We start from the raw sequence: 231,483 nt of genomic DNA on the forward strand, positions 1-231,483 counted from the left end.
TGTAGGGATTTCTCTACCGTCGAGATTACTTCATGGAGTGCCGTTTCCGTGGATTTTCCTTTTCGGTAGGCATGTTGTGCGCCTGACAGCCACTGAGGATTTATGGTTGTTCTCAGCTGCAGCCCGACTAGTCTCTCAAAGGTTTTGAGAAGAAAGGACGATAGACTTATTGGTCTGAAGTCTTTTGGGGTTGTGTGTGAGGGTTTCCCTGCTTTGGGGATAAAGACAATTTTAGCCTTTAGCCAAGCGCGGGGGATTTTTCCCACTGTCAGTATCTTCCTAAAGATACTTTGCAGCCAGTTGATGGCCATGTCCCCGGCTTTTTGTAACTGAGCCGGAATGACTTGGTCCGGACCAGGCGATTTGAAGGATTTAAAGCTGTTTACTGCCCAGCTAATATTCCGTTTTGTGAGGATGTGCACCATCGAGGTTTCCGGGCCTTCACTTGGGGTGTCTGCCGGCTCGATGGTCGTGCACCCAGGAAAATGAGTATCGAGTAGAATATGTAGGGAGTCCTCACTAGAGTTTGTCCACGTACCATCCATTCTCTTGAGATATCCCACCGAGGGGATGTTTTTGACAGGATCTTGCGTAGCCTTGCGGCTTCTGACGTGTCTTCAATTTCGGAGCAAAATTTTTGCCTTTTGGCTCTCCTAGTTTCTTTTTTGTATAGGGTTAATTTACTTTTGTAATTTTCCCAGTGCGCTTCCTCGCTGCTGCTTTTGGCTCTGTTAAAGAGAGTCCCGCAGACTTTCCGGAGGGTATCTATTTGTTTACACCACCAGGGGGTTTCTTTTTCCCTCTTGGTTTGGTTGAGGGGCAAGCTGCCACGAAGGCCTTATTGCAAGCTTCCGTGAACTGTCCACAAGACGATTAAGATCGTCTTGTATGTCCGGGCATTTTGGTGCTAGGGGGGGAGTAATCCCTCCATTTTTGGTCTATATATATCCCAGTTGGCTTTCCTGGGGTTAATATAGTTAGTAGGTTTGGTGCTTTCGAGCGATAGAACTGTCTCGATGTACCTGTGGTCGGCGAAGGAGTGATCCTCTAGGACTCTCCAACTCTTCATTATGTCTGACAGTTTGTGAGACAATAGAGTGAGGTCAATAACCTCTTGACGGTTTTTTATTATGAATGTGGGGTCGTTACCCCGATTACCAATAACTAGGTTGGAGTTTAAGATGAAGCTGAAAAGTGACTCACCCCTTACATTTGTATCCGAGCTCCCCCATTGGGTGTGGTGAGCGTTGGCATTGCAGCCTATTATTAGGCTTGTATCCGACCTTTCGCTGTCGCTGGCTATCTTGCGAACGAGGTCACTGGAAGGATCGCTTTCCTCGTGAGCCATGTAGGACGACACCAGGTTCAGGCGTGTCCCCTGTAGCTCTAGGCTAGCCGCCGTGTTGTCGCCATTGCTAAAATTGTGGAGCAGAAAGATATTTAGGTGCTTTCTTGCTAGTATGCTAGGTTCTAATTTTACCTTCAGTTTGGGCTACAATCAGCTTGTAGTCCTTCGTCGCCAATCCACAGACCTTGCCTCCTACTACCCAAGGCTCTTGGATTAGGACTATGTCCCCTCCGCTCGCGACTAAGCGGAGTATTAGGGCAGCGGATGCTGCTTTACAGTGGTGGAGATTTATCTGCAGAAGCCTCAGAGACTATATTATAGTTGTTCTCCACCACTGTTATGTCGAGAATCTCGTCACGACACAACACCTCAAAATCGAGCATCAGCTCCGTCTCCGAGGAGTAGCTCTCTAGGGCCGGCTCCGGGTCTACGTCGGGTGCCTCGATCTCCGAGTCAACGTCCTGCTCAACTGGGTTGTTGACAGGACGCGCCTCGGCCGCTGCATCCGACTTGTAGACCTTCATGGTCACCGAGCTGAACCCGAAGTTGAGCTCTCCCTTGGCTGCCTCGATCGGGGCTAGTGACTCCTTATATAGGATTATCACTGCCTGGTTTGTGGGGCCTTTTGATGCCTCAACTTTGACCACCTTCCAGTCTGAGGTTGGCAGTGCTGGGTTGCATCTCTGCAACATCCTGAGGATTCGCTCGGGCTCCTTAAAAGTGGCCGGCACCCATATACGAGCCCTTGGTCTGCTGGGCACCTCGCTCCAGTCAACAGCGACGAGCTTCTCCCCAGCGTAGACTTCTCCGATTTGCGCCACCGCAGCTTTATATAGCTTCACGGACCGCTCATCTTCGCAGGCTACCACTTTGATGCTTCCCTGGAACCATCCCATGTCTTTACAGACTGGAGGTGGCCCGGGATCCTTATCGAGAAGCTCGAAGCAGCGGTCGGCCAGTGCCGCTTTCACCCACTTCCATTGGCTTCTAGGTATTTTCCCCTCCGCGCTGCCGTTGTCGAGAACGCCTATCAGCGTCCTCTCCTTGGCAATCTGCGCGAAGGATACGTTTGGTATCACCCTGGAGCGCTTCGCGGCAGGTCCGGGCGTCTCTTGAGAGCGCTGCCTCTTCGGTTGTGCTGCCACCTTCTGTGGCTCCACACTGAAGTTGGGCAACACCGCCGAGGCCCATTCCGGCGTTCTGCCGATGGAGTATGTGGCCAGCACTCCTCTTTTCGGCATAGCTATATATCCTGGTTTGGACACTGGTTGATGGTAAGCCATCACCCGCCGCTTCACCGGAAGGTTGGGCAGCCGCAATATTGCTTAGCTGCCCTACCATGGTATCAGTTTTGGGTGTTGGCTTTCCACCCATCCCAGATTTGGGATGGGACCCACCCGGGTTCATACCTGCATATTGGGGCTGGGATGTGGGTAGGTAATGTGTAGGGATGGGAGTGTGTGAGCTACTTAATGAAAACCCGCTGGCTGTCCGGGACTGCTTATTTCCGGTACTCTCCCTCAGAGCCAACTTAGTTGATTCTCTTTGGGATGCCCGCTTATTCGCAGCTGACCTCCCCACTAGGGTAGGCCGTTCGCTATCCGCAACCTGCGACCCGTCCGGTGGTCTCAGCTAGGCCCCCTCTGAGCCACCACAAAGCCCAATAGGATCATCGGATATATGCATGTAACAGTCATACGATTTTCCCACACTGTTCAGAACCTTTAATCAGCATCATTATTTTCTTGAGCTGATTGTCCACCTCCTGGTTCTGTCACCTTAATTTCAGAAAAATTCGTATTATCCACATTGCGGCAATCGCAGAATCATAAGGAATTATCTAATATTTCATAATATGAGGAAAACTTAACAACCATTGCTTGCGTGATTCGGCGTTGGAGACAATTCGATCGTTAGAACTCTCGGATGGAAACTATAACATGGCATTAGAGTTATTGGAAAAGACATTGGAAACCGTAGATTTCGCTATGGCAACTTATGCGCCGAGCAGTCAGGTTGGCAGAAGTACAAAAACTAACCATTCTATGGTTAGTGTTAAATCCCACACAATTTAAAAATCGGCTATAAAAAGGCACGTGTCGATTGATGTAAGAAAAGTATACAAAAATACAATCGTGGTGGTTCAAAAGCTGTGTATAATATGTACACGATGGATTTTTTTTAAGCGAGTCAAATACCATAACAACTTTCAAAACGAACCATTTTAAGTCAAGTCCCTGTTTAGTCGGAAACTGGTCAAAAACAACTGGTCATATCGCAATTTTTTCGATAGAGAAAAGGAAGGAAGATCATCATCAAGATAATCATATTTTGGCCATACCACAATATGAGCTCTTCTTGAGCACCCAAAACATTGAATCAGGGCTATCTTACCTTGAGATATGTCCTCACATCAAATAGGCCCTTTTTGTTCCCAGCTTTACATATAATTGAGTGTTCAACGTTTTTTGACGACGAGAGAAGTTGATTAAGCCTTGTTTTGGAGATACTTTCTTCTGAGTGCCAAAACTGCGAAACTTTTAAAATGTTACAAAATAGGGTTTTAGACGCCTAAGATGTGTTTTTCATAATTTTTCAGAAACTTAAAAATAGTATGTAGATGACTTATTTCATGCTTTTCCCCATATATTGTTGGTCTCAGACTCTTCAATTTAAGTGTACTGGAATAGGATAATACGGCAACACTTGCCAATGATGCGCCGCATGATTAAAAATGCGGTCGTATCACTGTCTTCTTCTATCCATAGGGCCCTTATGGGCATCATTGTCGCATGTTCCATTTAACGGAAAAATCCAATGATGCGGCCCGGTGTAAAAAGGCTAGTAGATAATATACTAAATCATTAGATCTGGGGTGTTCATTTAACAGATGTATATATGTACATATATTAGGTTCAGCTAAGAAAATGTTTTTTTGAAATTTAAACGGGACACCCCTTTATTTTGTTATCTTTAGTTTGATAGTAATATTAAAGTTTTTATTTTTATTTAAAAAAACTTTTTAGAGGTTTCTACCGAATTTTACAAAATTTTTTAAACAAAAAAGTTCAAACATTTTTTTTTTCATGTGGTGAAATCTGTTTCATATATATTGTGATACCATTAATATCGGCATTAATTAGTTATTGGCAGTAAAAAAACCTGCACAAGTTTTTGCGAACTAGTTAACTAAATATATCAACCAAAGCTGAACTTCTTGATATTCACCAACCGTTAATTTTTTAACAGTGACTAAAAAAAAAATAATTATTATCAATATGAACTAGTTTCTAAGTTTCATATTATTTGAAAAGACCGACGAAAAACATTTTTAAAATTTTATTTAATAACGAACAGAAAGTCCGCTTGAAAAAACAAAACAATAAAATTGTTTATCAAATTTTGGCCCAGCATTATGTATATGCATGTAACAGTCATACGATTTACCCACACTGTTCACAACTTATATTTTTAATCAGCATCAGTATTTTCTTGAGCTGATTGTCCACATCCTGGTCCTGTCACCTTAATTTCAGAAAAATTCGTATTATCCACATTGCGGCAATCGCAGAATCATAAGGAATTATCTAATATTTCATAATATGAGGAAAACTTAACAAACATATATTTTAAGTGATTCTAATATATTTTCTTTATATATATTTAAGATTGGAACTTCACTCGGAGAGCGGAAATAACAAGCCAGAACTAATATTCATGGACCAAGTAGAGGACATTTCATCTGAGTTTATTTTACACAAAAACGAAAATTGCATTCAAATTCGCATTAATGATGGTAGTCGAGATGGTAGGATTGTTTTAACGAACTCTGTAAGAAATTCAAAACTATTATATTTTAAACTGTTATAAAAATACCAATAATGTTTTTTCAGGATGAAATCGGATTAAAGGAATGGGCGTCATCTTTGAGATCCGCGCACAAAATGTCGCAAGATCTCTTAGGATCAATGGCTAAAAAAGCTGGAAAAATTTATGGTAGTGAACGAGATGCCAACAAATCTATATATATTTTAGGGGGTAATTGTTCAACGAAATCGTCTAATGGGTCTAATTAATTATTTAACAATTTATGTACAACAATTACTGCTATGTAAAACGATGTAGAGGTATACACAATGGAAATAAATTTGGAGAGATTCCTAAAAACCCACCTCATCTTTAAATTTTTAATTTAAAAATATATTATATTATTATTATATTGTTAATAGAAATGGGTTTGCCTTAAAGCTCATAGTAAACTAGATAGTGAAATTGAGGTAAAGTTCTGTTCTGTTACTGTTCAAGAGCCCTACATAAGGGCTTGTTACTCTCGTAATTGCTGTGTTTTTGCGTGTTAAATCCCACATAATTTAAAAATCGGCTATAAAAAGGCACGTGTCGATTGATGTAAGAAATGTATACAAAAATACAATCGTGGTGGTTCAAAAGCTGTGTATAATATGTACACGATGACGAATCGTGGATATATAAATCGTAATGTGTATAATGTATATCGTATATGTATATCGTATATAAATGACGAATCGTGGATATATAAATATGATCCCGAAAAATAAACAGTAATCGACGGTATGGATTTTGTAAAAGCGAGTCAAATACCATAACAACTTTCAAAACGAACCATTTTAAGTCAAGTCCCTGTTTAGTCGGAAACTGGTCAAAAACAACTGGTCATATCGCAATTTTTTCGATAGAGAAAAGGAAGGAAGATCATCATCAAGATAATCATATTTTGGCCATACCACAATATGAGCTCTTCTTGAGCACCCAAAACATTGAATCAGGGCTATCTTACCTTGAGATATGTCCTCACATCAAATAGGCCCTTTTTGTTCCCAGCTTTACATATAATTGAGTGTTCAACGTTTTTTGACGACGAGAGAAGTTGATTAAGCCTTGTTTTGGAGATACTTTCTTCTGAGTGCCAAAACTGCGAAACTTTTAAAATGTTACAAAATAGGGTTTTAGACGCCTAAGATGTGTTTTTCATAATTTTTCAGAAACTTAAAAATAGTATGTAGATGACTTATTTCATGCTTTTCCCCATATATTGTTGGTCTCAGACTCTTCAATTTAAGTGTACTGGAATAGGATAATACGGCAACACTTGCCAATGATGCGCCGCATGATTAAAAATGCGGTCGTATCACTGTCTTCTTCTATCCATAGGGCCCTTATGGGCATCATTGTCGCATGTTCCATTTAACGGAAAAATCCAATGATGCGGCCCGGTGTAAAAAGGCTAGTAGATAATATACTAAATCATTAGATCTGGGGTGTTCATTTAACAGATGTATAGATGTACCTATATTAGGTTCAGCTAAAAAAATGTTTTTTTGAAATTTAAACGGGACACCCCTTTCTTTTGTTATCTTTAGTTTGATAGTAATATTAAAGTTTTTATTTTTATTTAAAAAAACTTTTTAGAGGTTGCTACCGAATTTTACAAAATTTTTGAAACAAAAAAGTTCAAACATTTTTTCTTTCATGTGGTGAAATCTGTTTCATATATATTGTGATACCATTAATATCGGCATTAATTAGTTATTGGCAGTAAAAAAACCTGCACAAGTTTTTGCGAACTAGTTAACTAAATATATCAACCAAAGCTGAACTTCTTGATATTCACCAACCGTTAATTTTTTAACAGTGACTAAAAAAAAAATAATTATTATCAATATGAACTAGTTTCTAAGTTTCATATTATTTGAAAAGACCGACGAAAAACATTTTTAAAATTTTATTTAATAACGAACAGAAAGTCCGCTTGAAAAAACAAAACAATAAAATTGTTCATCAAATTTTGGCCCAGCATTATGTAATGCATGTAACAGTCATACGATTTACCCACACTGTTCACAACTTATATTTTTAATCAGCATCAGTATTTTCTTGAGCTGATTGTCCACATCCTGGTCCTGTCACCTTAATTTCAGAAAAATTCGTATTATCCACATTGCGGCAATCGCAGAATCATAAGGAATTATCTAATATTTCATAATATGAGGAAAACTTAACAAACATATATTTTAAGTGATTCTAATATATTTTCTTTATATATATTTAAGATTGGAACTTCACTCGGAGAGCGGAAATAACAAGCCAGAACTAATATTCATGGACCAAGTAGAGGACATTTCATCTGAGTTTATTTTACACAAAAACGAAAATTGCATTCAAATTCGCATTAATGATGGTAGTCGAGATGGTAGGATTGTTTTAACGAACTCTGTAAGAAATTCAAAACTATTATATTTTAAACTGTTATAAAAATACCAATAATGTTTTTTCAGGATGAAATCGGATTAAAGGAATGGGCGTCATCTTTGAGATCCGCGCACAAAATGTCGCAAGATCTCTTAGGATCAATGGCTAAAAAAGCTGGAAAAATTTATGGTAGTGAACGAGATGCCAACAAATCTATATATATTTTAGGGGGTAATTGTTCAACGAAATCGTCTAATGGGTCTAATTAATTATTTAACAATTTATGTACAACAATTACTGCTATGTAAAACGATGTAGAGGTATACACAATGGAAATAAATTTGGAGAGATTCCTAAAAACCCACCTCATCTTTAAATTTTTAATTTAAAAATATATTATATTATTATTATATTGTTAATAGAAATGGGTTTGCCTTAAAGCTCATAGTAAACTAGATAGTGAAATTGAGGTAAAGTTCTGTTCTGTTACTGTTCAAGAGCCCTACATAAGGGCTTGTTACTCTCGTAATTGCTGTGTTTTTGCGTGTTAAATCCCACATAATTTAAAAATCGGCTATAAAAAGGCACGTGTCGATTGATGTAAGAAATGTATACAAAAATACAATCGTGGTGGTTCAAAAGCTGTGTATAATATGTACACGATGGATTTTTTTTAAGCGAGTCAAATACCATAACAACTTTCAAAACGAACCATTTTAAGTCAAGTCCCTGTTTAGTCGGAAACTGGTCAAAAACAACTGGTCATATCGCAATTTTTTCGATAGAGAAAAGGAAGGAAGATCATCATCAAGATAATCATATTTTGGCCATACCACAATATGAGCTCTTCTTGAGCACCCAAAACATTGAATCAGGGCTATCTTACCTTGAGATATGTCCTCACATCAAATAGGCCCTTTTTGTTCCCTTTACATATAATTGAGTGTTCAACGTTTTTTGACGACGAGAGAAGTTGATTAAGCCTTGTTTTGGAGATACTTTCTTCTGAGTGCCAAAACTGCGAAACTTTTAAAATGTTACAAAATAGGGTTTTAGACGCCTAAGATGTGTTTTTCATAATTTTTCAGAAACTTAAAAATAGTATGTAGATGACTTATTTCATGCTTTTCCCCATATATTGTTGGTCTCAGACTCTTCAATTTAAGTGTACTGGAATAGGATAATACGGCAACACTTGCCAATGATGCGCCGCATGATTAAAAATGCGGTCGTATCACTGTCTTCTTCTATCCATAGGGCCCTTATGGGCATCATTGTCGCATGTTCCATTTAACGGAAAAATCCAATGATGCGGCCCGGTGTAAAAAGGCTAGTAGATAATATACTAAATCATTAGATCTGGGGTGTTCATTTAACAGATGTATAGATGTACATATATTAGGTTCAGCTAAAAAAATGTTTTTTTGAAATTTAAACGGGACACCCCTTTATTTTGTTATCTTTAGTTTGATAGTAATATTAAAGTTTTTATTTTTATTTAAAAAAAACTTTTTAGAGGTTGCTACCGAATTTTACAAAATTTTTGAAACAAAAAAGTTCAAACATTTTTTTCTTTCATGTGGTGAAATCTGTTTCATATATATTGTGATACCATTAATATCGGCATTAATTAGTTATTGGCAGTAAAAAAACCTGCACAAGTTTTTGCGAACTAGTTAACTAAATATATCAACCAAAGCTGAACTTCTTGATATTCACCAACCGTTAATTTTTTAACAGTGACTAAAAAAAAAAAATAAAAATACCTTATTATCAATATGAACTAGTTTCTAAGTTTCATATTATTTGAAAAGACCGACGAACATTTTTTAAATTTTATTAACTAACGAACAGAAAGTCCGCTTGAAAAAACAAAACAATAAAATGGTTCATCAAATTTTGGCCCAGCATTATGTATATGCATGTAACAGTCATACGATTTACCCACACTGTTCACAACTTATATTTTTAATCAGCATCAGTATTTTCTTGAGCTGATTGTCCACATCCTGGTCCTGTCACCTTAATTTCAGAAAAATTCGTATTATCCACATTGCGGCAATCGCAGAATCATAAGGAATTATCTAATATTTCATAATATGAGGAAAACTTAACAACCATTGCTTGCGTGATTCGGCGTTGGAGACAATTCGATCGTTAGAACTCTCGGATGGAAACTATAACATGGCATTAGAGTTATTGGAAAAGACATTGGAAACCGTAGATTTCGCTATGGCAACTTATGCGCCGAGCAGTCAGGTTGGCAGAAGTACAAAAACTAACCATTCTATGGTTAGTGTTAAATCCCACACAATTTAAAAATCGGCTATAAAAAGGCACGTGTCGATTGATGTAAGAAAAGTATACAAAAATACAATCGTGGTGGTTCAAAAGCTGTGTATAATATGTACACGATGGATTTTTTTTAAGCGAGTCAAATACCATAACAACTTTCAAAACGAACCATTTTAAGTCAAGTCCCTGTTTAGTCGGAAACTGGTCAAAAACAACTGGTCATATCGCAATTTTTTCGATAGAGAAAAGGAAGGAAGATCATCATCAAGATAATCATATTTTGGCCATACCACAATATGAGCTCTTCTTGAGCACCCAAAACATTTAATCAGGGCTATCTTACCTTGAGATATGTCCTCACATCAAATAGGCCCTTTTTGTTCCCAGCTTTACATATAATTGAGTGTTCAACGTTTTTTGACGACGAGAGAAGTTGATTAAGCCTTGTTTTGGAGATACTTTCTTCTGAGTTCCAAAACTGCGAAACTTTTAAAATGTTACAAAATAGGGTTTTAGACGCCTAAGATGTGTTTTTCATAATTTTTCAGAAACTTAAAAATAGTATGTAGATGACTTATTTCATGCTTTTCCCCATATATTGTTGGTCTCAGACTCTTCAATTTAAGTGTACTGGAATAGGATAATACGGCAACACTTGCCAATGATGCGCCGCATGATTAAAAATGCGGTCGTATCACTGTCTTCTTCTATCCATAGGGCCCTTATGGGCATCATTGTCGCATGTTCCATTTAACGGAAAAATCCAATGATGCGGCCCGGTGTAAAAAGGCTAGTAGATAATATACTAAATCATTAGATCTGGGGTGTTCATTTAACAGATGTATAGATGTACATATATTAGGTTCAGCTAAAAAAATGTTTTTTTGAAATTTAAACGGGACACCCCTTTATTTTGTTATCTTTAGTTTGATAGTAATATTAAAGTTTTTATTTTTATTTAAAAAAACTTTTTAGAGGTTGCTACCGAATTTTACAAAATTTTTGAAACAAAAAAGTTCAAACATTTTTTTCTTTCATGTGGTGAAATCTGTTTCATATATATTGTGATACCATTAATATCGGCATTAATTAGTTATTGGCAGTAAAAAAACCTGCACAAGTTTTTGCGAACTAGTTAACTAAATATATCAACCAAAGCTGAACTTCTTGATATTCACCAACCGTTAATTTTTTAACAGTGACTAAAAAAAAAATAATTATTATCAATATGAACTAGTTTCTAAGTTTCATATTATTTGAAAAGACCGACGAAAAACATTTTAAAAATTTTATTTAATAACGAACAGAAAGTCCGCTTAAAAAAACAAAACAATAAAATTGTTCATCAAATTTTGGCCCAGCATTATGTATATGCATGTAACAGTCATACGATTTACCCACACTGTTCACAACTTATATTTTTAATCAGCATCAGTATTTTCTTGAGCTGATTGTCCACATCCTGGTCCTGTCACCTTAATTTCAGAAAAATTCGTATTATCCACATTGCGGCAATCGCAGAATCATAAGGAATTATCTAATATTTCATAATATGAGGAAAACTTAACAACCATTGCTTGCGTGATTCGGCGTTGGAGACAATTCGATCGTTAGAACTCTCGGATGGAAACTATAACATGGCATTAGAGTTATTGGAAAAGACATTGGAAACCGTAGATTTCGCTATGGCAACTTATGCGCCGAGCAGTCAGGTTGGCAGAAGTACAAAAACTAACCATTCTATGGTTAGTGTTAAATCCCACACAATTTAAAAATCGGCTATAAAAAGGCACGTGTCGATTGATGTAAGAAAAGTATACAAAAATACAATCGTGGTGGTTCAAAAGCTGTGTATAATATGTACACGATGGATTTTTTTTAAGCGAGTCAAATACCATAACAACTTTCAAAACGAACCATTTTAAGTCAAGTCCCTGTTTAGTCGGAAACTGGTCAAAAACAACTGGTCATATCGCAATTTTTTCGATAGAGAAAAGGAAGGAAGATCATCATCAAGATAATCATATTTTGGCCATACCACAATATGAGCTCTTCTTGAGCACCCAAAACATTTAATCAGGGCTATCTTACCTTGAGATATGTCCTCACATCAAATAGGCCCTTTTTGTTCCCAGCTTTACATATAATTGAGTGTTCAACGTTTTTTGACGACGAGAGAAGTTGATTAAGCCTTGTTTTGGAGATACTTTCTTCTGAGTGCCAAAACTGCGAAACTTTTAAAATGTTACAAAATAGGGTTTTAGACGCCTAAGATGTGTTTTTCATAATTTTTCAGAAACTTAAAAATAGTATGTAGATGACTTATTTCATGCTTTTCCCCATATATTGTTGGTCTCAGACTCTTCAATTTAAGTGTACTGGAATAGGATAATACGGCAACACTTGCCAATGATGCGCCGCATGATTAAAAATGCGGTCGTATCACTGTCTTCTTCTATCCATAGGGCCCTTATGGGCATCATTGTCGCATGTTCCATTTAACGGAAAAATCCAATGATGCGGCCCGGTGTAAAAAGGCTAGTAGATAATATACTAAATCATTAGATCTGGGGTGTTCATTTAACAGATGTATAGATGTACATATATTAGGTTCAGCTAAAAAAATGTTTTTTTGAAATTTAAACGGGACACCCCTTTATTTTGTTATCTTTAGTTTGATAGTAATATTAAAGTTTTTATTTTTATTTAAAAAAACTTTTTAGAGGTTGCTACCGAATTTTACAAAATTTTTGAAACAAAAAAGTTCAAACATTTTTTTCTTTCATGTGGTGAAATCTGTTTCATATATATTGTGATACCATTAATATCGGCATTAATTAGTTATTGGCAGTAAAAAAACCTGCACAAGTTTTTGCGAACTAGTTAACTAAATATATCAACCAAAGCTGAACTTCTTGATATTCACCAACCGTTAATTTTTTAACAGTGACTAAAAAAAAAATAATTATTATCAATATGAACTAGTTTCTAAGTTTCATATTATTTGAAAAGACCGACGAAAAACATTTTTAAAATTTTATTTAATAACGAACAGAAAGTCCGCTTGAAAAAACAAAACGATAAAATTGTTCATCAAATTTTGGCCCAGCATTATGTATATGCATGTAATAGGCCGTTTACACTGGGGCTGCGTCATGCTTCTTTGCGTCTTGGCGAAGACGCAGTTTTTTTTACATAGGTTAAGCATAGGGCCCTAGTGGTGGCAAAAAGTTGCGTCAGTGTCTGATTCATGTGCGTCTATTCGGTATATTCGATTGATTTTGCTCATTTTTGGTATTTTCTGCCTATCAGCGCAACTATCACCACTAATAACAACAACAAATTGTAGATCAAAAATCAAATTTTGGCGCTAAAACTGTATGATTGTGCAAAAAGGTGAAAATATACATAAAGTCATTAAATAAAATACTTGAAACTGATTGTATTATTATCATATGAAATTTTTCTGACCCCCTGATGCCATTAAGACACTGCTGGAGACGAACTTCGGTGGTTTTCATAATTTGAAGAAGAACTCCCACAAACTCTACAATGAAATGTCTGAAAATAATATTTAAATATGAGAATCAATTCTTTTTCGTCCATTTTCCTGACGTCTTGCTTAATTCTGTTGATTTTCAAAAATTTGTGTATCTTTCCTTGTCATCAAACACCCAAATCCAAATTCAAGACGCACGTCTTCCAATGTAAACGCCTTTTCTGCTTCATTGCGTCTATGCCGATATCGATAGCAGACGCGCCCAGTGTAAAAAGGCTATAACAGTCATACGATTTACCCACACTGTTCACAACTTATATTTTTAATCAGCATCAGTATTTTCTTGAGCTGATTGTCCACATCCTGGTCCTGTCACCTTAATTTCAGAAAAATTCATATTATCCACATTGCGGAAATCGCAGAATCATAAGGAATTATCTAATATTTCATAATATGAGGAAAACTTAACAAACATATATTTTAAGTGATTCTAATATATTTTCTTTATATATATTTAAGATTGGAACTTCACTCGGAGAGCGGAAATAACAAGCCAGAACTAATATTCATGGACCAAGTAGAGGACATTTCATCTGAGTTTATTTTACACAAAAACGAAAATTGCATTCAAATTCGCATTAATGATGGTAGTCGAGATGGTAGGATTGTTTTAACGAACTCTGTAAGAAATTCAAAACTATTATATTTTAAACTGTTATAAAAATACCAATAATGTTTTTTCAGGATGAAATCGGATTAAAGGAATGGGCGTCATCTTTGAGATCCGCGCACAAAATGTCGCAAGATCTCTTAGGATCAATGGCTAAAAAAGCTGGAAAAATTTATGGTAGTGAACGAGATGCCAACAAATCTATATATATTTTAGGGGGTAATTGTTCAACGAAATCGTCTAATGGGTCTAATTAATTATTTAACAATTTATGTACAACAATTACTGCTATGTAAAACGATGTAGAGGTATACACAATGGAAATAAATTTGGAGAGATTCCTAAAAACCCACCTCATCTTTAAATTTTTAATTTAAAAATATATTATATTATTATTATATTGTTAATAGAAATGGGTTTGCCTTAAAGCTCATAGTAAACTAGATAGTGAAATTGAGGTAAAGTTCTGTTCTGTTACTGTTCAAGAGCCCTACATAAGGGCTTGTTACTCTCGTAATTGCTGTGTTTTTGCGTGTTAAATCCCACATAATTTAAAAATCGGCTATAAAAAGGCACGTGTCGATTGATGTAAGAAATGTATACAAAAATACAATCGTGGTGGTTCAAAAGCTGTGTATAATATGTACACGATGACGAATCGTGGATATATAAATCGTAATGTGTATAATGTATATCGTATATGTATATCGTATATAAATGACGAATCGTGGATATATAAATATGATCCCGAAAAATAAACAGTAATCGACGGTATGGATTTTGTAAAAGCGAGTCAAATACCATAACAACTTTCAAAACGAACCATTTTAAGTCAAGTCCCTGTTTAGTCGGAAACTGGTCAAAAACAACTGGTCATATCGCAATTTTTTCGATAGAGAAAAGGAAGGAAGATTATCATCAAGATAATCATATTTTGGCCATACCACAATCTGAGCTCTTTTTGAGCACCCAAAACATTGAATCAGGGCTATCTTACCTTGAGATATGTCCTCACATCAAATAGGCCCTTTTTGTTCCCAGCTTTACATATAATTGAGTGTTCAACGTTTTTTGACGACGAGAGAAGTTGATTAAGCCTTGTTTTGGAGATACTTTCTTCTGAGTGCCAAAACTGCGAAACTTTTAAAATGTTACAAAATAGGGTTTCAGACGCCTAAGATGTGTTTTTCATAATTTTTCAGAAACTTAAAAATAGTATGTAGATGACTTATTTCATGCTTTTCCCCATATATTGTTGGTCTCAGACTCTTCAATTTAAGTGTACTGGAATAGGATAATACGGCAACACTTGCCAATGATGCGCCGCATGATTAAAAATGCGGTCGTATCACTGTCTTCTTCTATCCATAGGGCCCTTATGGGCATCATTGTCGCATGTTCCATTTAACGGAAAAATCCAATGATGCGGCCCGGTGTAAAAAGGCTAGTAGATAAACGGGACACCCATTTATTTTGGGTGTTCAGTTTAATAGATGTATAAAGATTTATTTTTATCCAAAGGGCCTTTTTAGGGGTTCATTACCGAATTTTCAATTTAAACGGAAAAGTCCAAACGTTTTTTTTTTTATGTGGTGTTTCGTAGATATGTGATACCATAATATGGCATTAGATCTGGGGTGTTCATTTAACAGATGTATAGATGTACATATATTAGGTTCAGCTAAAAAAATGTTTTTTTGAAATTTAAACGGGACACCCCTTTATTTTGTTATCTTTAGTTTGATAGTAATATTAAAGTTTTTATTTTTATTTAAAAAAACTTTTTAGAGGTTGCTACCGAATTTTACAAAATTTTTGAAACAAAAAAGTTCAAACATTTTTTTCTTTCATGTGGTGAAATCTGTTTCATATATATTGTGATACCATTAATATCGGCATTAATTAGTTATTGGCAGTAAAAAAACCTGCACAAGTTTTTGCGAACTAGTTAACTAAATATATCAACCAAAGCTGAACTTCTTGATATTCACCAACCGTTAATTTTTTAACAGTGACTAAAAAAAAAATAATTATTATCAATATGAACTAGTTTCTAAGTTTCATATTATTTGAAAAGACCGACGAAAAACATTTTTAAAATTTTATTTAATAACGAACAGAAAGTCCGCTTGAAAAAACAAAACAATAAAATTGTTCATCAAATTTTGGCCCAGCATTATGTATATGCATGTAATAGGCCGTTTACACTGGGGCTGCGTCATGCTTCTTTGCGTCTTGGCGAAGACGCAGTTTTTTTTACATAGGTTAAGCATAGGGCCCTAGTGGTGGCAAAAAGTTGCGTCAGTGTCTGATTCATGTGCGTCTATTCGGTATATTCGATTGATTTTGCTCATTTTTGGTATTTTCTGCCTATCAGCGCAACTATCACCACTAATAACAACAACAAATTGTAGATCAAAAATCAAATTTTGGCGCTAAAACTGTATGATTGTGCAAAAAGGTGAAAATATACATAAAGTCATTAAATAAAATACTTGAAACTGATTGTATTATTATCATATGAAATTTTTCTGACCCCCTGATGCCATTAAGACACTGCTGGAGACGAACTTCGGTGGTTTTCATAATTTGAAGAAGAACTCCCACAAACTCTACAATGAAATGTCTGAAAATAATATTTAAATATGAGAATCAATTCTTTTTCGTCCATTTTCCTGACGTCTTGCTTAATTCTGTTGATTTTCAAAAATTTGTGTATCTTTCCTTGTCATCAAACACCCAAATCCAAATTCAAGACGCACGTCTTCCAATGTAAACGCCTTTTCTGCTTCATTGCGTCTATGCCGATATCGATAGCAGACGCGCCCAGTGTAAAAAGGCTATAACAGTCATACGATTTACCCACACTGTTCACAACTTATATTTTTAATCAGCATCAGTATTTTCTTGAGCTGATTGTCCACATCCTGGTCCTGTCACCTTAATTTCAGAAAAATTCGTATTATCCACATTGCGGAAATCGCAGAATCATAAGGAATTATCTAATATTTCATAATATGAGGAAAACTTAACAAACATATATTTTAAGTGATTCTAATATATTTTCTTTATATATATTTAAGATTGGAACTTCACTCGGAGAGCGGAAATAACAAGCCAGAACTAATATTCATGGACCAAGTAGAGGACATTTCATCTGAGTTTATTTTACACAAAAACGAAAATTGCATTCAAATTCGCATTAATGATGGTAGTCGAGATGGTAGGATTGTTTTAACGAACTCTGTAAGAAATTCAAAACTATTATATTTTAAACTGTTATAAAAATACCAATAATGTTTTTTCAGGATGAAATCGGATTAAAGGAATGGGCGTCATCTTTGAGATCCGCGCACAAAATGTCGCAAGATCTCTTAGGATCAATGGCTAAAAAAGCTGGAAAAATTTATGGTAGTGAACGAGATGCCAACAAATCTATATATATTTTAGGGGGTAATTGTTCAACGAAATCGTCTAATGGGTCTAATTAATTATTTAACAATTTATGTACAACAATTACTGCTATGTAAAACGATGTAGAGGTATACACAATGGAAATAAATTTGGAGAGATTCCTAAAAACCCACCTCATCTTTAAATTTTTAATTTAAAAATATATTATATTATTATTATATTGTTAATAGAAATGGGTTTGCCTTAAAGCTCATAGTAAACTAGATAGTGAAATTGAGGTAAAGTTCTGTTCTGTTACTGTTCAAGAGCCCTACATAAGGGCTTGTTACTCTCGTAATTGCTGTGTTTTTGCGTGTTAAATCCCACATAATTTAAAAATCGGCTATAAAAAGGCACGTGTCGATTGATGTAAGAAATGTATACAAAAATACAATCGTGGTGGTTCAAAAGCTGTGTATAATATGTACACGATGACGAATCGTGGATATATAAATCGTAATGTGTATAATGTATATCGTATATGTATATCGTATATAAATGACGAATCGTGGATATATAAATATGATCCCGAAAAATAAACAGTAATCGACGGTATGGATTTTGTAAAAGCGAGTCAAATACCATAACAACTTTCAAAACGAACCATTTTAAGTCAAGTCCCTGTTTAGTCGGAAACTGGTCAAAAACAACTGGTCATATCGCAATTTTTTCGATAGAGAAAAGGAAGGAAGATCATCATCAAGATAATCATATTTTGGCCATACCACAATATGAGCTCTTCTTGAGCACCCAAAACATTGAATCAGGGCTATCTTACCTTGAGATATGTCCTCACATCAAATAGGCCCTTTTTGTTCCCAGCTTTACATATAATTGAGTGTTCAACGTTTTTTGACGACGAGAGAAGTTGATTAAGCCTTGTTTTGGAGATACTTTCTTCTGAGTGCCAAAACTGCGAAACTTTTAAAATGTTACAAAATAGGGTTTTAGACGCCTAAGATGTGTTTTTCATAATTTTTCAGAAACTTAAAAATAGTATGTAGATGACTTATTTCATGCTTTTCCCCATATATTTTTGGTCTCAGACTCTTCAATTTAAGTGTACTGGAATAGGATAATACGGCAACACTTGCCAATGATGCGCCGCATGATTAAAAATGCGGTCGTATCACTGTCTTCTTCTATCCATAGGGCCCTTATGGGCATCATTGTCGCATGTTCCATTTAACGGAAAAATCCAATGATGCGGCCCGGTGTAAAAAGGCTAGTAGATAATATACTAAATCATTAGATCTGGGGTGTTCATTTAACAGATGTATAGATGTACATATATTAGGTTCAGCTAAAAAAATGTTTTTTTGAAATTTAAACGGGACACCCCTTTATTTTGTTATCTTGAGTTTGATAGTAATATTAAAGTTTTTATTTTTATTTAAAAAAACTTTTTAGAGGTTGCTACCGAATTTTACAAAATTTTTGAAACAAAAAAGTTCAAACATTTTTTTCTTTCATGTGGTGAAATCTGTTTCATATATATTGTGATACCATTAATATCGGCATTAATTAGTTATTGGCAGTAAAAAAACCTGCACAAGTTTTTGCGAACTAGTTAACTAAATATATCAACCAAAGCTGAACTTCTTGATATTCACCAACCGTTAATTTTTTAACAGTGACTAAAAAAAAATAATTATTATCAATATGAACTAGTTTCTAAGTTTCATATTATTTGAAAAGACCGACGAAAAACATTTTTAAAATTTTATTTAATAACGAACAGAAAGTCCGCTTGAAAAAACAAAACAATAAAATTGTTCATCAAATTTTGGCCCAGCATTATGTATATGCATGTAATAGGCCGTTTACACTGGGGCTGCGTCATGCTTCTTTGCGTCTTGGCGAAGACGCAGTTTTTTTTACATAGGTTAAGCATAGGGCCCTAGTGGTGGCAAAAAGTTGCGTCAGTGTCTGATTCATGTGCGTCTATTCGGTATATTCGATTGATTTTGCTCATTTTTGGTATTTTCTGCCTATCAGCGCAACTATCACCACTAATAACAACAACAAATTGTAGATCAAAAATCAAATTTTGGCGCTAAAACTGTATGATTGTGCAAAAAGGTGAAAATATACATAAAGTCATTAAATAAAATACTTGAAACTGATTGTATTATTATCATATGAAATTTTTCTGACCCCCTGATGCCATTAAGACACTGCTGGAGACGAACTTCGGTGGTTTTCATAATTTGAAGAAGAACTCCCACAAACTCTACAATGAAATGTCTGAAAATAATATTTAAATATGAGAATCAATTCTTTTTCGTCCATTTTCCTGACGTCTTGCTTAATTCTGTTGATTTTCAAAAATTTGTGTATCTTTCCTTGTCATCAAACACCCAAATCCAAATTCAAGACGCACGTCTTCCAATGTAAACGCCTTTTCTGCTTCATTGCGTCTATGCCGATATCGATAGCAGACGCGCCCAGTGTAAAAAGGCTATAACAGTCATACGATTTACCCACACTCTTCACAACTTATATTTTTAATCAGCATCAGTATTTTCTTGAGCTGATTGTCCACATCCTGGTCCTGTCACCTTAATTTCAGAAAAATTCATATTATCCACATTGCGGAAATCGCAGAATCATAAGGAATTATCTAATATTTCATAATATGAGGAAAACTTAACAAACATATATTTTAAGTGATTCTAATATATTTTCTTTATATATATTTAAGATTGGAACTTCACTCGGAGAGCGGAAATAACAAGCCAGAACTAATATTCATGGACCAAGTAGAGGACATTTCATCTGAGTTTATTTTACACAAAAACGAAAATTGCATTCAAATTCGCATTAATGATGGTAGTCGAGATGGTAGGATTGTTTTAACGAACTCTGTAAGAAATTCAAAACTATTATATTTTAAACTGTTATAAAAATACCAATAATGTTTTTTCAGGATGAAATCGGATTAAAGGAATGGGCGTCATCTTTGAGATCCGCGCACAAAATGTCGCAAGATCTCTTAGGATCAATGGCTAAAAAAGCTGGAAAAATTTATGGTAGTGAACGAGATGCCAACAAATCTATATATATTTTAGGGGGTAATTGTTCAACGAAATCGTCTAATGGGTCTAATTAATTATTTAACAATTTATGTACAACAATTTACAACAATTACTGCTATGTAAAACGATGTAGAGGTATACACAATGGAAATAAATTTGGAGAGATTCCTAAAAACCCACCTCATCTTTAAATTTTTAATTTAAAAATATATTATATTATTATTATATTGTTAATAGAAATGGGTTTGCCTTAAAGCTCATAGTAAACTAGATAGTGAAATTGAGGTAAAGTTCTGTTCTGTTACTGTTCAAGAGCCCTACATAAGGGCTTGTTACTCTCGTAATTGCTGTGTTTTTGCGTGTTAAGTCCCACATAATTTAAAAATCGGCTATAAAAAGGCACGTGTCGATTGATGTAAGAAATGTATACAAAAATACAATCGTGGTGGTTCAAAAGCTGTGTATAATATGTACACGATGACGAATCGTGGATATATAAATCGTAATGTGAATAATGTATATCGTATATGTATATCGTATATAAATGACGAATCGTGGATATATAAATATGATCCCGAAAAATAAACAGTAATCGACGGTATGGATTTTGTAAAAGCGAGTCAAATACCATAACAACTTTCAAAACGAACCATTTTAAGTCAAGTCCCTGTTTAGTCGGAAACTGGTCAAAAACAACTGGTCATATCGCAATTTTTTCGATAGAGAAAAGGAAGGAAGATTATCATCAAGATAATCATATTTTGGCCATACCACAATCTGAGCTCTTTTTGAGCACCCAAAACATTGAATCGGGGCTATCTTACCTTGAGATATGTCCTCACATCAAATAGTCCTTTTTTGTTCCCAGCTGTACATATAATTGAGTGTTCAACGTTTTTTGACGACGAGAGAAGCTGATTAAGCCTTGTTTTGGAGATACTTTCTTCTGAGTGCAAAACTGCGAAACTTTTAAAATGTTACAAAATAGGGTTTCAGACGCCTAAGATGTGTTTTTCATAATTTTTCAGAAACTTAAAAATAGTATGTAGATGACTTATTTCATGCTTTTCCCCATATATTGTTGGTCTCAGACTCTTCAATTTAAGTGTACTGGAATAGGATAATACGGCAACACTTGCCAATGATGCGCCGCATGATTAAAAATGCGGTCGTATCACTGTCTTCTTCTATCCATAGGGCCCTTATGGGCATCATTGTCGCATGTTCCATTTAACGGAAAAATCCAATGATGCGGCCCGGTGTAAAAAGGCTAGTAGATAATATACTAAATCATTAGATCTGGGGTGTTCATTTAACAGATGTATAGATGTACATCTATCCATAGGGCCCTTATGGGCATCATTGTCGCATGTTCCATTTAACGGAAAAATCCAATGATGCGGCCCGGTGTAAAAAGGCTAGTAGATAATATACTAAATTATTAGATGTACATCTATACATCTGTTAAATGAACACCCCAGATCTAATGATTTAGTATATTATCTACTAGCCTTTTTACACGGGCCGCATCATTGTTTTTCCGTTAAATGGAACATGCGACAATGATGCCCATAAGGGCCCTATGGATAGAAGAAGACAGTGATACGACCGCATTTTTAATCATGGGGCGCATCATTGGCAAGTGTTGCCGTATTATCCTATTCCAGTACACTTAAATTGAAGAGTCTGAGACCAACAATATATGGGGAAAAGCATGAAATAAGTCATCTACATACTATTTTTAAGTTTCTGAAAAATTATGAAAAACACATCTTAGGCGTCTGAAACCCTATTTTGTAACATTTTAAAAGTTTCGCAGTTTTGCCACTCAGAAGAAAGTATCTCCAAAACAAGGCTTAATCAGCTTCTCTCGTCGTCAAAAAACGTTGAACACTCAATTATATGTACAGCTGGGAACAAAAAAGGACTATTTGATGTGAGGACATATCTCAAGGTAAGATAGCCCCGATTCAATGTTTTGGGTGCTCAAAAAGAGCTCAGATTGTGGTATGGCCAAAATATGATTATCTTGATGATAATCTTCCTTCCTTTTCTCTATCGAAAAAATTGCGATATGACCAGTTGTTTTTGACCAGTTTTCGATTACTGTTTATTTTTCGGGATCATATTTATATATCCACGATTCGTCATTTATATACGATATACATATACGATATACATTATACACATTACGATTTATATATCCACGATTCGTCATCGTGTACATATTATACACAGCTTTTGAACCACCACGATTGTATTTTTGTATACATTTCTTACATCAATCGACACGTGCCTTTTTATAGCCGATTTTTAAATTATGTGGGACTTAACACGCAAAAACACAGCAATTACGAGAGAAACAAGCCCTTATGTAGGGCTCTTGAACAGTAACAGAACAGAACTTTACCTCAATTTCACTATCTAGTTTACTATGAGCTTTAAGGCAAACCCATTTCTATTAACAATATAATAATAATATAATATATTTTTAAATTAAAAATTTAAAGATGAGGTGGGTTTTTAGGAATCTCTCCAAATTTATTTCCATTGTGTATACCTCTACATCGTTTTACATAGCAGTAATTGTTGTACATAAATTGTTAAATAATTAATTAGACCCATTAGACGATTTCGTTGAACAATTACCCCTAAAATATATATAGATTTGTTGGCATCTCGTTCACTACCATAAATTTTTCCAGCTTTTTTAGCCATTGATCCTAAGAGATCTTGCGACATTTTGTGCGCGGATCTCAAAGATGACGCCCATTCCTTTAATCCGATTTCATCCTGAAAAAACATTATTGGTATTTTTATAACAGTTTAAAATATAATAGTTTTGAATTTCTTACAGAGTTCGTTAAAACAATCCTACCATCTCGACTACCATCATTAATGCGAATTTGAATGCAATTTTCGTTTTTGTGTAAAATAAACTCAGATGAAATGTCCTCTACTTGGTCCATGAATATTAGTTCTGGCTTGTTATTTCCGCTCTCCGAGTGAAGTTCCAATCTTAAATATATATAAAGAAAATATATTAGAATCACTTAAAATATATGTTTGTTAAGTTTTCCTCATATTATGAAATATTAGATAATTCCTTATGATTCTGCGATTGCCGCAATGTGGATAATACGAATTTTTCTGAAATTAAGGTGACAGGACCAGGATGTGGACAATCAGCTCAAGAAAATACTGATGCTGATTAAAAATATAAGTTGTGAACAGTGTGGGTAAATCGTATGACTGTTACATGCATATACATAATGCTGGGCCAAAATTTGATGAACAATTTTATTGTTTTGTTTTTTCAAGCGGACTTTCTGTTCGTTATTAAATAAAATTTTAAAAATGTTTTTCGTCGGTCTTTTCAAATAATATGAAACTTAGAAACTAGTTCATATTGATAATAATTATTTTTTTTTAGTCACTGTTAAAAAATTAACGGTTGGTGAATATCAAGAAGTTCAGCTTTGGTTGATATATTTAGTTAACTAGTTCGCAAAAACTTGTGCAGGTTTTTTTACTGCCAATAACTAATTAATGCCGATATTAATGGTATCACAATATATATGAAACAGATTTCACCACATGAAAGAAAAAAATGTTTGAACTTTTTTGTTTCAAAAATTTTGTAAAATTCGGTAGCAACCTCTAAAAAGTTTTTTTTAAATAAAAATAAAAACTTTAATATTACTATCAAACTAAAGATAACAAAATAAAGGGGTGTCCCGTTTAAATTTCAAAAAAACATTTTTTTAGCTGAACCTAATATATGTACATCTATACATCTGTTAAATGAACACCCCAGATCTAATGATTTAGTATATTATCTACTAGCCTTTTTACACCGGGCCGCATCATTGGATTTTTCCGTTAAATGGAACATGCGACAATGATGCCCATAAGGGCCCTATGGATAGAAGAAGACAGTGATACGACCGCATTTTTAATCATGCGGCGCATCATTGGCAAGTGTTGCCGTATTATCCTATTCCAGTACACTTAAATTGAAGAGTCTGAGACCAACAATATATGGGGAAAAGCATGAAATAAGTCATCTACATACTATTTTTAAGTTTCTGAAAAATTATGAAAAACACATCTTAGGCGTCTAAAACCCTATTTTGTAACATTTTAAAAGTTTCGCAGTTTTGGCACTCAGAAGAAAGTATCTCCAAAACAAGGCTTAATCAACTTCTCTCGTCGTCAAAAAACGTTGAACACTCAATTATATGTAAAGCTGGGAACAAAAAGGGCCTATTTGATGTGAGGACATATCTCAAGGTAAGATAGCCCTGATTCAATGTTTTGGGTGCTCAAGAAGAGCTCATATTGTGGTATGGCCAAAATATGATTATCTTGATGATGATCTTCCTTCCTTTTCTCTATCGAAAAAATTGCGATATGACCAGTTGTTTTTGACCAGTTTCCGACTAAACAGGGACTTGACTTAAAATGGTTCGTTTTGAAAGTTGTTATGGTATTTGACTCGCTTTTACAAAATCCATACCGTCGATTACTGTTTATTTTTCGGGATCATATTTATATATCCACGATTCGTCATTTATATACGATATACATATACGATATACATTATACACATTACGATTTATATATCCACGATTCGTCATCGTGTACATATTATACACAGCTTTTGAACCACCACGATTGTATTTTTGTATACATTTCTTACATCAATCGACACGTGCCTTTTTATAGCCGATTTTTAAATTATGTGGGATTTAACACGCAAAAACACAGCAATTACGAGAGTAACAAGCCCTTATGTAGGGCTCTTGAACAGTAACAGAACAGAACTTTACCTCAATTTCACTATCTAGTTTACTATGAGCTTTAAGGCAAACCCATTTCTATTAACAATATAATAATAATATAATATATTTTTAAATTAAAAATTTAAAGATGAGGTGGGTTTTTAGGAATCTCTCCAAATTTATTTCCATTGTGTATACCTCTACATCGTTTTACATAGCAGTAATTGTTGTACATAAATTGTTAAATAATTAATTAGACCCATTAGACGATTTCGTTGAACAATTACCCCTAAAATATATATAGATTTGTTGGCATCTCGTTCACTACCATAAATTTTTCCAGCTTTTTTAGCCATTGATCCTAAGAGATCTTGCGACATTTTGTGCGCGGATCTCAAAGATGACGCCCATTCCTTTAATCCGATTTCATCCTGAAAAAACATTATTGGTATTTTTATAACAGTTTAAAATATAATAGTTTTGAATTTCTTACAGAGTTCGTTAAAACAATCCTACCATCTCGACTACCATCATTAATGCGAATTTGAATGCAATTTTCGTTTTTGTGTAAAATAAACTCAGATGAAATGTCCTCTACTTGGTCCATGAATATTAGTTCTGGCTTGTTATTTCCGCTCTCCGAGTGAAGTTCCAATCTTAAATATATATAAAGAAAATATATTAGAATCACTTAAAATATATGTTTGTTAAGTTTTCCTCATATTATGAAATATTAGATAATTCCTTATGATTCTGCGATTTCCGCAATGTGGATAATACGAATTTTTCTGAAATTAAGGTGACAGGACCAGGATGTGGACAATCAGCTCAAGAAAATACTGATGCTGATTAAAAATATAAGTTGTGAACAGTGTGGGTAAATCGTATGACTGTTACATGCATATACATAATGCTGGGCCAAAATTTGATGAACAATTTTATTGTTTTGTTTTTTCAAGCGGACTTTCTGTTCGTTATTAAATAAAATTTTAAAAATGTTTTTCGTCGGTCTTTTCAAATAATATGAAACTTAGAAACTAGTTCATATTGATAATAATTATTTTTTTTTTAGTCACTGTTAAAAAATAAACGGTTGGTGAATATCAAGAAGTTCAGCTTTGGTTGATATATTTAGTTAACTAGTTCGCAAAAACTTGTGCAGGTTTTTTTACTGCCAATAACTAATTAATGCCGATATTAATGGTATCACAATATATATGAAACAGATTTCACCACATGAAAGAAAAAAATGTTTGAACTTTTTTGTTTCAAAAATTTTGTAAAATTCGGTAGCAACCTCTAAAAAGTTTTTTTAAATAAAAATAAAAACTTTAATATTACTATCAAACTAAAGATAACAAAATAAAGGGGTGTCCCGTTTAAATTTCAAAAAAACATTTTTTTAGCTGAACCTAATATATGTACATCTATACATCTGTTAAATGAACACCCCAGATCTAATGATTTAGTATATTATCTACTAGCCTTTTTACACCGGGCCGCATCATTGGATTTTTCCGTTAAATGGAACATGCGACAATGATGCCCATAAGGGCCCTATGGATAGAAGAAGACAGTGATACGACCGCATTTTTAATCATGCGGCGCATCATTGGCAAGTGTTGCCGTATTATCCTATTCCAGTACACTTAAATTGAAGAGTCTGAGACCAACAATATATGGGGAAAAGCATGAAATAAGTCATCTACATACTATTTTTAAGTTTCTGAAAAATTATGAAAAACACATCTTAGGCGTCTAAAACCCTATTTTGTAACATTTTAAAAGTTTCGCAGTTTTGGCACTCAGAAGAAAGTATCTCCAAAACAAGGCTTAATCAACTTCTCTCGTCGTCAAAAAACGTTGAACACTCAATTATATGTAAAGCTGGGAACAAAAAGGGCCTATTTGATGTGAGGACATATCTCAAGGTAAGATAGCCCTGATTCAATGTTTTGGGTGCTCAAGAAGAGCTCATATTGTGGTATGGCCAAAATATGATTATCTTGATGATGATCTTCCTTCCTTTTCTCTATCGAAAAAATTGCGATATGACCAGTTGTTTTTGACCAGTTTCCGACTAAACAGGGACTTGACTTAAAATGGTTCGTTTTGAAAGTTGTTATGGTATTTGACTCGCTTTTACAAAATCCATACCGTCGATTACTGTTTATTTTTCGGGATCATATTTATATATCCACGATTCGTCATTTATATACGATATACATATACGATATACATTATACACATTACGATTTATATATCCACGATTCGTCATCGTGTACATATTATACACAGCTTTTGAACCACCACGATTGTATTTTTGTATACATTTCTTACATCAATCGACACGTGCCTTTTTATAGCCGATTTTTAAATTATGTGGGATTTAACACGCAAAAACACAGCAATTACGAGAGTAACAAGCCCTTATGTAGGGCTTTTGAACAGTAACAGAACAGAACTTTACCTCAATTTCACTATCTAGTTTACTATGAGCTTTAAGGCAAACCCATTTCTATTAACAATATAATAATAATATAATATATTTTTAAATTAAAAATTTAAAGATGAGGTGGGTTTTTAGGAATCTCTCCAAATTTATTTCCATTGTGTATACCTCTACATCGTTTTACATAGCAGTAATTGTTGTACATAAATTGTTAAATAATTAATTAGACCCATTAGACGATTTCGTTGAACAATTACCCCTAAAATATATATAGATTTGTTGGCATCTCGTTCACTACCATAAATTTTTCCAGCTTTTTTAGCCATTGATCCTAAGAGATCTTGCGACATTTTGTGCGCGGATCTCAAAGATGACGCCCATTCCTTTAATCCGATTTCATCCTGAAAAAACATTATTGGTATTTTTATAACAGTTTAAAATATAATAGTTTTGAATTTCTTACAGAGTTCGTTAAAACAATCCTACCATCTCGACTACCATCATTAATGCGAATTTGAATGCAATTTTCGTTTTTGTGTAAAATAAACTCAGATGAAATGTCCTCTACTTGGTCCATGAATATTAGTTCTGGCTTGTTATTTCCGCTCTCCGAGTGAAGTTCCAATCTTAAATATATATAAAGAAAATATATTAGAATCACTTAAAATATATGTTTGTTAAGTTTTCCTCATATTATGAAATATTAGATAATTCCTTATGATTCTGCGATTGCCGCAATGTGGATAATACGAATTTTTCTGAAATTAAGGTGACAGGACCAGGATGTGGACAATTAGCTCAAGAAAATACTGATGCTGATTAAAAATATAAGTTGTGAACAGTGTGGGTAAATCGTATGACTGTTACATGCATATACATAATGCTGGGCCAAAATTTGATGAACAATTTTATTGTTTTGTTTTTTCAAGCGGACTTTCTGTTCGTTATTAAATAAAATTTTAAAAATGTTTTTCGTCGGTCTTTTCAAATAATATGAAACTTAGAAACTAGTTCATATTGATAATAATTATTTTTTTTTTAGTCACTGTTAAAAAATAAACGGTTGGTGAATATCAAGAAGTTCAGCTTTGGTTGATATATTTAGTTAACTAGTTCGCAAAAACTTGTGCAGGTTTTTTTACTGCCAATAACTAATTAATGCCGATATTAATGGTATCACAATATATATGAAACAGATTTCACCACATGAAAGAAAAAAATGTTTGAACTTTTTTGTTTCAAAAATTTTGTAAAATTCGGTAGCAACCTCTAAAAAGTTTTTTTTAAATAAAAATAAAAACTTTAATATTACTATCAAACTAAAGATAACAAAATAAAGGGGTGTCCCGTTTAAATTTCAAAAAAACATTTTTTTAGCTGAACCTAATATATGTACATCTATACATCTGTTAAATGAACACCCCAGATCTAATCTAGCCTTTTTACACCGGGCCGCATCATTGGATTTTTCCGTTAAATGGAACATGCGACAATGATGCCCATAAGGGCCCTATGGATAGAAGAAGACAGTGATACGACCGCATTTTTAATCATGCGGCGCATCATTGGCAAGTGTTGCCGTATTATCCTATTCCAGTACACTTAAATTGAAGAGTCTGAGACCAACAATATATGGGGAAAAGCATGAAATAAGTCATCTACATACTATTTTTAAGTTTCTGAAAAATTATGAAAAACACATCTTAGGCGTCTAAAACCCTATTTTGTAACATTTTAAAAGTTTCGCAGTTTTGGCACTCAGAAGAAAGTATCTCCAAAACAAGGCTTAATCAACTTCTCTCGTCGTCAAAAAACGTTGAACACTCAATTATATGTAAAGCTGGGAACAAAAAGGGCCTATTTGATGTGAGGACATATCTCAAGGTAAGATAGCCCTGATTCAATGTTTTGGGTGCTCAAGAAGAGCTCATATTGTGGTATGGCCAAAATATGATTATCTTGATGATGATCTTCCTTCCTTTTCTCTATCGAAAAAATTGCGATATGACCAGTTGTTTTTGACCAGTTTCCGACTAAACAGGGACTTGACTTAAAATGGTTCGTTTTGAAAGTTGTTATGGTATTTGACTCGCTTTTACAAAATCCATACCGTCGATTACTGTTTATTTTTCGGGATCATATTTATATATCCACGATTCGTCATTTATATACGATATACATATACGATATACATTATACACATTACGATTTATATATCCACGATTCGTCATCGTGTACATATTATACACAGCTTTTGAACCACCACGATTGTATTTTTGTATACATTTCTTACATCAATCGACACGTGCCTTTTTATAGCCGATTTTTAAATTATGTGGGATTTAACACGCAAAAACACAGCAATTACGAGAGTAACAAGCCCTTATGTAGGGCTCTTGAACAGTAACAGAACAGAACTTTACCTCAATTTCACTATCTAGTTTACTATGAGCTTTAAGGCAAACCCATTTCTATTAACAATATAATAATAATATAATATATTTTTAAATTAAAAATTTAAAGATGAGGTGGGTTTTTAGGAATCTCTCCAAATTTATTTCCATTGTGTATACCTCTACATCGTTTTACATAGCAGTAATTGTTGTACATAAATTGTTAAATAATTAATTAGACCCATTAGACGATTTCGTTGAACAATTACCCCCTAAAATATATATAGATTTGTTGGCATCTCGTTCACTACCATAAATTTTTCCAGCTTTTTTAGCCATTGATCCTAAGAGATCTTGCGACATTTTGTGCGCGGATCTCAAAGATGACGCCCATTCCTTTAATCCGATTTCATCCTGAAAAAACATTATTGGTATTTTTATAACAGTTTAAAATATAATAGTTTTGAATTTCTTACAGAGTTCGTTAAAACAATCCTACCATCTCGACTACCATCATTAATGCGAATTTGAATGCAATTTTCGTTTTTGTGTAAAATAAACTCAGATGAAATGTCCTCTACTTGGTCCATGAATATTAGTTCTGGCTTGTTATTTCCGCTCTCCGAGTGAAGTTCCAATCTTAAATATATATAAAGAAAATATATTAGAATCACTTAAAATATATGTTTGTTAAGTTTTCCTCATATTATGAAATATTAGATAATTCCTTATGATTCTGCGATTGCCGCAATGTGGATAATACGAATTTTTCTGAAATTAAGGTGACAGGACCAGGATGTGGACAATCAGCTCAAGAAAATACTGATGCTGATTAAAAATATAAGTTGTGAACAGTGTGGGTAAATCGTATGACTGTTACATGCATATACATAATGCTGGGCCAAAATTTGATGAACAATTTTATTGTTTTGTTTTTTCAAGCGGACTTTCTGTTCGTTATTAAATAAAATTTTAAAAATGTTTTTCGTCGGTCTTTTCAAATAATATGAAACTTAGAAACTAGTTCATATTGATAATAATTATTTTTTTTTTAGTCACTGTTAAAAAATTAACGGTTGGTGAATATCAAGAAGTTCAGCTTTGGTTGATATATTTAGTTAACTAGTTCGCAAAAACTTGTGCAGGTTTTTTTACTGCCAATAACTAATTAATGCCGATATTAATGGTATCACAATATATATGAAACAGATTTCACCACATGAAAGAAAAAAATGTTTGAACTTTTTTGTTTCAAAAATTTTGTAAAATTCGGTAGCAACCTCTAAAAAGTTTTTTTAAATAAAAATAAAAACTTTAATATTACTATCAAACTAAAGATAACAAAATAAAGGGGTGTCCCGTTTAAATTTCAAAAAAACATTTTTTTAGCTGAACCTAATATATGTACATCTATACATCTGTTAAATGAACACCCCAGATCTAATGATTTAGTATATTATCTACTAGCCTTTTTACACCGGGCCGCATCATTGGATTTTTCCGTTAAATGGAACATGCGACAATGATGCCCATAAGGGCCCTATGGATAGAAGAAGACAGTGATACGACCGCATTTTTAATCATGCGGCGCATCATTGGCAAGTGTTGCCGTATTATCCTATTCCAGTACACTTAAATTGAAGAGTCTGAGACCAACAATATATGGGGAAAAGCATGAAATAAGTCATCTACATACTATTTTTAAGTTTCTGAAAAATTATGAAAAACACATCTTAGGCGTCTAAAACCCTATTTTGTAACATTTTAAAAGTTTCGCAGTTTTGGCACTCAGAAGAAAGTATCTCCAAAACAAGGCTTAATCAACTTCTCTCGTCGTCAAAAAACGTTGAACACTCAATTATATGTAAAGCTGGGAACAAAAAGGGCCTATTTGATGTGAGGACATATCTCAAGGTAAGATAGCCCTGATTCAATGTTTTGGGTGCTCAAGAAGAGCTCATATTGTGGTATGGCCAAAATATGATTATCTTGATGATGATCTTCCTTCCTTTTCTCTATCGAAAAAATTGCGATATGACCAGTTGTTTTTGACCAGTTTCCGACTAAACAGGGACTTGACTTAAAATGGTTCGTTTTGAAAGTTGTTATGGTATTTGACTCGCTTAAAAAAAATCCATCGTGTACATATTATACACAGCTTTTGAACCACCACGATTGTATTTTTGTATACTTTTCTTACATCAATCGACACGTGCCTTTTTATAGCCGATTTTTAAATTGTGTGGGATTTAACACTAACCATAGAATGGTTAGTTTTTGTACTTCTGCCAACCTGACTGCTCGGCGCATAAGTTGCCATAGCGAAATCTACGGTTTCCAATGTCTTTTCCAATAACTCTAATGCCATGTTATAGTTTCCATCCGAGAGTTCTAACGATCGAATTGTCTCCAACGCCGAATCACGCAAGCAATGGTTGTTAAGTTTTCCTCATATTATGAAATATTAGATAATTCCTTATGATTCTGCGATTGCCGCAATGTGGATAATACGAATTTTTCTGAAATTAAGGTGACAGAACCAGGAGGTGGACAATCAGCTCAAGAAAATAATGATGCTGATTAAAGGTTCTGAACAGTGTGGGAAAATCGTATGACTGTTACATGCATATATCCGATGATCCTATTGGGCTTTGTGGTGGCTCAGAGGGGGCCTAGCTGAGACCACCGGACGGGTCGCAGGTTGCGGATAGCGAACGGCCTACCCTAGTGGGGAGGTCAGCTGCGAATAAGCGGGCATCCCAAAGAGAATCAACTAAGTTGGCTCTGAGGGAGAGTACCGGAAATAAGCAGTCCCGGACAGCCAGCGGGTTTTCATTAAGTAGCTCACACACTCCCATCCCTACACATTACCTACCCACATCCCAGCCCCAATATGCAGGTATGAACCCGGGTGGGTCCCATCCCAAATCTGGGATGGGTGGAAAGCCAACACCCAAAACTGATACCATGGTAGGGCAGCTAAGCAATATTGCGGCTGCCCAACCTTCCGGTGAAGCGGCGGGTGATGGCTTACCATCAACCAGTGTCCAAACCAGGAAATATAGCTATGCCGAAAAGAGGAGTGCTGGCCACATACTCCATCGGCAGAACGCCGGAATGGGCCTCGGCGGTGTTGCCCAACTTCAGTGTGGAGCCACAGAAGGTGGCAGCACAACCGAAGAGGCAGCGCTCTCAAGAGACGCCCGGACCTGCCGCGAAGCGCTCCAGGGTGATACCAAACGTATCCTTCGCGCAGATTGCCAAGGAGAGGACGCTGATAGGCGTTCTCGACAACGGCAGCGCGGAGGGGAAAATACCTAGAAGCCAATGGAAGTGGGTGAAAGCGGCACTGGCCGACCGCTGCTTCGAGCTTCTCGATAAGGATCCCGGGCCACCTCCAGTCTGTAAAGACATGGGATGGTTCCAGGGAAGCATCAAAGTGGTAGCCTGCGAAGATGAGCGGTCCGTGAAGCTATATAAAGCTGCGGTGGCGCAAATCGGAGAAGTCTACGCTGGGGAGAAGCTCGTCGCTGTTGACTGGAGCGAGGTGCCCAGCAGACCAAGGGCTCGTATATGGGTGCCGGCCACTTTTAAGGAGCCCGAGCGAATCCTCAGGATGTTGCAGAGATGCAACCCAGCACTGCCAACCTCAGACTGGAAGGTGGTCAAAGTTGAGGCATCAAAAGGCCCCACAAACCAGGCAGTGATAATCCTATATAAGGAGTCACTAGCCCCGATCGAGGCAGCCAAGGGAGAGCTCAACTTCGGGTTCAGCTCGGTGACCATGAAGGTCTACAAGTCGGATGCAGCGGCCGAGGCGCGTCCTGTCAACAACCCAGTTGAGCAGGACGTTGACTCGGAGATCGAGGCACCCGACGTAGACCCGGAGCCGGCCCTAGAGAGCTACTCCTCGGAGACGGAGCTGATGCTCGATTTTGAGGCGTTGTGTCGTGACGAGATTCTCGACATAACAGTGGTGGAGAACAACTATAATATAGTCTCTGAGGCTTCTGCAGATAAATCTCCACCACTGTAAAGCAGCATCCGCTGCCCTAATACTCCGCTTAGTCGCGAGCGGAGGGGACATAGTCCTAATCCAAGAGCCTTGGGTAGTAGGAGGCAAGGTCTGTGGATTAGCGACGAAGGACTACAAGCTGATTGTAGCCCAAACTGAAGGTAAAATTAGAACCTAGCATACTAGCAAGAAAGCACCTAAATATCTTTCTGCTCCACAATTTTAGCAATGGCGACAACACGGCGGCTAGCCTAGAGCTACAGGGGACACGCCTGAACCTGGTGTCGTCCTACATGGCTCACGAGGAAAGCGATCCTTCCAGTGACCTCGTTCGCAAGATAGCCAGCGACAGCGAAAGGTCGGATACAAGCCTAATAATAGGCTGCAATGCCAACGCTCACCACACCCAATGGGGGAGCTCGGATACAAATGTAAGGGGTGAGTCACTTTTCAGCTTCATCTTAAACTCCAACCTAGTTATTGGTAATCGGGGTAACGACCCCACATTCATAATAAAAAACCGTCAAGAGGTTATTGACCTCACTCTATTGTCTCACAAACTGTCAGACATAATGAAGAGTTGGAGAGTCCTAGAGGATCACTCCTTCGCCGACCACAGGTACATCGAGACAGTTCTATCGCTCGAAAGCACCAAACCTACTAACTATATTAACCCCAGGAAAGCCAACTGGGATATATATAGACCAAAAATGGAGGGATTACTCCCCCCCTAGCACCAAAATGCCCGGACATACAAGACGATCTTAATCGTCTTGTGGACAGTTCACGGAAGCTTGCAATAAGGCCTTCGTGGCAGCTTGCCCCTCAACCAAACCAAGAGGGAAAAAGAAACCCCCTGGTGGTGTGAACAAATAGATACCCTCCGGAAAGTCTGCGGGACTCTCTTTAACAGAGCCAAAAGCAGCAGCGAGGAAGCGCACTGGGAAAATTACAAAAGTAAATTAACCCTATACAAAAAAGAAACTAGGAGAGCCAAAAGGCAAAAATTTTGCTCCGAAATTGAAGACACGTCAGAAGCCGCAAGGCTACGCAAGATCCTGTCAAAAACATCCCCCTCGGTGGGATATCTCAAGAGAATGGATGGTACGTGGACAAACTCTAGTGAGGACTCCCTACATATTCTACTCGATACTCATTTTCCTGGGTGCACGACCATCGAGCCGGCAGACACCCCAAGTGAAGGCCCGGAAACCTCGATGGTGCACATCCTCACAAAACGGAATATTAGCTGGGCAGTAAACAGCTTTAAATCCTTCAAATCGCCTGGTCCGGACCAAGTCATTCCGGCTCAGTTACAAAAAGCCGGGGACATGGCCATCAACTGGCTGCAAAGTATCTTTAGGAAGATACTGACAGTGGGAAAAATCCCCCGCGCTTGGCTAAAGGCTAAAATTGTCTTTATCCCCAAAGCAGGGAAACCCTCACACACAACCCCAAAAGACTTCAGACCAATAAGTCTATCGTCCTTTCTTCTCAAAACCTTTGAGAGACTAGTCGGGCTGCAGCTGAGAACAACCATAAATCCTCAGTGGCTGTCAGGCGCACAACATGCCTACCGAAAAGGAAAATCCACGGAAACGGCACTCCATGAAGTAATCTCGACGGTAGAGAAATCCCTACACGTCAAAGAATACTCCTTAATAGCTTTCCTAGACATCGAGGGAGCTTTTAACAACGTCATACCGGAAGCCATCACGGAGGCCCTGACTGCCCTGGGAGTGGATCGTCACTTGGTGATGCTCATAGATCAATTGCTCACATGCAGGACGGTGACATCATTAATGGGATCGTCCACTCAGTCAAGGTATGTCAACAGAGACACCCCGCAAGGTGGTGTCCTGTCTCCCCTTCTATGGAACATAGCAGTCAACAAGATTCTGTGTGACCTGGAAGGGAAGGGCTGCAAGGTGGTAGCATACGCGGACGACGTTGCCATTATCTTCTCGGAAAAATTCCCTCAAACACTCTGCGATCTAATGACCGCAAAGCTCGCGCGACTGTCAGAATGGACAAAGTCGCGTGGACTGGGAGTTAATCCCTCTAAAACGGAACTTGTGTTGTTTACAACCAAATACAAAATCCCGTCTCTCAACCCCCCAATACTAAACGGATGCAGGCTCTCCTTCAGCGACAGTGCCAGTTACTTAGGGTTGGTAATTGACAAAAATTAGCTGGAACCTGAGCATCAAAGACAGAGTGAAGAAGGCTACGATAGCCCTCTACACTTGCAAGAAGGCCATTGGGCTAAAATGGGGCATGAACCCAAGAATAGTCCAATGGATATACCTAGCAATAGTAAGACCAATACTACTCTAAGGAGTCGCAGTGTGGTGGCCTGCCCTATCAAAGGGGACCATCACTAAACAACTGGGCAAGGTGCAGCGCACTGCAGGCCTATGCATCAGTGGAGCTCTGAGCACAATACCAACGGATGCGCTAAATGCTATCCTATGCCTGCAGAGCCTTGACCTTGCAGGTAAGGAGCAGGCAGAAATGGCAGCAATCCGTCTTAGAGACTCTGACCAATGGGTGTCACATCACACCGGCCATGCGTCCATCCTAAATGGAAACAAAATCGTCCCCACAATAACGGACTACTGTGTTCCGAGGGAGTATACAGATACCCCTTTCGTAACAATCATCAACTGGCTCGAGGGACAACCTGGCCCAGATGTAGCCATTCAAATCTTTACTGATGGCTCAAAGATGGACAACAAAGTCGGAGGAGGAATCTACTCCGAACAGCTGAATATAAGACACTCTTTCAGGCTCCCAGATCACTGCAGTGTCTTCCAAGCGGAAGTCATAGCGATCAGGGAAGCCTTGAGCTGCCTTCAGGAACGTGCCCCTACAAATCAAATCGCTGAATGCGATAACAACAAGCTCGGCTACCGTGGCAAACTGTCGCAAATCTCTCCATGAGATGGCTTATCAGTTTGTCATCAGCCTAATATGGGTCCCGGGCCACCAGGACATTGAAGGCAACTGTATAGCAGACGAGCTGGCCAGAGCTGGTACAACAATTCCCCTTCTCCATGATAAGGAGGATATTCGTATGCCAATGGCCACCTGCAAGCTCAAAATAAAAGAACATTTTAAGCGACTAATAAATGACAGATGGCAAACAGTGCCACTATGTCGCATAACTCGGCAAACATGGCCTAACATTACTAGGAAGCGCACCGATGAGCTTTGCAAACTCAGTAGGAGCAGGTGTAACTCATTCATACGCTCCCTTACCGGACATTGGCTAATAGGCACCCATGCAAACAGGCTGGGTGCCTCTATAACGACTTCTGTCGGAGCTGTAGAGATGAGGACGAGGAGGAGACTGTGGAACATCTGTTTCCTAATTGACATTTCGGACATGTCTACAATCAGTCCCAGACGGATCGCAAGCTTCATAAGGGCATCCGGATGGGACAATGGATAACATAGTGTTTCACGAAGGAAGAGGGAACGATCTATGCGGTATCACAACGGGCCGAAACCGGCCTAGGTGTGTCGGGTCTCTGACGAACCCGACAGCCGCCTCAACCTAACCTAACCTACATGCATATACATAAGGCTGGGCCAAAATTTGATGAACAATTTTTTTGTTAGGTTTTTTCAAGCGGACTTTCTGTTCGTTAGTAAATAAAATTAAAAAAATGTTGTTCGTCGGTCTTTTCAAATAATATGAAACTTAGAAACTAGTTCATATTTTTTTTTTTTGTCACTGTTAAAAAATTAACGGTTGGTGAATATCAAGAAGTTAAACTGTGGTTGATATATTTAGTTAAGTAGTTCGAAAAAACTTGTGCAGGTTTTTTTACTGCCAATAACTAATTAATGCCGATATTAATGGTATCAATATATATGAAACAGATTTCACCACATTAAAGAAAAAAATGTTTTTTGTTTCAAAAATTTTGTAAAATTAGGTAGCAACCTCTAAAACGTTTTTTTAAATAAAAATAAAAACTTTAATATTACTATCAAACTAAAGATAACAAAATAAAGGGGTGTCCCGTTTAAATTTCAAAAAAACATTTTTTTAGCTGAACCTAATATATGTACATCTATACATCTGTTAAATGAATACCCCAGATCTAATGATTTAGTATATTAAATGGAACATGCGACAATGATAAGGGCCCTGTGGATAGAAGAAGACGGCGGCGCATCATTGGCAAGTGTTGCCGTATTATCCTATTCCAGTACACTTAAATTGAAGAGTCTGAGACCAAAAATATATGGGGAAAAGCATGAAATAAGTCATCTACATAGGTTTCTACATACTATTTTTAAGTTTCTGAAAAATTATGAAAAACACATCTTAGGCGTCTAAAACCCTATTTTGTAACATTTTAAAAGTTTCGCAGTTTTGGAACTCAGAAGAAAGTATCTCCAAAACAAGGCTTAATCAACTTCTCTCGTCGTCAAAAAACGTTGAACACTCAATTATATGTAAAGCTGGGAACAAAAAGGGCCTATTTGATGTGAGGACATATCTCAAGGTAAGATAGCCCTGATTAAATGTTTTGGGTGCTCAAGAAGAGCTCATATTGTGGTATGGCCAAAATATGATTATCTTGATGATGATCTTCCTTCCTTTTCTCTATCGAAAAAATTGCGATATGACCAGTTGTTTTTGACCAGTTTCCGACTAAACAGGGACTTGACTTAAAATGGTTCGTTTTGAAAGTTGTTATGGTATTTGACTCGCTTAAAAAAAATCCATCGTGTACATATTATACACAGCTTTTGAACCACCACGATTGTATTTTTGTATACTTTTCTTACATCAATCGACACGTGCCTTTTTATAGCCGATTTTTAAATTGTGTGGGATTTAACACTAACCATAGAATGGTTAGTTTTTGTACTTCTGCCAACCTGACTGCTCGGCGCATAAGTTGCCATAGCGAAATCTACGGTTTCCAATGTCTTTTCCAATAACTCTAATGCCATGTTATAGTTTCCATCCGAGAGTTCTAACGATCGAATTGTCTCCAACGCCGAATCACGCAAGCAATGGTTGTTAAGTTTTCCTCATATTATGAAATATTAGATAATTCCTTATGATTCTGCGATTGCCGCAATGTGGATAATACGAATTTTTCTGAAATTAAGGTGACAGGACCAGGATGTGGACAATCAGCTCAAGAAAATACTGATGCTGATTAAAAATATAAGTTGTGAACAGTGTGGGTAAATCGTATGACTGTTACATGCATATACATAATGCTGGGCCAAAATTTGATGAACCATTTTATTGTTTTGTTTTTTCAAGCGGACTTTCTGTTCGTTAGTTAATAAAATTTAAAAAATGTTATCGCAAGCCAGGGCATCCGGTGGGACAATGGATAACAGTGTTCACGAAGGAGGGAACGTCAGCGGTATCACACGGGCCGAACCGGCCGGTGTGTGTCGCGCCCGACACCGCCTCAACCTAACCTAACCTACATGCATACATAGGCTGGCAATTTGTGAACAATTTTTTTGTTAGGTTTTTTCAAGCGGACCTGTTCGTTAGTAAATAAAATTAAAAAATGTTGTTCGTCGGTCTTTTCAAATAATATGAAACTTAGAAACTGCCTATTTTTTTTTTTTTGTCACTGTTAAAAAATTAACGGTTGGTGAATATCAAGAAGTTAAACTGTGGTTGATATATTTAGTTAAGTAGTTCGAAAAAACTTGTGCAGGTTTTTTTACTGCCAATAACTAATTAATGCCGATATTAATGGTATCAATATATATGAAACAGATTTCACCACATTAAAGAAAAAAGTAAAATGTTTTTTGTTTCAAAAATTTTGTAAAATTAGGTAGCAACCTCTAAAACGTTTTTTTAAATAAAAATAAAAACTTTAATATTACTATCAAACTAAAGATAACAAAATAAAGGGGTGTCCCGTTTAAATTTCAAAAAAACATTTTTTTAGCTGAACCTAATATATGTACATCTATACATCTGTTAAATGAATACCCCAGATCTAATGATTTAGTATATTAAATGGAACATGCGACAATGATAAGGGCCCTGTGGATAGAAGAAGACGGCGGCGCATCATTGGCAAGTGTTGCCGTATTATCCTATTCCAGTACACTTAAATTGAAGAGTCTGAGACCAAAAATATATGGGGAAAAGCATGAAATAAGTCATCTACATAGGTTTCTACATACTATTTTTAAGTTTCTGAAAAATTATGAAAAACACATCTTAGGCGTCTAAAACCCTATTTTGTAACATTTTAAAAGTTTCGCAGTTTTGGAACTCAGAAGAAAGTATCTCCAAAACAAGGCTTAATCAACTTCTCTCGTCGTCAAAAAACGTTGAACACTCAATTATATGTAAAGCTGGGAACAAAAAGGGCCTATTTGATGTGAGGACATATCTCAAGGTAAGATAGCCCTGATTAAATGTTTTGGGTGCTCAAGAAGAGCTCATATTGTGGTATGGCCAAAATATGATTATCTTGATGATGATCTTCCTTCCTTTTCTCTATCGAAAAAATTGCGATATGACCAGTTGTTTTTGACCAGTTTCCGACTAAACAGGGACTTGACTTAAAATGGTTCGTTTTGAAAGTTGTTATGGTATTTGACTCGCTTAAAAAAAATCCATCGTGTACATATTATACACAGCTTTTGAACCACCACGATTGTATTTTTGTATACTTTTCTTACATCAATCGACACGTGCCTTTTTATAGCCGATTTTTAAATTGTGTGGGATTTAACACTAACCATAGAATGGTTAGTTTTTGTACTTCTGCCAACCTGACTGCTCGGCGCATAAGTTGCCATAGCGAAATCTACGGTTTCCAATGTCTTTTCCAATAACTCTAATGCCATGTTATAGTTTCCATCCGAGAGTTCTAACGATCGAATTGTCTCCAACGCCGAATCACGCAAGCAATGGTTGTTAAGTTTTCCTCATATTATGAAATATTAGATAATTCCTTATGATTCTGCGATTGCCGCAATGTGGATAATACGAATTTTTCTGAAATTAAGGTGACAGGACCAGGATGTGGACAATCAGCTCAAGAAAATACTGATGCTGATTAAAAATATAAGTTGTGAACAGTGTGGGTAAATCGTATGACTGTTACATGCATATACATAATGCTGGGCCAAAATTTGATGAACCATTTTATTGTTTTGTTTTTTCAAGCGGACTTTCTGTTCGTTAGTTAATAAAATTTAAAAAATGTTCGTCGGTCTTTTCAAATAATATGAAACTTAGAAACTAGTTCATATTGATAATAAGGTATTTTTATTTTTTTTTTTAGTCACTGTTAAAAAATTAACGGTTGGTGAATATCAAGAAGTTCAGCTTTGGTTGATATATTTAGTTAACTAGTTCGCAAAAACTTGTGCAGGTTTTTTTACTGCCAATAACTAATTAATGCCGATATTAATGGTATCACAATATATATGAAACAGATTTCACCACATGAAAGAAAAAAATGTTTGAACTTTTTTGTTTCAAAAATTTTGTAAAATTCGGTAGCAACCTCTAAAAAGTTTTTTTAAATAAAAATAAAAACTTTAATATTACTATCAAACTAAAGATAACAAAATAAAGGGGTGTCCCGTTTAAATTTCAAAAAAACATTTTTTTAGCTGAACCTAATATATGTACATCTATACATCTGTTAAATGAAACACCCCAGATCTAATGATTTAGTATATTATCTACTAGCCTTTTTACACCGGGCCGCATCATTGGATTTTTCCGTTAAATGGAACATGCGACAATGATGCCCATAAGGGCCCTATGGATAGAAGAAGACAGTGATACGACCGCATTTTTAATCATGCGGCGCATCATTGGCAAGTGTTGCCGTATTATCCTATTCCAGTACACTTAAATTGAAGAGTCTGAGACCAACAATATATGGGGAAAAGCATGAAATAAGTCATCTACATACTATTTTTAAGTTTCTGAAAAATTATGAAAAACACATCTTAGGCGTCTGAAACCCTATTTTGTAACATTTTAAAAGTTTCGCAGTTTTGCCACTCAGAAGAAAGTATCTCCAAAACAAGGCTTAATCAGCTTCTCTCGTCGTCAAAAAACGTTGAACACTCAATTATATGTACAGCTGGGAACAAAAAAGGACTATTTGATGTGAGGACATATCTCAAGGTAAGATAGCCCCGATTCAATGTTTTGGGTGCTCAAAAAGAGCTCAGATTGTGGTATGGCCAAAATATGATTATCTTGATGATAATCTTCCTTCCTTTTCTCTATCGAAAAAATTGCGATATGACCAGTTGTTTTTGACCAGTTTCCGACTAAACAGGGACTTGACTTAAAATGGTTCGTTTTGAAAGTTGTTATGGTATTTGACTCGATTTTACAAAATCCATACCGTCGATTACTGTTTATTTTTCGGGATCATATTTATATATCCACGATTCGTCATTTATATACGATATACATATACGATATACATTATACACATTACGATTTATATATCCACGATTCGTCATCGTGTACATATTATACACAGCTTTTGAACCACCACGATTGTATTTTTGTATACATTTCTTACATCAATCGACACGTGCCTTTTTATAGCCGATTTTTAAATTATGTGGGATTTAACACGCAAAAACACAGCAATTACGAGAGTAACAAGCCCTTATGTAGGGCTCTTGAACAGTAACAGAACAGAACTTTACCTCAATTTCACTATCTAGTTTACTATGAGCTTTAAGGCAAACCCATTTCTATTAACAATATAATAATAATATAATATATTTTTAAATTAAAAATTTAAAGATGAGGTGGGTTTTTAGGAATCTCTCCAAATTTATTTCCATTGTGTATACCTCTACATCGTTTTACATAGCAGTAATTGTTGTACATAAATTGTTAAATAATTAATTAGACCCATTAGACGATTTCGTTGAACAATTACCCCCTAAAATATATATAGATTTGTTGGCATCTCGTTCACTACCATAAATTTTTCCAGCTTTTTTAGCCATTGATCCTAAGAGATCTTGCGACATTTTGTGCGCGGATCTCAAAGATGACGCCCATTCCTTTAATCCGATTTCATCCTGAAAAAACATTATTGGTATTTTTATAACAGTTTAAAATATAATAGTTTTGAATTTCTTACAGAGTTCGTTAAAACAATCCTACCATCTCGACTACCATCATTAATGCGAATTTGAATGCAATTTTCGTTTTTGTGTAAAATAAACTCAGATGAAATGTCCTCTACTTGGTCCATGAATATTAGTTCTGGCTTGTTATTTCCGCTCTCCGAGTGAAGTTCCAATCTTAAATATATATAAAGAAAATATATTAGAATCACTTAAAATATATCTTTGTTAAGTTTTCCTCATATTATGAAATATTAGATAATTCCTTATGATTCTGCGATTTCCGCAATGTGGATAATACGAATTTTTCTGAAATTAAGGTGACAGGACCAGGATGTGGACAATCAGCTCAAGAAAATACTGATGCTGATTAAAAATATAAGTTGTGAACAGTGTGGGTAAATCGTATGACTGTTACATGCATATACATAATGCTGGGCCAAAATTTGATGAACAATTTTATTGTTTTGTTTTTTCAAGCGGACTTTCTGTTCGTTATTAAATAAAATTTTAAAAATGTTTTTCGTCGGTCTTTTCAAATAATATGAAACTTAGAAACTAGTTCATATTGATAATAATTATTTTTTTTTAGTCACTGTTAAAAAATTAACGGTTGGTGAATATCAAGAAGTTCAGCTGTGGTTGATATATTTAGTTAACTAGTTCGCAAAAACTTGTGCATGTTTTTTTACTGCCAATAACTAATTAATGCCGATATTAATGGTATCACAATATATATGAAACAGATTTCACCACATGAAAGAAAAAAATGTTTGAACTTTTTTGTTTCAAAAATTTTGTAAAATTCGGTAGCAACCTCTAAAAAGTTTTTTTAAATAAAAATAAAAACTTTAATATTACTATCAAACTAAAGATAACAAAATAAAGGGGTGTCCCGTTTAAATTTCAAAAAAACATTTTCTTAGCTGAACCTAATATATGTACATATATACATCTGTTAAATGAACACCCCAGATCTAATGATTTAGTATATTATCTACTAGCCTTTTTACACCGGGCCGCATCATTGGATTTTTCCGTTAAATGGAACATGCGACAATGATGCCCATAAGGGCCCTATGGATAGAAGAAGACAGTGATACGACCGCATTTTTAATCATGCGGCGCATCATTGGCAAGTGTTGCCGTATTATCCTATTCCAGTACACTTAAATTGAAGAGTCTGAGACCAACAATATATGGGGAAAAGCATGAAATAAGTCATCTACATACTATTTTTAAGTTTCTGAAAAATTATGAAAAACACATCTTAGGCGTCTAAAACCCTATTTTGTAACATTTTAAAAGTTTCGCAGTTTTGGCACTCAGAAGAAAGTATCTCCAAAACAAGGCTTAATCAACTTCTCTCGTCGTCAAAAAACGTTGAACACTCAATTATATGTAAAGCTGGGAACAAAAAGGGCCTATTTGATGTGAGGACATATCTCAAGGTAAGATAGCCCTGATTCAATGTTTTGGGTGCTCAAGAAGAGCTCATATTGTGGTATGGCCAAAATATGATTATCTTGATGATGATCTTCCTTCCTTTTCTCTATCGAAAAAATTGCGATATGACCAGTTGTTTTTGACCAGTTTCCGACTAAACAGGGACTTGACTTAAAATGGTTCGTTTTGAAAGTTGTTATGGTATTTGACTCGCTTAAAAAAAATCCATCGTGTACATATTATACACAGCTTTTGAACCACCACGATTGTATTTTTGTATACTTTTCTTACATCAATCGACACGTGCCTTTTTATAGCCGATTTTTAAATTGTGTGGGATTTAACACTAACCATAGAATGGTTAGTTTTTGTACTTCTGCCAACCTGACTGCTCGGCGCATAAGTTGCCATAGCGAAATCTACGGTTTCCAATGTCTTTTCCAATAACTCTAATGCCATGTTATAGTTTCCATCCGAGAGTTCTAACGATCGAATTGTCTCCAACGCCGAATCACGCAAGCAATGGTTGTTAAGTTTTCCTCATATTATGAAATATTAGATAATTCCTTATGATTCTGCGATTGCCGCAATGTGGATAATACGAATTTTTCTGAAATTAAGGTGACAGAACCAGGAGGTGGACAATCAGCTCAAGAAAATAATGATGCTGATTAAAGGTTCTGAACAGTGTGGGAAAATCGTATGACTTTTACATGCATATATCCGATGATCCTATTGGGCTTTGTGGTGGCTCAGAGGGGGCCTAGCTGAGACCACCGGACGGGTCGCAGGTTGCGGATAGCGAACGGCCTACCCTAGTGGGGAGGTCAGCTGCGAATAAGCGGGCATCCCAAAGAGAATCAACTAAGTTGGCTCTGAGGGAGAGACCGGAAATAAGCAGTCCCGGACAGCCAGCGGGTTTTCATTAAGTAGCTCACACACTCCCATCCCTACACATTACCTACCCACATCCCAGCCCCAATATGCAGGTATGAACCCGGGTGGGTCCCATCCCAAATCTGGGATGGGTGGAAAGCCATCACCCAAAACTGATACCATGGTAGGGCAGCTAAGCAATATTGCGGCTGCCCAACCTTCCGGTGAAGCGGCGGGTGATGGCTTACCATCAACCAGTGTCCAAACCAGGATATATAGCTATGCCGAAAAGAGGAGTGCTGGCCACATACTCCATCGGCAGAACGCCGGAATGGGCCTCGGCGGTGTTGCCCAACTTCAGTGTGGAGCCACAGAAGGTGGCAGCACAACCGAAGAGGCAGCGCTCTCAAGAGACGCCCGGACTGCCGCGAAGCGCTCCAGGGTGATACCAAACGTATCCTTCGCGCAGATTGCCAAGGAGAGGACGCTGATAGGCGTTCTCGACAACGGCAGCGCGGAGGGGAAAATACCTAGAAGCCAATGGAAGTGGGTGAAAGCGGCACTGGCCGACCGCTGCTTCGAGCTTCTCGATAAGGATCCCGGGCCACCTCCAGTCTGTAAAGACATGGGATGGTTCCAGGGAAGCATCAAAGTGGTAGCCTGCGAAGATGAGCGGTCCGTGAAGCTATATAAAGCTGCGGTGGCGCAAATCGGAGAAGAGTACGCTGGGGAGAAGCTCGTCGCTGTTGACTGGAGCGAGGTGCCCAGCAGACCAAGGGCTCGTATATGGGTGCCGGCCACTTTTAAGGAGCCCGAGCGAATCCTCAGGATGTTGCAGAGATGCAACCCAGCACTGCCAACCTCAGACTGGAAGGTGGTCAAAGTTGAGGCATCAAAAGGCCCCACAAACCAGGCAGTGATAATCCTATATAAGGAGTCACTAGCCCCGATCGAGGCAGCCAAGGGAGAGCTCAACTTCGGGTTCAGCTCGGTGACCATGAAGGTCTACAAGTCGGATGCAGCGGCCGAGGCGCGTCCTGTCAACAACCCAGTTGAGCAGGACGTTGACTCGGAGATCGAGGCACCCGACGTAGACCCGGAGCCGGCCCTAGAGAGCTACTCCTCGGAGACGGAGCTGATGCTCGATTTTGAGGCGTTGTGTCGTGACGAGATTCTCGACATAACAGTGGTGGAGAACAACTATAATATAGTCTCTGAGGCTTCTGCAGATAAATCTCCACCACTGTAAAGCAGCATCCGCTGCCCTAATACTCCGCTTAGTCGCGAGCGGAGGGGGACATAGTCCTAATCCAAGAGCCTTGGGTAGTAGGAGGCAAGGTCTGTGGATTAGCGACGAAGGACTACAAGCTGATTGTAGCCCAAACTGAAGGTAAAATTAGAACCTAGCATACTAGCAAGAAAGCACCTAAATATCTTTCTGCTCCACAATTTTAGCAATGGCGACAACACGGCGGCTAGCCTAGAGCTACAGGGGACACGCCTGAACCTGGTGTCGTCCTACATGGCTCACGAGGAAAGCGATCCTTCCAGTGACCTCGTTCGCAAGATAGCCAGCGACAGCGAAAGGTCGGATACAAGCCTAATAATAGGCTGCAATGCCAACGCTCACCACACCCAATGGGGGAGCTCGGATACAAATGTAAGGGGTGAGTCACTTTTCAGCTTCATCTTAAACTCCAACCTAGTTATTGGTAATCGGGGTAACGACCCCACATTCATAATAAAAAACCGTCAAGAGGTTATTGACCTCACTCTATTGTCTCACAAACTGTCAGACATAATGAAGAGTTGGAGAGTCCTAGAGGATCACTCCTTCGCCGACCACAGGTACATCGAGACAGTTCTATCGCTCGAAAGCACCAAACCTACTAACTATATTAACCCCAGGAAAGCCAACTGGGATATATATAGACCAAAAATGGAGGGATTACTCCCCCCTAGCACCAAAATGCCCGGACATACAAGACGATCTTAATCGTCTTGTGGACAGTTCACGGAAGCTTGCAATAAGGCCTTCGTGGCAGCTTGCCCCTCAACCAAACCAAGAGGGAAAAAGAAACCCCCTGGTGGTGTGAACAAATAGATACCCTCCGGAAAGTCTGCGGGACTCTCTTTAACAGAGCCAAAAGCAGCAGCGAGGAAGCGCACTGGGAAAATTACAAAAGTAAATTAACCCTATACAAAAAAGAAACTAGGAGAGCCAAAAGGCAAAAATTTTGCTCCGAAATTGAAGACACGTCAGAAGCCGCAAGGCTACGCAAGATCCTGTCAAAAACATCCCCCTCGGTGGGATATCTCAAGAGAATGGATGGTACGTGGACAAACTCTAGTGAGGACTCCCTACATATTCTACTCGATACTCATTTTCCTGGGTGCACGACCATCGAGCCGGCAGACACCCCAAGTGAAGGCCCGGAAACCTCGATGGTGCACATCCTCACAAAACGGAATATTAGCTGGGCAGTAAACAGCTTTAAATCCTTCAAATCGCCTGGTCCGGACCAAGTCATTCCGGCTCAGTTACAAAAAGCCGGGGACATGGCCATCAACTGGCTGCAAAGTATCTTTAGGAAGATACTGACAGTGGGAAAAATCCCCCGCGCTTGGCTAAAGGCTAAAATTGTCTTTATCCCCAAAGCAGGGAAACCCTCACACACAACCCCAAAAGACTTCAGACCAATAAGTCTATCGTCCTTTCTTCTCAAAACCTTTGAGAGACTAGTCGGGCTGCAGCTGAGAACAACCATAAATCCTCAGTGGCTGTCAGGCGCACAACATGCCTACCGAAAAGGAAAATCCACGGAAACGGCACTCCATGAAGTAATCTCGACGGTAGAGAAATCCCTACACGTCAAAGAATACTCCTTAATAGCTTTCCTAGACATCGAGGGAGCTTTTAACAACGTCATACCGGAAGCCATCACGGAGGCCCTGACTGCCCTGGGAGTGGATCGTCACTTGGTGATGCTCATAGATCAATTGCTCACATGCAGGACGGTGACATCATTAATGGGATCGTCCACTCAGTCAAGGTATGTCAACAGAGACACCCCGCAAGGTGGTGTCCTGTCTCCCCTTCTATGGAACATAGCAGTCAACAAGATTCTGTGTGACCTGGAAGGGAAGGGCTGCAAGGTGGTAGCATACGCGGACGACGTTGCCATTATCTTCTCGGAAAAATTCCCTCAAACACTCTGCGATCTAATGACCGCAAAGCTCGCGCGACTGTCAGAATGGACAAAGTCGCGTGGACTGGGAGTTAATCCCTCTAAAACGGAACTTGTGTTGTTTACAACCAAATACAAAATCCCGTCTCTCAACCCCCAATACTAAACGGATGCAGGCTCTCCTTCAGCGACAGTGCCAGTTACTTAGGGTTGGTAATTGACAAAAATTAGCTGGAACCTGAGCATCAAAGACAGAGTGAAGAAGGCTACGATAGCCCTCTACACTTGCAAGAAGGCCATTGGGCTAAAATGGGGCATGAACCCAAGAATAGTCCAATGGATATACCTAGCAATAGTAAGACCAATACTACTCTAAGGAGTCGCAGTGTGGTGGCCTGCCCTATCAAAGGGGACCATCACTAAACAACTGGGCAAGGTGCAGCGCACTGCAGGCCTATGCATCAGTGGAGCTCTGAGCACAATACCAACGGATGCGCTAAATGCTATCCTATGCCTGCAGAGCCTTGACCTTGCAGGTAAGGAGCAGGCAGAAATGGCAGCAATCCGTCTTAGAGACTCTGACCAATGGGTGTCACATCACACCGGCCATGCGTCCATCCTAAATGGAAACAAAATCGTCCCCACAATAACGGACTACTGTGTTCCGAGGGAGTATACAGATACCCCTTTCGTAACAATCATCAACTGGCTCGAGGGACAACCTCGCCCAGATGTAGCCATTCAAATCTTTACTGATGGCTCAAAGATGGACAACAAAGTCGGAGGAGGAATCTACTCCGAACAGCTGAATATAAGACACTCTTTCAGGCTCCCAGATCACTGCAGTGTCTTTCCAAGCGGAAGTCATAGCGATCAGGGAAGCCTTGAGCTGCCTTCAGGAACGTGCCCCTACAAATCAAACCGCTGAATGCGATAACAACAAGCTCGGCTACCGTGGCAAACTGTCGCAAATCTCTCCATGAGATGGCTTATCAGTTTGTCATCAGCCTAATATGGGTCCCGGGCCACCAGGACATTGAAGGCAACTGTATAGCAGACGAGCTGGCCAGAGCTGGTACAACAATTCCCCTTCTCCATGATAAGGAGGATATTCGTATGCCAATGGCCACCTGCAAGCTCAAAATAAAAGAACATTTTAAGCGACTAATAAATGACAGATGGCAAACAGTGCCACTATGTCGCATAACTCGGCAAACATGGCCTAACATTACTAGGAAGCGCACCGATGAGCTTTGCAACTCAGTAGGAGCAGGTGTAACTCATTCATACGCTCCCTTACCGGACATTGGCTAATAGGCACCCATGCAAACAGGCTGGGTGCCTCTATAACGACTTCTGTCGGAGCTGTAGAGTGAGACGAGGAGGAACTGTGGAACATCTGTTTCCTAATTGACATTTCGGACATGTCTACAATCAGTCCCAGACGGATCGCAAGCTTCATAAGGGCATCCGGATGGGACAATGGATAACATAGTGTTTCACGAAGGAAGAGGGAACGATCTATGCGGTATCACAACGGGCCGAAACCGGCCTAGGTGTGTCGGGTCTCTGACGAACCCGACAGCCGCCTCAACCTAACCTAACCTACATGCATATACATAAGGCTGGGCCAAAATTTGATGAACAATTTTTTTGTTAGGTTTTTTCAAGCGGACTTTCTGTTCGTTAGTAAATAAAATTAAAAAAATGTTGTTCGTCGGTCTTTTCAAATAATATGAAACTTAGAAACTAGTTCATATTTTTTTTGTCACTGTTAAAAAATTAACGGTTGGTGAATATCAAGAAGTTAAACTGTGGTTGATATATTTAGTTAAGTAGTTCGAAAAAACTTGTGCAGGTTTTTTTACTGCCAATAACTAATTAATGCCGATATTAATGGTATCAATATATGTATATGAAACAGATTTCACCACATTAAAGAAAAAAAATGTTTTTTGTTTCAAAAATTTTGTAAAATTAGGTAGCAACCTCTAAAACGTTTTTTTAAATAAAAATAAAAACTTTAATATTACTATCAAACTAAAGATAACAAAATAAAGGGGTGTCCCGTTTAAATTTCAAAAAAACATTTTTTTAGCTGAACCTAATATATGTACATCTATACATCTGTTAAATGAATACCCCAGATCTAATGATTTAGTATATTAAATGGAACATGCGACAATGATAAGGGCCCTGTGGAAGAAGAAGACGGCGGCGCATCATTGGCAAGTGTTGCCGTATTATCCTATTCCAGTACACTTAAATTGAAGAGTCTGAGACCAAAAATATATGGGGAAAAGCATGAAATAAGTCATCTACATAGGTTTCTACATACTATTTTTAAGTTTCTGAAAAATTATGAAAAACACATCTTAGGCGTCTAAAACCCTATTTTGTAACATTTTAAAAGTTTTCGCAGTTTTGGAACTCAGAAGAAAGTATCTCCAAAACAAGGCTTAATCAACTTCTCTCGTCGTCAAAAAACGTTGAACACTCAATTATATGTAAAGCTGGGAACAAAAAGGGCCTATTTGATGTGAGGACATATCTCAAGGTAAGATAGCCCTGATTAAATGTTTTGGGTGCTCAAGAAGAGCTCATATTGTGGTATGGCCAAAATATGATTATCTTGATGATGATCTTCCTTCCTTTTCTCTATCGAAAAAATTGCGATATGACCAGTTGTTTTTGACCAGTTTCCGACTAAACAGGGACTTGACTTAAAATGGTTCGTTTTGAAAGTTGTTATGGTATTTGACTCGCTTAAAAAAAATCCATCGTGTACATATTATACACAGCTTTTGAACCACCACGATTGTATTTTTGTATACTTTTCTTACATCAATCGACACGTGCCTTTTTATAGCCGATTTTTAAATTGTGTGGGATTTAACACTAACCATAGAATGGTTAGTTTTTGTACTTCTGCCAACCTGACTGCTCGGCGCATAAGTTGCCATAGCGAAATCTACGGTTTCCAATGTCTTTTCCAATAACTCTAATGCCATGTTATAGTTTCCATCCGAGAGTTCTAACGATCGAATTGTCTCCAACGCCGAATCACGCAAGCAATGGTTGTTAAGTTTTCCTCATATTATGAAATATTAGATAATTCCTTATGATTCTGCGATTGCCGCAATGTGGATAATACGAATTTTTCTGAAATTAAGGTGACAGGACCAGGATGTGGACAATCAGCTCAAGAAAATACTGATGCTGATTAAAAATATAAGTTGTGAACAGTGTGGGTAAATCGTATGACTGTTACATGCATATACATAATGCTGGGCCAAAATTTGATGAACCATTTTATTGTTTTGTTTTTTCAAGCGGACTTTCTGTTCGTTAGTTAATAAAATTTAAAAAATGTTCGTCGGTCTTTTCAAATAATATGAAACTTAGAAACTAGTTCATATTGATAATAAGGTATTTTTATTTTTTTTTTTAGTCACTGTTAAAAAATTAACGGTTGGTGAATATCAAGAAGTTCAGCTTTGGTTGATATATTTAGTTAACTAGTTCGCAAAAACTTGTGCAGGTTTTTTTACTGCCAATAACTAATTAATGCCGATATTAATGGTATCACAATATATATGAAACAGATTTCACCACATGAAAGAAAAAAATGTTTGAACTTTTTTGTTTCAAAAATTTTGTAAAATTCGGTAGCAACCTCTAAAAAGTTTTTTTAAATAAAAATAAAAACTTTAATATTACTATCAAACTAAAGATAACAAAATAAAGGGGTGTCCCGTTTAAATTTCAAAAAAACATTTTTTTAGCTGAACCTAATATAGGTACATCTATACATCTGTTAAATGAACACCCCAGATCTAATGATTTAGTATATTATCTACTAGCCTTTTTACACCGGGCCGCATCATTGGATTTTTCCGTTAAATGGAACATGCGACAATGATGCCCATAAGGGCCCTATGGATAGAAGAAGACAGTGATACGACCGCATTTTTAATCATGCGGCGCATCATTGGCAAGTGTTGCCGTATTATCCTATTCCAGTACACTTAAATTGAAGAGTCTGAGACCAACAATATATGGGGAAAAGCATGAAATAAGTCATCTACATACTATTTTTAAGTTTCTGAAAAATTATGAAAAACACATCTTAGGCGTCTGAAACCCTATTTTGTAACATTTTAAAAGTTTCGCAGTTTTGCCACTCAGAAGAAAGTATCTCCAAAACAAGGCTTAATCAGCTTCTCTCGTCGTCAAAAAACGTTGAACACTCAATTATATGTACAGCTGGGAACAAAAAAGGACTATTTGATGTGAGGACATATCTCAAGGTAAGATAGCCCCGATTCAATGTTTTGGGTGCTCAAAAAGAGCTCAGATTGTGGTATGGCCAAAATATGATTATCTTGATGATAATCTTCCTTCCTTTTCTCTATCGAAAAAATTGCGATATGACCAGTTGTTTTTGACCAGTTTCCGACTAAACAGGGACTTGACTTAAAATGGTTCGTTTTGAAAGTTGTTATGGTATTTGACTCGCTTTTACAAAATCCATACCGTCGATTACTGTTTATTTTTCGGGATCATATTTATATATCCACGATTCGTCATTTATATACGATATACATATACGATATACATTATACACATTACGATTTATATATCCACGATTCGTCATCGTGTACATATTATACACAGCTTTTGAACCACCACGATTGTATTTTTGTATACATTTCTTACATCAATCGACACGTGCCTTTTTATAGCCGATTTTTAAATTATGTGGGATTTAACACGCAAAAACACAGCAATTACGAGAGTAACAAGCCCTTATGTAGGGCTCTTGAACAGTAACAGAACAGAACTTTACCTCAATTTCACTATCTAGTTTACTATGAGCTTTAAGGCAAACCCATTTCTATTAACAATATAATAATAATATAATATATTTTTAAATTAAAAATTTAAAGATGAGGTGGGTTTTTAGGAATCTCTCCAAATTTATTTCCATTGTGTATACCTCTACATCGTTTTACATAGCAGTAATTGGTAAATTGTTGTACATAAATTGTTAAATAATTAATTAGACCCATTAGACGATTTCGTTGAACAATTACCCCCTAAAATATATATAGATTTGTTGGCATCTCGTTCACTACCATAAATTTTTCCAGCTTTTTTAGCCATTGATCCTAAGAGATCTTGCGACATTTTGTGCGCGGATCTCAAAGATGACGCCCATTCCTTTAATCCGATTTCATCCTGAAAAAACATTATTGGTATTTTTATAACAGTTTAAAATATAATAGTTTTGAATTTCTTACAGAGTTCGTTAAAACAATCCTACCATCTCGACTACCATCATTAATGCGAATTTGAATGCAATTTTCGTTTTTGTGTAAAATAAACTCAGATGAAATGTCCTCTACTTGGTCCATGAATATTAGTTCTGGCTTGTTATTTCCGCTCTCCGAGTGAAGTTCCAATCTTAAATATATATAAAGAAAATATATTAGAATCACTTAAAATATATCTTTGTTAAGTTTTCCTCATATTATGAAATATTAGATAATTCCTTATGATTCTGCGATTTCCGCAATGTGGATAATACGAATTTTTCTGAAATTAAGGTGACAGGACCAGGATGTGGACAATCAGCTCAAGAAAATACTGATGCTGATTAAAAATATAAGTTGTGAACAGTGTGGGTAAATCGTATGACTGTTACATGCATATACATAATGCTGGGCCAAAATTTGATGAACAATTTTATTGTTTTGTTTTTTCAAGCGGACTTTCTGTTCGTTATTAAATAAAATTTTAAAAATGTTTTTCGTCGGTCTTTTCAAATAATATGAAACTTAGAAACTAGTTCATATTGATAATAATTATTTTTTTTTAGTCACTGTTAAAAAATAAACGGTTGGTGAATATCAAGAAGTTCAGCTTTGGTTGATATATTTAGTTAACTAGTTCGCAAAAACTTGTGCAGGTTTTCTTACTGCCAATAACTAATTAATGCCGATAGTAATGGTATCACAATATATATGAAACAGATTTCACCACATGAAAGAAAAAAATGTTTGAACTTTTTTGTTTCAAAAATTTTGTAAAATTCGGTAGCAACCTCTAAAAAGTTTTTTTAAATAAAAATAAAAACTTTAATATTACTATCAAACTAAAGATAACAAAATAAAGGGGTGTCCCGTTTAAATTTCAAAAAAACATTTTTTTAGCTGAACCTAATATATGTACATCTATACATCTGTTAAATGAACACCCCAGATCTAATGATTTAGTATATTATCTACTAGCCTTTTTACACCGGGCCGCATCATTGGATTTTTCCGTTAAATGGAACATGCGACAATGATGCCCATAAGGGCCCTATGGATAGAAGAAGACAGTGATACGACCGCATTTTTAATCATGCGGCGCATCATTGGCAAGTGTTGCCGTATTATCCTATTCCAGTACACTTAAATTGAAGAGTCTGAGACCAACAATATATGGGGAAAAGCATGAAATAAGTCATCTACATACTATTTTTAAGTTTCTGAAAAATTATGAAAAACACATCTTAGGCGTCTAAAACCCTATTTTGTAACATTTTAAAAGTTTCGCAGTTTTGGCACTCAGAAGAAAGTATCTCCAAAACAAGGCTTAATCAACTTCTCTCGTCGTCAAAAAACGTTGAACACTCAATTATATGTAAAGCTGGGAACAAAAAGGGCCTATTTGATGTGAGGACATATCTCAAGGTAAGATAGCCCTGATTCAATGTTTTGGGTGCTCAAGAAGAGCTCATATTGTGGTATGGCCAAAATATGATTATCTTGATGATGATCTTCCTTCCTTTTCTCTATCGAAAAAATTGCGATATGACCAGTTGTTTTTGACCAGTTTCCGACTAAACAGGGACTTGACTTAAAATGGTTCGTTTTGAAAGTTGTTATGGTATTTGACTCGCTTAAAAAAAATCCATCGTGTACATATTATACACAGCTTTTGAACCACCACGATTGTATTTTTGTATACTTTTCTTACATCAATCGACACGTGCCTTTTTATAGCCGATTTTTAAATTGTGTGGGATTTAACACTAACCATAGAATGGTTAGTTTTTGTACTTCTGCCAACCTGACTGCTCGGCGCATAAGTTGCCATAGCGAAATCTACGGTTTCCAATGTCTTTTCCAATAACTCTAATGCCATGTTAAAGTTTCCATCCGAGAGTTCTAACGATCGAATTGTCTCCAACGCCGAATCACGCAAGCAATGGTTTTTAAGTTTTCCTCATATTATGAAATATTAGATAATTCCTTATGATTCTGCGATTGCCGCAATGTGGATAATACGAATTTTTCTGAAATTAAGGTGACAGAACCAGGAGGTGGACAATCAGCTCAAGAAAATAATGATGCTGATTAAAGGTTCTGAACAGTGTGGGAAAATCGTATGACTTTTACATGCATATATCCGATGATCCTATTGGGCTTTGTGGTGGCTCAGAGGGGGCCTAGCTGAGACCACCGGACGGGTCGCAGGTTGCGGATAGCGAACGGCCTACCCTAGTGGGGAGGTCAGCTGCGAATAAGCGGGCATCCCAAAGAGAATCAACTAAGTTGGCTCTGAGGGAGAGACCGGAAATAAGCAGTCCCGGACAGCCAGCGGGTTTTCATTAAGTAGCTCACACACTCCCATCCCTACACATTACCTACCCACATCCCAGCCCCAATATGCAGGTATGAACCCGGGTGGGTCCCATCCCAAATCTGGGATGGGTGGAAAGCCATCACCCAAAACTGATACCATGGTAGGGCAGCTAAGCAATATTGCGGCTGCCCAACCTTCCGGTGAAGCGGCGGGTGATGGCTTACCATCAACCAGTGTCCAAACCAGGATATATAGCTATGCCGAAAAGAGGAGTGCTGGCCACATACTCCATCGGCAGAACGCCGGAATGGGCCTCGGCGGTGTTGCCCAACTTCAGTGTGGAGCCACAGAAGGTGGCAGCACAACCGAAGAGGCAGCGCTCTCAAGAGACGCCCGGACTGCCGCGAAGCGCTCCAGGGTGATACCAAACGTATCCTTCGCGCAGATTGCCAAGGAGAGGACGCTGATAGGCGTTCTCGACAACGGCAGCGCGGAGGGGAAAATACCTAGAAGCCAATGGAAGTGGGTGAAAGCGGCACTGGCCGACCGCTGCTTCGAGCTTCTCGATAAGGATCCCGGGCCACCTCCAGTCTGTAAAGACATGGGATGGTTCCAGGGAAGCATCAAAGTGGTAGCCTGCGAAGATGAGCGGTCCGTGAAGCTATATAAAGCTGCGGTGGCGCAAATCGGAGAAGAGTACGCTGGGGAGAAGCTCGTCGCTGTTGACTGGAGCGAGGTGCCCAGCAGACCAAGGGCTCGTATATGGGTGCCGGCCACTTTTAAGGAGCCCGAGCGAATCCTCAGGATGTTGCAGAGATGCAACCCAGCACTGCCAACCTCAGACTGGAAGGTGGTCAAAGTTGAGGCATCAAAAGGCCCCACAAACCAGGCAGTGATAATCCTATATAAGGAGTCACTAGCCCCGATCGAGGCAGCCAAGGGAGAGCTCAACTTCGGGTTCAGCTCGGTGACCATGAAGGTCTACAAGTCGGATGCAGCGGCGAGGCGCGTCCTGTCAACAACCCAGTTGAGCAGGACGTTGACTCGGAGATCGAGGCACCCGACGTAGACCCGGAGCCGGCCCTAGAGAGCTACTCCTCGGAGACGGAGCTGATGCTCGATTTTGAGGCGTTGTGTCGTGACGAGATTCTCGACATAACAGTGGTGGAGAACAACTATAATATAGTCTCTGAGGCTTCTGCAGATAAATCTCCACCACTGTAAAGCAGCATCCGCTGCCCTAATACTCCGCTTAGTCGCGAGCGGAGGGGACATAGTCCTAATCCAAGAGCCTTGGGTAGTAGGAGGCAAGGTCTGTGGATTAGCGACGAAGGACTACAAGCTGATTGTAGCCCAAACTGAAGGTAAAATTAGAACCTAGCATACTAGCAAGAAAGCACCTAAATATCTTTCTGCTCCACAATTTTAGCAATGGCGACAACACGGCGGCTAGCCTAGAGCTACAGGGGACACGCCTGAACCTGGTGTCGTCCTACATGGCTCACGAGGAAAGCGATCCTTCCAGTGACCTCGTTCGCAAGATAGCCAGCGACAGCGAAAGGTCGGATACAAGCCTAATAATAGGCTGCAATGCCAACGCTCACCACACCCCACACACCACACCCAAGGGGTGAGTCACTTTTCAGCTTCATCTTAAACTCCAACCTAGTTATTGGTAATCGGGGTAACGACCCCACATTCATAATAAAAAACCGTCAAGAGGTTATTGACCTCACTCTATTGTCTCACAAACTGTCAGACATAATGAAGAGTTGGAGAGTCCTAGAGGATCACTCCTTCGCCGACCACAGGTACATCGAGACAGTTCTATCGCTCGAAAGCACCAAACCTACTAACTATATTAACCCCAGGAAAGCCAACTGGGATATATATAGACCAAAAATGGAGGGATTACTCCCCCCTAGCACCAAAATGCCCGGACATACAAGACGATCTTAATCGTCTTGTGGACAGTTCACGGAAGCTTGCAATAAGGCCTTCGTGGCAGCTTGCCCCTCAACCAAACCAAGAGGGAAAAAGAAACCCCCTGGTGGTGTGAACAAATAGATACCCTCCCCGGAAAGTCTGCGGGACTCTCTTTAACAGAGCCAAAAGCAGCAGCGAGGAAGCGCACTGGGAAAATTACAAAAGTAAATTAACCCTATACAAAAAAGAAACTAGGAGAGCCAAAAGGCAAAAATTTTGCTCCGAAATTGAAGACACGTCAGAAGCCGCAAGGCTACGCAAGATCCTGTCAAAAACATCCCCTCGGTGGGATATCTCAAGAGAATGGATGGTACGTGGACAAACTCTAGTGAGGACTCCCTACATATTCTACTCGATACTCATTTTCCTGGGTGCACGACCATCGAGCCGGCAGACACCCCAAGTGAAGGCCCGGAAACCTCGATGGTGCACATCCTCACAAAACGGAATATTAGCTGGGCAGTAAACAGCTTTAAATCCTTCAAATCGCCTGGTCCGGACCAAGTCATTCCGGCTCAGTTACAAAAAGCCGGGGACATGGCCATCAACTGGCTGCAAAGTATCTTTAGGAAGATACTGACAGTGGGAAAAATCCCCCGCGCTTGGCTAAAGGCTAAAATTGTCTTTATCCCCAAAGCAGGGAAACCCTCACACACAACCCCAAAAGACTTCAGACCAATAAGTCTATCGTCCTTTCTTCTCAAAACCTTTGAGAGACTAGTCGGGCTGCAGCTGAGAACAACCATAAATCCGCAGTGGCTGTCAGGCGCACAAAATGCCTACCGAAAAGGAAAATCCACGGAAACGGCACTCCATGAAGTAATCTCGACGGTAGAGAAATCCCTACACGTCAAAGAATACTCCTTAATAGCTTTCCTAGACATCGAGGGAGCTTTTAACAACGTCATACCGGAAGCCATCACGGAGGCCCTGACTGCCCTGGGAGTGGATCGTCACTTGGTGATGCTCATAGATCAATTGCTCACATGCAGGACGGTGACATCATTAATGGGATCGTCCACTCAGTCAAGGTATGTCAACAGAGACACCCCGCAAGGTGGTGTCCTGTCTCCCCTTCTATGGAACATAGCAGTCAACAAGATTCTGTGTGACCTGGAAGGGAAGGGCTGCAAGGTGGTAGCATACGCGGACGACGTTGCCATTATCTTCTCGGAAAAATTCCCTCAAACACTCTGCGATCTAATGACCGCAAAGCTCGCGCGACTGTCAGAATTGACAAAGTCGCGTGGACTGGGAGTTAATCCCTCTAAAACGGAACTTGTGTTGTTTACAACCAAATACAAAATCCCGTCTCTCAACCCCCCAATACTAAACGGATGCAGGCTCTCCTTCAGCGACAGTGCCAGTTACTTAGGGTTGGTAATTGACAAAAATTAGCTGGAACCTGAGCATCAAAGACAGAGTGAAGAAGGCTACGATAGCCCTCTACACTTGCAAGAAGGCCATTGGGCTAAAATGGGGCATGAACCCAAGAATAGTCCAATGGATATACCTAGCAATAGTAAGACCAATACTACTCTAAGGAGTCGCAGTGTGGTGGCCTGCCCTATCAAAGGGGACCATCACTAAACAACTGGGCAAGGTGCAGCGCACTGCAGGCCTATGCATCAGTGGAGCTCTGAGCACAATACCAACGGATGCGCTAAATGCTATCCTATGCCTGCAGAGCCTTGACCTTGCAGGTAAGGAGCAGGCAGAAATGGCAGCAATCCGTCTTAGAGACTCTGACCAATGGGTGTCACATCACACCGGCCATGCGTCCATCCTAAATGGAAACAAAATCGTCCCCACAAAAACGGACTACTGTGTTCCGAGGGAGTATACAGATACCCCTTTCGTAACAATCATCAACTGGCTCGAGGGACAACCTGGCCCAGATGTAGCCATTCAAATCTTTACTGATGGCTCAAAGATGGACAACAAAGTCGGAGGAGGAATCTACTCCGAACAGCTGAATATAAGACACTCTTTCAGGCTCCCAGATCACTGCAGTGTCTTCCAAGCGGAAGTCATAGCGATCAGGGAAGCCTTGAGCTGCCTTCAGGAACGTGCCCCTACAAATCAAATCGCTGAATGCGATAACAACAAGCTCGGCTACATTGAAGGCAACTGTATAGCAGACGAGCTGGCCAGAGCTGGTACAACAATTCCCCTTCTCCATGATAAGGAGGATATTCGTATGCCAATGGCCACCTGCAAGCTCAAAATAAAAGAACATTTTAAGCGACTAATAAATGACAGATGGCAAACAGTGCCACTATGTCGCATAACTCGGCAAACATGGCCTAACATTACTAGGAAGCGCACCGATGAGCTTTGCAAACTCAGTAGGAGCAGGTGTAACTCATTCATACGCTCCCTTACCGGACATTGGCTAATAGGCACCCATGCAAACAGGCTGGGTGCCTCTATAACGACTTCTGTCGGAGCTGTAGAGATGAGGACGAGGAGGAGACTGTGGAACATCTGTTTCCTAATTGACATTTCGGACATGTCTACAATCAGTCCCAGACGGATCGCAAGCTTCATAAGGGCATCCGGATGGGACAATGGATAACATAGTGTTTCACGAAGGAAGAGGGAACGATCTATGCGGTATCACAACGGGCCGAAACCGGCCTAGGTGTGTCGGGTCTCTGACGAACCCGACAGCCGCCTCAACCTAACCTAACCTACATGCATATACATAAGGCTGGGCCAAAATTTGATGAACAATTTTTTTGTTAGGTTTTTTCAAGCGGACTTTCTGTTCGTTAGTAAATAAAATTAAAAAAATGTTGTTCGTCGGTCTTTTCAAATAATATGAAACTTAGAAACTAGTTCATATTTTTTTTTTTTTGTCACTGTTAAAAAATTAACGGTTGGTGAATATCAAGAAGTTAAACTGTGGTTGATATATTTAGTTAAGTAGTTCGAAAAAACTTGTGCAGGTTTTTTTACTGCCAATAACTAATTAATGCCGATATTAACTGAAAATTAATTTATTTATTCTGGCTACAATTATGATACGATCTGATTCAGATTTGGCAATCTGGTAGATATAGGCATTCTCTACGATACAGTTAAAGTTTTATCGTATCTTTAAAATTGTGGCTGCCACAGATTTTCGTCCTTTGCGGGGGCGGAAGGGGGCGTGGCGAAATTCTGAAATACACTTGTAGCAGTGTGATATCACATAAGTCTGGAAACCAAATTTGGTTTCTCTAGCTCTTATAGTCTCTGAGATCCAGGCGCTCATCGAGACGGACTGACGGACAGACAGACACGTCTATATCGACTCGGCTATTGATGCTGATCATGAATATATATACTTTATGGGGTCGGAAACGTTTCCTTCTCTGCGTTACACACATCCACTTTTACCACAAATCTAATGTACCCCTTAACTCTTTTTTGAGTACGGGTATAAAAATTTTGAACTTTTTTGTTTCAAAAATTTTGTAAAATTCGGTAGCAACCTATAAAAAGTCTTTTTAAATAAAAATAAAAACTTTAATGTTACTATAAAACTAAAGATAACAAATAAAGTTTAAATTTCAAAAAACATTTTTTTAGCTGAACCTAATATACATCTATACATATTGTTTACGCCAAATTAGCGCAAAAGGCTTATGGCCGGGAGCAAACTAGTAATTTGTATAAGTAAAATGAATTTGTAGCATTAAGATATTGAATTGTAGCATTAAGAAATGGAATTGTATAGAAAGTACGTACAGTGCATTCTCACAGAAGCTTATTGCTATAGAACATGTATGTAATATGTAAATATCGATATAGAAAGAGGAAGAGATTACCATACCTAATAGAACATTTCTTAAATGGATTGAATTCCGACACGGTCGAGCCAGCAGCACTTGGCTTTTTATTTCGAGATTTAGATTTCGAACTGGTTGCTAAGAGTTGCGGAAACACATGTGTTACATGAATACCCCAGATCTAATGATCTAGTATATTATCTACTAGCCTTTTTACACCGGGCCGCATCATTGGATTTTTCCGTTAAATGGAACATGCGACAATGATAAGGGCCCTGTGGATAGAAGAAGACGGCGGCGCATCATTGGCAAGTGTTGCCGTATTATCCTATTCCAGTACACTTAAATTGAAGAGTCTGAGACCAACAATATATGTGGAAAAGCATGAAATAAGTCATCTACATAGGTTTCTACATACTATTTTTAAGTTTCTGAAAAATTATGAAAAACACATCTTAGGCGTCTGAAACCCTATTTTGTAAGATTTTAAAAGTTTCGCAGTTTTGGCACTCAGAAGAAAGTATCTCCAAAACAAGGCTTAATCAGCTTCTCTCGTCGTCAAAAAACGTTGAACACTCAATTATATGTACAGCTGGGAACAAAAAAGGCCTATTTGATGTGAGGACATATCTCAAGGTAAGATAGCCCTGATTCAATGTTTTGGGTGCTCAAAAAGAGCTCAGATTGTGGTATTAAAGTTTTCCTCGATTCTTCCGGCCAAAATATGATTATCTTGATGATGATCTTCCTTCCTTTTCTCTATCGAAAAAATTGCGATATGACCAGTTGTTTTTGACCAGTTTCCGACTAAACAGGGACTTAACTTAAAATGGTTCGTTTTGAAAGTTGTTATGGTATTTGACTCGCTTTAAAAAAATCCATACCGTCGATTACTGTTTATTTTTCGGGATCATATTTATACATCCACGATTCGTCGTCTGTGTACATATTATAAACAGCTTTTGAACTACCACGATTGTATTTTTGTATACTTTTCTTACATCAATCGACACGTGCCTTTTTATAGCCGATTTTTAAATTGCGTGGGATTTAACACGCAAAAACTATTGTTACCACGATGTGATCATGGAAAATCTTATTAATGGTCGTCATACTAATGCCCAAGGATACCTCAACCTCACGGTTTGTGACATGCCGATCTTGCTCAATAATTTCGCGCACAGCATCAATATTTTGTGGCACAAAAATTAATTTTAAACGACCTTCACGAAATTCGTCCTGAAACAAAGGACGTAGACGATTGAATTCGTGATACCAGTTTTTTACATTAGCAATGTAGGGTGATTCATCAGTAAAAGGTAAACTAAGTTCATCTAAGCGTTCTTGGTTTAAAAATCCACCTGAAATATGGTAGAAAATCATGACAAAGACATTTTCGTTGTTGAGATGATTTTTGCCTGAGATGAATTTTTGATTTATCGTTAATCGATATTAAGTGTGGTCGTACATGAAAAAGTTGTATGTAGATTTAATGAACATTTGGTATTAATACGAGCGATGTTCAATAAGTCGAGACTTTTGAAATTTACCTTCTCTTATTTTTTGATATGGAATTACGTTTTATATCAGAAGGCATCTATTAGCTGATTCCTGTCAAAATATTTGCCTGTTTGCGGTGCATTGTGGGCTAAACTTTGTTTTTTTTACATCGATAAATAAATTTTAATGGTTATTAACCCTACAAATAATCACGGGTGCCACAGAAATCACTTCCTTCGGAAAATCACCTCAATTCCATTCCGCGGTGACACACACTGATTTTTCAGCGGAATCAAAATCACTCATAATTTAATTTAATTTAATTTCTACACATTATTGCCATTGCATTTATGTCAAAAACCCCTGTTCGGCTAAGTGCAGACCCATGGCAGCACAAATAGAAGCATAGCGATCATTATACCAAATACTGGTAATTGTAATGAACTAAATTAGCAGTAGTTTGAGAAGACAATCACAAAAACCACATACGTATCGTCTGAACGCGAAAACAAGTCCGATGCGCATCTGAGAAGCCAGAGCTGCAAGGTTTGTATTCTAATATGTTGCCTTCGTAGTTCTTCGATGGCCAAAATTTTCGGAAAAAGCATTTTAATTAAGTTTACCGTAAAATTCAGATGTCTCTTTTTTTGAACAGCTGATTGCTGCCATGCACGGAAAGTTGCCGAGTACATTGTTTTGTTTGACTAGCACGATATGGAATGTTTTTTTGCTTTGAAATTATAAAAGTACAGCTTTGAAAAATCAATTATTTTATATCATAAAAGAAAAAAGAAAAACCAATTGTTTTGATATGATAAAATCAATAAAACTGCAAAATGAACCCTATTCGAATTGAATCTTGAAAGGTGACAACCCTAGCCTTAGTTCGAATTTGGTTTGTGACAATGCTAAGAAAAACGAAATCGCTCGAAATTCTGTGGCACGACGGAAAATTTTAAGCGGAATTCCTCTGCGCGTTTCCTATTTCACTGTCACCCCCTGAATAATTTTTAACTTTATTTTTTATCAAATGTAATTTTAAAAATTGTTCGAAAACAAATACATTTCTTATAAAAAGTATCTCATAAACTTTAAATTTGTATAGAAGATCTATTTTCCGAATTCTTTTGAGATTTCACATGTCTAATGGATGAAATATATGAAATCATTAGAATATTGACCTCATTTTTGGCAGTTTTTCAACTTTGACTTGACTTTAAAAAAAAATTTATTTTGTATTCCCGAAATTTGCTCTTTGAATATTCCATAACCTTGTAACATCGCAGGCAACACCTGCTTTTAATTCTTTGATTACGTTGACAATATATCTATATATATAAATATATCTATATATATAAATATATCTGTAATAATAAATAAACCTTAAAATTCCCCAAATGACATTCCTTTCCCACTAGTATCCCGTTCAAGAAACGCTAAGTGCCAACGAAATTCCTTTCCCACGGTACCGGTGCACATCGATCACCTTACCTGGGACATTGGACACTTGTTGGGAGGCGATTGCTTAGGTAACCCTCGGTTACCGGGCAAACCACTCACATGCGCGAGCCCGTCAGCAATATTGGACACTGACTACAGGGCTAATGATTAGGTAACCTTCTGTTACCGATCAGCCCGTCTGCACGCGCAGACTATAATATATTTATGTAAGAACCCTTCCCACATTGTGAAGTAGAAATAAAATATCTGTAAGACATTCATGGGAAAATCGAAGGCCAGCCGATCTATAAAAGGCAGCCCACCAACCATCGTAGGCATGCAGTCAATCAGCCATCGCAGGCAAGCAGCAGCAGTTCCGATATAAGTGACGCTGAAGAACGCAAAAACTAGTTGGTTTGAAAAATACGTTTTTCTCTAGAACTGTCTATGCAACAGTTTTTCATTGAATATTGATAAAAATTAATACACCTAGTAAAAGATACCAAAAACAGAATGATATCTCACACATTTTACTTTTTATTCTACCTGAAAGAGGCAGTATGTAAATAAAAGTTGAATACATTTTTGCAAACGGAAATAATTTTCAACTTTGATAGCCCATACCTCCTAAGCTATTTTTTTTACTCATACGAACGCTTTGCTATCCACCCACCAGAAGCCTGTAAAACTTGCATTTTAATATTGACTAGCCAAACTCGTGTTTAGCAGGTTGACTACATTGCCGACGCACTGCTCGATACTATCAGCCATTATTCGGTTATCGCAAAACTCTGCGATTTGACTGTTGCTAATGAGCTCGAGAATTCAAAACGATTTGCACATAGCAACTGAAGACCTGTCTCCAGCACAGCGGAAAAATGCTGCCAGGAATTTGCTAGTTATTCCGGTTGTGGAACATAGCTAAAACAGGGTGAATAAATCAGCTGTGTTTTGTAAACAGTGCCAGTTGGGAATGTCTACTAAAATAAACGAGAAGGTACGTGTGAGTCGTTTCTGGGGACACGACTCTACTTATACCCGTACTCAGTCAGTATATACATTATTGAGCTTATGATTTTTTAGAATTTTAGAAAAAAAAAAAATTTACATTTTACATTTTTTTGCTACATCTGCTATCTACATCTACATATACAATGTCTATTCTACATCTAACATGTAGATTGTACATGTTCCATTCATATTCTACATCTCCTCCGCTAGGGGTTGCTCGCGCACTGAACGCGGCAGAGTGTGCGAGCGAGAAAGAGAATCAGTAGCGTCAGCAGCGCTGGAGAAGGAGAGGGAACCAACAGAAAATTAATTTCTTCATTCTGGCTATAATTATGATCCGATCTAGTTCAGACTCGGCAATCTGGTAGATATGGTCATTCTCTACGTTACTGCGTTTTTAGTTTTATCGTATCTTTAAAACTGTGCCTGCCACAGATTTTCGTCCTTTGTGTGGGCGGAAGGGGGCGGGGCGAAATTTTGAAATACACTTGTAGCAGTGTGATATCACATGAGTCTGGAAACCAAATTTGGTTTCTCTAGCTCTTATAGTCTCTGAGATCCAGGCGCTCATCAAGACGGACGGACGGACAGACGGACGGACATGGCTATATCGACTCGGCTATTGATGCTGATCAAGAATATATATACTTTATGGGGTCGGAAACGTTTCCTTCTCTGCGTTGCACACATCCACTTTTACCACAAATCTAATATACCCCTTAACTCTTTTTTGAGTACGAAATTTTGAAATACACTTGTAGCAGTGTGATATCACATGAGTCTGGGAACCAAATTTGGTTTCTCTAGCTCTTATAGTCTCTCAGATCTAGGCGCTCATCAAGACGGACAGACGGACAGACGGACGGACAGACGGACATGGCTATATCGACTCGTCTATTGATGCTGATCAAGAATATATATACTTTATGGGGTCGGAAACGTTTCCTTCTCTGCGTTGCACACATCCACTTTTACCACAAATCTAATATACCCCTTAACTCTTTTTTGAGTACGGGTATAATTAAGGGATTGTGTTGGTGCCGGCATATATTGTTGCAAAACAAACGAGAAGGAACGTGTGAGTCGCTTCATTCTCGCTCGCACACACTCTGCCGTATGCAGTGCGTGACCTTTCGCAGAGATGATTTAGAATCTACATTGTAGATGTATAATATACATTTCAGATGTAGAATAAGCATGTTAGATGTAGATGACATATGTAGCAAAAAAAATGTAAAATGTAATTTATTTGAAAATTCTACATAAATCATAAGCTCACAAATTTATATACTGACTGAGTACGGGTATAAAAGTAGAGTCGCGTCCACAGAAGCGACTCACACGTTTTTTCTCGTTTTATATAAAGTTTGATGGGAATTTTTCTTACTATGCTTTAAGAAAAAAAAAAGTATAAGCTGTTCAACCGTTTGACCCCAAAATTTAAGCACAGTTTTTAAGGTTTAAGCTCGTTTTGTATCAACTTTTTATGTCAATAGTAGGATATAAAGTAGGATATTCCAGGGCTGTCAAACGTTAGTATTGTTATCGATTCACTAAAAAACTTTCTTTTTGATCGAGAGTCCTTCTCTCCTGTTTCAGTCACAAACGAAATAATGCCCCAAACAAAAACGAATTTGAGTGGCTGTACTCGCAACGCAAAAATTACGAGAAGAAATGTTTCGAATGGGAATGAGGAAAAGCGGGAATCGCAGCTTGAGCCGAATCGGCTAAGACAAAAGAGGATTATTATGGAACCAGCAGAAAGCCGTGCAGTGATTCGGAGGAACGAGGACAATCACGAGGACAATTGAAATGTCAGTTCTTTCAGAAGTAAATGGTGGATATATATGGAAAATTGAAACAACGTTTGCGTTTCTCAGATTGAATCAGACGAAACTTCGCTCCGAGGAATATATTCATTTGCGAGATGCCGTTGTGAATGATGGTAATACAACCAACGTTGGAACACTTACGATTTTGCCATCACGTCACATGCTGCTGTTAATTCTTGGTGATTATAAAATCACTACAGACGAAATCGACGATGTGATATGCGCTGAGATTCTACGGCCTGATGTTGATAAAGATTTGCATGCAGTTGTAATCAAGAACATGATCCATTGACCATGCGGTACACTCAACCCGAGTTCACAATTCATGGTCGACGGGAAATGTTCCAAGTGACATCCTCGAGCATTTGCAGCCAACACGGTAACAGGAGACGATGGATATATTTTGTACTAGCAAGTCCGCAGGCTTCGCTGCTTACTAAATGAATTTAATGTTTATGAATTCATCAAAATTAAACAATGATAATACTACTCGACAAAATTGAACTTTTTATTTAGGCTGTCATTTTGGTTGACTTTTTCTGATAGATTTCCGGATTTAAAAATTGTTGTAGTACTTTATTATTTTTTGTATGGTGTCATTTTTTTTTAAAGAATTTTTAAAATCTGGTATTATTTTTCATGGTTTTTTTCAGAGGTTGTGCTTCTATTTTTCACATAACTTAAGTATCTTATATCTGGTTGCAAAGAACTTTACAGTTCTGAAAATGCAGCTGTAAATCCGACCCAGACCCTTTGTATCTACAGCTTAACGCCTGAAAGATATTAAGCTTTCAAATTCAAATTTCATCATTTTTTGCGGTATTTTTTTTTTTTCGAAATTTGGACTTTAAAAAAAATAATTCTTGGCCAACATTTTTGGTTTTAGATAGACGCATTGATTAGGCGTCGTCAAAGGTATTGCTCATCAAAATCTATGGATAAACGGTCAACTTGCAGGCGTTTGACCAAAACGACTCAAAAATAATTTTACCTGAAAGTAGTGCTTTTTTTCACATAACTTAAGTATCTTATATCTGGTTGCATAGAACTTTGCAGTTCTGAAAAGCTGCCAAATGCAACTATAAATCGTACAAAGACACTTTGTATCTGCAGCTTAACGCCTGGACGATATTAAGCTTTCAAATTCAAATTTCATCAGTTTTTGCGGTATTTTGTTTTCGAAATTTTGACTTTAAAAACTCGGGAAAAGTAGAAAGAAAAATAATTCTTGACCAACATTTTTATACCCGTGCTCAAAAAAGAGTTAAGGGGTATATTAGATTTGTGGTAAAAGTGGATGTGTATAACGCAGAGAAGGAAACTTTTCCGACCCCATAAAGTATAAATATTTTTGATCAGCATCAATAGCCGAGTCGATATAGACATGTCTGTCTGTCCGTCTGTCTGTCTCGATGAGCGCCTAGATCTCAGAGACTATAAGAGCTAGGGCAACCAAATTTGGTTTCCAGACTCATGTGATATCCCACTGCTACAATTGTATTTCAAATTTTCGCCACGCCCCCTTCCGCCCCCACAAAGGACGAAAATCTGTGGCAGCCACATTTTTAAAGATACGATAAAACTAAAAACGCAGTATCCTAGAGAATGCCCATATCTACCAGATTGCCGAATCTGAATTAGATCGGATCATAATTATAGCCAGAATGAAGAATGCTGTCCTTTGTGTCGTCGGAAGGGGGCGGGGCGAAATTTTGAAATACACTTGTAGCAGTGTGATATCACATGAGTGTGGAAACCAAATGTGGTTGCCCTAGCTCTTATAGTCTCTGAGATCTAGGCGCTCAACAAGACGGACGGACAGACAGACAGACAGACAGACAGACGGACAGACAGACAGACGGATAGGCAGACATGGCTATATCGACTCGGCTATTGATGCTGATCAAGAATATATATACTTTATGGGGTCGGAAACGTTTCCTTCTCTGCGTTACACACATCCACTTTTACCACAAATCTAATATACCCCTTAACTCTTTTTTGAGTACGGGTATAAAAACCGCATACAATTTGGTGCACTCGTTGAGGAGATAGCCCTTTACACACACATTTTTTCTACAAATTTATAGTATAGATAGGAGACGTTCAACCGAAGATGGCGGGACTTCGGCAATTTTACACAATTTTCGAATTGGTGATATTGAGGTAGACAATAGAGATCTGCGTAGCTCCATTAAAAAAAAAATTCCAATAGAATTCATTCGAATTGAATTGAGTTGGGTGAGTGACACACACACAATGAATTGAGTTTATACGAATGGGAGTGTGGTGTGTGCCTCACACTTTTCAATATTCGGTTGTATGAGTTAGAATGAAGTAGTGCACAAAACGAAATGACAGAAATGGCAGAGACAGAGAGATTCGAATAACTCGATTTATTGCCGTGCACTCTATGCATTCTTTCACTTTCCTTTGAGCTGACCGTGCCTTTTCGTTTCAATGTTGTGTGTATGAGTTTTACGTCAGCGCACTCACTCACTCAAACTCTGTTGACATAGCATTCGAATTCACTCAATTCATTTTGAGCATTGTTAATTCCAATGCCTGTTTTTTATTATTCATGCAGTACTCTACTATACAATCGTTGGGTGGTTCCTTATTCGACTGTGTAAAAATCATACAAAGAGCACATAAACGTTGAGTATTGCAATTTCATGAAATCAATCAATCGATATGGAAGTTTTTGGTGTTGAAGCCGAGAATGGAGACAGGAATGCAGTAAGAGTTGTCGATGAAATTGAAAACAGGTGTCAATTATTATGTTCCGGAATATTGATCAGCCATAACTCGACAAAGGTACGCGACTCGCGAACAAGAAATGGATGAACAACGTGGTCGAAGCAACGATCTTAACTGGACCTTTCAAAGGTAAAGATGTTTTTATTTCTAGGATTCCCATGATCCCGACTGATTCTCCATTTCAATAAAAAAATTTTCTGTTTCCCATTCGATTGGCTTTTGCAATCACAATAAACAAAGCTCAAGGCCAATCTCTGAAATTGTGGGGTTTAGATTTAGATGCGGATGGCTTTTCACACAGACAATTGTATGTTGCCTGTTGCCGTGTCGGTAAACCAGATAGGCTTCATATGTAAGCGCAGAGTGGAGAAACGAAAAATATTGTATACCCACAACTAGAGGTGGGCATGGACCGTGTTTTCTTCGTGTCACGTCGTGACACGATATGCGCCCGCGTGTGCGTGTTGAAAAATTAAATTTTGTCCATGGGCGTGCGTGTTCGTTCAGAGCAAAATCGGCACGAAAAAACAAGACGAACAAAAAAAATAAAGTTTTATTGCCGGATACAAATGTACTAAAATTTTGGAAGAATGCAAATAACATGAAAGCCAGCCAGCTCGGCTACAAGCGAGAGGGTGTTTTTTACCTCGGGACAAATAATAAATGAACTCCGTACACGCTTATTAAGCTCTAACCTTGATAAATTGTTAACCTTGATAAATTGTTAAACATATACAAGAATATGTTAATACAAACGTATATGTAATTAAAATCGATGTTAATAAAGGTATTAAAATAAGTATAATATTTCGTGTTGGACCGTGCTGGACCGTGTTCGGAAATTTTTTAGCCGTGCGTGATATTGCGTGTTGAAAATTTTCATTTTCGTGTCGTGTTAGGTCGTGTCGGAAAATTGCAGTCCATGCCCATCTCTACCCACAACTACGTATGTTGTTATTTAAGTTTCTGGCCTAACTATGAAAACCACAACTTAGGTGTCTGAAAATGGTTTTATTGTTTTGAACAAGATTCTCCAGGAATATGAAACAAAACAAAATTAAAAAATTAAAAGTATTTAAAACTTATGCTTTGTTGTTATGTGTGCAACCACAATATGCCACAGCGAAACGTGGCAGGGTACAGCTAGTATTTTATATTTTCCTTGTTTTTTTTCCATATCTGCCATCTACATCTAAAATGTATATTCTACATCTAAAATGTAGATTCAACATGTACCATGTATATTCTACATCTCCTCCACTCGAGGGCGCTCGCGCACTGAACAAGCCACAGTGTGCGAGCGAGAAAGCGAATGAGTAGCGTGGTCTCGTTCTATGGGGGAAGCAGCTGAAAATTATTCTTCATTCTAGCTATAATATTGATCCAATCTTAATCAGACTCGGCATTCTGATAGATATGGTCATTCTCTACGATAATGCGTTTTTAGTTTTCTCGTATATTCAAAATTGTGGCTGCCACAGATTTTCGTTATTGGTTGCGGCGGTCGAAAAAGCGCGAATTTTCCTTCTTTCTTGGTGGGATCGAAAACTTGATTAGCGGAAATCATTGGCCAAAAAGGATATATTTAAAGAATTAGGTCGTTGGAGCAACGGCATACGCTGTGGGTTGTTGATTACAAAAACAGGCCTTCACAAAAATGTATACAGGTATAGATTACTTTTGCAGCTATATGATAAAATAAAACATTTCGTTGAGCTAGTTTTAAACCCCAAAAAATGGTTTAAATCTTTAAACTCAGCCGAAAGCGTGCGAACCCAGCCAAAATAGAACTGGCTAAAAAAAAAAAGCTCAGATCCGTTCTGATCCGGTTTTGGATCCTCTTTCAGCTATAGTATGTGTGTGACCTAAAAGTTCCTTCTAATCTTAAATCAGGCAGGCTCTGGTTTTCACATTCGCAAAAAATTTCTCTTTACTTTTGAAAACGGAAAGCATTTTCGTATTCAATACGGCAACATATTCCTCGCCGAAATGAAATCTAAACGGCTTTTCATATAACAAAACAAATCTTAATTGAAAAAAAAATATCGCAGAAGTAAGTGAAAACTTGAGCCAGCCTGAATACATAATTTGCACGATCGATTGTATTAAAATATTAAAATCATATTACGTACCGGTTTGGATATAGTTTTGCATATTTTGTCTGCCATAATGACGCAAAAGATCCTCCTAGTTTTTTAATATACCCGTGTAGAATGCAATCAGATTCCTTTTCATCTGCATCAAAGTGCTGTTTTTGTTTAGCTTTCTTTTTTTGTTCAATCTTATCGGTCTCAATATTTACTGTTTCAAATACTGTTTCAGAGATTTCCTGTTGCCACCTGAAAATAAGACAAACGGAAATAAACAATTCAGAAAAATGTTATAAAAATGTAACTCATGTACTCAGTCCGACAAAATATATTGCGAGGGCAATGTATCCTGCTGTAACGAACCATGGTTCTAGCCATGGCTCGTCACAAACGACGGAGTATCAGCGCATCCACGCTGGTCGGCAACAATAATCAAACTGATATACGCAGAGCCAACGAACCACGGTTCGGGGTGTCAGCACATCCGGAAAATAAAATAATCTTAAGCAACGTACGTAATTAATAAAATTAAGAACTCTCGATCAACAACTCTACCCATTCTGCATTATTTCGCAATCAGCGAAAACAGCACGAAATTCTCGGTCACCCACTTCTTGGCGATCTTAGTTAGCAAAACCCCATTTCGAAACCCAATTCTCAATTGCAGCCCGCACCTACCTCGATGCAGTCTCATTAAAACCCACTGACCCACTAACAATTGTCAACGAAGCACCAAGCTTCGACCCACTTACCACGCCCCACTATTATGGCCACCCAATAATCATAAGTTAGCAATAAGCAATTATTTCCGGGCAATTATCTCAGGTGCGGTCGCCAGCTGCATAAAAGGGCCAAGATCGGCCGAAAAAGCAGGCAGTCCGTCAGCCCGAACACAAGACACTGCACTAGGCAGTCCATCAGTCCAAACTAGAGATGGGCATGGACTGCAATTTTCCGACACGACCCAACACGACACGAAAATGAAAATTTTCAACACGCACGGCTAAAAAATTTCCGAACACGGTCCAACACGAATACTTACTTACATACACGAATTATACTTTTTTTGTATCCCTTTATTAACATAGATTTTAATTACATATACGTTTTTACTTAGATATTTTTATATAAAAATAACAATTTATCAAGGTTAATATTTGTCCTGAGGTAGAAAACACCCTCTCGCTTGTAGCCGAGCTGGCTGGAATATTCAATATTTTTATACCCGTACTCAAAAAAGAGTTAAGGGGTATATTAGATTTGTGGTAAAAGTGGATGTGTGTAACGCAGAGAAGGAAAATTTTCCGACCCCATAAAGTATATATATTCTTGATCAGCATCAATAGCCGAGTCGTTATAGCCATGTCTGTCTGTCTGTCCGTCCGTCTGTCCGTCTCGATGAGCGCCTGGATCTCAGAGACTATAAGACCTAGCGAAACCAAATTTGGTTTCCAGACTTATGTGATATCACACTGCTACAAGTGTATTTCAGAATTTCGCCCCGCCCCCTTCCGCCCACACAAAGGACGAAAATCTGTGGCAGGCACAATTTTAAAGATACGATAAAACTAAAAACGCAGTATCGTAGAGAATGCCCATATCTACCAGATTGCCAAATATGAACTAGATCGGATCATAATTATAGCCAGAATGAAGAAATTTTCAGTTGCTTCCCCTCCCCCTTCCGCCCACGACAACGCATCTCATTTTCCTTCTCGCTCGCACATTCTGCCGCGTTCAGTGCGCGAGCAACCCCTAGCGGAGGAGATGTAGAATCTAATTGGAACATGTACAATCTACATGTTAGATGTAGAATATACATTGTATTTGTAGATGTAGATATCATATGTAGCAAAAAAATGTAAAATGTAAAATTTTTTTTTTCTAAAATTCTTAAAAATCATAAGCTCAAAAATGTATATACTGACTGAGTACGGGTATAAGTAGAGTCGCGTCCCCAGAAGCGACTCACACGTTCCTTCTCGTTCTAGCTAAAAGCTGTAACCCTTTCATGTTTATAGCATTCTTCCAAAATGTTAGTACGTTTGTATCCGGCAATGAAACTGCTCCATAGTAAAATTGTAACTCCTTGTGTACATCTGTTTTATCTAGTTTAGTTTTTTTGCTTTGATGGATATCAAGAAACTCAGCGAAAACATGGCAAGGAGGTTGATAGCTTTTATCAGGGGAGTCTTTATTGTCTGAAAATGACTGCGTACAGTCAATTAGCATCGCTTTGACAGTGGCCAACACTTGCTCCTTTTTTTCTGGGCTTAAAATACTGAGCTCCCTAAACGGAGGGTTAAGAAAAAGACCTGCATTATGCGCTGTTGACGGCTGAAAATGGGTTTCTAACGAGCTTAATGTATTACGTTTAAGCATATATCTGAATCGATAGCATCCAATTGGGAATGTTTTTTTAGTTTCTCATACCAGAGAACGTATATGTTAAAAGTTGTCTCTTTATCAGAACTTAGCTGCTCTGAGCATTCTTTAAATGGCTTCAAAAACACTAACAGTGAACTGATCAAATGAAAATCTATTTCAGACACTCTTTTCAGCTCATTCTTTCGAAGAAGTAAGCTCTGAATTTCATTTTGCATATCGTTTATGCTGTTAAGAATTATATATTTTGAGTTCCAACGAGTTCTGATGTCTTGTTTTAAAGTTTTTGACAATTTATTGTTTAACTCTGAGTGCTTAAAATATTTTACCAGCTTCTTACAATTTTCAATAAGATACTGTATGTGATAAATTGGATTTTTTTCTAAAACATCGTCCATAACTAAGTTAAGGTTGTGACAAGCACATGATAGACGTTTGTACCTCAGGGAAAGAAGTATATGTGCATTGATATTACTTACAAAAAAACTATTAAAAACAAAGAGAATGATTTAAACTTTTTTTTATATATATAGTAAAGGTACATATTAACAAAAAAATAACAATATTATTTTCATAAACTTTAAGAATAACTAAATATTAAATGAATAACTTTCCATTCATATGAAATAAGTATATGTGCATTCTAAATGAAAATTAAAAATACTAATGAAATTATTTTTTTTTAATTTTTATTTTTGCTTATTAATAGTTTATATGCTTTCCCTTTTTAGTGAAAATTTGATTTATCCGGGTGGGCATTGAGGTTGCCAAGTTTTTAGAATTGTAGGGTTAATTTGATCCCATTCCTGTAGCAATGCTTTTTTGAGGTCATTTACCGTATCAAACTGGCGTCCATTCTTATAAATTTTGTTGGATAATATTCTCCAAAGATCCTCTATTGGGTTAAGGTCCGGACTGATCGCTGGCCATTGCAATAAGGGAATCTTCCTAGCTTGCAAAAAGTTTTTTGTTTTCCGTGCCGAGTGGATGGGCGCGTTGTCCTGCTGGAAGATCCACTCATCCCCGTAAAGGTTTCCAGCAAATTCAATGAGTATTGTTTCCAAAAACTCTACATACATTTCTGCATTTGTTCTGGTGGGTATAAAACAAAGTGGGGACTTCCCAGCATACCCAAATCCACCCCAAACCATTAATGATCCTCCACCGTGGTTTCGTTTATGGCAGTGCTGCCGTGGTTGCCTTTTGTCGCGCCAATACTTTTGGCAGGAGTCAGGACCGTCCAAGTTAAATTTTTTTTCATCCGAAAATATAACTTTAGTGAACTCCTCTGACCAAAATTTGTACTTCTCAGCAAATTCTAGTCGAGCGGTTATGTGGCGCTTCAATAACCTCGGTACAGCGTCGCGGGAAGCATATGTAACCATTTCGGTTTCGTTTAAAATTTGATTTATACGTCTTTTGGATATGTCAAGCTTCAGTTGACCTTTGATCTCCATGCAAGACTTGTTGTTTTGAACGGCTAGACGACGAATTTGCCTCTTGCACCGCGTATCGATTTCAGTGGGTCTGCCGCTTCGCTTTATTTTTCCATACATTTCCGGATTTTTGAGAAAGTTTGCTATTGTGTTTCTATGCCGATTTAGTCTAGCGGCAATATAAGAAGTATTCTTGCCAGATTCGGCCAGCCCTTTGATCAGACCGCGATCTCCCTCCGACAAATGTGTTCCACGTGGCATTCTGCCGTAAAATCAAAATTATAACAAACATTTATGTCTCCAAACGTATAAAAACAAGTTTACTTACATTCTGCTGATTAAATAACTTTTTTGGATCACACTTCTTAGCTTACCCGCACGCGATAGCACAATAATCTAAGCTTGCACATATACTTATTGCCTTTGAAAACCACGAGTTGTTACACATATTATTTAAAACGGTACAAAGAATGAAGCGCAAAGAGGAACATTGGAGTGGGAGATCTTTATAATAGATAAGAGTACAAACTTGCATACCTACAAAAAATATACCGTTACGTTTATAGAAAATATAAGCAAATTAAAAAGTGCACATATACTTCTTTCCCTGAGGTATGAACTAAAAGCGGAAACAACATTGGCTCCATTACCTGTTACTACGATAGAACTCTTAAGTTTTAAGTTAAATTCATCAAGAATGCAATTAAATTGAGCTAGTATATTAGAAGCAGTTTTTTTATCGTACTCGAATTCTTTGATGCCAAGAATGGCTACCTTTAAATCAAAAAAATCATTAATGTAATGGGCGCTTACGGATATAAAGCTTTTTTGGGTATGCGAATCCGTCCACATATCAGTTGTATAAGCAATATCTTGATTTTCAAGAAACTTTAAAAGGTTCGATTTTGTTTTTGTGTACTCATCCTCCAAAATATCCCTTGTGAGAGTTCTCCTTGATACAATCAGGTCGTCAACGCATTGTCGGCCAAAATCTGCGCCGATGTTTATAAGCTCCTGGGCATATTCTCGAAAACCATTTCCTTTAAATGTACACAAATATCTTGAATGACGATTGTTTTGCATTAGTTTTGCCTAGGTCTGTGATTATGTGAGAAATATTTTACATACTATTTATTGCAGTGGTCGGCGTTTTTTTTCGTAATGCGTCTCTGTGCGTGTTGTGTGTGTTAAACGCAATAAAACATGACGGAAAAATTGTATTTTTTTGTGCAGTTCACTAATGTACACGTGTACGTCAGCAGCAGCACAAATGACCGTGCCGACCAATGTTCTACAAGATAATTTCGATTTTTCTCACATTATCATAGACCACAACACTGATTCGGTGGGTATTTCTTACCTTCGGTTACATTTAATGGCAGCAAATCTTTGGCCACAAATGCCAGTTGCTTTCTCGACAAATTGTCCAAAATTCGTTTTGGTAATTGTTTTTTTTTTGCATAGGTTTCCAAGGTTGTCTGATTTGCTGGTTCTCACCATTGAGCATTTATGTCGGATTAGAGGGCCAGTGCCGTTTTTTGACAAATAAGTAAAAACCATTTTGCATTTTAAGCAGCACACATAGTTGATAAGCTTTCCATCCTTTTCAATAAACGAAAATGTCTGCCATACACTGCTCTTGGTTTTTTCTGGTTTTATTTATTTATAACTCGGGTTGTTCTTGCGAATCGCTTCTTGAATTTGCAGTTTTTCCATTTTTACGAAAATGAAGCGACGCCGACTTATAAATGAATAGTGGTGGTAGAAAGAGCTATCGATACAAAATGATCGGTTATGCAGCTTTTGGGATTTTTTAGTTAATTTTCACACTAAACTAGTTCTAAGACACACTCAAAAATCATAAAAACCGACAACCGGTAACACTTTTTATTGTTCGTGGTGTTTTTTCGAGCCGATTTTGCTCTGAACGAACACGCACGCCCATGGACAAAATTTAGTTTTTCAACACGCACACGCGGGCTTCCATCGTGTCACGACGTGACACGAAGAAAACACGGTCCATGCCCACCTCTAGTCCAAACCACTAACCATACAGTATATAGATGTGCCAGTTCATACAACAAAAGGGACGCAAGCTGAGTGTTCTGTCCCGGCTCCCAGCGCTTCGGCTCTGTGAGGCTGAGACACTCGGGTCGGGAGCCAGGCCATTCGGGTCGGGAGCTGGGCCGTTCGGCATGTATGACTCATGTCGGGAAGCGAAAGCAAGCTATGAATTGCAAATGTATTTGTAAACAGACACGACAAAATGTTGTATCAATTTTTATTTTCCGAAACCGTTTTGAGTTTGTTTTGAGTTTCGTTTCCAGGTTACGTAAATGTGTGTGTGCCATGTATTCACACATACTGTGCTTGTGTGTGGGCTCTACAATTGTTGGCCGCTTGAATTGGTTTTTCGTTTTGTTTTGAGGGCTGATGTGATGTAGCGACGAAGCCGTTCATAAAATATTTTTTCGTTTTGTTTTGAAAAGCTAATGTTGTGACGGGCGCGCGGGGTATTTCTTCCATTCTCCTTTCGGCTTGCCTTTGCCTCTGCTTTCGGCTTCGTCAATGCCTCGACCCGACCCGCGTCGAGTCGAGCGACAGAACACACCAAGAAAATATGAAGTCTTACGACGGGAATAGGTCCAGGGCCGGATTAGCAGTTGGCTAGGGCCCTCCTAGAGATAACAGAAAAATTTTGTTGAAAAAACAGAACTCCAAATAATGAATACAAAATATAATAGCCACTGAGAAAAGTACAAAATAAAGGAGGGCCCCAGATTGATGGTTGCCCAGGGCCCGATTGAGGGTTAATCCGGCCCTGAATAGGTCGCTACATCACATCAGCCCTCAAAACAAAACGAAAAACCAATTCAAGCGGCCAACAATTGTAGAGCCCACACACAAGCACAGTATGTGTGAATACATGGCACACACACATTTACGTAACCTGGAAACGAAACTCAAAACAAACTCAAAACGGTTTCGGAAAATAAAAATTGATACAACATTTTGTCGTGTCTGTTTACAAATACATTTGCAATTCATAGCTTGCTTTCGCTTCCCGACATGAGTCATACATGCCGAACGGCCCAGCTCCCGACCCGAATGGCCTGGCTCCCGACCCGAGTGTCTCAGCCTCACAGAGCCGAAGCGCTGGGAGCCGGGACAGAACACTCAGCTTGCGCCCCTTTCGTTGTATGAACTGGCACATCTATATACTGTATGGTTAGTGTCCAAACACACAAGACACTGCACTAGGCAGTCACGAACACAAGACACTACACTAAAGCAGTCCACCAGCTCACAGCACTTCTAGAAAGACCAGCAGGTCTCGAATTATACACAAGAAAAACAAATAAAAGTATTTAATAATAACCAAAACCAACAGAAATTATCGCGTCATCAATTCTCCCACCTTGCCTACTGCTCTTTCGGACCTTTCAAGGCCAGCACCGAACCTGAAGTTCCCATACATCTACAAATTTCTTTAGGAGGACCCTGGACAGACTGATGCATGTCCCAGCCTGAAATAGGAACCTTACACCGCCAAAAAATGTTTTGTTGGGTCTTATCAAAAGATACGCTTGCTCTTGCTTAAGCCGGTCGTCTTTTCACCTCGCTCCTGCATTTTTTGCCTTTTTGCCAATTTAATTTCAATATTAATTACAACAAATCGTGTACATCTTAAACTCATCATAATTGGTCCTTTTTTGTGCCAATTATCTGTGTTTCGCTGTTTAACAATTGAGTTAATAATAACTTTATATTTCGAACGCGTATCAGACGTGCGCAAGCAATTTGTTAGTGCTTTTATCCATTCCGCTTTGGATCATTGCTCTCTGCGCTCACTGTACTCCATCCGTTCAATCGCCTATCAACACACGCTCTGGAGAGCATAAGTGCAAGCTCTCTTGCTCTCACTCTCACTGGACTTCGCCTGCATCTGCATCTTCTTGAATTGCTCTCTCGGTGTCTCTATTTCGTGAGCTTCACCGTTTGTTTTCGTCACTCCGCTGGATCGTCTGCCGCTGCTGCTGATCGTCGCTCGCTTCTGCTGCCTGCACTCTTATATCGCTTGCGCTCCCACTTTGAGTTTTTCTTCGAGCACAGTGATTCAACTACTGTCAAAAATGGTTCTTGTCTGCAGTGCAAAGAAATGCGAATTTGGAGGCAACATAGTCGGCGATTCATTCCTCTGCTGTTGGCTGTGCGACAATGTCGCCCATATAAAATGTGCTGGTGGGGGTAATTTTGGACGTCTACACGATCTCATCTCAAAACGCATGGGTCTGACTTGGTCATGTTTGGCCTGCCGTGAGATTGAGGCCGAAATGCGCACTTTAATGAGACAGACTCGTACTGGTTTTCAGGATGTCCGGAAGCAATTTATCGCTCTCAACGACAAGTTCCTGTCCCTGGAAACAAAATTTCTTGGCCTCAAACTCTTGAGTGAATCTCCTAGACGGAAAATCCCTCATACCGATAACAACAACCTCTTGCAACCTATTGGAGTTGGAACGCCTGCCTCTCATCTACATACATCGGAATTCTTTGCTACTCCGAGCGGTCATGCCTCGCCGTTAGTCAATCCGCCTTCAGTCGCTCCGGTGTTATTGTCATCAAATCTTTGTCGTCAAAACCTCCTTGGTTCTCCAAGAATTTGTCTTATTTAAAGAATAGAAAAACTTGGCTCTATAAAAAGTATCAAAATACTGGATCTATGATTGTCTTCGCCCAATATTCCTCCGCTCGTCCTCAATTCCTCACTGTTAATAGTCTTTGTTATAATCGATACCTTTCCCGATGTAGTAAACATTTTCGTAGTGAACCAAAAAAATTCTATTCGTTCGTTAATTCTAAACGTAAGTCCAATGCATTTGCTCCATCCCTTCATTATCAAAACAACTCAGAATCTGCTGCTGGTATTGCAAATTTATTTGCCACCTTCTTCCAATCAACGTACTCGTCACATATCTACCATGCATCCACTCCGTATCCCTACCATTTACCTCATGCCAACATCATTTATCTGCCTTTCTTTGAGGAAAGTGATGTTCTAGAAGGCTTGTCAATTATTGACATATCATTCTCGGCGGGTCCAGACAAGGTACCAAGTTGTATTTTAAAATACTGTGCCCAGTCCTTATGCAAACCGTTTACATATCTTTTCAACCGAACATTGGAACGGTCCTGTCTTCCAGTGATTTGGAACGAATCCTATATCAGAGTTTACCTCTTTTATCATTAAAGGCTTTCAAGGTAACTTGCAGACGGATGTCATTTACACTGATTTTAGTAAAGCATTTGATTCTGTAAACCATTCCCTTTTAGCACAAAAACTTGACCTTTTAGGGTTTCCGCCTAATCTCTTGAGATGGATTTCTAGCTACCTTTGTTCTAGGTCTCAAAGAGTCCTCTTCAAAAACTCCTTCTCTTCACCTGTTAAGGTTACTTCTGGAGTACCACAGGGCAGCCATCTAGGCCCCCTACTATTCACACTCTTTATTAATGATCTGCCTTCAGTATTAACAAACTCTCGAGTACTCATGTATGCGGATGATGTTAAACTTTGTGTCCAGTATAAGGACATTTCATTTCACTCTCGCTTGCAATCCGATCTCAATAACTTTCAATCATGGTGTTGTGCAAATATGTTACACCTAAATGCCTCGAAATGCAAAGTAATGACATTTCATCGCTCCAGCCCCCTATTGGCTCCTTATAGCCTCTGCGGTGGTTCTCTTGAGAGAATTACCTTGGTTGATGATCTTGGTGTTAAATTAGACCCAAAGTTGAAGTTTTCTGAACACATTTCTACCATGGTAAATAAGGCCATGGGTGTGCTTGGGTTTATAAAGAGGTGGTCAAAGGAATTTGACGACCCCTATATAACGAAGACTCTCTATATCTCGCTTGTTCGTCCGATTTTAGAATACGGCTCTTGTGTATGGTGCCCCCAGTACAAAGTACACCAGGACCGTATAGAATCAGTCCAGAAAAACTTTTTACTTTTTGCTCTGCGTGGCCTTAACTGGGATGCAGGTGTGAGACTGCCATCTTATCCTCGTAGATTGCTTTTAATAAACCTTCCAACCTTAGTTAGTCGTAGAAAAATGCTTGGTGTGATTTTTATGCACAACCTGATCAAGGGTGATGTAGATAGCCCTGACTTGTTGAGCCGCATAAACTTTACGATTCCTATTAGATCTACTAGAAACTTCATTCCTCTTTTCCTTCCGCTTTGTAGATCGAATTATTCCTTGCACGAACCATTTAGGGTACTTTGCTCGGACTTCAATTCCCTTTACCACATAATATCAACTACTAATTCCCTTCCTCTTCTTAAATCACTAATACTAACATACCTTTCCCGTAATTAGTTATATTTTTTAGCTATCTTTGCATGCTTAGCTCTTTGAGTTGTGTTTAGCTCTAATTTTCCTCGAATTTTAGTCTAACACCTATCTTTCCTGCATGCTCGCGATCGGTTCGGTAACACGCGTCGCGCGTCATGCGGCAGCGCCCCTCGGTCGGTTGGGCGGGAGGAGGGCTGCGTTTCTGCCTGGGTTCCGCGCGTAACAGGCTTCGGCTTGGTGTCGCATGGGCCACTTGATGGTGCAGTCATTGCATATCAACGTCCAGACATTCCGCTTCACAAAAAGGGTTCAAGATCTCACATTGAGAACTACCGAGGTATTGCTAAGCTTTCCGCCATTCCAAAGCTGCTTGAGTTCCTTATTACCAGGCAATTGCAACACCTATGCAGGAGTCTGATATCTCCATCGCAACACGGATTTTTTAAACATCGATCTACATTGACAAACCTTCTCGAGTTGTCTTCTGCAATTAACCGAGGATTTCAAAGCTCCCTGCAAACAGACGTAATTTTCACGGATTTTAGCAAGGCTTTCGACTCCGTGAACCATTCTCTTCTCATTCACAAGCTTTCTTCAACTGGTTTCCCCACTAATCTTCTAAACTGGATTTCGTCATATCTTTCTAACCGCACACAACGTGTTTTGTTTACTAATGTGTTGTCGAATGTCGTTAATGTTACATCAGGAGTGCCACAAGGTAGTCATTTAGGTCCACTACTGTTTATTTTATTTGTGAATGACCTTCCTCAAGTTATAACATACTCCTCTACACTAATGTACGCTGACGATGTTAAAATCTATCTCTCCTACTCTGATTGGTACCTGCACAAACGCCTTCAACTCGACCTAAACGAGTTGCAAATTTGGTGTTCAACAAATCTCCTCTTTCTTTCTCTTTCCACACTTTGTCTCGTACGCTTTAGGAATTCATGCCCTCGAACGAATTTCGAGTTCTAATGACCTTGGAGTTCTTTTCGATCATAGACTGTGTTTTAATAGCCATATAGCTGCAACTGTAAATAAAGCTAAGGGTGTTCTAGCGTTTATAAAGCGTTGGTCCAAGGAGTTTGATGACCCGTATGTCACCAAAACACTGTACGTCTCCTTGGTTCGTCCGATTCTGGAATATTGTTCTTGTGTGTGGAGTCCACAGTACAAGGAGCAACAGTCCATTTTCGAGTCGGTCCAAAAACAATTTTTAATTTTTGCTTACGTAATTATAACTGGGACTCGGATAGAATCTTGCCACCTTATCAATCGAGGCTACATCTTTTAGACCTCACTTCTTTGCGCCATCGCAGAATTTGTAACGGCGTTATATTTGTACACAAGCTCCTAGTTGGGCTTGTTGACTCAGAAGCACTTCTTGGCCTGCTTTCGTCCGTTTCGTTTACCCTTCTGTAGGTCTAATTACGCTTAACACGACCCTTTTCGAATCTTATGCTCTAATTATAATAATCTTTATCACACCCTATCCCCTGAATTATCCCTTAAAATTATAGCCAGTAAGATATACCTGTTCTTACAATCCACTAATTATACCCGTACTCAAAAAAGAGTTAAGGGGTATTGTTCGGCTAAGCGCCGGCCCATGGCAGCACAATGAGCAAAGAGACCATATGTAACATCTCTTAAAAGTAACGTCTCTCTTTATTACTGTTTTGTTTGCTTTGCTTATGCTCTGTCTGGTGCTTTGCTCTCTGTCGGCGTTCGACAGCCGCTGTGGTGGAGGCTCGTCAGAGAAAGCAGAAGACACTTCAGATTCGATCATCTCCGTAGTTAAACGTTTTGCTGTTTGGCACAGTGACCTGCCTGCCACATAGTTCTAAACTAAACCTTACATAAATCTAACAACTTCAACAGTCTTGAACCGGCCCCCGCGTCTTCAATCGACCCATCGTTAACTCTCGTTATCAAATCCGCACACCTTTCGCTAGTTTTGGATAAAACATATATATTAACTTAAGTACAATAAACTGTGAATACATTAACTGAACAATCATCGCCTTTTTAATAATATCGCAATACAACGCTACTGAAGAAGCTCAGTAGCTCAACATTTGGTGACCCCGACGTGATAGAAACATAAACTTGTTAAATTTTATCACAAAAAACATAACATTTTCGTTGGATAAATTGGCTTTGAACCACGGTTTTTTCGGTTTGTCGTATGTGCACAAGCAACAGAAACGGTTCTCGCGTCATCTGCTTTGCGGTCTGCTTGCTTGCTGCTGTTTCGTTTCGGTTTCGTGCTCTCAGTGTGCATGCCTTTGTTGTTGTCGGATGCACAAGTTTAGTGCGTTTCAAACTGTTAGCTCACGCTGCTGATCTGTAAAACTGCAAGACCGTGTGTTTTGAGCGCTGCGATCGATTGTACAGTTCATGTAAAACTGCTCGAGGTTATTCACCGGCTGTTAACCTCTACACTCGCTCAGTGACTCTAAACCCAGCTTTCTACTGAGCATACACGATGGCTTCTAATAGCACCCCTTCAATCTCTCCCCCTCACCTTTGTTCGTCGATTCGGAAGCTGCATTCAACAAGCGCAAGGTGCAATCCATGGTAGGAGCAGCACGGAGATGGAAACTGCCGTCGGCAAGGAGAGGATTGGGGAACTCAGTGAGGAGGAGTTAAATGTGCGACTAAAGTTGCTAGCGGATCTGGTCGCTTCGTTCAACGAGCACCATAATGCCCTGGAGAGGATTGATCTCGATGAGATTGGCAGTCCCTTGAGGGGAGGAGTTTGACGAATGCGTGGTCATGCTGGAAATTCGTATGAAGCGCGAGTTGAACAAGCGGCAGCCCACAATGCTCCCATGCTCAACAATGCGGACGGATCATGTTGGAGAGGCCCCAGCTACAGTCATAGTGCAGAGTCGGCCTCGCCTGCCGGAATTAAAGCTTCCCGAATCAGCGGGGGCTACGCGAAATATGCTGCGTTTTGGGGCATGTTTGCCTCCATAATTGACAAGGATTCTGACCTAACGAATGTGGAGAAGCTGCAGCACCTACGATCCTGCCTGAAAGGACCTGCTCTAGACACAATCTCTTCGCTAGAATTCAGCCACGCCAGCTATCCCATCGCCCTAGACCTTCTTAATAAACGATTCAATAACAAGCGTTTAATATTTCAGGCACATGTCACCGACATTTTGGGTGTGCAGCGTATTGAGACCTCGTCTGTGTCCCAGCTCCGGTCATTGTCAGATACTGTAAATGCCAATCTGCGGGCCTTGCAGAGTATGGGGACAAAGGACCAGATAGCTGACTGCATTCTGATACATATCCTGCTACAGAAAGTGGACAGCGCCACACAAGCCAAGTGGGAGGAATGCTCGTCAATGGATAGCATACCCACAAGCCAGCAATTTACCGCTTTTCTGGAGCAGAGATGCCAGAGGTTGGAGACTCAGGAGCACGCTAAGGAAATGTACACTAATAGCAATCGGAAACACTGCCTAGTTGCAACTACCTTCAAGCCGATTGCCTGCGCGCTCTGCGGCGACACCGGACATTCGATATATCGATGTTCTCAATTCAGCAACCTTTCTCCTCGACTTCGGCTCCAGGAAGCTAATAAGCTATCCCTATGCACCAACTGCCTCCGATCAGGCCATCAGCAAGGTGAATGTCGGTCACGATCCTGCCGAGTATGTGGTGCTAAGCATAACACACTACTTCATTCCGAGTCTTCGTCCTACACTTCTCAAGCCATTCTGCCTCAACTCGTCAAATCAACATCGACTCTACGAATTCCCGCGATACCCTCTGTCGCTGAACATGCCGTAACATCGTCAGCCACGTCGCTCTTGGCCCAGAGTCATCGACGGGACGCTGTGATTTTGCCCACTGCCATAATCAGCGTAAGGAGTCGCTCCGGGATGTTGATTCCTTGCCGTGCCCTGCTCGATTCTGGATCGCAGGTGCATTTTCGTCACTTCTCGTCTGGCTCAACAGTTGCAGCTACAGAAGAAAGAGTCGGAAGTTTCCGTTTCTGGTCTAGGCGATTCGTGTGCCATATCCGAAGGATGCTGCGTCGATATCCAACTGGAATCATACGCGTCCAACTATGCCGCGACCATTACGGCACTTATTGCTCCAACCATTACGGGTAACCAACCCAACGGTATCCACGACATTAATCGCTGGAACATGCCCTCCAACATACCTCTGGCGGATCAGAAGTTTCACCAGCCCCAGCCAGTTGATATTCTGATTGGAGCGGCTCTGTTCTCGAGCTTCTATGCCCTGGCAATATCAAGTTGGGAACTGGACTGCCACGTCTTCAGGAGACCAAACTGGGATGGATAGTTGCAGGAGAGGTTTCTCCGTCTCTCAAGGCAGCTCCACTTTTTGCTTCTCTATTTTCAGGTAGCTCATCTGAAGTGGCCCCTCGCTCGACCCAGCATAGGGTCAGAAATAAAGTCCGGAGTAGCGGTACTGAAGACGGTGCTGAAGACAACAACAGTGCTGCAAAATAAGGACGTTAAAGATCCGCGCTCTTCAACGGGGGGAGTATGTTCGGCTAAGCGCCGGCCCATGGCAGCACAATGAGCAAAGAGACCATATGTAACATCTCTTAAAAGTAACGTCTCTCTTTATTACTGTTTTGTTTGCTTTGCTTATGCTCTGTCTGGTGCTTTGCCTCTGTCGGCGTTCGACAGCCGCTGTGGTGGAGGCTCGTCAGAGAAAGCAGAAGACACTTAGATTCGATCATCTCCGTAGTTAAACGTTTTGCTGTTTGGCACAGTGACCTGCCTGCCACATAGTTCTAAACTAAACCTTACATAAATCTAACAACTTCAACAGTCTTGAACCGGCCCCGCGTCTTCAATCGACCCATCGTTAACTCTCGTTATCAAATCCGCACACCTTTCGCTAGTTTTGGATAAAACATATATATTAACTTAAGTACAATAAACTGTGAATACATTAACTGAACAATCATCGCCTTTTTAATAATATCGCAATACAACGCTACTGAAGAAGCTCAGTAGCTCAACAGGTATATTAGATTTGTGGTAAAAGTGGATGTGTGCAACGCAGAGAAGGAAACGTTTCGGACCCCATAAAGTATATATATTCTTGATCAGCATCAATAGCCGAGTCTATATAGCCATGTCCGTCTGTCCGTCTGTCCGACTGTCCGTCTGTCCGTCTGTCCGTCCGTCCGTCTTGATGAGCGCCTGGATCTCAGAGACTATAAGAGCTAGGGCTACCAAATTTGGTTTCCAGACTCATGTGATATCACACTGCTACAAGTGTATTTCAAAATTTCGCCACGCCCCCTTCCGCCCCCACAAAGAACGAAAATCTGTGGCAGGCACATTTTTAAAGATACGATAAAACTAAAAACGCAGTATCGTAGAGAATGCCCATATCTACCAGACTGCTGAATCTGAATCAGATCGGATCATAATTATAGCCAGAATGACGAAATTAATTTTCAGTTGCTTCCCCTCCCTCTCCCGCCTACGACAACGCAACTCATTTTCCTTCTCGCTCGCAAACTCTGCCGCGTTCAGTGCGCGAGCAACCCCTAGCGGAGGAGATGTAGAATCTAAATGGTACTTGTACAAACTACATGTTAGATGTAGAATAGACATTGTAGATGAGATGTAGATAACAAATGTAGCAAAAAAATGTAAAATGTAAAATTTTTTATTTAATTCTAAAATTCTAAAAAATCATGCTCAAAAATGTATATACTGACTGAGTACGGGTATAAGTAGAGTCGCGTCCCCAGAAGCGACTCACACGTTCCTTCTCGTTTTTAATTATTTCCTATATCCACTTTTTTTTTCCTTTAATTTTAATCATAATGTATGATAGCAGATAGTTGCTAGTCTTCAATAAATAAATATAAAAAAGGCGAGTCGTTATAGTCTGTTTCGCTCATCCGCTCAGTAATAAAGGTGACCTCAGATCCGGAGTCGATCAGGGCTCTAGCCTTGTGTCTTGTGCCGGCATAACAAATGTCCACTATTGCTGTGTCCAGTAGCACCTGGTGGACATTTGTCGAACAATAGCTCTGGACATGGGCCGAGTCGTTGGACGAAGGAAGAGAAGAGGAAGTGGACTGTATGGAGTTAGGGGCTTGCGTGGTGTGAGGACTGGGAGCACAGTTGGGCACACTCGGAGCCTGCTCGCCCCGATGAAGGAGGGTGTGGTGTCGTCCATTGCACGTACTGCAGTTGTACGCGCTGGTGCAGTCCCGGACTTGGTGTCCTCGCGCGAAGCAGTTCAAACAGTGTTGTTTCTGCTGGATGTATCTTGACCGTTCCTGTACGGTCAGGCGAAGAAATTCTGGGCATGATCGCACTGGATGATAACTCCTGGAACAGAGGTCGCAATTGCGCGCCTTGTTGGAGATTCTCCCTTCAAAGGAGTTGACTCGTCGAGGTGCAGGAGTGGGAAGGCTTGTACGGGAATTGTAATGCGTCTCGATGCCTGGATGACCGTCCTCGGTCGCCTTGAGAGAGAGGTATCTCTTGCCCATGGTGCGTCAAGTCGGAACCTCGAATTTGTTCGGAACCGATTGTTTCCAAAGCTCCACGGTCGCCTTATAAACTTATAAAGCCACGGCCTCACCTGGCTTTATCCACCTTGCGGCGGAGTTGTAGATTTACCGAAAAAAATTTGAAAAATTTGGCAAGTCTTTCTGAATATACTTTGAAACGAAAAACGGTCTTGGGATTTTTTTTTCTTCCGATTTCCCCCGAAATCGCCCACACAGCCCTCGTCACCCTATGGACTCCTCAGAAGCCTGCGTGCCCCTTCACTTACTTTTCTGTGGCTACAAAACCTGCGACACACCCAAATTTTTGTTTGTATACCCGTACTCAAAAAGAGTTAAGGGGTATATTAGATTTGTGGTTAAAGTGGATGTGTGTAACGCAGGGAAGGAAACGTTTCCGACTCCATTAAGTATATATACTCTTCCCCCTCGGAGAACTACCATCTTGCCGCGATGAGGGGGCTTAGTAAGCGTAAGGAACCCAAAAGCTTTACTGGCGGTAGCGTGATGCTGCCAGAAGGGCCACCCAAGCCAGGCAGGTCTTGGGGGAGCGCCGAAGCTAAAAGTAGTTCACCCTGGCGGTAGGGATAAAACGCATCCGTTATGGGGGAATGTCCAGTAACGAAGAACCAGTTAAGGTGCAGGGAGTCGGAGACCCAGTACCGGCGGTGATTGGGGGTGCGAGCGCAGGCCCCCCGGCGTCGATATCCTGTGACTGCAGGAAACCCGAGATGGCAGTGGAGTGCTTGGCTGCCAAATCGTGTAATGCCACAAGCAACAGAAGGATCCGCAGGCAGAAAGGGACGATAGAGGATCTGGAACCGGGAACCACAGACGGAAGCTTCGTCTTCACTGGTCCCTCAGTGTCAGAGGCAGAGTTGGCTACCGCCTTCTCTCGACTCGGATACAACGAGGAGCCGCAGAAGGCGGAGCCACAAGTCACGGCTCCCAATATCCAGGTCGACTCGGGTCCACTACCTGTGACGGATGAGAAGACGGAGGCTGAGACCCTACGCAAACGGCTGTCGGGATACAGGGCATCGGCAAAATACCTCCGTGGTATTAGCCAAAGACCCCACGATACGCTGACGGCGAGGGAAAGGAGCCTCAAGAAGAAGCACGAGCAAAACGTGCGGAGGTACGAGCGGCTTAACGGAGTCGCTCCTACCAACGGAGACAAAGCCCCCCCAAGCGCACACGCGGCGGTGACTGAGGACCCCAAACCGTCGACTTCAGCGTCAGCATCAGCTGGCACGAAGACGAAGGTGGACCAACCCTCAACGTCATCGTCCGCGAACGCGCGAGGGAGAAAGGGGAAAAAGTTGTCCGGGAAGCAGAGGGGGAAGACCACACCTCTGACGCAGAACACGGCGAGTGCCAAGGCACCACCAACGCCCTCTGTACAGAAGGCACCGGTGGAACCGACTGGTCGAGAGCCAAGGTTCAAGCGACAGAGAACGGACGACTCCACAAAAGCTTCCGAGTCGAAGAAGGCGAAACCAGAGGACATTCTGGCCAGCCTAGGATCGCCAGCCGAGCTGCAGGTAGCCATTATCGACCAAAGTCACCCAGAGGGGAAGATATCGGACGTAAATTGGCTGAAGGCAGAATCGGAGATCCTGACCGCCATGAAGGATGCCATTGTGCGCGCAGATAACCCGTTTGTCTGCGAGTTCAAGGGTATCAAGTGGTATAAGGGAGCCAAAGCAGTGGCCTGTGGCAATGCAGAAACTCTTGAGTTTCTCAAAACCACGGTCCAAGGTTTTGGTGAACTTTGGCCAGGAGCGGCACTCCGCGTGGTCCCGACGGATCAGATTCCCAGGAGAACGATCATGAAGGTGTGGATTCCTCCCCCGATTAAGGCGGATGAGGACACACTCGTTCTGATCAAGGCACAGAACCGGATCCTGGAGACATCGGACTGGACCATCACAAGAGCGATAGCGCGAGACAAGGGGAACGGCAAGGAACTCTGGATCAGCATTGGTCAAGAAAGCCTGGCCAAACTCCTTGCAACGGACTGCCGCATATCCTTTGGTATGGGCACCCTGGCGGTAGCAGTACCGCGACACCCCAGGTCCGCTGAACAGCATGAAGGTGGTGCAGATTAATCTGCATCACTCAAGTGTACCATCGGCGGACCTGCTGCGGTTTATGGAGGAGAAGGCGGTGGACGTGGCCCTCATCCAAGAGCCCTGGATCGTAAGTGAACGGGTTCGGGGACTGAACGGTCGCGGATACCGCCTTCTCACGCCACACCCCGCGGGTAAGCCAAGAACCTGTATCGTGGTAAGGAACGAGCTTAATGTTCTGTTTCTTCCAGGTACAGCACTCCGGACCTAACGGTGGCACTATGTGAGAGGGAGGACGGGAAAAACCTATACCTAGCCTCTGCATACCTGCCGTACGAAGAGGAAGACCCACCCTCGGAGGATGTCAGGGCCCTGATCCACCAAGCGCGGAGGGAGGGACTTGATATTGTCTTAGGCTGTGACGCGAATGCCCATCACTCCCTCTGGGGAAGTACGGGCACAAATTCTAGAGGAGAGTCGCTGTTCGAGTACATTCTGTCCACAAATCTTGTTGTGTGCAACCGGGGAGACCACCCCACCTTCCGCAACAGGAACCGTGCAGAGGTTATAGATATAACACTGGCCTCGAATAGCGACTCCCTTACCATCGATGACTGGCACGTGTCCAGTGAGTGTTCCTTTTCGGACCACTACAGGATAGTGTACAGCATCAAATGGAACAAGGAGAGGCCCAAGGCCTACCCGCAACCCCAAGCGGACAGACTGGAACCGCTTCTCCGCAACCGTACAGAAGGTGCTGCCTAACCCACCGGAAGGGGGCATAATTCAAACGGAAGCACTAGAGAAAGCTACGCAGACCGTCACTAATGCTCTACAGATGGCGTTTCTCAAATCCTGCCCGATCAGCCGACCCCCAAAGTCCAATCACAACCCGTGGTGGACACGGGAGTTGAGCGAAGTCAGAAAGGAATCGAGGAAACTCTTCAATAAAGCAAAAGTGACAAACACACAGGAAAGTTGGGACGAGTATCGCCGCAGCTTCAATACCTACAAAAACACCTGTAGGAGGGCGAAAAGGGAATCATGGGCAGCCTTCTGCGATGCCATAGATGGTACCACTGAGGCCTCAAGGCTTCGACGCGTACTGTCGAAGGCACCCACCACACCAGGCCTGCTCCGCAGCCAGGACGGTACCTTCGCAGAGAGCAGCCAAGAATCCCTGGAGCTCCTCATGAGTACTCACTTCCCGGGTTGCTCAGATGTCACCGGTGACGAATCCAACGCCACCAACGACACTGAGGATCATCCAGGAGAGGAAATCGAGGATCTCATACGAAATATAATGGCACCAGACAAGATTATCTGGGCCATTAAATCATTCAGTCCCTACAAGTCACCGGGACCGGATGATATCCGACCAGCCATGCTGCAAGCAACTTGCCTGCACCTACTACCATGGCTGAAGAAAATATTCGAAGGATGCCTCCTAACTGGGTACGTCCCCCATGGGTGGAGGGAGGTGAGAGTGGTCTTCATCCCCAAGGCCGGGAAGATAAACCACATCTCCCCAAAGGACTACAGACCCATCAGTCTGTCGTCATTTTTGCTTAAAACGATGGAGCGACTGATGGATCTATATATAAGAACCAAGCTAGACAAACAAGTGTTCAGTGGAGCTCAGCACGCCTACCTCAAAGGTAGATCAGTTGAGACCGCACTACACGAAGTTGTTGGGCATATCGAAAGGAGTCTAAGCTACAAGGAATATGCCTTGGCGGCCTTTCTAGATATAGAAGGGGCCTTCAACAACGTCAGGATCGAGTCAATAACGGCCGCACTGGCCAAGATTGGCACACACCCGACGGTAACCGGATGGCTAGACAGCGTTCTCAGAAGCAGAACGATAAGCGCCAATCTAGGCTCCTCCTCGTCAAGAAAGACGGTCACACGAGGTACTCCGCAAGGGGGAGTTATATCCCCTCTACTGTGGAACCTGGTCCTCAACGACCTCCTTCTTCAGCTGGGGAGGAGCGGATATAAGGTTACGGCCTATGCAGACGATTTAGTAATACTGGTAACGGGTAAATTTCTGCCCACAATCAGTGACCTTCTGGAATCTGCACTGGGCACTACCGCCAGCTGGGCACACCAGAACGGTTTGGGGGTCAATCCTCAAAAAACAGAACTGGTGCTGTTCTCACGAAGATATAAGATACCGAGTTTCAAACTACCAGCAATCGGTGGAACGACACTCGAGCTATCGAGCGAAGCCAAGTATCTTGGTGTCATCCTTGACTCCAAACTCTCCTGGAAGAGAAACACGGAGGAAAGGAAGAAAAAGGCAATGGCAGCTTTCTACACCTGTAGGAAGACTTTTGGACGAACATGGGGCTTACAGCCGCACATCATCCAATGGATGTATACAGCGGTAATAAGACCCATCCTGACATACGGAGGCATGGTATGGTGGGAAGCGGTTAACACCAAATCCCACCTGGAGAACCTCCGTAAAGTCCAACGGACAGCATGCCTTGGGGTCACCGGATCTCTCAAATCCACCCCACAGGCAGCTCTGGACACCATGTTAGGCCTGGAACCGATAGACCTTCATCTTAAGTGCAAGGCTGAGACAAGTGCCGCTAGGCTATTAGCCGCGCAGTTCTTCAAGCCATCGCCTTATGGCCACGCCACTATACTCCGTATGGAAGATAGTGGAACGGCCAGGTGGAGTGACTACTGTGTCTCAGAGTTCTCATGGAAAAGAAACTTTAAAGGACACATACCGGATAGGGAGGAATGGAAGAGTAACACTGTCCTGGGGCAGAAGGAGCTCTCCATTTTCACCGACGGGTCAAAGACGGCCGAAGGGACAGGAGCTGGAATCTTCTCCGAAGAACTAGCAACCAACATATCCCTAAGACTACCAGACTGGTGCAGTGTATTCCAGGCGGAGATATATGCAGTATGGCAAGCGGCAAAGTTGGTATACACCTTGGAGATACCTCCGAGGAACATAGCAATCTGCGTTGACAGTCAAGCTGCCATCAAAGCCCTGGTATCCTGCAAGACCACAAGCAGACTCGTACGTGATACGGTGGACGCACTAAACCAGATCAGCGCGCACTCAATCACACTCACGTGGGTTCCGGGTCACACCGACATAGCGGGCAACGAGAGTGCGGACGAGTGTGCCAGAAATGGATCGGCCAAGCCAATGGCGGACGCAGTCAGCGACATAAGGAGACCACTACGAGACATCATCTCGCAGATGATGGGCCGAGCCAGAACGAGATCGGACAGGAGGTGGAACACCACACCAAACTGTGAGATCTCTCGCTCGCTCTGGCCCCACTACGACCTTAAACGCACCAAGACTCTCCTAAGCTTCAGGAAGAGTCGGGTGCGAACACTGACGGGAGTTATAACGGGGCACTGTGTCATCGGCCGCATGGCCACAAGGTACAGACTGCCCCACCATGACTTCTGCCGCAGCTGCGGGGACGAGGAGGAAATAGAGAGCATCCAGCACCTTCTCTGCAACTGTCCTGCACTCATGGGGAGACGTCACCGAATACTCGGTGGCGCCTTCTACGAAGATCTGGACAGCCTGGCAAACATGCCTCTAGAGAAACTGGTGCTCTTTATAGAGGCCTCGGGATGGTTCGCGAAACCTCCCTAGGCACCGGACAATATCCCGTGACGAGTGTGGGCATCACAATGGGCAGACTTGCCTCCGAGTGACCTCGACTTCAGTCGAGCAGCCCTATAAACCTAACCTAACCTATATATACTCTTGATCAGCATCAATAGCCGAGTCGATATAGCCATGTCTGTCTGTCCGTCCGTCCGTCCGTCTTGTTGAGCGCCTGGATCTCAGAGACTATAAGAGCTGGGGCAACCAAATTTGATTTCCAGACTCATGATATCACACTGCTACAAGTGTATTTCAAAATTTCGCCCGCCCACTTCCGCCCCCACAAAGGACGAAAATCTGTGGCAGGCACAATTTTAAATATTCGAATCTGAATCAGATCGGATCATAATTATAGCCGGAATGCCGGAAAGCCGCCCCCTCCTGCAAGAGACCCGTTACTCATTCTCTTTCCCGCTCGCACACTCTGCATCGTTATGTACGCGAGCGCCCTCTAGCTGAGGAGATGTAGAATCTAAATGATACATTTAGAATCTTCATGCTAGATGTAGAATATACATTGTAGATGTAGATAACAGATGTAGCAAAATAATGTTAAATGTTTTTTTTAATTGTAAAATTCTAAAAATCATAAGCTCAAAAATGTATATACTGACTTTGTACGGGTATAAGTATAAGTATAAGTGGGGACGCGACTCTCCCAAAAGCGACCCACACTTTCCTTCTCGTTTTTTTGTATGTTCGTAATTTTTAATTTATTTGTAAATAATAATACCTTAATAATAATTATTATTATCAGAAACGCTCTTACACTAGGCAACACTAGAATTAGGCTGTGGCCCAAAATGACTTTTTCTGATAGATTTCGGGGTTTAAAATTTTTTAACGAATTATGGTTTTTTTTATGGTGTTTTTTTTTAAAGAATTTTTTAAAATCTGGTATTTATTAAATGTTTTTTTCGGAGGTAGTACTTCTATTTTTCACATAACTTAAGTATCTTATATCTGGCTACAAAGACCTTTGCAGTTCTGAAAAGCTAACAAATGCAGCTATAAATACGACCCAGACCTTTTGTATCTGCAGCTTAACGCCTGAAAGATATTAAGCTTTCAAACTCAAATTTTATTATTTTCTGCGGTAGTTTTCCAAAAATTTATACTTTAATAATAATAAAAACTCGGGAAAAGTCGAACTGCAAAGTTCTTTGCATCTGGTTGCTTAAGATACTTAAGTTATGTGAAAAATAGAAGCACGACCATGAAAATAATTCCAGATTTTAAAAATTCTTAAAAAAAAATGACACCATAAAAAAAACGAGAAGGAACGTGTGAGTCACTTCTGGGGACGCGACTCTACTTATACCCGTACTCAGTCAGCATATACATTTTTGATCATATAATTATTTAGAAATAAAAAAAAAAAAAATTTTACATTTTACATTTTTTTTGCTACATCTGTTACACTAGTCAACACGATTTTTCCTCAAGGAACAAAACGAACTTTTTCTTAAAGATTTGGGGCTTAGAAATGGTTTGATAATATATATTTTTTTTTTTTTATATGGCAGAACTTTTTTTTAAAGAATTTTTGAAAACTGGTATTTTTTTTTAAAGCTTTTTTCAAAGGTAGCTCTTGTTTTTTTCACAAACCTCTAGTATCTTACGTCTGGTTGTTAAGAACTTTGCTATTTTGAAAAGATAATTAAAACAGCTAGAAGTTAAGCCTAAACACTTTGTGATTACAGCTCACCGTCTGGGAAATATAAAGCATTGAAATGCAAAAATTATGATTTTTGTGCGGTATTTTTTACGAAATTTTGACTTTAAAAACTTAGGAAAAGTCGAAAAAAAATTATATCCTGTGTCCTCTATTTTTTTTGTGTATAGGTGCGTTAATTTGGCGTCGTTCAAGGTATCGCTCATTAAAATGTATGGAGAGACTTTGGAGCTAAAATTCGTTAACCAAACCTAAAATATGGAAAAAATGAACAAAAAATACTATTGAAGGTTGCGAGCCCAATTCCCATTGGGTGGGCGTCCAAAGACAACCCTTTTTGGCGCCCGGCGGCCCCCGCCCGGGCCCCCCATCAAGCGATACCGCGGCCAATAAACAAACACAAACAAAAAAGGTTTTAAGTCAAAATTTGTAAACACCCCCCCTACCGCTGCTCAAATAGCAAGTCACAACCAGATGGGAGCTATGTGAAAAAAACAAGCGCTACCTCTGAGAAAAGCTTAAAAAAAATATACCAGACTTCAAAAATTCTTCAAAAAAAAGTTCTGCCATAGAAAAAAAACCATAATTCTTTAAAAATTTTTAAATCCCCATATCTATCAGAAAAAGTCGGTTTGGATCCTTGAGGAAAAAAAAAGTTCGATTTTGTCGAGTAGTGTTATCTACATCTACATATACTATTTATATTATACATCTAACATGTATATTCTACATGTACCATTTAGATTCTACATCTCCTCCGCTAGGGGTTGCTCGTGCACTGAACGCGGCAGAGTGTGCGAGCGAGAAGGAAAATGAGTTGCGTTGTTGTTTGCCGGAGGGGGCAGGGGAAGCATCTGAAAATTAATTTCTTCATTCTGGCTATAATTATGATCCGATCTGATTCAGATTCGGCAGTCTGGTAGATATGGATATTCTCTACGATACTGCGTTTTTAGTTTTATCGTATCTTAAAAATTGTGCCTGCCACAGATTTTCGTCCTTTGTGGGGGCGGAAGGGGGCGGGGCGAAATTTTGAAATACACTTGTAGCAGTGTGATATCACATGAGTCTGGAAACCAAATTTGGTTACCCTAACTCTTATAGTTAGACAGACGGACGGACGGACGGACGGACGGACGGACAGACAGACATGGCTATATCGACTCGGCTATTGATGCTGATATATACTTTATGGGGTCGGAAACGTTTCCTTCTCTGCGTTACACACATCCACTTTTACCACAAATCTAATATACCCCTTAACTCTTTTTTGAGTACGGGTATAATAATAAAGTACTACAAAAATTTTTAAATCCGGAAATCTATCAGAAAAAGTCATTTTGGTTCACAGCCTAAATAAAAAGTTCAATTTTGTCGAGTAGTGTTATTAACAAAACCAAAAAATGTTGAAAAAAGTAGTGAAAATGTTTACAAATATTCAAGGCCGAATAAAATGCTGTGTACGACAGCATTCAAATACGTTCATTCAATTCCGTCAAAGTCATTCGTATCATGGAATGACTGTAATATGGTATAAGCCAATCAGCATACAAGATTCGATAGTGTACCGGTGTGTATTTTATAAACTACAGCTTACCTTTCAGATATGGTCAACGAGAAAAGCTTGTAAAGATCTTGGTCGGTGTCATTTAACTTAATGCCTTTTGTGTCTTCCTCATCAAAAGATCCAATATCAAAGGCATCAGCGGCATTTACTTCTCCTCGTGGAGGTACTAGTGGTGGAGTATATTTTTGAATATAAACTTGGTGCCAGTCGATTCCACAAAAAAAATTGTGCATTTTTACTTCATCGGCGCTTTTGAAATATACAATTCAATATATTTTATTTAATATAAAATGCCTAATTTTAATATCTCACCCATTTCCCATGCAACCGAGTCGCTTAGAAACCTCCCTTTGAAGTAACAATTCCAACAAATTCTTTAACTCGATAGAAAATGATTCAGGAAGTTCAACATTCTGCCAAAGAAAAAAATATATATATTATAATTTTACTTAAAACAATATTACATAAAAAAGTGCAATTTTTTGTCAAGCTACACTTGCTTCTACATTATGTACCCATGACTCAGGTCGGATACACTACTTGACAATTGGACTTGGACTTTACAATTTTTTAAAGAATTATTGTTTTTTTTTCTACGGCAGAACTTTTTTTTAAGAATTTTTGAAGTCTGGTATTTTTTTAAAGCTTTTTTTTAGAGGTAGCACTTCTTTTTCACATAACTCTAGTATCTTACGTCTGGTTGTAAAGAACTTTGATATTTCGAATAGATAATTAAAACAGCTAGAAGTTAAGCCCAAACACTTTGAGATTTTTTTGGGTACTACCATTTTCATTTTTTAGGTTTGGTTACCGAATTTTATCTCCAAAGTTTCTCCATAGATTTTAATGAGCAATACCTTAAACAACGCCTATACACAAAAAAATAGAGAACCAAATGCGGTTTTTATACCCGTACTCAAAAAAAAGTTAAGGAGTATATTGTATTTGAGGTAAAAGTGGATGTGTGCAACGCAGAGAAGCAAACGTTTCCGACCTCATAAAGTATATATATTCTTGATCAGCATCAATAGCCGTGTCGATATAGCCATGTCCGTCTGTCCGTCTTGATGAGCGCCTAGATCTCAGAGAGTATAAGAGCTAGAGAAACCAAATTTGGTTTCCAGACTTATGTAATATCACACTGCTACAAGTGTATTTAAAAATTTCGCCCCGCCCCCACAAAGGACGAAAATCTGTGGCAGGCACAATTTTAAAAATAAGGTAAAACTGAAAAAAGAGTATCGTAGAGAATGACCATATCTACCAGATTGCCGAATCTGAATTAGATCGGATCATAATTGTAGCCAGAATGAAGAAATTAATTTTCAGTTGCTTCCCCTGCCCCCTCCTGCCGTCAACCAAGCAACTCATTTTCCTTCTCGCTCGCACACTCTGCCGCGTTCAGTAAACATTTTTTTTAATTCTAAATTCTAAAACGTCATAAGCTCAAAAATTTATATACTGATTAAGTACGGGTGTAAGTATAGTCGCATCCCCAGAAGCGACTCACACGTTCCTTCTCGTTCTTTTTCGAATCCTCATTAAATCGATCCAATAAGTTGGAATAATATTCTCCATTGACGTTTTTATCCTTTCTTAAGGAAACAATGTGGTTAATACCGCAAGCATTCCAAAACTCCACTTTGGCCTTCTTTTTCCCAGAATCAACCTAAGGAACCTACTGTTTTGACTACTTTGGTCTCTGGTGTGTTGTGGTGGATCAACGCTTTATCCACATTTACGAAACGGCGAAAAAACGTGTTCTTATTATAGTCAAACAACGCCAAACACTCCTTCGAAGTTATCTTACGAGTGAGTTTTTTATCGATTGTGAGCAAACGCGGCAGCCATATCTTAGCGCATAGCTTTTTCCTATTCAAGCGATCATTTAAAATTTAGCCCATTTAGTCATGCAGTGCATATGGCATCCAAAATGTCTTGCGATATCAATCTCCGAACGGCAAACACCATATCGTAAATTTTTCTAATTATTCGGATAAGAAGATATCCCACAAGCTTTTCGTTGTTTTCAGTGGTGGTTTTTTTCCAAACACCAGGGGACCAAAACAGGCAAGGAGGAAACTAATCGCCAGCGTTGTTTCTTCTCAGATCTTGTATGCTGCCCCAGTGTGGTCCAAAGCGACGAAGGTGCCAAGCTACATGCGAGGAGTCGAGGCAACACACCGCCTATGCGCGATTAGGATCGCCTGCGCGTTCAGGACGATATCCGACGACGCCGCACTTGTCATCGCGGGACTCATCCCAATAGCGGAACAAGTAAGGGAAAAGGTGGAGCTGTACGAGCGGGCCCAAACGGGCACCCGCAATACTCCTACGAGAGCAGCGAAGGCATCGTCTAGGCTGGGGAGCATCGCGAGATGGCAGAGACAATGGGACTGCTCGACTAAAGGACGCTGGACGCATAGACTCATTCCGGATGTTAAGGTCTGGGTGGAGCGGAAGCAGGGCCAGGTGGACTGCTGAGCGGACACGGCTGCTTCAGGTCGTACCTAATGCGGTTTGGTCACGAATCTGAGGATTGGTGCCCGGCTTGTGGCCGTGGCATCGAGGAGGACGCCCACCACGTCTTCTTCGAGTGCCACCGCTTCGAGCCAGAGAGGCGCCTACTAGAGGAGGAGCTAGGTGCAAGCACAAGCGTCGAACACCTCGTGCAACACATGGTAGCGGATCCCAAGGCATGGGACGCAACGGCCAAGTTTGCCGCAACAATATTGCGGAAACTTCGGGCGGCGGAGAGGGTAAGGAGAGTGCGAGCGGAATGAGACGGAACGGGTGTGCGAAGCAATGCTTTGCGGCAGTACCGCGCAGCCTTGTCCTATCATTCCCCAAATACTGTATGAGACCCTAACATCAAGAATTTAAATTTAAATGTAGCATAAATAAAGGTTAGGGTATATATTTGAGATATATCCATACCTTGGACCAGAAACTTGGCCGTTTATCCATCGATTTTTACAAACGATACCTTAAACGACGCCTAATTAATGCGTCTATCTAACTCCAGAAATTAATGCGAAGAAATATTTTTATTTCGACTTTTCCTGAGTTTTTAAAGTGTAAATTATGGGAAAAAGTACAGCAAAAAAATGATAAAATTTGAATTTGAAAGCTTAATATCTTCCAGACGTTTGTCCATCATAAGATAACAATTACACTACCCGACAACATTTTTCCGCTTGAACCTCTGTCCTCTGTCCTCAACTTGGCCAGCTTTTTCCGCACCAGATTTGACACCCTTCTGTAGAGTCGATCAACCAGCGGGTCGTTGGTGCGGATGTACTCTCGGCGGAGTCTTCTTTTGAGGAGAAGCAGGCCTTTAATTTCAATTGAAGTGCCGCCTCTGTGACCTCTGGGTGCCTTGTGGGCCGCTGGTGGCAGCAGCTTTACGCACCTTGGGAGTCCTCAGCTTCAGGGTAAAGTCCAAGGATCCTCCCAGTACGTCCCGAAACAGAGGCAAGTCCTCAGCTGAAGGGTAGTCCAAGGATCCTCCCAGTACCTCCCTAAACACGGTAGGTGGCGCTTGTTTTGAGACATTCAATGTGACTTCAGGAGTATGCACACAAAATATAGTTTCTCTAGCTGTTACTCTCTGAGAACTACGCTGCAAACAAAACGGACGGACATGGCTGAATCGACTCGGCTATTGATGCTGATCAAGAATATATATACTTTATTGGGTAGGAAACGTTTCCTTCTCTGCGTTGCACACATCCATTTTTACCACAAATACAATATACCCCTTAAATCTTTTTGGAGTACGGGTATACAATAAATCATTTATTTTGCGCTTCTTGAGCTGATAGCACGAAAAGTTAACGTCCAAACAAAGTCAAGTAAAAACATTGAACAATTAAACGTAAAATAATGGAACTGTCCTGCTATCGATTTTTTTATGAAATAGAGATGCAATCGAAGCGTTTTTAAAAACTGTGCAAGAAAAGACTTCCCAGCAAATGGCTAGCAGCTACAGTTTATAAGAAAAGCTACGAAACGAAATTTTTTTTAACTTGCTGTTAGCTTCCCGGATGAGAGCCGTTCCGGACTTAAATTAGTATATTCCTCTGAAATGGTTGCCCCATTGGAAAATAGGGGAAATTGCTTCGTTAAATATGAAAACTATATTTGAAAACGCTTTGACTTTTATCGCAGTCTTTGCTACGCTAGGGCCTTATGCCTTATGAATTTGTTTGTTAATTTTTAGCTAGTTAGAATTTGAAACAAAGAATATATTAAGCAACATCTCTGCAGCGTTCTCTAGTGGCCGACTACGTAGGGCCGTTTAGTTAGCATGGGTTGGAATGGATAATAACTAATATCTCCTGAAAGGCTCAATTGTTGCAATGGTTTTTTCTTTTGTTTGTTTGCTGAATATCGCAACTATTTTTTCGTGCATTCCAATGCTTGGCCAAATATGGCCTTTTTTTATATCCCGCTTAAAATAAATAGTGAAAAAAATAATTGTTCTTAAAAAAATCGAATAAAATACAATCGCAACAGATATTTCCTTTTTTTTTTATTCTTTTTTTAGATTTGTTCATTAAATTATGGAAAACACAAATTTTCTCCCAGCTTGAGTACTTTTGGAGAAAAATGCAATAGCCTTTGCCTTTTAATCACGGTTTTCTTTATTTTTCAAAAACAGAAAAAGTTTCAAATTTTGAACAACGATTATAAATTGTAAAATTTAAAATTAAAATTTTTTTTAAGTTATAAAATTTTGGTTTTGTATATCATGATCAATTCCTAATTCAAGTGTAACAAAAGTTTTTCCATCCTTTTTGCAACAAGTTTTCAGAAAACGAGCCACTGTGCCTGACGCTTAATTAATGCAATATAACACAAAAAATATAACGACACAGGATTTAATTTGTTTACGACTTTTCCTAAGTTTTTAAAGAAAACATTTTGAACGAGAAGGAACGTGCGAGTCGCTTCTGGGGACGCGACTCTTCCTTATACCCGTACTCAGTCAGCATATACATTTTTGAGCATATGATTTTTTAGAATTTTATAATATAAAAAAAAAAAATTTTAATTTTTTTGCTACATCTGATATCTACATCTACATATATTACGTATATTCTACATCTAACATGTAGATTATACATGTACCATTTAGATTCTACATCTCCTCCGCTAGGGGTTGCTCGCGCACTGAACGCGGCAGAGTGTGCGAGCGAGAAGGAAAATGAGTTGCGTTGTCGTTTGTGGGAGGGGTGGCAGGGGAAGCGACTGAAAATTAATTTCTTCATTCTGGCTATAATTATGATCCGATCTGATTCAGATTCGGCAGTCTGGTAGATATGGATATTCTCTACGACACTGCGTTTTTAGTTTTATCGTATCTTAAAAATTGTGCCTGCCACAGATTTTCGTCCTTTGCGGTGGCGGAAGGGGGTGGGGCGAAATTTTGAAATACACTTGTAGCAGTGTGATATCACATGAGTCTGGAAACCAAATTTGGTTGCCCTAGCTCTTATAGTCTCTGAGATCCAGGCGCTCAACAAGACGGACAGACGGACGGACGGACGGACGGACAGACAGACATGGCTATATCGACTCGGCTATTGAAGCTGATCAAGAATATATATACCTTATGGGGTCGGAATGATCCGATGATCCTATTGGGCTTTGAGGTGGCTCAGAGGGGGCCTAGCTGAGGCCACCGGACGGGTCGCAGGTTGCGGATAGCGAACGGCCTACCCTAGTGGGTGGGTCAGCTGCGAATAAGCGGGCATCCTAAAGAGTATCAACTAAGTTGGCTCTGAGGGAGAGTACCGAAATAAGCAGTCCCGGACAGCCAGCGGGTGTTCGCGACGCAGCAACACTGACGATGCGCTTGTGGTGCCGCCTCTCATTAAGTAGCTCACACAATCCCATCCCTACACAACACCTACCCACATCCCAGCCCCAACACTCACCTCACACCGGGCCGGACTAAGGTGTCACTCGACCCGTGCCAAGAGTCAGCCTGGCTGGGGGCCCGGTATAAAAACTAGCCCAGTCGTGAACGGAGAGCTCAGGGACTTGGCAGCCCCCTGTTCTAATTATGCCTTACCCGGGTAACGCAGAGCTCTGCCGGGGTGGACCGTTCCCCTTCTCTGCAGCTCGTGGGAACTATATGGACAAAAACGAAAATATAAACAACAACAAAAACAAAAACGAGAGAGGCACTCCCCAAATGCCTGCAGGGAGAAATCCCAAGCGGGAGAAGGCAGCGGCCCAAAGGCCTGGCCCGATCCGCTCAGACGCAGGAAAGACCTGCACGGTGAAGGACGCGGGTATGAATCCGGGTGGGTCCCATCCCAAACCTGGGATGGGTGGAAAGACAACACCCAAAACTGATACCATGGTAGGGCAGCTAAGCAATATTGCGGCTGCTCAACCTTCTGGTGAAGCGGCGGGTGATGGCTTGCCATCAACCAGCGTCCAAACCAAAAGATTTAGTTATGCCGAAAAGAGGAGTGATGGGCACATACTCCGTCGGCAGAACGCAAGCCAAGAAGTCAGTCCAACAGCAGACTGGCTGAAGAAAGTGGAATGGGCCCCGGTGGTGTTGCCCAACTTCAGTATGGAGCCACAGAAGGTGGCCGCCCAACCGAAGAGGCAGCGCTCTCAAGAGACGCCCGGACCTGTCGCGAAGCGATCCAGGGTTGCACCAAATGTATCCTTCGCGCAGATTGCCAAGGAGAGGACGCTGATAGGCGTTCTCGACAAAGGCAGCGCGGAGGGGAAAATACCCAGAAGCCAGTGGAAGTGGGTGGAAGCGGCACTGGCCGACCGCTGCTTCGAGCTTCTTGAGAAGGATCCCGGGCCACCCCCGGTCTGCAAAGACATGGGATGGTTCCAGGGGAGCATCAAGGTAGTAGCCTGCGAGGATGAGCGCTCCGTAAAGCTTTACAAAGCTGCGGTGGCGCAAATCGGTGAGGTCTACGCCGGGGCAAAGCTCGTCGCTGTGGACTGGAGCGAGGTGCCCAGTAGGCCAAGGGCCCGTATATGGGTACCGGCCACTTTCAAGGAGCCCGAGCGGATCCTCACGATGTTGCAGAGATGCAACCCCACACTGCCAACCTCAGACTGGAGGGTGGTCAAAGTGGAGGCATCAAAGGGCCCCACAAATCAGGCAGTGGTAGTCCTGAATAAGGAATCGCTAGCCCCGATCGAGGCAGCCAGGGGAGAGCTTAACTTCGGGTTCAGCTCGGTGACCATGAAGGTCTACAAGTCGGACGCAGCGACCGAGGCGCGTTCTGTCAACAACCCAGTTGAGCAGGACGTTGCCTTGGAGATCGAGGCACCCGAAGTAGACCCGGAGCCGGCCCTGGAGAGCTACTCCTCGGAGACGGAGCTGATGCTCGATTTTGAGGCGTTGTGTCGGGACGAGATACTCGACGACTCTGACGCCGACATAACAGTGGTGGAGAGCGTTTCTAATGAAGTCTCTGAGGCTTCTGCAGATAAATCTCCACCACTGTAAAGCAGCATCCGCTGCCCTGATACTCCGCTTGGTCGCAAGCGGAGGGGATATAGTCCTAATCCAAGAGCCCTGGGTGGTAGGAGGCAGGGTCTGTGGATTAGCGACGAAGGACTACAAGCTGATTGTAGCCCAAACTGAAGGTAAAATTAGAACCTGCATATTAGCAAGGAAGCACCTAAATATCTTTCTGCTCCACAATTTTAGCAATGGCGACAATACGGCAGCTAGCCTAGAGCTACAAGGGACACGCCTAAACCTGGTGTCGTCCTACATGGCTCACGAGGAAAGCGATCCTCCCAGTGACCTCGTTCGCAAGATTGCCAGAGACAGCGAGAGGTCGGATACAAGCCTACTAATAGGCTGCGATGACAACGCTCATCACACCCAATGGGGGAGCTCGGATACAAATGCAAGGGGTGAGTCACTTTTCAGCTTCATCCTGAACTCCAACCTAATTATCGGTAATCGGGGTAATGACCCCACTTTTATCATAAAAAACCGTCAAGAGGTTATTGACCTCACTCTATTGTCTCACAAACTGTCAGACATAATGAAAAGTTGGAGAGTCCTAGAGGACCACTCCTTCTCCGACCACAGGTACATCGAGACAATCCTATCGCTCGAAAGCACCATACCCACTAGCTATACTAACCCAAGGAAAGCCAACTGGGATATGTATAGTGCAAAAATGGAGGAATTACTCCCCCCCCTAGCCCCAAAATGCCCTGACACACAAGACGATCTCAATCGTCTTGTGGACAATTTCACGGAAGCTTGCAACAAGGCCTTCATGGCAGCTTGCTCCCCAACCAAACCAAGAGGGAAAAAGAAACCCCCCTGGTGGTCTAAACATATAGATACCCTCCGGAAAGACTGCAGGACTCTCTTTAACAGAGCCAAAAGCAGCAGCGAGGAAGCGCACTGGGAAAATTACAAAAGTAAGCTAACCCTATACAAAAAAGAAACAAGGAGAGCAAAAAGGGCCTCTTGGCACAAATTTTGCTCCGAAATTGAGGACACGTCAGAAGCCTCAAGGCTACGCAAGATCCTGTCAAAAACATCCCCCTCGGTGGGATACCTCAAGAGAACGGATGGTACGTGGACTAACTCTAGTGAGGACTCCCTACACATTCTACTCGATACTCATTTTCCTGGGTGTACGACCATCGAGCCGGCAGACACCCCAAGTGAAGGCCCGGAAACCTCGATGGGGCACATCCTCACAAAACGGAATATTAGCTGGGCAGTAAACAGCTTCAAATCCTACAAATCGCCTGGCCCGGACCAAGTCATTCCGGCTCAGTTGCAAAAAGCCGGGGATATGGCCATCAACTGGCTGCAAAGTATCTTCAGGAAGATACTGACAGTGGGAAAAATCCCCCGAGCTTGGTTAAAGGCTAAAATAGTCTTTATCCCCAAAGCAGGGAAACCCTCACACACAACCCCAAAAGACTTCAGACCAATAAGTCTATCGTCCTTTCTTCTCAAAACCTTTGAGAGACTAGTAGGGCTGCAGCTAAGGACAACTATAAATCCTCAGTGGCTGTCAGGCGCTCAACATGCCTACCGAAAAGGAAAATCCACGGAAACGGCACTCCATGAAGTAATCTCGGCGGTAGAGAAATCTCTACAAGTCAACGAATACTCCTTAATCGCTTTCCTAGACATTGAGGGAGCTTTTAACAACGTCATACCGGGAGCCATCACAGAGGCCCTGACTGACCTGGGAGTGGATCGTCACTTGATGATGCTCATAGATCAATTGCTCACATGCAGGACAGTGACATCATCAATGGGATCGTCCACTCAGTCTAGGTATGTCAACAGAGGCACCCCGCAAGGTGGTGTCCTGTCTCTCCCTTCTATGGAACATAGCAGTCAATAAGATACTGTGTGACCTGGAAGGGGGGGGCTGCAAGGTGGTAGCATACGCGGACGACGTTGACATTATTTTCTCGGGAAAATTCCCTCAAACACTCTGCGATCTAATGACCGCAAAGCTCGCGCGACTCTCAGAATGGACAGAGTCGCGTGGACTGGGAATCAATCCCTCTAAAACGGAACTTGTATTGTTTACAACCAAATACAAAATCCCGTCTCTCAACCCCCCAATACTAAACGGATGTAGGCTCTCCTTCAGCGACAGTGCCAGTTACTTAGGGTTGGTAATTGACAAAAAACTTAGCTGGAACCTGAGCATCAAAGACAGAGTGAAGAAGGCTACGATAGCAGAATGAATGAGAGCGGAATGAGACGGAACGGGTGTGCGAAGCAATGCTTTGCGGCAGTACCGCGCAGCCTTGTCCTATCATTCCCCAAATACTGTATGAGACCCTAACATCAAGAATTTAAATTTAAATGTAGCATAAATAAAGGTTAGGGTATATATTTGAGATATATCCATACCTTGGACCAGAAACTTGGCCGTTTATCCATCGATTTTTACAAACGATACCTTAAACGACGCCTAATTAATGCGTCTATCTAACTCCAGAAATTAATGCGAAGAAATATTTTTATTTCGACTTTTCCTGAGTTTTTAAAGTGTAAATTATGGGAAAAAGTACAGCAAAAAAATGATAAAATTTGAATTTGAAAGCTTAATATCTTCCAGACGTTTGTCCATCATAAGATAACAATTACACTACCCGACAACATTTTTCCGCTTGAACCTCTGTCCTCTGTCCTCAACTTGGCCAGCTTTTTCCGCACCAGATTTGACACCCTTCTGTAGAGTCGATCAACCAGCGGGTCGTTGGTGCGGATGTACTCTGGCGCAGAGTCTTCTTTTGAGGAGAAGCAGGCCTTTAATTTCAATTGAAGTGCCGCCTCTGTGACCTCTGGGTGCCTTGTGGGCCGCTGGTGGCAGCAGCTTTACGCACCTTGGGAGTCCTCAGCTTCAGGGTAAAGTCCAAGGATCCTCCCAGTACGTCCCGAAACAGAGGCAAGTCCTCAGCTGAAGGGTAGTCCAAGGATCCTCCCAGTACCTCCCTAAACACGGTAGGTGGCGCTTGTTTTGAGACATTCAATGTGACTTCAGGAGTATGCACACAAAATATAGTTTCTCTAGCTGTTACTCTCTGAGAACTACGCTGCAAACAAAACGGACGGACATGGCTGAATCGACTCGGCTATTGATGCTGATCAAGAATATATATACTTTATTGGGTAGGAAACGTTTCCTTCTCTGCGTTGCACACATCCATTTTTACCACAAATACAATATACCCCTTAAATCTTTTTGGAGTACGGGTATACAATAAATCATTTATTTTGCGCTTCTTGAGCTGATAGCACGAAAAGTTAACGTCCAAGCAAAGTCAAGTAAAAACATTGAACAATTAAACGTAAAATAATGGAACTGTCCTGCTATCGATTTTTTTATGAAATAGAGATGCAATCGAAGCGTTTTTAAAAACTGTGCAAGAAAAGCCTTCCCAGCAAATGGCTAGCAGCTACAGTTTATAAGAAAAGCTACGAAACGAAATTTTTTTTAACTTGCTGTTAGCTTCCCGGATGAGAGCCGTTCCGGACTTAAATTAGTATATTCCTCTGAAATGGTTGCCCCATTGGAAAATAGGGGAAATTGCTTCGTTAAATATGAAAACTATATTTGAAAACGCTTTGACTTTTATCGCAGTCTTTGCTACGCTAGGTCCTTATGCCTTATGAATTTGTTTGTTAATTTTTAGCTAGTTAGAATTTGAAACAAAGAATATATTAAGCAACATCTCTGCAGCGTTCTCTAGTGGCCGACTACGTAGGGCCGTTTAGTTAGCATGGGTTGGAATGGATAATAACTAATATCTCCTGAAAGGCTCAATTGTTGCAATGGTTTTTTCTTTTGTTTGTTTGCTGAATATCGCAACTATTTTTTCGTGCATTCCAATGCTTGGCCAAATATGGCCTTTTTTTATATCCCGCTTAAAATAAATAGTGAAAAAAATAATTGTTCTTAAAAAAATCGAATAAAATACAATCGCAACAGATATTTCCTTTTTTTTTTAATTCTTTTTTTAGATTTGTTCATTAAATTATGGAAAACACAAATTTTCTCCCAGCTTGAGTACTTTTGGAGAAAAATGCAATAGCCTTTGCCTTTTAATCACGTTTTTCTTTATTTTTCAAAAACAGAAAAAGTTTCAAATTTTGAACAACGATTATAAATTGTAAAATTTAAAATTAAAATTTTTTTTAAGTTATAAAATTTTGGTTTTGTATATCATGATCAATTCCTAATTCAAGTGTAACAAAAGTTTTTCCATCCTTTTTGCAACAAGTTTTCAGAAAACGAGCCACTGTGCCTGACGCTTAATTAATGCAATATAACACAAAAAATATAACGACACAGGATTTAATTTGTTTACGACTTTTCCTAAGTTTTTAAAGAAAACATTTTGAACGAGAAGGAACGTGCGAGTCGCTTCTGGGGACGCGACTCTACTTATACCCGTACTCAGTCAGCATATACATTTTTGAGCATATGATTTTTTAGAATTTTATAATATAAAAAAAAAAATTTTAATTTTTTTGCTACATCTGATATCTACATCTACATATATTACGTATATTCTACATCTAACATGTAGATTATACATGTACCATTTAGATTCTACATCTCCTCCGCTAGGGGTTGCTCGCGCACTGATCGCGGCAGAGTGTGCGAGCGAGAAGGAAAATGAGTTGCGTTGTCGTTTGTGGGAGGGGTGGCAGGGGAAGCGACTGAAAATTAATTTCTTCATTCTGGCTATAATTATGATCCGATCTGATTCAGATTCGGCAGTCTGGTAGATATGGATATTCTCTACGACACTGCGTTTTTAGTTTTATCGTATCTTAAAAATTGTGCCTGCCACAGATTTTCGTCCTTTGCGGTGGCGGAAGGGGGTGGGGCGAAATTTTGAAATACACTTGTAGCAGTGTGATATCACATGAGTCTGGAAACCAAATTTGGTTGCCCTAGCTCTTATAGTCTCTGAGATCCAGGCGCTCAACAAGACGGACAGACGGACGGACGGACGGACGGACAGACAGACATGGCTATATCGACTCGGCTATTGAAGCTGATCAAGAATATATATACCTTATGGGGTCGGAAACGTTTCCTTCTCTGCGTTACACACATCCACTTTTACCACAAATCTAATATACCCCTTAACTCTTTTTTGAGTACGGGTATAAAAATGATAATTTTTACATTTGAAAGCTTAATATTTCCAAGACCCAGAAGCTACAAAATGTTCAGGTCCACTTTACAGCTGCATTTGTCAGATTTTGAGAATGAGATGTACCCTAGTAAAATGGCTATATTTGCAAAATTTTTTTTCAATTGAATGAAATGAAAATAGCCGGCATGAAAACTGGTCGAATCGCTTCACTAATGAATCGACCTCGAAATACTATTTCTAAATTTTTAAAAGATCCAGATGGTTTTTATCCTTTCTTAAGGAATCAATGTGGTTAATACCGCAAGCATTCCAAAACTCCACTTTGGCCTTCTTTTTCCCAGAATCAACCTAAGGAACCTACTGTTTTGACTACTTTGGTCTCTGGTGTGTTGTGGTGAATCAACGCTTTATCCACATTTACGAAACGGCGAAAAAACGTGTTCTTATTATAGTCAAACAACGCCAAACACTCCTTCGAAGTTATCTTACGAGTGAGTTTTTTATCGATTGTGAGCAAACGCGGCAGCCATATCTTAGCGCATAGCTTTTTCCTATTCAAGCGATCATTTAAAATTTAGCCCATTTAGTCATGCAGTGCATATGGCATCCAAAATGTCTTGCGATATCAATCTCCGAACGGCAAACACCATATCGTAAATTTTTCTAATTATTCGGATAAGAAGATATCCCACAAGCTTTTCGTTGTTTTCAGTGGTGGTTTTTTTCCAAACACCAGGGGACCAAAACAGGCAAGGAGGAAACTAATCGCCAGCGTTGTTTCTTCTCAGATCTTGTATGCTGCCCCAGTGTGGTCCAAAGCGACGAAGGTGCCAAGCTACATGCGAGGAGTCGAGGCAACACACCGCCTATGCGCGATTAGGATCGCCTGCGCGTTCAGGACGATATCCGACGACGCCGCACTTGTCATCGCGGGACTCATCCCAATAGCGGAACAAGTAAGGGAAAAGGTGGAGCTGTACGAGCGGGCCCAAACGGGCACCCGCAATACTCCTACGAGAGCAGCGAAGGCATCGTCTAGGCTGGGGAGCATCGCGAGATGGCAGAGACAATGGGACTGCTCGACTAAAGGACGCTGGACGCATAGACTCATTCCGGATGTTAAGGTCTGGGTGGAGCGGAAGCACGGCCAGGTGGACTGCTGAGCGGACACGGCTGCTTCAGGTCGTACCTAATGCGGTTTGGTCACGAATCTGAGGATTGGTGCCCGGCTTGTGGCCGTGGCATCGAGGAGGACGCCCACCACGTCTTCTTCGAGTGCCACCGCTTCGAGCCAGAGAGGCGCCTGCTAGAGGAGGAGCTAGGTGCAAGCACAAGCGTCGAACACCTCGTGCAACACATGGTAGCGGATCCCAAGGCATGGGACGCAACGGCCAAGTTTGCCGCAACAATATTGCGGAAACTTCGGGCGGCGGAGAGGGTAAGGAGAGTGCGAGCGGAATGAGACGGAACGGGTGTGCGAAGCAATGCTTTGCGGCAGTACCGCGCAGCCTTGTCCTATCATTCCCCAAATACTGTATGAGACCCTAACATCAAGAATTTAAATTTAAATGTAGCATAAATAAAGGTTAGGGTATATATTTGAGATATATCCATACCTTGGACCAGAAACTTGGCCGTTTATCCATCGATTTTTACAAACGATACCTTAAACGACGCCTAATTAATGCGTCTATCTAACTCCAGAAATTAATGCGAAGAAATATTTTTATTTCGACTTTTCCTGAGTTTTTAAAGTGTAAATTATGGGAAAAAGTACAGCAAAAAAATGATAAAATTTGAATTTGAAAGCTTAATATCTTCCAGACGTTTGTCCATCATAAGATAACAATTACACTACCCGACAACATTTTTCCGCTTGAACCTCTGTCCTCTGTCCTCAACTTGGCCAGCTTTTTCCGCACCAGATTTGACACCCTTCTGTAGAGTCGATCAACCAGCGGGTCGTTGGTGCGGATGTACTCTCGGCGGAGTCTTCTTTTGAGGAGAAGCAGGCCTTTAATTTCAATTGAAGTGCCGCCTCTGTGACCTCTGGGTGCCTTGTGGGCCGCTGGTGGCAGCAGCTTTACGCACCTTGGGAGTCCTCAGCTTCAGGGTAAAGTCCAAGGATCCTCCCAGTACGTCCCGAAACAGAGGCAAGTCCTCAGCTGAAGGGTAGTCCAAGGATCCTCCCAGTACCTCCCTAAACACGGTAGGTGGCGCTTGTTTTGAGACATTCAATGTGACTTCAGGAGTATGCACACAAAATATAGTTTCTCTAGCTGTTACTCTCTGAGAACTACGCTGCAAACAAAACGGACGGACATGGCTGAATCGACTCGGCTATTGATGCTGATTAAGAATATATATACTTTATTGGGTAGGAAACGTTTCCTTCTCTGCGTTGCACACATCCATTTTTACCACAAATACAATATACCCCTTAAATCTTTTTGGAGTACGGGTATACAATAAATCATTTATTTTGCGCTTCTTGAGCTGATAGCACGAAAAGTTAACGTCCAAGCAAAGTCAAGTAAAAACATTGAACAATTAAACGTAAAATAATGGAACTGTCCTGCTATCGATTTTTTTATGAAATAGAGATGCAATCGAAGCGTTTTTAAAAACTGTGCAAGAAAAGCCTTCCCAGCAAATGGCTAGCAGCTACAGTTTATAAGAAAAGCTACGAAACGAAATTTTTTTTAACTTGCTGTTAGCTTCCCGGATGAGAGCCGTTCCGGACTTAAATTAGTATATTCCTCTGAAATGGTTGCCCCATTGGAAAATAGGGGAAATTGCTTCGTTAAATATGAAAACTATATTTGAAAACGCTTTGACTTTTATCGCAGTCTTTGCTACGCTAGGGCCTTATGCCTTATGAATTTGTTTGTTAATTTTTAGCTAGTTAGAATTTGAAACAAAGAATATATTAAGCAACATCTCTGCAGCGTTCTCTAGTGGCCGACTACGTAGGGCCGTTTAGTTAGCATGGGTTGGAATGGATAATAACTAATATCTCCTGAAAGGCTCAATTGTTGCAATGGTTTTTTCTTTTGTTTGTTTGCTGAATATCGCAACTATTTTTTCGTGCATTCCAATGCTTGGCCAAATATGGCCTTTTTTTATATCCCGCTTAAAATAAATAGTGAAAAAAATAATTGTTCTTAAAAAAATCGAATAAAATACAATCGCAACAGATATTTCCTTTTTTTTTTAATTCTTTTTTTAGATTTGTTCATTAAATTATGGAAAACACAAATTTTCTCCCAGCTAGAGTACTTTTGGAGAAAAATGCAATAGCCTTTGCCTTTTAATCACGGTTTTCTTTATTTTTCAAAAACAGAAAAAGTTTCAAATTTTGAACAACGATTATAAATTGTAAAATTTAAAATTAAAATTTTTTTTAAGTTATAAAATTTTGGTTTTGTATATCATGATCAATTCCTAATTCAAGTGTAACAAAAGTTTTTCCATCCTTTTTGCAACAAGTTTTCAGAAAACGAGCCACTGTGCCTGACGCTTAATTAATGCAATATAACACAAAAAATATAACGACACAGGATTTAATTTGTTTACGACTTTTCCTAAGTTTTTAAAGAAAACATTTTGAACGAGAAGGAACGTGCGAGTCGCTTCTGGGGACGCGACTCTACTTATACCCGTACTCAGTCAGCATATACATTTTTGAGCATATGATTTTTTAGAATTTTATAATATAAAAAAAAAAAATTTTAATTTTTTTGCTACATCTGATATCTACATCTACATATATTACGTATATTCTACATCTAACATGTAGATTATACATGTACCATTTAGATTCTACATCTCCTCCGCTAGGGGTTGCTCGCGCACTGAACGCGGCAGAGTGTGCGAGCGAGAAGGAAAATGAGTTGCGTTGTCGTTTGTGGGAGGGGTGGCAGGGGAAGCGACTGAAAATTAATTTCTTCATTCTGGCTATAATTATGATCCGATCTGATTCAGATTCGGCAGTCTGGTAGATATGGATATTCTCTACGACACTGCGTTTTTAGTTTTATCGTATCTTAAAAATTGTGCCTGCCACAGATTTTCGTCCTTTGCGGTGGCAGAAGGGGGTGGGGCGAAATTTTGAAATACACTTGTAGCAGTGTGATATCACATGAGTCTGGAAACCAAATTTGGTTGCCCTAGCTCTTATAGTCTCTGAGATCCAGGCGCTCAACAAGACGGACAGACGGACGGACGGACGGACGGACAGACAGACATGGCTATATCGACTCGGCTATTGAAGCTGATCAAGAATATATATACCTTATGGGGTCGGAAACGTTTCCTTCTCTGCGTTACACACATCCACTTTTACCACAAATCTAATATACCCCTTAACTCTTTTTTGAGTACGGGTATAAAAATGATAATTTTTACATTTGAAAGCTTAATATTTCCAAGACCCAGAAGCTACAAAATGTTCAGGTCCACTTTACAGCTGCATTTGTCAGATTTTGAGAATGAGATGTACCCTAGTAAAATGGCTATATTTGCAAAATTTTTTTTCAATTGAATGAAATGAAAATAGCCGGCATGAAAACTGGTCGAATCGCTTCACTAATGAATCGACATCGAAATACTATTTCTAAATTTTTAAAAGATCCAGATGGTTACCGCATAAATCGTCGCCTTGGTCCAGTGCCAACCATCAGCAACCGGACAAAACGGCACATGCGTCAGTTAGCAACCGAAGACATGATGAGCTGCAACAAAATCAAAGCAGAGCTCGGATTAACAATCACCTGGCAACGTGTGAGCCAAATTTTGCACGAAAATTTGAACCTCACATACGAAAACAAAGTTGGCAAACCCCGTTAAACTAAACGGCATAAAGATGCGCGCATGGCTTTTTATGAAAAACACAAGTTCTGGTACGTCGAATTTGAAAATATAATTTTTAGTGATGAAAAAAAATTCAATTTAGACGGTCCAGACGGTCATCATAAATACTGGAGGGATCCGCGTCATCCACGAGCAACTTGTCACAAGCGGAACCATGGCGGTGGATCGCTTATGATATGGGCTGCCTTTAGTGCTAAAGGCAAGTCTCCAATATGTTTTGTATCCGGCCGAATGAATGCTCAAGCTTATATTCAACTATTAGATAGTGAGCTTCTTGCATTTGCTAAGCCTTTCCATGGTGACCAATGGACATTCCAGCAAGATAATGCACCGATTCATGTTGCCCGGGCTACAATGGGTTTTTTCGAGACCTACAACATTCCATGGATGAAGTGGCCGGCAATGAGTCCGGACTTAAATCCCATTGAGGATCTGTGGGGCATCCTTGCAGCAAAAGTTTATGCATGTACAAGGCAGTTCGATACCTTGAAAGATTTAAAAAAAGCTATCCTTGCAGAATGAGCCAAGATTGAACTATCAACTCTACAAAACTTGGCAGGATCAATGCCCCGCAGGCTGCAGAAACTTCAGGAGAATAAGGGCAACTCTATTAATTATTAACGGTGAAGGACGCGGGTATGAATCCGGGTGGGTCCCATCCCAAACCTGGGATGGGTGGAAAGCCAACACCCAAAACGGATACCATGGTAGGGCAGCTAAGCAATATTGCGGCTGCTCAACCTTCCGGTGAAGCGGCGGGTGATGGCTTACCATGAACCAGTGTCCAAACCAGGAAATATAGCTATGCCGAAAAGAGGAGTGCTGGCCACATACTCCATCGGCAGAACGCCGGAATGGGCCTCGGCGGTGTTGCCCAACTTCAGTGTGGAGCCACAGAAGGTGGCAGCACAACCGAAGAGGCAGCGCTCCCAAGAGACGCCCGGACCTGCCGCGAAGCGCTCCAGGGTGATACCAAACGTATCCTTCGCGCAGATTGCCAAGGAGAGGACGCTGATAGGCGTTCTCGACAACGGCAGCGCGGAGGGGAAAATACCCAGAAGCCAATGGAAGTGGGTGGAAGCGGCACTGGCCGACCGCTGCTTCGAGCTTCTCGAGAAGGATCCCGGGCCACCCCCAGTCTGCTAAGACATGGGATGGTTCCAGGGGAGCATTAAAGTGGTAGCCTGCGAAGATGAGCGCTCCGTGAAGCTATACAAAGCTGCGGTGGCGCAAATCGGAGAGGTCTACGCTGGGGCGAAGCTCGTCGCTGTGGACTGGAGCGAGGTGCCCAGTAGACCGAGGGCCCGTATACGGGTGCCGGCCACCTTTAAGGAGCCCGAGCGGATCCTCACGATGTTGCAGAGATGCAACCCTACACTGCCAACCTCAGATTGGAAGGTGGTCAAAGTGGAGGCATCAAAGGGCCCCACAAATCAGGCAGTGGTAGTCCTAAATAAGGAATCGCTAGCCCCGATCGAAGCAGCCAAGGGAGAGCTCAACTTTGGGTTCAGCTCGGTGACCATGAAGGTCTACAAGTCGGATGCAGCGGCCGAGGCGCGTTCTGTCAACAACCCAGTTGAGCAGGACGTTGCCTCGGAGATCGAGGCACCCGAAGTAGACCCGGAGCCGGCCCTGGAGAGCTACTCCCCGGAGACGGAGCTGATGCTCGATTTTGAGGCGCTGTGTCAGGACGAGATCCTCGACGACTCTGACGCCGATATAACAGTGGTGGAGAATGACTCTAACGAAGTCTCTGAGGCTTCTGCAGATAAATCTGCACCACTGTAAAGCAGCATCCGCTGCCCTAATACTCCGCTTAGCCGCAAGCGGAGGGGACATAATCCTAATCCAAGAGCCCTGGATGGTAGGAGGCAGGGTCTGTGGATTAGCGACGAAGGACTACAAGCTGATTGTAGCCCAAACTGAAGGAAAAATTAGAACCTGCATACTAGCAAGAAAGCACCTAAATATCTTTCTGCTCCACAATTTTAGCAATGGCGACAACACGGCGGCTAGCCTAGAGCTACAAGGGACACGCCTGAACCTGGTGTCGTCCTACATGGCTCACGAGGAAAGCGATCCTCCCAGTGACCTTGTTCGCAAGATAGCCAGCGACAGCGAGAGGTCGGATACAAGCCTATTAATAGGCTGCGATGCCAACGCTCACCACACCCAATGGGGGAGCTCGGATACAAATGTAAGGGGTGAGTCACTTTTCAGCTTCATCCTAAACTCCAACCTAATTATTTCATCATAAAAAACCGTCAAGAGGTTATTGACCTCACTCTATTGTCTCACAAGCTGTCAGACATAATGAAAAGTTGGAGAGTCCTAGAGGACCACTCCTTCTCCGACCACAGGTACATCGAGACAATCCTATCGCTCGAAAGCACCACACCCACAAACTATACTAATCCCAGGAAAGCCAACTGGGATACATATAGTGCAAAAATGGAGGAATTACTCCCCCCTAGCCCCAAAATGCCCGGACACACAAGACGATCTTAATCGTCTTGTGGACAATTTCACGGAAGGTTGCAATAAGGCCTTCATGGCAGCTTGCCCCCCAACCAAACCAAGAGGGAAAAAGAAGCCCCCCTGGTGGTCTAAACATACCATAAACATACCCTCCGGAAAGACTGCAGGACTCTCTTTAACAGAACTAAAAGCAGCAGCGAGGAAGCGCACTGGGTAAAATTACAAAAGTAAGCTAACCTTATACAAAAAAGAAACAAGGAGAGCAAAAAGGGCCTCTTGGCAAAAATGTTGCTCCGAAATTGAAGACACGTCTGAAGCCGCAAGGCTACGCAAGATCCTGTCAAAAACATCCCCCTCGGTGGGATATCTCAAGAGAACGGATGGTACGTGGACAAACTCTAGTGAGGACTCCCTACACATTCTACTCGACACTCATTTTCCTGGGTGTACGACCATCGAGCCGGCAGACACCCCAAGTGAAGGCCCGGAAACCTCGATGGTGCACATCCTCACAAAACGGAATATTAGCTGGGCAGTAAACAGCTTTAAATCCTTCAAATCGCCTGGCCCGGACCAAGTCATTCCGGCTCAGTTACAAAAAGCCGGGGACATGGCCATCAACTGGCTGCAAAGTATCTTCAGGAAGATACTGACAGTGGGAAAAATCCCCCGAGCTTGGCTAAAGGCTAAAATAGTCTTTATCTTTAGTACCTGATATGTTTTTGATTTTCTACTTTGACCTGAATAAAAAAAGTATGTTTTTGTATTCCTGAAATGTTTTGATACGTGCTCTTTGCATAATCCTTTACCTAAGTTTAAAATCCATATCTTCAGTTTAGCGTTGACGCTACCTCGCACGAAAAACGTCAAAATTTGGATTTATTATGGGAGTTAGAGCTGCGGCGCCCATTCTTGGTCGTTTTTTTAAACTTGCACTTTTGAAAGCTCTGGAAAATTCTCTATCTCTATTGCAGCCGTTTGACCAAAACGACTCAAAACTCATTTTACCTGAAAAAATACCGTCCGTAAGTTGCTGGTCCAACTAGAGATTGCTGAGATATAGGATTTCATGCTTTAACCCATAAAACCATCAGTAATTTTCAGTATTTTCAGTAAATTTGAATAAAATAAAGAATTTTTATTCAAGTGTTACTACAATATATTTAAGATAAGTGATGAATTGCTGCTGAATTACTGCTTTTTAATACTTCTAAAATGGTAACTTGGCTTCTTGCGTCTTCCTTTGTCATTAGAATCAGATTCTCTTATAAGAGTCCACACATAGTCGCCCAACATATTCTCATTCCAAACGCCTTGATACCGTCGTTCTTAATTGTTTGGGAATCTCTTTCCGTGTTCATTACTAACGTCCCCTAGGTTTGTCGGAAAATAGTCTACGTGGGAGTGCAGGAAATGCATTTTTAGTGACAGTTGGCTCCAATTTTTTCATAATTCCTTATTAGGTCTTGAACGATATTATCGTAATCATCACTCTTGGTGTTACCAAGACAATTTGTTGTAACCAGTCGGAATAAGTTCCAGGCTGTTTTTTCATTCGTAGATAAAATATTTTTAAATCCATAATTATTTAGTAGTTTTTGAATTTGGGGGCAATCTAATACGCCCTCTTTAACTTTTGCCAGCGACAGACATGGAAAAACAGTTTCAGGTAACTCATCGATTCACCTTCCTTATCCAGTGCTTTAACAAAAATTTTCATTAGTCCCTTTATGTGTAATGGTGGTAAGATAACGTCTTCAAAACTTCACGAAAGCTGCATTTTGTATGTTGTCATTTTCCAATGTGCTTTCCTCATTTCCTCAGTTTGCTCAGTTCTAGCTCTACTATCCCGTAGGCACAGCAAGCAGCAGTATTTTGTGTAACCACCTTGCAATCCTGTTAACATGGCTACGACTTTTACGTCACACGCGACACTGGTGTTTTTATATTTTCAAACAATTTAACCATTGTTTGATATGTTTCCTTCATATTAACAGCTTGGGCGATGGGAACAGACGGCTTTTGGTTTCCATTCTTTAACAAAATAGCCTTTAAACTTTCCTTTCTGCTGTCAACAAATAACCTCCAATCTTTTGGGTCGTAAGCTGCACCCAGTTGCTTGAAGAGTCCGAAAATATCTTGGCAAACGCACATGTCATCCTTCGGATGATCCTAACCAAATCGTCCAATTGTTCCTCTGAAAGTGGCTTGAAATATTTATATTATCCTGATTGGTCATTACTTGAATCCGTTGTTCCATGCGACGAAGACGACATCTCCTTTTTTTTGCGTTATAGTGGCGGCATATCCTCTAAAGGAGGAGCAGGAAGCGTAAAGCCTTGACCAGGTTTTTTCGGGTAACCCCATTTCATGGATCTCCCGATTCCAGTTATTTTGAATGAACAAAAGAAACATTCAGAGCCTGAATCTTTGGTTTTCTCCACAGCATTGAAGTAAAAGTAACTGTCCACAACATTTACAGCCCAAATGGATATGAACAGGTTAGGGTATATATTTGTGATATATCCATACCTTGGACCAGAAACTTGGCCGTTTATCCATCGATTTTTACAAACGATACCTTAAACGACGCCTAATTAATGCGTCTATCTAACTCCAGAAATTAATGCGAAGAAATATTTTTATTTCGACTTTTCCTGAGTTTTTAAAGTGTAAATTATGGGGAAAAAGTACAGCAAAAAAATGATAAAATTTGAATTTGAAAGCTTAATATCTTCCAGACGTTTGTCCATCATAAGATAACAATTACACTACCCGACAACATTTTTCCGCTTGAACCTCTGTCCTCTGTCCTCAACTTGGCCAGCTTTTTCCGCACCAGATTTGACACCCTTCTGTAGAGTCGATCAACCAGCGGGTCGTTGGTGCGGATGTACTCTCGGCGGAGTCTTCTTTTGAGGAGAAGCAGGCCTTTAATTTCAATTGAAGTGCCGCCTCTGTGACCTCTGAGTGCCTTGTGGGCCGCTGGTGGCAGCAGCTTTACGCACCTTGGGAGTCCTCAGCTTCAGGGTAAAGTCCAAGGATCCTCCCAGTACGTCCCGAAACAGAGGCAAGTCCTCAGCTGAAGGGTAGTCCAAGGATCCTCCCAGTACCTCCCTAAACACGGTAGGTGGCGCTTGTTTTGAGACATTCAATGTGACTTCAGGAGTATGCACACAAAATATAGTTTCTCTAGCTGTTACTCTCTGAGACCTACGCTGCAAACAAAACGGACGGACATGGCTGAATCGACTCGGCTATTGATGCTGATCAAGAATATATATACTTTATTGGGTCGGAAAAGTTTCCTTCTCTGCCTTCCCAGCAAATGGCTAGCAGCTACAGTTTATAAGAAAAGCTACGAAACGAAATTTTTTTTTAACTTGCTGTTAGCTTCCCGGATGAGAGCCGTTCCGGACTTAAATTAGTATATTCCTCTGAAATGGTTGCCCCATTTAAAAAAATAGGGGAAATTGCTTCGTTAAATATGAAAATATTTAATTAAATGCATATGCATATATGTGTATAGTAAGGGTGCTAACCTAAAATTTACGTATTTAACTATATTTGAAAACGCTTTGACTCTTATCGCAGTCTTTGCTACGCTAGGGCCTTATGCCTTATGAATTTGTTTGTTAATTTTTAGCTAGTTAGAATTTGAAACAAAGAATATATTAAGCAACATCTCTGCAGCGTTCTCTAGTGGCCGACTACGTAGGGCCGTTTAGTTAGCATGGGTTGGAATGGATAATAACTAATATCTCCTGAAAGGCTCAATTGTTGCAATGGTTTTTTCTTTTGTTTGTTTGCTGAATATCGCAACTATTATTTCGTGCATTCCAATGCTTGGCCAAATATGTCCTTTTTTTTATATCCCGCTTAAAATAAATAGTGAAAAAAATAATTGTTCTTAAAAAATTCGAATAAAAAACAATCGCAACAGATATTTCCTTTTTTTTTAATTCTTTTTTTAGATTTGTTCATTAAATTAGGGAAAACACAAATTTTCTCCCAGCTTGAGTACTTTTGGAGAAAAATGCAATAGCCTTTGCCTTTTAATCACGGTTTTCTTTATTTTTCAAAAACAGAAAAAGTTTCAAATTTTGAACAACGATTATAAATTGTAAAATTTAAAATTAAAATTTTTTTTAAGTTATAAAATTTTGGTTTTGTATATCATGATCAATTCCTAATTCAAGTGTAACAAAAGTTTTTCCATCCTTTTTGCAACAAGTTTTCAGAAAACGAGCCACTGTGCCTGACGCTTAATTAATGCAATATAACACAAAAAATATAACGACACAGGAATTAATTTGTTTACGACTTTTCCTAAGTTTTTAAAGAAAACATTTTGAACGAGAAGGAACGTGCGAGTCGCTTCTGGGGACGCGACTCTACTTATACCCGTACTCAGTCAGCATATACATTTTTGAGCATATGATTTTTTAGAATTTTATAATATAAAAAAAAAAATTTTTTTTGCTACTTCTGATATCTACATCTACATATATTATGTATATTCTACATCTAACATGTAGATTATACATGTACCATTTAGATTCTACATCTCCTCCGCTAGGGGTTGCTCGCGCACTGAACGCGGCAGAGTGTGCGAGCGAGAAGGAAAATGAGTTGCGTTGTCGTTTGTGGGAGGGGTGGCAGGGGAAGCGACTGAAAATTAATTTCTTCATTCTGGCTATAATTATGATCCGATCTGATTCAGATTCGGCAGTCTGGTAGATATGGATATTCTCTACGACACTGCGTTTTTAGTTTTATCGTATCTTAAAAATTGTGCCTGCCACAGATTTTCGTCCTTTGCGGTGGCGGAAGGGGGTGGGGCGAAATTTTGAAATACACTTGTAGCAGTGTGATATCACATGAGTCTGGAAACCAAATTTGGTTGCCCTAGCTCTTATAGTCTCTGAGATCCAGGCGCTCAACAAGACGGACAGACGGACGGACGGACGGACGGACGGACGGACAGACAGACATGACTATATCGACTCGGCTATTGAAGCTGATCAAGAATATATATACCTTATGGGGTCGGAAACGTTCCCTTCTCTGCGTTACACACATCCACTTTTACCACAAATCTAATATACCCCTTAACTCTTTTTTGAGTACGGGTATAAAAATGATAATTTTTACATTTGAAAGCTTAATATTTCCAAGACCCAGAAGCTACAAAATGTTCAGGTCCACTTTACAGCTGCGTTTGTCAGATTTTGAGAATGAGATGTACCCTAGTAAAATGGCTATATTTGGAAAATTTTTTTTCAATTGAATGAAATGAAAGTAGCCTGCATGAAAACTGGTCGAATCGCTTCACTAATGAATCGACATCGAAATACTATTTCCAAATTTTCAAAAGATCCAGATGGTTACCGCATAAATCGTCGCCTTGGTCCAGTGCCAACCATCAGCAACCGGACAAAACGGCACATGCGTCAGTTAGCAACCGAAGACATGATGAGCTGCAACAAAATCAAAGCAGAGCTCGGATTAACAATCACCAGGCAACGTGTGAGCCAAATTTTGCACGAAAATTTGAACCTCACATACGAAAACAAAGTTGGCAAACCCCGTTAAACTAAACGGCATAAAGATGCGCGCATGGCTTTTTATGAAAAACACAAGTTCTGGTACGTCGAATTTGAAAATATAATTTTTAGTGATGAAAAAAAATTCAATTTAGACGGTCCAGACGGTCATCATAAATACTGGAGGGTTCCGCATCATCCACGAGCAACTTGTCACAAGCGGAACCATGGCGGTGGATCGCTTATGATATGGGCTGCCTTTAGTGCTAAAGGCAAGTCTCCAATATGTTTTGTATCCGGCCGAATGAATGCTCAAGCTTATATTCAACTATTAGATAGTGAGCTTCTTGCATTTGCTAAGCCTTTCCATGGTGACCAATGGACATTCCAGCAAGATAATGCACCGATTCATGTTGCCCGGGCTACAATGGGTTTTTTCGAGACCTACAACATTCCATGGATGAAGTGGCCGGCAATGAGTCCGGACTTAAATCCCATTGAGGATCTGTGGGGCATCCTTGCAGCAAAAGTTTATGCATGTACAAGGCAGTTCGATACCTTGAAAGATTTAAAAAAAGCTATCCTTGCAGAATGGGCCAAGATTGAACTATCAACTCTACAAAACTTGGCAGGATCAATGCCCCGCAGGCTGCAGAAACTTCAGGAGAATAAGGGCAACTCTATTAATTATTAACGGTGAAGGACGCGGGTATGAATCCGGGTGGGTCCCATCCCAAACCTGGGATGGGTGGAAAGCCAACACCCAAAACGGATACCATGGTAGGGCAGCTAAGCAATATTGCGGCTGCTCAACCTTCCGGTGAAGCGGCGGGTGATGGCTTACCATCAACCAGTGTCCAAACCAGGAAATATAGCTATGCCGAAAAGAGGAGTGCTGGCCACATACTCCATCGGCAGAACGCCGGAAAGGGCCTCGGCGGTGTTGCCCAACTTCAGTGTGGAGCCACAGAAGGTGGCAGCACAACCGAAGAGGCAGCGCTCTCAAGAGACGCCCGGACCTGCCGCGAAGCGCTCCAGGGTGATACCAAACGTATCCTTCGCGCAGATTGCCAAGGAGAGGACGCTGATAGGCGTTCTCGACAACGGCAGCGCGGAGGGGAAAATACCCAGAAGCCAATGGAAGTGGGTGGAAGCGGCACTGGCCGACCGCTGCTTCGAGCTTCTCGAGAAGGATCCCGGGCCACCCCCAGTCTGCTAAGACATGGGATGGTTCCAGGGGAGCATTAAAGTGGTAGCCTGCGAAGATGAGCGCTCCGTGAAGCTATACAAAGCTGCGGTGGCGCAAATCGGAGAGGTCTACGCTGGGGCGAAGCTCGTCGCTGTGGACTGGAGCGAGGTGCTTAGTAGACCGAGGGCCCGTATACGGGTGCCGGCCACCTTTAAGGAGCCCGAGCGGATCCTCACGATGTTGCAGAGATGCAACCCTACACTGCCAAACTCAGATTGGAAGGTGGTCAAAGTGGAGGCATCAAAGGGCCCCACAAATCAGGCAGTGGTAGTCCTAAATAAGGAATCGCTAGCCCCGATCGAAGCAGCCAAGGGAGAGCTCAACTTTGGGTTCAGCTCGGTGACCATGAAGGTCTACAAGTCGGATGCAGCGGCCGAGGCGCGTTCTGTCAACAACCCAGTTGAGCAGGACGTTGCCTCGGAGATCGAGGCACCCGAAGTAGACCCGGAGCCGGCCCTGGAGAGCTACTCCCCGGAGACGGAGCTGATGCTCGATTTTGAGGCGCTGTGTCAGGACGAGATCCTCGACGACTCTGACGCCGATATAACAGTGGTGGAGAATGACTCTAACGAAGTCTCTGAGGCTTCTGCAGATAAATCTGCACCACTGTAAAGCAGCATCCGCTGCCCTAATACTCCGCTTAGCCGCAAGCGGAGGGGACATAATCCTAATCCAAGAGCCCTGGATGGTAGGAGGCAGGGTCTGTGGATTAGCGACGAAGGACTACAAGCTGATTGTAGCCCAAACTGAAGGTAAAATTAGAACCTGCATACTAGCAAGAAAGCACCTAAATATCTTTCTGCTCCACAATTTTAGCAATGGCGACAACACGGCGGCTAGCCTAGAGCTACAAGGGACACGCCTGAACCTGGTGTCGTCCTACATGGCTCACGAGGAAAGCGATCCTCCCAGTGACCTTGTTCGCAAGATAGCCAGCGACAGCGAGAGGTCGGATACAAGCCTATTAATAGGCTGCGATGCCAACGCTCACCACACCCAATGGGGGAGCTCGGATACAAATGTAAGGGGTGAGTCACTTTTCAGCTTCATCCTAAACTCCAACCTAATTATTTCATCATAAAAAACCGTCAAGAGGTTATTGACCTCACTCTATTGTCTCACAAGCTGTCAGACATAATGAAAAGTTGGAGAGTCCTAGAGGACCACTCCTCCGACCACAGGTACATCGAGACAATCCTATCGCTCGAAAGCACCACACCCACAAACTATACTAATCCCAGGAAAGCCAACTGGGATACATATAGTGCAAAAATGGAGGAATTACTCCCCCCTAGCCCCAAAATGCCCGGACACACAAGACGATCTTAATCGTCTTGTGGACAATTTCACGGAAGGTTGCAATAAGGCCTTCATGGCAGCTTGCCCCCCAACCAAACCAAGAGGGAAAAAGAAGCCCCCCTGGTGGTCTAAACATACCATAAACATACCCTCCGGAAAGACTGCAGGACTCTCTTTAACAGAACTAAAAGCAGCAGCGAGGAAGCGCACTGGGTAAAATTACAAAAGTAAGCTAACCTTATACAAAAAAGAAACAAGGAGAGCAAAAAGGGCCTCTTGGCAAAAATGTTGCTCCGAAATTGAAGACACGTCTGAAGCCGCAAGGCTACGCAAGATCCTGTCAAAAACATCCCCCTCGGTGGGATATCTCAAGAGAACGGATGGTACGTGGACAAACTCTAGTGAGGACTCCCTACACATTCTACTCGACACTCATTTTCCTGGGTGTACGACCATAGAGCCAGCAGACAACCCCAAGTGAAGGCCCGGAAACCTCGATGGTGCACATCCTCACAAAACGGAATATTAGCTGGGCAGTAAACAGCTTTAAATCCTTCAAATCGCCTGGCCCGGACCAAGTCATTCCGGCTCAGTTACAAAAAGCCGGGGACATGGCCATCAACTGGCTGCAAAGTATCTTCAGGAAGATACTGACAGTGGGAAAAATCCCCCGAGCTTGGCTAAAGGCTAAAATAGTCTTTATCTTTAGTACCTGATATGTTTTTGATTTTCTACTTTGACCTGAATAAAAAAAGTATGTTTTTGTATTCCTGAAATGTTTTGATACGTGCTCTTTGCATAATCCTTTACCTAAGTTTAAAATCCATATCTTCAGTTTAGCGTTGACGCTACCTCGCACGAAAAACGTCAAAATTTGGATTTATTATGGGAGTTAGAGCTGCGGCGCCCATTCTTGGTCGTTTTTTTAAACTTGCACTTTTGAAAGCTCTGGAAAATTCTCTATCTCTATTGCAGCCGTTTGACCAAAACGACTCAAAACTCATTTTACCTGAAAAAATACCGTCCGTAAGTTGCTGGTCCAACTAGAGATTGCTGATATATAGGATTTCATGCTTTAACCCATAAAACCATCAGTAATTTTCAGTATTTTCAGTAAATTTGAATAAAATAAAGAATTTTTATTCAAGTGTTACTACAATATATTTAAGATAAGTGATGAATTGCTGCTGAATTACTGCTTTTTAATACTTCTAAAATGGTAACTTGGCTTCTTGCGTCTTCCTTTGTCATTAGAATCAGATTCTCTTATAAGAGTCCACACATAGTCGCCCAACATATTCTCATTCCAAACGCCTTGATACCGTCGTTCTTAATTGTTGGGGAATCTCTTTCCGTGTTCATTACTAACGTCCCCTAAGTTTTTTCGGAAAATAGTCTACGTGGGAGTGCAGTTGGCTCCAATTTTTTCATAATTCCTTATTAGGTCTTGAACGATATTATCGTAATCATCACTCTTGGTGTTACCAAGACAATTTGTTGTAACCAGTCGGAATGAGTTCCAGGCTGTTTTTTCATTCGTAGATAAAATATTTTTAAATCCATAATTATTTAGTAGTTTTTGAATTTGGGGGCAATCTAATACGCCCTCTTTAACTTTTGCCAGCGACAGACATGGAAAAACAGTTTCAGGTAACTCATCGATTCACCTTCCTTATCCAGTGCTTTAACAAAAATTTTCATTAGTCCCTTTATGTGTAATGGTGGTAAGATAACGTCTTCAAAACTTCACGAAAGCTGCATTTTGTATGTTGTCATTTTCCAATGTGCTTTCCTCATTTCCTCAGTTTGCTCAGTTCTAGCTCTACTATCCCGTAGGCACAGCAAGCAGCAGTATTTTGTGTAACCACCTTGCAATCCTGTTAACATGGCTACGACTTTTACGTCACACGCGACACTGGTGTTTTTATATTTTCAAACAATTTAACCATTGTTTGATATGTTTCCTTCATATTAACAGCTTGGGCGATGGGAACAGACGGCTTTTGGTTTCCATTCTTTAACAAAATAGCCTTTAAACTTTCCTTTCTGCTGTCAACAAATAACCTCCAATCTTTTGGGTCGTAAGCTGCACCCAGTTGCTTGAAGAGTCCGAAAATATCTTGGCAAACGCACATGTCATCCTTCGGATGATCCTAACCAAATCGTCCAATTGTTCCTCTGAAAGTGGCTTGAAATATTTATATTATCCTGATTGGTCATTACTTGAATCCGTTGTTCCATGCGACGAAGACGACATCTCCTTTTTTTTGCGTTATAGTGGCGGCATATCCTCTAAAGGAGGAGCAGGAAGCGTAAAGCCTTGACCAGGTTTTTTCGGGTAACCCCATTTCATGGATCTCCCGATTCCAGTTATTTTGAATGAACAAAAGAAACATTCAGAGCCTGAATCTTTGGTTTTCTCCACAGCATTGAAGTAAAAGTAACTGTCCACAACATTTACAGCCCAAATGGATATGAACAGGTTAGGGTATATATTTGTGATATATCCATACCTTGGACCAGAAACTTGGCCGTTTATCCATCGATTTTTACAAACGATACCTTAAACGACGCCTAATTAATGCGTCTATCTAACTCCAGAAATTAATGCGAAGAAATATTTTTATTTCGACTTTTCCTGAGTTTTTAAAGTGTAAATTATGGGGAAAAAGTACAGCAAAAAAATGATAAAATTTGAATTTGAAAGCTTAATATCTTCCAGACGTTTGTCCATCATAAGATAACAATTACACTACCCGACAACATTTTTCCGCTTGAACCTCTGTCCTCTGTCCTCAACTTGGCCAGCTTTTTCCGCACCAGATTTGACACCCTTCTGTAGAGTCGATCAACCAGCGGGTCGTTGGTGCGGATGTACTCTCGGCGGAGTCTTCTTTTGAGGAGAAGCAGGCCTTTAATTTCAATTGAAGTGCCGCCTCTGTGACCTCTGAGTGCCTTGTGGGCCGCTGGTGGCAGCAGCTTTACGCACCTTGGGAGTCCTCAGCTTCAGGGTAAAGTCCAAGGATCCTCCCAGTACGTCCCGAAACAGAGGCAAGTCCTCAGCTGAAGGGTAGTCCAAGGATCCTCCCAGTACCTCCCTAAACACGGTAGGTGGCGCTTGTTTTGAGACATTCAATGTGACTTCAGGAGTATGCACACAAAATATAGTTTCTCTAGCTGTTACTCTCTGAGACCTACGCTGCAAACAAAACGGACGGACATGGCTGAATCGACTCGGCTATTGATGCTGATCAAGAATATATATACTTTATTGGGTCGGAAAAGTTTCCTTCTCTGCCTTCCCAGCAAATGGCTAGCAGCTACAGTTTATAAGAAAAGCTACGAAACGAAATTTTTTTTTAACTTGCTGTTAGCTTCCCGGATGAGAGCCGTTCCGGACTTAAATTAGTATATTCCTCTGAAATGGTTGCCCCATTTAAAAAAATAGGGGAAATTGCTTCGTTAAATATGAAAATATTTAATTAAATGCATATGCATATATGTGTATAGTAAGGGTGCTAACCTAAAATTTACGTATTTAACTATATTTGAAAACGCTTTGACTCTTATCGCAGTCTTTGCTACGCTAGGGCCTTATGCCTTATGAATTTGTTTGTTAATTTTTAGCTAGTTAGAATTTGAAACAAAGAATATATTAAGCAACATCTCTGCAGCGTTCTCTAGTGGCCGACTACGTAGGGCCGTTTAGTTAGCATGGGTTGGAATGGATAATAACTAATATCTCCTGAAAGGCTCAATTGTTGCAATGGTTTTTTCTTTTGTTTGTTTGCTGAATATCGCAACTATTATTTCGTGCATTCCAATGCTTGGCCAAATATGTCCTTTTTTTTATATCCCGCTTAAAATAAATAGTGAAAAAAATAATTGTTCTTAAAAAATTCGAATAAAAAACAATCGCAACAGATATTTCCTTTTTTTTTAATTCTTTTTTTAGATTTGTTCATTAAATTAGGGAAAACACAAATTTTCTCCCAGCTTGAGTACTTTTGGAGAAAAAATGCAATAGCCTTTGCCTTTTAATCACGGTTTTCTTTATTTTTCAAAAACAGAAAAAGTTTCAAATTTTGAACAACGATTATAAATTGTAAAATTTAAAATTAAAATTTTTTTTAAGTTATAAAATTTTGGTTTTGTATATCATGATCAATTCCTAATTCAAGTGTAACAAAAGTTTTTCCATCCTTTTTGCAACAAGTTTTCAGAAAACGAGCCACTGTGCCTGACGCTTAATTAATGCAATATAACACAAAAAATATAACGACACAGGATTTAATTTGTTTACGACTTTTCCTAAGTTTTTAAAGAAAACATTTTGAACGAGAAGGAACGTGCGAGTCGCTTCTGGGGACGCGACTCTACTTATACCCGTACTCAGTCAGCATATACATTTTTGAGCATATGATTTTTTAGAATTTTATAATATAAAAAAAAAAATTTTTTTTGCTACTTCTGATATCTACATCTACATATATTATGTATATTCTACATCTAACATGTAGATTATACATGTACCATTTAGATTCTACATCTCCTCCGCTAGGGGTTGCTCGCGCACTGAACGCGGCAGAGTGTGCGAGCGAGAAGGAAAATGAGTTGCGTTGTCGTTTGTGGGAGGGGTGGCAGGGGAAGCGACTGAAAATTAATTTCTTCATTCTGGCTATAATTATGATCCGATCTGATTCAGATTCGGCAGTCTGGTAGATATGGATATTCTCTACGACACTGCGTTTTTAGTTTTATCGTATCTTAAAAATTGTGCCTGCCACAGATTTTCGTCCTTTGCGGTGGCGGAAGGGGGTGGGGCGAAATTTTGAAATACACTTGTAGCAGTGTGATATCACATGAGTCTGGAAACCAAATTTGGTTGCCCTAGCTCTTATAGTCTCTGAGATCCAGGCGCTCAACAAGACGGACAGACGGACGGACAGACAGACATGGCTATATCGACTCGGCTATTGAAGCTGATCAAGAATATATATACCTTATGGGGTCGGAAACGTTTCCTTCTCTGCGTTACACACATCCACTTTTACCACAAATCTAATATACCCCTTAACTCTTTTTTGAGTACGGGTATAAAAATGATAATTTTTACATTTGAAAGCTTAATATTTCCAAGACCCAGAAGCTACAAAATGTTCAGGTCCACTTTACAGCTGCATTTGTCAGATTTTGAGAATGAGATGTACCCTAGTAAAATGGCTATATTTGCAAAATTTTTTTTCAATTGAATGAAATGAAAATAGCCGGCATGAAAACTGGTCGAATCGCTTCACTAATGAATCGACATCGAAATACTATTTCCAAATTTTTAAAAGATCCAGATGGTTACCGCATAAATCGTCGCCTTGGTCCAGTGCCAACTATCAGCAACCGGACAAAACGGCACATGCGTCAGTTAGCAACCGTAGACATGATGAGCTGCAACAAAATCAAAGCAGAGCTCGGATTAACAATCACCTGGCAACGTGTGAGCCAAATTTTGCACGAAAATTTGAACCTCACATACGAAAACAAAGTTGGCAAACCCCGTTAAACTAAACGGCATAAAGATGCGCGCATGGCTTTTTATGAAAAACACAAGTTCTGGTACGTCGAATTTGAAAATATAATTTTTAGTGATGAAAAAAAATTCAATTTAGACGGTCCAGACGGTCATCATAAATACTGGAGGGTTCCGCATCATCCACGAGCAACTTGTCACAAGCGGAACCATGGCGGTGGATCGCTTATGATATGGGCTGCCTTTAGTGCTAAAGGCAAGTCTCCAATATGTTTTGTATCCGGCCGAATGAATGCTCAAGCTTATATTCAACTATTAGATAGTGAGCTTCTTGCATTTGCTAAGCCTTTCCATGGTGACCAATGGACATTCCAGCAAGATAATGCACCGATTCATGTTGCCCGGGCTACAATGGGTTTTTTCGAGACCTACAACATTCCATGGATGAAGTGGCCGGCAATGAGTCCGGACTTAAATCCCATTGAGGATCTGTGGGGCATCCTTGCAGCAAAAGTTTATGCATGTACAAGGCAGTTCGATACCTTGAAAGATTTAAAAAAAGCTATCCTTGCAGAATGGGCCAAGATTGAACTATCAACTCTACAAAACTTGGCAGGATCAATGCCCCGCAGGCTGCAGAAACTTCAGGAGAATAAGGGCAACTCTATTAATTATTAACGGTGAAGGACGCGGGTATGAATCCGGGTGGGTCCCATCCCAAACCTGGGATGGGTGGAAAGCCAACACCCAAAACGGATACCATGGTAGGGCAGCTAAGCAATATTGCGGCTGCTCAACCTTCCGGTGAAGCGGCGGGTGATGGCTTACCATCAACCAGTGTCCAAACCAGGAAATATAGCTATGCCGAAAAGAGGAGTGCTGGCCACATACTCCATCGGCAGAACGCCGGAAAGGGCCTCGGCGGTGTTGCCCAACTTCAGTGTGGAGCCACAGAAGGTGGCAGCACAACCGAAGAGGCAGCGCTCTCAAGAGACGCCCGGACCTGCCGCGAAGCGCTCCAGGGTGATACCAAACGTATCCTTCGCGCAGATTGCCAAGGAGAGGACGCTGATAGGCGTTCTCGACAACGGCAGCGCGGAGGGGAAAATACCCAGAAGCCAATGGAAGTGGGTGGAAGCGGCACTGGCCGACCGCTGCTTCGAGCTTCTCGAGAAGGATCCCGGGCCACCCCCAGTCTGCTAAGACATGGGATGGTTCCAGGGGAGCATTAAAGTGGTAGCCTGCGAAGATGAGCGCTCCGTGAAGCTATACAAAGCTGCGGTGGCGCAAATCGGAGAGGTCTACGCTGGGGCGAAGCTCGTCGCTGTGGACTGGAGCGAGGTGCCCAGTAGACCGAGGGCCCGTATACGGGTGCCGGCCACCTTTAAGGAGCCCGAGCGGATCCTCACGATGTTGCAGAGATGCAACCCTACACTGCCAACCTCAGATTGGAAGGTGGTCAAAGTGGAGGCATCAAAGGGCCCCACAAATCAGGCAGTGGTAGTCCTAAATAAGGAATCGCTAGCCCCGATCGAAGCAGCCAAGGGAGAGCTCAACTTTGGGTTCAGCTCGGTGACCATGAAGGTCTACAAGTCGGATGCAGCGGGCGAGGCGCGTTCTGTCAACAACCCAGTTGAGCAGGACGTTGCCTCGGAGATCGAGGCACCCGAAGTAGACCCGGAGCCGGCCCTGGAGAGCTACTCCCCGGAGACGGAGCTGATGCTCGATTTTGAGGCGCTGTGTCAGGACGAGATCCTCGACGACTCTGACGCCGATATAACAGTGGTGGAGAATGACTCTAACGAAGTCTCTGAGGCTTCTGCAGATAAATCTGCACCACTGTAAAGCAGCATCCGCTGCCCTAATACTCCGCTTAGCCGCAAGCGGAGGGGACATAATCCTAATCCAAGAGCCCTGGATGGTAGGAGGCAGGGTCTGTGGATTAGCGACGAAGGACTACAAGCTGATTGTAGCCCAAACTGAAGGTAAAATTAGAACCTGCATACTAGCAAGAAAGCACCTAAATATCTTTCTGCTCCACAATTTTAGCAATGGCGACAACACGGCGGCTAGCCTAGAGCTACAAGGGACACGCCTGAACCTGGTGTCGTCCTACATGGCTCACGAGGAAAGCGATCCTCCCAGTGACCTTGTTCGCAAGATAGCCAGCGACAGCGAGAGGTCGGATACAAGCCTATTAATAGGCTGCGATGCCAACGCTCACCACACCCAATGGGGGAGCTCGGATACAAATGTAAGGGGTGAGTCACTTTTCAGCTTCATCCTAAACTCCAACCTAATTATTTCATCATAAAAAACCGTCAAGAGGTTATTGACCTCACTCTATTGTCTCACAAGCTGTCAGACATAATGAAAAGTTGGAGAGTCCTAGAGGACCACTCCTTCTCCGACCACAGGTACATCGAGACAATCCTATCGCTCGAAAGCACCACACCCACAAACTATACTAATCCCAGGAAAGCCAACTGGGATACATATAGTGCAAAAATGGAGGAATTACTCCCCCCTAGCCCCAAAATGCCCGGACACACAAGACGATCTTAATCGTCTTGTGGACAATTTCACGGAAGGTTGCAATAAGGCCTTCATGGCAGCTTGCCCCCCAACCAAACCAAGAGGGAAAAAGAAGCCCCCCTGGTGGTCTAAACATACCATAAACATACCCTCCGGAAAGACTGCAGGACTCTCTTTAACAGAACTAAAAGCAGCAGCGAGGAAGCGCACTGGGTAAAATTACAAAAGTAAGCTAACCCTATACAAAAAAGAAACAAGGAGATCAAAAAGGGCCTCTTGGCAAAAATGTTGCTCCGAAATTGAAGACACGTCTGAAGCCGCAAGGCTACGCAAGATCCTGTCAAAAACATCCCCCTCGGTGGGATATCTCAAGAGAACGGATGGTACGTGGACAAACTCTAGTGAGGACTCCCTACACATTCTACTCGACACTCATTTTCCTGGGTGTACGACCATCGAGCCGGCAGACACCCCAAGTGAAGGCCCGGAAACCTCGATGGTGCACATCCTCACAAAACGGAATATTAGCTGGGCAGTAAACAGCTTTAAATCCTTCAAATCGCCTGGCCCGGACCAAGTCATTCCGGCTCAGTTACAAAAAGCCGGGGACATGGCCATCAACTGGCTGCAAAGTATCTTCAGGAAGATACTGACAGTGGGAAAAATCCCCCGAGCTTGGCTAAAGGCTAAAATAGTCTTTATCCCCAAAGCAGGGAAACCCTCACACACAACCCCAAAAGACTTCAGACCAATAAGTCTATCGTCCTTTCTTCTCAAAACCTTTGAGAGACTAGTCGGGCTGCAGCTGAGGAAAACCATAAATCCTCAGTGGCTGTCTGGCGCACAACATGCCTACCGAAAAGGAAAATCCACGGAAACGGCACTCCATGAAGTAATCTCGGCGGTAGAGAAATCTCTACACGTCAACGAATACTCCTTAATCGCTTTTCTAGACATTGAGGGAGCTTTTAACAACGTCATACCAGGAGCCATCACAGAGGCCCTGACTGACCTGGGAGTGGATCGTCACTTGGTGGTGCTCATAGATCAATTGCTCACATGCAGGACAGTGACATCTTCAATGGGATCGTCCACTCAGTCAAGGTATGTCAACAGAGGCACCCCGCAAGGTGGTGTCCTGTCTCCCCTTCTATGGAACATAGCAGTCAACAAGATTCTGTGTGACCTGGAAGGGGAGGGCTGCAAGGTGGTAGCATACGCGGACGACGTTGCCATTATCTTCTCGGGAAAATTCCCTCAAACACTCTGCGATCTAATGACCGCAAAGCTCGCGCATGAACCCAAGAATAGTCCAATGGATTTACCTGGCAATAGTTAGACCAATACTACTCTACGGAGTCGCAGTGTGGTGGCCTGCCCTATCGAAGGGGACCATCACTAAACAACTGGGCAAGGTGCAGCGCACTGCAGCCCTATGCATCAGTGGAGCTCTGAGCACAACACCAACGGATGCGCTAAATGCTATCCTATGCCTGCAGAGCCTTGACCTTGCAGGTAAGGAGCAGGCAGAAATGGCAGCAATCCGTCTTAGAGACTCTGACCAATGGGTGTCACATCACACCGGTCATGCGTCCATCCTAAATGGAAACAAAATCGTCCCCACAAAAACGGACTACTGCGTTCCGAGGGAGTATACAGATACCCCCTTCGAAACAATCATCCCTCACAGAACCAACTGGCTCGTGGGACCACCTGGCCCAGATGGAGCCATTCGAATCTTTACTGATGGCTCAAAGCTGGACAACAAGGTCGGAGGAGGAATCTACTCCGAACAGCTGAACATAAGACAATCCTTCAGGCTCCCGGATCACTGCAGTGTCTTCCAAGCGGAAGTCATAGCGATCAAGGAAGCTTTGAGCTGTCTTCAGGAACTAGCCCCTGCGGCAACTCATATAAATATCTATAGTGACAGCCAAGCTGCGATCAAATCGCTGAATGCGATAACAACAAGCTCGGCTACCGTGGCAAACTGTCGCAAATCTCTTCATGAGATGGCTTATCAGTTCGTCATCAGCCTAATATGGGTCCCGGGCCACCAGGACATTGAAGGCAACTGCATAGCGGACGAGCTGGCCAGAGCTGGTACAACAATCCCCCTTCTCCATGATAAGGAGGATATTCGTATGCCAATGGCCCCTGCAAGCTCAAAATGAAAGAACATTTTAAGCGATTAATAAATGACAGATGGCAAACTGTGTCACTATGTCGCATAACTCGGCAAACATGGCCTAACATTATTAGGAAGCGCACCGATGAGCTTTGCAAACTCAGTAGGAGTAGGTGCAGCTCAGTCATACGCTCCCTTACGGGACACTGGCTAAAAGGCACACCTGCAAACAGGCTGGGCGCCCCATATAACGACTTCTGTCGAAGCTGTAGAGATGAGGACGAGGAGGAGACTGTGGAACACCTGTTCTGCTCCTGTCCGGCTCTCAGTAGAAGGGGACTTCAATACTTGGGCGCTCCTTTTCTAATTGACATTTCGGACATGTCTACAATCAGACCCAGACGGATCGCAGGCTTCATAAGGGCATCCGGATGGGATAATGGATAACATAGGGTCTCACGAGGGAGAAGGGAACGATATATGCGGTATCACAATGGGCCGAAACCGGCCTAGGTGTGTCGGGTCTCTGACAATCCCGACAGCCGCCTCAACCTAACCTAACCTAATTATTAACAGAGTTCATTTTTCTAAATACTTTCTCCCTGGAAATTTTTTTCGATACAAAATATGTTTTTGCTGTTATAACCATTTTCTATGTGAAACATACAAAACTTTTTTTTTTTTTGGTATTTAAAAAATGTATATAGAATTTGTTTATGCCTTTTTGTTTTGTAGTTATAAGCAGCCAACCAAATAAAAATATAAAATAAATCAAGAAAATAGGTGTTGAAAAAAAACGCCATACAAAGCAGTGCACATATAGCCATTTTACTAAGGTAAGATACCTAAGTTATGTGCAAAAAGAAGCGCTACCTCTGGAAAAACGCATACAAAAATATATATCATTATTAATAATAATGACATTTGGCATTTGAGGAATTTTTACAAAATACAGGTGAAAGGATTAAACACATAAAAAAAGATGTGTTTGAAATTTTATAGACTTAAGGCTTTGCGTATATGAACAAACATATATTTTTCTTTCTAAGTTCCAAGAAAAAAATTGTACAATTATAGCGCCACACCCTTTTTACAGAGCCAAACATTCACTGAACTACTTTAAATGCGCAAATTTGCCGAAGACGTGTCCGAAGGAGCTCAATAATAAAAACCGTAGTCCTTTGTCACTTTTGTATGTATACCCAGCTGTTAAGCACAGTGTATGTAAATGAAATGCAAAAATAATTTTGCAAAACGATTTGTCTAGTTAAAGTAACATCTATTTGAAAGTGGCCGTTTTACTGTACTCGCTTGTGTACAATGGCTAGGAATGGGTTAACAGGCAGCAAATAGCTTTGCTGGCCAATAAATTGGGGATTCGCATAGCCGAAATTATCTTACGTTCATTTTTTAAAGGTTATTTTCAACAAATTAAAAACCATGAAAATCGGTCCAGCCATTCTAGAGTTATAGGCAGGGTTCAAAAATAAGACTTATGAGTTTAAAAAAATCAAAGTCGAAAAAGGTGTCCTAGGTGTGTGCAAAAATACAGCTAAGCTACTTTAAGAAGAGGAATCTCGTAACAAGATAAACTTTTATTACCAATTTTTATAATACAAATTAAAACTAAGACTTATTTTTGATTTTTTAAAGAGCCAAACCAAATCAATTTTTGATTTTTATTATAGAACTCAGAAATAAGTGTTATTTTTGATTTTTATAATAAAAATCAAAAATGAAAACTGAATGCAAATATCTTTTCACCAGGGAGGTCTCTATTGAAAATAAATATATATATATGATCTACCTTTCGTTTGATATATAGTATGTTTGGTTATTAAGCATCGCGTCGGGCAAGTGCGTATTGTAAGTAACAATTTGTAACATATGTGCAAGTCCAGTAGGCCGGTCGACTTTTGGGTTGTCGTGCCTTTTACTGGAAGCCCAGATTCTGTTACAAACAGTCGTATCAGTGGAAAGAGCATTTTCTTCCCTAAAATTGATAATTTCGGACTTACGGTGCAATTTATCGTCAAAATCGATCAAAACCTTAGTGTTTCTTAAACTAAATAAATAGAAACATTAATTATATTAAGTTAAGCCATCGCTTTTTCACAGTTAGTTGAGTGTTGAGTTAGTTTCAATCAGTGGTCGGCACGCACACATTCACATGTTGCGTCTGTGTGTGTACACAGCAGGAAAACGGAACATTGTATTGGTTCCAACCACTGTAATACACGTGTACGTGGGCGGCAGCGCAGAAGCAGAGCCTTTTTTATCCACAATAGATAGGGCCATGGTGGGCACTGTTTAAAATGAATGAAAAGCTCAAGCGGGTTCGATAATATATGTATGTATGTATGTATGTAAATATGTATAGTTTATTAATAATATTCATTTAATATGTATGCGAAATATGTAGGTTTGGATATGACTATAAGTTAAGAGTATATATATATAAATATATTTCTTTTCAATAGAGACCTCCCTGGTCAAAAGATATTTGCATTCAATTTTTATTTTTGATTTTTATTATAAAAATAAAAAATAAGACTTATTTCTGAGTTTTATAATAAAAATTTGATTTTTTAAATAAAGATCAAAAATAAGTCTTATACCTGATATTTATAATAAAAATAAAAAATTAATTCTTATTTCATAATTTTTATTATAAAAAAATTATAAGTCTTACAGACTCTGGTTATAAGTGTTCGAATTCGCACGACTTATTATATACGACAAAATAGATTCATTAATTTTGATTCAAAAAGTTAACATACCATAGTTAATGTCATTTTATCAATTTCATGTTTATCTTTTGTTTTATGTTGTCGAAATGGTGAATGGCCTTTAAGCAATTTGTATAACATGCAGCCGAAACTAAACCAGTCCGCACAATAATCATACGAAGTTCCTTTTGATAACACTTCTGGCGCCATATATCCGTGAGTTCCCACAGATGCATGTGGTTTTTTTCTTGAAAAGTCGCAAGCCAAGCCCAAATCGGATATTCTTATATGCCCATTTTCATCAAGCAATATGTTAGCCGGCTTTAAATCACGGTACACAATACAACGCTTATGCATATGCTCCAAGCCTAAAATCACCTGTTAAAACAATATTTTATGAATCAAGGACATTATACTCTCTATGTTCACTTATATTACTTACCTCCGCAGCGTAAAATTTCATTTCGTCTTCGCTAAAAACTCCATGCTGCGATAGATGGTAATGCAGATCTCCGCCATTCATTAGATCCAATATAAAACACAGTTTATCGGGCGTATGAAAGGCATATGTCATGCAGACAATAAAGGGACAGTCAATCTTTAAAAACTCAATTTTTATAGAACTGTTAATATAAATTTAAAATGTATTACTTACTCCAGTGCTCACAGCTTGTAGCATGTTGCGTTCATTAAGAGCCAGCATTTCACCTTGCTTCATTTTAATTCGTTTTTTATCTAAGCACTTCATGGCGTACATTTTTCCAGTATCAGCTTTTCGGCATCCATATACTTCCCCAAAGCCTCCACGTCCAATTATCCTATGTACGCTAAAATCGTTCATTGTCAGCTAAAACATTCCGAGTAAAATACAAATTTAGTCAGTGCAGAAGATAAGGACAAAAGGAAAAAGTTCGATAAGAAGATTTTAAAAGAACTTGGAAAATTACAATTGTTCATTCAGTAACACAGTAATTTATTTAAAAGACATGACAAAAAACTGATCACTAAATTAAAATGAAACGAGAAGGAACACGTGAGTCGCTTCTGGGAACGCGACTCTACTTATACCCGTACTCAGTCAGTACATACATTTTTGAGCTTGTGATTTTTTTAGAATTTTAGAATTAAAAAAAAATTGTACATTTTACATGTTTTTTTTTGCTAAATCTGTTATCTACATATACAATGTACAATGGCCACTGGGCCAAAATTTGACCAACAAATATTTTTTTGGTTTTTTCAAGTGGACACCCCCTAATTCTGTTCTTTGTTATTCAATAAAATTATACTATTTTTTTCAAATTTTTAGTTTAATGTTTGGGGGTTGCTACCACGAAAAGAGAACATAAATTTTTGGGTAAATATACACTAAAAAAAATTTAATTCGTCGGTTTTTTCAATTAATATTGAAACTTAGAATCTAGTTCATATTGATAATAAGGTATTTTTATTTTTTTTTTAAGTTACTGTTAAAAAATTAACGATTGGTGAAAATCAAGAAGTTCAGCTGAGGTCGTATATTTAGTTAATTAGTTCGCAAAAACTTGTGCAGGTTTTTTATTGCCAATAACTGATTAATGACGATATGAATGGTATCAATATATATGCATTAGATTTCACCAATTATTCAACTCATTCAGCAAAAAATTTTCTTCATTCTGGCTATAATTATGATCCGATCTGATTCAGATTCGGCAATCTGGTAGATATGGTCATACTCTACGATACTGCGTTTTTAGTTTTATCGTATCTTTAAAATTGTGCCTGCCACAGGTTTTCGTCCTTTGTGGGGGCGAATTTGGTTTCTCTAGTTATATGACTGTGTATGTAGGTAATATGATAACCTTATTTCCAATAAAGGAATGGGAATTAATGCCCCGTTAATTGCAGTTGCCAGTGTGTGTTTTTAGGAACATTTTAGGAGGTTTTGTTCTAAAGATTACATAATTTACCGGCCTCTCTGGCTGTAACTAATAAATTGCAATGTAGGATTCATCTTACTTAAATGATGGTTGTGTTAAATAAAATTGTTCAATTGAATATTACTGTCGGATTTACCGGACTGATGATTCGTCATAAGATTTTTAAATCATAGTTAGTGGAACAGCTTAACGTAAATCATCATTATTGTTTTGTATTTTGCTCTGCCTACTGTAAATAATCATTGTACACCGCATATGCTTACGCACACCAGCGGCCGTTCTCTCGGTTCTTTATTTCGTATTCTTCGTTGCAGTTACATCGTCTCAGCTGTTTCTCTCGCGCTCTATCTCTCGTTCAATCTCGGCTTAGTAGCAGACCCATGCTGCTCTGACACTCTCCTAATTCAATTCGGCCCGTCGGCCCTGCAGTTAGTCTTGAGCTGTCCTTCATAAATAAACCTATATGAAAACATACATACCTACAACCAACATATATACGCGTACTTTCACTATTTGTTAACAATAATTCAACCCTTTCGACATTTTATTAATTAATTGTGTTTAGAGGAGGATACCACCTTTATTTACAAGAAAACGTCACGAACAGATTATTATACAAATGTGAAGGGATGGCTTTTGAGTAGTATAGTAGTGTTTATTGGATATAATAAGTTCAACAATATATGTCGAATGAATTAATTGAAAATAAGGTTTTCTTGAACGTGTGTTATCTTGTTCGCTTCGACTTCTTAAGTAAGTATCGCCTCTGTTGTTATCGATGGCTAGGGGCCTATCGTGCGTATAACAGCCCCCCCATAGAGTGGACCGCTTCTGTTGACTAAAAGCTCTTCACACAAATATGTTTATTCTTGTCGATTAGGTCGATTAGGCGACGATGTTTCAGGTACGAGTGCTACGTCAAGACTCTGCTAAGGGCAGGTGGACCGAATTGCCCATGCCCTAATGCAAGCGAGAGAAAGATAGATGAAGAGAGCGAAAGCGAAGACGAAAGAAAGATGAAAGCTAGATGCATATATAAAAAGCGATTCGTGTTTATATATGCGACGATAGAAAAATGCGAGAGATCGCAAAGGCATGCTAGACCAGATCATGACCATTGCGAAAGCATGTTAGGACAGACGGACCGAATTGCCCGTGCCCTACGCGATGCTAACGAAATAGGGAGCGAGGGAGTGTTCGAGAGAACGAGAGAGCTGATAGATCGAGAGAATGATTTCGAAAGGCGATAGAAAGAAAGGTGCGAAACGAAGAGACGAAAGAACGGTTGAAACGGCTATTTCAGTGAGGGGGTAGATACATGTCGATAACAATTAGGTACAGTGGGCAGTGCAAATAACGAACAAATAACATGATTTACTTTAAGGCTGCACCGCTGACTATAAATACTAACTAATGCTCGGCTGGGAGACCGAACAAATTGCAACATTTATTATTAAAATTATACTATTTTCTATTAATATATCCGTGCAATCACAATGTATAATTAAACATTAAAATATAACCATAAATTGCCGGTCGTTTGTTAGTTTCTTTTTCCAGCGGCTTCAAGTGTCATCGAGAACTGCTGGATTTGCCGGTTCACATCCTCCACACCTCGCGGTAGACCGACACAATCCCTACCGCCTATTTAATTGCCAACGTTTGGTGGAGGTCATGCAAACTGGGCAAATTTCTATTCAATGTTTACCACCACTATCGACAATCATCCGGACCTATCTAACTTTGAAAAGATCCAGTATTTGCGATCTTGCATGAAATGATTTAATGTTGGAGACAGTTCGGTCGTTGGAAATCTCGGATGGCAACTATATAACATGGCAATCGAGCTATTGGCAAAAAACACTACCCGATAAGGTTTTTCTTCAAGGAACCAAACAGACCTTTTCTGATAGATTTGGGGCTTTGAAATTGTTTGTTTTTTTCTCCAGCAGACGTTTTTAAAAATAATTTTTTTAAAAGGGTATTATTTTTTAACGCTTTTTCCAGAGGTAGCGCTACACCACAATTGATAGTAGCCAAAAAAATATAATAAAATGTAATATAGTTGAAACTATGAAGTACCGCCGCTGTATCCAAAGAAGTACTGTATCCGAAGCTTAGCAACATGTAGTTACACGCCCGCAGCATACCCGACAAAGCTATGCGTGGAAATAATGCAGTCGTAAAATTGGCTTCGTTTTGCACGTCCCAAGCCTAAGAAATGGCATAGCAAGTAAATTAAATATCGTTTCGAATTTCTACAAGTCGAACGAGCAGGGACTTTGGGATTAGTATTCGCTGAAAAAAACAAATCGTTTGTTATGAACCAGAACGCAGTTCGCGAGTTGAAACCGCGAAATAACCGTACGTCGAAAAAAACCACACCAAATTGAAGTGAGATAACCTCGGCAATCCACATTCAGAAGACCTGCAGGAAAACTACCTCGAAGATCATCACCTATAAGCCAAGGACATGGACATTGAGTTGCTAATTGTCTGGACGTTGATATGAAATGACTGCACCATCAAGTGGCCCATGCGACACCAAGCCGAAGCCTGTTACGCGCGGAACCCAGGGGCGCTGCCGCATGACGCGAGACGCGTGTTACCGAACCGATCTACTAAAATTCGAGGAAAATTAGAGCTAAACACAACTCAAAGAGCTAAACATGCAAAGATACATAGCTAAGAAATTGTACTAAGTACGGGAAAGTTGTTATTATTATTGATTTAAGAAGAGGAAGGGAATTAGTGGTGGATATTATATAATAGAGGGAATTTAAGTCCGAGCATAGGACCCTAAATGGTTCGCGCAAGGAATAATTTGATCTACAAAGCGGAAAGAACAAAGAATTAAGTTTCTAGTAGATCTTATAGGAATCGTAAAGTTTATGCGGCTCAACAAGTCAGGGCTATCCACGTCACCCTTGATCAGGTTGTGCATAAAAATCACCCCAAGAATTTTTCTACGACTAACTAAGGTTGGAAGGTTTGTTAAAAGCAATCTACGAGGGTAAGATGACAGCCTCACACCTGCATCCCAGTTAAGGCCACGCAGAGCAAAAATTAAAGTTTTCCTGGACTGATACTATACGGTCCTGGTGTACTTTATACTGTGGGCTCCACATACGGTCTATACTATACGGTCCTGGTGTACTTTATACTGTGGGCTCCATACACAAGAGCCGTACTAGAAAATCGGAGGAACAAGCGTGATATAGAGAGTCTTCGTTATAAAGGGATCGTCAAACACCATGATTGAAAGATATTCAGATCGGATTGCAAGCGTGGATGAAATGAAATGTCCTGATACTGATATACATAGTTTAACATCATCCGCATATAGAAGTAATAGAGAGTTTGTTAATACTGAAGGCAGGTCATTAAAAAGAACGTGAAAAGTTTTTGTGCTAGAAGGGAGTGGTTTACAGAGTCGAATGCTTTACTGAAATCAGTGTGAACAACATCCGTCTGCAAGTTACTTTGGAAGCCTTTAATGATAAAAGGGGTAAACTCTAATGAATTTGTGGTTGTTGATCGTTTCCTTATAAATCCGTGCTGAGATAGAGATATAAGTGATGTTACAGAGATGTTGCAAGTGCTGAGTTAGCATTTTTTAAAACATTTTAGGAATAGCGGATAACTTAGATATACCTCTATAATTACACTACTCGACAAAGTCGAACTTTTTTTTTCCTCAAGGATCCAAACCGACTTTTTCTGATATATATGGGGCTTTAAAATTTTTTAAAGAATTATGGTTTTATTTCTATGGCAGAACTTTTTTTTGAAGAATTTTTGAAGTCTGGTATTTTTTTTTAAAGCTCTTTTCAGAGGTAGCGCTTGTTTTTTTCACATAGCTCTAGTATCTTACGTATTGTTGTAAAGAACTTTGCTATTTTGAAAAGATAATTAAAACAGCTAGAAGTTAAGCCCAAACACTTTGTGACTTCAGCTTACCGTCTGGGAAATATAAAGCTGGGAAATACAAAAATGATGATTTTTGTGCGGTATTTTTTACGAAATTTTGACTTTAAAAACTCAGGAAAAGTCGAAAAAAAATTATATCCTGTGTCCTCTATTTTGTGTATAGGTGCATTAATTTGGCGTCGTTTAAGGTATCGCTCATTTAAATCTATGGAGAGACTTTGGAGCTAAAATTCGTTAACCAAACCTAAAATATGGAAAAAATGAACAAAAAATACCTTTTGGAAGGTTGCGGGCCAAACAAAATACCAGTTTTCAAAAATTCTTTAAAAATAAGTTCTGCCATAGAAAAAAAAAAAATATCATCAAACCATTTCTAAGCCCCAAATCTTTAACTAGTTTAACTTTGACTAGTGTTATGAATTCAACAATGAATTCAAAAAATTGAAAACGTGCAAAAGTTGATACATTGACTTTTTTTATAAAAACTAAAAACTCTTAGAAAAGACGATTTCTTTTAATGGTAATTATTGTTTTGTTTTAAATTAAAGAATATATAACAAAAAAAATTACAAGGACTGACTCATTTTTTAAGATGTCACATGTATCCATAACTGCTCGCCACTGCTATCACTAAATTTTACATGTGATATCAAACCCTCTTGACCTTTTATTAATTCATTAAAACCACTATTAAAAAAGCTTAGTAGCTTAACAAGTACTTTTATACTTACTTGAATATTTAGTTCCAAATTTTTCCACTGGCAAAATCTTGTAAATTTTTCGCTAAAAATAAAAAATTACATACGCTTATTTTTATATGTACATTTGTATATATAAATATATATGTGTGTGCATGTTGGGTTAATATTTTCCTGGGTTGGATCTGCAATTTTAACTAGGGTTCTACGTCAATAGAGAACTACTCCGCTTGGCTCGTGGTGTGGGCAAACTCTCTAACGCAACTACTTTCTCATTATTGCAAACCAGAGCTCCGAGACAATTATTACTCCTTACGAAATTTCCCTTTGCCTCTATATCTGCCTCCCTCACACTCACCACCGCAGAGGAACTCGCTCGACGTGTGTCCCTTTCTCTCGCTCCTTTTATCCTCTCCGAGCGAGTTTCTCAGAATACACTCGCTAATGAACACCTGGCTGACATAGAAACAACTGCAACCCGGCCAAGGAGATGAAACATACGACAAAGAGCGAAGTACAAAGGAAACAGGGATTATACATTGAGGACAATCAAAAAGGGGATTCATAGGCACCCGACAGACCAAAATACACTGGGAATATTATTATGATCCAACACGGCCATTCTGACAATAACACGTCCTTGTGTAGTTGTCTCACAGTGTCTAATAAATAACATTGACATAAAGTAATACAGTTTAGGCTTTTATTAAACGAAGGGTATTTTTCTATGAGAATATGTTTGCATTTAGATTTTAAATCAGTTTTCGCTTAAACTTCTTCCTGTTATTTTTCATTAACGAAAATTACAAAATTCATTTTAATATAGTAGCACCGACTTTTTCAATATTCTTTTCGTATAAGTTACGATTCCAGCTAAATATAAAATAACTCAAACTCGATTTCTTTCAAATATTACCTTTGAATCGTCAGCTGTACACCCAATCAGTATGCAATCCTCATAGCTGACCCAGCTGATTTGTTTACTTATTCAGTCCCACCTGGACTCCTCATTCCTACTGGACGGAATACGTTAAGTCTCACCTTGACTCTTCATCCCTACTAGACGGAATACGTTAAGTCTCACCGGGACTCTTCATCCCTACTGCACGGAATACGTTAAGTCTCACCTGGACTCTTCATCCTCACTGGGTGGAATATGATAAGTCTCACCTGGACTCTTCATCCTTACTGGACGGAATACTCATCACCCTTTTTAAGCGGCTCACACTCAGTCCCAACTGGACTCTTAGACAAATTTATCTCTTGTCCAGTTCTAATTCATTATCTAATTCATTCGGTATGCGAACCTCTGGCATTTTTCGTACATCATCATGGCAATACTTGTACGTTCGATTATTATGCAAAGATTTCAACACATACCGATCCCCATCAAGAGTCTCTAATATAATAAATGGACCTCTAAACTTTGCATCTAACTTTGTCTGATGCCTTTCTTCGCTTTTGAGTAAAACATAGTCACCCACCTTGTGTTTAACTACATCAGCTTTACTCTTGTCAAATCTAGACTTGTTATAAACAGCTAAATCTTGCATATTTTTTGATGCCTCGTCTCTCAAAACCTGTAAGTCAATCTGTACCTCTGTTTCACATGGAGAAATTAAACCCATTGGACGAGCCTCTTTGCCGATCAGAAGCTCTAAGGGACTAGCTCCAGTTGCACGGTTGACTGTGCAGTTGAGGGCAAGCTGTGTTTCTCATAGGGCATCCTGCCAAGACCGTTGGCTTGATTCAAAAGCAGTTAATAGATTTTGCAGAATGCTCATCACACGTTCAACCTGACCGTTAGCACGGCTAGCTCCCGTAGCAATTAGATGAAGCTTAATATTTTGTGATGAACAGAACTCAGCAAACTTTGCACTTTCTACTCTGATCGGCAATGATTCGGGTCGGAATCCCAAACAAAGAAATGGATGATTTCATAGCCGTCACATAGTTCTCGGTATACAGTTTGAGATTATGAAACAAGTAAACGTACTTTGTGAAAGCGTCAATCTGTACAAACACATACTCTTTAAGGTCACTTTTACCGCTTAATTTTCCGGTGATATCTATATGTACGGTATGCCAAGGTATATTCACTTTTTGAATGGGATGAAGCCTTTTCAAACCAATAATATTGATAAACTTAATCAAGCGTTTTGTTTGTAAGAATGGTAATGACCTTCTTTCGAATCCATTCCAGCTCTGCACTCTGCATTCCAAGAAAAGCTTTCCTTCACTGATGTAAGAGAATAGAGTGGCTTCATCATTAGTGAAAATCCAGGCACAAATTTACGAAAATATTAAGCCAAACCGATAAAGTCTCAAGCTACTAACTTATTCTGGGGGAGTTAAGGAGTTCAAGGCAATTATTTTACCCGGATTCGGCCTTATCTCTCCAGCTGTCACCTCATATCCCAAATACTGAACAGCAGTTTTAAGAAAACTACACTCTGAAATGTTGAACAGAAATCCAGCCCTATTCAAAATATCCAGAACAATTTTTAATCTCTCCAGACCCAACTCAATGATAGGTGACACCACCATAATATAATCCATTTAAACAATAACGTATGACCGAGCTAAGTCACAAAGTGCATTGCATGACGCTACGCTGAAAAACGGATGGTGCATTTTTCAAACCAAACGGCATTTTCAAAAACTCGTATTGACCTTCTGGCGTTACAAACGCAGTGTATTCTACCGAATCAGATATCCGCTAGCCATGTCTAAACAAGTAAAATAATTAGCTCCACATAGTCTGGCAATCTGGTCATCGATGAGTGGCAAGGGGTATTTGTCAGAAACCGTGTTTGAGTTTAGCTTTCTATAATCGATACAAAGTCGGTCCGAACCGTTTTGCTTTTTTACAAGCAAAATAGGGCTAGCGTACGGAGATCAGCTGGGTCTAATGATGTTACATTTCATTAACTCACTTATCTGAGACCGAACTGTTAGCTTTTCTTCAGGGGTGAGTCTATACGGTCTCCGCTGCACGGTTTTGTTTGAGTCTATTAATCGTAAAATCATTTCACCAGTACTATCAAAAGAACAATGCGTTCCGTCAATGAAAGCTGCAGAATATTGTTCAAGTAATTTAATGAACTTATCTTTGTCATTATCAATCAGGTCAGTATTAACATTAAATAGACTAATTGGCATTTCATAAGCTGCACAAACATTAACAGATTTGGTTTTCAAGATTTCAAATTTGCTTAAGGATTTCTCGTCCAATTACAATATCATTCTGCAATTGTTTATCTTGTACGGAATGAAAAAATATTTCAACGACATTTTGATTAATTACAACAGTGCTTAAGATTTGCAATGTTCTGTGTATACCAGCATCGCCAATACCCTTTAACATGTTATGTTAAAGTTATGTTATGTTATGTTATGATGCGTTTCCCCGATACATTTTTACCAATACTCTCTCTGATCAACGAGCATTCAGCCCCAGAGTCAAAACAAATTGGAAAGATCGTACCTCGCTGTGTCATACTTACTTTAGGCTCTGACACAAAGCACTGATTAATGCTCTTCTGCTGAAATGCTTCAGATTTTGTTTTTTGTTTTGTGGCCTGGCTTCTTACAAAAATGGCACAACAGGGTAGACTGCCTTAATCGCTTGCATTCGGGTTCCATGTGTTCTACTGTTCCAGTACTGCGTTTGTTTGTAAATTTGTAAATGCAAGGGCCGTCAACTCCAACTGCAGCTTGCCTCGGGTGGTCACATTTGAAGTGAAAATAAGTCTCTGCAATACGATGATCCTAATGGGCTTTGAGGTGGCTCAGAGGGGGCCTAGCTGAGCCCACCGGGCGGGTCGCAGGTTGCGGATAGCGAACGGCCTACCCTAGTGGGGAGGTCAGCTGCGAATAAGCGGGTATCCAAAAGAGAAGCAACTAAGTTGGCTCTGAGGGAGAGTACCGGAAATAAGCAGTCCCGGACAGCCAGCGGGTGTTCGCGACGCAGCAACACTGACGATGCGCTTGTGGTGCCGCCTCTCAATAAGTAGCTCACACACTCCCATCCCTACACATTACCTATCCACAACCCAGCCCCAACACTCACCTCACACCGGGCCGGATTAAGGTGTCACTCGACCCGTGCCAAGAGTCAGCCTGGCTGGGGGCCCGGTACAAAAACTAGCCCAGTCGTGAACGGAGAGCTCAGGGACTTGGCAGCCCCATGTTTTAATTATGCCTTACCCGGCTAAAGTGGAGCTCTGCCGGGGTGGACCGTTCCCCTTCTCTGCAGCTCGTGGGAATTATATGGAAAAATCCCAAGCGGGAGAAGGCAGCGGCCCAAAGGCCTGACCGAATCCGCTCAAATGCACGGAGGAAGACGCGGGTATGAATCCGGGTGGGTCCCATCCCAAATCTGGGATGGGTGGAAAGCCAACACCCAAAACTGATACCATGGAAGGGAAGCTAAGCAATACTGCGGCTGCCCAACCTTCCGGTGAAGCTGCGGGTGATGGCTTGCCATCAACCAGTGTCAAAGCCAAAAAATTCAGCTATGCCGAAAAGAGGAGTGCTGGGCACATACTCCGTCGGCAGAACGCCAGCAAAGAAGTCAGTCCAACAGCAGACTGGCTGAAAAAGGTGGAATGGGCCTCGGTGGTGCTGCCCAACTTCAGTGTGGGACTGCAACCGAAAAGGCAGCGCTCGCAAGAGACGCCCGGACCTGCCGCGAAGCGCTTGTAATGTCCTATTTCAGGCTGAGGTATGCATCAGCCTGTCCAGGGTCCTGAAGTACAAGTTATTTCTAATTCACGAGGACTTTACCGGGAAAACCAGGAACTTTGCCAGAAACTGAAATAGAAATCACAACACTTTTTGGTTCTTTTAATTTAAATGTGTTTCTTTATTCTTCCGTATTCTTCCGTATGATTATTCTACCCGGTTATGTTATGTTTTAATTGTGCTACGACGCGTATGGTAGTTTGATTCGACTGCCGCCCCACGATGGCTGGTGGACTGCCTCCGACGATGGCTGGTGGACTGCCTTTTTATAGATCGGCCGGCCTTCCATGAATGTCTTATAGATATCTTATTTCTACTCCAGACCGTGGGAAGGAATTTCGTTGGCACTTCGGGAATATATATTGTTAGGAATATTTATTATATATTATTTTAGCTACTTATTGCGTAAGCCCCTTGTGCTGGTCTCCTGTCTTTTGGCGTGTGCTGAGTTTGCATTTTTGCTGGGTGTTGATCGCTTCACCTGGGAGTAGCGTTGGCTGCGTCGTCTGCTTGTGACGAACCATGGGGAACCATGGTTCGTTACACGCTCTAGAGTGCTACCGAACGTATCCTTTGCGCAGATTGCCAAGGAGAGGAGCAGACCAAGGGCTCGTATATGGGTGCCGGCCACTTTTAAGGAGCCCGAGCGAATCCTCAGGATGTTGCAGAGATGCAACCCAGCACTGCCAATCTCAGACTGGAAGGTGGTGAAAGTTGAGGCATCAAAAGGCCCCACAAACCAGGCAGTGATAATCCTAAATAAGGAGTCCTAGCCCCGATCGAGGCAGCCAAGGGAGAGCTCAACTTCGGGTTCAGCTCGGTGACCATGAAGGTCTACAAGTCGGATACAGCGGCCGAGGCGCGTCCTGTCAACAACCCAGTTGAGCAGGACGTTGCCTCGGAGATCGAGGCACCCGACGTAGACCCGGAGCCGGCCCTGGGGAGCTACTCCTCGGAGACGGAGCTGATGCTCGATTTTGAGGCGTTGTGTCGTGACGAGATTCTCGACGACTCTGACGCCGACATAACAGTGGTGGAGAACAACTCTAATGAAGTCTCTGAGGCTTCTGCAGATAAATCTCCACCACTGTAAAGCAGCATCCGCTGCCCTAATACTCCGCTTAGTCGCGAGCGGAGGGGACATAGTCCTAATCCATAGTGGTAGGAGGCAATGTCTGTGGATTAGAGCGAAGGACTACAAGCTGATTGTAGCCCAAACTGAAGGAAAAATTAAAACCTGCATTCTAGCAAGAAAGCACCTAAATATCTTTCTGCTCCACAATTTTAGCAATGGCGACAGCACGGCGGCTAGCCTAGAGCTACAGGGGACACGCCTGAACCTGGTGTCGTCCTACATGGCTCACGAGGAAAGCGATCCTCCCAGTGACCTCGTTCGCAAGATAGCCTGCGACAGCGAAAGGTCGGATACAACCCTAATAATAGGCTGCGATGCCAACGCTCACCACACCCAATGGGGGAGCTGGGATACAAATGTATGGGGTGAGTCACTTTTCAGCTTCATCCTAAACTCCAACCTAATTATTTCATCATAAAAAACCGTCAAGAGGTTATTGACCTCACTCTATTGTCTCACAAGCTGTCAGACATAATGAAGAGTTGGAGAGTCCTAGAGGACCACTCCTTCGCCGACCACAGGTACATCGAGACAGTCCTATCGCTCGAAAGCACCAAACCTACTAACTATATTAACCACAGGAAAGCCAACTGGGATATATATAGTGCAAAAATGGAGGAATTACTCCCCCCCCTAGCACCAAAATGCCCGGACACACAAAACGATCTTAATCGTCTTGTAGACAGTTTCACGGAAGCTTGCAATAAGGCCATCGTGGCAGCTTGCCCCTCACCAAACCAAGAAGGAAAAAGAAACCCCCTTGGTGGTCTAAACAAATAGATACTCTCCGGAAAGACTGCAGGACTCTCTTTAACAGAGCCAAAAGCAGCAGCTAGGAAGCGCACTGGGAAAATTACAAAAGTAAACTAACCCTATACAAAAAAGAAACTAGGAGAGCAAAAAGGGCCTCTTGGCAAAAATTTTGCTCCGAAATTGAAGACACGTCAGAAGCCGCAAGGCTACACAAGATCCTGCCAAAAACATCCCCCTCGGTGGGATATCTCAAGAGAATGGTACGTGGACAAACTCCAGTGAGGACTCCCTACATATTCTACTCGATACTCATTTTCCTGGGTGCACGACCACCGAGCCGGCAGACACCCCAAGTGAAGGCCCGGAAACCTCGATAGTGCACATCCTCAAAAAACGGAATATTAGCTGGGCAGTAAACAGCTTTAAATCCGTCAAATCGCCTGGCCCGGACCATGTCATTGCGGCTCAGTTACAAAAAGCCGGGGACATGGCCATCAACTGGCTGCAAAGTATCTTCAGGAAGATACTGACAGTGGGAAAAATCCCCCGCGCTTGGCTCAACGCTAAAATAGTCTTTATCCCCAAAGCAGGGAAACCCTCACACACAACCACAAAAGACTTCAGATCAATAAGTCTATCGTCCTTTCTTCTCAAAACCTTTGAGAGACTAGTCGGGCTGCAGCTGAGAACAACCATAAATCCTCAGTGGCTGTCAGGCGCACAACATGCCTACCGAAAAGGAAAATCCACGGAAACGGCACTCCATGAAGTAATCTCGACGGTAGAGAAATCCCTACACGTCAAAGAATACTCCTTAATAGCTTTCCTAGATATCGAGGGAGCTTTTAACAACGTCATACCGGGAGCCATCACGGAGGCCCTGACTGACCTGGGAGTGGATGATCGCTTGGTGATGCTCATTGATCAATTGCTCACATGCAGGACGCTGACATCATCAATGGGATCGTCCACTCAGTCAAGGTATGTCAACAGAGACACCCCGCAAGGTGGTGTCCTGTCTCCCCTTCTATGGAACATAGCAGTCAAGAAGATTCTGTGTGACCTGGAAGGGGAGGGCTGCAAAGTGGTAGCATACGCGGACGACGTTGCCATTATCTTCTCGGGAAAATTCCCTCAAACACTCTGCGATCTAATGACCGCAAAGCTCGCGCGACTGTCAGAATGGACAAAGTCGCGTGGACTGGGAGTTAATCCCTCTAAAACGGAACTTGTGTTGTTTACAACCAAATACAAAATCCCGTCTCTCAACCCCCCCAATACTAAACGGATGCAGGCTCTCCTTCAGCGACAGCGCCAGTTACTTAGGGTTGGTAATTGACAAAAAGCTTAGCTGGAACCTGATAGCCCTCTACACTTGCAAGAAGGCCATTGGGCTAAAATGGGGCATGAACCCAAGAATAGTCGAATGGATATACCTGGCAATAGTAAGACCAATACTGCTCTACGGAATCGCAGTGTGGTGGCCTGCCCTATCGAAGGGGACCATCACTAAACAACTGGGCAAGGTGCAGCGCACTGCAGCCCTATGCATCAGTGGAGCTCTGAGCACCACACTAACGGATGCGCTAAATGCTATCCTATGCCTGCAGAGCCTTGACCTTGCAGGTAAGGAGCAGGCAGAAATGGCAGCAATCCGTCTTAGAGACTCTGACCAATGGGTGTCACATCATACCGGTCATGCGTCCATCCTAAATGGAAACAAAATCGTCCCCACAAAAACGGACTACTGCGATCCGAGGGAGTATACAGATACCCCTATCGAAACAATCATCCCTCACAGAACCAACTGGCTCGAGGGACCACCTGGCCCAGATGCAGCCATTCATATCTTTACTGATGGCTCAAAGCTGGACAACAAAGTCGGAGGAGGAATCTACTCCGAACATCCGAATATAAGACACTCTTTTAGGCTCCCAGATCACTGCAGTTCTTCCAAGCGGAAGTCATAGCGATCAGGGAAGCTTTGAGCTGCCTTCAGGAACGCCCCTACGGCAACTTATATAAATATCTATAGTGATAGCCAAGCTGCGATCAAATCACTGAATGCGATAACAACAAGCTCGGCTACCGTGGCAAACTGTCGCAAATCTCTCCATGAGATGGCTTATCAGTTTGTCATCAGCCTAATATGGGTCCCGGGCCACCAGGACATTGAAGGCAACTGTATAGCAGACGAGCTGGCCAGAGCTGGTACAACAATCCCCCTTCTCCATGATAAGGAGGATATTCATATGCCAATGGCCACCTGCAAGCTCAAAATAAAAGAACATTTTAAGCAACTATGTGGCATAACTCGGCAAACATGGCCTAACATTACTAGGAAGCGCACCGATGAGCTTTGCAAACTCAGTAGGAGCAGGTGCAGCTCAGTCATACGCTCCCTTACGGGACATTGGCTAATAGGCACCCATGCTAACAGGCTGGGTGCCCCCTATAACGACTTTTTTCGGAGCTGTGGAGATGAGGTCGAGGAGGAGACTGTGGAACATCTGTTCTGCTCCTATCCGGCTCTCAGTAGAAGGAGACTTCAATACTTGGGCGCACATTTCCTAATTGACATTTCGGACATGTCTACAATCAGTCCCAGACGGATCGCAGGCTTCATAAGGGCATCCGGATGGGACAATGGATAACATAGTGTCTCACGAGGGAAGAGGGAACGATCTATGCGGTATCACAATGGGCCGAAACCGGCCTAGGTGTGTCGGGTCTCGAACGATCCCGGCAACCGCCCAACCTAACCTAACCTAAGTCTCTGCAAGCGACTGTCGAAATTTGCCACATGAGCCAGAACAGCAGACACAGCGATTTCTTCGATGTTCATGCTTTTTCCACTTCGACATAAGAGAAGTTACCAGGCGGCTTGCGTACACTGCATGGCATTCGCCAGCAGAGGGACGGCTGCTAAAAAGATTTAGCAATATGGCGGCCGACGTCTCTTCGGTCTCATACCGCTGCTTGAAAAGTTCCTTGAACTGGTTCCACTCAATTCTGGCATAACACACTTGGGTCAATCACTGCGAAGCACTGCCCTCCATGCTCAGTGCTCAGTGTCATAATAAGCCCACTGCCCGTTAGCGGATTCTCCGATAAAATAATGTCAGCGGTCACACACCATTGAGAGGCGTCAGCGCCCACTGCGCCAGGGTTAAATTTTGGCAGAGTGACGCAAGTCTTCTGTGTAGTCGATGCCTGCATAGCTTTGGACAGCTCCAGAACTACACGCAACTGCTCCACAGATATAGCAGGAGTTTCCTGGGTTGGATTTGCCATTTTAACTAGGGTTCTACGTCAATAGAGAATTACTCCGCTTGGCTCGTCGTGTGGGCAAACTCTCTAACGCAACTACTTTCTCAGTATTGCAAACCAGAGCTCCGAGACAATTATTACTCCTTACGCAATTTCCCTTTGTCTCTATATCTGCCTCCCTCACACTCACCACCGCAGAGGAACACGCTCGACGTGCGTCCCTTTCTCTCGCTCCTTTTATCCTCTCCGAGCGAGTTTCTCAGAATACACTCGCTAATGAACACCTGGCTGACATAGAAACAACTGCAACCCGTCCAAGGAGATGAAAAATACGACAAAGAGCGAAGTACAAAGGAAACAGTGATTCGTAGGCACCCGACAGACCAAAATACACTGGGATTATTATATTAGATTATTATGATCCGACATGTATATCTATTGAATTATCAATACAGTAATATTTATATTTTTACACCCGTACTCAAAAAAGAGTTAAGGGGTATATTGTATTTGTGGTAAAAGTGGATGTGTGCAACGCAGAGAAGGAAACGTTTCCGACCCCATAAAGTATATATATTCTTGAGCATCAATAGCCGAGTAGATATAGCCATGTCTGTCTGTCCGTCCGTCTGTCCGTCTTGTTGAGCGCCTAGATCTCAGAGACTATAAGAGCCAGAGAAACCAAATTTGGTTTCCAGACTCATGTGATGTCACACTGCTACAAGTGTATTTCAAAATTTCGCCCTGCCCCCTTCCGCCACCACAAAGGACGAAAATCTGTGGCAGAGAATGCTCATATCTACCAGATTGCCGAATCTGAATCAGATCGGATCATAATTATAGCCAGAATGAAGAAATTAATTTTCTGTTGGTTCCCTCTCCAGCGGTGCTGACGCTACTGATTCTCTTTCTCGCTCGCACACTCTACCGCGTTACACTACTCGACAAAATCGAACTTTTTTTTTCCTCAAGGATCCAAACCGACTTTTTCTGATAGATATGGGGATTTAAAATTTTTTAAAGAATTATGGTTTTTTTTCTATGGCAGAACTTTTTTTTGAAGAATTTTTGAAAACTGGTATTTTTTTTTAAGCTTTTTTCAGAGGTAGCGCTTGTTTTTTTCACATAGCTCTAGTATCTTACGTCTGGTTGTAAAGAACTTTGCTATTTTGAAAAGATAATTAAAACAGCTAGAAGTTAAGCCCAAACACTTTGTGATTACAGCTTACCGTCTGGGAAATATAAAGCATTGAAATGCAAAAATGATGATTTTTGTGCGGTATTTTTTACGAAATTTTGACTTAAAAAACTCGGGAAAAGTCGAAAAAAAATTATATCCTGTGTCCTCTATTTTTTTGTGTATAGGTGCGTTAATTTGGCGTCGTTTAAGGTATCGCTCATTAAAATCTATGGAGAGACTTTGGAGCTAAAATTCGTTAACCAAACCTAAAATATGGAAAAAACGAACAAAAAATACCTTTTGGAAGGTTGCGAGCCCAACTGCCCATTGGGAACAAAGGAACGCGATCAGGTACCAAATGTACAACCCTTGTTCGTTTGCTTTGTTCCCAATTGGCAGTTGGGCACCCCAGGTTTTGTTCGCCTTTTAGGTTTGGTTAACTTTAGCCCCCCCCGCCCAAATAACACCTACACAAAAGACCATTTGACCCTTGAAAAAACCACAAACCCATCAATTTTCCACGGTAAATCCAAAGGTTGGTAACTCAGCTGTTTTAATCTTCAAAATAGCAAAGTCTCAACCAGACGTAAGATACTAGAGCTATGTGAAAAAAACAAGCGCTACCTCTAAAAAAAAGCTTAAAAAAAAATACCAGTTTTCAAAAATTCTTCAAAAAAAAGTTCTGCCATAGAAAAAAAAAATATCATCAAACCATTTCTAAGCCCCAAATCTTTAAGAAAAAGTTCGTTTTGTTCCTTGAGGAAAAATCGTGTTGACTAGTGTTATTTATTCTTGATCAGCATCAATAGCCGAGTCGATATAGCCATGTCCGTCTGTCCGTCCGTCCGTCTGTCTGTCCGTCTTGATGAGCACCTAGATCTGAGAGACTATAAGAGCTAGAGAAACCAAATTTGGTTTCCAGACTCATGTGATATCACACTGCTACAAGTGCATTTCAAAATTTCGCCCGCCCCCTTCCGCCCCACAAAGGACGAAAATCTGTGGCAGGCACATTTTTAAAGATACGATAAAACTAAAAACGCAGTATCGTAGAGAATGCCCATATCTACCAGATTTCCGAATCTGAACTAGATCGGATCATAATTATAGCCAGACTTGTCGCAAGTTAATATCCTCCATGCCAAGACAAATGGAGAAAGCCCTGCAAAATAATGGCGGATATACCGGGTATTAGCTGCCAAACACTCAATTTAATATAAAACAAGACCTAAAATAGTGAAGTATCGATTTAATTTAAGCATTTATCCAGCCAAACAGTGTCCAGCCAAAATTGACGGTTTTTTTTTTTTTGATATTAAGTTACTTTCAACCGTGATTAGTTGAAAGATTTATTTGGCCTCCACGTCTAACGCCACCTCTTGTTTGTTTTCTTGAAAGACTTGATTAATTGTTTTTTCTTTTAGATATGATGACTGGCAGTATATGTATGATGCTCATGCAATGACGTTTTTGTTAGTAAATGGTTAGCGTGCTTGATTAACAATTTTATATTTGCGATGCGTGTGAATTCAACAATGTATCTGTAAGTTGCGATAGGTTCTTTTTCAAAGAAACGATATATATCAGTATAGGATTTGAGTACTGGAAAACGATTTCTTTCTTGAGAGTAAGCGGGACATTTAAAAATTATATGTGAAATGTCTTCTGGTAGGTTGCAGGAATAACATAAATTGTTATTTATTACTTTCATTCTAGCAAGCGTAACTTTGTCTATTCCGTGACCACTTAGTAGTCTGTTAATTTGTTTGATTTCCAGACGGCTTAGATTACAGTTTTTGTCTTTAAACCATGTTTTGTCCCGTATATAAGGAAATAAATTTGTGTAACCTTTATTTCTTTCCGTGACGTAAGTAATATATTCTTTTTCCCAATCTTCTTTAATTTTATTATAAATATTTGTGATGGCGTGTTTAAGAGGCCAGCGAGAAACAAAGAATGTGCCATTAATTTTAGCATTTAGCATTCTTTGCAGCAATATCAGCTAATTCGTTTTCTTATATGTGTACATGGCTTGGAATGTAATGAAATTCCACTACGAGCAAACAGGGAGCGTTTTCAATTTTGTTGAATCTGTTGTTGATCTTTTTAAAAATTTAAAACCCCATTGAGACTATCAGTGAGGATTGAAATTTTAAGAAAGTTTTCGGAAATGGCAAAGTCAATGGCCCTATTAATGGCTATAAGCTCAGCTGTGAGTGACGATAACTTTTTGTTGGTAAAGAAACTTTTAACGGATCCTGATTCTTTATGGATAAAGGCATAACCCACGTAATTGTCTGTGACTGAACCATCCGTGAAAATTAAATTGAAGTGTTTAGATTTTAAATGAGTTAATTTTTCTTGAGCTAACGCATTTTTAAGAACATTACTTGCAGATCTTTCGTTTGGACATGAGCCCTTGAAAAAATCTGTGTTGGTTGAAATTTTGCTTTTAAAACTACGTACATCTGTGATCGGTACAATTGCATTCAAAATGTCTTTAAACTCGTCGTAGACTTTGGCGTAGCTGGTATTCCGTGCCGCAAAAGAACTGACCAAAAGCGATGACGCCGGAAGACCATAGGCAAAAACCTTAGTCAGCTCCTTTGCTGTAATAAACTTTAGCCTGTATTCAGGTGGAAGTTCGGCAGCTAGATTGTAAGTTATATCTACCGGGGTGGTCTTTATTAGGCCTAGTGCTCGCATAAGATGAAAATTGATATGAACTTTAATATTGTTAGATACCACCTTAGAAATTTTTGCAAATGAGGAATATGAGTATTCTAATTTGGAGCGTACAAAGGCTTTGATTTTGTAAGCATTTGTAAAAACATATTATTCTTATTTGATTATTTGAAATTATTTCATCAATGTGAAGTACTGAGGAGTTATTGGCAGCAATTATTCTACCAAGATAATTTACCTTTTAGTGTTTCATTGTTATGTACTATATATAATGGACGTCTTCTATTACGAAAATGAATTACGGTAGATTTTGTCGAATTGAATCTTAAGTTTTTACTGCTGCATACCATATTGAATTCATTTATTTTTTCTTTTAAAATTTTCTTAGCCGAATCAAAAACTTTGTGAAAACATAAAATAAACGAGAAGGCACGTGTGAGTCGTTTCTGGGGACACGACTCTACTTATACCCGTACTCAGTCAGTATATACATTTTTGAGCTTATGATTTTTTAGAATTTTAGAATTTACATTTTTTTGCTACATCTGCTATCTACATCTACATATACAATGTCCATTCTACATCTAACATGTAGATTGTACATGTTCCATTTAGATTCTACATCTCCTCCGTTGCTCGCGCACTGAACGCGGCAGAGTGTGCGAGCGAGAAGGAAAATGAGATGTGTTGTCGTTGGAAAGAGGGGGCAGGGGAAGCAACTGAAATTTAATTTCGTCGTTTTAATAGATTTGGAGTTTGACATAGACTATATTAGGTTTATAGTTAGTTTTTTGGAGAAAAGGGTTTTAAAATGCGGCAAACAGGAAAAAGCTGTTCACAAGGGTGTGTGTCAAGGTAGCTGCCTTAGCCCAATACTTTTTAATATCTATACATCAGATTTTCATTCTATAAATGATGAAAATTGTAAAAATTTGTAATTTTAAAAGAGTTAAGGGGTATATTGTATTTGTGGTAAAAGTGGATGTGTGAAACGCAGAGAAGGAATCGTTTCCGACCCCATAAAGTATATATATTCTTGATCAGCATCAATAGCCGAGTCGATAAAGCCATGTCCGTCTGTCCGTCCGTCCGTCTGTCTGTCCGTCTTGATGAGCACCTAGATCTCAGAGACTATAAGAGCTAGGGCAACCAAATTTGGTTTCCAGACTCATGTGATATCCCACTGCTACAAGTGTATTTCAAAATTTCACCCGCCCCCTTCCGCCACCGCAAAGGACGAAAATCTGTGGCAGGCACAATTTTCAAGATACGCTAAAACTAAAAACGCAGTATCGTAGAGAATGCCCATATCTACCAGACTGTTGAATCTGAATCAGATCGGATCATAATTATAGCCAGAATTAATTTTCAGTTGCTTCCCCTGACCCCTCCAGCCAACGACAACACAACTCATTTTCCATCTCGCTCGCACACTCTGCCGCGTTCAGTGCGCGAGAAACGGAGGAGATGTAGAATCTAAATGGTACATGTATAATCTACATGTTAGATGTAGAATCTAAATGGTACATGTATAATCTACATGTTAGATGTATAATATACATAATATATGTAGATGTAGATAACAAATGTAGCAAAAAAATATAAAATGTAACAATTTTTTTCTTAATGCTAAAATTCTAAAAAATTGTATGTTCAAAAATGTAAATACTGACTGAGTACGGGTATAAGTAGAGTCGCGTCTTTAGAAGCGACTCACACGTTCCTTCTCGTTTGATCTTATATATGTAATTGTTTAGAGTTTTGTTAGCTTTAATATATTCAAATGCATCCGTAAAGATTTGAGTTTTGTAATATTTTTGTCTCTTATCATTTCTTAATCTAAAAAGTCTTTCACTCGCCTCGTCCCAGTATTTTTTAGGAATATAATTGTTATTTACAGATAATTTTATGGTATTATTTGAGATTATTTTTTTGGTTGAATTATTTAGGTTTTCTAATGTGCTAATTTTAATCTTAGAGAAATCCTCGATTACTCTTTTGTGTAAAATTTTATTGCTAGGTTTGATAGAGTAGTTCGAAATTTTAGAGTTTTCAACGGACCAGTTTATGTTATTATTAGATCTATTTACCAGTGTAATGTCTAGTGCTAAAGAATAATTTGGATTGGGTGAAAAAGTTGGAGAGCCATTATTGATGCAAAAAAAACCTGAATTCAATAAAGCTCTTTTTAAATAATTACTTATAGCATTCTGTATGATGTTTCCCCTTATGGACGATATGGCATTAAGGTCGCCCCCTATAAAAGTCATTTAACGAAGCTGCTTTAGTAAATAAATTCTTACATCCTGATTCAAAAGTTTGTAGGTCGATGTTTGGGGCACAGTACACACTAAAAATATTTGTTTTGGGAGAGATTTTCTGTACTTAGACCTATGACTTCAAGACTTGTATTGCATTTCAAAATTTTAAATTGTATATTTTTCTTTATATAAATTCCAACACCTCCGTAACCATCCTCCCGCTCTTTACAGATAAAGTTGAAATTTAATAAACTACACATGGCATTATTTTGAATCCAAATTTCAGATATTATGGCAATATAAATGTTATTGCTAATCAAGATAATTTCTAGTAGATGCTTATTATTATTTGTAGTAAGACTTTGAATGTTGTATTGTAGTATTTTCATTTGAGATAGTTTGAATCAATGTAAATTAAAAAAAGAACTAAAGAAAATAATAGATATATAAACGGAAAAAAACAAAAAATTAATCAAATTAAGAATCTTGAAATTAATAAATATTAGTTATAAATTTTACTTTAATCAATTTTACAGTTTGTTTGCAAAATTGTTGTATTTAGTTCCTCTAGGAATTTTCTAGTATATACAGCTGTTTTCAATGAAATAGTAGTGCCGCACCTCATCACTTTCAAAACACTTTTTGAGACACTTCCAGTTATCCAAATTGAACAAATGATACCTTTTTATATAAACTGGACTGTTAGCATTAGAAAACTGAACAAATATCAATACATTTAAATTACATTTTCTTGTTTTACATGACATATGCCGAATACCCATGAAATTTGCTGTTCAATGAAATAGTAGTGTTTTTTTAGAACATTGAAAAAAAGAACGAATCTCAAATAAAAACATATATTTCATGTTCTTCCTGAGCTTTCCAATTTAGTTTTTAGTCATGGGTCATTAGTCTCTTGCCAACGCTTCAATAGGATTTGACACAATAATCCTTAAACCACTTGCTAAAACTTGGCTCTGGTTGACGGATTTTCAGTTGCAACAATGTAATTGGTATTCTCCCATAAGATTTCGATGAGATTAATATCCAGTTGGACAGTTGGCCATGGCAAAACGCCGATCTTTTCCGATAACAATTAATTCCTAGCGAGCTTTTTTGGGTGTTTCAAGTCATTATCCGGTTAAAATATCCTTTTAGCAGGAATTTTTTTCATGATTTTGGGTGGTAATCGGATTTCTGTGAATGCCAAACATATTCTTTTGAGTCTATCTTACCATAGAATACATGCGTTTTTCCAAACTGAAGTCGTGCACCCATGTACTCTTAGACCCAAACGCGGAGTTTTCTGGGACTTCTTGCATTCAAATAATGTGTAATCAGATGTCTACGAACTGTCACATCACTGACAGATCGATTATAAATTTTTTTCATATATTTTGAGGATATTGAAGTCCTGGTCTTGCCTTCGACCATCGCCGACCATCCTCTAAAAAATTAGTTTTTCGCATACAAAATCAATTTCCAGTCTCCTTCTTTTAGTTAATTGGATTAAATACAATAGTGGGAGTGCATACAACTTAATTTTCAATCCCATTATACCTCCTGCCTTTAGTTTTTAGCCTAACTCTTAGGTCTTCTCTTCTTGACCGAGCAATGATTTCTTCAACGCTTCAAAATCAAAAGTACCCTGTCGGGTCAAGCAGCATAACGCATATGCCTACGCCCGGCAGCGTCCGTTCTGGCGGCTGTCTCCCGCTGCCTTCGTGTTGCTGCTGCACCTGCTGCGTTTAAGCAGCTCTCTTGCTCTACTCGGCTCAGAAGCCGAGCCTAACTATGCCATAATGCTCTCACGCTCTCGTTATGCATAGGGCACGGGCAGTCGGCCCTGCGATCAGTCAATTATTGATATTCAGAACGTTCGGTCTATATACCTTAAGCAAACATATTAAATACGCGTACTGCCGCTACTAAATACTAATAAAATAAAATTGTAATAAATTTATCGGCTCTGTTCTTAAATTCAATTAAAATAGCTATTAAAAACGCTTAATAGCTCAAACATACCCCAATGTCCAAAACTTTCTTTCATCAAATTATTCGATATCTAAATTGAGCTTGCGGATGGTGGCTTATTTAAATTGATTTGCTTTTTTTCATTTTTAAAAATAAATTTATCCCAGCACTACTATTTCATTGAACAGCAGATATCATGGGTAGTTGTCTAAAGTCATGAAAAACAAGAAGATGGAATGCAAATGTAACGGGGCTTCTTCAAGTATCTAATGCTTACATTCCAGGCTTTCCGTAAAGGTATCACTTGTTCAATTTGAAGGACCAGAAATATCTCAAAACGAGTTTTGAAAGTAGTGAGGTGCGGCACTACTATTTCATTGAACACAACTGTATATATTCATATTATTGTTGTTTGTATCTGTAAGAAAATGGGAGATGTCTAGAGAAAGCTTGTTAAGGCTTTTTTCAGCTGTGTTAAGAGCCATCTCATTTTGTATATTATTTCTGGATGTTGAGGGAGTGAATCGTTCACTTGGAACATATTCATGCTCTCTTAAAACATTCTTCCAAGCTTTTATTGTGTGTTTGTGCATTTAGACTTTCCGTATTTTTATATTTGTTGATTTTAACAATTTTGTTAAAGGGTTTAAAAGAATGTACAGTTTCTGCCGTGGAAGACATTTTTTTTTGCAACAGTATATTTTCATTTGCCGATTTTTGCCAAAAAATGCGGAAAAGAATCGTGATCAAAAATATCAACTGATTCCGTCTTGCCAAACAGCGCCGGATATCTAGTTTTGACCTCCAATCTAGATAAATTTTCCACCGTCATACATTTTTGTATAGCATACGCTCGCTTTCTAGCAGGGCAAGAAACAGATGTAGCTACATGATTTTCTTTGAAATTTTCACAGATCACATCAGTACAGATAGCTTCTAATGAATGCGAACGTGAACATTTATAACATTTTTTCTCTGCTTGTTTGCAATGTTGAGCAAAATGTCCAAATCTATAGCATCTATAACATTGACTAGAGGGAACATAATGTATCACTGGTACTTTTGTATAAAGTAATGCAACTTCTGGAGGAATTTGTGCACCTTTAAACAAGAGTTTAACTCTTGAAGTTTGAACAAATAAATCTTTGTTATTCTTATCTCTTGTTTTAATTCTAATCAATTTCTCAATAGGAACCAGAGAGTCGATGTATTCAGCTAATAATTCGTCAGAAATGGATGTTGGTATATTACAAATTATACCCGTTTTATAAACGAAATAATAAAATATTAGGTTCATAACCATGATTCTTTAAATTAATCATCACAAATTTATTGGCACTCATTGAGTTTTTAAATTCAATTTTGCATCTGCCAAAGCCTATCTATGACACAGTCAGAACACCGTCAACTTTCAGTTTCATTAATATACAACTAAGATCAATGGGGTTAATGGGAAATCTTTTTGATTCATTTTCTTTGCCAGTAATTTTGTCTACATACACTATGTAGGGTCCCTTGTGTTTTTCATCTTAAAATATATTCACATTTTTTTCTTGAGCTACGTTTTTCTTTTCTATACTCGTTTTTGTTCCAAAAATTTCTGACATTTCTGATTCAAGGTCAAAATAATTAATCGTGATTTGACAGCGAATGTGATTTCCTACAAGTTTCTTACTTAATTGTCTTAAATGTCTGTCCTTAATTGTCTGCATGTCGACCCGAAGCTAGGAATGGGTTCATTCGTACCAGAATAAGGGCAAGGAAAGAACTACCACTGTTTTAGACAAAATCTCAGTTTTTCAACTAAAATATTATATAGAATATTAAGTACTTTAAGCTAATTTAATTTACATCTCGCCTTTAATACTATTAACTTTAAGATAAATACACGAAAATAATCACTAAAAATACATGAAGCGTATTTTTTTTTAATATGTCTCATACTGGGTTGTTTCTCAAAATTAAAGTCGAATGCGGAACCTTAGGATATTTTTAAAAAAAATTTGAAATTTTGCACAGATACGTTTAAAAGTAGGGATCATCGATTAGTAATACAGGGAAAACGAATTCCATTCCCTCTGACGCCAACAAGTACATTGAGAATTTACATCCGCTTCATTCCTTCGTCTTGCATTCGAGTACGAGCCAGATATTGCTATGGACAAAGAAATTCCGCGTTATCACGTATTCAAATATAAGTGTTAAACTACTGAGTTTTTTCAGTAACTGTTGAATTTAAGTCAAAACATCGATCGGCTTCGAATATGTATTTAACTACAAGTTACAGTGGTTGAACAATAACGAAAGTAGCGGATTTGTTAACGATAGAACGATAGATACATAGGACGAAACCCCGACGAGTTGGCTGGATTAGGTCGTTCAAGACTGTGAAATATTGAAGAAGCTGGGGTCGGGCATTGACGGTGTCTTATTAAAGACCTATTTGAAGCGGCGACGATGTGCAGGAAGCGAGGTCAAGACTCCAATCACGGGCAGGCTGGCAGAATTGCATGTGCCTTAATGCAAGCAAGAGCGCGGCAGATGGAGAGGGCGATAGCGAAGTTGAAAGAAAGAAGCTAGATAAAATATAGAGCGTGATTCGTATGTATGAGAAATTGAGAAGATATTCAGGTGCAAAACCAGAACAAGACCATTGCGCTGGAAAAGAGTGCGAGAAGGCGGTTGAGAGAACGAAAGAGCAGTAACACAAGACAAAGAACGGTTGAATAGGCATTGCCATGCAGGGGTACAGTGGGCAGTGTAAACCACGAACAAATAACAGAATTTACTTTAATGTTGCACCACTGGCTATGGTCTATGTACTGCTCTCTATTATTAGGCTGGGAAAACAAACAATAAGCATTAGGAAAATTGGAACTACCTGAAATTGAACAGAACACGTTAATCGCCTTCAAGACGGATGGAAAATGTAAAAATCGTTTTCCAAAAGATTTCACCAAAAAAAAACGTCGATGGATATCTAAAACATCAAAGAAAAAATAATTATGATGGATACGAAAAGTCTACAACGTAGAATTTGACATTGACATGGGTGGTACCATATTCGCCTCTGCTAAGCAAAAACATTCAATGCTCACATTAAGGTTGAGTTCTGCAGCTCTGTGAAATCTATCAAATACTTTTGCAAGTATTTGCAAGTACACTGCACGAGGAAAAGTGTTCTCTAGCTCACACTTTTCCTCGTGCAGTGTAGTAGTGAGTATGAAGCTCACACTTTTCCTCGTGCAGTGTAGTAGTGAGTATGAGTATGAGTAGTGCTGCATCGATGGTTTTCTTCATTCTGGCTATAATATTAATCCGATCTGATCCAGATTCAGAAATCAGGTAGATATGATCATTCTCTACGCTACTGCGTTTTTATACCCGTACTCAAAAAAGAGTTAAGGGGTATATTAGATTTGTGGTAAAAGTGGATGTGTGCAACGCAGAGAAGGAAACGTTTCCGACCCCATAAAGTATATATATTCTTGATCAGCATCAATAGCCGAGTCTATATAGCCATGTCCGTCTGTCCGTCCGTCTGTCCGTCTGTCCGTCCGTCCGTCTTGATGAGCGCCTGGATCTCAGAGACTATAAGAGCTAGAGAAACCAAATTTGGTTTCCAGAGTCATGTGATATCACACTGCTACAAGTGTATTTCAAAATTTCGCCCCGCCCCCTTCCGCCCACACAAAGGACGAAAATCTGTGGCAGGCACATTTTTAAAGATACGATAAAACTAAAAACGCAGTATCGTAGAGAATGCCCATATCTACCAGACTGCCGAATCTGAATTAGATCAGATCATAATTATAGCCAGAATGAAGAAATTAATTTTTAGTTGCTTCCCCTCCCCCTCCCGCCAACGACAACGCATCTCATTTTCCTTCTCGCTCGCACACTCTGCCGCGTTCAGTGCGCGAGCAACCCCTAGCGGAAGAGATGTAGAATCTAATTGGAACATGTACAATCTACATGTTAGATGTAGAATATACATTGTATATGTAGATGTAGATAGCATATGTAGCAAAAAAATGTAAAATGTAAAATTTTTTTTTTTTCTAAAATTCTTAAAAATTATAAACTCAAAAATGTATATACTGACTGAGTACGGGTATAAGTAGAGTCGCGTCCCCAGAAGCGACTCACACGTTCCTTCTCGTTTTTTCTTGTATCTTCAATATTATGGATGGCACAGATTTTCGTTCTAAGCGAAGGCGAAAAAGGGCGTAGCTAACTTTTAAAATAAACTTCATTCAGTATGATATTGCTCTAGATTTTATTTCCTAATGCAACTTTTTTTGTAAGATTTAAAAAAAATGTTTTTTTGTTTATGCTATTCTCAGAGATAGGAATTCTTTATTTCACAGGCTTTAGGTATCTTACATCTGGTAGTAAGGGTGAGGTCCCGGTTGTAAACATAGTTTTGTTTTTTCCCCATAAATTTTGACCAATTTCATATTATAAAAACATATGTGTACCAATTTAAAGCTAGAGGTATTAGCTATCAATAAAGAACTAAATTGATTACTTCATCAAAAATGTATCAAAAATTTAGTAAAGTCAATCATCGAAATCAGAGTCGCAATGCATTAAAACTGGAAAAAATAGGTGAAACTCGGGGAGCACCTAGAAAATCATCATCAAAGACCGACGATAGCATGATTCAGTTGGTTAAACCCGACCCGTTTAAGTCTTCCATGACGATTCCCAACGAAATTATGAATATTGTGTCATCACGGATCGTTCGGTGACGATTGGCAACAGCAAACCTACCAGGTAGGATTGCTCGCAGGGTTGCTTTGCTTCGTTCGGCAAATTTACAGATGAAGAAAAAATGTGCACTAGATCGTAGAACCTGATGCGGACCGGAGGGTAAAAAAAATGGTAATATCCTCTGGAGTGACGAAACCAAGATATATTTATTTGGAAACTATGCCAAAAGGAATGTTCGTCATCCGAAAGCAAAGAATTTGATCCCACATACACATGTAAGACTGTGAAACATGGAGATGGTACCCTAATGGTATGGGGCTGTTTTTCATGGTGTTGATCCGATTCATCGTATTGACGGAATAATGGGCAGATTCGTATACAAAGATCTATTGGAGACGGTGATGCTACCATATGCCGAGGATAATATGCCACTTTTATGGAAGTTCCAGCAGGATAATGACCCGAATCACGCCTCTCGAGGTTAAAGGATTGGTTCCGAGAGCAAAGTGTGGAGGTCCAAAAGAAAAAAGTGTGTGTTTGAACTTCGTTTCATTTCATTTCTCCGAAACGCGTGCACAAAATTGCATGCGGTTCTTTTTAAATGACAGCCAGAGTATGTAAAATTGTTATTACACAACATTTCTTACTTTTATATAAATAGGTTCCGAAAAGATTAAAACTTAATCAAAAAATCTCATATTTGGTCTAAAAATCTGTGTTTGAACGCCTATTTCATTTCATTTTGTGTCATTCTGTAGAACAGAATATCATAGATATTTTTTTTTTATATCTTTTTGTGTGAAAAATTGTTTTCTGAAAAAATGGAAATTTGTGTAAGTATATTTGTTGCTTTTGAAAATGTATGCGTTTTAAACCAACCAGTGTGGTTTTTAAAGTTAAATGTCGATTAAATTTGGGCCAGCGAATTTGTGGTTTAAATAAAAACAAACTGCACATAAAATATATACAAACAATGTTCGACTTTTTATATTGGACGGAAAGCGTCTATGCAAAGTCATATCCCCATAAAAAATTCTAGTTTTTGACAGTGTTGTAAAAAACCTTATACATCCAGGCAGATCTAGAATGCTTGAGAATACGTGCGCACATATACAGCGGCAGTCGATGGCTGTATCCAAACAAGAGAGAGGCTGGCTCTAGAGAACTCTCTCTCTGGCTTTTTAACAAAATTTCAAGAGAGCCTGAAGCCAGCTCTAGAACCAGTCTGAAAAATTCGAGTGTCTAAAAATCGTATGGCGTTACGCAATTATCGTTATATTGTCTTTGCATATATCTTCCCTGACCATCGCAGGATCGCGATTGCCTATCAAAAAAGGACAACAGTTGTTAAGGGTCGTATAGATATAAATAGTATCCTATAGAATAAATATATAATATAGATCTTTGATGGTTGAAAAATTTAATTTACCTTTCCAAAAACTTTTTGAATGGTTTTCCCTTGAGCTGCGTGAATATTTCTTCCATGTACGGCTGTAAAATATTTAATAAATATTAATATTAGGTTTAAGGGTCCGTGAAAACAGTCTGCAGATAACTGCTACAATGAGGGAGAAAATTGTATTAGAACAGAAAGACGAACATTACTGACAGAAATTACAGATTGATATATATATAAATACATATACAAATATTTTGCACAAATTTTAAAATTTTTGTTTGTATGATTGTAACGAAATTATTCACAAAAACCATGTATAAAATACATTTTGTTAATAAGATCCCAAACGACCGTTCATTTCAAAATAAAGAGCACGAGCACACTATAGCCAAAACGGAGTGCGCACTGCATATTAAACTGTGTTGAATACTTTAAGAGCTCACCCAAAACTCAGTTATTTTTGCTATCGATCAGCTGTTGGCTCAGCTGTTACACCCAAAAAGTCACAAGCATATGCAAGGGAGAGGTACCAGGTGTGGACAGGGGCCAGGTTGTGACCACCCCTACATCATCTTGGTCAGCAAGTATGTAGTATTGCAGGATTCCTTGTATTTTGTGATTTATCTTTGTTTTTAATCAAAACCTATGCAAATAATTGTTTGGTCTCTTGGAAAATATGTTAGACCCCGTTATGACACACGTCATGGTTTTGTTGTATTTGGTTTTGGAAGTGAACGTTACGTATTTAACTACAGTTTTAATGAATTTTACCTGTTTTAAGCCAAATCAATACAGAAAAAATAATTTAATCTAAAAAAATGTATTTTATTTTATTGTGATGAGTAATGTGAAAACGGCTCGTCTTTTGTTGTTTATGCCAGTGAAGGCTCTTAGTATAATTATAATTATATATTTCTCGAAAAAAGGTCATAGTCACTTTACTAAATTCTTTATAGATTTTTTCTTTATAAGAGAATTAATTTAGTTCTTTCACTGATAGAAACCTAATACCTCTAGCTTTAAATTTATGCAAATTTATGTTGTTATAATATGCAATTTGGTTTTGGGGCAAGGAAAAATAGGCGTCCACAGCCGTTACCTCTCCCTTACAAAAAAACGAGCGGAAACACTTTAAGCCGCTGCTTTCATTTTATAACTGGGACTAAATCAGTATATATGTGAGCTTGTTTTATGAAGAACTTTAACATATTTAATGTTTCCATTTTTCTGCTAAATCTGTTATTCACTCTCTATTCATACAACAACACTAGCCAGAGCGCGAGATGTAGGGGAAGGGGTAGGTTAGCCATTTCATTTGTTCATTCTGTGTGTAATAATAATCCGATCTGATTCGGCCATCTGGTAGATATGGTCATTCTTTATGATTCTTCGTTTTCGGGTTTTTCTTATCTTAAGAATTGTGGATGACACAATTCATTCTTCGTCCTTTCTGGGAGCGGGTCGAAATTTGATTCACTTGATAAAGTGTGATTTCACAGGAGTCTGCAAACAAAATTTGGTTACTCAATAACTAGGGGTCAAACAAGACGGACAAATGGACGGAGAGACAGGCATGGCTATAAAGACACGGTCAGTGATGCTGATGAAGAATATATAATATACTAGCGGCACGATTACGCTTCACGGTGGCACATTGAGCTTGCTTATATGAGAAGTGAGTAGAATAATACGTTTAATATATATTTATTTTTAGATAATTGGAGGGTGTAAAATTCTCATATTCCGTTCCCGTCATGTTTAGTAGATCGTCCCATAACGTTCAAGATAAAATTTCGTCAGGTCGTCGTTTGCATTCCAATCGACAATTCCAAACACCGCCATGTCGCTCCCCTTGTTCACATATTTGCCAAACGTATTTGATGGAGTTGTAGTACTCAACATTGAAATGGGTTGAGAATGTTTTCGACAAAAGCGGACAATATGGAACGATCCAGCGGTTATCGATAACGTCATTGTTTCCATTTACTTTCATCACGATTGATCTGCCGTTGCCATCTGAAGAACAACGCCGATACAATGGATACAATGATTGTATCACTCACCAACGGACGAGAAAAACGCGTTCGAATCTTGTCGAGCATTAAAAGAAAAATGTGTGCATTAGGCTGGGCCAAAAAATTTTTTTTTCGAAATTCAAACGGGACACTCTCTAGTAGTGGTGTCATTTTTTTTTAAAGAATTTTTAAAATCTGTTATTTTTTTATGGTTTTTTTCAGATGTAGTGCTTCTATTTTTCACATAGCTTAAGTATCTTATATCTGCTTGCATAGAACTTTGCAGTTCTGAAAAGCTGACAATTGCAGCTATAAATCCGACCCTGTATCTGCAGCTTAACACCTGAAAGATTCCAAAGTCAAATTTCATCATTTTTTGCGGTATTTTTTTTTTCGAACTAGTTAACTAAATAAATAAAAATTTCGCCCCGCCCCCTTCCGCCTCCATAAAGGACGAAAATCTGTGGCAGGCACAATTTTAAAGATACGTTAAAACTAAAAACTCAGTATCGTAGAAAATTATTCTAAAATTCTAAAAAATCATAAGCTCATAAGTACGGGTATAAGTAGAGTCGCGTCCCCAGAAGCGACTCACACGTTCCTTTTCGTTTTTTTTTTGTATATGTGCATTAGTTCAGCGCACAGTGGCTCGTTTTCCGAAAACTCGTTGCATAAGTCGTTGTTGAATTTGGGAAAACTTTTGTCACACTTCAATGAGGAATTAATCAAGCTATTCAAAACCAGTATTTTATAATTTACAAAAAAATGTTAAGATTTATAACACTACTCGACAAAATCGAATTTTTTTTTCCTCAAGGATCCAAACCAACTCTTTCTGATAGATATGGGGATTTACAATTTTTTAAAGAATTATGGTTTTTTTCTATGGCAGAACTTTTTTTTTAAGAATTTTTGAGGTCTGGTATTTTTTTTAAAGCTTTTTTCGGAGGTAGCGCTTGTTTTTTTCACATAGCTCTAGTATCTTACGTCTGGTTGTAAAGAACTTTGCTATTTTGAAAAGATAATTAAAACAGCTAGAAGTTAAGCCCAAACACTTTGTGATTACAGCTTACCGTCTGGGAAATATAAAGCATTGAAATGCAAAAATGATGATTTTTGTGCGGTATTTTTTACGAAATTTTGACTTTAAAAACTCAGGAAAAGTCGAAAAAAAATTATATCCTGTGTCCTCTATTTTTTTGTGTATAGGTGCATTAATTTGGCGTCGTTCCAGATATCCCTCATTAAAATCTATGGAGAGACTTTGGAGCTAAAATTCGTTAACTAAACCTAAAATATGGAAAAAATGAACAAAAAATACATTTTCGATGGTTGCGGGCCCAACTGCCAATTGGGAACAAAGCAATCGAAAAAGGGTTGTACATTTGGTACCTGATCGCGATCCCAATTCCCAATTGGCAGTTGGGCTCGCAACCTTCCAAGTGGTATTTTTTGTTCATGTTTTTGGTATGGTAAATGAATAGATTTTAATGAACAATACCTTAAACGACGCTTAATTAATGCGTCTATCTAAACTAAAAATGTTGGCCAAGAATAATTTTTTTTCGACTTTTCAAGAATTTTTAAAGTCACAATTTCGAAAAAAAAAAAAAAAAAAAAAACCGCAACAAATTATGAAATTTGAAAGCTTAATATCTTCCAGGCGTTAAGCTGCAGATACAAAGTGTCTGGGTATGATTTATTGCTGCATTTGTCAGCTTATTTTGTCTATGCAACCAAATATAAGATACTAAAGTTATTTGAAAAATAGAAGCACTACCTCTGAAAAAAACCATGAAAAAATACCAGATTTTAACAATTCTTTAAAAAAAATTACACCATAAAAAAAAAATAAAGTACTAAAAAAATGTTTAAATTCCGAAATCTATCAGAAAAAGTCACTTTGGTCCACATCCTAAAGAAAAAGTTCAATTGTGTTGAGTATTGTAATGTTTCGTGTCTGTTTACGCACATACATTAGCAATGCTCAGCTTGCTTTCGCTTCCCGACATGAGTCATACATGCCGAACGGCCCAGCTCCCGACCCGAATGGCCTGTTTCCCGACCCGAATGCCTCAGCTTCACAGAGCCGAAGGGAGCTGGGAGCCCTGGGAGCTGGGACAGAAAACTCAGCTGCGACACGTTCGTCGTATGAACTGGCACATCTATATACTGTATGGTTAGTGGCAGTACTCAGATCAACAAACAAAAAGGCCGGTATATACTAGAAATGGATCCGAAGTATTTGCTTGTATTGCTGGTATCTTTCGACCCACCTCGAAAGTTATATCAATTTTATATATTTTGCCAGAAAACACGAAGCAAACAATGCAATATGAGAACAAAAAACCAAAGAAAATATTTGAATAATGAAGACAAATAGAATCTAATTCATGCAGTATCATATTATATATATATATGTATAATAATATATAATTTATTTTTTTTTTTAATTTTCATAAATATAAAACAAACATTGTTTTCTGCTGCTGCTGATAGTCAGACACATTACCTTGCCAATAAAATATTGGAGAGCCCAGGATATGCCTGGGGAAGAGCGACCCGATCCGAAGAAGTGCATTTTATTAACTTTAAACAAAACCAAGCACCTATCTGAGCAGTGTAACCGTACCGAATGCAGTGTACACCTCTGGTCACACAACTGGCCGCTGGAAGAATATATGACATTTGTTTGCTTCCAAACAGCTTTTGGATCTGAGTACTAGGCTTCATACACGAGACCAATGGATCGTACTATATTCACGATCCATTTCTCAAAATCTGATCCATGAATTCTTGCATCAAAAACACTAAATCATGTGCGTTTACCAACACTACTTGAAGAAATCCATCACTGATCTCTGATCACTGATCATGTTGTTGAAACGGGCTGGAGAACATGGACGACAGACTAAACAACCACTTGTTGTTGCTTGGCATCCAGTCCGAGACCCCATTCTACATCAATAAGCAACTCAATAGATGCAGCTACACCATCATCAAGGAGGCCATGAAGATGAAGAAGCGTAATGTCTTGTCAGCCGTCTTCACCCAGCGCGCTCTTGTCTATGTTCGGCAGAGTGTACACGTCGAATTTGTTTGCCTTAGGAGCATGGAAGATCTTTATGCCCTGCAGAGCCTAAGCAATGATGTTGCGACTGAGGAAGCGCCCCCATCCGGAGGCCCCAACAACACCAATAATTTTCGTTAGATTATCTAAGTTAATTTTCTTACTCAACATTATTTTTAAGAACCATTATCTTCTACTAATAATCTTTGTTAGGGATCTCACTCTCTCCACATTATCTCCCCTTACTGACAATGGATGATAGTGATAGTGATAGGAACAGGTTTGCGTGTGTGCCACATTAATGCCCAAAGCCTGACTAAAAAGATTGACGAATTTAGGTATTGTCCAGTCCAATGTCGATGTCATATGTGTGTCTGAAACGTGGTTTTCGTCTCATGTTAATGATGTGTTAGTAGAATGTTTTGGCTATCACCTGTTTCGATCTGATCGACATAGTCACGCAGGAGGTGTAGCCATATACATATGTAAGTAAACGTCTAAATGCAAAATTTGTATGTAAACACTCTAGTGATAGTGTAGTCGAATGGATATTTGTCCAAGTCTCCAGTGCAATACACTCCTCAAAAATGTTAATTGGCTGCGTGTATAGACCTCAGCGGTATATAGCATATAACAATTTAATTGACTTATTATCGACATTGACACTTACTTACACAGATGTAATACTAGCTGGGGACTTCAACAGTAATATAATGAGAGAAAATCACTTATCGGATGACGTATTAGCTATGGGATTAAAGTTAGTAAATACATCTGAACCTACCCATTTTTCTAATTACTGTGATACTTTACTTCACTTATTTTTTTTAAACCATAGTCACAATGTTTCTACGTTCAGTCAGCTGTCCATGCCAATGTTTTCGAAACATGACTTAATTTTCTTGACCTATAATTTTAATACAGACTTAAACTAAAATATAATAGTTTATAGAGATTTTAAAAATATTGACTATGCCTTGTTAAGTGCTGACTTGAATACATTTGACTGGGACTCTATATATAACAATCCTAATATTGACTCACAATTGACTGTCCTCCAAAATAATATAATATACCTATATAATAGATCAATACCTCTAGCAAAAACTGATAAACCTCGTGGCAATCCCTGGTTCAACACGCAAATTAGAATATTAATAAAAATACGCGACAAGCAGACATGGTCCTACATTAAGAAGCTGGGTATTGGTAAATCCAACAATGAACGCATCTGTGATGTTGATCCTGATGTACTCAATGAACAATTTTTAGACTGCAAAGTACCTGAAGTGACTTAAACTGACTATGTTGAGCACTTGCCCCAAAATCTATATAGAAACTGTGATGATGTAAACTGCTTTTGTGATAATGGTACCTGTGATATGAGTTTTAGTTTTTCATGTGTAACTGAGTCAGATGTCCTCGAATCAATGTTAAAAATTAATTCAAATGCCACTGAATTGATGATATAAATCCAAAATTTATAAAATTGTTATTGCCAAAAATACTGCCATACATAACCCCCCTTATACAACATAGCATTGACTCAATCAATATTTCCTGATTCTTGGGAAGTAACAAAAATACTACCAATTCCGAATACAGGCCAATCTCTATACTACCTTTTTTATCAAAAGTGTTAGAACGACTAATGCTGGTCAGTTGACAATGTACTTGACAGCTGATAAACTCTTGACTGACAAACAGTTAGGTTTTCGTGTGGGAAGAAGCTGTACAACAGCAATAATAAACGTAGTGGAAGGTATCAGAGAAAAATTGGTCACAGTGGCGTAGCTACGTACGTGAAAGACGGTGCGGCGCATCGGGGCCCTTGAGCTTAAGGGGCCCCCAGGCTCATGGGCCCAGACTCTGACCAAAAAATCACCAAAAAATCTCTCACTCCTCACTTCTGTTTGAAATGCAAGCATTAATTCGACTTGTATAATTAAGCGTCGTTTAAAGTATTCTTCATAAAATTCTATGGAGAAACGGCTGGAGCAACGTTCAAAACGGTAAAATATGATTTTCGGAGGGCTTATCAACCAATTTCAGATGAGCATTTTCTTCATTAATTAATATGCACCTATAAACAACAAAAAATAAATTTAAAAAAACGAGAAGGAACGTGTGAGTCGCTTCTATGGACGCGAATTTACTTTTATACCAGTATTCAGTCGGTAAATAAATTTGTGAGCTTATGAAGATGATGTTGCCCAATAGCATTGGTCCAATAGGATGGGTTTCAGCAATATGATGGGCTTCTGCTTTCAATAATAAAGACGACTTCTCTCTTTTTCGTGCAGAGAATTACTGAAGTTTTTATTTCATCTTTTCCCTACTTATAGGGTTGAAACTTAGTATGTAATGTACATAAAGTGTACATAGTGTTTCGACACCGGAGACTGCTGGCTTCGGTCCTCGCCGGATGTTGATTCGAATGTGTGTACATTTGAATCTCTGCTGTTGTGGTGGAATGTGCTGTCGCAGACGATGTCCGGGTTGAACGTTCTCTCTGCGTTTTTAGTTTTATCGTATCTTAAAAATTGTGACTGACACAGATTGTCGTCCTTTGTGGTGAAGGAAGGGGGCGGGGCGAAATTTTGAAATATACTTGTAACAGTGCATTCGTCTGGAAACAAAATTTGGTTGCTCTAGCTCTTATAGTCTCTGAGATCTAGGCGTTCATCAAGACAGACAGACAGACATAGAATCGGCTATTGATGCTGATCAAGAGTATATATACTTTATGGGGTCGGAAACGTTTCCTTCTCTGCGTTACACACATTCACTTTTCATTCTTAAATCTTTTTGAGTACGACTGTAAAAATTTAATCTATCGGAAAAAGTCGGTTCTGTTCGAAGCGTAAATAAAAAGTTAAATTTTGTCGAGTATTGTAATTTTGCGAAAAGTAAGGCAAGATAAAGATTGTAATTTTGTTAAATGTACAATAAAGTTTTTTGAGCACATACATTTTCAAATAACACTAGTCAACACGATTTTTCCTCAAGGAACAAAACGAACTTTTTCTTAAAGATTTGGGGCTTAGAAATGGTTTGATAATATTTTTTTTTTCTATGGCAGAACTTTTTTTTGAAGAATTTTTGAAAACTGGTATTTTTTTTAAAGCTTTTTTCAGAGGTAGCGCTTGTTTTTTTCACATAGCTCTAGTATCTTACGTCTGGTTGTAAAGAACTTTGCTATTTTGAAAAGGTAATTAAAACAGCTAGAAGTTAAGCCCAAACACTTTGTGATTACAGCTTACCGTCTGGGAAATATAAAGCATTGAAATGCTAAAATGATGATTTTTGTGCGGTATTTTTTACGAAATTTTGACTTTAAAAACTCAGGAAAAGTCGAAAAAAAATTATATCTGTGTCCTCTATTTTTTGTGTATAGGTGCGTTAATTTGGCATCGTTTAAGGTATCGCTCATTAAAATCTATGGAGAGACTTTGGAGCTAAAATTCGTTAACCAAACCTAAAATATGGAAAAAACGAACAAAAAATACCTTTTGGAAGGTTGCGAGCCCAACTGCCCATTGGGAACAAAGGAACGCGATCAGGTACCAAATGTACAACCCTTGTTCGTTTGCTTTGTTCCCAATTGGCAGTTGGGCCCGCAACCTTCCAAAAGGTATTTTTTGTTCGTTTTTTCCATATTTTAGGTTTGGTTAACGAATTTTAGCTCCAAAGTCTCTCCATAGATTTTAATGAGCGATACCTTAAACGACGTCAAATTAACGCACCTATACACAAAAAAATAGAGGACACAGGATATAATTTTTTTTCGACTTTTCCTGAGTTTTTAAAGTCAAAATTTCGTAAAAAATACCGCACAAAAATCATCATTTTAGCATTTCAATGCTTTATATTTCCCAGACGGTAAGCTGTAATCACAAAGTGTTTGGGCTTAACTTCTAGCTGTTTTAATTACCTTTTCAAAATAGCAAAGTTCTTTACAACCAGACGTAAGATACTAGAGCTATGTGAAAAAAACAAGCGCTACCTCTGAAAAAAGCTTTAAAAAATATACCAGTTTTCAAAAATTCTTCAAAAAAAAGTTCTGCCATAGAAAAAAAAATATCATCAAACCATTTCTAAGCCCCAAATCTTTAAGAAAAAGTTCGTTTTGTTCCTTGAGGAAAAATCGTGTTGACTAGTGTAATCGTTGTTCAAAGTTGAACCATTTTTATGTTTTTGAAAAAATAAAAAAAAAACCGTGCTTAAAAGGCAAAGGTTAATGCATTTTTCTCAAAAAGTACTCAAGCTAGGAGAACAAACTTTTTTTAGAACATATCTAATATGAATTTAGATAAAAAAGGAAATATTTTTTGCGATTACATTTTATTAGATTTTTTTAAGAAACGTAATTTTTTCACTATTTTCAATTTTTAGCGGAATATAAAAAAAGGCCATATTTGGCCGAGCATTGGACTGCACGCAAAAATAGTTGCGATATTCAGCAAACAAACAAAAGAAAAAACCATTGCAACAATTGAGCCTTTCAGGAGTTATTAGTTATTATCTATTCCAACCCATGCTAACTAAACGTCCCTACATGGTTGGCCATTAGATAACGCTGCTGAGATGTTGCTCAATATATTCTTTGTTTAAAATTCTTACTAGAGCTTACAATTAACAAACACATTTATATGGTATAAATGCGTACATTTTAGATTAGCCAAGCCACGGCTCCTTGCTAAATACATATATGTATGCTTATTAGGCTATGCCAAAATTTGACAAACAAATTTTTTGGCCCAGCCCAATGCATATGCATTTAATTAAATATTTTCATATTTAACGAAGCAATTTTCCCTATTTCCAAATGGGGCAACCATTTCAGAGGAATATACTAATATACCGGTTCTTATCCGGGAAGCTAACAGCAAGTTGAACAAATCTTCGTTTTGTCGCTTTTCTTATTAACTATAGGTGTTGCTGGGAAAACTTTTCTTTCGCAGTTTCGAAAAACGCTTCGATTACATCTCCACGCTAAAATTCGTTAACCAAACCTCAAAAGTGAAAAAATAGACAACAAATAATTTTTGGAAGGTTGCGGGTCCAACTGCCAATTGGAAACAAAGCAAACGAAAAGGGATTGAATTTTTGGTACCTGAACGTGTTCCTTTGGCATTGGACCAGCAACGGTATTTTTCAGGTAAAATTAGTTTGAGTCGTTTTGGACTCAATTCGGCTCGGCAATTCTATGATCATTTTAGGAGAGATGAAATCGTGGCCCGGAGCTTTCTTTTGCTTTGAGATTTGGTCTTTAATGACCCTTGTGACTTCTCCTGATTGGAATATGATAGGCGGAGTTGCTTCGGGATTGTTGGTTGGTGGGAGCACAAAGCTATTCGTTGCTGGGTGCGGTTTGAAGACGTTTTCTAGATGGACGGCAAATGTATTTGCCTTCTCTTTGTTGCTGCGAGCCCACTCTCCTGTTTGGGTACGCAAAGGTGATTCACTCTCGATTGGTGGGCATATGCCTTTCCATAGTGGGAATCGTTTGCTAGTTGGGGAGAGTTGCTCCATATAGGATATTTGAGCTCGGTTTTTTTCCATCTTCTAGGGCTCTGCGTAGTAGGTGGTTGGCTATTTTTAGCCGCTCTTTCGAGGCAGGTGATCTGTGTGCTTGCCACTCTCGGCGAAGCCTTCTTTGCCTAGAAATACGACTGCTTTTGGAAAGTTTATTAGATGCTAATATTGGTGTTGAGTGTTTTGCCGCCAGTGACATTGAGGATTGCTTCGTCTGACCTATCAATGTCATCTTTACAATTAATGTTTGGGCAGCTATCATTATGAGAGCTAATGTACTTCCTGTATTTGAGGCAATCTGTTTTGCTAGAAGTTAGAAAGTGTGGGCGTTCCGAAAGCTGTGGATGGTCGTAAATGTGAAGTAGAATGGGCGAGTGATCCGATGATAGATCTGTTAAGTGATCTACATTAATCTGAGCTTGCAGCACCCTTCGTGTAACTGCAAAATCAATCAAGTCGGGTTGCTTGTTTGGATCCGTGGGCCAATGTGTGGGCTTGCCCGGAGAGATAAAGTCTAGCTTGTTTCGTGGGGTTATTATAGCGTTATATAGTTGTCTTCCTTTCGGGTTGGTAAGTCTAGATCCCCAATGGGTGTGCTTGGCATTGTAGTCACCAGCTGCTATAAATCGGTCACCTAGTAGGTCGAAGAATGTTACAAATTCTGTTTCGGAAATGCAGAAACGTGGTGGGCAGTATACTGCGGCTAGGTTTAGGTAGCCGCTCTGAATTTCAATATGAATTGCTGTTGCCTGTAGATAAGGTGTAGCAAATGAAGGCAATGGATAATGCCTAATGCGATTCTTGATCAGAACGCCAGTACCTCCATGTGCCTTACCATCGGGATGATTTGTCGCATAGAAGTTATAGCCATCGAGGTGAAAATAGTTTTTATTTGTTAGGTGAGTCTCTGATATGAGCATGGCGTCAATGTCGTGTTGAGCGAGGAACTGTAAGAGCCCGCATTTGTGCTGAGAAATGCCATTTGCATTCCAGAAACATATATTTGGACAGGACATTTAAACAGATTTCTGTTTGATTAGGAGCTCCAGGAGGAGATTTTGGTTGCGCATAAGCTCCTGCATCGTTTGTTGTATTGCTACCATTGTATTTGTTATAGTTACCAGCATTGACTCAATTCCACTAGGCAATTGGGATGGATTAGCAGGGGTATGTTGGGCAGAGATTTCTGGGATCTGATTTGATGCCTGATTCTGCATTATTCCAGCTGTGGTTGGTTGAAGTGTCGGCTTAGAGACTGAGGCGTATGACCCGTTGTTGTAACTTAACGCCTGAGCAAAAGAAACTCCTGGAGTCGTAGTTGATGGTATATATGTTAAGTTTTGTCGGACGACCGGGTTTCGAGCTGCAGTTATTTGTTGGTTTAGGCGATTTTTCAATTCTTTATAGACAGGACAACCTCTATAGTTGGCAGTATGGTTTCACAGTTGCTACATTTTTTGGCAGATGGGTCCTCCTTATTTACGGGGCAGGCCTCAGTGAGATGAACATCACCACAGGCAACGCAGACTCTACGCAAACGTAGAGTGCAATAGGTTTTCGTGTGTCCATATTCCTGGCAATTTGTGCATTGCACCGGTCCATTTCGTTTGTGTGGTTCCTCAACGGTGATCCTACGGTGCAGTAGGTATTGAAGCTTGTATATTGGGTGAACTTCATTTTTACTTATATGCATACTTTCAGGTGTCAGTTCTACTTTAAACATTGGCTGGGGAATTTTATTTCTATTTATTATGTTCATTGCCATTTTGACTTCGAAGCCCTTATCGTTAAGTCCATCTATTTCTCATTGATTGGGACTGTTGGTTCGATTTCTTTGATAACCACTTGTAATCCTTTGCTACTTTTAAGTTGGTAGGTGTAGTAATTCATTTTTTCATTTTCGAGGTATTTCGCAACTGATCGATAGTTTTGTTCGTCATTGACTTGTATTTTTGTTTCATTTATATTGCCCCTTTTTATGTACGTGACATAGAATGTGTTTGCGCCAATTGTATCAGTTATTTTTTTGACCAGTTCAGCACAATTTGCCTGTCGAACATAAATAGGTGGCGGTCTTAATTTTTTGGCCTTGGGTGTTTGGGTGATCTCATCTTCATTTGGGACACTTAGTATCGCAAATCTATTGTTTGCTAGTGCCTTATGAGGCACAGTGTTCTCGGTTATTTTTGTTATTTTAGCTGCATTGTTGTTCTTCACATTTTGTGGGCTCAATTTTCTTTTGATTTGCACATAGCGATCGAGCCCAGTCTGAATTAACGCTCCGTTAGCATTTTTTGAACTTATTGGTTGGGAGAGTTGGGGCTTGTCGCAGTGGGTCGACAGTATCGGGCGCTGAGCAATTGCAGTGGTTGTTGTTGTGGTTGTTGTCGTTGTTGTGGTCGAAGACACAGTTTTGAGCGAGGGCATTGTACTAGTTGTTGTCGATATTAGCAAATCGCTGGTTAGGCAGTACGAGTCGGGGATGGGCACTGAGCACTCCATGACCCACTTTGCAATGCAGGGGAGAGAGAGCGTGCTCTCTCCTCGTTCACTTGCAGTGATGCAGTTTTTGTTGGTACTGCTCCCTTTGGCTAGCGTATAGAGAAGTACGCGTTGTTTTTTGCTTGCGAGAGCCGACGCTCGTCTTGTTGTTGTTGCCGGGCTTGGCTCATTTTGGCTTTGGTTACAGTGCTTGTGCTCTTTACCGAGCTGGTGCTCTTAAACGTTGACATTTGTTCTTTTCTATTATTTCTATTAGTCTTTATTACTCGATTGGATGGTATTCATGGGCAGCACGATCACTAGTACCCATGCCTACCCCGAGCGCTTTTTCGCGAATTTAATTTATGATTAATCGCGATTAATTGATTTAATTTATTTTCACCGCGGAGCGATACAAAAATACGTCTGTAGTCGTTGACGGTTGACGGTAACTCACTAACCTAACCTAAGAATATATATACTTTATGGGGTCGGAAATCCACTTTTACCACAAATGCAATATACCCTACCCTAAACTCTTTGAGTACGGGTATTAAAATAACGACAATATAGGGACATTATAGTAAAGTGCTGAAACTATACTTGCGAAAAATAAAAGCACCCTAACAGATATGCTGGTTACATTAAAAGTCTTACTTCAAACAAATCCACCGGAACTTCATTTTTTAATAAATATTTTTGAACACTTGCTACAGCATCTTTGGAATATTCCTAAAATACAAAAAAGTATTAATCGCATTTATTAACCGGTTCGATTAACGACAAAGATTACTTACATAAGTGTGTGATAGCATTTCCTCCATTATAAAATTATCATAAATTTCCCTTGCCAGTTTTTTACGTTCATCATAACATTCCGTTTTTTCAAAACACTTTATCTGAAAAAATATAAATATAGAGAATCAGGCAGGCTCCTGTTTTTACTTTCACAAAACATTTGTGATTTAAGCCTAGTACTCAGACGCGCTAATTTTCCGTCGACCGAAATCAGGGATGATATTCGTATGAAACCGATAAGAAATCATCCCTGCGGTCGCCGAACGTAGCAGGCGTCGCAGACCGGTACCAGTTCCGAGAAAAAGCCATTCGATACATACTAGAAAAGCAACCGATGGTATTCCCATCTCGATCGGAACATTGAAAATCAATTTCCGCGTAATGACATGACACAAAACACACACATTAAATATGGAAGGAAACAAGTGCAAGCCAGCTAAAAAGTGCAATAATGAAGATAAATTAAATTTAATTAGGGAGTCGAATGAATACCGATTGTATGGATATTATTATTTATTAATTTATACCCGGTACCATTTAATCAAAAGGAGTTAAGACCATGTTGATTCATATCCCTGCAGGATCGGAATTCAATAGTGCCGTGTGCATTATCGCCCTCCAGCTCCACAGCGCCCACAAATAAGACATTTCTGCTTACTTAGCAAAACATTTGAAATTTAAACAGATTTCTGTTTGTAAACAAACACCAAACAGTGTAACCGTAGAGCATACGCCAACTTAGGTCACACTAGGAACCGAGCGGAATATATAGCACTTTCGGTCGACTGAAAATTTAGCGCGTCTGAGTACTAGGCTTTACTTTTTAAAACGAAAAGTAAAGCGTTCCCGTATTCAAAACGGTAACATATTTCGAGCCGAATGGAAAATTAAATAACTTTTATACAAAACGCCCAACTGCAAAGGGAAACAAATATATGACTTATTGATGCATTGACATGAATTTGACAACAGGGCAATTGATTTTGTGACCTTTATATAAACAATTTTTTTTTAAGCCAGCTTCAAAATTGGATTTGAAAAAATTGGTCTGTGCAACAATAGACAGTGAATTCGTCCAAACAGTTGTCGCAGCCCGATTTGTATATCGATAAATCTCTGTTAAACAAAAAACAATGAGATTGCACTAACGCGTGGGTATAACAGCAGTCAATTTTGCGCTTAACAGTACAGGAGTTAATAGCTCCTGAAAATGAAAAGTATGATTTAATAAAACGCAAGGTGTATGTGAAAGCCGGGGCCATGACTGAATGTAAAACGAGAAGGAACGTTTTGAGTCGCTGCTGAGGCCCCGACTCTACTTTTATACCCGTACTCAATCAGTACATAAATATGTGAGATTATGATTTATGTGGGTTTAAAACATTTAATATTTTACATTTTTTTTCTACATCTGTCATCTACATCTATGTAACATGTAGATTATACATCTACAATGTAGACTCTACATCTTCTCCGCGAAAGGTCACGCACTGCACAGGGCAGAGTGTGTGCGACAGAGAAAGATAATAAGTTGCGTCTGCAGCGCTGAGAAGGGTGGAGTAAGCAACTGAAAATTAGTTTATTCATTTTTGCTATAATAGTGTTCTGATCGTACCAGATTCGGCATTTTGATAGATATGGCCATTATATACTATTCTGCATTTTCCGCATCTTTAAAATTGTGGATGCCACAGATTTTCGTCCTTTGTGGGGACGGACGGACGGACAGACAGACATGGCTACATCGACTCGGCTATTGCTGCTGATTAAGAATATATATACTTTATGGGGTCGGAAACGTTTTTTTTTCTCTGCGTTACACTCCTTATACTCTTTAGCTCTTTGAGTACCGCCTTCAAGCTAAAAACATTTTTTTTAATCTTAAGAATTGTGCCTGCTTAACATTCTAGGCTTAGAAAATATTTAAAACAAACTTGATTTACTGTGATTCATAGAAGTCTGAACCGAAACATGGTTAACATTAAAAAATAACTAGTGGTCTTTGTCTCTCTTTCTTTCTTTCTCTCTCTCAGTAAGAATTGTTTAGAACAGCAAATAAATTGTATTCTAAAATAAAACCTCCAGAAATTGTAATCCGGAGAAACACATACAGTGCCGCTGAACTAAATAGGGTCAAACATTTTCAAAAGTAAAAGCGCTATACCGAAGTAATTTACGTTGATTTTTTTATTAAATGCGTCGAGAAAAGCAATTAAGCGACTAAAAAAATGTAAATCAAACGTTATATCAATCCTGGCATAAATCAGCGCGATTTTATTTTTGTTTAAAAATTATGGTTTTATCTATGGCAGAACTTTTTCCTATAGAATTAAAAGAATTTTATTTTTGTATTCCGTTTTTCACAGGGCGCCTATCTTTTTCACATAATTTAAGTATATTAAATCTGGTTGTAACGACTTTTGCTATTCTGAAAAGATAGTAAATGCAGCTATAAATTTGTTGTAAGCTATTTGTATATCAACATTAAGTTGAGCCAAAAAAATGTTGTTCTTTTTTTAATTTAAACGGGATACCCCCAATTTTTTTATCTTGGGTTAGACGGTAATATTGATGAAAATAATTTTTTTGAGGTTGTCATGTCCTATCTCAGGCTGAGGTATGCATCAGTCTGTCCAGGGTCCTGAATTACAAGTTATTTATAATTCACGAGGACTTTATCGGGAAAACCAGGAACTTGGCCTGAAACTGAAATAGAAATCACAACACTTTTTGGTTCTTTTAATTTTAATGGGTTTCTTTATTCTTCCGTATTATTATTCTACCCGATTATGTTATGTTTAATTGTTCTACGACGCGTATGGTGGTTTTACTCGCGTGTTTGTTATTTGCCTGACTGCTACGGCTGGTGGACTCTCTCTCGATGGCCGATGGACTGCCTTCTTCTTCATGCAAGGCAGTGCCTTTTATAGATCGGGCGGCCTTCCATTTTCCCATGAATGTCTTACAGATATCTTATTTCTACTCCAGAATGTGGGAAGGGTTCTTACATAAATATATATTGCCGAATTATAGTCTGCGCGTGCAGACGGGCTGATCGGTAACAGAAGGTTACCTAATCATTAGCCCTGCAGTCAGTGTCCAATATTCCCGGTAAGGAAAGTCGGAGACTGCTGACTGGCTTGCGCATGTGGGGGGTTTTGCTCGGTAATCGAGAGTTACCTAAGCAATCGCCTCCCAATAGGTGTCCAATGTCCCCGGTGAGGTGATCGATATGCACCGGTACCGTGAGAAAGGAATTTCGTTGGCACTTCGGGAATATATATTATTAGGAATATTTATTTAATATTATTTTAGCTACTTATTGCGTAAGCCCCTTGTGCTGGTCTCCTGTCTTTTGGCGTGTGCTGAGTTTGCATTTTTGCTGGGTGTTGATCGCTTCACCTGGGAGTAGCGTTGGCTGCGTCGTCTGCTTGTGACGAACCATGGGATCCATGGTTCGTTACACCCCACCCCTTTCTTCCGGGTGGGTGATGGAGAGATTTGTGGCGTCGCTTGGCGGGTGCTGAGGTTCGCCGTTTTCCGGGTTATCCTGTCCTTTGGCTTGTGCCGAGTCTCCGGATTCGTCGCTGTTAATCTCGTCACTTTAGCGTGGCGTCGGTAACGTTATATTTTCTACTGCTGTTGTGATCGTGGCCTTTCTGCTGTTCTTGGTGCTTTGTAGTTGGTGTAGTTGGTGCTTGGTGGGTCGAATTTCCCATATGACGATGGTTTTCTCGGCAGTTTTCTTTGGTAGTTATTTGTCCAGGCATTCTCGAATCTGCGGTGCTATGTCGGGTGGCCAAGGATCCGTCGGTAGTTCTGGGTCGTTTTCGGTGGCTCCGGGGTCAAAGGTTTGATTCGGGTTTTTCGGAAGGATGGGTTTGTCAAATGTGCTTGACGGATCGATGTTCCGGTGGTAATCGCTTATGTGGGCGATGATCGGGGAGGCGTTGGACGTGGGTAGAGTAGTTTTGTAGCTCTGGCGGAACACTTGGGTGGTATTGTCTCCAGACTGGTGCATGAACTGGCTGGTCTCGACGATGTCTCTTTTGTTGGACCAATGGCTTGTTTGGGCGACGGATGCTTGGGTCTGCGGGGCCCAGTCTGGCGGCCACGGCTCCGGGACTGGTTCGGGCTCATGTTCGGTTGGATCGGCGGCTTCAGAGTCAAATAGCTGGCTGGGGTCTTCGGGTAAGAGGGTTGTGTCGAAGGAGCTGTGCGTTTCGATCCTCCGTTGGTAGTCGCTTATGTGGGCGAAGATGGGTGTGGTGTCGACCATGGGTATGATATTTTGGTATGCCGGGTGTAGTACTCGTGTTATACTACAGCCAGACTGGTACGTGAACAGGTGAGTCGCGATGACGCCTCTGGTATCACAACAACGACTTGTATGGGCGACGAAGATATTGGACATGGCTCTAGGCATGGCTCGGTGCATGACGCTAAAAATCATGTCAGTACGCGGAAGGTACTCCATTGTGTGGGCGAGGATCGGTGTGGCGTCGGCCGTGGGTACGACAGGGCGGCGGTCGGTGCGTCGTGGGGTTATCGTCCTGGTTTCCGGGCCCGCGTTGAGGGGCTCTGTGGATATCAGTTCAATTATGGGCCCCGACCAGCGTGGGGTTAGCGTGGCTGTTTCCCGTGTTGCTGGGCTGTCGTATGGTGGCTGCCGTTGTCCTTGTTCGATGCTGGTGGTCGGCTTTGAGGGTGTCCGTGTGTTCAATTCTTCCGTTGCGCTGTCTGTGCGTGCTTGCTCTGTTGCTTGTCTTCGATCTGGGCTTCATGTGTCGATCGCAGGGTTCAAGTGTGTTTGTCTCGTGTGTTTGGGGTGTGTGTCCCCTGTGGTTGGCCTAGGACGCGGTTGCTCCGTAGTGACCGTGGGACTCGTTTTCCCGATTGCTTGGTTGCTGTTTGCTGGTGTTGACCTTGGATTCGTATTCTCCGTAATGTACCGTTGCTTCGTATTCGGTGCGATTGGTTTGGGTGTCAAGTGCTGCGTTGCGTTATTGGGTGCCGTGAGCGTTGTGGTAGGTCGTGGACGTGGGTTCGTTGAAGTTTCTGGTATCGAGGTTCGGCGTCTTGTACGTGGATGGTGTTAAGCACGGGTTCAGTGGGCATGGGGTGACGGTTTCGTAGCTGTAGCAGCGTGGAGCCGCATTGGATCGTCGTTTCGGTGGCACCTAGGAAGTCCATGCCGACAATGACTTGTCCCAACATGTTTGGCAGGACCAGGAGCGGAATTTGAACCTCTCGATGATCCAGCTTGATGTGCGCCAGTAGAACTTGTGAGATCTCTCTGACCGAGCCATCGGCCAGGCGTATGCGGACGCATGCATCTTGCAGGTTGGTGTTGTTGTCTAGTTGTCGGGCGCGGTTTGCGCTAATAAAGCTTCTGGATGCCCCGGTGTCGATTGTGGCTTCCGTTGCGTATCCTCCTATGCTTACCATCGCCACTATCCGGCCGTTGCTTACGTGTAGAGAGTTATTTAGTCGCGGGTTGGAGGAGGCGTCGTTCCCGGCTGATCCCGTGTCAGTTGGGGACGCATGTCGTTTCCCGACGTATTCTGGCGGCAGCAATCGACGGTCCGTGTGTCGCGTTTGCCACATTCACAGCAGAATAGGATCGAGGGACTATGGCAGTCGTATGCCGCATGCACGGCTTCACCACACCGGCGACAGGCGGTGCGTGGGTTGGCGATGGGGGGTCGAGATCATGCGAGGTGCTAAATCGGGATTCGTCGTACTGTTTGGTTGAGCTGGCGGTCTCCCTGGTGTGTCTGTCGACTCCCAATGTGGTCTCCGAAATGGCGTCCACTGCGAGTCACTGTTCCTCTGCTCTGTAGCTGGCCTTGGGTATCTTGGCGTGTTCCGCGGGGGTGCGAAAGTGGTCGGAATGGTCCGCTCTTGGATGCTCTCGAACTCTGTGGCCAACAGTGTGAGCTGTGCTAAGCTTTGTAGTTCGTGTCGGCGCACGTACATCTGATATGCTGGCAGCGCGTTGTCATAGATCCTGTTCAGTTCCTTGGCTGCGTCGTACCTGGCGTGGTGCATGAGTAGACGGATCTCGATGAGGAAATCTTTGAACATTTCCCCAGCCACTTGCTTGCGGGCTCGGATCTGGTCTTCCAATTGTTCAAAATACCGTGGTGGCAAGAAGAACGTTAAAAATTCCTGGCGGAAATTTTCCCATGAGGAACTTTGTAGGCGGCTGGTGCGGAACCAACGACTGGCACGGTCTGTGAGAAGTTCGGCCATGGCCCGCGGCAGACGATTTGTGTCCACCCCATCGCTCATCTCGCAACTCTCAACGGTACCTCTTCCTTCTTTATCGGCATGGCGAACGCATTACAATCAGTGATGATTTTAAACTTCGTTCCCAAGACATATACACGTCACTTTGTTAATGCTCCTACCACTGCTAGCACTTCTAGTCCGTACGAGTGGTATTTCTCTTCGCAAGGTCTTGTTTTGCGGCTCATAAACAATACTGGGTGTAACAAGCTATCCTCTGGGTGTCTCTGCAGCAATACTGCTTTAAATCCGAACTTGGACGCATCTGTGTGTATTTTGCAACCTAGGATTATACATCCTCAAAACTGGTTTACTAGTCAGCGCAGCCTTTAACTGCTCGAACGCTATCTGCTGTAACTCCTTGAATTCAAACTTTGCATCCTTCCTTAGCAAATCTGACAACGGTTTTGCGATTACTGCGTATCCTTCTATAAATTTCCTGAAGTACGACGTCAGCACTAAGAATCTTTGCACTACCCACTGACATGGTTTTTTCCTCACTTGGTTTGATCGTTCCATTTTCAACAATATAGCCTAAGAATCGTACCTTCTTTTGTAGAACCTGACACTTCGACCAATTAATCCTTAATCCGTTCTGTGCTGCCACTTCAAGCACTTTTTCCAATCTTTCTAGTCCCTCTTCAACATCTTTACTTGGGATGATAATATCATCCATGTAAATGACTGCATCACCTTTCCTAATTAGATCGCGCATTACTGACATTATGAAACGATTAAAGACTGCAGGCGTGTCGAATATACCGAATGGAACATACTGGAACTCGGAATGATAATGTCATCCATGTAAATGACTGCATCACCTTTCCTAATTAAATCGCTCATTACTGACATTATAAAACGATTAAAGACTGCAGGCGATTAAAGACTCTCGTCATTTTCTTTTGCCTTCACTGTTTCACGTCGGCTTCTGTCGCAGACCTTGAAATCAGTTCTCGCTGTCTTCGTTGTTTCCTTGTTTCTTAACCGTTTCTTGACGCCTTCTGTCGCAGACCTTGAAATCGGTTCCACGAAATTGTCGAAAATTCGTTTGACGCTCCGTTTTTGTCTCTGTCGCTCTCCAACAATTGTCCATTAACACTCTTGGCTTGATTAATGCAATTTTGCGAGTTATGACCCGAACTCCCCTACAACACAACACAATTGACCACAATTACGACACTTTTTTTGTTGTTTTTAAATTCAATCCCGGACGAGCCCCCAAATGTGGGGCCCAGGGTTTTTGCACTGATGTGGATTAAAGCCCAAGACCCAAGTTGTTGTAACTTTTATTTAATATTATGGGAATTGGCTTATGATATTTAATGGTGATTGATGTGTAGTGTGTGTGAAACTCGCGTAACTCTGGCACCGACCGACGCTGATTCTCGCTTGCTTGACCCTACAAACCTCCTGCTCTAATTGATCTCTCTCCTTTGCTCAAAAAATGGCGTTGCTCAATACTGGCGGCCACTTCGAGTCGCTCTCTGCACTGCCGGCCCTATCCCGATTCCTACATAAATATAGACTATAATATCGCGACAGAGATGTATGGAAATGTGTTTTTACAGACATTTTTTTGGTCTCGGTGGACCTCGTCAGAGAAATATCCATATATATGTAGATTAGGACAAAAAAAGTGATAAGCGTCCATCAGAATCGGAATCTTCGAAAGTTTATAAGAATCTTTCACCAAGAAACTATGAGTCTAAAATCCATTCCCAGCTCCCTCCTAGCATGACGATTTCAGGATGCATTATTTTTTTAGTATTTTAAGGAATTTAAGGTATTAAAAAAGTAACACATTTTCCGATGATATACCATACAGTATATTGCTGCAGTGGCGTAGCTATGTTTTTACATTCGAATCTCTGCTGTTGTGGCGCAATGTGCTGTCGCGGACGATGTCCGGGTTTAATGACATAGTTCACCCAGACAATATCCGCGATCTGATTCAGATTCGGCAATCTGGGGTCAATCTCTGCGTTTTTAGTTTTATCGTATCTTTAAAATTGTGCCTGACACAGACGTCCTTTGAGGGGGCGGGGCGAAATTTTGAAATACACTTGTAGCAGTGCATTTGTCTGGAAACAAAATTTGGTTGTTCTAGCTCTTATAGTCTCTGAGATCTAGGCGCTCATTGCTGATCAAGAATATATATACTTTATGGGATCGGAAACGTTTTCCTTCTCTGCGTTACACACATCCTCTTTTACCGTAATCAAATATACCACTTAACTCTGAGTACGGCTGTAAAAATTGAATCTATCGGAAAAAGTCGGTTCTGTTCGAAGCATAAAAAAAAAGTTTAATTTTGTCGAGTATTGTAATTTTGCGAAAAGAAAGGCAAGATAAAGAATGTAATTTTGTTAAATGTACAATGAAGTTATTTGAACACATACATTTTCAAATAAAGAAATCGATTTACCTCATGACCTAATATCAATAGTATTAATCCATAAAGCTCATACAAAACCCCCTTAATGATAAAGTATCTGACTTTAGGTGGGGCCCCAATTTTTTTTTGCACGGGGCCCTTTCCAACCTAGCTACGCCACTGTATAGCTGTGCCAGTTCATACAACGAATGTGGCGCAGCTGAATTTTCAGTTAAAAGTCCTAAGATCTTCGGCTCGTGGGCCTGAGGCATTCGGCATATTGTTGACATGTTCGACTCATGACGGAATGCGAAAGCAAGACGAACATTGCAAATGTATGTGTGTACACGGACAAAAACAAATGTTTTTTCTTGAGTTTTTTTGTTACGTAAATGTACGCTACAGATTTTTTAGCGCATCGCCAATTACAGCCTACGTTTCACTGTCCAGCGGCCGAAGCATCGGACGCCCAGGAGCAGAGCAAGAGCGTCGTGCAGCCGCTGCGCTGCGGCTACACGGCGACAGCAACGACACTGCGACCATCGGGAGCCGAGTACAGGAGAGAGCCACGATCAGGTGGAGCAGCGCGGGTGGCAGAGCCCTCTGCCCAGAAAATCGACTGTCGGCCAATATAAGGCGGAGCCCAAGCTCGAGGTAGGCAATTAAGCTCTAGTCTTCATTAGAGACACATCAAAACAAACTACACTCCTCGTAATCCTTTGTGCCAAACAACAAGCATTCCTACGCAGGATCACACCCTCAGTAATGCGCCGTGCAACTTCCACCAGAATAAATACAGTTAAATAAAAGCACTAATTTCAGGTTAAATTATTTTTGAGTTGTTTTGGTCAAACGCATACTGCAAGTTGACCGTTTATCCATAGATTTTGATGAGCAATCCCTTAGACGACGCCTAAATAATGCGTCTATCTAAAACCAAAAATGTTGGCCAAGATTAATTTTTTTTTCGACTAAAAATTAAAAAAAAAACCGCAAAAAATTGATGAAATTTGAATTTGAAAGCTTAATATCTTCCAGGCGTTAAGCTGCAGATACAAAGGGTCTGGGTCGGATTTATAGCTACGTTTGTCAGCTTTTCAGAACTGCAAAGTTATATGCAACCAGATATAAGGTACTTAAGTTATGTGAAAAATAGAAGCACTACCTCTGAAAAAAAAACAAACAAAAAATACCAGATATTAAAAAATTCTTAAAAAAAAACTACACCATAACAAAAAAAACCATAATTCGTTAACAATTTTTAAACCCCGAAATCTATAAGAATCTATATTTTGGGCCACAGCCTAATTCTAGACTAGTGTAATCGATTATAATCGATGTCTTCGTCCTACAACATCGAAAACATCGATGGTGGCAAACATCGATGTTTTTCCAGCTCCAGCCTAGAGCCATCGATTTCCCAGTACCATGATAGCCAACCCTAAGCGCCACGACCCCAAAGGAAACATGGGCTCCAAGCTACAAGGACCAGAAACGCGAGCAAAGGAGGAAGGAATCAGGGATAAGAAGCAGCTCCTGTTGTTAATCGCTGAGCCTTCCACAGCACAACCCGAACAGCAGGGCCTCAGGACACCCCCAGGACGAGGAACTGAGGCCATCGACGGCAACCTCCAGCAAGGCCCTGTTCTGGAACCATCACAATGGGTAATCCCCGAGTTGCCCAGCACAAGCCAAGGATTGAGCATCAGTGCCACCGAACCCCAGGACACGGCAGCTGAGCCACCGACAGGAGCCACTTCAAGTGGCCGTAGCGGAACCATACCATGCCTCCAAGACCAGGACCCAGCACCGCCGAACACCGCCCCACCGGGGGCGAGCCACTCCTCGCCACGACCAACCTAGCTTATCCCAGGGACAAAGGGCCTCCCGCCCAGAAGGAGAAGTCTCTTATTCCTTACTGGCAGATAAGCTCAGGAAACGGGGACTCACATTCATCGGACATATGGATCCACTGGCATTCATCGAGCGACTGAAGGAGCGAGTCGAGTCGTACGGAGGGAACCCTGAGCAGCTGCCACGGGCCGTCTCCGTCCTCTTCGGTACATTCCAGATGCAAGGCCAGAGCTGGACAGAGATCCGCAAGGAATTCTTGCCACCCAGATACTTCCGGAGCAGAGAGCTGAAGCCCAAGGAATCCCTCTGGGACTATCTGATTGATTTGCGACTGATGATGCTGCGAGCCCGGTACGTTCTTAGCAAACAGACATTGCCAACCGGTTGGTGGCCCAGGAAGAAGACAGATTAAATGTTCTAATAAAATGCCTTTACGGCGGATTTACATAAAGAATTGAAGCATTCGTAGTAACTCAGATAATTGCTGATCAACCAGAGCAGGCACTCGGTGCAATGAACTTGAACATACCAAAAAAATATCAACTGGCAGATCCGGATTTCCATACACCAGGGAAAGTCGACATGCTTATCGGAGCACTATTATTCGCTACTATTCCCAGATCAAAAACAGCCAAAAACAGGAGGCCCGTTGCTGCAAAATACAAAATGGGGATGGATTATGGCAGGAAAAAACAGTGCTGCACACAACTCCTCATCCATTTGTGCATTTGGACTCAACGAACTAATGGAAAAATTCTGGTCTCTGGACAACTTAGAGACGGAAGAAAAACCACGCACGCCAATCGAAGCACATTGCGAAGCTCACTTTATAGAGAACTTACAAACAGCATCGGATGGCAGGTTGATAGTAAAACTCCCATTTTCCGAACACTCTTCAGCCCTAGGGGGTCTTTGGAAACTGCAACAAAAAGATTCCTGGCATTAGAGCGACGGATTTCACCAGACACCTGTAAAGGCTACGTGGAATTTATAAATGAATATGAAGGACTTGGACACATGAAGATGGTCCCAGCAACACAAGTTCCGGAGAGACACTACTTCATACCACACCACTGTGTACTCAAACCTGAGAGCACCAGCACAAAGTTACGGGTCGTTTTTGATACATCATGCAAATCAACAAGCGGAAAGTCTCTAAACGACATTCTGCATGCCGGACCTACAGTTCAGAGTGAACCTTTGTCCATTCAACTACGTTTTCGTACACATAATTACGTATTCACAGCGGACATTGAGAAAAAGTACCGACAAGTGTGGATAAATCCCGAGGATCAATTTCATCAGATAATAGTCTGCAGAAACAATCCATCTGAAGATATCAGGTACTATCCCTTAAGAGCAGTCACATATGCGACCACATCTGCTCCATTCCTGGCAACAAAATGTCTGGATCATTTGGCAACTCGGAGCCAAAACAGATTACCTATAGGATCTGCTGCGTCAAACAACGATTTCTATGTGGATGACTGTCTCACTGGCGCGGATACCATTCAAGAAGCAATACAAGTTAAACAAGAACTTAATAAAATACCGTTCGGCCTTAAACTTAAACAACTACCAGCTATTGCAAGGAATACCCCAAGAGAACGTTGTCAACGACGTTAAACTAGGTGAAACATTTGAGCAATACAGCGTGAAAAACAAGACCAACTACGAGGACGAACCACAAGAAAGACTAGCAACACGCATCACCAAAAGGGTCGAGTGCTCAGAATTGGCCCAAATCTTTGACCCACTGGGTCTCTTTGCACCAGTGATAGTCAAGGCTAAAATATTTATGCAAAAACTGTGGGAGCTTAAACTCGATTGGGCGATGAACTGCCATTGCAACTCCAAGACGAATAGAAGGAGTATCGGGAGGACCTAAAATCGTTAAACTCAATGGAGATTCCCCGGCAAATATATGATGGGAAAGTGCCAGTCACCCAGGATCTACATACCTTTGTAGATGCATCGGAGCGGGCCCATGTCGCGGCAGTGTACGTACGAACCACCTACAAAAACAATCGTGTCTCTGTACGACTATTATGATCAAAGTCTTGAGTGGCACCCACCGCCAAACAATCCCTACCACGTCTAGTTGCACGGATCAGGAGATAAATGGACAAAAACACCCATCATTGAGTACAGCAATCTCGAGAGAAAGTCTAAGCATGTCAGCTTGCTAATCTCATCTAGGTTTCTGGAAAAGAGTTATACACATGCAGACACAGCAAATCGTTCAACAAATTACAACGTATTGTTACATGTTTCGCTTCTGCTACAAAACTAATAGAGCACCCACAACGAAACTTTGCGCAGGAGATCTAAGGCGTGCTCGCACAATGATCATACGAACGATTCAACAAGTTGAGTTCAAAGCGGATTTAAAACAGTTAAAACGCTATACAACAGTGGATAAGAAGAGTTCGATCATTTCGTTATCTCCCATACTAGATGATAAACTCATCAGAGTTGTTGGAAGACTCGAAGAAGCTCAAATTCCGTTCAACGCAAAACATCCAATCCTGCTACCGTACAAGACCCAATAGTCAAAATGATTATGCGAGAACTTCATGAGGAAAATCTGCATTGCGGTGCCCAAGCATTAAGGGCAATTGCAAGACAATATTTGATCATCAATGACAAGACGACCGTCAATCGTCAACGACTACAGACGTATTTTTGTATCCCTCCGCGGTGAAAATCAATTAAATCAATTAATCGCGATTAATCATAAATTAATTCGCGAAAAAGCGCTTGGGGTAGGCATGGGTACTAGTGATCGTGCTGCCCATGAATACCATCCAATCGAGTAGTAAAGATTAATAGAAATAATAGAAAAGAACAAATGTCAACGTTTAAGAGCACCAGCTCGGTAAAGAGCACAAGCACTGTAACCAAAGCCAAAATGAGCCAAGCCCGGCAACAACAACAAGACGAGCGTCGGCTCTCGCAAGCAAAAAACAACGCGTACTTCTCTATACGCTCGCCAAAGGCAGCAGTACCAACAAAAACTGCATCACTGCAAGTGAACGAGGAGAGAGCACGCTCTCTCTCCCCTGCATTGCAAAGTGGGTCATGGAGTGCTCAGTGCCCATCCCCCGACTCGTACTGCCTAACCAGCGATTTGCTCATATCGACAACAACTAGTACAATGCCCTCGCTCAAAACTGTGTCTTCGACCACAACAACGACAACAACCACTGCAATTGCTCAGCGCCCGATACTGTCGACCCACTGCGACAAGCCCCAACTCTCCCAACCAATAAGTTCAAAATATGCTAACGGAGCGTTAATTCAGACTGGGCTCGATCGCTATGTGCAAATCAAAAGAAAATTGAGCCCACAAAATGTGAAGAACAACAATGCAGCTAAAATAACAAAAATAACCGAGAACACTGTGCCACATAAGGCACTAGCAAACAATAGATTTGCGATACTAAGTGTCCCAAATGAAGATGAGATCACCCAAACACCCAAGGCCAAAAAATTAAGACCGCCACCTATTTATGTTCGACAGGCAAATTGTGCTGAACTGGTCAAAAAAATAACTGATACAATTGGCGCAAACACATTCTATGTCACGTACATAAAAAGGGGCAATATAAATGAAACAAAAATACAAGTCAATGACGAACAAAACTATCGATCAGTTGCGAAATACCTCGAAAATGAAAAAATGAATTACTACACCTACCAATTTAAAAGTAGCAAAGGATTACAAGTGGTTATCAAAGGAATCGAACCAACAGTCCCAATCAATGAGATAATATATGGACTTAACGATAAGGGCTTCGAAGTCAAAATGGCTATGAACATAATAAATAGAAATAAAATTCCCCAGCCAATGTAAAAATTAAGTTCACCCAATATACAAGCTTCAATATCTACTACACCGTAGGATCACCGTTGAGGAACCACACAAACGAAATGGACCGGTCCAATGCACAAATTGCCAGGAATATGGACACACGAAAACCTATTGCACTCTACGGGCAGTCTGCGTTGCCTGTGGTGATGTTCATCTCACTGAGGCCTGCCCCGTAAATAAGGAGGACCCATCTGCCAAAAAATGTAGCAACTGTGGGGGAAACCATACTGCCAACTATAGAGGTTGTCCTGTCTATAAAGAATTGAAAAATCGCCTAAACCAACAAATAACTGCAGATCGAAACCCGGTCGTCCGACAAAACTTAACATATATACTATCAACTACGACTCCAGGAGTTTCTTTTGCTCAGGCGTTAAGTTACAACAACGGGTCATACGCCTCAGTCTCTAAGCCGACACTTCAACCAACCACAGCTGGAATAATGCAGAATCAGGCATCAAATCAGATCCCAGAATTCTCTGCCCAACATACCCCTGCTAATCCATCCCAATTGCCTAGTGGAATTGAATCAATGCTGGTAACTATAACAAACACAATGGTAGCAATACAACAAACGACGCAGGAGCTTATGCGCAACCAAAATCTCCTCCTGGAGCTCCTAATCAAACAGAAATCTGTTTAAATGTCCTGTCTAAATATATGTTTCTGGAATGCAAAGGGCATTTCGCAGCAAAAATGCGAGCTCTTACAGTTCCTCGCTCAACACGACATTGACGCCATGCTCATATCAGAGACTCACCTAACAAATAAAAACTATTTTCACCTCGATGGCTATAACTTCTATGCAACAAATCATCCCGATGGTAAGGCATGGAGGTATGGCGTCCTGATCAAGAATCGCATTAGGCATTATCCATTGCCTTCATTTGCTACACCTTATCTACAGGCAACAGCAATTCATATTGAAATTCAGAGCGGCTACCTAAACCTAGCCGCAGTATACTGCCCACCACGCTTCTGCATTTCCGAAACAGAATTTGTAACATTCTTCGACCTACTAGGTGACCGATTTATAGCAGCTGGTGACTACAATGCCAAGCACACCCATTGGGGATCTAGACTTACCAACCCGAAAGGAAGACAACTATATAACGCTATAATAACCCCACGAAACAAGCTAGACTTTATCTCTCCGGGCAAGCCCACACATTGGCCCACGGATCCAAACAAGCAACCCGACTTGATTGATTTTGCAGTTACACGAAGGGTGCTGCAAGCTCAGATTAATGTAGATCACTTAACTGATCTATCATCGGATCACTCGCCCATTCTACTTCACATTTACGACCATCCACAGCTTTCGGAACGCCCACACTTTCTAACTTCTAGCAAAACAGATTGGCTCAAATACAGGAAGTACATAAGCTCTCATATTGATAGCTGCCCAAACATTAATTGTAAAGATGACATTGATAGGTCAGACGAAGCAATTGGTTTCCTCAATGTCACTGGCGGCAAAACACTCAACACCAATATTAGCATCTAATAAACTTTCCAACAGCAGTCGTATTTCTAGGCACAAAAGAAGGCTTCGCCGAGAGTGGCAAGCACACAGATCACCTGCCATCGAAGAGTGCGGTTAAAAATGGCCAACCACCTACTACGCAGAGCCCTAGAAGATGAAAAAAACCGAGCTCAAATATCCTATATGGAGCAACTCTCCCCAACTAGCAAACGATTCCCACTTTGGAAAGCAAAATCAGGCGTATGACCACCAATCGAGAGTGAATCACCTTTGCGTACACAAACAGGAGAGTGGGCTCGCAGCAACAAAGAGGAGGCAAATACATTTGCCGTCCATCTAGAAAACGTCTTCAAACCGCACCCAGCAACAAATAGCTTTGTGCTCCCACCAACCAACAATCCCGAAGCTACTCCGCCAGGCACAAGGGTCATTAAAGACCAAATCTCAAAGCAAAAGAAAGCTCCGGGCCACGATTTCATCTCCCCTAAAATGATCATAGAATTGCCGAGCTGTGCAGTGTATTGCCTTATTATGATATTCAACAGAATGATGAAATGGGGCTATTATCCTCAGGTATGGAGGAAATCAGTCATCACAATGATCCATAAAGCCGGAAAAGACAAGTCCAAGCCATCATCACATAGACCTATCAGCCCACTGCCTTGCCTATCAAAGCTATTTGAAAAGCTGCTCCTGAATCATATCAAACAACACCTACTCATGAACGGTGACATCCCGATGCACCAATTTGGATGTCGCGAAAAACATGGAACCATTGAACAAGTAAGCCGCATAACCTCTGAGATACGAAATGCATTTTTCTGGATGTCGTCCAGGCTTTCGACCGCGTTTGGTTAGATGTCATAATGCACAAAATCAATATATTGCTTCCACAAAATATCCATGGAATATTGGAGTCATACCCACAGCAATGAAGTTTCGCAATACGATGCAAAGATTTCCTCTGTGAATATCATCTAATTGAAGCTGGTGTACCGCAAGGCAGCGTGCTTGGACCGACACTGTATATCATATTCACAGCAGATCTACCGACAAACAGCCGAACAACAACTTCGACATTTGCTGATGATACTGCCATATTAAGTCGCTCCAAGTGCCCAAGAAGGGCCACGGATCACTTATCATCTCATCTCGTGGCCTTAGAAAAATGGCTAGCAGACTGGCGGATACATGTAAATGAGCAAAAGTGCAAGCATGTCACCTTCACGTTAAACAGACAAACTTGCCCTCCATTATGTCTGAACAATATCAACATTCCACAAACCACCGAAGTAACATACCTTGGTGTTCATATGGATAGAAGGCTTACTTGGCGTAAGCACATCGAAGCGAAGAGAAATCTACTTAAATTTAAAGCTAGTAATCTACATTGGCTAATAAACACCCGTTCACCACTAAAACTGGAGTACAAAGTACTTTTGTACATTGTTCTCAAACCCATCTGGACATACGGCTCCGAGCTATGGGGAAATGCTTAGTAATTTAGAAATAATCCAGAGAGCTCAATCGAAGATACTAAGAACTATCACTGGGGCACCATGGTATATACGGAATGAAAATATCCATAAAGACTTAAATGTAGGATCAGTTAAAGATGAAATTGCCAAAGTGAAAGCAAAGTACCAGGCCAAGCTTCAAGCCCATCCTAATTGAATTGCGCAGTCTTTAACTTGGCACACTAGCCATACACGACTCCGGCGAAGAAACCTTCCTACCCAGCAATAATACTTAGCTAGCGACGTACTCTAAGTAATTAAGTGTAATTAATTAAATAAATATATTAGGCTAAGATTTGTATACTTGTCGTAAGTCTCTAATAGGGAAGATTCGAAAAATAAAATCCCGTAAAAAAAAAAAAATGACAAGACGATGGCTAGAATCATCATACATAGCCGCATTAGATGCACCAGAGCCAGACCAAAGCTGATGCACCAGATCATGGGCAATCTTCTCGCACAAAGAGTCACGCAAGCACGCCCATTCCTTAATGCAGGCTACTAACCACTGACTACTGTGAACCAATTATGATTTTATGATGAATCCGAGGAAAACGGATATTGCAGCATTCTGCTGCTTATCCACAAAGGAGTTAGTAAGTGACTTAACCACAGATGCATTCTTGGCATCACTCCGGCGATTCCTTAGCAGACGTGGGAACATGCTCTGATCACAAATCATTGCAACAAAAAACAAGTGGATTTTAAATTCATTCCTCCTCGGGCCCCATCAGTCGTCTCGCCCCATTATTCTCAGAGGAGGTAGCAACAAAACGCTCCGAAAATGCTATCAAAGACATTGCGGAAACAGAGGAGCCACCAACACAGCGAAAAAGGTTATTATTACCTACACTAATATCCATATTGTTAGTGTTACTTCTCATGCTGCCATTAGCATTTTCACAATCAATAAATGTGACGCAATTTGCAAAGAAGCCTGGAATATTCTATGAGAAACTTGGAACCTCAAGAATGAGGTATACTACGACTTGGATACATATTGGAACGATATGCAAGTCATGTCAGCCGAAATGTCCAAATTAAGACACATGTGCCCTGAACTAAAAAATGAGTGCATCTCCATATTTCAACACATTCATCATTTGTACAAAAAATTGCAAACAGGAAATATGGTAATGAAAGCCTCTCGACAACGCAGATCACCGATAGATATAGTAGGAAACGAAACAATCTCAAAACGACCATAATCGCTGTAAACACTCACCGAGATCAATTTATAGGATTTACGCCAGAAGAATTCAGACGCTGCTTTAAACTACTCAACGCAGAATTCACCTGCTTTGATCATCAAACAGTCTTCAATGTCGACAATCGCTGAGTTTCAGTTGTTTAACAATAAGACAGCACCTTTATGTGAAGTCACCCACACGAAGGCGGACAAAGGTGGATTTTTGCAACACACTCTACAATGAGACTTTAGGCAGTTTGCAACGGGTCTCCGTCAACCATAAAACTGGAAGGAACTGGCTTACTCTCACTGTCACCTGGATGCACAGCTCGCAATACAGAAAAAAGCATCAGTACCTTCAGCCCAACAATCAGTGAAGTTAAATTAAACTACACTCGATTTGGGGACATACGCTTACCAACGACACCCCCTTCGCCAGCAAATGTACAATTGGAGATCCAGACATCAGACTATCTTCAAGAATTTGATTATTTACTCCTGCAATTAGTGGCAATCAATTAACAGAGGCTGCCACACCATCTCAACACAGTGCAGCATCATCAAATCGCGAAACCTCCCTAGGCACCGGACAATATTCCATGACGAGTGTGGGCACACAATAGGCAAATCTGCCTCCGAGTGACCCCGACCTAGGTCGAGCAGCCCTATCCCTATAAACCTAAACTTAATATAATGATACGATCTGATACAAATTCGGCAATATACAGGGGTGCCACAGAGATCACTTCCGCTGGAAAATCACCTCAATTCCATTCCGCCGTGCCACACACCGATTTTTCAGCGGAATCAAAATCGCTCACAATTTATCCATCGATTTTATTGAATACACCCATAAAACACACCTCAGACGATTCGAATCTTACTTTCTCATTAAGGTTGTTCAATTGATTGTTAACCCTCATCCAAATAATTTAACATAACACATGTTTAGTTAATAAAATAAACATTTTAGTAAATCACTATTCAATCCGCTGACTGAATTTTCACTTAACGATTCCGCTCTCAATCCGAATCTTAAGTCGAATTCGGAGCAATATATTTAATATAAGTTATATTGAAAGCATTCTGTTTTTCTTTAATTAAGCATTACAAAAAATAGATCATTATAGTAAAACTTCCTTTACGTCAAACGTGTGCATTGTGCATTTTGTGTAAATTGTGAAAACTTTTGTAGTCATTTGTAGTTATACCAGGTGGCATCGCTTAAAAATGCCAAAACAAAACTAACAAACTATTTCTACACATTATTGCCACTGCATTTATGTCAAAAACCCCTGTTCGGCTAAGCGCAGACCCATGGCAGCACAAATAGAAGCATAGCGATCATTATACCAAAAACTGGTAATTGTAATGAACTAAATTAGCAGTAGTTTGAGAAGACAATCACAAAAACCACATACGTATCGTCTGAACGTGAAAACGAGTCCGCTGCGCATCTGAGAAGCCTGCGCTGCACGGTTTGTATTATAATATGTTGCCTCAGTAGTTCTTCGATGGCCAACAGTCCCGGTAAAAGCATTTTAATTAAGTTTACCGTAAAATTCAGATGTGTGTTTTTTTTTAACAGCTGATTGCTGCCATTCACGAAGAGTTGCCAGACAACTGCTAGAGTTGCCGAGTACATTGTTTTGTTTGAATCGCTCGATATGGGCTGTTTTTTTGCTTTGAAAAATCAATTATTTTATATCATAAAAGAAAAACCAATTGTTTTGATATGATAAAATCAATAAAACTGCAAAATGAACTCTATTTGAATTGACTCTTGAAAGGTTTCAACCCTAGCCTTAGTTCGAGTTTGGTTTGTGACAATGCTAAGAAAAATGAAATCGCTCGGAATTCTGTGGCACGGCGGAAATTTTTAAGCGGAAGTTCTCTGCGCGGTTTCCCATTTCACTTGTGATTTCTGTGGCACCCCTGATAGTTTATATGGTAATTCTCTGCCAAACTGCGCTTTTCTGTTTCTGTTCTAAATTGTGGATGCCACAGATGTCCGTTTGAAACATTTTGAAACGAACTTGGTTTAGTGTGATAAAACAGGAGTCTGCACATAATTTGGTTGTTACAGCTCTTATAATCTCTGAGAACAATGCGTCAAGCAATACGGACGGACATATAAAAAGACAGACATGGTCAATTAGAAACTGCGTGCAATAATAATATCTGCTTAGTTTCGGTTAGAGTACTTAAAAACTGATATACTATTTTGCCAAACACATATGCAAACATGGAAATCATTATCAAAATATATTCAATAATTATAAGACCAAATTGTTATACCTGCTCATAGAACTTAAGTTGTTGTATAGGTTCATCCGAGTCGTTTTCACAAAAATCTTTAAACAGCAGGTAACCTATAACACAAATATCAGTATCGGGCATTAAAATATATTATTATAAAAGTATTACTTACCTAAAACTTCATTAAAAATTTTATGAAAGTTCAGTTGGCTTTCTTTTTCCAAATATTTGTACATAACGCTTCTGACACTGAAACGAAAAAATGTGCCATGTATTAATTTATGCAATTTTATCTTCAGTTTACATCTAAATTCTTTGATTTTCTTCATAGATGTACATATATACATATGTACATATGAGAGTGGTCTTGACGCTGACCATATATAATATACAATAAAAGTATACTTTGCAAATGGCACACAGTGGAATCTTAGACGACATCAGTCGGCGAGTCCAAAATTTGAAGAGCACTTTCATTAATTTAAGTATTTGCATCTAATAGCCTAGGCCCCGCAACCTTCAAAAAGGTATTTTTTGTTCATTTTTTCATTTTTTAGGTTTGGTTAACGAATTTTAGCTCCACCGTTTATCCATAGATTTTAGTGAACAACGACGCCTAATTAATGCACCTATACACAAAAAATAGAGGTCACAGGATATAATTTTTTAAAGTCCAAATTTCGTTAAAAATACCGAAAAAAATCATAATTTTTGATTTTCAATGCTTTAAGCCAAGTACTCAGATCGATAAACTGTTTGCTAGCAAACAGATGTCATATATTTTTCGAGCGACCAGTGGTGTGACCAGAGGTGTACACTGCATTCGGTACGGTAACACTGCTCAGATAGGTGCTTGGTTTTGTTTAAAGTTAACAAAATGCACTTCTTCGGCTGGGGCCACTCTTCCAAAGGCATATCCTGGGCTCCCCAATATTTTATTGGCATGGTAATGTGTCTGACTATCAGCAGCAGCAGATGGCGGCGCCACCCGTGCCGACCACCGTGAAGACAAACTGTTTTGAAAGCAATATTTGTTTTATATTTATGAAAATTAATAAAAATATTATATTATAATATCCATATAATTGTCCTTTATATAATGCTGCATTAATTAGATTCTATTTGTCTTCATAATTAAAATATTTCATTTGGTTTTTATACCCGTACTCAAAAAAGAGTTAAGGGGTATATTAGATTTGTGGTAAAAGTGGATGTGTGTAACGCAGAGAAGGAAACGTTTCCGACCCCATAAAGTATATATATTCTTGATCAGCATCAATAGCCGAGTCGATATAGCCATGTCTGTCTGTCCGTCCGTCTGTCCGTCTGTCCGTCTTGATGAGCGCCTAGATCTGAGAGACTATAAGAGCTAGAGAAACCAAATTTGGTTTCCAGACTCATGTGATATCCCACTGCTACAAGTGTATTTCAAAATTTCGCCCCGCCCCCTTCCGCCCACACAAAGGACGAAAATCTGTGGCAGTCACATTTTTAAAGATACGATAAAACTAAAAACGCAGTATCGTAGAGAATGCCCATATCTACCAGATTGCCGAATCTGAACTAGATCGGATCATAATTATAGCCAGAATGAAGAAATTAATTTTCTGTTGGTTCCCTCTCCTTCTCCAGCGCTGCTGACGCTACTGATTCTCTTTCTCGCTCGCACACTCTGCCGCGTTCAGTGCGCGAGCAACCCCTAGCGGAGGAGATGTAGAATATAAATGGTACATGTACAATCTACATGTTAGATGTGGAATATACATTGTAGATGTTGATAACAGATGTAGCAAAAAAATGTAAAATGTAAAATTTTTTTTTTTTTAATTCTAAAAAATCATTAGCTCAAAAATGTATATACAGACTGAGTACGGGTATAAGTAGAGTCGCGTCCCTAGAAGCGACTCACACGTTCCTTCTCGTTTGTTGATATCAAAGGTTGATATCGAGGTGGGTCGAAACATACCAAAAAAACAAGCAAATACTTCTGATACTTTTCCAGTATATACCGACCTTTTTGTTTTTTGATCTGAGTACTGCCTTCCGTACAGAGCCTCGAAAACAGTTTTTGCCGTAAAACATTTTTTATCGGTTTCATACGAATATCAACCCTGATTCTGTTCGCTGGGTGTTTTTTTCGATCTGAGTACTAGGCTTTATATTTCACAGACGGTAAGCTGAAATCACAAAGTGTTTGGGCTTAGCTTCTAGCTGTTTTAATTATCAAAATAGTAAAGTTCTTTACAACCAGACGTAAGATAGTAGAGTTACGTGAAAAAAGAAGCGCTACCATCGAAAAAACCTTTAAAAAAATACCAGATTTCAAAAATTCTTCAAAAAAAAGTTCTGCCATAGAAAAAAAAAAATTATCACCAAACCATTTCTAAGCCCTTAATCTTTAAGAAAAAGTTGGTTTTGTTCCTTGAGGAAAAATCGTGTTGACTAGTGTATCAACACTTCCTTTAAGATAAGCGTCTCCCCGACTTAATTTTGACAACATTTGTACCGCTAAGTTTTTGCCGGAGTATTTGGTCGTCAAAGAGTTTAGGGCTAAGAAAAATAATAGGCCCCCCATAACTCTTCCTAGTAGTCAGACCAGTGCTCCATCTTTACCTTCATCTTCCACCTCAACTTCTACCCATCCAAAAAACTAACTTTCTCTCTTTTAGTTACCTACCAGAATGCTAGAGGCTTGCGTAGTAAGTTCAGCACTCTTTTTCTTTAGAGTCTCGCATTCTCGTCCCATGTTATTGTGTTTACCGAGACCTGGTTAAAGCCGGACATCCTTAGTTCCAAAGTTTTAGCAGGTCGTGACCGTTCGTCTCGGCATGGAGGTGGGGTCCTCATTGCAGTGGACTCAAACTTCACGTCGGAACATTTCATGGTCCAGGTTCAACAAGACCTGGAATTCCTATGCGTGAAACTGATTCTCCCAGGCTTTTCCATTTTCATTACTTGCTCGTATATTCCACCTTCCTCGGATTTCTTAATATACGAGCATCACCTGTCCGCTTTAAAAACTGTTTCTTCCTCGCTATCAGATAACGAAAATATGATAGTTCTTGGTGATTTCAATTTGCCAGGTACTGTTTGGTCTTCGGTAAACGAGTCTAATAGCCTTGTGCCCATGTGCCCATGACTTTATCGACGGCTTGCTAGACCTATCCCTGTCTCAAGTCAACCATGTGAAAAATTCCTTGGGTCGATTGCTTGATCTGTGCTTTGTCGTGGATCCGACCATAGCGTTGTTAACCCGAGCCCTTCCGCTCACTATACCTGAAGACTCCTACCATCCTACATTCGAAGTGTCAGTCGATATTGGCCCTACTGTATTGGATCGAATGGGTAGGCTATCTAAACGTGTCCGCTGCATTCGTAAAGCCGAGTTTACGAAGCTTAGTAACCTCATTAGGGATTTTGATTGGGCCGCTCTGTACGTGTGCACTGACGGTTTGAAAGGCACAAACATTTTTATACCCGTACTCAAAAAAGAGTTGGGGGAAACGTTTCCGACCCCATAAAGTATATATATTCTTGATCAGCATCAATAGCCGAGTCGATATAGCCATGTCTGTCTGTCCGTCTGTCTGTCTGTCTGTCCGTCTTGTTGAGAGCCTAGATCTCCGAGACTATAAGAGCCAGAGAAACCAAATTTGGTTTCCAGACTCATGTGATATCCCACTGCTACAAGTGTATTTCAAAATTTCGCCCCGCCCCCTTCCGCCCACACAAAGAACGAAAATCTGTGGCAGTCACATTTTTAAAGATACGATAAAACTAAAAACGCAGTATCGTAGAGAATGCAAACCAGATTGCCGAATCTGAACTAGATCGGATCATAATTATAGCCAGAATGAAGAAATTAATTTTCTGTTGGTTCCCTCTCCTTCTCCAGCGCTGCTGACGCTACTGATTCTCTTTCTCGCTCGCACACTCTGCCGCGTTCAGTGCGCGAGCAACCCCTAGCGGAGGAGATGTAGAATATAAATGGTACATGTACAATCTACATGTTAGATGTGGAATATACATTGTAGATGTTGATAACAGATGTAGCAAAAAAATGTAAAATGTAAAATTTTTTTTTTTTAATTCTAAAAAATCATTAGCTCAAAAATGTATATACAGACTGAGTACGGGTATAAGTAGAGTCGCGTCCCTAGAAGCGACTCACACGTTCCTTCTCGTTTGTTGATATCAAAGGTTGATATCGAGGTGGGTCGAAACATACCAAAAAAACAAGCAAATACTTCTGATACTTTTCCAGTATATACCGACCTTTTTGTTTTTTGATCTGAGTACTGCCTTCCGTACAGAGCCTCGAAAACAGTTTTTGCCGTAAAACATTTTTTATCGGTTTCATACGAATATCAACCCTGATTCTGTTCGCTGGGTGTTTTTTTCGATCTGAGTACTAGGCTTTATATTTCACAGACGGTAAGCTGAAATCACAAAGTGTTTGGGCTTAGCTTCTAGCTGTTTTAATTATCAAAATAGTAAAGTTCTTTACAACCAGACGTAAGATAGTAGAGTTACGTGAAAAAAGAAGCGCTACCATCGAAAAAACCTTTAAAAAAATACCAGATTTCAAAAATTCTTCAAAAAAAAGTTCTGCCATAGAAAAAAAAAAAATTATCACCAAACCATTTCTAAGCCCTTAATCTTTAAGAAAAAGTTGGTTTTGTTCCTTGAGGAAAAATCGTGTTGACTAGTGTATCAACACTTCCTTTAAGATAAGCGTCTCCCCGACTTAATTTTGACAACATTTGTACCGCTAAGTTTTTGCCGGAGTATTTGGTCGTCAAAGAGTTTAGGGCTAAGAAAAATAATAGGCCCCCCATAACTCTTCCTAGTAGTCAGACCAGTGCTCCATCTTTACCTTCATCTTCCACCTCAACTTCTACCCATCCAAAAAACTAACTTTCTCTCTTTTAGTTACCTACCAGAATGCTAGAGGCTTGCGTAGTAAGTTCAGCACTCTTTTTCTTTAGAGTCTCGCATTCTCGTCCCATGTTATTGTGTTTACCGAGACCTGGTTAAAGCCGGACATCCTTAGTTCCAAAGTTTTAGCAGGTCGTGACCGTTCGTCTCGGCATGGAGGTGGGGTCCTCATTGCAGTGGACTCAAACTTCACGTCGGAACATTTCATGGTCCAGGTTCAACAAGACCTGGAATTCCTATGCGTGAAACTGATTCTCCCAGGCTTTTCCATTTTCATTACTTGCTCGTATATTCCACCTTCCTCGGATTTCTTAATATACGAGCATCACCTGTCCGCTTTAAAAACTGTTTCTTCCTCGCTATCAGATAACGAAAATATGATAGTTCTTGGTGATTTCAATTTGCCAGGTACTGTTTGGTCTTCGGTAAACGAGTCTAATAGCCTTGTGCCCATGTGCCCATGACTTTATCGACGGCTTGCTAGACCTATCCCTGTCTCAAGTCAACCATGTGAAAAATTCCTTGGGTCGATTGCTTGATCTGTGCTTTGTCGTTGATCCGACCATAGCGTTGTTAACCCGAGCCCTTCCGCTCACTATACCTGAAGACTCCTACCATCCTACATTCGAAGTGTCAGTCGATATTGGCCCTACTGTATTGGATCGAATGGGTAGGCTATCTAAACGTGTCCGCTGCATTCGTAAAGCCGAGTTTACGAAGCTTAGTAACCTCATTAGGGATTTTGATTGGGCCGCTCTGTACGTGTGCACTGACGGTTTGAAAGGCACAAACATTTTTATACCCGTACTCAAAAAAGAGTTAAACGTTTCCGACCGCATAAAGTATATATATTACTGATCAGCATCAATAGCCGAGTCGATAAAGCCATGCCTGTCTGTCCGTCCGTCCGTCTGTCCTTCTTGATGAGCGCCTAGATCTCAGAGACTATAAGAGCTAGAGAAACCAAATTAGGTTTCCAGACTCATGTGATATCACACTGCTACAAGTGTATTTCAAAATTTCGCCCCGCCTCTTCCGCCCCCGCAAAAGACGAAAATCTGTGGCAGGCACAATTTTAAATATACGATAAAACTAAAAACGCAGTATCGTAGAGAGATGAAAGATTGCCGAATCTGAATCAGATCGGATCATAATTATAGCCAGAATAAAGAAATTAATTTTAAGTTGCTTCCCCCGCCTCCTTCGGAGAGACACCCGCTACTCATTCTCTTTCTCGCTAGCACACTCTGCCGCGTTCAGTGCGCGTACGCCCTCTAGCGGAGGAGATGTAAAATTACATTGTAGATAACAGATCTAGCAAAAAAAAATGTAGAACTTATTTTTTAATTCTAAAATTCTAAAAAATCAAATCAAAATAAAAAATGTATATACTGGCTGAGTACGGGTATAAGTAGAGTCGCGTCACCAGAAGCGACTCGCACGTTCCTTCTCGTTTACAATGCCCTTGACACATTTTTTGATTCTAGTGTCCCCCTTTCTTGTCTGATTAGATCTGGGAAGCCTCCTTGGTTTACCGAAGAGTTATCCAGTCTAAAACACTTAAAATCAAGACTTTATAAAATATTTCAAGAAGACGGAAATTCTCTTTCTCGCTATGTAATAGCTCGGTCAAATTTCTCCGTTCTTAACGCTCAATGCTATACAAATTACCTATCTCGATGCAGGATACGATTTTCATTGGACCCTAAACAGTTTTACAGCTTCGTAAATTGTAAGCGTAGAACGTCCGCACATCCATCCTCGCTGTCATTATTCAATATGTCAGCAAACAATGATCAGGCAATTGCCGATCTTTATACCAAATTTTTCCAAACAACCTATTCATATGAAAGCTACTTTGGTCAGTCGTATGGTCAAATGGCATCTTCAGCCCCTTGTTAAATGAAAGATTAAGCAGAGTCACGATCTTCGACTAGTTAAGCCGGTGTTTTCACCAGGTCCTGACGGAGTTCCCGGCTGTGTACTCAGGTACTGTGCCGACGCTCTGTGTGGACCCCTGTTTATACTATTCACCCTATCCAACAACCACAAATTTATTAGAGTTTACCTCTTTTATCATTAAAGGCTTTCAAGGTAACTTGCAGACGGATGTCATTTGCACTGATTTTAGTAAAGCATTCGATTCTGTAAACCATTCCCTTTTAGCACAAAAACTTGACCTTTTAGGGTTTCCGCCTAATCTTTTGAGATGGATTTCTAGCTACCTTCGTTCTAGGTCTCAAAGAGTCCTCTTCAAAAACTCCTTCTCTTCACCTGTTAAGGTTACTTATGGAGTACCACAGGTCAGCCATCTAGGCCCCCTACTATTCACACTCTTTATTAATGATCTGCCTTCAGAATTAACAAACTCTCGAGTACTCATCTATGCGGATGATGTTAAAGTTTGTGTCCAGTATAAGGACATTTCATTTCACTCTCGCTTGCAATCCGATCTCAATAACTTTCAATCATGGTGTTGTGCAAATATGTTACACCTAAATGCCTCGAAATGCAAAGTAATGACATTTCATCGCTCCAGCCCCATTTTGGCTCCTTATAGCCTCTGCGGTGGTTCTCTTGAGAGAATTACCTTGGTTGATGATCTTTGTGTTAAATTAGACCCAAAGTTAAAGTTTTCTGAACACATTTCTACCATGGTAAATAAGGCCATGGGTGTGCTTGGGTTTATAAAGAGGTGGTCAAAGGAATTCGACGACCCCTATATAACGAAGACTCTCTACATCTCGCTTGTTCGTCCGATTTTAGAGTACGGCTCTTGTGTATGGTGCCCCCAGTACAAAGTACACCAGGACCGTATAGAATCAGTCTAGAAAAACTTTTTACTTTTTGCTCTGCGTGGCCTTAACTGGGATGCAGGTGTGAGACTGCCATCTTATCCTCGTAGATTGCTTTTAATAAACCTTCCAACCTTAGTTAGTCGTAGAAAAATGCTTGGTGTGATTTTTATGCACAACCTGATCAAGGGTGACGTAGATAGCCCTGACTTGTTGAGCCGCATAAACTTTACGATCCCTATTAGATCTACTAGAAACTTCATTCCTTTGTTCCTTCCGCTTTGTAGATCGAATTATTGCACGAACCATTTAGGGTCTTATGCTCGGACTTCAATTCCCTCTACCATATAATATCTACCACTAATTCCCTTCCTTTTCTTAAATCACTAATACAAACATACCTTTCCCGTAATTAGTTATATTTCTTAGCTATCTTTGCATGTTTAGCTCTTTGAGTTGTGTTTAGCTCTAATTTTCCTCGAATTTTAGTCTAACACCTATCTTTCCTGCATGCTCGCGATCGGTTCGGTAACACGCGTCGCGCGTCATGCGGCAGCGCCCCTCGGTCGGTTGGGCGGGAGGAGGGCTGCGTTTCTGCCTGGGTTCCGCGCGTAAAAGGCTTCGGATTGGTGTCGCATGGGCCACTTGATGGTGCAGTCATTGCATATCAACGTCCAGACAGGCATAAAGAACACCAGTGGAAGGTCGCGTGTGACTTAAAAGTCGTAGCCACAAAACACTGCTGCTTCCTGAGTCTGTGGGATAGTAGAGCTAGCGAACAGCATTACTTAAGAAAACTCTGGCCAAAACGGGAGGAACATACTTTGGAAAATTACATCATACAGAATGCAGCTCTCGTGAAGTTTAAATACGTTGTTTTACCACCGTTACTCATTAAGCTGGGACTAATGAAACATTTTGTTAAAGCACTGGATAAGGAAGGCGAATCAATGCGTTACATAAAAGCTGTTTTCCACGTTTATCGCTGGCAAAAGTGAAAGAAGGTGTATTTGATGGACCCCAAATTCGAAAACTACTAAAAGATGATTAATTTCCAAATATTTTATCTAAGAATGAAAAAGCAGCTTGGAACTCATTCCGAATGGTAGTAACAAACTTTCTTGGAAACAGCAAGTCTGATGAGTATGTTAATATCGTCCGAGAGCTAATTAAGAATTATAAAAAAATCGGGGCATATATGTCACTAAAAGTCCATTTCCTGCACTCCCACTTGGACTTTTTTCCGACAAACCTAGGCGACGTTAGTGAACACAGAGAGAGATTTCATCTACAATTAAAATCTATGGAACGACGGTATCAAGGTGTTTGAAATCAGAACATGATTGGCGACTATGTGTGGAATCAGGTTCGAATGAAAAAGGAAGACAGCCAGAAAACTTAAATTATTTAAAAAATGTTAACAAGCATTAGCAAACCAAATGTATCACTTATGTTTAAAACTTGTAGCAACATAACACCAAACAAAAAAGTTTGTATATCCTTAGAATTGACTGAAAAGACTAAAAATTACTGATTGGTGTAAGGGTTATGGAATGAAATCCCATATCTCAGGTATTTCTACTTTGGTTTTATTGAAATATGATTATGTAGACGCGACAAGATCTAATTTGTATGGGCCTGCACTTGTGAGAATACCTGACTTGAACAGGTATGTCAACAACATTTTATACCAAAGCAACGCGATCCGATACCAAATGTACAACCCTTTTTCGTTTTCTTTGTTCCCAATTGGCAGTTGGGCCCGGCCCCAGTTTTTAGGTTTGGTTAACGAATTTTAGTTCAAGTGTCTCCATAGATTTTAATCAGCAATACCTTTAATGCACCTATACACAAAAATAGAGGACACAGGATATAATTTTCGACTTTTCCCGAGTTTTTAAAGTCAAAATTTCGTAAAAAATACCGCACAAAAATCATCATTTTTGCATTTCAATGCTTTATATTTCTCACGGGGTTAACCTGAAATCACAAAGTGTTTGGGCTTAACTTCTAGCTGTTTTAATTATCTTTTCAAAATAGCAAAGTTCTTTACAACCAGACGAAAGATACTAGAGTTATGTGAAAAAACAAGCGCTACCTTTGAAAAAAGCTTTAAAAAAAATACCAGACTTCAAAAATTCTTAAAAAAAAGTTCTGCCATAGAAAAAAAACCATAATTCTTTAAAAAAATGTAAAGCCCCATATCGATCAGAAAAAGTCGGTTTGGATCCTTGAGGAAAAAAAAAGTTCGATTTTGTCGAGTAGTGTAATTTTAATGATAGTTTTTCAAGAAATATTTTCATAAAATCTTAGGTTTATCTCGTTGAACACGTTGCAAATCTTTGCGTACCTTTTCGCGCTCTCGAAGAACGATGGAGTACCAGATGAGCTTTAACATCCCGGGCTACCTGGTGAACACATCGTACAGCTATGTCAGGATGCTCAAGACGGAGGCGGTGCTCATATCGAGCCGAAAAGCGATCGAGACAACCAGAGTGCAGGTCGGAGGGACCACAGAGGCATCACAGAGGTCGATCAAATACCTGGGTGTCAACTCCAGGCTGTTTGGGGCCTGGAGTATGCCCCAGGAAGGTAGCGGCAGGGTCGCTTTCCAGGTGCTCTGACCCAGACGTGGAATTACGCCGTGACGCGTGGGCGGAAGCCACGAGGTGAAAAGCTTATCCATTGGTGAAGCGCGCTGGTCTGCTCATTCCTCTCGGAGAGTCGATACGGGAGAGGAAGGAGATGTACGACGCCACGCAGTACAGAGCAACGATTCACATCAAGGCCGAGCTGAAGGTGCCCGCCAGAAGGGAGCAGCTTGGAGAATCATCCCACACATAGCGTGCTGGGTTGAACGTAAGCACGGGCAGGTGCTTCCTCACCCAGGCTATGAGCGAGCATGGCTGCTTCCTCAGCTACCTCGAGGCCGTTGGCCACGAGACGGAGGGCTGGTGTCCAGAGTGTGGCACTGGCATAGTGGAGGACGCGCAGCACGCCCTTTTTGAGTGCCATAGGTTCGGTTACGAGCGGCAAGAGCTGGAAGCTGCATTCCGTTGCAGGGTCCAGGATAAGCGTGGAAACTCTGGTGCCGCTGATGCTGGCAGAGCCGAGAGTAAAGGAAGCGGCAGCGGTTTTCGCCCTTAGCGTGATGAGAACGCTCAGGTCCCTAGAGAACAGGCGGAAGGAGCAGTAGGTGTCCACACGCTTGCAAAGCAAGGCTTTGCGGCAGTACCGCAAGACGCATGAAGCCATATTATTCTTATTAATCCGTTATCCGTTGTTTGATATTTTGTTTAGTAGAGTTCTGCTTAAAGGTGCAACCAATTCGGAAGGATTTGGTATTTTGTCCAGTCCGTTAGAATAAGGGATTTAGCTTTCGCATAGCATCGAATCGCTTGCCCAAAACGGACTGAACGAAGCTGGTCTCGCCATTTTTGCTGTGTCAGATCCGAAAAGTTCGGTTTTTTCTCTCTTACTCTCCAAATGATTTTCTTCTCGAGAGGAGGAAGCAATACAAAAATTTTCTGGTTTATGCTTCGCCCTCAGCCTGAAAAGCTTCAGTTGTGTATGTGAGTATTTTTTCTTGCCTTGAACTGAAACATACGTTTTTTGCTTCACAACAAGAGAGTTTTGTGTGACAAATAAAAGCCTCAAGTTCGTAAAAATTTGTTTGTTTAGAAAAAAAGCCGAGTGTGCATAGCCGAAGACACACGAAATCCGTAATATGTTTTAAGTCAATTCAGAGACATGCGAACGAAACTTGCTTGATATTAATCCACACTGCTCTAGTTCAGGATTTTATTGATTCGGGGTGATTCGAATATGACTGAAGGATGGAGTCATAATGATCGAACGCATTAAAGGGGCATGAGTATGTATGTATGTAGCTGTGATTTTATGAATGCTGTGGAAAATATGTAGTACACATGTAGTGGATATGTAGTACGATTCTGGCGGGAAATACAGAGACGTGTGCGATTGGGAAAGAAAACGTTTTTAATGGCTGGACTGTGATTTGCATTCCGAGATACTTATAAGGAAAACTAGTAGATGGGAAACAGATAATCGGTTAAACCATCAAGTGATGTATGTACGTATGTGCGGGAACAGAATAATGTACTAAAAATTATTCTATACGAATAATGTAAAATTGTAAAACTATTCTTCGCAATGAAATTATTTAATTCCTGAATATAACATTTCAAACCTATGGAAACTCATGCAACTTTCGTTAAATTATAGTCCACGCACACAAATACATATTATACATATACGTAAAGGTAATTAAAATTGTTTATTGAATTTACATACATATGTTTATACACGTAAAATTAATAACTACTTACTAAATTAAAGTATTAACACATATTAATATATATTTACAATGTGTTTTATAGTTGTCCTGCTTTCCGTAAATTGAAACATTATTGAAGCTTACATGTATACGTCAAACATGGTAAACATAAATACTCATTTACAACTGTAAACATGCATACATGCATACATCTCCACATACATATGTACATATATATATTCAAACATATAACAGTAATGTTGAATAGAACGATTGGGATATATGGCTGTACATGCACGCATATTTAAAATGAGTACCTGGGGTCTGGTAAAGTTAATTTCTTGCTGGCCCTTGCAGCTGGAGTGCATTTAGACTTTTCCATTGCCATCAGATAGCTGACATCAGCTAACACAGCTTCCAAGTCTGCCATAGCCTTAATATATTTTTGTTTACGTTGACTTCTCTTTCATTCACATAAATTATCAACTATTGTTTAAAGTTTAATTTGGTTGATAAAACCATTTGGTAATGTTATTTTTTTTTAAATAATTTATGTGCTAATTTATTGCTGACAACAAAAATAAATAGTATGTATATATTTTTCTTTAAACACTTCTTCTTCTTATCAGCAGTTTACAAGTTAACAATATCGATAAGCATCTATTGTGGCATATGTATGGCATTCCTAAAAGCGATTTAGATTTGGCTTATAATCTTTTCACACACAGCGTGGGTGAAACGGTGGAAACGGCGTCATCAATGCTTCGGCAAACGCAAAACAAACATCTGACGAAACTTTGACTTCAATGTAAAAACTAACAAAAAAAAAAGGGTGCAAAGTTTGAAATTTTATTCAAAACCATAAATGTTTATGTTTAAATTGTGTGTGGCCAAAACTGAACCTTTGAAACGTTGTATCGGCGAACGTTGTATCGCCCCATTTTAACGCCTTCAGATAAACTCCACATTGATTAATCCAACAGACTTTCAAAGATTGGCGTTGCGATTTATTGTATGAATGATATATAATGGAATTCAAGCTATCGACATCCTTCGTCGCGACTTGTCTGTCGATTTTCCGACAGTAAACTAATTTTTCAGCTGCGCCTTTTTATCCGTTTGCTCCAAATGAAAATCATTTCTAGCGGACCCGACAGACGTTGTGCTCTCTTAAGGCCTGTCTCCAGCACCACGGAAAATTCCTGCCATGAATTTGCTTGTTATTCCGTGAGGGTGCGGAACATAGCTAAAACAGTAAACAGTGCCAACTGCAAAATTCTGCTAAAATTAAAAAAGGAAGAAAAATGCACTCTGATGATAAAGTGATTGTGTTGGTGCCGGCATATATTGTTGCAAAACAAAAAAGAATAATTGTCATCTCTCTTTTTGGTTTTGCGGACACTTTTTGCCTAAATCTTGCACCATTCACGTCAGGAATAATTGTTGAACATATATTCCTGAGCTGGGTGTCAGCTGTTCTCTCTGTCCACATACGGTCCCGATAGGCAGCTATCGATATAAATCTGTGGATTCCGCTCCTGTTGCTGGATACACACTCCAGGAAAACGTAAACGAAAAATTCTTGCCACAGTTTTTTTATATGGAGTTTGACAGGAATTTTTCGATTCCGCGGTGCTGGATACTGTGCTTTAACTATAAATATTGATTTTGAATTGGTATAATTAACTAAAAAATATTTCAGAAAGAAAGTGTTTATTATTTAATGCTTTATGATAAACAACATTCTTTTTTTTTTCTCTGGCGCGTATATAAATAGTTTGGTTAGTACTCCGACTCGGGAACAGGCGACATATAACTGGCCATGCGAAAAACATTGATTTTCAAGATTAACGCCACAAACAATTAGCGACTGCCCTTGAGATTTATTTATCAACACTGCAAATGCTAGCTTTACTGGAAACTGTAACCGTTTAAAGTCGAATGGCATATCGTTCGAAATCAAAGGAATCCGTGGAATCAAAACGTCTTCTCCTTGATATTTCCCTTTCAAAATTGTGGCTTCGATGACGTTGTTCATTAATTTCTTCACCGCAAGTCGGGTGCCATTAAAAAAAAGGGGCTGGTTTATATTCCGCATCATAATAGTTACCGATCCGATCTTTAGTTGCAGATAATGAGGTGGTAGTCCGGGCAATTCCATCGAAGTTAAGAACTTCGTTGGATAGTTGACATCATTATCTTAGTTAGTAACGGAATCAATCGATTTTTATGTTATTAATTCGCCAGCTATAATATTTTGAATTTGGAAATTCATTTCATTGACATCAACGTTTTTTGCAGCCAATATAGCTCTTTGGCTCAACCATACATGATTTTTAAAATTTTGAGCAATTTTTGGGAAAACCTTCTCGATAAGTTGTGTCTTTGTTGCCGTAAAGTTACGAAAATTGGTAGGAAATGTGATGTATCCAGATAATGAGTCAACGGGTATTTTTCCATTACCAATATGGTAATACAATATCTACTTGTTTGGAAAAAACTTCTCCAGATTTCTAGTTCTGCAATTCGAATCGCATATTTATATTTAATTTGAGTGTTTTAACGTCTTTCCATAAAACGGACGATTTTAAGCATGCGTTAAGTTCGTCGGCTGGTGTTGATCGTGGTATTACTGGTAGTGTCTGGCGAAAATCTCCTGCTAATAAAATCAGTGCACCATCAAACCGGGTTTGGTTCTTTCGGAAATCTTGCAACGTGCGGTCTAATGCTTCCAATGATTTTTTGTGTGCCATCGTGCACTCATCCCAAACTATTAATTTGCTCTGTTGCAACACTTTGGCCATCGCAAAATTTCTTGAAAGGTTGCAAGTTGGTGTTTCATTTATTCGCATGTTCAACGGCAACTTGAGTGTGGAATGAGCTATTCGACCGCCTTCCAACACCGTAGCTGCAATACCTGACGAAGCAAGTGCAAGTGCGATACCATTTTGCGATCGAATCGTTGCCAAAATCAATGATATCAAAAACGTTTTCCCAGTCCCACCGGGACCATCTAAAAAAAATCCGCCAGTTCCATCGTTCACTACTTTCATTGGCGTACCGTAGACATATTTTTGTTGCTCATTTAAAATGGGAACGTTTTTTTGAACGGTTTCTCTTAATGCTTCGTAATCATATTTCGATTCGCGTCTCAGCTCTTGATTAAATGCGTCGTTCATTTGGCGATGTGGTCCCAATGAGTGTCATTCCTGAGCAGTCCCATACGTTGACATGCTTCTCTGTATGTACCGCACAATACACCATTAAAAGTTCGCACATGTTGGAATGATGTTGGGCCACGAACATTGACTAACAGTAAACGTCTTGGCTGGGATGCACTGTGTAAAGACGTCCTAGTGCACCTGTGGAAAATACTTTTTGGTAATTTAGAACTGGCTGTCCCCATTTTCGTCGTTGAAATTTCTTTAATGATTGATTCCAGGTATAATATCGTGGAATTTCGGAATAAAGCAGTGTTGCTGCAAAGTCATCATTCTGGCACATTTCAAAGAAGCTGGTCAACGTTTATCGTTGTAAAGTACACCCTTTGACACCCTTTAACGGCGAAACGGAACAACCCAACGATTATCAACTTCAATGTCATGCTGATTCACTTTGACTGTTGTTGTCCTTCTGTTGTCCTTCCGTTGTCGTCAGTGGATCGCCTGCGATAAGGTGGGTAACCATAATTTCCACTAATATTTTCTGCTACTAATTGTCTTGGAAAGCGTTTTGAACATTTTCCATTTGCCATATAATGTTCCACAGGAACCATGAATAATATTTTTTGTAACAATCTCATATAACAATGGATCTTCATCACTATTAAGAGTTTCCGCAGATATCACATCGTCGATTTTATCCGGTCTTATCCTCTCTACCAACCAAATAAGGATGTGTGCATGTGGCAATCCGCGTTTTTGCCATTCGACTGAATACATCCAACATCGCGTTTCGCCGAATACACGATGCTTAACAATGTAATCCATGAGTGATTTTAACTTTCTTTTGAATACCCTTGCGGTAATGTCGTGGCGATCAATGGGTGATTGGTCATGAAATAATTCTTGTCTAATTTCTGTCCACTTTGGATTGCATGTGAACGTTATAAACAAATCTGGTGTGCCATAATTACGTACATATGATATAGCATTCTGAGCGTGTTCATGCATATGGCGCGGACTTACATGCTGGGAGAATAGTTGTTCTACCTACATTGTGTACATTTCCGTCAGCATTGATAGCATCCTGAAGATGAATGTATTCTTCAGAACGCAGATTTGCCTGGATTAACCTGATAACACGAACATATACACAGCATATTGGTGGAATAGACGCCGACATTTTAATATATGATTGTCCTCATTTACCCGAACAATCAGTCTGTATGAATAACAATTCATTGAACTAATTTTTTTATTAGTTTCTAGACCTGTGACTGGATTTATCATCTTCATTGAAAAATAATACCCATCTTCACCTTGCCAAAATAAGATAGGAAATTAAAACGCATCATATGATCGATGTGTTCCGGATACACGCTGCAGTTGATTGCTACGCCGATGTAAAACAATATCTCGGTTTTCTAAATTTTCACCCACGACGACAATAGCGACTTCGTCAATTGTTGGCGAATTAAAACGTCTCGCGTGCTCTCCTACATGCGTCTTATCAGCTTTGACGACAATTCTGTGGTTATCAGACGGCATGCCGTCCAAAGCGGTCGTGATTAATGCAACCAAACGTTATCCATCGATTCCGTTCAACTTCATTCCTCGCTTCGCGTTGCTCATCTGGTTCATGAGCGTATTCATGCATATGTCGCGGACTTCCGATGTCGGTACCAATGGTATCAATTTGACCTGACCGCTCGCGCAGCACAATCCAGTAGCTTCATTTTTAAACTTAAATGCCTTGCAGTATTTGCACACAACGTTCATTTGTCCAATAGCACAACGATTTGCTGTGAACTGTAATCTATTACCACGATAGGGGTCTAAAGCAAAATTTCTATGTTGTTGATTTCGATTCCATCGATTCCGTTCAACTTCATCCGTCGCTTCGCGTTGCTCGTCGGCTTGACGTGCTTTTCTATATCTGTGACTTGCAGAATTGTGAATTATGCGACTTAAGCCTGTACGTCTAATTGCTGGCATTATTATGATCGAAGTGTTTCGTATACAAAGCTAGCTTTTCTACTGTCTCTCTGTCAAATCTATAACCATTTGTTCTCGTTTTTTGCAGCTAATATATCGGGGATTCTAGACCCTAAAACCTTCTCCTGACAATAACCAACACAACTAAAAAGAATTAGCGAAATCGATCCAGCTGTTCACGCGTGATGCCGGGACCAAGGGAAATAGGGATTCATTCTTATATATATAGATTAGATTAGAAACGTTTTCGACCCCAAAAGGTATATATATAGATATTGATAGCTATAGAAAGCCCTGACTTTTTGAGCCGCATAAACTTCGCGATTCCTAATAGAACCACTAGAAAGTTTATTCCTTTTTTCGAATCGAATTATTCCTTGCATGAACCGCTTAGAGCCTTATGCTTGGACTTTCTTCGAATATTAGTCTAACACCTATCATGGCTGCATGTTCGAGATCGGTTCGGTTACACGCGTCGCGCGTCATGCGGAAACGCCCCTCGTTCGGTGTTGCTTTTTTGTAGCCGTAACGAGCTTCGGGTTGGTGTCGCATTGGCCACTCGTTGGTACAGTCGTTGCAAATCAACGACCAGAGATTATATCACAAAAACACTAAAAAATAAATCAGGGAGCTTAACCTCAAACACCGTAACATGAGACCCCATAAAGTATATATATTCTTGATCAGAATCAATAGCCGAGTCAATGTCTCTCTGTATGTCCGGGTGTCCGTCCTGATGAGCGCCTAGTTCTCGGAGACTATAATAGGTAGAGCAACCACACTTATGTGATATCACACTGTTACAAGTGTTTATCAAAATTTCGCCCCACTCCCTTCCGACAAACGGAAATCTGTGGCAGCCACAACTTTGAAGATACGATAAAACTAAAAGGCAGTATCATATGGAATGACTATATCTACCAGATTGCCGAGTCTGAATTAGATCGGATCATTATTATAGCCAGAATAAAGAGATACATTTTCAGTTGCTTCCCCCTCCTCCAGCAAGAGACAGCGTTACTCATTCTCTTTCTCTAATTTACAGTTTATATATGGATGTAGATTTAGATAACAGACAGCAAACAAATGTAAAAGATTTTAAAATTCTACATAAATCAAAAGCTCACAAATTTATATACTGACTGAGTACGGGTATAAAAGTAGAGTCGCGTCGTGTATTAACAAAAATGTTACACATTTTCCGATCATGTTGAGCTCAATTCTGATGCAATAAATAAAAGTGGGCGTGGATCAACTTACTATTTGGCTTTAAATAAAAAAAGTGTGCTTATTTCAAATACGCTCCAGTACTTGACTTTTTCAGCTGATTTGATAATAAAAAAATAAATTGGTTTATGTTTGTATGCATACAAAAAAGTCTAAATAAAATTTGTTGTAAAAAGTGCATCAGAATTGGGCCTAACATGATCTGAAAATGTGTTACTTTTTTTTTTATACCTTAAATTTCTTAAAATACTAAACAAAAATACTGCAGCCTGAAATCTTCTTGCTTCTCAGCGGAAGCTAGGAATAGATTTTAAACACATAGTATATTGGTGAAAGATTCTTCGAATTCTTCGTAGATTCCGATTCTGGTGGACGCTTCTTGCAAACAAAAGTTGACCGAATTTGCTGGCATTGTAGTTGTTAGACTAATATTCATAGCTAACACTAGTCGACACGAGTTTTCCTCAAGGAACAAAAACTACTTTTTCTTAAAGATTTTGGGCTTAAAAAGGGTTTGATGATAATTTTTTTTTTCTATGGCAGAACTTTTTTTTGAAGAATTTTTGAAATCTGGTATTTTTTAAGCTTTTTTCAGAGGTAGCGCTTCCTATTTTCACGTAACTCTAGTATCTTACCACTAACCATACAGTATATAGATGTGCCAGTTCATACAACAAAAGGGGCGCAAGCTGAGTGTTCTGTCCCGGCTCCCAGCGCTTCGGCTCTGTGAGGCTGAGACACTCGGGTCGGGAGCCAGGCCATTCGGGTCGGGAGCTGGGCCGTTCGGCATGTATGACTCATGTCGGGAAGCGAAAGCAAGCTATGAATTGCAAATGTATTTGTAAACAGACACGACAAAATGTTGTATCAATTTTTATTTTCCGAAACCGTTTTGAGTTTGTTTTGAGTTTCGTTTCCAGGTTACGTAAATGTGTGTGTGCCATGTATTCACACATACTGTGCTTGTGTGTGGGCTCTACAATTGTTGGCCGCTTGAATTGGTTTTTCGTTTTGTTTTGAGGGCTGATGTGATGTAGCGACCTATTCAGGGCCGGATTAACCCTCAATCGGGCCCTGGGCAACTATCAATCTGGGGCCCTCCTTTATTTTGTACTTTTCTCAGTGGCTATTATATTTTGTATTCATTATTTGGAGTTCTGTTTTTTCAACAAAATTTTTCTGTTATCTCTAGGAGGGCCCTAGCCAACTGCTAATCCGGCCCTGGACCTATTCCCGTCGTAAGACTTCATATTTTCTTGGTGTGTTCTGTCGCTCGACTCGACGCGGGTCGGGTAAGAAAATAAGAATTGATACAAAATTTTGTCGTGTCTGTTTACACACATACATTTGCAATTCTCAGCTTGCTTTCGCTTCCCGACATGAGTCATACATGCCGAACGGCCCAGCTCCCGACCCGAATGGCCTGGCTCCCGACCCGAGTGTCTCAGCCTCACAGAGCCGAAGCGCTGGGAGCCGGGACAGAACACTCAGCTTGCGCCCCTTTCGTTGTATGAACGGGCACATCTATATACTGTATGGTTAGTGATCTTACGTATGGTTGTAAAGAACTTTGATATTTTGAAAAGATAATTAAAACAGTAAAGCCCAAACACTTTGTGATTTCAGCTTACTGTCTGGGAAATATAAAGCATTGAAATGCAAAACTTATGATTTTTGTGTGGTATTTTTTACGAAATTTTGAAATAGGGTTGTACATTTGGTACCTGATCGCGATCCCAATTCCCAATTGGCAGTTGGGCTCGCAACCTTCCAAGTGGTATTTTTTGTTCATGTTTTTGGTATGGTAAATGAATAGATTTTAATGAACAATACCTTAAACGGCGCTTAATTAATGCGTCTATCTAAACTAAAAATGTTGGCCAAGAATAATTTTTTTTTCGACTTTTCAAGAATTTTTTAAGTCACAATTTCGAAAAAAAAAAAACAAAAAAAAAACCGCAACAAATTATGAAATTTGAAAGCTTAATATCTTCCAGGCGTTAAGCTGCAGATACAAAGTGTCTGGGTATGATTTATAGCTGCATTTGTCAGCTTTTTAGAACTTGAAAATTCTATGCAACCAAATATAAGATACTAAAGTTATTTGAAAAATAGAAGCACTACCTCTGAAAAAAACCATGAAAAAATACCAGATTTTAACAATTCTTTAAAAAAAATTACACCATAAAAAAAATAAAGTACTAAAAAAATGTTTAAATTCCGAAATCTATCAGAAAAAGTCACTTTGGTCCACATCCTAAAGAAAAAGTTCAATTGTGTTGAGTATTGTAATGTTTCGTGTCTGTTTACGCACATACATTAGCAATGCTCAGCTTGCTTTCGCTTCCCGACATGAGTCATACATGCCGAACGGCCCAGCTCCCGACCCGAATGGCCTGTTTCCCGACCCGAATGCCTCAGCTTCACAGAGCCGAAGGGAGCTGGGAGCCCTGGGAGCTGGGACAGAAAACTCAGCTGCGACACGTTCGTCGTATGAACTGGCACATCTATATACTGTATGGTTAGTGGCAGTACTCAGATCAACAAACAAAAAGGTCGGTATATACTAGAAATGGATCCGAAGTATTTGCTTGTATTGCTGGTATGTTTCGACCCACCTCGAAAGTTATATCAATTTTATATATTTTGCCAGAAAAAACGAAGCAAACATTGCAATATGAGAACAAAAAACCAAAGAAAATATTTGAATAATGAAGACAAATAGAATCTAATTCATGCAGTATCATATTATATATATATATGTATAATAATATAATAGATAATTTTTTTTTTTTTTAATTTTCATAAATATAAAACATTTTATTAACTTTAAACAAAACCAAGCACCTATCTGAGCAGTGTAACCGTACCGAATGCAGTGTACACCTCTGGTCACACAACTGGCCGCTGGAAGAATATATGACATTTGTTTGCTTCCAAACAGCTTTTGGATCTGAGTACTAGGCTTCATACACGAGACCAATGGATCGTACTATATTCACGATCCATTTCTCAAAATCTGATCCATGAATTCTTGCATCAAAAACACTAAATCATGTGCGTTTACCAACACTACTTGAAGAAATCCATCACTGATCTCTGATCACTGATCATGTTGTTGAAACGGGCTGGAGAACATGGACGACAGACTAAACAACCACTTTGTCTGGAGTTGCTTGGCATCCAGTCCGAGACCCCATTCTACATCAATAAGCAACTCAATAGATGCAGCTACACCATCATCAAGGAGGCCATGAAGATGAAGAAGCGTAATGTCTTGTCAGCCGTCTTCACCCAGCGCGCTCTTGTCTATGCTCGGCAGAGTGTACACGTCGAATTTGTTTGCCTTAGGAGCATGGAAGATCTTTATGCCCTGCAGAGCCTAAGCCATGATGTTGCGACTGAGGAAGCGCCCCCATCCGGAGGCCCCAACAACACCAATAATTTTCGTTAGATTATCTAAGTTAATTTTCTTACTCAAAATTATTTTTAAGAACCATTATCTTCTACTAATAATCTTTGTTAGGGATCTCACTCTCTCCACATTATCTCCCCTTACTGACAATGGATGATAGTGATAGTGATAGGAACAGGTTTGCGTGTGTGCCACATTAATGCCCAAAGCCTGACTAAAAAGATTGACGAATTTAGGTATTGTCCAGTCCAATGTCGATGTCATATGTGTGTCTGAAACGTGGTTTTCGTCTCATGTTAATGATGTGTTAGTAGAATGTTTTGGCTATCACCTGTTTCGATCTGATCGACATAGTCACGCAGGAGGTGTAGCCATATACATATGTAAGTAAACGTCTAAATGCAAAATTTGTATGTAAACACTCTAGTGATAGTGTAGTCGAATGGATATTTGTCCAAGTCTCCAGTGCAATACACTCCTCAAAAATGTTAATTGGCTGCGTGTATAGACCTCAGCGGTATATAGCATATAACAATTTAATTGACTTATTATCGACATTGACACTTACTTACACAGATGTAATACTAGCTGGGGACTTCAACAGTAATATAATGAGAGAAAATCACTTATCGGATGACGTATTAGCTATGGGATTAAAGTTAGTAAATACATCTGAACCTACCCATTTTTCTAATTACTGTGATACTTTACTTCACTTATTTTTTTTAAACCATAGTCACAATGTTTCTACGTTCAGTCAGCTGTCCATGCCAATGTTTTCGAAACATGACTTAATTTTCTTGACCTATAATTTTAATACAGACTTAAACTAAAATATAATAGTTTATAGAGATTTTAAAAATATTGACTATGCCTTGTTAAGTGCTGACTTGAATACATTTGACTGGGACTCTATATATAACAATCCTAATATTGACTCACAATTGACTGTCCTCCAAAATAATATAATATACCTATATAATAGATCAATACCTCTAGCAAAAACTGATAAACCTCGTGGCAATCCCTGGTTCAACACGCAAATTAGAATATTAATAAAAATACGCGACAAGCAGACATGGTCCTACATTAAGAAGCTGGGTATTGGTAAATCCAACAATGAACGCATCTGTGATGTTGATCCTGATGTACTCAATGAACAATTTTTAGACTGCAAAGTACCTGAAGTGACTTAAACTGACTATGTTGAGCACTTGCCCCAAAATCTATATAGATTATACATCATAGCATTGACTCAATCAATATTTCCTGATTCTTGGGAAGTAACAAAAATACTACCAATTCCGAATACAGGCCAATCTCTATACTACCTTTTTTATCAAAAGTGTTACTAAACCTAAAATATGGAAAAAATGAACAAAAAATACTATTTCGATGGTTGCGAGCTCAACTGCCAATTGGGAACAAAGCAATCGAAAAAGGGTTGTACATTTGGTACCTGATCGCGATCCCAATTCCAATTGGCAGTTGGGCCCGCAACCATCGAAAAGGTATTTTTTGTTCATTTTTTCCATATTTTAGGTTTAGTTAACGAATTTTAGCTCCAAAGTCTCTCCATAGATTTTAATGAGGGATACCTGGAACGACGCCAAATTAATGCACCTATACACAAAAAAATAGAGGACACAGGATATAATTTTTTTTCGACTTTTCCTGAGTTTTTAAAGTCAAAATTTCGTAAAAAATACCGTACAAAAATCATCATTTTTGCATTTCAATGCTTTATATTTCGCAGACGGTAGGCTGTAATCACAAAGTGTTTGGGCTTAACTTCTAGCTGTTTTAATTATCTTTTTAAAACAGCAAAGTTCTTTACTACCAGACGTAAGATACTAGAGCTATGTGAAAAAAACAAGCGCTACCTTTGAAAAAAGCTTAAACAAAAAATACCAGACTTTAAAAATTCTTCAAAAAAAACTTCTGCCATAGAAAAAAAACCATAATTCTTTAAAAAATTGTAAATCCCCATATCTATCAGAAAAAGTCGGTTTGGATCCTTGAGGAAAAAAAAAGTTCGATTTTGTCGAGTAGTGTAATTAATTCGATTTACCTCATGACCTAATACCAAAACTACACTAGTCAACACTAGAATTAGGCTGTGGCTCAAAATAACTTTTTCTTATAGATTTCGGGGTTTAAAAATTTTTAACGAATTATGGTTTTTTTTATGGTGTACTTTTTTTTAAGAATTTTTTAAAATCTGGTATTTTTGTTTTGTTTTTTTTCAGAGGTAGTGCTTCTATTTCCGGGTACGATTTATAGTTGCATTTGTTAGCTTTTCAGAACTGCAAAGGTCTATGCAACCAGATATAAGATACTTAAGTTATGTGAAAAAAAGCACTAATTTCATGTACAATTATTTTTGAATCGTTTTGGTCAAACGGCTGCAAATTGACCGTTTATCCATAGATACCTCAAACGACGCCCAATTTATGCGTCTATCTAAAACCAAAAATGTTGGCCATTGGTTTCGACTTTTCCCGAGTTTTTAAAGTCAAAATTTCGAAAGAAAAAAAAATACCGCAAAAAATGATGAAATTTGAATTTGAAAGCTTAATATCTTCCAGGCGTTAAGCTGCAGATACAAAGAGTCCAGGTCGGATTTATAGCTGCGTATGTCAGCTTTTCAGATCTGCAAAGTTCTGTGCAACCAGATATAAGATACTCAAGTTATTTGAAAAATAGAAGCACTACCTCTGAAAAAACCATGAAAAAAAAACAGATTTGAAAAAATTCTTTAAAAAAAAATGAAACCTTAAAACAAAAAATAAAGTACTACAAAAATTTTTAAATCCCGAAATCTATCAGAGAGTCATTTTGGTTCACAGCCTAAATAAAAAGTTCAATTTTGTCGAGTAGTGTTATTAATCCATAAAGCTCACACAAAACCCTCTTAATGATTAAGTATCTGACTTAAGGTTGGGCCCCAATTTTTTTTTTGCACCGGGGCCCTCTCTTTCCTAGCTACGCTACTGATTGGACAATGACAATATAACGTTCTTGACTCTTTTAGACTATAGTAAAGCTTTTGACACGGTAAACCACGAAATTCTTTGTTTTAAACTAAGTCATCTATGTAATTTTTCGCGTGCAGCAACAAAGCTGATCTTCTCTTATTTGAGTAATCGGAGGCAGACTGTGCCCATTAATAATGTGTATTCGTCTTTCCTATGTGTCAAGCGTGGCGTTCCTCAAGGATCTGTCCTCGGTCCATTACTATTCTCTGTGTATATTAATGATCTTCCGAGTGTATTGTAAAATTGTGAAGTACATATGTATGCTGATGACGTTCAAATGTATGTTAGTCGTCCTATTAGTATAATTAATGACTGTGTTCGTGTTTGTAATAGTGAAATAAAAACCATAAGTCAGTGGGCAAAAATCAATGGGCTAGGATTAAACCCAAATAAGTCAAAATGTATAGGTATCATAGGTAAAAGACAGTTCAACACTGACACTCTACAAAAATTATCGATTGAAAATATCCCTATAGAATATGTAAAACGGGCCAATAGTTTGGGTTTTACATTTAATCAAACGTTGACATGGGATGACCACATAAGTAAATCAGTCGGAAAAACATATGGAATCCTTATATCGCTATACATAACGAAAGAAGTTTTACCACTGAAAATCAAACAAACAATTGCAACAATGTACCTCACACCAGTATTTCTTTATGGTATCGAAGTCTTTAGTGACTGTAACTCCGCTAGCCAACAAAAGCTGCAAGTTGCTTTTAATAATATCGCGAGATATATTAATAATAGAAATAGAACTGACCGTATTTCTGACGTAATGATTAAGATATTCCATATGCGACTTAAATCGTGGACAAACCATAGAGTCTTGACATTATTGCAGAAAATTATATTCACCAAAGAACCTTGTTACCTATACGAAAGACTTAGGTTTAGCACGTCAAGAAGGACCAGAAACATTATGAGAGTTAAATACAAGTACTCCTGCACATTGCGGCAATTCTTTGTATATGCTTTCCGCATTTGGAACCAAGTGGCGCGAAGCAATTCAAGATCGCACTGGAGGAACATCTGCGCACTGCCTAACTCTAATAATTTAAACTTTTTAATAGTGGGGATGGATGAAGAGAGAGCGAGACCTATAGAAGTGAAATTAAATATATTCTGTCAGTAAATGTTAGTACATAAGTTCAATTATAATTCTAACTGTAATTACTCTAAAATTTTACTATGTATTCTGAATTTTTAAATGTTAATAACTATTAAAATTGTTGTGACTTGCGCCTTAATTTATAAGTATTTATATGCTTGTCGCGCTAGGGTGGAAAATACATATACAAATCGCTGATCAAGTTGTCCTGGTGAACGCGCCCAGTGATTTCAGAAGAGGAAGGGAATTAGTAGTTGATAATATATGGTAGAGGGAATTATAATCCGATCATAAGGCTCTAAATGGTTCATGCAAGGAATAATTCGATCTATAAAGTGGAAGGAAGAAAGGAATAAGCTTTCTAGTGGTTCTATTAGGAATTAGGAGCCCAAAGTGTACAGCTATACAGAACTTTCCTAAAAAAACCCCTTCGTTATTTTCGGGTACATCTTTCCCCTAAAATATCCCAAACCGCCTCTAAAAAAACATAGCATGTATATTTGTATTGAAAACATTGATTGGATTTAGTAG

At 40.1% G+C, this 231,483-nt stretch overlaps 1 protein-coding gene and 10 long non-coding RNA genes across 19 annotated transcripts; 5 read left to right on the forward strand and 6 right to left on the reverse strand.

Moving 5' to 3' along the window:
* Nucleotides 1-4,750: 4,750 nt before the first annotated feature.
* LOC121404923 lies at nt 4,751-5,524 on the forward strand. Its single transcript, XR_005968276.1, has 2 exons — nt 4,751-5,179; nt 5,242-5,524. It is a non-coding gene; the product is annotated as an uncharacterized LOC121404923 (long non-coding RNA).
* A 1,673-nt stretch (nt 5,525-7,197) lies between these two features.
* On the forward strand, nt 7,198-7,945 carry LOC121404920. The gene is made up of 2 exons (XR_005968273.1): nt 7,198-7,600; nt 7,663-7,945. It is a non-coding gene; the product is annotated as an uncharacterized LOC121404920 (long non-coding RNA).
* Nucleotides 7,946-13,807: 5,862 nt separating this feature from the next.
* LOC121404921 lies at nt 13,808-14,397 on the forward strand. The gene is made up of 2 exons (XR_005968274.1): nt 13,808-14,052; nt 14,115-14,397. It is a non-coding gene; the product is annotated as an uncharacterized LOC121404921 (long non-coding RNA).
* A 2,504-nt stretch (nt 14,398-16,901) lies between these two features.
* LOC121404919 lies at nt 16,902-17,631 on the forward strand. The gene is made up of 2 exons (XR_005968272.1): nt 16,902-17,286; nt 17,349-17,631. It is a non-coding gene; the product is annotated as an uncharacterized LOC121404919 (long non-coding RNA).
* A 2,484-nt stretch (nt 17,632-20,115) lies between these two features.
* On the forward strand, nt 20,116-20,715 carry LOC121404922. The gene is made up of 2 exons (XR_005968275.1): nt 20,116-20,360; nt 20,423-20,715. It is a non-coding gene; the product is annotated as an uncharacterized LOC121404922 (long non-coding RNA).
* A 2,327-nt stretch (nt 20,716-23,042) lies between these two features.
* On the reverse strand, nt 23,043-23,860 carry LOC121404927. The gene is made up of 2 exons (XR_005968286.1): nt 23,387-23,860; nt 23,043-23,324 (listed from the first exon to the last, which is right to left on the reverse strand). It is a non-coding gene; the product is annotated as an uncharacterized LOC121404927 (long non-coding RNA).
* A 1,604-nt stretch (nt 23,861-25,464) lies between these two features.
* On the reverse strand, nt 25,465-26,282 carry LOC121404926. Its single transcript, XR_005968285.1, has 2 exons — nt 25,809-26,282; nt 25,465-25,746 (listed from the first exon to the last, which is right to left on the reverse strand). It is a non-coding gene; the product is annotated as an uncharacterized LOC121404926 (long non-coding RNA).
* Nucleotides 26,283-27,886: 1,604 nt separating this feature from the next.
* Nucleotides 27,887-28,520, reverse strand: LOC121404928. Its single transcript, XR_005968287.1, has 2 exons — nt 28,231-28,520; nt 27,887-28,168 (listed from the first exon to the last, which is right to left on the reverse strand). It is a non-coding gene; the product is annotated as an uncharacterized LOC121404928 (long non-coding RNA).
* A 1,771-nt stretch (nt 28,521-30,291) lies between these two features.
* LOC121404924 lies at nt 30,292-42,578 on the reverse strand. 4 transcript variants are annotated; one of them, XR_005968278.1, is made up of 3 exons: nt 42,563-42,578; nt 30,637-30,799; nt 30,292-30,574 (listed from the first exon to the last, which is right to left on the reverse strand). It is a non-coding gene; the product is annotated as an uncharacterized LOC121404924 (long non-coding RNA). The 4 variants fall into 4 exon arrangements; XR_005968279.1 differs by lacking the exon at nt 42,563-42,578 and adding an exon at nt 32,421-32,436; XR_005968277.1 differs by lacking the exon at nt 42,563-42,578 and adding an exon at nt 31,354-31,369.
* A 398-nt stretch (nt 42,579-42,976) lies between these two features.
* On the reverse strand, nt 42,977-53,369 carry LOC121404925. Of its 4 annotated transcripts, none has more exons than XR_005968282.1 (3): nt 53,354-53,369; nt 43,322-43,484; nt 42,977-43,259 (listed from the first exon to the last, which is right to left on the reverse strand). It is a non-coding gene; the product is annotated as an uncharacterized LOC121404925 (long non-coding RNA). The 4 variants fall into 4 exon arrangements; XR_005968283.1 differs by lacking the exon at nt 53,354-53,369 and adding an exon at nt 45,105-45,120; XR_005968281.1 differs by lacking the exon at nt 53,354-53,369 and adding an exon at nt 44,038-44,053.
* A 485-nt stretch (nt 53,370-53,854) lies between these two features.
* Nucleotides 53,855-217,614, reverse strand: LOC111076206 (G protein-coupled receptor kinase 1). 3 transcript variants are annotated; one of them, XM_041595346.1, is made up of 15 exons: nt 217,320-217,610; nt 205,145-205,221; nt 205,012-205,085; nt 184,128-184,229; nt 183,988-184,062; nt 170,257-170,318; nt 146,141-146,192; nt 140,213-140,404; nt 140,000-140,155; nt 139,609-139,935; nt 98,847-98,947; nt 98,565-98,783; nt 72,890-73,096; nt 54,121-54,283; nt 53,855-54,058 (listed from the first exon to the last, which is right to left on the reverse strand). In XM_041595346.1, exons 1-15 carry the CDS (start codon nt 217,430-217,432, stop codon nt 53,876-53,878), a joined length of 2,103 nt encoding a protein of 700 aa, XP_041451280.1. In that variant the 5' UTR covers nt 217,433-217,610; the 3' UTR covers nt 53,855-53,875. The 3 variants fall into 3 exon arrangements, with proteins under 3 accessions (XP_041451280.1, XP_041451279.1, XP_041451278.1); XM_041595345.1 differs by lacking the exons at nt 53,855-54,058; nt 54,121-54,283; nt 72,890-73,096; ... (2 more) ...; nt 183,988-184,062; nt 184,128-184,229 and having other exon boundaries at nt 139,568-139,935; nt 217,320-217,614; XM_041595344.1 differs by lacking the exons at nt 53,855-54,058; nt 54,121-54,283; nt 72,890-73,096; ... (2 more) ...; nt 146,141-146,192; nt 170,257-170,318 and having other exon boundaries at nt 139,568-139,935; nt 217,320-217,614.
* Between the last annotated feature and the right edge of the window lie 13,869 nt (nt 217,615-231,483).

This window comes from Drosophila obscura, unplaced genomic scaffold (assembly GCF_018151105.1).
Source record: "Drosophila obscura isolate BZ-5 IFL unplaced genomic scaffold, ASM1815110v1 contig_56, whole genome shotgun sequence".
Classification (NCBI taxonomy): domain Eukaryota; kingdom Metazoa; phylum Arthropoda; class Insecta; order Diptera; family Drosophilidae; genus Drosophila; species Drosophila obscura.

Excerpts from the sequence above, each read along its gene's own strand:
- LOC111076206 (XM_041595346.1), bottom strand. The coding sequence starts at position 217,432 with ATGGCAGACTTGGAAGCTGTGTTAGCTGATGTCAGCTATCTGATGGCA. Across the intron at positions 205,222-217,319 it reads TTAACTTTACCAGACCCCAG|TGTCAGAAGCGTTATGTACA; the intron begins GTACTCATTTTA and ends TTTTCGTTTCAG. Across the intron at positions 98,784-98,846 it reads CTCGGTTGCATGGGAAATGG|CGCCGATGAAGTAAAAATGC; the intron begins GTGAGATATTAA and ends ATATTTCAAAAG.